The following is a 288358-nucleotide window of genomic DNA, read 5'->3' as shown; positions in this document are numbered from 1 at the left end:
TTCCGAGGTGGGACTTCCACCCGCTTGAGGGAGGAAGTCCCGCCTCATTGAGCTGCCGGCCAATCAACGGGCCGGCAGCTCTTAGTCCCAGCAGCACCACTGGGAGTGGTGGCCACTGCTGGGACTGCAGCCCAGCCGACCACAGAAAAAGACATGGAGCCGGGATTTAAGGTGAGTTTTGGTTGCCTCACCAGGGGTAATCAGTCAGGCTATGGTGAGGCAAGGGTGGTCGTTTGGGGGGAAGGGGGTTGTGTTGGGTCCTGGGGGTGATTGAGGAAGAGGGGATGACCGTGTGTCCGATTATCAGGGCCCAGCCCTGGGGCTTTGAGAAGCCGCCTGCTTTTCCCAGGCAGCTTTTCCCGGCTCCAGGATGCCCGCTTGCCACGCGTAAAATCCACGTGAAGGCGGGTGAAGGCCCTTAAGTGGCGGTTAAGTGGCAGCTTAAGGGCCTTGATTGGCCTGGGGCGGGCAACCCATTTTTCGCCCCTCCTCCCACCCTACGTAAAGTGGGGGCGGAGGAAGGAGCAGGTTGGGAAAGCCTCCGAGAGCCTCCTGCTCCATTTTATGCCCCCCCACCCACCCACCACCATCCAGCTCGTTGGCGTAGCGTAAGATTCCGGCCACAGTCTTTAATGGATAGGTGTTTAAAGCACTTTGGTTTCAGCACGCGTCACACAGTTTTTTCAACAAGGAGTATAGCAACAGGTCTATTTGGATTTTTAAATTGGCAGTCTATCAGTAGAAACTTTACTGAGAATTCCAGAAAACACAAAAGGCAATAGAGAGTCACTTCTGAGGCAAAGACCTCTTAGCAATCGGAAGTAAAATTAATTTGCTACCTCCAACAATGCAAATGTTCTTTTCTAGGCTTTTTTCCCTCCTTAGGCAATACACAGCCTGTAAATCAATGTTGAATTTTCGTTAAGAGAGAGATCCTTCCTTCAGTGAGCACGCTTTGCTGGTCTCCAGATCAAACTGGTTCTAGCCAGTCTTTACACACAGTTAACAAATACAATCCAGTAGGTGGCTTCTCTCTCCTGCTGTTGCCTAGGAAACAGGCTTGCTGCTTGCACACACTGTTCCCAGAGAGAGAGAGAGAGCAACTCTCAGTCTTAAAGGTAAACTGCCCGCCCCCCAACTTTAGTTTTTAAACAGGGGGGGGGGGGGGGGGGGAAACTATAGTTCCATGACAATTGACATATATCTGGTATATGTACCTGGTGTTTGAAAGTTTTGAGGAACTGTGTCAGAATGAGCCAGAGATGAAGATAGAACACTGAGACTTGATTTTACCAGTGCAGATGCAATGGGAAGTAAAAGCACCTGGAGACCAGAAATTTCCAGTTTAACATTCACTAACCTGTGTCTTTCCACCCATTAAAATAACTGAGAGGAATGTACAAGGAATAAACGAGGAAGGTTTGGAGAAGAATTGACAATAACACCAGACATAAAATAAAGGCAAGAAAAATTATGGTGCTGGGAGAATATTTTGGAAGCACCACGACCACAGGACAAGGGGCCAATTCACATTTAATTAAAATATTTTTTAAAAAATGAACCATTGACTTTTATGAAGTTAGCAGTTATCACTCATTACTCTTGAACTATATAAGTATTAAGTTGTAACAATTATGAAACAGTTATGAAGCTTTAACGATTGCATTGATATTCCACGATCTTTTAGTGACAGTTGGAAGGACTCATTACTGAACTGCCCCATTCAACTATCAGTGTGTCTGTGATTGTTTCAAGTAATTGGCAAATACTGGCTTGAAAACATCTGTCAGAGTAGTTAAGAATTAAATGTTGTTATTGATTTGGATGATTCTCAGTTATTTCTAACAAAGGCAATGTAAACTGTAATGTTCAAAAACATTAACAAAACACTCTGAAAATGTGAACACCAGTTGTGAATTCATAATAGCAAAAGGACAAAATGAAATCTTCTGCTTTTATAGCATCTTATTTGGAAACATTTCAAAGCACTTCACAGATAGAGAGTTATTTTGAAGAGCATTGTCTGTTGTTTTGCAAATGAAGCAGCCATTCTACACATAGCAAGATCCTGAAAACAGCAACGAGATCGATCACCTGTTAATTGGTTTTTGGCGGAACCAATTGAGAGGGGCCTGGTGTCCCTAACATCAAGCGAACTCGTTGTTCTTTTTTGCATAATAATATGGGATCTTTAACATCCACCTGAACCACTGCAGCAGGTGGACAGACCTCAGTTTAGCACCTCGTCTGAGGCACCTCTATTTAATTCGGATTGATAGCCATTGAGTTAAAAATCCACCTGTTGTAGGATTTTAACATTTACTCGATTGCTGATCTGCAAGGTCACTGATTTTCTATAAGTTGCTCCTGTTACCCAAACCCTCCCACGTTCTGCCTGTTCACCAGAATAATACCAAGGCTAAAAGGGTTAAATTGCAAGGATATGTTGCATAGACTAGACTTGTACTCCCTTGAGTATAGAAAATTAATGGGTGATGAAGGTGTTTATGATGATTAAAGGATTTGATAGGGTAGATAGCAACAAACTATTTCCTCTGGTGGAGGAGTCCAGGATGGGGACCAAGGCTAGGCCAAAGGAAGTGATGCTAGGAAGCATTCCTTCAAACAAAAGGTAATGGAAGTCTAGAACTCTCCACCTGAAAAAGCTGCCAATGGAAAAAAGGTCAATAGAGAATTTCAAAACTAAGATTGATAGATTTTTGTTATCCAAGGGCACTAAGGGATATGGAACCACGGTAAGTAGACAGAATTAAGATACAGATCTGCCATGATCTAATTAAGTGATGGAATAGGCTCAAGGGGCCCATGTTGCTGTGACTGAACCTTTGCTTGCTGCTCCCACCTGAGTTTTACCCACTGACCCAGGTTGAGCCTGTCCACTGTCATTTCTTCTTTATCATCACTGGCCAGTTGGATCTATTGGCTTTGGTATAATTTGCTTGCCTACCTCCCCTCCAGATGATGCCTCCTTGGTGCCTTGTTTACTTCCTTCTGACGCATCTGCTGCCTGTCATCATTGTCCCAGGTTGAGCCTGTTTCCTGCCACCCATTCTTTTCCCCCAGTCCTTAGTTAAGCTTACCTGCCTGCCAAGTGAGCAGCATGACAATGAATGCTGCAAACATTTGTACATTGTATAATAGAAAGCATCATGATAAGCTCTTCGGAACCAGGTATTGACCTGCATGACTCTGTAATATTGGTTCTATGTCATACATTGAGATTTTAAAAATGCTTTTTAGTTCAAAAAGGGTATAGATTTATGACTAAAGGGTAACACAAGTACAGTTAATAACTCTTTGGACTCTGGGAAAGGCAATAGTTCTGTTGAATTGAGTTTTCCCCTCATGCTGCAATTGTTGGCAATTAAAATCAAAGGAAGAAATTGGTCCCATTCGACAATGTATTTGTGACTCCCTGGATACATTTGTGGGCAACAACTAGCTATCATTGTAAATGTGTCCAGTGTTAATTGGACCCATAGAAATTGAGGGTGGCACAGATTTTGAGTCACTGGAAGTGCCAATGAAATGATAAATATTGTGCAGAGAACTTCTTTGAAGGTGATAGCACAGTTCTGTCAATGTCTCCTTGCTAAGCCTTAGCATCATTCAAAATATCTCAACTGTCATTATTAGATAGATGTGCCTGGTATGGAACACCTGTTGTATAGAGAAGTGGCAGACTTGATGGTATAGCCTGTGTCACATTTAACATCAAGAACAGCCTTTCCTGCTCTTGCTGGTCCTCTGCCAACCCCAGTGCAGAGCATTGAATGCAATCTCTGTATTGTACAAAAACCTAGAATGTGGAAAGAACCATAGACTTTGACAGAAATACAAACAAGAAATGCTGGAAATACTCAACAGGTCTGGCAGCATCTGTGGAAAGAGAAGCAGAGTTAATGTTTCAGATCAGTGACCCTTTTAACTCTGCTTCTCCCTCCACAGATGCTGCCAGACCTGCTGAGTATTTCCAGCATTTCTTGTTCTTATTTCAGATTTCCAGCATCCGCAGTATTTTGCTTTTAATAGACTTTGACAGCACTGAAGAAGACCACTTGGCCTATCACGTCTATGATGGCTCTTTTAAATATAGCAATCCAAAACCAAACCAATTGCCCTGCTTTCTCCCCATAAACCTGTATCTTCCTCTGCTTCAAATATTTATGCACTTTCCCTTAAAGGATGTCATTGTCATTGCCTGAACTATTCCCTGTGGCAAAGCAATCCATTCTTCAATTATTTATTTATTCTAACCTCTCTCCTCATTCTCTTAATGATAATATTCAATTAATGACCCCTTGACACCAACAAGAGGAAATAGTGTTTTGTTATTCAGCCTATTAAAACCCCCTATTAAATCTCTTCTTAGTTTTCCCTGTTCTGAAATAAATAGTCTCAGTTTCCTGTCTTTCCACATAACTACAGTTACTAATCACTGGTATTTTCCTGGTGGATTGATGCTGTATGCTTTCTATGGCTTTACTGTGCTTTCTACAATGGGGTACTGTGGCCTAACTATTGTCCTGTACAGAATTATCACATCCTTTGTTCTTGAATCATGCTCCTATTGGCCTTTTTATGGTTTAATGTACCTGTATTAACACTTCCATGAAACCTTCAGCTTTCACACTGCAACTGCTCCAGCAATGTCTGTTCTATCTGAGAGAGATTAATGCTCCACATCAGGGGATATCTTATGGATGCAATATGTGTTACTGCTTAACCTTTAAGTGCCCAGGCTGCCGGGTTAAGTGTCTTCTATACAAATTGAGCAAATTAACACTCAAAATTAAAATACTTCTATCCGCAAATTTTGTCAAAAAACACACCAAAAGCAAGTGCAATATCATTCTTCCTGACATTGGTGGCCACTTTTGTATATGAGAAGGGCTCTCTTCCCAACCGAAATTTAAATATATAAGTATTAATTTATCGAGATTTAGTGCAGTAAAAGTGCTTTTTAATGTCAATTCTATCTCATTTAACTGGAAGACTAATTATGTACATAACTATTTCCACCATATAACACTTCAAGAGGCCCATAATTCCCTCTGTAACAGCTGGCTGGACGGAAGGAGAACAAAAGTGGCTGGTCTCCATAGGCAGCAAAATTTTAACAGAAGCAGTTTCAAAGAATTATTTTTTATGGGTGCACCCCAGACATATTTCCCACCAAAGATTCATTGCAAAGCAGAAACTATTCTGAAATGATCCTATTAATGGCCTGTAACATCGTCAGTTCCAACATTATTTCTGCTATAACACTGCTTTAGTCTCAACTTTTTAGTTTCATATTGACATAAACTGTGGGAAGTTCTATTGTTGCAAAGTCACCCAAGTCCAACTCAGTGGACTGATGCGAGACCACATTTGGGAAATAGGCTGATGCCATTTTGGTTTCAAACACCAGCTATAGGATGTACAGAATCTGTTGCCTTTGAACATATTTTTGTTATATTTTATTTTATATTATTGTACATTAATGATAGGATGTAAGGAGTATATCTCTGAACCTCCAATGAAGGTCAGATGCTTTCAGTAAGCAGCTTTTTTCCTACAGTTATACAGCAAAGAAACAGGCCCTTCGGCCCATCGTGTCTTTGCCGGCCATTAAGCACTTATCTATTCTAAATAGAGTCATGTTCTTCAGATCTCAGCTAAACAGCTGACACTCCACAAAATGCAGAAAATTCCCATCATAGAGTTCAAAGAAAATTTGATATGAAAATTATTGCATAACCTAAGAAAGTTGCTACATCCCTTTTCTTCAAAAAATTTCCACAAAAATATAGATCCAGAATTGTATTTGGGAAATAAATGGTATCCTGAAAAATGTTCTGGCTGCCTGCTAATAAGTGCCTAATTAGCTCCTTCTGTCACTTAAACACAGATACATCATACTTTTATTACTCAGTAAAAACCTTTCTAATGGACCATATAATGACAAATTTCAATTTGATTCCAGCAGGGACTCTGGTAGATATCTGCCTGGAGGACTCTGTGCAATTAGTTGCCTTTTATATAAATGGATTGTGAATAAAGCAGAGCAACTTCTAGTGTTGATTTATGATCCACAGACATTAAATGCATGGGATAGATTGTGATGGACTCAAGATAGCAGACAGAAACCAGAATGTCATGGAGATAGAGAAAAGACAAAGACAGAATGATGAATGTGTTGGAGAAAGAAGGAAAGTGAATGCTGAATGTTTTGTAAAATGAATGAGCATTGAATGTTTTATAAAATGGGCTGGGGTGGGGGGGGAGGGGGGAGAATACTGAATGTTTTGTGGAAAGTGTTGAATATTTTACAAAGGCAGTGAATATTGAATGCCATATGGAATAAAAATATTGCATGTCCTATTGAAGGAAAATATTTACTGCCTTATAGAGGGAATATTGCATATTTACGAAAGGAATATATTCAATGTTTCAAAGAATGCACAGTGAATGTTTCGCAGAGACTGAATGTTGCCTGGGATACACAGTTTAAGACATTATTAATCTATTCTTACTGAACTATATATTTTTTTTAAATATCTCAGCACAACACTAAACCCAGGCTAATGGCTTCATGTGCCAAGTATACTTCTGATTGCCCACCTTTTAGTTAAAGTTCACGATTTTTGTCTCCTACTTGTTCCTATCAGAACATTTCTCACATATAAGAAATGTTGATTTAAGACTAAGGGAAATGACAATATAAACTGTAAATTTAGGCTGCAGAAGGGGGGTGGGGAGAGTTTTGTTACACGAATGGGTCGCAGGTCCTGCCCCTGCATTCTTTATCTGACGAAAAAGGATTTTAATATTCACTCTGAAGCGCGAGAAAGCTGAGTCTTTCTGCCAACAGTCTCTGCACTTTGGAACACTCATCCAAGCAATTTTTTTCTTTCAAACAAAGTGGAATCCTGGATCAACAGTACTTTGCTAAATATGCTTGTTTGACAAGGATTTGGAAACACTCCCAAAACCTTTCTATGCAAGACATTTTTCTGAAGTCTTTTTGTAATCTTGTAGGTGAATTTGGAACAAAAAGTTAAACGCACGTTGACAGCCTTTGTTTTCCATTGGACTGGGTTGTCCTCTTAATCCCTTCCTCTCCATTTGGGAATTTCGGTAAAGTTCCCAATTCTCTTATTACTGGAATAATGTTTAAATCCGATTTACTGTGTACTTTTTATCTTGGAAAAAATGACTCGATTAATCGAATCGTTAAGGAATTCGTTCAAATATTAATCGTTATTTTCAAATGTAAGAAAAAATTATCTCCAGACCTGTTGATCTTTTTATCTTGTCACTTTCACACGAGAGAGACACAGATAGAAGAATAAACATTTCTCAGCGGAGCTGACGGTTAAACCGCTACAATCAAATCAGAACTCTTAGAAACTGGCTATATATTAATCCAACTCCATATGTAAAAATCGCAGATGATTGAAGTTATGTCGTCATTTGCAAATATCACACGCTACTCCAGCTTTATCCTCAGTGACAGACGGATTATTCACAGCTCCTGTCACAATGACCCATTAAATTTAAGTAATTGTGAAATAGTCTTACCCCTACTGTTGAACACCCTCAGCGTGTCTGTGCTGAATTCCTGTTGGAAGTTCTGCGGCTCAGTTCCCCAACTCGCTTTCTGTCTGTTTTATATCAACCTGGGCGATTAATATTGCATTAACCGTCTTCAACATTTTCAAAACCAGCAATATAATGTGCGGGCATCAGGACATTTATTATTAACAGCAATTTGATTAGCAACAAATATCTGTGGCAGGATTCCGGTATTAGGGAGAGAGAGAGAGAGAGAAAGGCGGACAGATTCACAAACGAACAGGAGACTTAAAGAGAGAAGAGCAGTGAGGGGGAGAAAAAAATAGCTCGTGTAGATTGAGCTCGAGATCATTTTTATCCTACCTTCAGCTTTGATGCCTGACTCATTGAAATTCTCCAGTTAAATATTCACAGGATACTTGGGCTGTTACATTAATTTTTTATCATCACAATGCTTTGGGGATTCAGAAATAGAATCGTTTTAGGTGCTTTTAAAGCAGATCTCGCCCTCAATATTACAAGACAATAGTTCATTAAAACATGTTATTTTACATTCCTACGTTTTTTCCGCAATCTAAATGGTCAAGGGAAATGAAACAATGAAATAAAGCTGCAAACAAGGCGTTAGACCCTAAGTGAAATAAAACAAAAGGACAAACTTAAAATACCATTTTTAAAAGAAGTAATTCCATTATAATCTTATTATAGTTTTATTAGCATTAATTCTGTAATTGTTATAATCTTAACAAAGAACGGGCCATATTCGCAACCAACCCCTACACTCCAGTTGCGTGAGGACGCAGAGTTCAAACAGTCTGCACATTGGCAATGTTCAGGCTCCGGCCCAGCTTTAAGTGTCTCGGTCTCGTCCATATTTTGGTGTTTACGTGGGCGTCACAAAGCAACTCGGGCCCTTGCTCAGTATAAACATTGAGAGAATCCGAGGTCTAATAGTTCCACTGAGTCCTTTCGGGAGACAAATTTTCTCGACTGGATGAGCGTGCTCGGGGGAAAGGCAGAAACTCTCCCGAAGGAGCTCCTATTGATCGAATTACACCGAGTTTAACACTCAGAAACAGGCCACTCGCCCAGCTGATCCATGCCAATGTTTATGCTCCACACCAGCCTCTTCCTACACCACTTCATCTAATCCGATCTGTATATCCCTCTAACCCTGTAATTTTTGATCACACAAATACTTCCATCCTCACTCATCTGTTTCATTGAGCGAAATAATTTGACGTTAGTCAATGTATAAAATTCCTTTGGAAAAAGATAGGGCAATCAACCAGAAATCTACATGGAGTACAGGTTCCTCCTTGGTAGTACCAGGTTAAATCCTCGCCCGGCGAGTCGCCACAGTGTACCAAGCTCTTAGCAAGCATGTCCATCGAATAGAAAGTTTACATGTGATTTCAAATGTCAACTTTGTAATAAACTGGTTCATATTTACACTAACAGTTCAGAACGATTCGAATAACTCATGGCTTGCAAGATAAGTGATGGGCAGATTGTGAATTTACAATGGGGTATGGTCCTAGGACATGAAGTTCAAACCAACCCATACTCTAATCTTAGTAGTCATGGGCTTCGAAAACAGTGACCAAAGGAAATGCTGGTTTCAGAGAGTAAGGCATTTGTATATCAGGAGGAGTAGAGTGGTTTGTACTGGACAACAAACACTTAACTAAAAGCCCAGGCATCTGAAACCCATGTCCTAAAAAAAAACTCTCCAATACAAGACGGGAACAGACACAAGAGATCTCAAGATGACAAGAACTGTACATGCTGCAGTTTATATAGTTAATACAGAAACTCGACCGACACAACACTCAACAAGAACATTACTGGAAAGCTTGGGTGCCTAAATATAATTATACCTGGAACATGTCAGAGACACGACAGTAGTGGGAGAATTGCAGGTGTTATCACGTTAGTTTGTAATTGGTAAGACTGTATGTTTACCTGCAAGATATTTTAAACTCTCAGAGTTGACCGGCAGCAAGGTCCGAGCTCCTTCCACTTAAAGTGAACTCCAGTTCTCTTTCGGTCAATACACCTGTGCCGCTTTTCGTATCATCTGAGCATTAAACGTGTTCTCAAACATAGATTTAATCCAAATAAAGGCGGAAAACAGACTCACAAAATATTGTTTAGGGATGCGGAACATTTCGACAATGCTGTCCGACCAGGACCCGCAATTTACTGAAATTATAAAACCAGCAATGGGCTTGGATTTCCTTTATTCGTTGGCCGCTTGCATCTGCGTCCAATGGAAGCATTCCAAATTTTTAACAATTAATTGTAGAGCTATATCTTTCTGCAATGCTACCTACATAAGGTAAATCTGATTGTTTGTTAATGGGGACATGAAATATTCTGGAAAATAATATAAAACAATAAACATAACTTGGTGGATGTTGAATAAATCTCGGCTAACGTCAATGTGTTGGGAATTCAAGGGAAATTTCAATGTACTCATCACATAACAAGTCACTGAGTTAGGGCCAGAAGCAGAATAGAATCATAGAAAGTTTAAGGCACAGAAAGAGACCACTTGGCCCATCGTGTTTGTGCCGGCCAAAAACGATCCATTTATTCTAATCCCACTTTCCAGCATTTGGTCCATAGCCCTGCAGATTACAGCACTTGAGCTGCACATCCAGACTCCTTTTGAATGAGTTGAGGGTCTCTGCCTCAATTACCCTTTCAGGCAGTGAGTTCCAGATCCCCACCGCCCTCTGGGTGAAAACGTTTTTCCTCATCTCCCCCCTAATTTTTCTACCAATCACTTTAAATGTCTGCCTCCTGATCATGGACCTCTCTGCTTAGGTGAATCGACCCTTCACCTCCACTCTATCCAGGCCCTTCAAAATTTTGTACATTTCAATCAGATCTCTCCTCAGCCTTCTCTGTTCCAAGGAGAACAACCCCAGCCTATCTAATCTTTCCTCATAGCTGCATTTTTCCAGTGCTGGCAACATCCTCGTAAATCTCCTCTGTATCCCCTCCAGTGCAATTATATCCTTCCTGTAATGAGGTGACCAGAACTGCACACAGTACTCAAGTTGTGGCCTGACCAATGAGTTATACAGTTCTAGCATAACCTCCCTGCTCTTGTATTCTATACCTCAGCTAATAAAGGAAAGGATTCCATATGCCTTCTTAACCACCTTATTAACCTACGTTGCTTCCTTCAGGGATCTGTGGACATTCACTCCAAGGTCCCTCATTTCCTCAACACTTCTTTAAATTTTCCCACTAATTGTGTATTCCTTTGCCTTGTTTGACCTCCCCAAATGCATCACCTCACACTTCTCAATGTTGAATTCCATTTGCCACTTTCCTGCCCACCTGACCAGACCATCAATATCTTCCTGCAGCCTACAACTATCCTCCTCGCTATCTACCACAAGGCCAATTGTGTCATCCACAAATTTCTTGATCATGCCCCCTACATTTATGTCCAAATCATTAATATACACCACAAAAAGCAGGGGACCCAGTGCTGAGCCCTGTGGAATGCCACTGGAAACAGCCCTCCAGTCGCTAAAACACCCGTCAACAATTACCCTTTGTTTCCTGCCACTGAGCCAATTTTGTATCCACCTTGCTGCATTTCCCTGGATCCCATGGGCTTTTTTTTTTAACCAGACTGTCATGTAGGACCTTGTCAAAAGCCTTGCTAAAATTCATGTTGACCACATCAACTGCACTACCCTCATTTATCTTCCTTGTTACTTCTTCAAAAAATTCCATCAAGTTGGTCAAACAAGATCTTCCCTTAACACATCCATACTGACTATCCTTGATTAACCTATGCCTTTTTAAGTGACAGTTTATCCTGTCTCTCAGAATAGATGCCAAAAATTTGCTCACTACTGAGGTTAGACTGACTGGCCTGTAATTATTCGGTCTCTCCTTCGCTCCCTTTTTAAACAGAGGTAAAACATTAGCGATTCTTCAATCCTTTGGCACCACACCTGTATCTAGTGAGGACTGGAAAATGATGGTCAGACCCTCTGCTATTTCCTCTCATGTTTCTTTTAACAGCCTAGGATACATTTCATCTGGCCCTGGTGATTTATCAACTTTCAAGGATGCTAATCTGATTAATACTTCCTCTCTCCCGATGTTTATCACATCCAATACTTTACACTCTTACTCCTGAACTACAATATCTGCATCGTCCCCCTCTTTTGTGAAGACAGAGACAAAGTATTCATTAAGAACTATACCAATATCTTCCGCTCCTACACATAGGTTACCTTTTTGGTCTTTTATGGGCCCTACTCTGTCCTTAGTTATCCTCTTACTCTTAAATCACTTTGATTTTGCTTGCCTAATTTCCATCGAATGCAACTGCAACATTCCCAACAGTAATGGTTGCATCCAAACATGTCAAGAGTTTTCCAGTTTCTTTCGGATGAGTGGTGGCAACATATAGCATGATCCCTGGTTTTGGCTTTATCTTCATTGGGTCAGGTAGCAGTTGGGATTCTCCTAACGCACAGTGTATGTGATAGGTACGAAAACATCTGGACCGCTTTAAGTGAGTTGCTGGAGTCTATGGGTCTTTTGAACTTAATCTGTGGATAGAAAACAAGGCGGGCAATTTTTTAGCGTGGCCTTTAAACCCACTTTATAATGCCTGATAACACTAATACTCAATATAGGCTGTGTTAAAGGAAAATCATTCACGGGAAATCTGAAGGTGGGTGATATGCAAATGACTTGGGCGGAAATTTGAACCATAACCTCGCCTCGGAAAATGACGCAATTTTAATCTCAATTTGCGCCCAGTTTCCCGATGACGCCCAAAGCGCAAACTCTCGTTTATTTACATGCAACATTTGTTTTCAATAATGTACAAATTGAAGAGAGATCAGCCGTGAATGCATTGAAATCCACGCCCAAAATAAAACGCATTGCAAAGAAAATCTTTTATAATTGCAATAATAAAGACTTTATTTTAAGAAATATTCTTCAGAACAGACTGCACACGCTCAAACAGGAAAAAATAAAGATATAAAGTGTTCAAAGTTGAGAGTGTTATTGCTAACATCATTATGATTTGCAATAAATTATTTATGTGCAATATACAGATCATTTGAATAACATACAAGCCTCGGGTTTTCTTGTAAAAGGCCATGTTCTGAAAGACCAACTATTTATAGTCCAAAAGCATTGAGTGTTACAATATTGTCCTCAAGTGTAACGCACGGGCTCTTGTCAATCACACACCCAGTCGAAGCATGAAGAGATGGGCTTGTAGGTGGGAATTATTAAAGAAAATCATAAGACAATTCAACATCCAGAGACGGTCCTTATTAGAAAAAATAAATACAGAAATAGTTACTATTACCGTTCCAAAGGAATCTTTTGTCCATCACATTCTGAAGACTAGTATTTAATCACCAAAAATCGTTTGAATTATCAATGATTGAATTTCCAGCTACCAAAACACTCCTTTTACTCCTTGTAGGGACTAAAACAGATAATTTTCGGAATGAGGTCTCAACCAAAATGATCATAAAGGCGAATCTGGCGGTATTGAATGAAAGAGACACTCTACATACTATGCCGATAATAATAGAGCCCTTAGCTTCTAATTTGTAATAGTCTCCAACTTTATTGTAGAAAATCTAGAGTTCTCTGACGGTGGTTTTGCTGAACGAATCATTAATTAGTTGAATATTCCGTGCTGCTGAAGGAGACGCGTTGCTCAGTATGAGATACAATAGATTCGGAATCACATCGGCCGTTTAAACAGATATTTTTATACACAATAAAGTTGAAGAGACCGTTACAAAAGGAATGGATGCATCTCCGATATTGGCAGCACAATATTCAAACTGTCTCTTTCTATCTTCTCTGGCCCCTTGTGCTTTTCTCAGTAGCATTTTTTCAGCGATTCAAAAGAAATACCCACATACTCTTCAACTAGATCTTCCCGAATCATTTATATAAGTTCCCTCCTGCCGCGATCTGGGGCCCAGACACCGCGTTAGTTTGACTGAGACACGGTAGCGTGGAGGATGGGGTCCAGGCTGTGAGTGTGCCGGACCAACATGAAAACTATATGCAGAAACAGTGAAAACCCGAGTTACAAGATCAGTGCAGCATCCTCGGCAAAGATCTTGCCCAATGTTCGCTTGCAGACATCGCATTACATGAAGTGAAATGAAACCGATCAGAGCCAGTCTCAGAGAGATGGGCGTGCAGACGTTTTTCAATGTAATATTTATGCACACATGTCATCAGCTCGTTAAACAATACTGCAAGGCTGTTAAATTAGTAGTGGAAGCAGAAATAAATGTAAAAATCACTGAGAACAAATGTAGGGAACCATCTCTGGATTCGGAGTGACGGATACTCCAGCAAATTCTGGTTATATTTGTAATTATTAACAAAGGAAACAAATAACATTAAATATTAATCTAGCTGTGTAATTAACTCAGCATGAAAGAGCTAAAGGGTACGAATAAAACTGAAGGCTGGAAGCCCTGTCTTAGTCCAATAGCCTGGGCCCTCGTAAGACCCATTAATAAACAGGATGCTGTCACAACTGTGGAATGATCCTTATATTAATGCTTTAGGAAGCAAGAAAGAGAAATGTTACATGGATTGGAAGAACTGAAGAATACATGTGCTTCATATTGAACGAGGTGGGGTAAGAGAAAGAAAGAGACCAGTCAAAGAGATGTGTCTGTCCTAAGGTGCAACAGTAAATTTTCAAATGGAAGATTACACACAAGAACCTTCCTTTGGTTGGTCCATCGCGATGCTCATTAGATGGTAAACGCCGGGAAACTCTGAGTCTGTTGTGACAAGAGTGGAAAAAGTTAGTTTGATCTAAAGTCCATGGCTTAAGTCCTTAGCGAAGACACTGAAAATCCCTGTTTTTTTTTGCTGTATCCAAATCACTCAGTTCCTCGTCAGTGATTTGCAGAATATTTCATTCTCTTTTGTTTCTGTCTCTGATTGCAAAACCAGACTCTCACGACGTTTTTCTTCAGGTCGAGCTTCTCTGCGATTGCTGCGATTTTTTCTGACGAGGGCCGGGGTTGGATGGCGAAGTAAGCTTCCAGAGAGCGTTTCTCCGGAGCTGCAATGGAGGTCCGCTTGCGCTTTCTCTCGCTGGAGTTGAACATCTCTGGCTTGTTCGCCTTCTCCCTGTAAGCGTTTTCCGCCTCCCCCAGCCAGGTCTGCAGCACTGGCTTCAGTGCTATCATGTTATTGTGGGAGAGAGTCAACGATTCAAACCTGCAGATGGTACTCTGGCTGAGGGAGCCCACCCCGGGAATCTTCAGATTAGCCAGGGCAGCTCCAACATCAGCCTGGGTCACTCCCAACTTGATTCGCCTCTGCTTAAACCTCTCGGCAAAAGCTTCCAGCTCTCTGGGATCTGCTTCTACGTCGTTTATGCACGGCATACCGTTGTGGGTGGCGAAGGAGTGAGGGTGACCCATGGACATAGCTTGGTGAAGGTGGCCCATGCTATTGAGGTGATGAGGGTGGACTTGAGCGGAAAGCATGGACGTTGGGTCTGGTCCTCCCATTGCTGTCAGGCTTGGAGAGATGTCCAGAAGGTCCGCGTCCAAAAGTTGGTGACCTGGATGAACATGGTGGGAGGAGATGGTCGACGGAGGAGAGATGGGCAGGGTGGAAGAGGAAGAGCTGCAGGGGACGCTGCTCATGGTATGGTAGCTGATGTCCGGTTTGAAGTGATGGTGGTTCTTATTGTGAGCGACCACATCCACTGCCGCCAGAGCTTCAGCGCGGGCTAACAAATTCTCATCAAAGCCGCCGAATATATTGCCCTGCAGCTGCAAGCAAGAATGCACACACATTGCAGTCAGTGGGGAATTCTGTCAACTCAGTATTAAAAAACAGTTACACAAAAAAAAAATCTTTCCTCAAAGCCCAGGTCATAAAAATTAATATGAAGTCAAGAGACTTGCATGAACAGCCAAGTGAAGAGGTACAAGAGCTACGCGATTGTTCTGGTGACATGAAAAAAACATTAAGCAACGCCTGTCAAAACTGTGCCTTAAAGCAGTAATTATGCATATACATACCGGTGGGGTTGGGAGGCAAACTCTTCTCACGGCCTCTGAGCTGGAGTGCAGGCTCGGGTACTTGGGTTCCTGGAGAATTGGATGCATGCTCAAGTGCTGCTTGCCGTTCATGGCCATCATGATTGCACACCTTGCAGGTAGACAGTCCTGACATAGATGTTGCTGCCTGGTGCCTGCTCCTGTCAGCTATTTCAATGACACAGCCTCTTCCCCCACCTGCTCCTTACTCATCTTACTAGCACCAGCCGCCAGCAGCGCGCAGGCGTGCTGCATCCATAGAAAAGCAGGAAATTAGCCCGAGGAGTCAAAACCTTTTCACATTCACCTACACAAAGAAGTCTATCTATCCCTTATTCAGAAGACTCAACTATGACACGCATACATGGTCATTCCTAATTATTTCTTTTATTAACTCATGCAATACAAACAAGATTTTAAATAACCCCCATCATAGATTAGCGTCTAAACAAAAGCAGATAGCTCCAGCAATTCGAAGGCACAAACCTTTAAAATAAAGTAGGATAAAAATTATTATTATTTTAAGCTATTTTACTGGTATTCTATTAAATATGATACACTTAAATGAAAAATAAATTGGGTACTCCGTAAAAGTGAAACTACAGCGACTTCTTGGAAGTACACATCTCTCATGAAAGATTAATCCTGCTGTCTATTAAACACCAATTTATGATCTAAATAATATTCAGATATTTATTACAAAAGCAAAATACTGCGGATGCTGAAAATCTGAAATAAAAACAGAAAGTGCTGGAAATACTCAGCAGGTCTGGCAGCATCTGTGGAGAGAGAAACAGAGTTAACATTTCAGGTCAGTGACAGAACAGAATATTTATTACTGACCTACAAACGCAAATACATTTTATTTGCAGTGGGTTCGAATAGATCAAAAGTTTCTTACAACCACATTGGCATGTAACAAGTCTGGCTATACCATTGATGGACAAATTGGGAATTGGTGTCAATGATCAAATAACAGGGACACTCTCATCTCATGCACTTAGTGTCGATTTCATCCCATTTACATTTGGATTTAGCACAAACTGGCCAAGATAGAGGCAATTGATTCATTCTCCATAATGCAAAGGAAAAAAATGACCAGAATTAATGTCAAATCACAGATTTATTGGGTAGTTGACTGATGGGGGGAATGGATGGATAATGAGAAAGACTTTGAGAATACTCAGAAGATGAGAATAAATATGCCACAAAATAGAGAATTCTATACCGAACAATTTTCTTGAGCAATATTAAATGTATAATGCAATTCTTTAAGTAAATATAACACTTGTAAAGAGTTTATTTTAACTCTTAACCAGTACATTAAGTATTGATTTAGGTTTCCCTATCATCCATAATTAAGGAGGAGAAACTCACTATTGCCAATTTAAATAGCAGACAAGAGATAACTGGATGAATCCCCCTCTTGTCCAAACAAAATGTTTTATGTTGTTAAACCGGTGTTCGGATAATTTAAACGAAGTTCGTGTAAGTAATAATCTGTTGGAGCATTGAACGTTCTATTTGCACTAAAAGTTAAATACTGGTTCTTTGTTAGATTCCTGTCATACGCTGTTTTAACACTCGGCAAAGTTATTACAATAATAATCATTAGTCCGTTTTAACAGCTTGGAGGCAATGTTAGAATATTTAACACGGATGAGAATAAACAATGAAAGAATTGATTTATAAAAATTGTCTAACTGAGAGACTTTGGAATTTCCATGGTTCGGGAACAATCCGCACAGTTAAAGGAAAATATATATTGAAGGAAAATGTACTTTAAAGGAGTGTTAGACCGGAATTACATTGTATTTTAGTGCATCCTTCATATCTAAATAAGCGTTTTTACATTGGAAAAAGATTATTAAATATGGAACAGTGTTCTTCACCTGTTAAAATCCGTTCGAAATTTATTGGCACCTGGATTTCATTTACTAAAAGTTTTCAGAAATGCAAAATGAGCGGCATCCTTTTAATTCCATTGACTTTTGATTATGATCAAAGTAAACACAGTAGACCTGCACAAATCCACTGTGTCGGATGAACAGATTCTCTTCATTGACCGCGACTGGTGTCAAAGACCGACTCCCACAGTTACATACATGTTTTTTTTTATTCGTTCGGGGGAATGTATGTTAGGCCAGCATTTATTGCCCATCCCGAATTGCCCTTGAGAAGGTGGTGGGTGAGCTGCCTTCTTGAACCGCTGAAGTCCATGTGAGGTAGGTACACCTACAGTGCTGTTAGGGAGTTCCAGCTACAGTGAAGGAACAGCGATATATAGTTCCAAGTCAGGGTGGTGTGTGGAACTAGCAGGTGGTGGTGTTCCCATGCATTTGTTGCCCTTGTCCTTCCAGGTGGCAGAGATCGCGGGTTTGGAAGGTGTTGCTGATCTGTGCCTCAACCAATATTTTAATTAGGGTTTGAATTATGAATGAAGAATTTATCTATAAATAATTTAGGCGTTGGAATATTATTTAATAGCAACATATGCACGGTGAACATAAAATTATTTCATAATAGTTTCTAGTATATATTACTAATTATAAGCCATTTCAAAAAACAAGCTATTACAGAAGATGAACTGGAGATTGATTGTAAGGGAGAGTGAATGTTATATTGCTAGAATTTAAATTGGTCAAAAGGTTCATCCTAACGTTTGTTAAAAAATATTTTAAGAATGTATTTTTCCCCTGCGGAATGACTCCCAATCCAGGCAGAGTAAACCTTTGTTTCATTCGCTGACAAACTAAATACATATTTTGCAAGATACAGCAAAATCATTCTCTCAACAAGTGTTAACAAAACTCATACAAAGTAGTTGACTGGGGTTTTGTCATCATCCACTTTAATCCGGTAATCAGCCTAAATCAACTTTTGAATCTAACGGTGGAGTGCAGTACGTCTCAATTAATCTAATACACAGATTTTCTGATAGGTTGGATGTTTTTGACCACATTTCATTTAATATTACAGTGCATTTTGCGTCCAGCATTTCTCAAACTCTTTCATGAATTATTATAAACTTATGACTAATGACAACAAATCGGCAAGTAGACAATCAACGTTGTTTCATTTTGCATCTACATACGTGAAACTAAACACTGGGGTAAAGTTAACTCCAGTTCATAGAACCAGAGGAGTTTCAGTTGAGGAGAAAGCGATTTGACCCATTATAGACCAATCTATTCGAATCCTATTACCATGCACCTTTTAATACTTTACACCCGTGGACTGCACTTTATTAGCTTCTTATGGTAATGGAATCCATATGCAACAACCATTGAATGAAAAATAATTTGCATTTATATAGCGTCTTTCTCTTAGTAAAACTTCCCCAAGGTGCTTCACAGAAGCCCATCAGACAACAATTGACAAGAAGCCAAAAGAGACATTAGAAGGGGTGACTAAAAATTCAGTTGAAGATGTAGATTTTCGGAAGTGTCTTAAGGGAGACAAAAAGAATGGTGAGACTGAGGTTTAGGGAGGGCTGTTATCAGTATCAGTGATCATGAAACTACCAGATTGTGGTAAAAGCCTACCTGGTTCATTAATGTCTTATAAGGAAGGAAATTTACCGTTCTTACCTGGCCTATATGTGGCGCCAGACCCACAGTGATGTGGTTGACTCTTAGCTGCCCTCTGTAACGGCCTAGCAAGACATTCAGTTGTATTCACCTTCTCCAGGGCAATTAGGAATGGCAATAAATGTTGGCCTTACCAGCAAAAAAAAATTCCAAAGCTTCGGGCCTAGACAGCTGATGGCAGGGTCGCCAATGGAAAATTCTTCTAACTTTCCTCTTTTGTGCTTCTACTAAATGTCTGCCCCTTTGTTAGAGGTATGCCAGATTGATGGATTATTGGTAAGGAATAATGACGTTGGCGTGGAGGTCAGCGTCTGCCATTTCTCATGCTGACTGTTGAAATTTACTGCCTGCGGAGGTAGATGAGAAATAGTGTTTTATGAACGCATTGTCCAAATAAAACGGCGATTTAGGATGATTAACGTGTTAAGAAAGGGATTTAAAAATGAGCCGGACTATCGATAGCATCAGTACGCACGGCATTATTTGCATCTAATCTCAGATATAGAAAGTAGACAACACTCCAAATATTTTAATAACATTTACATATTACTTGGAATACCAGAGGATTCCAGTTGCAGCTGGATTAATTTATCCTTTACTCCTCAAAACGGCCTAACAATTAGTACGCATGAGCCCTGAATTTCCAATGAGAGCATTGAGCGACCCTTTAATTAAAGGAACGACCCCCAGATTAGCCGGTAGACCTGCTTTAAAGGTAATTCAGCCCTGGTCCGACTTTTTAAAATCGGCGAAAAACAGTTACAATTGCAAAACGAAATCGTGGGTCTCAAATTAAAGCTACGGTCGCAATGAGAAAGTCACTCCCCCCCCTCTCCCCCCCCCCAAGCCTAACTTTTCTCCCCTCGGTTTGCGGATGCGGGGCGAGATGGCCTCTGTGAGGGAATGAGTTCAACACCACGAAGATCTGCACTTAAAACTCACTTCAGCACCATGGACAAGTCATCTCGTCTACCCGTAATAGTTTCTGTCATCCTCTTTGGCGTCTGGAGGCTTAAGAGACGTTTTCTGACATCCCCAAGCGGCGACAGGACAGGGAAGCAAAGTGCCGGCGGTAGGAAAAAAAACTGCAGCAAGCCATCCGTCTCCATCAACCCAACAAATCGTACAAACAGAACCAGAGCATTAGCGAGGCTATGGGAAAAAGCGGTTCCTTCGTATTCAGTGGGAGGAAGAAATCAGCGTCTTGTCGCATATATACATGCACCGATTTAGTATAAAAATTTAACGAAATCATTTATATTTCAGGGGCCCTAAATAGCTGCATGAAACTTTCATCCAAAGTGCCGCAGTATTTATAGCAAGGTTTTGTCTGACGGAAGGTAATTAATAGTTGTATAAATCGCATTGCCTGCTTTTTCATTATTAAACATTTTCAGATGGGCCTCCTGTAAGTAAAGGTTAATAAAGGGAGAGAGCTCGGCGAGTCCCTGTTGGGAAGAATGAAAAAAAAAATTTAAGAGAATTTACATTAAAGCCCTCATCGCTCTATATTCCAGTGAAATAGGAAATAAAACAACAAGCACTGGCTGGTAAAGACTTGACCCAGAAAATGTTACTATTCATCAATATAAGATTTTAAAGAAAAATCAAAAGAGTTATTTACAGGCACAGAACATTAAAGAGGAACCAGATACAAATATTGATGGCAACATTTTGACAGTAATGGGCAAAACGTGTTAATATCCGCAGAAATATGCAGCGGAATAGTGAATTGGCTCACTGAAGGTAAACAGCCTTTGAGATAATTTTTATTCAACTTGAAAGATTTAATCTTAAGAAACGGAATGGAAACATATTTTCAAATGTGTGTATTTACATGCATCATTGATAATGTTAAATGTGTGTGTGTGTGTGTGAGGAAAGTTACATTGGGTTCGAGTTCCCTAATGACTGCAAACAAGGGCAAACTTTTTCTTTTAGAACGAGAGGACAGAGTTTTGAAGGAGCCCGCACCCAAAGCGTGGAGGAAATATCAGGCAAACTGAACCCAGCAGAAAGTCTGGGGCGATCATTCGGATCAGCACTTACACTACCTGCTCAAAGCGAACTGTGTTTCGCTTTAATTAAGGTTATGAAACATTAATGAAGTTGGCTCCTGGTTCTGACGTTACACCTTGAGAGAAGGATGGGAGACTCGGGGACAAACAATAACAGGGACCGAGAACCCCATCTGCTTCTCGGTGTAACTGGATCAGAACAAGAGGTGTCACGTCACTATCCTTGCACGTTCATTCACATCCAGATGCATAATTTATCGCACCTCTGCTCGGAGATGAAATTCAGACATAGCAGAACAAGTGAAGGACTTGTTCTTTCAGTACCGAACTTCAAGCCTCGTCTATTTTGTGTGGAGTGGTGCTGGGGGAGGGGTGGATCGGGAGAAGGCTTCCTCATATGATTGGGCCCCATGGGCGAGATTTTAACCCACCTCCAACCCCCCCCCCCCCCCACCATCCACTCGCACAGAGTTAAAATCGGGCCATTGAGTCTAACAGGCCGACTTTTAACACCCAATCTTGAAGCAAATACATCTGAAATCTGGAGTAAAACCTGATGGCTCGGCTGTACCGCTGCTGAAATTAGACGAATGGAAAATATAAATGCTGCGTGAAGCGTAAACACATTCAATTCTGGACACTCTCCCTACGCTTGACTCGGGTTAGAATTCAGCTACTGCATTTTAGCAACTTTAAAACTCAAGTGAAATTGCTTAATGAAATGAAACAGGCACCTTGTGGCCTTTCCTCTTTCTTACTTCGAATGTATATTTCGACCTTCAAAAAAGGCGCCTTGATACATCTCTTTGAACAAAGAGAGGTCGGTGAAGATGAGATTAAAGTCAGCGGGGTTAGCTCTGGGGTATCCGAGAAACAGAGAGAAGGCAGAATACACCATCGCTTTACTGTCATTTACTGCACGATATTCGCCCAGCTTCGTTAAAAACACTTTGAAATTGGGTCCTTGCTGTGTGCAAATTGGCTGCTGCATTTCGTACATCACAAAGATGACAATACTTCAAAAGGACTGCATGGGCTGTAAATTGCTTTGGGACGTCTTGAGGTTGCGAAAGGTCCTATATAAATGCAGGTTTTTCCTTCTACCTACAATATTCTCTGTGTATTTCGAATCACCCCGAATCCCTACAGTTGACAAAAGCCTGTCTACTTCCTCCTTTAAACCCATTTCTTTTTCTCTTTGGTTAAAGGTTTCTGCTCCACTAACCATTCTGGGAATCTTTTCCATATACTTTTCGCAGTTTCAGTCAAAAAAAATTCATCCGCATTTCCTGTTTTCTTTTGCTTACTTAGTTTGCAAATAGGACCGCTTGTTCTTAAATTCTATACACAACAGAAAAGCTTATTTTGCACCCAAATTGTTCAAACCATCAATAATATTAATCATTTCCACCATATCTCTTCTCGGTCTTCCCTTTTTGAGACAGAGATGCCCCTGGTAGTTAGTCTTTCCTCAAATGTCATTCCCTCATGTTATTGAAACAATCATGTGGCCTTTTACTGTATCCTTCTGATAGCTGAATATCCTTTTTGAAATAGACAAACCAAAACTCCATAAGGTTTCGTCTCACCAAGACCAAATATAGTTTTAAAATTATCTCTATGGATAAAAATGTTATGCCTCTTGCTATGCACCCCAAAATAAGCGAACATATGCTTTTCATAGAATCATAGAATACAGCACAGAAGTAGGCCATTCAGTCCATCATGTCTATGCCAGTACTCTGACACTCCCCCGGCTTTTTACCAGTAGACCTGCAAATTTTTTTCTCTTCAGATAATTACCCAATTCCCTTTTAAAAGCCATGATTGAATCTGCTTCCACTCGACTCTCAGGAAATGCATTCCAGATCCTAATCACTCACTATGTAAAAAATGTTTTCCTCATGTTGCTGTTGGTTTGTTTACCATCCACATTAAATCTGTATTCTCTGCTTCTCGACCACTCCGCCAGTGGGAACAGATTTTCTCGATCTACTCTGCCCAGAACCCTCATGATTTTGAATACCTTTATCAAAACTCCTCTCAATCTTCTCTTCTCTAAGGAGAAAGTCCCAGTCTCTCCAATCTATCCATGTAACTGAAATCCCTCATCCTTGGAACCATTCTCATAAATCTTTTCTGTACCCTCTCTAACACCTTCACATCCTTCCTAAAGTGTGGTGCCCAGAGTTGGACACAATACTCCAGTTGTGGAAGAACTAATGTTTTATGTAGTTTCACCAAAACTTCCTTGCTAATCTGCTTTATGCCTCTATTTATAAAGCCCTGGATCCCAAATGCCTTATTAACTGCTTCCTCAATCTGCTCTGCCACCTTCAATGATTTGTGCACAAATACCCCCAGATCCCTCTGCTCCTGCAACCCTTTAGAATTCTCTGCATTAAATTTCATCTGCCGCATGTCCGCCCTTTCCATCATCCTGTCTATGTCCTTTAGAAGTCTATCACTATCCTCCTCTCAGTTCACAATACGTCCAAATTTTGTAACATCTGCAAATTTTGAAATTACGCCCTGCACACCCACACACAGATATCAAGAAAAGCAGTGGTCCTAATACTGGCCCCGGGGGACCCCACTATATACCTTCCTCCAGTCCTAAAAACAACTGTTCACCACTACACTCTGCTTCCTGTCACTCAGCCAACTTCGTACCCATGCTGTCACTGTCTCTTTTATTGTGTGGGCTTTATCTTTGCTGACAACCCTGTTATGTGGCACTTTATGAAACACCTTTTGGAAATCCACATATACCACATCAATCGCATTACCATCATCAACCCTCTCTATTACCTCATCAAAAAATGCAATCAAGTTAGTTAAACACAATTTTCCCTTAACAAATCCATGCTAGTTTTCCTTAATTAATCTGCATTTGTTGAAATGACTGTTAATTTTATCACAGATTATCATTTCTAAAAGCTTTCCCACCACCAAGGTTAAACTGACTGGCCTGTAGTTTTATTATTATAGTAATGGAAGACTGCACCAATAAGTATTTTTGCGAATTACTGTGTAATAAGTTTGAATATCCAGTTTAAATAAAGGGAAATGTAGTTTTTTTTTTACAGGAGATGTGCAATATATTCATGGTACTGATATTTTTTGGTGTTTCACATTTCTAACATTGGAGGTTGTCACAGCAAGTCAAAGTTTACAATGTTAATTAACATGGCAGGATGTTGTGAGTAGAAAAAAAACAATTAAAGTAATTAAAGGACAAAGTAGATGTAATTAACAATACTATGTCCATTTTAAGGCACTAAATACACAAGCAATTGAGGATCATTTTAATTAACATATAATATCTCCCCCTATAGGTTCTTAGTTAAAGTGCACGAACAGCCTGAGACCATTGTTTGTAGAGAAGGAAGCATACCTGGGAAGACTGAAGTTACACCCATGGGCTGCAGATCACACTCTGTCAGCAGAAAGCTATGCATTCACAGAACTCTACTTCCAAGTGGCTATTTAAAAAAAAAAGAGATCAGGCTGCATTGAATGGACCAATTATTACATGTATAAAGTGTCCAATAAATTCAATGAAATGTCCGAGCATTTAAAAAAAAAACTTTACACAGGACCTGGTGTGAAGCCAAGAAGGTGCAAGACAGCCTCCTAAGAAAGCATCATATATTCTTTGTGCTTTAATGTACTCAGGAAAAGAAGCTCAATAATTTCCATCTTCACTGTCTGCAGCGCATTATGGGTATATCCTGGCAGGACAAAATCACAAATACGGCAGTCCTCTCAAAGGCAGAGCTCCCAAGTGTGTTGGCACTAATCAAGCAGAGGCAGCTTCGGTAGATAAGACATGTCCACAGGATGAAAGACAGTCACATACCCAAGGACCTTCTGCATGGTGAGATAGCCGGGGCCAGACGACCAGTGGGGCACTCAAAGCTCCGCTTCAAGGAGTTCTGAAGAAGGGTCACTGACCCGAAACATTAACTCTGCTTTTTTCACAGATGCTGCCAGACCTGCTGAGTGGTTCCAGCATTTCTTGCTTTTATTTCAAATTTCCAGCATCCGCCATATTTTGCTTTTATATCCGTTTCAAGGTTGCTTGCAAGCTTGAAATGAATGTCGACTCTTGCACCTGGGAGTCACTAGCTGGCGGACTGGCGTGCACTACACAACAACCAGTGGCGACAGCAGCTCGGTAACAGGCACCAACGTCAAAAACAACTCATAATGTCACTTGGCTCCTTCACATGCAGCACTTGTAGAAGAACCTGCCTCTCAAGGATTGGCCTTCACGGTCATCAGCAAAGCTGTGCCAAGAGAAGACACCCCACCTAAATGGATTGTTTGCTGCATGTAAGTCATCTTTCGTAGATAGAAGGATGCTAACCCGTGTCAGATTGGGATCTGAAGCCTGAATTATACTGCAACATTCATATCGAAGATACACCAAAACCACTTTGCATTAATGCAAAAATGATAGCACTATGGCGGCACAAGAAGAAAGTTTAGACACAAACTTGCTGTAAATAGTCTGCTACATTTGAAACTGCTGCGATTTATGGAAAAATTGCCATTCATTAACAGTGACTGTGGTGCAGGTAGAGAAGTTTTAAGATTTAAATCTAGGTATGATTTTTATAAACCAGTTGCAATAATTAAAGTAGATTCCATGGTGTATTTAAAGAACAATAAATGAGGCACTGATAGAACTCACATTCTATTGAATTATTTTGAGGAATGGTACGAGGAAAGATTTCTCCATTACATTCATTAAGGAGCCAGATGATCACAACATAATTCATTTTATCAGAATACTTCAGGAAATGAAACTACAGGACACTGGACCACATCGCAGCATAGCCCCCACAACTTTAACAATGAAATTGTAATCAGTTTTTCAGCATTCAGTCTGGAAAAATTCAGGCACAGAACTCAGGCATAATTGATCTAAAAAAGCACTTTTCAATTATCAAGTAGCTCAGTCCTTTTGAGGAAAAGCAATAAATCATCACTTACAAATTTTGACATTAATTAGGTGCAGGTTTATATCTGTTGAAATCCGTTGTTTGTTTTCATTTACAAAAATTGTTCCATGAACATAAAGTTCATGCTGCCGAGGACATGGTTTGCACTTTAGCAGTGTTTTGTATTTCATTCTGCTTTTATTCTCAATGGCACAAAGTCATTATCAAATAGTTCATCTGCTATTGCTAAGCTGGTCAATTATATGAATGTATTTAATTCTGCATTCAATATTGGCAAATTAAGACAGAAGAAAATGGTAGGTTATGTAGTAGCACCAGGACAGCAACTATAAGCAACTAACCTGTATTTCCTGCTCAAATAGCCATATGGACTTTACACAAATATCAGAAAGACATTCAGGGAAAATGATAAAGCCAAACAAAAATGAATGAAACATAATAAAAATGAAAGAAGAAAAAGATGAATTAAAGAGAGAGAATTAGAAGAATGTATTTGTTAATTACAGAAACAAAGAGATTAGGAAGGTAAATGGAGCCTGCTCTGATGGGCCTTACTTTCAACTGAGTTGTCAAGAATTAAAAGGCCAACTTAGTGCTTTTGAAAATGAGTAAATGCAATGTGCATCTGCTACTAAGTTATACAGATTGGAGGTTTCAGGTTCAGTTTTAGATTTGTGCTGAGCTAGATCCTCAGCTAGACAATGACAGTGGCATTGCAATTGGTCATAGCAATCCTAGGTTGGGGAGAAGAAAAATCAGCCAAGGGGTTGGCTCATGACTCCTGCTCCATGGCGCTTATTAGGAAGTGCACGTGTGTGAATGTTAGGTGAGGACAGGACTGGCTTTGCTGATGATGTCCACTGAGAATCAAATATCTGCCTGGTACTCTGTGATCAGACAAGAAGAATAGCCAGAAGATTGCACCTTCAGGAAAAGAAACAAGAAATATTAAAGGAGATTTATTTTTACACAGAGGGTTATTGGGTCATAGACCAGAAGCAGCAGCGGAAGCAGAATCTATATCTTTTGAAAAGAAAGTGGATAAACAATTTAAAAAGCAATATTTGACAAGGTATGGGAAAGAATAGGGGCTTTGGAATCAAAGTGGATAGTTCTTCACTATCACTAGAGAAAAAGTAATGGGAATACTAATAGGACTAAAGGCAGACAAGTCCCCTGGACCTGATGACCTGCATCCGAGGGTCTTAAGGGAAGTGGCTCTCTCTAGAGAAGTGAGTGCATTGGGTGTAATCTTCCAAAATTCCCTAGATTCTGGAAGGGTCCCAGCAGATTAGAAAACCCCAAATTTCTTTCTTTTCTTCTTTTGGGCCTCCTTATCTCAAGAGACAATGGATACGCGCCTGGAGGCGGTCAGTGGTTTGTGAAGCAGCGCCTGGAGTGGCTATAAAGGCCAATTCTGGAGTGACAGGCTCTTTCCACAGGTGCTGCAGAGAAATTTGTTTGTCGGGGCTGTTGCACAGTTGGCTCTCCCCTTGCGCCTCTGACTTTTTTCCTGCCAACTACTAAGTCTCTTCGACTCACCACAATTTAGCCCTGTCTTTATGGCTGCCCGCCAGCTCTGGCGAATGCTGGCAACTGACTCCCACGACTTGTGATCAATGTCACACGATTTCATGTCGCGTTTGCAGACGTCTTTATAGCGGAGACATGGACGGCCGGTGGGTCTGATACCAGTGGCGAGCTTGCTGTACAATGTGTCTTTGGGGATCCTGCCATCTTCCATGCGGCTCACATGGCCAAGCCATCTCAAGCGCCGCTGACTCAGTAGTGTGTATAAGCTGGGGGTGTTGGCCGCTTCAAGGACTTCTGTGTTGGAGATATAGTCCTGCCACCTGATGCCAAGTATTCTCCGAAGGCAGCGAAGATGGAATGAATTGAGACGTCGCTCTTGGCTGGCATACGTTGTCCAGGCCTCGCTGCCGTAGAGCAAGGTACTGAGGACACAGGCCTGATACACTCGGACTTTTGTGTTCCGTGTCAGTGCGCCATTTTCCCACACTCTCTTGGCCAGTCTGGACATAGCAGTGGAAGCCTTACCCATGCGCTTGTTGATTTCTGCATCTAGAGACAGGTTACTGGTGATAGTTGAGCCTAGGTAGGTGAACTCTTGAACCACTTCCAGAGCGTGGTCGCCAATATTGATGGATGGAGCATTTCTGACATCCTGCCCCATGATGTTCGTTTTCTTGAGGCTGATGGTTAGGCCAAATTCATTGCATACAGCCGCAAACCTGTCGATGAGACTCTGCAGGCACTCTTCAGTGTGAGATGTTAAAGCAGCATCGTCAGCAAAGAGGAGTTCTCTGATGAGGACTTTCCGTACTTTGGACTTCGCTCTTAGACGGGCAAGGTTGAACAACCTGCCCCCTGATCTTGTGTGGAGGAAAATTCCTTCTTCAGAGGATTTGAACGCATGTGAAAGCAGCAGGGAGAAGAAAATCCCAAAAAGTGTGGGTGCGAGAACACAGCCCTGTTTCACACCTTTCAGGATAGGAAAGGGCTCTGATGAGGAGCCACCATGTTGAATTGTGCCTTTCATATTGTCATGGAATGAGGTGATGATACTTAGTAGCTTTGGCGGACATCCGATCTTTTCTAGTAGTCTGAAGAGACCACGTCTGCTGACAAGGTCAAAGGCTTTGGTGAGATCAATGAAAGCAATGTAGAGGGGCATCTGTTGTTCACGGCATTTCTCCTGCATCTGACGAAGGGAGAACAGCATGTCAATGGTCGATCTCTCTGCACGAAAGCCACACTGTGCCTCAGGGTAGACGCGCTCGGCCAGCTTCTGGAGCCTGTTCAGAGCGACTCGAGCAAAGACTTTCCCCACTATGCTGAGCAGGGAGATTCCACGGTAGTTGTTGCAGTCACCGCGGTCACCTTTGTTTTTATAGAGGGTGATGATGTTGGCATCGCGCATGTCCTGGGGTACTGCTCCCTCGTCCCAGCACAGGCATAGCAGTTCATGTAGTGCTGAGAGTATAGCAGGCTTGGCACTCTTGATTATTTCAGGGATAATGCTGTCCTTCCCAGGGGCTTTTCCGCTGGCTAGGGAATCAATGGCATCACTGAGTTCCGATTTGGTTGGCTGTATGTCCAGCTCATCCATGACTGGTAGAGGCTGGGCTGCATTGAGGGCAGTCTCAGTGACAGCATTCTCCCTGGAGTACAGTTCTAGGTAGTGCTCAACCCAGCGGTCCATCTGTTTGCGTTGGTCAGTGATTATGTCCCCCAATTTAGATTTGAGGGGGGCGATCTTCTTGATGGTTGGCCCAAGAGCTCTCTTCATGCCATCATACATTCCTCTGATGTTTCCGGTGTCTGAGGCCAGCTGAATATGACTGCATAGGTGTTGCCAGTAGTCGTTTGCGCAACGCCTAGCTGTTCTTTGTGCAGTACTTCTGGCTGCTTTAAGTGCTGCGGATGTTAAATCGCTGGGGGCTTTCTTGTAGTTCAACAGTGCAATGCGCTTAGCGGCTATGACAGGTTCCAGCTCTTCATTATGAGATTGAAACCAGTCTGCATTTCTCTTCGCACTTTTGCCGTAGGTGGTCAAAGCTGACTCATAGATGGCGTCTCTGATGTGGGCCCACTTGATCTCAGCATCCCCTGTGGGAGTGTTTTGAAGGGCTGTTACAAGTGAATTTAGAAATTTTTGTAACAGCTGTGGGTGAGAAATTCTGCTCGTGTTGATGCGTGGGTGGCCCTTCTGCTTGGAATGATACAACTTCTTTGGTCTGAGTCTAACCTTGCTGCACACCAGGGAGTGGTCGGTGTCGCAGTCCGCACTGTGGAAGCTGCGTGTGATTTGAACACTGTTTAAGGCGGCTCGCCTTGTGACAATGAGGTCTAGCTGGTGCCAACGACGCGATCTTGGGTGCCTCCATGAAACCTGGTGACAGGGTTTAGTGTGAAAGAACGAGTTGGTGATGCAGAGGTTATGATAGGTACACAACTCAAGCAGTCTCTGCCCGTTCTCATTCATCCTTCCAACGCCATAACGCCCAAGGTAGGAGGGTCATGTAACACATCTATTCAAGAAAGAAGGAAGGCAGAAAGCTGGAAACTATAGGCCGGTTAGGCTAACATCTGTCATTGGGAAAATGCTAGAATCCATTAATAAAGAGGTAGCAGCAGGACATCTAGAAAACCATAATAAAATCAGGCAGCGTCAACATGATTTTGTGAAAGGGAAATCGTGTTTGACAAATTTATTTGAGTTCTTTGAGGATGTAACAAGTAGGGTGGATAAAGGGGAATCAGCAGTGTATTTTGGATTTCCAAAAGGCATTCAATAAGGTACGACATAAAAGGTTACTACACAAGATAAAAGCTCAGTGTTGGAGGCGATATATTAGCATGGATAGAGGACTGGCTAACTAACAGGAAACAGAGAGTTGGGATAAATGGGTCATTTTCAGGATGGCAATTTATAACTAGTGGAGTGCCACAGTGATCAGTGTTGGGGCCTCAACTATTTACGAGCTATTTATGAATGACTTGGATGAAGGGACCAACTGTATTGTAGCCAAATCTGCTGACGATATAAAGATAGGTAGAAAAGCAAGTTGTGAGGAGGATACAAAGAGTCTGCAAGGGATATAGATTGGTTGAATGAGTGGGCAACAATTTGGCAGAAGGAGTATAATGTGGGAAAATGTGAGGTTGTCCACTTTGGCAGGAAGAATAGAAAATCAGATTATTTAATTGGAGACTGTAGAATGCTGCAGTACAGAGGGATCTGGGTGTCCTTCTGTATGAATCCCAAAAAGTCAGCATGCAGGTACTTAGCAAGTAATTAGGAAGGCAAATGGAATGTTGACCTTTATTGCAAGGGGGATGGAGTATAAAAGTAGGGACTTCTTGCTTCAACTGCACAGGGCATTGGTAAGACAGCACCTAGAGTACTATGTACAGCTTTGGTCACCTTATTTAAGGATGGACATACTTGCATTGGAAGCAGTTCAGAGAAGGTTCACTGGGCTGATTCCTGGTATGAGGGGTTTGTCCTATAAGGAAAGATTGAGGCTGGGCCTACACTCATTGTATTTAGAAGATTGAGAGGTGACCTAATTGAAATATATAAGATTCTGAGGGTTCTTGACAGGGTAGATGCGGAGAGGATGTTTCCTTCATGAGGGAAATCTGGAACTAGGGGGTATAGTTTCAAATTAAGGGGTCTCCCATTTAAGATGGAGATGAGGATGAATTTCTTCTCTCAGAGGGTCGTCAGTGTTTGGAATTCTCTTCCCAGCGAGCAGTGGAGGTTGGATCATTGAATATATTCAAGGCTGAGTTAGACAGATTTTTAATCTACAAGGGAATCAAGGGTTATGGGGGTCAGGTAGGAAAGTGGAGTCAAGGCCACAATCAGATCAGCCATGATTGTATTGAATGGCGGAGCACACTTGAGGGGCCGAATGGCCTACTCCAGCTCCTATTTCCAATGTTCTTTCAGAGAGCCAGCAAAGGCATGATGGGCCAAATGACCTCCTTCTGTGCAGTATAATTCTATGATAAAAATAAAACATATATCCATATCTACCAGTTTTAAGAATCCTTGAACAGTTTTTTTGAAGTTACTTTAATTACTGAAGTCTGAATCTCAATGGACCCATTTTTCTTTTAACCAAAGAAGATCACATTTCTAAAAAGAACAGGGAAATTAATTACAAATATTCCAACATATAAACATAGAAATTACTCTTGGCGATATGAGCTGCCCCTTTTAAAATTTAATTTAACAGCTGCATCAACATAGAGGAATAGGATACAAAAATGGGTTATTTGCTAATATTGCCAACAGTAATCTATCGGCTAAGTTACCTGTTTGACGATTTACTCATAATTTGGCTCTTACTACACACAATACTGAGAGAGACTGCAAAAATTCAGGCCAAATAAAACCCCTGTTCCATTACACAATGTGATCTGGAAAGATCTAGCTTTACTTAGACTAAATAATTGATAAGAAGCTAAACAAAGCTACAGTTACTGAGACAGATCTTCTTCATTAAGGAAATTAAACTAAGCCACGGGTGATTCATAGGAGAGATGTAGTTACTTACTGCTTAATAAATTGGTAAGATTTGCACTCAACTCTGAGTAATACAAAATCAGCTTACTTATTTAAAAAACAATTTCCTCCTGACCTCCCCTCCTATTATAGTTCCCCCTCCATTGGTTACAATGTGCCTCATTCAGGTGGATGGATAACTGACTCATTCCCAAGTCGTCTCGTAATGGGGAATGTGTCAGATACGAAGTGTAAAGGTGATTGGGATGAAGCTGATGGCCCAGCCTTCCTGCTACATATTCTGTGACTAAGCACCTTTAGCAGTATTGTGTGGATGGAGTAAATTTTAATTTCCACAGCTGAAGATTAGCAAAATGCCCATTTAAAAAAAAAACTACACCTGCATAGATGGTATCTGGGAATTGGTTGATTCATTGGCCCCAATTTGAACCCATTCAAAATCCATCCACTTGCACAGAATTAAAATTGGGCAATGTGTTAGCACAAGGATGCCCAAGAATTTAGTATCTATGGATCTCATTTGGCTCATATATTGGAGCCTCAAGGGCAATGGGCAAAGGTAATTTTGTGATTATATGCTGGTGGACACAACTACTGCCAGCACATTATCAGAGTATCACGAGTGAGAGACCTGGAATTTTCCTTCCAGAAATGGAGTCTTTGATAAATGCTGATGGTGATTGATGCTCCAGTGATGCAGCCAGTACATACTCAGGAACTTTGGGACACATTGAAATTCCCTGCTCACATTAATATACATATACCTTAATTTATTGACACTAACGTGTCTTAAGTGTTTTGATTCACAATTTATTCACCGTAATGATTGAGTTGACCGAGCTTTCTGGAATGAATTGACTAGGTCCAAAGGCCACATGAAGCCTAACTGGCCACATTTTGGACATCCATTCTCCTTTCATTACTCTGACCAATGTTCAAATCCAATCTAGGCTGAGGGATGAAAGCTTCTGCTGAGTGATAACCAAGGGACATCATGCATGAAATTCTCAAGTCACTTAACAGCAAGAGTTCATGTTTAAAACTATCCATATTTGTTTTAAATTTGTTCATGGGTGTCACTGGCTAGGCCAGCATTTATTGCCCATCTCTACTTGTCCTGAGATGCTGATGAACTGCCTCCTTGAACCACTGCAGTCCACATGGTGCAGGTACACCCAATATGGTGTTAGGGAAGGAGTTCCAGAATTTTGACCCAGCGACAATGAAGGAAGGATGAGATATTTCCAAGTCAGGGTGGACTCAGAGGGAAACTTGCAGATATTGGTGGTCCATGCAATTGCTGCCTTTGTTTTTCCAAGCAGTAGAGGTGCAGGTTTGAAAGGTCCTGCTGAAGAAGTCTTGGTAGATTGCTGAAGAGCACCTTGTACGAGGTATACTACTGGTAAGCCAAAGGCCTGGACTAATGATCCTGAGACACGAGTTCAACTCACACCACAGCAGCTGGGGATTTTAAATTCAATTAATAAACTAAATCTGGAGTAAAAAAAGAGTATCTGTAATGGTGGCTACAGGATTGTTGTAAAAATCCATCTGGTTCATTAGCGTCTTTTAACGAAGGAAATCTACCAAATCTACTAAAAGCAAAACACTGCAGATGCTGGAAATACTCAGTGGGTCTGGCAGCATCTGTGGAGACAGAAGCAAAGTTAACCTTTCAGGTCTGTGACCTTTCATCAGAATCTACGATTCTTAGCTGGTCTGACCTATACATGACTCCAGACCCACAGCAATGTGATTGACTTTTAACCTGCCCTCTGAAATGGCCTAGCAAGCCACTCATTTGTATCAAACCTCTCGGAAAAGTCTAATAATCCAGGACTAATGAACATTATCTGATTTGGAGAGGACACAAGGATGGCTGGTGTGTGAAACATGAATTCACTGACTTGCATAGGTGCTCTTCTGATGCCTAAGGTTATTACATTGATTAGGCCCAGCAGAGGATTCCTGTACCCATAACAAGATACGATCACTGAATGCCAAAGTAGAAAAGGGATCCTTTCTGCAGTGTAATTCCCAATTAAAACTAAAGTTCTTAAAGAATAAATGATCAATTTGCCCAGTTTGCCATCCTAAGGGCCTAGTGGAAGCTATGCCAGATAAGAATTGATGTAAGACTCATACTGGGCCTGACAAAGATTGTTGGAGGGGATTGATTACTTTTGAAAGAATGGCATTTTACTCCCTTTAGAACAATATTTGACTTTTTTTCTTTAACCCTTCCCAGGCCTGGACATCACTGGCTCTAACCCTAATCACTGGTACAATGGAGCAGGTGCCTCTGATGCACCCCTAAAACTGTGGGCCGTCCAATCTAAGTATGGAAATTACCCCATCACCAATTTGCAATGGGATATGGGTCAAATGCAATTGGCAGCTAGGAATCCTATTATCCCAGTGGCAGAACAGGGAGTCTGGAATTGTAGATTTGAGTATTTAAAATGGGAAAGCGCTCATTGCTCAATATTAACATCTATTCATCAATACTAATATCCTGTACCTTGAGCACACAAATTTATCAAAAAGAACAAATTAGAGGGCAATGAACACAAGACAATGAACTTTTTAATATTAAATAATGACGATTAACATAACAGCAGCATAATATATTAGGAAGATGTAGGGATCCACAAATTTGATGCTTTTTTTGTCACAAACCTTTCATTCCCTCTGAAGCGATTTCAATTGGTGATTAAACTGTTTAGTGTTTGTAAATTCATGAAATCCCCACTCTGCAAAGTCAGAGTTCCAATAGCACCAGTTGACTCATGATTGTGTTACTGGTAGAAAGAGCACACCAATCTCCTATGCTAGACTGTCATTACAGGAATTCGAACGCTCAGTGTCACAGAAAGGAGAGCAATGACTGAAAGACTGATTGGTCAGCTACACTATATGGCTTGCATCATTGCAAATTAATTTAGTTTCAACACTGAATGAAATTATGTACTGCATTTTTCTATCGATAGATTTTTCTATACACATTTTCTGTATATAGATTTTTGATTCAGAAGGAAGTCAAGGGTTATGGGGGGCAGACCGGAAAGTGGAGTTGAGACCACAACCAGTTCAGCCATGATCTTATCAAATGGTAGAGTAGCTCGAAGGGCCGAATGGCCTACTCCTGTTCCTAAGTGCTATGTTCCTAACTTGGATGTGCACTCCTTCAAATCCAATGTGGTGCAGCCTTCGGAGCGTGCTTCAGGAGCTCCCTCCCAACTTCAATTCTCTCTTTTTTAGTGTTACCAGGGGGACGTAATGCTTGGTTGGCCCTCTAATAACATTAGAATTTATCTGCTGGTGAGAAGAGCCCTGTGCATACAAGCCTACCTCCCCTGGCTAGGGGATAACACAGGACCCAGCGGTGTAACTCGGTCCATCAGTTCAACATCAGTCTCCATGGGTACAGCCTGAATAACATCACCCTTATAAAATGGAGCCACATTTGCGTAATTAACTGAAATAAGTTGCATTTGAAGGTGCAAAACCACACAATTATATTCTTATAGATAGCTGGCATTACTCTACGTCAGCTTAAAATGTTTCTAGATACAAATAAACGTCAAGTGCTTCAGAATTCCGCCCTGGCCATTTGCCTATGAGCTAGTCCAGTATAAAAAAAATTATATCCCTTCTAGACTGACAGTTCACACACAGAAACACATTGTCAATCTGCAACAAAATATAAATTATTTCCAAAAGCAATGGTAAATCCTGGACTAGTCATGCCAGTATTAGCCATTTTAGGGAAATGGGATCCCCAAGATGAAAATACTGCTCGCTTGCCATCATGATAAGTCTTTGAAAAGTGAAAGGACTACATTCAGTCCATGTGATTAGGTTAAATTAGATAGATTAAGGATGATCAGGACTCAATATTTGGCTACGTAAGCTAATTACGTATCAGGAGGTACTTCTTTTCTGAGCCGGCAAAGTAAGGGACAAGTTTCTGGTTCATGCAATGATTATGAATTTGCTGCAAATAAAAGGGAGTTGGATAACTTCACAAGCGTGGCCAACATAACCATGTATAAAAGTATACGAGTATTAGGGGGCATGTCACACCAGTCACAGTCGTCTCCTGGAAGATGTTTGATCGCATTCAGTAGTCCAAGAGGAATTTACCAGAGGATTTTTTCTAAACGGTCTACTCCTGTTCTTAACTGACCTAGGTTTTTTTTTTCACCTCTCCCAGTTGATTTTTCAGCTGGTTGATGTCTAGGGAAGAGAGGGAATAGGGATTATGGTGTGCATAAGCTGCAATATGGAAGTATGGGTCAGGCTTAATGGACCAGCTGGTCTGTTCCTGTCGTTCAGTTTTGTATGTTCGTATGACCATAAGCATAGAGATGCTAAAAAGGTCTTTAAGAAAAAAAGCATAGCTTAGAAATTCCATGCTCCCAGATCAAATAGCCAACATATAATGGAACTATGTTGTGCACTGTATCCCCTCCTCCCAAATATCTAGCATATATGTCACTAACAGCCTTTGCTTTCACTTAAAGAAGTGCTCTTTATATTGCATTAATATACTTAACAGGAATTATTTAGTCTTGAAGACTTAGTTACATTTAAGGCTTTTTCTCCACACTTGCTCTCATGTTCATGGTTAGATGACAGGTTCCATAGCTGGTCGGATTCCCTTGTGATTCAAAATCTTCTTTTATTCATTGCTACCAATGGGGCAGCATTACCCAGGTTTAACAATTAACCACAAACTGTTCTACATCACTTTCTAGAGAATACATAGGTTGCCCAACACATTTTCTCAGGTGCTGAAAAAGCAACAGAGAGAGTCTCCACCCCGGCACCAACCCACCTCCCCTCCCGCAAAGTGCTGATACATTCATCCCACATCAATAGCAACCCCGCTGCAAGAAAGTGGGTTAAACTCTTAAGTTGCTAAGAACATAAGAAAAAGGAGCAGGAGTAGGCCATTCAGCCCTACGAGCCTGCTCGCCATTCAATGAGATCATGGCTGATCTACTTCAACACCATTTTCTTGCACTATCCCTGTAACCCTTGATAAGAAGCATAAATAATAATTCAAATCAATGTCCACATTCTGGTGGGGGAGCTTGCGCCCTTGCTGTCAGCCTGTCATTTTTTTTCCCTGGTCCCTGGATCCTGCTCCATCATCTTCTGTTTTAGTCTCTAATCTGGTTTATCCCTTAATCCACCACCATTCCCCACTCCAACTCCCACCTCAGCTATTCACATCTATGTTTTTATTTAAGCTTCTTATTGTTTCATGTTGACATCACATTCAAGCATTTAACCGTCTGATTTTCTTTTAAGCACAGGTCATTCTACCGATACTTCCCATCTCACATAACAGTAGATTTTGTTTTATTCTCTGTTTCCTTTTGTTCCATTCTGATTTAAATGCTATACTTTTGTTCAGTTCTGATTGAAGGGTTACACATAAATTGTGCTCTCAACAGATGCTGAGTGTTTCTGGCATTTTATGAATTGTTTAAGGTCCGTGTTTTTGAAAAAAGTGCCAGGCTTTTCTATACCTTTGTAGCAAGTAATCTCCGTACATGTATATATATGGTTTTAAAGTAAGGGATCCATCCCTCTGAAAATAACAGCTGAAACAACAAAATTGATTCAAAAATATATATTGAAATACATCAGAATCAATTGAGGATGTTATGATTCGATGAAATTAATTCTATATTAGATACCAATACTTTATTTAAAATTTTAAATAGTGAATTGAAAAGAGAATCTACGGCATTTAAATTAAATACATATATTGGTTCAAAAAAAGAGATATATTGATGCTGGGAATACATACCAAAATTTATTGAAATGTGGTTTAAATATATGGAGAACAGTTCAGATCATTTGAACACAGATTAAAAATAAATCAAACATCAGTCCTTATGCTTCCACTGTGATTTAAAATGCATCAGCTCTGTCAAAATGTATATTATAATTTTATCATAGTAGTCCAGAGGATATTGTTTCGTAACATGTAATCTGTCGATTAACATAAAGAAAGATCTGCTCGGTACCTATGGTAATATACAGGTTTAAAAGAGATATTGGTTTTAGTCCTTAGGGAACCAGGTTCGAAGGCATCCCAGAGACAAGAAGTGAAGTGGATGCATTACTGATGATTTCTGAAGGACATAAATAAAATGAGGTTCTGACAGTTTGATGCTATTTCCAACAGAAAAATGTCCACAGGGGAAAAAGTCCAATGCTCTGTCAAAAAATAAATCTAGGAAAAACACAATTAACATCAATTAATTGATAATACAGACTCAAAAATACAAGGAATGGTGAAAGCACATCAGCAATTCAACTACTTTGTAAATATTTTTTAAACACTCTTTAGAATATATATTTGCTGCTATACACCAAGTCTTCCAGATCCACATGTTGAAACATGAATATAAATATTTTGATACTATTTTTAAATTGATATTGTCTTGTGTGTAAACCATAAACTGAAAGCATATAATAATCAACAATTAGAAGTAAACAAATAGCGTATTCAATTAAAACATGAAACAAATGAATATGCTAAATAGCCACTTAAATTTTATCAGCTTTAATGTTAAAATATTAGTAGGTATATTATCCCACAAATAACTCAGAGGTATTCTGCAGTACATGAAGAACAGTGTATTGAGAGAATATGAGCATTCTTGAGCTGCCAGGACCATAGAGATGCTTTGACCAAGGTAGCAAACTGCTCTGAGATGTATAATGAGAGAAAAACTAGGCACGCTTGGGGCTTTACTTGATTTACCTTTAGGGAAGGGGATGGAGCAACTTTCCAGAGATCTCCATCAGCACATGAATTCAGAAGCATTTGTAAAAGAGTAGACTGTGGAATTCATGTGCTTGACACCATAAAAGTCTATACTGCCCAATGCTTTCTTATGTACTTCACACTACACAACTTCTCGAGCTGACTTAGCAGCGTAGGACTTTGTATACACGTGACAAACTTCCAATATTTGTTTGGTAGCCAGAAAATGCACACAAGAGAAATATTTTTATGTTCATTATTTGCAATAAAATTGTAAACACATTTATAAGGAAGTCTGTCATGGATAACAAACTGTGGAAATCAGCTTCCCAGCTGTTGCACCAGACTGATGTCGGAAAGTCACAATCACCTATTTTCACACTCATATCAGTTACAGAGAATCATTTCTAGTGACCTGGAAAGTCCCTATCTCTTCTTGGTCAGTGACTGGTGCATAGCAAGAGGTATAAGGCAGGGACGGGTGAGGGATACAGGGGATGGGGTGGAAAGGAAATGGGCATGGACTCGATGGGCCAAATCGACTTCTTCTGTGCCGTAATGATTCTATGCCTGAAGTTAACAGATGTAGGAACCTAATGGAAAAAAAAAAGGTCTTCTTCCTATAGGCACAATCCCTTTGAAAGATCAGCATGTGGAATATCAGTCACACTTCACAGAAACAGTTCACATGCTGAATATAACCAGTAAAAATATCAACTACAAGAGTCTAAATAAAAGTAATATTTTAATTATATACTGCCAGAAACTTACTGTTTGATGCTGTGTTAGCTGTGGTTCAGTGGTAGCACTCTCACCCGTCAGTAGGCTGTGGCTTCAAGTCCAACTCCAGAGACTCGAACACAATCTAGGCTAACAATCTAGTGCAGTATTGAGAGACTGCTGCACTGTTGGAGGTACCATCTTTCAGATGAGAGACTGAACGAGTCCCATTTTCCCTCTCGGGTGGGCCGAAAAGATCTCATTGTATTATTTTGAAGAGAGAAGGAGTTTTCCCCAGTGCCCTGACCAGTTCCACTGGAAAACATATTATCTGGTTATTTTCACATTGCTGTTCACAAATTGGGTTCCATGATTCCTACATTATGACACTTCAAAAGCACTTCAATGACTTTAAAAACACTTTTCAAAAGCAAAATACTACAGATGCTAGAACTCAAATAAAAACAGAAAATGCTGGAAATAGGTCATCAGACAGCATCTATGGAGAGTAAAACAGAGTTAAGGTTTCATGTCTGTACCCTTTCATCAGAACTTTCAACCTGGCTCATAATAAAAAAAACTGCGATGACATAAAAAAAAACTTCCTACATCCCTCCCCTTCCCTACCTCTAGCACAGTGCAGAAAAACTTGAGCTGCCTCAAACTCGTGAAGTGTAGTTCTGGGACATTCCATGTGGAGGCGCTCAATTGCAAAGGAAACACTCAGGAAGAGTATAAAATTCCCTTTATGCACACAAGATACATGGAATGATGCGAATGAGTAACATTAGTTCAAGTAGAATTTTGTGTGAGCTGCAGGTGTCTAAGTTCCCACATGAAGACAGTGTCATTTACAGCACAGATGGATGCCATTCGGGAAGGGCCTACATGTGACTCCAGACCCACAGCAATGTGGTTGACTCTTACATGCCATCTGAAGTGGCCTAGCAAGCCACTCAGTTGTATCTAACCGCTACGAAGTCAAGAAAACAGAATGAAAGCGGACGGACCACCCGGCATCGACCTAGGCACTGGAAATGACAACGGCAAACCCAGCCCTCTTGACTCTGCAAAGTCCTCCTTACTAACATCTGGGGGCTTGTGCCAAAGTTGGGAGAGCTGTCCCACAGACTAGTCAAGTAACAGCCTAACATAGTTATACTCTCACAATCATACCTTACAATGACCCAGACACTGCCATCACCACCCCCAGGTACGTCCTGTCCCACTGGCAGGACAGACCCACGAGGTGGCGGCACAGCAGTATACAGTCGGGAGGGAGTTGCCCTGGGAGTCCACAACATCGACTCTGGACCCCATGAAGTGTCATGGCATCAGGTCAAACATGGGCAAGGAAACCTCCTGCTGATTACCACAACCGCCCTCCCTCAGCTGATGAATCAGCACTCCTCCATGTTGATCATCACTTGGAGAAAGCACTGAGGGTGGCAGTACTCCAGTTGGGGCCTAACCAGAGCTTTCTAAAGGTTCAGCATAACTTCCCTGCTTTTATACTCTATGCCTCTATTTATGAATACCACTCTCTCAATTATGTCCTACCACCTTTAAAGATCAATGCACATGCACCCCCAGGTCCCTCTGTTCCTGCACACTCTTTAGAACTGTGCCATTAAGTATATATTTCCTCCCCCATTCCTTCTGCCAGATTCCATCTACTCACACTTGTCAGTGTTAAATTCCATCTGCCACTTGTCTGCCCATTCTGTTAGCCTATCTATGTCCTGTACAAGCATTTCAAATCATCCTCATTGTTTGACTCACCTCCAAGTTTGGTGTCGTCAGCAAATTTTGAGATTCTAATCCGTATTCCAAGATCCAAGTCATTTATATGGAGCAAAAGATGCAGTGGTGCCAGCACTGACCCTTGGGGAACACCATCCTCCAGTCTGAAAAGCAACCACAATTCACCATTTTCTGTCCTTAAGCCAATTTTTTTATCCAATTGGACACTGACCCTCCTATTCCACGGGCCTCAATTTTGTTAACTAGCCTTTTATGTGGTATCTTATCAAATGCTTTCTTAAAATCCATATAAACAGCATCCACCGCATTCCCTTCATCAATATTCTCTATTACTTCATCAATAAATTCAATTAGTCAAGCAGGTTCTGCCTTTTACAAATCCATGCTGGCTCTTCTTAATTAACTCGAACCTATCGAAGTGTGCTTTGATACTTTCCCTGATTATTGTTTCTAAAACCTTACCCACCACTGTTTTTATTTTTATATTTTATTTTAGAGATGCAGCACTGAAACAGGCCCTTCGGCCCACCGTGTCTGTGCCGACCATCAACCATCCATTTATACTAATCCTATATTAATCCCATATTCCTACCACATCCCCACCTTCCCTCAATTCCCCTACCACCTACCTATACTAGGGGCAATTTATAATGGCCAATTTACCTATCAATCTGCAAGTCTTTGGCTGTTGGAGGAAACCGGAGCACCAGGCGAAAACCCACGAGGTCACAGGGAGAACTTGCAAACTCCGCACAGACAGTAACCAGATTCGAACCCGGGTCGCTGGAGCTGTGAGGCTGCAGTGCTAACCACTGCGCCACTGTGCCGCCCACAGTTGTTAAACTAATTGGCCTGTAGTAGCTAGGACTGTCCTTACATCCTTTCTTGAATAAGAGAGGCCCATTTGCCACTCTCCAATCCTCTGGCACCTCCCCCATATCCAGGGATGATTGGAAGATTTTGGCAAGCCCTTTAGATATCTCCAGCCCCACTTCCTTTAGCAACCTGGGATGCAAGACATCTGGACGAAGGGACTTATCAACCCTAAGCATAGCCAACCTTCTTAGTACCTCCCCTCTCTCAATTTTTATCCTATCCATTGCCTCTACTCTCTCTGCTTCTACCGATATTTTGCCAACCTCCATTTCCTTAGTGAACACTGATACAAAGTACTCATTAGGTATATTAGACTTGCCCTGTGCCTCTAAGCATATATTACCCTGTTGTGCCTAACACACACTCTACTCTTAAAGAATCCACGGAATCCAATTGGTGAAAGGTATATCAATATTTTATTCACACACTAAATCGAGTACAAGCTCTCACTAACTTGCACAGTATACCACCCGCCAAGACACGAGGTGATCAGTCTCGGACTTGCAGCTGCTCTTCTGTTCTGAGCCCCTGGCTCAGGGTATCTTCTCGAGTGTTCTTCCCCGGGGTTCTCGTACCTTCCTCAGTTTCAGTCAGGGGTTAAATCTTGTTTCTAAGACCCTCACCTCTTACTTACTCACAGGGATCTGGTATACTGACAAAGATAATTCCTTATTTGGCTCAGTGAGAACCTGTTCAAAGCTTCAGTTTCCCAATGTCTATTATGAGTTTAATCATATCTGGTGTCCATGACGACTCATAGTTTCTGGGATCCTCCTCAATATCTTTTCTATAATCATATCTACAACTCCTTGGCCATCTGCGTGCTGTGGCCTCTTTTACCCATCCTCCCTTCAAACACACTGTTCATTGTTGTGTTACTGGCCCCTTTGTTTTAATTAAGTTCTTATGTGTTTTTGCTGGGTCTACAACCCTCTCTGTCCCTAATAGGCCCCACTCCTCCTCTTACTACTCACTTACTAGTTTCATGCCGGTACAAGATCTTTGGGTTCCTTTTTATGCTGACTGCCATTCTATTTTCATAGTCTCTCTTTGCCAGTCTTATTTTCCTCTTCATCTCCCCTCTCAACTTATTGTTTATGGCCTGGTTCTCACTTAATGAGTTCACCTGACAAGTATCATACGCTTTCTTTGTGTTTCATCATCATCTCTATTTCACTCAACAACCAAGGAGCCCTGTTCTTGGTTCCCCTACCTTTCACCCTTGTTGGAATGTTCCCAATATGTACATGAAGCATCTCTTTCTTAAAGATAACCCATTGCTCCAATACAGCTCTTCCTGCCAGTCTTTGGTTCAATTCTACTCTGGCTAAATCCCTTATGGACACCAAGCTGCCTTCTGGTACTCCTAGATCTATACCAAGTACAAATTAATGGCTTCAGAAAAGGAAGAAAGTAGAATCAAAATAATTCCAGGCAAAATTTGCAACTTCGATTTAATTCATAAAACCCTGCAGAGTCATAGTCATAGAGTTATACAGCACAGAAACAGGCCTTTCGGTCCATCGTGTCTGTGCCGGCCATATTTGCACCTAACTATAGTAGTCCCATTTTCCAGCACTTGGCCCGTAGCCTTGTATGCGATGGCGTTTCAAGTGCTCATCTAAATACTTCTTAAAAGTTGTGAGGGTTTCTGTCTCTACCATACCTTCAGGTAGCGTATTCCAGATTCCAAACACACTTTTGGTGAAAATTTTTTTCCTCAAATCACCTCTAAATCTCCTGTCCCTTGCCTTAAATCTATGCCCCCTGGTTATTGACCCCTCCGCTAAGGGAAAAAGTTTCTTCCTATCTAACCTATCAGTGCCCCTCATAATTTTGTATACCTCAATCATGTCCACCCTCATCCTTCCCTGTTCTAAGGAAAACAACCCTACCCTTTTCAGTCTGTCTTCATAGCTGAAATGCTCCAGCCCAGGCAACATCCTGGTGAATCTCCTCTGCACCCTCTCCAGTGCAATCACATCCTTCCTATAATGTGATGCCTAGAACTGTACGCAGTACTCCAGCTGTGGCCTAATTAGCGGTTTATACAGCGCCATCATAACTGCCCTGCTCTTATATTCTATTCCTCGGCTAACAAAGGCAAGTATCCCATATGCCTTCCTGACCACCTTATCTACCTGTGCTGCTGCCTTCAGTGATCTATGGACAAGTACACCAAGGCCCCTCTGACCTTCTGTACTTCCTAGGGTCCTACCATCCATTGTGTATTCCCTTGCCTTGTTAGTCCTCCCAAAATGCATCACCTCACTTCTCAGGATTAAATTCCATTTGCCACAGCCCTGCCCATCTTACCAGCCCACCTATATCGTCCTGTAATCTAAGGCTTTTCTCCTCACTATTTATGACACCACCAATTTTCGTATCATCTGCGAACTTACTTATCATATCTCCGATATTCGCGTCTAAATCATTAATGTACACTACAAACAGCAAGCGTCCCAGCACCGATGCCTGTGGTACACAAATGGTCACAGGCTTCCACTCGCAAAAACAACCCTCGACCATTACCCTCTGTTTCCTGCCACCAAGCCAATTTTGGATCCAATTTGCCAAATTGCCCTGGATCCGATGGGCTCTTACCTTCTTAACCAATCTCCCATGCAGGACCTTATCAAAAGCCTTACTGAAGTCCATGTAGACTACATCAACTGCTTTCCCCTCATCTACACATCTAGTCTCCTCCTCGAAAAATTCAATCAAGTTAGTTAGACACGATCTCCCACCGACAAAGCCATGCTGACTATCCCTGATTATTCCCTGCCTCTCCAAGTAGAGATTAATCCTGTCCCTCAGAATTTTTTTCCAACAGTTTATGGGTGGCACAGTGGTTAGCTCCGCAGCCTCACAGCTCCAGCGACCCGGGTTCAATTCTGGGTACTGCCTGCGCGGAGTTTGCAAGTTCTCCCTGCGACCGCGTGGGCTTTCGCCGGGTGCTCCGGATTGCTCCCACAGCCAAAGACTTGCAGGTTAATAGGTAAATTGGCCATTATAAATTACCCCTAGTATAGGTAGGTGGTAGGAGAATTGAGGGAAGGTAGGGATGTGAGAGGGTAATGGGATTAATGTAGGATTAGTATAAATGGGTGGTTGATGGTCGGCACAGACTCGGTGGGCCGAAGGGCCTGTTTCTGTGCTGTATCTCTAAATAAATAAAATAAATAAATAAAAGTTTCCCGACCACTGATGTTAGATTCCCCAGCCTGTAATTACCTGGTCTATCCTTGCTACCCTTCTTGACTAATGGTACCATATTCGCTGTCCTCCAGTCCTCTGGTACCTCTCCCGTGGCCAGAGACGATCTGAAAATTTGTGTTAGAGCCCCTGCTATCACCTCCCTTGCCTCACACAACAGCCTGGGATACATCTCATCTGGGCCTGGGGATTTATCCACTTTTAAGCCCACTAAAACATCTAATACTTCCTCCCTTTCAATGTTAATATATTCAAGTAAATCGCAATCCCCCTCCCTGATCTCTACACCTACATTGTAGTTCTCCACAGTGAAAACAGATGAAAAGTAATCATTTAAAACCTCACTTTTGTCCTCTGGCTCCACACACAGATTGCCACTTTGGTCCCTAATGGGCCCTACTCTTTCCCTGGTTATCCTCTTGCCCTTAATATACATATAAAACACCTTAAGATTTTCCTTTATATTGACCGCCAATGTTTTTTCATGTCCCCACTTTGCTCTCCTAATTACTTTTTTTAAGTACCCCTGCCCCCACACTTTCTCTACTCCTCTAATGCCTCCGCGGTTTTCAGTGCTCCGAATCTGCCATAAGCCTCTTTTTTTTCCTGGTCCAATACTCTACATCCCTTGACATCTAGGGTTCCCTGGACCTGATGGTCCTACCCTTCACCTTAACGGGTATATGCTGGCTCTGAACCCTCACTATTTCCTCTTTGAATGACTCCCACTGGCCTGATGTAGACTTTCCTACAAGTAGCTGCTCCCAGTCTACTTTGACCAGATCCTGTTTTATCAAATTGAAATCGGCCTCCCCCCAATTCAGTACCTTTATTTCTGGCCTGTCTTTGTCCTTTTCCATAACTACCTTAAATCTTATAGAGTTATGGTCACTGTCCCTGAAATGCTCCCCCAGTAGGGGGTGAGGCACAGCCAAATATAGAAGAGAAACTAAGTCAGTCTGGAAGGCACAGCACATATAGACCTGTTAAGGCACAAGTGAAAAATGCAAGGCTGGATTGCATATACTTTAATGCAAGGAGTCTTACTAACAAGGCAGATGAATTGAGGGCATTGATTAGCACATGGGATTATGATATTATTGCTATCACAGAGACATGGCTGAGGGAGGGGCAGGACTGGCAGCTCAATATTCCAGGGTATAGAAACTTCAGGCGTGATAGGGGAGGGGATAAAAGAGGAGGTGGCATTGCACTGTTGATCAAGGAGTCAACTACTGCAGTAAGGAGGATGATATCTTAGAAGGTTCCTCAAATGAGGCCATATGGGTAGAACTTAAGAACAAAAGGGGGGCAATCACTTGGCTGGGCGTGTACTACAGGCCTCCAAACAGTCAAGGAGAGACAGAGAAACAGATATGTAGGCAAATCTCAGAAAGGTGTAAAAATAAGAGGGTAATAATAGTAGGGGATTTCAACTTACCGAATATCAACTGGGATAGTCTTAGTGCAAAAGGCTCAAAGGGGGAGGAATTCTTAAAATGCATACAAGGAGAGCTTTTTGAGCCAGTATGCAGAAAGTCCTACAAGAGAAGGGGCAGTACTGGACCTAATCTTAGGGAATGAAGCTGGACAAGTGGTAGAAGTATCAGTGAAAGAATGCACTCAATCTGATAAAAACAATTGTTTGTAGTTTTTAGGGTATAAACATTCCTTTCTTCTACAAGATGTGACACAGCAATGTATGGTGTAATTGGCTTAATTAACTGCAGGAAAGCTGCATATTAGTTTGCATCACATGCAAATTGCACAGTGGCCTTTTTGGGATGCAATGACATTTTCTGAAGCAAATAACATTATCTTGGCTTGAAAAGATGTCTCATATGAACATACGAATTAGGAGCAGAAGTAGGCCATTCGGCCCCTCTAACCTGCTCCGCCATTCAATAAGATCATGGCTCATCTGTTTGTGTCTCGAGTTCCACACTCCCATCAACCCCCAATAACCTTTGATTCCCTTGCCCAACAAGAATCTATCTACCTCCGCCTTAAACATATTCAATTACCCCGCCTCCTTCTGAGGCAGGGAGTTCCAAAGTTGCACAACCCTTAGAGAAAATTTTTTTCCTCATCTCCATCCTAAAAGGGTGATCCCTAATCTTAAAACAGTATCCCCTAGTTCTGGACTCAAACACAAGAGGAAACATTCTTTCCACGTTCACCTTGTCAAGACTCTTTAGGATCTTATATACTTCAATCAAGTCTCCCCTCACTCTTCTAAACTCCAGTGAAAATAAGCCCGGGCTCTCCAACCGTTCCTCATAAGACAACCCACACATTTCACATATCAATCTGGTAAACCTCCTCTGAACCGCCTCCAACGCATTTACATCCTTCCTTAAATGATACCAAAGCTGCACACAGTATTCGAGATGTGGTCTCACCAATGCCCTCTATAACTGAAGCATAACATCCGTACTATCATTTTCAATTCCTCTCGTAATAAAGAATAACAATCCATTAGCTTTCTTTACTACTTGCGAACTTGTCAATATCTATTGGCAAGAAGCATTCCATTTTACATTTAAAGAGTAATAGCCCCTTAAATTAATTGAAATGAAAACTGAATCTGCACATGGTTTGTTTAAAATTTTCAAACTTATAGTTTTTTTCCCTTCAATTTCCAGAATTTATTTGATAGCAATCATTACCTCCTTTACCATTAATGTTTTTGTGGGGTGAAATTTGTGTTATTGATAATTGTATCAAAAATGCCATGAGAACAAAACAAGAAATCCTACTTTGTGCTCATGTAAATATTTTTCACTAAAATTGACAGAAGAAACTTCATCCAATTTAAGCTCAACTCAATGGAACTGTAGTACCCTCTGGTGGCCATTGGTTAGAACAACAAGTTGACAGAGCTGTGATTCTTCAAAGCTGCAGTTATGACAACGTTTTCAAAAAGTTATCACTGCTATGCAAATTACAATTTTTTTATTTTTCCATGGGTGTGGGCGTCGCTGTCAAGGCCAACATTTGCCGCCCATCCCTAATTGCCCTTGACAAGTGAATGGCTTGCTCGGCTATTTCAGAGGGCAGTTAAGAGTCAACTACATTGCTGTGGGTCTGGAGTCATATGCAGGCCAGACCAGATAAAGACAGCAGATTTCTTTCCTGAACAGACATTCGTGAACCAGATGGGTTTTTACAGCAATCGATGATAGTTTCATGGCACCATTACAGAGACCAGCTTTCAATTCCAGATTTTTAAAAATTTATGTAATTTATTAATTGAACTTAAATTCCACCTGCTGCCATGGTGGGATTTAAACCCATGTCCCCAGGGCATTAGCCTGGGTCTCTGGATTACTACAATAAAAATAATACCACAGGAGACAGCAGACAGGGCTTTGGTTTAACATCTCATCAACAGCATTGCTGACAGCACAGCACTCTCAGTGTACTGCACTGGACCATCAGCCTAGACTTTTGTGCCCAAGTAGGACTTGAACCCACAACCTTCTGACTCAGAGACAAGAGTACTAACAACTGAGCCACAGCTGCCAGGTGCTTACTTTTTTTGGACTAATCTTACATCAATGTTGAAGTGAAAATTCAATATTTAACATGCAACTGCTGAGACCAATAGCTGTAATATCTCAATTAACTGGTAGATCACTGGCACTGCAAAAAAATACAATACTCTTAGAGGTTTCTGAGTACAGGAATTGAGAAATACAATGGAGTGATGAAGTAAATTACCAATGTCCAAATATACACATTTTCCAGCTGTGGCCACTGATATATAATCAGACTGTGAACCCTGGCTGTTTCCCCGTCCACTTCAGGAGTCCTATTGTCTACTGTTGGAACCCTACTGTTGTACCAAACAAGATCAGCTAGATGAACAATAATTCAAAATCAAACCTAGGACTTTCTGGTCATATGACTCAGTCACGTGCTTACCTATTATGAAATTGGGTGTTTTAAAGAAAAATCTTGCTCTCATCCCAGCTGCGGCAACACAATTTTATCACCCTGCTCTTCTCCTAGGTAATTAGCGTAGACAATGCATGGGCTGGACTCCTCTGACCTGAGGTTACATTGCGTTTATTTCTGGCCAGGCCTCAGTTGACTATCTGAAACACATGCTAATCTGTGTTGAATCAATGCTTCTCACATCTTGTTCTGAAAAACTCTAGATCCAGTCGCCTGCAGAAGGTGTACTTTTCTTCAGTTAGTTTTGAATATATTCAAAATGCATTGGTTAGATACTTAGATTTACACAACATCTGATTCCAGTCAGGCAGGCTAAGAAGGAAAAACTTGCATTTTTTTTTAAAAGCGTCTTTCACAACCTCAGGATGTTCAGAAGAGTTTTACAGACAAGCAAGTACTTTTGAAGAGTAGTCGCTGTTGTAATATAGAAAACGTGGCAATGAATTTGCAAGCTACCATAAACAGCAATGAGATGAGGGATATATATTAGCCAGAAGACCAGGGAGAACTCCCTTACTCTTCTTCAAAACAGTGCCAGGGGATTTTCTTTACATCCACTTGAGAGGGCAGATGTTAAATTTTATGTAGGACTGTGTAATATAGATCCTGTTTTATTGATGTATGAACTCTTAAATGTTTAAATTAAATGAATGTTTAAATTAAAATTGAAGTGCAGCAATGTTATCCGTGGTTGCATAAAACCTTGATTGGGGTAGACTCAGGCACAGATGGAGAACATAAGAAGTGCCTGTCTTACACTTCCAACTGTTTGCCCTGCTGCCAGTCTGCACTGACTTACCCTCTCTACACACCAACTTGGAATGTCCCCTCTTTATTTTGCTTCCATTGCACAAAACTGAATAACCTTCATATTATAACTAGATAACCCAACAATAATGAGTGAATGCAAAGTTTTTTTGATGGCATCATAAACTGTCAGAGTGAAGCTCAATCATTAGTGGTTTCTGCTACCTGAACCCCAACATTAGATTTCGTCTTTGAAATCACTCTAGTCTGCCTGTCAATTACAAATATCAACAATTGGGGGCTATTTTAATTCACGTCATAAACGTCAGTCTTAAAAACTTTCAATCAGGGTACTACGTTTGAAAGCCTAACTGTGGTTATATCAGCAGTTAGCAGAATCACAGAAATATTACAGCGCAGGAGACCGCCATTCGGCCGATCATGTCCGCACCGGCTCCCGAAAGAGTAACTCCCTCAGTTCCATCCCCCTGCCTTCGCCCCATAACGCTGCACATTCTTCCTTTTCATATAACTGTCTAATTCCCTTTTGAATGCTTCAATTGGACATTACCATAACCACTCCCTTTGGTCCTACACCAACAACTCTTTTGTCATTTAATCTCTTCTGTCTTCCATCCTATCACAAATCTTAGTGTTTGTTCTTTATCCACCCTCTCCCCTTTCACTTGCTGAAAACTTGCTACGTTTCTAACTTTTCCCAGTTCTGATGAAAGGTCACCGACCAGAAACTTTAACTCTGTTTGTCTCTCCACAGATGCTGCCTGATCTGAGCATTTCCAGCATTCTCTGTTCTTAAACCAGCGTTTGGACTGACCAGCAGCAGGATAGACATCAGCCCTCCTTCATCCTCTCACAAACTCATGCCCCAACGTTCCAAGAAAATGCTTTTAAAAGACTGGTCACTTGGAGCAGGAGGTTGGATCAATTTTTTTTTCAATAACTTCACTGCAGCTTCATGTTGGTAGGTAAAAAATTAACATTTCAGTAATAGAAGGTTCACAGTATATGAAAGAATAATAGTTGCACTTATATCACATCAAAAAGTCTCAAAGGTCTTCATGATGAAGTGCAGTGACTATCATTCCATTAAATCCAATTGTTGCCATTTTGTGCCAGCATCCCATAAACATCATGGATTGACAATAAAATAAAAGCAAAATACTGCAGATGCTGGAAATCTGAAATAAAAACAAGAAATGCTGGAACCACTCAGCAGGTCTGGCAGCATCTGTGAAAAGAGAAGCAGAGTTAACGTTTCGGGTCAGTGACCCTTCTTCGGAACTGTCAAATAATAGAAAAGTCATAGGTTATAAGCAAGTGAGGTGGGGGTGGGGAAAGAGATAACAAAAGAGGTGTAGATTGGACCAGGCTACATAGTTGACCAAAAGGTCATGGAGCAAAGGCAAACAATATGTTAATGGTGTGTTGAAAGACAAAGCATTAGTACAGATTAGGTGTTAATGCATTGAATATTGAACAGCAGCAAGTGCAAACCTGAAAAAAAACAGTGGGTAAGCAAACTGAACAAACTAAGATGAAATGAAATAAATGCAAAAAAAAGATTGTAAAAAATGTAAAAAAGAATGTAAAAAAAAGAAAAAACAACTAAAAATGAAAGTAAAATGGGGGGCTGTCATGCTCTGAAATTATTGAACTCAATGTTCAGTCCAGCAGGCTGTAGTGTGCCTAATCGGTAGATGAGATGCTGTTCCTCGAGCTTGTGCTGACGTTCACTGGAACACTGCAGCAATCCCAGGACAGAAATGTGAGCATGAGAGCAGGGGGGAGTGTTGAAATGGCAAGCAACCGGAAGCTCAGGGTCCTGCTTGCGGACTGAGCGGAGCTGTTCCGCAAAGCGGTCACCCAGTCTGCGCTTGGTCTCCCCAATGTAGAGGAGACCACATTGTGAGCAGCGAATACAGTATACTACATTGAAAGAAGTACAAGTAAATCGCTGCTTCACCTGAAAGGAGTGTTTGGGGCCTGGGATTGTGAGGAGAGAGGAGGTAAATGGGCAGGTATTACACCTCCTGTGATTGCATTGACAATAGTAAGTTTTGTTCTTGTAGATTGCAACACCTGCTCTACCACATATATATATTATATTGATCCTGAGGTGGCTTTCAACTCAGCTTCTGGAATCCCAAGATGACCATACTGCAGGCTGGACCTACATTGTAGGTACATTGGCAACCTGGCACCAAAATCATCAGGTATCTGAGGGAACTGACAAAGTCGCAAAAGTTGTCATCAAGAGGACAGCATCACGATGACAGATTATAACCATTCCACTTGTGCTGTACCTACTGACCAACGAGAATGCAGACACCTAGTACCAATTCTCTTGAACGTCAATATAAATTATTCCCTTCAAACAACCCCCTAAAAGCCCAGCGATCAAAGCATCACTTTGAATGCACTGATTGCAAAATTCCCATCACCCCAGTTTTAAGTCCATTCCTGTCATATCTCAGACGTGCAGGCTGTCATATTCAAATTAGCTGACCCAGCAATTTAAGGCAGGAGTCAGCACTACAACTTCATGCTGGTTGGAAGTCACACCCTATCACACTTTCGGCAGAGTCCCATCACTTTTGGGATTTTGGTCCCTCCTTAAAACAAGACAGACACATTTAACATACCATTAACGTATGGTTATGTTTATGAAGAAAGGGTCAAATAATTTGGGCTTTTCCCCGAGGTTAAGGAGCTCATCGAATAGGCCTTCAAAAATAAGTAGAAAAAGCAGCATCAAGAAAGCGAAGATGGAGATTATCACACAAAGAAACATTAACTCTGCTTCTCTCTCCACAGATGCTGCCAGACCTGCTGAGTTTTTCCAGCACGTTCTGTTTTTATTTCAGATTTCCAGCATCTTCAGTATTTTGCTTTTATTTTAATGTAGGAAGAAGTTGGAAGGTTTTCTTTTTCACCCCGTGTGTTTAGACCATGGAATGTTTTACCACAATCAGCAATTGAGACAGTCGATGACAGAATTGTAAAGGGAACGGGATAAATATTTGAAAGGAAAGGAAATAAAAAAGATGGTGGAAAAAGGGAAGGAAATAAAATTAAAAAGTACACAAGTTCAGTTAAAAGCTAGCATTGGCACGAGGGTTACAATGGTCTTTCTTTCCACAGTAAATTTTCAACTTCTACAGTAAAGAAGATTCAGTACTTACATATTCTTAGATGACTCAGTACCCGTTATACTTCATGATAACTCAGCAAATTTCAATTGGGGCGGCACAGTGGCGCAGTGGTTAGCACCGCAGCCTCACAGCTCCAGGGACCCGGGTACTGCCTGTGCGGAGTTTGCAAGATCTCCCCGTGACCGCGTGGGTTTTCGCCGGGTGCTCCGGTTTCCTCCCACAGCCAAAGACTTGCAGGTGATAGGTAAATTGGCTGTTGTAAATTGCCCCCAGTGTAGGTAGGTGTTAGGGAATATGAGATTACTGTAGGGTTAGTATAAATGGGTGGTTGTTGGTTGGCACAGACTCGGTGGGCTGAAGGGCCTGTTTCAGTGCTGTATCTCTTAATATTAAAAAAATAAGCCTGATATCAGTTATTAAAAACAGAAAATGCTGGAAATATTCAGCAGGTCTGGAAGGATCTGTGGATAATACTTCAGGTCGATGACTTTTTGTCAGAATCCATGGTCAGTTGTCTGGACTATAAGCTTAGTACAATTCAATCAATCAATGATCAGAGGTGGGGTAGCTGTGGCATGATGTTTAAACCTGCAAAACAGGATAAAATTCAGTCAAGGGATAAATTCAGAAAACAGTAACTAAACTCAACAAATATTTAAAACTGTATGTGCAGTTCACAAAAAGACACTAAGTGAAAAATGGAAAGAGAATCAACTCCAGATCAGCACTAGTTACCAACAACTTATATTTATATTGCACCTTTAACATAATAAAATGTCCCAAGGTGCTTTACAGGAGCATTATAAAACCAAGTATGACACAGAGCCACAGAAGGAAATATTAGGTCAGATGGCCAAAAACTCGGTCAAAGGGGTAGGTTTTAAGGAGCGCCTTAAAAGAGGAAAGCAAGGCGGAGAGATGGAGAGGCGTACGGAGGGTATTCCAGAGCTTGAGGCCGAGGCAATTGAAAGCACGGCCACCAATGGTGGTGCAATTAAAAATTAGGGATGCATAGGAGACCAGAATTAGAGGAGTGCAGATATCTTGGAGGGTTGTAGGGCTGGAGGAGATTAGAGAGATAGGGAAGGGGGAAGCTATATAGGGATTTGAAAACAAGGATGAGAATTTTGAAACAAGACGTTGCTTGACCGGTAACCAATCTAAGTCAGCGAGCACAGGGGCAATAGGGGAATGGAACTTGGTGCGAGTTAAGACATGGGCAGCAGAGTTTTGGATGACTTCAAATTTTCGGAGAGAAGAATGTGGGAGACCAGCCAGGAGTGCGTTGGAATAGTCAAGTCTAGAGGTAAGGAAGGCATGAATGACGGTTTCAGTAAATGAGCTGAGACGGGGCGAATTCGGCTGATATTAGAGGTGGAAATAGGCGGTCTGAAATATTAAGCTGTCTAGATTATCAGAAGTGAGTCTAATCACAGTTCCAAACTTCTCAAGGCCAAACGTCCTGACCATCTCTAGTTGCCCAAAAAAGGTAGGAGTGGGCCAACTTTTTGAACCATTGCAGTCCTTGTGGTAATGATGATCTGATCTACAATGGTATTAGGCGGGGAATTCCAAGATTTTGACTCAGCAATAGTGAAGGTGATGGTGCTCCTAAGATAAGTTGTTCTTGGTAGTACACAAGGATACAAGAAATAGGAGCAGAAGTAGACCATATGGCCCATCGAGCCTGCTCCGCCATTCAATACGATCATGACTGATCTTGGGCTTCAATTCCACTTTCCTGCCTGCTCCCCATATCCCTCGATTCCCTGCGAGACCAAAAAGCTATCTATCCCAGCCTTGAATGTATTCAATGATGGAGCATCCACAACCTGGGGTAGAGAATTCCAAAGATTCACAACCTTTTGCGTGATTTCTCTTCATCTCAGTCCTGAATGATTGACCCTTATGCTGAGACTGTGTCCCCGTTCTAGATTCCCTGACCAGTGGGAACAATCTCTCAGCTTCTACCCTATCAAGCCCTTTCAGAATCTTGTATGTCTCAATTTGATCGCCGAAGAGGTTATGGGGCAGGGAAGCGCTGTTGAAATAAGCCTGGTAAAATTCTGAATGACTCTCACAATGCACCTCCCGCTGAAAAATAAACAGTCCAAATACTTTTAAATGGGTATTCAGTTTCTCACTTTCCTAATCAAAGATTTCACTACTGCTACTATGATCTTGACAGCCCTACAGTTAGTATTGTGATCCCAGATCTACTCACAAACAGATACCCACTGACATGAGAGTATCTGTTCTGATGGAGAACAGTGCGACGGTGCATCCTCGGAGTCTCCCTCCTCCTCAGAGGTGGATGGCTGTCTCCTGGTCTCTGAAGCTGTCTGCTCTTGCCTTTGCCCTGTCTGAAAGAGAAGATTAGAGGGTAATGCGCATTCCATCATTCCCTTCAGATTGTTCCTAATATGAGGCTCCATGCAACCTATGGTGGACGCAATAGCACTATGCCCCGTGTTCGTCAGAGGCTCTCTTGTGCCCATCCCATGCGGCCACTTAGTCTCCTACATCTCCACTTCTGTCTCGCCGTCAGCAATGGAACGGCCCCCCATGTCGTCCTCCAAGTTCTAGTCCTCTGCCTCTGTGGGGGTCAGGATTGTGAGGAATGGGATGCCACAGACTGTCTTTGCCCTTTCATTTGCATTGTGGGCTGTCCTCGCCTGCAAGAACATAGATCAGCATTGTTAGCTGCCCAACAAAGACACACAAAACACCTATGCTGGTGGCCACCTTACTATTCATGATGGTGCCACTGGAATTCCCCCTGTATGTGGCCACTCTGAAGTGGCAGTAGAGGAGTCAACTCTGATGGACCAGGGCCATTCACCAAGATGCTGCCATGCCTGCAACAGGCAATGCTGCTGCCTGGCCCCTTTGCCAGTGACTAGGTTGGCATTCCTTTTCTAGCAAGCTCACCCTCACACAAGCCACATGTAAGCCCTGAAGGAAAGCAATGTGCAGTCACATTAGCTGCTTGCATGAGGTCATTTACCCGATTGTGGCACTGCAGCCAGGTTCTGGGAATACTGTACATACTGATCTTCATCCAGCCTTGCTTGGTCTGCTGGGCAAGTCTACTCCTCCCATCCTGGAGGAAGAGGACTTCCCGCCTTGTCTGAGCAGCCTGGAGGAGAACATGCGGGCAGGCATTGCTAAATTGTGGGACCACCCAGGATCTTGCCTCTCATTCTTTGGCAGGCCCTCTTTATGGCTGGATTGATTCAAATGTGTGCTGGCAGCCCTTTAAATATGGCACCAATACTTCCAGCGGCGTGACTTCACGCTGTCACCGCTACCTTGCAGGATGCCTCCTCCACCTCCCAGCAGTTAATCAGTACAGTACGGCTTCCCAGCCCACCCCCAAAACCGCCCAAGCAGCAGTGGCTCCAGCTTGTGGTCCCGGCAGCAGGACCTCAGGTGCAAGTGAAAAATTCAGCCCAATGACTTGTAAATTTACGCCAACAGGGCACAGAGGTACAGGGAAATTACCCCAACTATTTTCAGAATGATTTTTAGGCTTTTAAAGAGTTTCCTAATAAACTAATACACCTTGGACTTCAACAATATTTTCAAACTCTCTCCACCTTCAAACTTCCCCCCCAATGAATGCAATTAAAAAGACTGCCAAATAGCCCGACTCCTCGACAGTGTCAAGGATACCTCCAAAAATCACTTAGCTAGAAAACAAAACTGCACGTGCACAATGTTCTTTCCTCTTACCAAACTAGATGAACATGCCAATTAATGCTCCATTAACTTGTCAGCTTGAATGTCAACATTATGTCCCCAGACTCCACAAAAGGGGGTTTTAGTGTCACAAGGTATCAAGCTCCAGTGAGATCATTGGGATATAGATATAGGGTTTTGAATAATACTTCAAGAAACGTGTACCACGAGTTTTAAAACCTTATACTTGACCTTGGAAAATACGAAGTGAAAATCCTGGCTGGAGAATATCTTCACAGCATGCTCAGCACATTTATTCCATTTACAAGGAACACTGTCTATATGGCTACAACTGAACGAAACAAAGAATGACTAACAATATATGAGCACTTACTGAGAACAGCAGAAAACTTAATGACACCAGCACAGCAGAACCATAGTCAGTATATCAAAGATGCACATACTATTAGGCCAGAAAGACCATTATAAGCAGGTCTGCCAACAGAAGGGATGGCTATGTGTACAGTCGAAGCCAAGGTAAACTGGGATAAAAGCACAAAGTGCTTGAAAGGCACAGCAGGTGCATCTGCATCTTTAGAGAAAAAAAAGTGAGTAACCGTTCTGATAAAGGATCCATGTCGGAAAGGTTATTCCGTCTTTTTTCTCCACAGATTCTAAAAGACTTGCAGTGTATTTTCAGCATTTTGTTTGGTTTCTTTGTCTATTTCAGGTTTTAGCTTTGATTTTTTTAAAATTTTCCTCTCAGGATAAATTACCAACACATAACCAAGGACTTTACCTGGAATTTCTTCACATTATATCAGTGTGCATAAATGCGATTGCTTTTTCAAACTTATATACAATGCTTCTACAGCAGTGCAATAGCTCATACTTGGGATCCTCGTATCCCACTGCCACTTCAGAATTAAACCAGACTTCACTGTACGTATCATATTGCAACTGGTGAATTTTATACTTACTGCTTAAGTGACAAAAACAAAGATACTGTCCAGCTGAAACAAAACAAACTAAACACATCACCAACACATTGGTGCAACTGGTTATAGCTCTTTTGTGAATTTGGTTACTTTTTTTTGGAATGGTTCTTTTTTTTTTTTAAGATGACTAATTTTTTTTTTTAAATCATTCTTTTTTTTAAGTTTTTCAATTTTTTAATTAATTCTTTTAAAATGCTTCCATTTTAATCATTCTTTTGAAAGTTTTCCATCTTTTTTCCCCTCTACATCCAAGTATAATTTTTTTTTAAACTGTCATATTGCAAACCATTCCATTGAGACTTTATTTCAAATGTGAACATGCCTCTATTAGAAATTCAGATACAATCAGTAAAACAGAAATAAAGACATAAATCCAAACGTATAAACTGTTACAAATTCAGCAACAATATCACCCAATGAAGTAACATTTTACTGAAAAGTGCAAGAAACTTGCACTGAATTACATTTTAGCATAAACAACCTAAAAATACATTGATGTTCTACATGTCCACAATTCTGAATAAACTCTATTGTACAAGTATTTACTTACAAAAGAAAAAGGTCAAAGGATATCGGGCTGTTCCTCCCCCACAAAAAAAATCTACAATAGCAAATTTTAAACAGCTTCAAACAACTGCAACAACTTTCCTTTCACAAAATGCATTTTCCTTTATTAAATCCACCAAGATATTTCCCTTGAAGGTCACATGGCAGTAACCTCCTCAAACTATAGTTCCACTCTACCCCTCCTCCCTCTCCATGATGACAAATGCTATATATACTAATTAAAGAGACACAAGTGAAGTGTAACCTTCCCTTTATCAAAAACAGTTTTCCAACTGCATTCTAATTGAATGGTGCGAGACATTGAACAGAACAAAGCAAAAAAAACATGAATAAGAACAAAAGGAGCAGAGAGGCCATAAGAAAATAAAAGAAGAATAGGATAAACAAAGGTTTGAGGAATCCTTCACAATGGCTGACAAAAAAAATTAAAATGACAAACTCAACTGACAAAGCTATTCACATGTTAACGTATCAAAGGGCTAAAGACGAGATCAATCCCAGCTAGGTTAAAAGTCGAAGCTTTGACTCCAGGTTTCTAGCTAAGCATTTTTATAAAATTTATATGGAAATGACTTGATGTTTGCTTGAATTGCATAAAACATGGCATAATGAATAGTGTAGATGGAATGACATCCAGTAAGGTAGATCCTGGCAGTAATTAAAAAGCATTGGCCAGAGGGGGTCAGATGACACTGTAAACCAAAAAAAAAAAAACTTACAGTCAAGCATTCCCTCCCAGTTTTTAAAATAATTTTCTGACACCAAAAATAAATCCCAATCTTGAAATTACTCTCTGGTACCATTCACTCTGATGAAAAGAGGGAGGGAAAGAAGGGTTATTTCATGTCTGGCTAGTTATGATATCAGTTCTGCCATATAATTTATATCAATTACACTTTCAAACACAGAAAAGCAACCTCGAGTGTCTTGAGGACAGTTGTGCAAGATGCTGCAATGTTCATGAATGGATGTTACTGAGGATTCCACTAACAGACCATCACTGCCATTAGCTAATGCCAGAGTAAAGCAGTTTGTTTTGCTGTGATTTATGAAGTCACATAGTTAGTATACATCAGATGTGGATTGTGGTAGAACAGAGAGTGATAGTAAGTGGGTTATATTTTTTTATATCACAAGATGGCAGTGTTTCCAGTTCTTCACATCTAACCATTTCATCTTCTAAAACAGTCATCAAAAACTAATGCTCAAATATTCCAGGTGTCACTTTTTTTTTTAAATATAAAAAAAGAACTGTAGAACAAAGATGTTAAAAATTCAGGATTTTCAAGATGCCAGAAGATTATTCACCCTTACAGTACAGAACTGGAATCCCCCACAATCTAGACTTATGACGACTTTCCACTGGGTCAAGATATAAATGGGCTCAAAGATTTTTTAAAAACCTCAAAAGGGGCAACTGCAAAATGGTCACCATTTATACTCCCAACTGTTTTTCATACCAATATTTCACCAGGGTTTTTTTTACATATGCAATAAGCTCTGTGATGTTTCATTTAAAGCTGCATTTCCACACAAACTGAAAATGGAAAATTAGTTTGCAGTTAAATAGGTACCTATTAAATGTCTTTCTTTTAAGAAAATTAAAATCCGCAAGTGTTTTACATTGGCACTGTAGTATTTCTGTTTAGCAGATATTTTTTGTCGTCTGCAGTCTTTTGCCTTCACTAGGCATATTATCAGGTCTAAAGATGTTCTGTATTAAGTTCGTAACTAGTATTATTCCTATAGCTCATCAAACTGTAGCAAAATTAGGAAGAGCCAACATTTTGCAAGTTGCTTGACTGGAAGTAAAAATACACAGGAAATTGTGCAACAGAATTCAATATTTTACTCTGAACTCTCAATACCTGAATCAGATTTTACGGCAAACAGGTTATATAGGCAAGAAAATAAAGGAATGATTACAGCATATGTTGACTGGAAGCTACTTGATGTATCTGCACTTGGATGACCATTATTAGTACTGTCAATGTGGATGAACTATTCCACGTGATACAAAATGACTCAACAGCATACAAAGCCATTTTACTTGTAAAATTGTTCACAGCAATTGAAGTTGAAGCACTCAACCAGATATGTTAAGCATGAAGGAAATAACTACTCTCTTTCCCTCTTGATATGTAAAGTCTGTTCAACCTGTCCTTGGCTGATGTCTAAACACCTACAGTTTCCAGTTTGAGTCACAGGATAGTAATCAGGAATGGCAGCAGAAGAGACTCCTTCATATAAAAATCTCTTCTGTACATTTGACATATTTCAAGGAGCAATCTTTTCTCTCAATGACCAAAAGACTTGCCTATTTAGCATCTGAACTGTCAATTATAAGCAATGCTTACTTTTTTAAAACTATTAATTTTAAGAAAAATGATTGAAATATAATGAGCAATCTTGCTCTTATATCAGAACTACAATCTTGAGTTGAGGGAAGTGGAGCTGAGGTTGAATGTATTAATCCACATCACTCCCCTATTGAGCAAATCATCAGAGAGGTATCAAACGTGATGCATTTATTACCATTTTTAATTTAGCTGCCCAAGGGTTACTGCAGAGTAAACCAAACTGAATAAAAATAGATCAATAACGAGCAGCCAACAGAAACTACAGAAAACGCAAGCTACGAGGGTGCGTAGAAATGTCCATTTAAAAAAAAACTGGTTTCAATAAACAGCAAATCAATAAAACTATTTAGTTTAGTATTAAATTTTGATTAGTGGAACATTGCAGCTTTAAATGCATTTAACTTTTGTAAACATTTACCATTCACATTCCTTACGTTCAAGGATTACTGTATTCTATCCAAGTAAATTTAGTATTGGCTTACAGCTGTCATCTTGGTTCTACAGTATCTTTTTTGCTTACCAGAAGGTCACTATCTTCCCTACCAACACTGTTGGGGAAAAACATTAAAGCTGTTTAGGTTTATACTACAATGAAATCCCCCGCCCGCGCCCCCCCCCCCCCACCACACCATTAACAAACCAATCAATCAACGTACTGCCCTTCCGATCGGATTTTTTTTTATATAACTCAATACTCGCTATAAATTCACTCTCTTGGTGAGATGCATTCTGGTGTTTCAATCTTTTTTTAAAAGGGAAAAAAAACCTCTATCAAAAATTTACTTACAGGCTTAAATGTTCTTTTGATCAAACAAAAAAGGCAAAGTATATACACGATTTTAATATACATTCATACAAGGACCTCTGCTATAAGCAGAATGTACATCTGGTTATTCCCCATCTCCACTTTTTTTTCCTGAAGCATTGTGATTTTCCTCCTTTGGGGTATGTATCCTAAAAGCGTTGAAAGGAAAATACTAAGCTTTTTATAATTTTCACAAAAATGTTGCAACCCACTTTTTTTCTTTAAATACAATAAAAATGTTTCTGTAAAATTAGTAAATATATTTAAACACAAAAAAATGCACAAAAGTTCATGACGACAGAGTGAAAGTTCTAAATCCCATCATCGTCTCCAGGAACGAGATTCATCATCTTCCTCTTCATCATCGTCATCTTCACGAAAGAAAGGATCCACAGGTTCTGATGCCTTGGGGAGGGGAAGAAAAAAAAATGCTTAACGGCACAAAGTTTCCACACAGCAAAACCGTAAAACCTTGGGAACCATCTAACAAGCAACTTAAATATGATATAAAATGTCTGGTGGGATAATAAACACTTCTAAAGAAAGTCATAAACTACACATAGCCCATAATCTAGCACTCTTTCCAGATACAAGCTAAGCAAACAGAAGCAACATATGCACAGTTGGTACAAATATGTTCAAGTACTTTTCAAGTACTAGACGTTTAGCATGATGAAGGAATGGGATAGAGTGAATAGTTACTGGTTGAGGTGTATAGAATGGGAGAACATAGATACAGGATTAAGGGCTGAATTTTACGAGTGCGCCGCAGTTCGCGGTGGCGCACTCTGATGGCAGCATGCATCCCGCACGGATGCGCAGTCCCTGAGCCCCCGGGACATTACGCGCGAGAGCTCATTTAAATAGAGGAAGCGGAGTGGCCGCCCCTGATGATGTACAGGGGGCGGCCGCTGCGTCCCCGGTAATGCCGCTCGGCACCACCGCACAGGTGCCATTTTTAAAGGGCTTTAAGCCCTTACAATTAATTTTAATTTTTAAAGGTGTTTAATTATAAATTTTTATTAAAAAGCTTTTGTGATGGAGGCCCTTCCCCAAATACCCCATGGTGACAAATTGCCTGGGATAACCAAAACATGTAGTTTTCCCTACCCAAACTTTACCCAACCTTCAAACTTTTGCCCTTCAACCCCTTCCCACCATCCCCACATCCAATCAAGATTGTTTTCCCGGCTCCCCACCCCTCCTGCCCTGAAAATGTTATTCCTCCCCACCACCCTCACCCCACCCCCCCAACCAGGTTCCCGCCTCAGAATTCCATACGGAGTTCCAAAGGCGCGCAAAGCACGAAAGGCAGCCGTAATATCGGTGTGGGACAGCCGCCATTCTGCAGGTAAATTTATTTACATATTATTGTTAATTTACATATGCTGATGGAAGGCCCCCCCACCAGGCAGCAGGGGGCTGCACCAAGGTCCCCTTGCTGCCGGTCATATGCAGTGGGCCCTTCTCGAAGTCACAGGTCGAGGCGGGCCTCCCCCTGCAGAATTTTACCGGCCCCCGCACCATGGCCCGCAGTGTCGAGAAGCCCGTAAAATTCAGCCCTAAATGTGAGACTTAGAACGGAGAGCAGGAGTAACATATATATGGATGGTTTTGAGGCTGTGGAATGCACGACCAGAGTTAGTGATTGAAGTAAAGACCCTGTCAACTGTTACAATTAAGTTAGATAGGTTGGTGAAAAGATATGGGAACATGGCAGGAACATGTGATCAGGACTACTGCCAGTGTGAAGGATAAATATCAGCAGAGATTGGTTTGGCTGATTGTTTGCTTCCATACTTTAATTTCTATGTAATTCTACATATTAGACAACTTAAGTCTGAAGAGAGTAAGTTGATCAAATCTGCTGGAAAAAGAACTTTAATGTTACTGATGGCACAGATTCTTCTTCTTCTTTGGCCTCCTTGTCTCGAGAGTCAATGGGTAAGCACCTGGAGGTGGTCAGTGGTTTGTGAAGCAGCGCCTGGAGTGGCTATAAAGGCCAATTCTAGAGTGACAGACTCTTCCACAGGCGCTGCAGAAAAAATTGGTTGCCGGGGCTGTTACACAGTTGACTCTCGCCTTGCGTTTGTCTTTTTTCCTGCCAACTGCCAAGTCTCATCGACTCGCCACTTTAGCCCCGCCTTTACGGCTGTCCGCCAGCTCTGGCGATCACTGGCAACTGACTCCCACGACTTGTGATCAATGTAACAGAACTTCATGTTGTGCTTGCAGACGTCATTAAAGCGGAGACATGGACGGCCGGTGGGTCTGATAACAGTGACGAGCTCGCTGTAAAATGTGTCTTTGGGGATCCTGCCATCTGCCATGCGGCTCACATGGCCAAGCCATCTCAAGTGCCGCTGACTCAGTAGGGTGTATTATGCTGGGGATGTTGGCCGCCTCGAGGACGTGTGTGTTGGAAATACGGTCCTGCCACCTGATGCCAAGGATTCTCCAGAGACAGCGAAGATGGAATGAATTGAGACGTCGCTCTTGGCTGACATACTTTGTCCAGGTCTCGCTGCTGTGGAGCAATGTACTGAGGACACAGGCTTGATACACTCGGGCTTCTGTGTTCCGTGTCAGTGTGCCATTTTCCCACACCCTCTAAGCCAGTATGGACAGAGCAGCGGATGCCTTTCCCATGCGTTTGTTGATTTCTGTATCGAGAGACAGGTTACTGGTGATAGTTGAGCCTAGGTAGGTGAACTCTTGAACCACTTCCAGAGTGTGGTCGCCGATCTTGATGGATGGAGCATTTCTGACGTCCTGTCCCATGATGTTTGTTTTCTTGAGGCAATGGTTAGGCCAAATTTGTTGCAGGCAGCCGCAATCCTGTCGATGAGTCTCTGCAGACACTCTTCAGTGTGGGATGCTAATGCAGCATCGTCAGCAAAGAGGAGTTCCCTGATGAGGACCTTCCGTACTTTGGTCTTCGCTCTAAGACGGGCAAGGTTGAACAACCTGCCATCTGATCTTGTGTGGAGGAAAATTCCTTCTTCTGAAGACTTGAACGCATGTGAGGGCAGCAGGGAGAAGATGATCCCAAACAGGCACAGATTAATGCCAAGCTAACAGAAACCTAGCTGGAAATACTGCCACGTATAGTACTATCAATTTTTGAAAGCAAGCCAAAAATTGATGTCAGGACGTAAATTATGTTATGTTGCAGAGGCAAACAAAAGAAAACAAAATGGAGTTTAAAAGTCAATAGGTCAACTGGCCTGCATATCCATAACATTTAATTGGAAAATTTATGTAGTAAGAATTTATCTGGTTTCTTACTTCAAAGGCCAACTGCAGGGACGTCCAAACATTTTGCATATTTGGGTGCAAATACATCATGGAGCCTTGGAGGCCATTTGTAAAGTTTAACTATGTTCCCATTAATTTACATATATCTCAAGATGCTGACACTACTAGATCTAGGTATTCTGATTTATCTCCCATAAGTCCTTTTTGACCTCAAGTCCCACAAAAAGCAAAATGAACAAACTAGGAAACATAAATACAAAGAGGTCAGAGTTGTCTGGGCTTCGATAGCTTAAATATCACAGTTTGAAGACCGTGCGGCCCAAGGCCTAATAGGTAAAAGCACTGTCTGTGACATTACTAATCCATACAGATCAAAAGGTCCCAGAGTGAGACAGCTGATCTCAGTCAGGGCAGCAGCTGGGGAACTACAAATGTATCCCTACACCTGGCTAGTCCAAGATGAGGACAATCAGCCAGAGTTCCTGCTGGCTATTGTGTGGCGTATACTGGAGGGTGTATGTATAGAGGTCAGCCAAGGACAGAACGAGGATTGGCTGTCATACATGCCAGTCAGAACAACCTGCAGAAATTCATTGTTCAGGTTTTCATATTTTAAGAATAGACACATGGGACATACCCAGCAAAGAACAGTGCCTTCAACAGAAGATGGGGCAAAATTGGCAGAACAAAAGCTTTGTCTGGAAATAAGTACCTTGTTATTGATAAGGGAACGAACGAATGGAAGGAAGATACATGGGAACTGAGAGGAAGTATGGTTCATATATTGTTAGGAAGGAGAAAGTCACATTGTATGCGCATCGCAGAAACATAATTATGGCCTGATAGTATTAGTATCAAGCATTATTATCCAGTGCCAGAGTTCATACAAAAAGAGTGGAACATTATAATTCGGGTAAGTGTATGGTGCAAGGTTAGGACTTGGAACAATAATTTTTATTTACAACCCTTTAAGGCTATGTATGTATTTTTGGAGGAAGAAAATGGAATTCTATTTGAACTAAACAATTCTACGTTATACATTTGCCCCCCATCACCACGCTTACATGTTTCAGGTCAGTATTTTGGATTCACTATGCATACATTGGCCACTGATTCATGGGGACACTGAAAGCTATGGTCACATGAATCATGTAGGTTGCCAGGAATGAGTATTGGAGAATCCCTGCTGTGGATACCTTTTTAGGTTTAAATGCTAACCCTCCCTCATTCGCTGCGTTTGTTCTTTCAAGCCAGCTTGCTCCAACAGTTCACAGGAAAATTCCTCTGTTGAGCTTGGATGTCTGAAGAAGCAGGAACAACAATGCGTGCTCCACCAACTAGCTAATAATGTGTTGCTGCAAGGAGCCCAAGTGGGAAGAGTAACACTGCTACTCTTCATAATTATTCAGTTCCTTTAAAGAGGCCCATAGATACTTAAATAAAAGCAAAATACTGCGGATGCTGGAAATCTGAAACAAAAACAAGAAATGCTGGATTCACTCAGCAGGTCTGGCAGCATCTGTGGAAAGAGAAGCAGAGTTAACGTTTCGGGTCAGTGACCCTTCTTCGGAAGGGTTCCGAAGAAGGGTCACTGACCCGAAACGTTAACTCTGCTTCTCTTTCCACAGATGCTGCCAGACCTGCTGAGTGAATCCAGCATTTCTTGTTTTTGTCCCATAGATACTTAGGTATCTACTCACATGCCAAGCTCTTAAAATAATTTTATAACTCCAGTGTTGAATTCCTACTACCACATTCAGCTACTGCTCCCAATTCAGTCTGACCAACACCAGCGCTAAATCAAAATGTGTGAATGTGTATACATGCATGAGAGCCATGCCTTTCCCTTTCAAATAATTAAAAAAAAACAATCCAACCATCCTAAATCCAAGTTCCCTTGGTGCAGTCATAATCGCTAAGAAATAAAACAAACTGAATCAAATTATTTGCCCAGCAAACATCAAGGCAACAGTTAAGCCAGGTGGTGAGCTACATCATTTATATTAGACAGACAGATATTAAGTTCACTGCAGATGACTTCTGAGAAACTGAAATATAAAAGAATAAGATTTTAATGAAACAAGTCATAACTACGATAAAGGCCATTTGTAAGCCTTCTCCTTTATTTAACCACAGGATAACTAATCGATAATTGGCATGTATTTTTCTTCACTGCCAAATTCTGAGATACAATTTGTAAAGTGCAAGAGACTTGATTACTGAAATAATACACAATGTCTGTCTGCATCTAACGAGCTCTGCTGTCCAAAATGCAACTTCCCAGCTAAATGAGAACAGCTCTAGAAAATGTAAGTATAATTTTATAATTGTTGCAATCTCAATTATGTAATGACCAAGATGAATCCCAGTGAGAAGATATGAGGGCAGATGGCCAAAAGTCTGGTGAAAGAGGTAGGTTTTGAGGAACATCTTACGGTAGGAGAAAGAGTAGTGGAAAGGTTTAAGGAGGGAATACCAGAGCTTAGGGGCTTGGCAGCTGAAGCCAAGGCCACCAATGGTGGACTGATTAAATTTAGGGATGCTCAAGAGGCTTGAATAGGAGGAATGCAGATACAGGAGGATTGTACGGTTGGATGAGATTATAGAGATAGGGAAGGGCGAGGACATGGAGGGATCTGGAAACAATGATAAGAATTTTAAAATTGTGGCGTTGCTTAACAAGGAGCCAATGCCGGTCAGTGAGCACAGGAATGATGGGTAAACAGGACTTGGTGCGAGTTAGGACATGGGTAGCAGAGCTTTGGATGACCTCAAGCTTATGGAGGGTAGAATGTGGGAGGTTGAGCAGGAGTGCATTGGAATAGTCAAGTCTGGAGGTAACAAAGGCATGGATGAGGACTTCAGCAGCAGATGAGCTGAGGCGGGGCAGAGTTCAGAGATGCTATAAGTGGAAATAGGCCATCTTAGGTGATGGCATGGATATATAGCCAGAAGCTTATCCCAGGGTCAAACATAATACCAAAGTTGTGAATGAACTTGTTCAGCCTCAGAGTGTTGCCAGGGAAAGGGATGGAGTGGGTGGCGAGGGAATGGAGCCTGTGATGGAGGTTACACTGGCTTCAGTCTTACGAATATCTAGTTGGGAGGAAATTTCTGCTCATCTGGTACTGGATATCGGACAAGTAGTCTGACAATTTAAAGACAATGGAGAGGTCAAAAGAGGTGGTGGTGAGGTAGAGCTGTGTTTTTGGATGATGTTGCCAAGGGGGCAGCATGTTGATGAGAAATAGGAGGGGGCAAAGGACAAATCCTTGGAGAACACCAGAGATAATGGTGCAGGAGCAAGAAGAGACACTATTGCAGGTGATTCACAGACTACGGATAGATACGAATGGAACCAGGTGAGAACAGTGCTACCCAGCTGGATGACAGTGGTGGTGTTGGAGCAGGATGGTACGGTCAAGTGTGTCAAAAGCTACAGACAGGTCAAGGAGGACAGGAGGGATAGTTTACGTTTGGCAAAGTCACATAGGATGTCATTCATGATTCTGATTAGTGACATTCTGGAACTGAAACCCAATTCTCACCTCTTGAGCAGAAACTTGATTGGAGAGATTCAAACATCGAGTTTCGGGAGAAATGGACACAGATTTGGGAGACAACACCATGTTCAAGGACTTGAGAGGAAAGGGAGGTTGGAGATGGGCGATGGCTTATAAGGACTGAAGGATCAAGATGTTTTTTTCAAGCAGAGGAGTGATGACAGATTTGAAGGAGAGAGGACAACACCTGAGGAGAAAGAACTGTTCACAATATCAACTGACATGGGAGCCGGGAAGTTGGGTGGTCAGCCATTTACTGATCTTAAAGATATGGGCTCTGACTTACCAATTCTTTAAGTAAGAGTAGACGTGAAAGTGAATTGCTACCATGGAATGGAATTTTAGTTATGTGTTTAACCACAAAAGGTACAATCAGTGGGGATCTTCAAATTCTTGAATTTTCCCTGGTAGTTAAAGGAGGGACAAAGGATTGATTTTAGTTCAAAATGATCGTACTGTCGTCTGTACTTCCAAGAGCTTGACCCCAGAAGACAGATTCCCTTTCTCCCAGAAGCAACTTGCATGGTTGTTGTCGTCAGGAAAGTCCTACAGATGGGATCTAATAGCATACTGCGATAACAGACACTTGTCACTGACTAAGTTTTTGCGGGCATCAATTAGCTCCAACAGAATCGTAAACTTAAAACAAAAAAAAAATTAACCTTGCTTGCTGCACTATTGATTCCAAAACATGGCGAAGATGACGTACACATCTAGAATAAAACAGTCATGCATTTTTTCTTTCATGCTTTAGTTGAGTCAGTCTTTACTGTCTGTAATTGTAGTCTATTCCAAACATGAACTCAAACATGAAGTTCACAAGATCATAAGAAATAGGAGCAGGAATAGGACATTTGGACCCTCGAGCCTGGTCTGCCATTCAATAAGTTCAAGGCTGATCTGACTGCGACCTTAACTCTACTATCCTGCCTGCCCCCATAATCCTTGACTTGTCTAAAGCAGCCTTGAATATATTCAATGACCCAGCCTCCCAGTTATTCCTCAAGCTATAACTGTCTAGTGGCTTGTCCCCCAGTTTTTTTTTGCCTGATTCTACTGAAAATACTTTTATATCTGAACGATTTTCTTCAATAATTGAAAGAAGTTGGATTGCATCACCTTACTCTTGTTCTCATCTTATTTTCACAATGAAAATAGACTGAGCTTTCTTACCTATCTTTTGTAGCTTAGTGACATCTGGACTCTTTCCATTGTTTGCAAACACTACAACAAAACCTGGTACAACACAAGGTCTTACCGATGCACTGAAGAGCATTGGCAGTGTTTTATTTTTCTTAAGATTTATTGGGTCTACTTAAACAGCTTAATATTTTATTTAGCTTGCCAATTGCATCATATAATACAATGTTCGCAATGTGCGATGAAACAATGCTCACATCTGCCACCTTATTTAAACTACGTTCTTCAATTATATAGTCACATTTTCTCTTTTCAGCCGTAACTTTAGAAAATATCAGCCATTTATTTGTCAGGCCACGAAATGTCTGTCCGAATTTTTCCCCTCTCCAGAGAGCAGTTTCTCATAAAATTGAGTATTATCCACAAAATTAACTACTTGCAGTATGCTAATCAAGATTATTAATAAATCTAGAAATTAAGAACGAATCAGATAACTGTTTCAAATAGCCAGCATAGGGATGATTGGTTGAAGTAGTAGTAGGCATCCATCCGTCTTGGAAGATGATGGCATGAAGAGAGCTCTTGGGCCAACCATCAAGAAGATCACCCCCCTCAAATCTAAATCGGGGGACATAATCACTGACCAACGCAAACAGATGGACCGCTGGGTTGAGCACTACCTAGAACTGTACTCCAGGGAGAATGCTGTCACTGAGACTGCCCTCAATGCAGCCCAGCCTCTACCAGTCATGGATGAGCTGGACATACAGCCAACCAAATCGGAACTCAGTGATGCCATTGATTCCCTAGCCAGCGGAAAAGCCCCTGGGAAGGACAGCATTACCCCTGAAATAATCAAGAGTGCCAAGCCTGCTATACTCTCAGCACTACATGAACTGCTATGCCTGTGCTGGGACGAGGGAGCAGTACCCCAGGACATGCGCGATGCCAACATCATCACCCTCTATAAAAACAAAGGTGACCGCGGTGACTGCAACAACTACCGTAGAATCTCCCTGCTCAGCATAGTGGGGAAAGTCTTTGCTCGAGTCGCTCTGAACAGGCTCCAGAAGCTGGCCGAGCGCGTCTACCCTGAGGCACAGTGTGGCTTTCGTGCAGAGAGATCGACTATTGACATGCTGTTCTCCCTTCGTCAGATACAGGAGAAATGCCGTGAACAACAGATGCCCCTCTACATTGCTTTCATTGATCTCACCAAAGCCTTTGACCTCGTCAGCAGACGTGGTCTCTTCAGACTACTAGAAAAGATCGGATGTCCACCAAAGCTACTAAGTATCATCACCTCATTCCATGACAATATGAAAGGCACAATTCAACATGGTGGCTCCTCATCAGAGCCCTTTCCTATCCTGAGTGGTGTGAAACAGGGCTGTGTTCTCGCACCCACACTTTTTGGGATTTTCTTCTCCCTGCTGCTTTCACATGCGTTCAAATCCTCTGAAGAAGGAATTTTCCTCCACACAAGATCAGGGGGCAGGTTGTTCAACCTTGCCCGTCTAAGAGCGAAGTCCAAAGTACGGAAAGTCCTCATCAGAGAACTCCTCTTTGCTGACGATGCTGCTTTAACATCTCACACTGAAGAATGCCTGCAGAGTCTCATCGACAGGTTTGCGTCTGCCTGCAATGAATTTGGCCTAACCATCAGCCTCAAGAAAACGAACATCATGGGGCAGGATGTCAGAAATGCTCCATCCATCAATATTGGCGACCACGCTCTGGAAGTGGTTCAAGAGTTCACCTACCTAGGCTCAACTATCACCAGTAACCTGTCTCTAGATGCAGAAATCAACAAGCGCATGGGTAAGGCTTCCACTGCTATGTCCAGACTGGCCAAGAGAGTGTGGGAAAATGGCGCACTGACACGGAACACAAAAGTCCGAGTGTATCAGGCCTGTGTCCTCAGTACCTTGCTCTACGGCAGCGAGGCCTGGACAACGTATGCCAGCCAAGAGCGACGTCTCAATTCATTCCATCTTCGCTGCCTTCGGAGAATACTTGGCATCAGGTGGCAGGACTATATCTCCAACACAGAAGTCCTTGAAGCGGCCAACATCCCCAGCTTATACACACTACTGAGTCAGCGGCGCTTGAGATGGCTTGGCCATGTGAGCCGCATGGAAGATGGCAGGATCCCCAAAGACACATTGTACAGCGAGCTCGCCACTGGTATCAGACCCACCGGCCGTCCATGTCTCCGTTATAAAGACGTCTGCAAACGCGACATGAAATCGTGTGACATTGATCACAAGTCGTGGGAGTCAGTTGCCAGCATTCGCCAGAGCTGGCGGGCAGCCATAAAGACAGGGCTAAATTGTGGCGAGTCGAAGAGACTTAGTAGTTGGCAGGAAAAAAGACAGAGGCGCAAGGGGAGAGCCAACTGTGCAACAGCCCCAACAAACAAATTTCTCTGCAGCACCTGTGGAAGAGCCTGTCACTCCAGAATTGGCCTTTATAGCCACTCCAGGCGCTGCTTCACAAACCACTGACCACCTCCAGGCGCGTATCCATTGTCTCTCGAGATAAGGAGGCCCAAAAGAAAGAAAAGAAAGAAGTAGTAGGCATTCATCCGTCTTGGAAGATGATGGACTGTGATCGGGATGTACATCACATCTGAGTTGAACATTGCCTGTTGTGGCTGTAGAGGCCAACTCGTGATTGGCAATCCCATCTGCAGCTGGTACAGATGAATATCATTGGCCCGAGGTCGACTGATGTTTTTTCCGCTGGACTCTCTTCTCCGCCATCTGTCATCTCTTTTGTCCTCTGATTTTTCCACGCCCTTCCCGACAGCCATTCTCCAGGAACTCCAGTCAGCTGCAAGGATTTCCCATGCAACAACACTGATCCCAGTCAACTTGAGGTCCTGCTTGCAGACATCCTTGTATCGGAGACGTGGGGGACCTATTGGTCTTGTGCTAACAGCAAGTCTTTGGGGATGCGGCCATCATCGATTTGGCTCACATGACCCAGCCAATGGAGTTGCTGCTGACTCAGGAGGGGCAAACATGCTGGGGATTACTGCACGCTGGTATACTTCTTTTTTTGGCACTCTGTCCTGCCAGGAGATACCCAATATTTGTCTGAGACAGCAGAGATGGAAGCTGTTCAGCTATTTTTCTTGGCTTGCATAAGTTGCCTATGCTTCACTACTATAAAGGGAGGATGCTGAGAACACATGTCTGCTACATGCAGAGCTTTGTATTTTCAGTTAGTTTGTTGTTGGTCCATACTCATCTCCTCAACTTTAACATGACAGCTGCAACCCTGGCAATCCTGGTGCTGATTTCAGCATCAAGGGACTGATTGTTGATCCAAGGTACATGAAGCTGTCGATGGCCTCCAAAGTGAGGTTATCGATGTTAATGAAATGTGTAGTCTCTATGCCCTGGCCATAACTTTAGTCGATTGTCAGTCCAAACTCCTTGCCAGCCCGGGAGAACTAATCTACAAGCTGCTGTAAGTGACTTTCATTATGGGATGTCAGTGCAGCGTCATCAGTAAACAGCAGCTCACAGACTAGGACTTTACACATTTTGGTCTTGGCATGCAGTCTTGCTAAGTTGAACAGCTTGCCGTCAGCTCTGGTATGCAGGTAGACACCCCATTTGAGCTCCTGAAAACATACAATAGCAGCATGGAGAAGAATATACCAAAGGGAGTTGATGCCAGAACACAGCCTGTTTTGCCCTGCTGATCTTGAAAGCATCTGATGTTGCTCCAAAGCAACTGATGGAACTGTTCTCGTGGAAAGAGATGGTGTCCAAAAGTCCAGGAGGACAGCCTATTTTCCTTAGCAGTTTGAAGAGTCCGTCTTTGCTGACAAGATCGAAGGCCTCAGTGAAGTCTACAAAGGCGACGTAGAGTGGTCTGCGCTGTTCACGGCACTGCTCCTGTAACTACCGAAGTAAGAAAATCATGTCGACTGTCATCTGCCAGCTCTGAAGCCGCACTGAGATTCAGGATAGATGTGTGATGCCAGGGTCTACAATCTGGTCAGAGCAACATGACCTTCCGCACAATACTTAGCAAGGAGATGCCTTGGTAATTGTTGCAGTCACTGAGGGCCCCCTCATTTTTGTACAAGGTGACTATGTTTTGTTATGACCAGGTGAGAAAGAGGTCTAGGGTTCCCTTTCACCTTGTCTTACTGTACAGGGTTTAATTTTAAACATGCCGTGGTTTTCGCTCCCCCTTGGTGAATCCTTGTACTCCGCTTTCCAATTATAAGGCAAAGAAACCAGCACAAACAGGTTTTCTTAGATTTAAAGAAGAAAAGTTGAAATTTATTAAACTTGAACTTAAACTCTAATTCAGTCGACGCCTATGGATACACGACGCACCTACCCTAGCATGCATATGCAATACACACATGCAAATAGAGGCAGAAAAGAGAAGAAAAATAAAGTGGAAAAGTTTGAGGCAATATATGAAGAGTTTTTGTTAAACCTTGCTCGCAGGAGACTTTTCTCTCTTGGGGTTCATGTGTTTTCAGTGGATTCAGAGGCTTGTGAGAAAGAGATGGGAGCAGACAGGAGAGATCTTCTCAGTCCAGGAGCAAACAGTCTTTCTGCGTTCAAACTCTTGGTTCCTAGTTCAAAAGACCCTGGAACAGTCAGTCATGTGACCAGCTGGTTTAACCAGTCCTGAATTGTATCACCTTAGCAGTCTCTGGAATGCTCCTCTTACACACAATACCTGGTGATCAAGGTCCATTGTGGGTTGAGTGCTTCCAAGCACTGTTAATATGCAAATGTCTTTTTCAGCCACGGCTGATCTGTTTTAACAAGTCATTTCCTCGCTCCAGCAATTTAAAAATCGATGTTCATGACAAAATTAATGTGCCTCATTCTTGGCAGGTGGGGGCCTAGCATGACAGTTTGCATCATGCATGTCTTGAGGCACAGATCTTTGTTCCTAACAGAGACACAAGAGCTCATGGAGATGCTGCAGCTATGCCAGTTTTCCACTTTTGATGATTTCAGGTGGGATGCCATCATTTCTCGGGGTTTTACCACTGGCGAGATGGTTGATGGCCTTGTTGAAGCTCTACTATGGTGGGCTCGCTATCCAGCTCCTCCATAGCACGGAAGTCTGGAATGGTGATGAGAGCTACTTCAGTGAGAATGTTCTAAGTTGTAGAGTTTGAGGTAATGCTCGGCCCACCTTTTCATCTGCTTGCTAGGTTCAGTGATGATCACTCCTATCTTTGTCTTCAAGGGAGCTGATTTAATTACTGCTGGACCCATTGCTTTCTTAATTCCTTCATACATCCGTCTGGCATCCCCAGATTCAGCAACAGACCGTACGCTGTTGCAGAGTTTCAACCAGTTTTGATTGGCAGTGCCGAGCAGTCTGCTGAGACTTGTTTCTGGCAGCTCAGTGTATCTAGGTTTTGTTTGCTGGGGACTTGCTTGTAGGTCAAGAGGTCTTTCCTCTTAGTTGCAGTAACTGGCCTCAAATTCCTCTGATCTCTTTTCCCATATGCAATGAGTACAGAGTTATAGATGGTGACGCGCAGAAGATCCCATTTTGACACCTCACCCAGGCCTTGGCTGCTGTTGTCCAAAAGAACTTGATCGAGGACGTTGAGGAACTCTCGGTTCCTTTTTGGTGTCAGCGGTATGGCAAGTGTTGATCAGAGAACTGTTATGTTTTCAACGGTTTGCTGGATATATCTGATTTATCTCAGAGGAATGCAGATATCACACTTGTATTAAATCACCAACTGGTTTATTCACAGTACTTTAAAACATCTCAGCACTTACAAGATTTCAGTACAACGTCTTTCTCATAACAGTCTCGGTTTCTCTGGAATATTCCGGCTGTCTCTTTCTGTATCAGTTTCAACATGCCAGACTTAAGTAATCAAACACAGTGAACTCTGATCAGCGCACAGAATAATGCAATCAAACCCAGATCAATCAAACGCGATAAGGACAACCTTTCCTCTTGCAGTGATGTAGCTTTCTTAGCTGACACCTGACCTTGCTACACACCAGGGATTGGTCAGTTTCGATCAGCGTCAGCACTCTGATAGCAAGTGATGAGGACACTGTTGAGGGTGGTATCTCTGGTGATAAGGTCCAGATGGTGCCTGTGGCGTGATCTAGAAGTAGCTGTTCGTCACAGAGTCCATGGCTATAGCATAGCTCTAGCAACTTCTGTCCATTTTCGTTCATCTTGCCAATCCCTGGTGCCCTATGCACAGTGGCCAAGCTGTGTAGTCGGTACCCACTCTCGCGTTGAAGTCCCCTAGAAGGTATAGTTCCTTGGTGCTGGGAACTCAACTGATGGCAGCGTCAAGTGTTTCATAGAACTGATCCTTAACATCTGGGGTGGAGGAGAGTGTCGCGGCATAGATGCATGTGAAGTTAGCTGGGCCCGCACTGGTTAACAAATGAAGAGCAAGAAGAATCCCTGAGCCTTCTGTGAGGCGGTTCAATCATCACAAGTAGTGTGTTTTGTTTAAACTGCGAAACCCACTCCATACTCATGTGTTGCCTCTTGGGCTTTCTCCTCCCAGGAGAACATGTAGTGTTTCTCTTTGAGTGAGTCTAGTGTCTTGCAGCGCAGTAATGGCCACATTGAGCCGTGTAAGTTCTCTGTTGATCACAGCTGTCTTGTGTGCATCATCGACTTGGACAAAGTCATCGGTAAGGCCAGGATGCATGGTCCTTATGTTCCAGCTTGCAATGCGAAGGCCTGGTGCCTTCATTGTTGAGTTTGTCTTGCCTAGTGCATGGATTATCAACCCGCCTGACAAGAGATGACTCTCTAGGCTCCAAGCACCCATTGAAGCAAGGAGGTGATGGCGGGACAGCACCTAACTGACTGGAGGCTGCCCAGCTTGGAGTGGGTGGTAGCTATCCAATGAGACGCAATGATCTCTCCCACCGTTGGAAGTAACACGTGGCGCTCCTGCTCTATGCCAAGCTTACAACTGGTAGCTGTTTCTACCCGTGCTGTTGCAACATAAACCATGAAGCTGGAGTGTCCTCTCCAGGGCCCAGGCCTGGGCTAATAGTATGGAGACCCTGAGTTGCCCAAGCATCAGAACCCCCCTCTCGGCATTGCACGTATTGTCCAAAGGAAAGGAAAAAGCACTACTGTTTGGTACCAGCTCTGCTGCAGGAGTTGCCAGAAAACTGCCCGATAAGTAACAGGTAACTGCCTATGGGACTCCACTCCGGATTTTCTGTCGGGGTTTACTCCCCTAGCCTTCATCTCTCCCAAGACACTCACAAGGCAGTGAGGCTGTTTACGCACAGCTGGGGATCTTTTTTTTGGCATCAGGGCAGAACCACACAGCAGTGGACCTGCATGCCAAGCATCTGGGGGTTGCTGGGAGTCCTGGTTCCCAATAACCCAGGGATAAAATCCCCCAACAGCCCAGGGACTGAACCCCTAATTAGCCTGGGTCAGAAACACCGACAACCCGGGAACAAAACCCCCATGGCCCAGGGATAAAACCCCCAATAACCCAGGGATAAAACCCCCAATAACCCAGAGATAAAATAACTAATTAGCCTGGGATGAAACTCCCAATGACCAAGGGATAAAAACCCCCCAATAGCCCAGAAACAGCCCCCAATAACCCAGGGACAAAATCCCCGACTAGCCAGGATCAAAACACCAGCAATCCCCACCACCTGAAACAACCACAGCCTCCTAGCTCCCCAAACTCCAAGCCCACCCCACATCCTGCCTGGCGCAGGCCGCACACCCAGAAGCCCAGGACGCACACACCCCGCCCTCTTTCTGAGGTCCAGGCCTCCTTCTGTGCAGTGAGATTACATAAGAATGTTCGGCTCTGCAGGCCTGCTCCACCATTCAAGAGCCAGCTGATTTTCCACCTCAACTCCATCTTCCCTCATTGTCCCCATAACTTTTGATTCATTTAGTATCCAAAAATCTACTCATCATTGTCTTGAATACACTCAACAACTGAGCATCCATAGTTTTCTGGGGTAGAGAATTCTAAAGATTTACAGCCCTCCTCTAAGTGAAGAAATTTCTCCTCATCTCAGTCCCAAAGGGCTAATCCCTTACTCTGTGATCCCGTGTTCTAGACTCACCAGAGGGGAAACATCCTCTCAGCATCTACCCCGTCAAGAATGCTATATGTTTCAATGAGATCACCTTACATTCTTCCGAACTCTAAGGAAAACAGATCTGTCCTCGCAGTCCATGAGTGCACTTAATGGCAGAGCAGACTGGAAGGGCTGAATGGCCTACTCCTGCTCCTATTAATTCTTACGGAAACCTTCTCATCCCAGGAATCAGTCTAGTGAACCTTCGTGGCACTTAGTCAGCCTCTTTGTGTCCTTTCTTACTTTCCCACCTAACTTTGTATCATCAGCACACTTGGATACATTACTCTCAGTGCCTTCATCTAAGCGACTGATAATAGATTCTAAATAGCTGAGACGCAAGCATTGGTCCTTATGGTACTTTATGAGTTACAGGCGGTCAAGCTGAAAATTACCCATTTATTCCTACGCTCTGTTTTCTGTCCATTAACCAATCCTCTACCATGCTAATTAATTGCACTCAATCCCATGAGCCCTAATTTTGTGTAATAACCTTTTGTGTGGCACCTCATCAAATGTCTTTTGGAAATCCAAATACACTACTTCTCCCTTAATCCTCCCTGCGTGTTACAACCTCAGAAAATTGACAGATTTGTTCAATACAATTTCCCTTTCATAAACCAATGTTGATTCTGCCCAATCATATTGCGATTTTTCAAGTGCCACATCCCTAATAAAAGATTCTAGCATTTTCCCTCCTACTGGTGTCAGGCTAACTGCCCTGTAGTTCTCGGTTTTCTCTCTCCCTCCTTTATTGGATAATGGGGATACATTTGCTACCTTCCAATCCTTGGGACCGTGCTATGGAATTCTGGAAGATCAAAACCAATGTATCCACTATACCTGTAGCCACTTCTCAACATCGTAGGATATGGGCCATCAGGTTTAGTGGATGTGACTGCTTTTAGTCCCATTAATTTCTCCAGTTTTATTTCTTTACTGATAGTAATTTCTTTATGTTCCTCATTCTCTTTAGACCCTTGGTTCCTCACTATTTCCAGAATACTTTTTTAAAAATGTCTTCTACCACGAAAACCGATACCAAATATTCATTTCATGTCTCTGCTGTTTCTCTTGTCTCTGCCTCTAAGAGCCAACATTCAGTTTTGCTAATCTCTTCCTTTTCATATACATATAAAAGCTTTTACAATCTGTTTTTATGTCTCTTGCTAGTTTACTCTCATATTCTGTTTACTCTCATTTTATCAATTTTTGGTCATCTTTTGCTGAATTCTAAAATCCTTTCAATCCACAGGCCTACTGCTGTTTTTAGCAACATTATACGCCTTTTCCTTTAGTCTAATACTATCTTTAACTTCTCATTAGTCACAGTTGGACCACTTTTCACATGGGATTTTTATTCCTAAAGGTAATGTATATTCATTTTGAATTATAAATTATTTTAAATGTTTGCCATAGTTTGTCTACTGTAATATCCTTTAATCTAGTTTCCCAATAGCCAAATTGTCCCTCATACCTAGGTAGTTTGCTAGGCTCAGATTTAAGACCAGAGCTTTGGATTTAACTAAACCACTCTCCAGATTCTATGAATAGAAAAGATCCTAGGTAGACTATGCCCTTTTCTCCCATACATGTATAAAGCTGTCAATTCGCACTATGAATGCAAAACAGAAGCATCTAAAGCTGAGCTCGATTTATGACTGTGTTGTTCTTGGAGCAATTTGTGAAAGGATCATAGCCAACTGAGCTTCATAATGAAACAAGAACTAAAACACTTCTTTGCAGGCATTATACTGGCAACTCACATTATTTTTTTTTTTTAAATCTAATTTTGCTTACCATTGCCTTAAAAAAAAAATTCAAACCTGATGCCAGAGCCCCCCTCATTCTTCAGTCTGGTAGTCAACAAACTTTGGATAATTGTTAAATATTGGATACTGCACCTTGCTTAATAGTATAAAGTCATCCAACATGCACTTGGGATGGATATTGTACGCCTGGGTCAAAAAGGAACTTTTGCCCAGCATCATCTTCAAACAAAGGAACAGAAGCAGAAAGATGCTCAGAAGGCCCAGATTTTAAAGGAGTAAAAATGTTTCCACTTATAGGACGGAGAAGCCTTCTAAAACTGTTGCTGGTCTCCATGCAAGAAACGGTGTTTGCACCTGTAAGGTTCACCAGATCCTTGCATGAACTGGATGCTCAAGAACCCAACAGAGTCACAGCTGGTGGCCCTGAGCAAACCACCGAGGTGAAAGCAGGCCAGGATCGGAGCAGGCTGTGAGTCTGAACCGAATAGGAGGGGAGAAAAATTGCAAAGTGACGTCACAGGAGAAGCAGTCACATGAGGTGAACATATTGTTAAGCTTTCAATTTAATCTAAATTAATCAGCTATAATGTAAGACTCGATCAATTAATTAGTATAAAAACGAAACAAATTTATCATATAATCAAAATCAGTGCTCAGTTAATCTGGGGAATAAAGTTTAAATTAGTGGGCGGCACAGTGGCGCAGTGGTTAGCACCGCAGCCTCACAGCTCCAGCGACCCGGGTTCAATTCTGGGTACTGCCTGTGTGGAGTTTGCAAGTTCTGCGTGGGTTTCCGCCGGGTGCTCCGGTTTCCTCCCACATGCCAAAGACTTGCAGGTTGATAGGTAAATTGGCCATTAGCAATTGCCCCTAGTATAGGTAGGTGGTAGGGAAATATAGGGACAGGTGGGGATGTGGTAGGAATATGGAATTAGTGTAGGATTAGTATAAATGGGTGGTTGATGGTCAGCACAGACTCGGTGGGCCGAAGGGCCTGTTTCAGTGCTGTATCTCTAAACTAAACTAAATAACAGGATATTAACATTAAAGAAGTCGTCTGAATTTTTCAGTAAATTAAAATTGAAGGTTTTTAGAAAATAAGAATTAAGTAAAAACGTTTCAGTTAACCTCCCTATAAAATAAAGTGACGTCAGTGTAGGAGAAGCAACTGATTGTTGATTACTGGTGAGTCTTTACTTAGTTAAATAGTAAGTTTAAAAGTCTAATAAATAGAGGCATGGCAGGGCATCTCAAACCTGTGAACTTCATATCCTATTCTATGTGGGAACTCCAAGATACTTCTTGTAACATGGAAAACCACATGTGCAGGAAGTGTCACCAGTTGCAGCAGTTTGGGTTTCGGAGCTTGAGCAACAGATGGCATCACTGCAGTGCACCCACAAGGCTGAGATTTTTAGGGATAGCATGTTTATAGATGTAGTTACCCAGCAGCTTAAAGGTATGCAGGTACAGTAGGACTATCCTGAGTGCATCTCACTCTCCGACCAGTATTCAGTTCTGAATACTGGTGAGCGATGCCACCTCTGGGGAGTGCAGCCAGATCCTAGTCCACAGCAGGTTCAGCTGTATAGCAGAGCAGGAGGAAGGTGGGAAAGTGTTGGGGATTCAATAATTAATGGTATAGACAGGTGTTTCCATAGTCGCAGATGTGAATCCAGGATGCTATGTTACCTCTCTTGTGACGGTCAAGAACGTCACTGAGCAGCTGCCGAGCATTCTGAATGGGGAGGGTGAACACCCAGCTGTGCTGATAATGGAGACCTAGCTCAATAAAGGGCAGGAATGCATACAAGGTATTCAGAAAAGATAGAGAAGGGTAGCAGCATCGATTAAGGACAACATAACAATGCTGGAGAGAGGATGTCCTAGAGGGGTCAAGTACAGAATCTATTTGGTTAGTGCTAAGAGGTACCACTACATTACTTGGTGTATTGTATAGGCCACCAACTAATGGAAAAGATGTAGAGGAACAAATTTGCAAGGAAATTGCAGAGAGATTCAGGAATCATAGAGTAGTTATAATGGGGGACTCTAATTATCCTAACATAGCCTGGAATAGTAATAGTGTAAAGGCAGAGAGGAGGAAGAATTTCTAAAGTGCATTCAGGAGAATTTTCTACATCGGTATGTGTGTAGTGCAATAAGGAAGGAGGCATTGCTGGATTTGGATCTGGGGAATGAGGTGGGTCAAGTGGATCAAGTGCCAGTAGGAGAACGCTTAAGGGACAGTGATCACTGTATCATAAGGTTTAGGTTGGCTACATAAAAAGACAAGGAGACGGCCAATTTCAATGGGGCGAGATGGGACCTGACCCAGGTAAATTGGAATCAAAGATTGGCAGGCAAACTTTAATGGAACAATGGGCTGCCTTTAAAGAAGAGATGGCTCGGGTACAGTCAAGGTACATTCCCACGAGGGGAAATGTAGGACAAACAAATCAGATCCCCCTAGACAACAAAAGAGATAGAGAGTAAGATGAAGCAGAAAAAGTGTGTGCATGACAGATGGCAGGTCAATAATACAAGTGAGAACCAGGTTGAATATAGAAAATAAAAACAAATAAGAGAAGCAAAGGGAAAGCGACTAATAAAGCATACAGGATCCTGGGCTTTATAAATAGGGGCATAGAGTACAAAAGCAATGCAGTTATGATGAACCTATATAGAACACTGGCTCAACCTCAACTGGAGTAGTGTATCCAATTCTGGACACACTTTAGGAAGGATGTAAAGGCATTAAGAGGCTGTAGAAAAATGTCACGAGAATGGTTCCAGGGATGAGGAACTCTAGTTATATGGACAGTTTGGAGAAGCTGGGCGTTGTTCTCCTTAGCGAAGAGAAGATTAATAGGAGATTTGATAGAGGTGTTCAAAATCATGAGGGGTCTGGACAGAGTAGATATGGAGAAACTCCTCCTGTTCGTGGACGAGTTGAAAACCAGAGGACATCGATTTAAGGTGATTGGTAAAAGAAGAAACGGCGACATGAGAAAGGTTTTTTCTTGTAGTGAGTGGGATCTGGAATGCGCTGCTTGACAGTGTGATGGAGGCAGATTCAATCAAGGCCTTCAAAAGAGAATTTGACGAGAAAATTGAAGTGCTACGGGGAAAAGGTGGGGGAGTGGGATCAGGTGAGTCGCTCTTGCAGAGAGCTGGCATGGACACAATGGGCCGAATGGCCTCCTACTGTGCTATAACCATTCTACAATTCTATGAATTTTTCAAATTGCTCTAAATGGCATCAACTCATGCAGGCCAAAGACAAAGCCCCAATTGTTGCAATCATTGAGACAACAGTTGCTTCACTTCTAGGCATAAACATCTTCAGTTTCCTATTCCCAATATGGAAAGTTTATATTCCGAAGGATTCCACCAACATAAAAACCTCTGTTATATACTTTTACACCCACAGACAACATGGAGATGAAAAGCACATTAATATAACACAAAATGCTTTCAATATTTGGTTTAAATTTTCACACAAATATATCCTAACCTGTGTACTTCAAGATAAGTACAAATTGCCATATATTTTTCTGCATCAACGCCATTGCTATTAATTTGGCCTGCTGCTATCCTCCCATGTCCCTGAATTAGAAAAATTCACATTTCCATATAACTTGATTAAACCAACACATTCTATCTTAATAAGTTCATTAATCAATGTAATAAACAAATGCGTTCTCTATAAAGACTGCGAACCTCTTTGCAAATTAGATCTAATAATTAGTAACCCCAATATCAAGATTCTTGAGGTAAAAGCATCTAAACGAATCATGTTTCTTTAATTGCAAATTTGGTGGTAGGCTATTAGATTATGCAATCAAAAACAGTTGCTGGCATATATAAAAAAAGATCTGCATTCATATAGCACTTTTCATGACCACTAGGCATTTCAAAGCACTTTAGAACCAATGAAGTACTTTTGAAGTGCAGATATTGTTCTGATGTATCATATGCGGCAGTGAATTTGCACATAGCAAGCTCCCACAAACAACAATGTGATAATGATCAGATAATCTGCTTTTGTGATGTTGATTTAGGGATAAATATTAGCCAGAATACCGGGGATAACTAGCTTACTCTTCTTCTGAGATAGTGCAATGGGATCTTTTACGTCCACCCAAGGGGGCAGACAGGGCCTTGGTTTAACATCTCATCTGAAAGACAGCATCTCCAGCAGTGCAGGATTCCCTCTGTACGGCACTGGATGTTAGCCTTGATTTTAGTGCTCAAACCCTAGAGTGGGACTTGAACTTGGAACCTTGTGACTCAGAGGCGAGAATGCTGCCAGCTGAGCCACAGCTGACACTATGGCGGGGGGTATTTTATGCTCTCCCCTGTGGCAGGTATGGAGGTGGGGTGAGCATAAAATTGGGTGGGATGGTGGCGGGGGAACCCTACAACCTTCTCGCCTCCACCAAAATAAGTCCAGGGCAGGAAGGCCTGTGAATGGCCTATCCGCCCCACTGCCAATTGAGGCCCTTAATTGGGCAATTAATTTACAATTAAGGACTTCATCCTGCTGCCGCAATTAGCCGTTTGGCGGGTTTCCCTGCTGCCGCATGGGAAGCACGGCATGAAAATCCATAAGGGCTGCCTCCCGGTTCCAGGAGTCTGGGTCCCGTTGAGAGCCACCTCTTCCCTGCCCTTGCTAACAACCCCTTACAGTCCCTCCCCCCGCGAAACCCCTCCTGCCCTGACCTACCCGTGACCTGGATCCAGCAACTCTCCTGGGCCTCGGTTAGGTGCTCCACCAGCAACAGCCACCGCCTCTGCAATGGCAATGCTCAGTGAAAGAGTTGCCAGCCCCTGATTGGTCAGTAACTCTCAGAGGGCGGAATATCTGTCATCGGGGTCCTTGATCCTGTGGAAGGCCTGCCGCTGTCCGCTTCAGTGCCTAATTGGCACTAGATACGGCAGGCCTTCCAGAGAACAGCCAATGTGGGGTTCTCAGCGTCGCTCCTTCCGGACGTCGAGACCTCGTCATCAGCATAAAATCCCGGCCTATATGTGCTATAAAGAACAATGAGCTGCTCTACTCCAATTCTACAAATATATGCCCAAACAAGATAAATCTTACTGAACTGTTTAAATCCTATGCACAACATAAACTTACATCACAATACTGAAAAAAATCACCAGTACATTCCGACAAGGGTTACACTAGCTGGAGTGCCTTTTTTGTCTTCTAGGGGATAGTCACAATGTAACCAGATGTCTTCATTTAAATTGCTCTACTACAGATAATGTACTTCAACTCAAGCAGAATGTTGAAAGGAATGCCAGTTACAAGATGACAAAAGTAGCATGCCAAGGAAAAAGAACTGAAGCATATTAGAACACTTATTGGGAATACATCACCAACAAATGGGAGACACGCAAAAGGACAAGTAATACCTCCAGAGAAATGATGCCGAAAGAAAAAGGGGGAAACTGAGGCATTAAAGGACAGTTTATCAATATGCAAGAGTACCACTTGATTTTTTAAATTAATCTGAAAGTAATCTCCATCGTCCAGATCAACCCTTTACATATGCTGTCACTTTACCTGAATAGGGTCATTTGGAAAAGTATAAATTGATTCAAATAATTAAGTTCTGTTGAATTCAAACTTCAACACTAAAGCACAAATACCCCTAGATAGACAGCTGTCAATTCAAACATCTTGGGAGCCGCTTTTAAATTTAGCATCTTTACCATACTTATATAAAAGTAAAATACTGCAGATGCTGGAAATCTGAAATAAAAACAAGAAATGCTGGTAATACTCAGTTGGTCTGGCAGCATCTGTGGAGAGAGAAGCAGAATTAACGTTTCAGGTCAGTGGCCCTTCATCAGAACTGGCAAAGGTTAGAAATGTAATAGGTTTTAAGCAAATAAAGCTGGGATGGGGCAAGAGATAACAAAAGGCATGGTGTTGATAGGGCAGGGTCAGAGAGAATAACTGACCAGTAGGTCATGGAGCAAAGGCAAAGGGTATGTTAATGGCGTGTTGAAAGACAAAGCATTAGGGCAGAGAGGGTGTTAATGCACAGAAAAATGAACAGCCCTGGCCCAAAGTAAACATGAAAAAAAAAAGAGTGGACAGGCACATGGTAAGAAAAATGAATGATGAAACATACTAAAAGAAAAAAAATGAAAATAAAAAGTGAAGGGGGTGGGGGGGGGGCCCGTCATGCTCTGAAATTATTGAACTTAACGATGAGTCTGGCAGGCTGTAGCATGCTTCATCAGTAAATGAGATGCTGTTCTTCGAGCTTGCATTGATGTTCACTAAACACTGCAGCAAGCCCAGGTCAGATATGTGGGCATGAGAGCAGGGGGGGGGGGGGGGGGGGGTGTTGAAATGGCAGGCAACTGGAAGCTTGGGGTCATGCTTTCGGGCTGAATGGAGGTGTTCCGCAAAGTGGTCACCCAATATAGAGGGGACCACATTGTGAGCAGCGAATACAATATACTAAATTGAAAGAAGCACAAGTAAATCACTGCTTCACCTGAAAGGAGTGTTTGGGGCCTTGGATAGTGAGGAGAGGTCAAAGTGCAGGTATTACACCTCCTGCGATTGCATGGGAAGGTGCAGTGGGAAGGGGACGAGGTGTTGGGGGTAATGGAGGAGAGGACCAGTGTGTCATGGAGGGAACGATCCCTTCGGAATGCTGACAGGGGAGGGGAGGGGAGGAGAAGATGCGTTTGGTTGTGGCATCATGCTGGAGGTGGCGGAAATGGTGGAGGATGATCCTTCGGATGTGGAGACTGCTGGGGTGGAAAGCGTGGACAACAGGAACCCTGTCGCAGCTGTGGGAGGGAGTGGAAGGGGTGAGGGTAGAGGTGCGGGAAATGGGCCGAACACGGTTGAGGGCCCCGTTAACTATAGTGTGGGGGGGATTCCTCGGTTGAGGAAACAGGAAGACGTATCAGAAGCGCTGTCGTGGAAGGTTGCATCATCAGAACAGATGTGTCGGAGACAGAGAAACTGGGAGAATGGAATGGAGTCCTTACAAGAGGCAGGGTGTAAAGAAGTGTAGCCGAGGTAGCTGTGAGAGTCGGTGGGCTTATAATGAATATCAGCAGACAGCCTATCCCCAGCGATGGAGACAGAGAAGTCAAGGAAGGGAAGTGTCGGAGATGGACCACGTAAAGGTGAGAGAAGGGTGGAAATTGGAAGCAAAGTTGATAAAGTTTTCCAGTTCAGGGCAGGAGCTGGAAACGGCACTGAAAAAGTCATCAATGTAATGGAAAAAGAGTTGGGGGAGGGGGCCTGAATAGGACTGGAACAAGGAATGTACGACATACCCCACAAAAAGACAGGCATAACTAGGACCCATGCGGGTACCTATAGCAACCCCTTGTACTTGAAGGAAGTAAGTGGAGTTGAAGGAGAAGTTGTTCAATATGAGAACAAGTTCAGCCAAGTGGAGGAGGGTGGTGGTAGATGGGGACTGGCTGGGCCTGGGAAGAAGCGAAGAGCCCTCAAGCCATCCAGGTAGGGGATGGAGGTGCAGAGAGATTGGACGTCCATATTGAAGAGGTGGTGGTTGGGGCCAGGAAACTGGAAATTGTCAAAATGACATAGCGCGTCAGAAAAGTCACGGATGTAGGTGGGAAGAGACTGGACCAGGGGAGAAAAGAGTCAAGATAGGAAGAAATAAGTTCAGTGGGGTAGGAACAGGCAATGGGTCTACCAGGACAGTCCTAGAAACATAGAAAATAGGAGCAAGAGTAGGCCATTTGGCCCTTCAAGCCTGCTCCGCCATTCATTATGATCATGGTTGATCATCCAACTCAGTAACCTGTTCCTGCTTTCACCCCATATCCTTTGAAACCTTTAAACCCAAGAGCTATATCTAACTCCTTCTTAAAAACATACAATGTTTTGGCCTCAACTGCCTTCTGTGGTTGCGAATTCCACAGGTTCACCACTCTCTGGGTGAAGAAATTTCTCCTCATCTCAGTCCTGAAAGGTTCACCCCACATCCGAAGACTATGATCCCTGGTTCTGGACTCCCCCACCATCGGGAACATCCTTCCTGCATCTATCCTGTCAAGTCCTGTTAGAATTTTATAGGTTAAGATGCGATCCCCCTCACTCTTCTGAACTCCAGCGAATATAATCCTAACCGACTCAATCTCTCCTCATACGTCAGTCCCACCATCCCAGGAATCAGTCTGGTAAACCTGTGCTGCACTCCCTCTATAGCAAGAACATCCTTCCTCAGATAAGGAGACCAAAACTGCACACAATATTCCAAGTGTAGCCTCACCAAGGCCCTGTATAATTGCAGCAAGACATCCCTGCTCCTGTACTCGAATCCTCTCGCTATGAAGGCCAACATAGAAGGACCTGCATGCTTACCTTCAGCGACTTGTGTACGAGAACACCCAGGTCTCGTTGCATATTCCCCTCTCTCAGTTTATAGCCATTCAGATAATAATCTGCCTTCCTGTTTTTGCTACCAAAGTGGAGAACCTCACAGTTATTCACATTATACTGCATCTGCCATGCATTTGCCCACTCACTCAACTTGTCCAAATCACCCTGAAGCCTCTTTGCATCCTCCTCACAACTCACCCTCTCACCCAGTTTTGTGTCATCTGCAAATTTGGAGATTTTACATTTAGTTCCCTCATCTAAATTATTAATATATATTGTGAATAACTGGGGTCCTAGCACCGATCCCTGCGGTACCCCACTAGTCACTGCATGCCATTCGAAAGACCCATTTACCCCTACTCTTTCTTTCCTGTCTGCCAACCAATTTTCTATCCATCGCAATGCACTACCCCCAATCCCATGCGCTTTAATTTTACATGCCAATCTCTGATGTGGGACTTTGTCGAAAGCCTTCTGAAAGTCCAAATAAACCACAGCCACTGGCTCCTCCTCATCAATTCTACTAGTTACATCCTCGAGGAATTCTACTAGATTCGTCAAGCATGATTTCCCTTTCGTAGATCCATGCTGACTCTGTCTGATTCTACCACTGTTCTCCAAGTGCTCTGCTATAAAATCTTTGATAATGGACTCTAGAATTTTCCCCACTACCGACGTCAGGCTGACTGGTCTATAATTCCCTGTTTTCTCTCTACCTCACTTTTTAAAATAGTGGGGTTACGTTAGTTACCCTCCAATCTGTAGGAACTGTTCCAGAGTCTATAGAATCTTGGAAGATGACCACCAATGCATCCACTATTTCTAGGGCCACTTCCTTAAGTACTCTGGGTTGCAGACCATCAGGCCCTAGAAATCTATCGGCCTTCAATCCCTCCAATTTCCCCAACACCATTTCTCTACTAATACTGATTTCCTTCAATTCCTCTCACTAAGCCCCGTGTTCCCCAACATTTCTGGCATGATATTTGTATCCTCCTTTGTGAACACAGAACCAAAGTATGCATTTAGTTGGTCAGCCATTTCTTTGGTCCCCAAAATAAAGTCCCCTGTTTCTGACTGTAAGGGACCTACATTTGTCTTTACTAATCTTATCCTCTTCACATACCTATAGAAACATTTACAGTCAGTTTTTATGTTCCCCGCAAGCTTGCTCTCGTATTCAATTTTCCCCTTCTTAATCAATCCCTTGGTCCTCCTTTGCTGAATTCTAAACTGCTCCCAATCCTGAGGTCTGTTGTTTTTTCTGGCAAATTTATATGCCTCTTCCTTGGATCTAATGCTATCTCTAATTTCTAATGGTTTGACTATCTTTCCCGTTTTACTTTTGCCCCAGACAGGAACAAACAATTGTTGCAGTTCATCCATGCACTCAATGAATATTTTCCATTACCTTTCCACCGTCATCCCTTTAAATTAACATTTCCCAATCCATCATAGCCAAATCGTGCCTCATACCTTTGCAGTTTCCTTTATTAAAATTCAGGACCCTGGTCTCAGAATCAACTACGTCACTCTTCATCTTGATGAAGAATTCTATCATATTTTGGTTGCCATAATGTGAGACCCAAGGGGTCTCACAGACACAACTAGATTGTCAATTATTCCTCTCATTACTCAATACCCAGTCTAGGATGGCCTGTTCTCTAGTTGGTTCCTCAACGTACTGGTCCAGAAAACCATCCCGTATACACTCCAAGAATTCCTCCTCTATGGTATTGTGACGAATTTGATTTGCCCAATCTATATGCAGATTAACATCACCCATGTTCCTTTATCGCATGCATCTCTAATTTCCTGTTTAATGCCATTCCCAACATCACCACTACAGTTTGGGGGTCTATATACAACCCCACTAACAGTTTTTGCCCCTTAGTGTTTCTCAGCTCTACCCATACAGATTCCACATCATCAGAGCTAATATCTTTCCTCACTATTGCGCTAATTTCCTCTTTAACCAACAATGCAACTCCATCACCTTTTGCTTTTTGTCTGTCCTTCCTAAATACTGAATACCCCTGGATGTTCATTTCCCATCCCTGGTCACCTTGCAGCCATGTCTCCGTAATCCCGACTATATCATACCCATTTACATCTATTTGCGCCATTAATTCATCCACTTTATTGCGAATGCTCTGCGCATTAAGGCACAAAGCCTTAAGGCTTGCCTTTTTAACATTACTTGGCCCATTCCCACTATTTTTCACTGTGACCCTATTTGATTCTGACCCTTGATTTCTCTGCCCATCACTTTTCTTACTCCCCTTACTGTCTTTTGTTCTAGTCTTTGATCCCCCTGCCTCTGATTCCTTGCAAAGGTTCTCATCCCCCTGCCACTTTAGTTTAAACCCTCCCCAACCACTCTAGCAAATACTCCCCCTAGGACATCAGTCCCAGTCCTGCCCAGGTGTAACCCGTCCAGTTTGTACTGGTCCCACCTCCCCTAGAACCAGTCCCAATGTCCCAGGAATCTAAAAGCTTCCCTCTCACACCATCTCTTCAGCCACGTATTCATCCAATATATCCTGCAATTTCTACTCTGACTAGCTTGTGGCACTGGTAGTAATCTGGAGATCACTACCTTTGAGATCCTACTTTTCAACTTACTTCCTAACTCCCTGCTTTTAGGACCTCATCCTTTTTATTACCTACGTCGTTTGTACCAATGTGTACCAAGACCATTGGCTGTTCACCCTCCCCCTTCAGAATGTCCTGTAACCGCTCCGAGACATCCTTGACCCTAGCACCAGGGAGGCAACATAGCATTCTGGAGTCTCTTTTGCGGCCATAGAAATGCCTATCTATTCCCCTTATAATTGAATCCCCAATAACTATTGTATTCCCACACTTTTTACTCCTCCCCTGTGCAGCAGAGCCAACCGTAGTGCAACGAATTGGGCTGTTGCTGTTTTCCCCTGAGAGGCCATTCCCCCCCAACAGTATCCAAAGCAGTATATGTTTTGCAGGGAAATAGCCACAGGAGATTCCTGCACTGCCTGCCTAGTCCTCTTGCTCTGCCTGGTGGTCACCCATTCCCTTCCTGCTGTGGGGGTCTGAGCCTGCAGTGTGACCACCTCTCTATACATGCTATCCACAATACTCTCCGCCTTGTGGATGCTCCACAGTGCCCCCAGCTGCCGCTCCAGCTCCGAAACCCGGGCTTCCAGGAGCTGCAGCTGGAGACACTTCCTGCACACATGCTGGTCCCGGGCACTGGAATTCTTCCCGGCTTTCCACATAGAGCACGAGGTGCACACCACGGCTTTGAGCTCTCCTGCCATAACTTAACCATTTAAATTAAACCTTTTGGAAGATCCTATTTGTGGATTTTAGGAAGTAGGTAGAAACGGGCTGTCCGGGGTTGCGGGACTATGAGGTTGGAAGCTATAGAGGGAAAATCTCCAGAGGAGATGAGGTCAGAGACAGTCCTGTTGACAGTAGCTTGACATTTGGCGGTGGGATCATAGTCCAGTGGGAGGTAGGAAGAAGTGTCTGAGAGTGTGACCCTATCCTATCAACACCTTACCTTTTGTTATCTCTTGCCCCATCCCCACTTTATTTGCTTAAAACCCATTACATTTCTAACCTTTGCCAGTTCTGATGAAGAGACACACTTATAATTTGGTCCACAATAGCAGGTCTGTCTTAGACACCAAAATTTTCATGCTGCAAATGCCACCACAAGACTCCCCCTGACCACAAATATAACCACCTGCTTTAAAAAAAAAATTAAAAGCAGCGACTTAATTATTTGGATGATTTTACACAGTGCCTACTTTATTAATTTATTTTGGAGCGCATGGACTGAACATTGTAGGGATATGCAAGCAATATTGGCCCTGGAAATGGCAGAATCAAGCCTGAGTGTTAGGCACCAGCTATGAAATAACGTGGTCTCACCCATCATGTGGTCTCAAGATGTGAACCCTGTGGACTGCATTATAGCAGCGTTCCAATGTGTCTGAACAAAATGATTTGCTGCTCATCACTGCAGCCAGTTTCATATTGCATATCCATTTCCTCTGATTTGTCTATAAGTGAATAAAGCTGAAACTTTCAGAGAACACAAACTTGCCAGTAGTTTTTCCAATACCCATTTTTGATTGCAGGCTAATAAATTGATCTAGTTGCTCAATAAATCTTTACATTGCAAGTTCTCTGCTTTATTGTTTTCACCATTGATTTTCATTATTGTTCCGAAATATAACAGGACAGTAATTGAGGATATTACACCATTCAGTATTGCTCTTTGCAAATACTCATGCTCAAGAAAAAGTCCACTTTTTTTTAATTCATTCTTGGGATGTGGGCATCGCTGGCCAGGCCAGCATTTATTGCCCATCCCTAATTGCCCTCGAGAAGGTGGCAGTGAGCTGCCAACTGAGTGGCTTCCTTGGCCATTTCAGAGGGCATGCAAGAGTCAACCACATTGCTGTGGGTCTGGAGTCACATGTAGGCCAGACAAGGTAAGGACAGCAGATTTCCTTCCCTAAAGGACATTAGTGAACCAAATGGGTTTTTACAACAATCAACAATGGTTTCATGGCCATCATTAGACTACCTTTTTTTAATTCCAGATTTCATTAATTGAATTCAAATTCCACCTTCTGCTGTGGTGGGATTTGAACCCATGTCCCCAGAGCAATACTCTGGGTCTCTGGGTTACTAGTCCAGTGACAATACCACTACGCCACCGCCTCCCCATATCGCCTTCGATAGGCAACTGTTACATATATACTGCAAAACTTCTGTTGGCCATTTGCTCATTGTGATCAAGCATAAGTTTGGTGCCAGATTTCCTTTGAGGTTATTGTACACCCAGGAGTCGCTTCCATTACTGCTGGATTCAGTCTTACCAAGTGTGCCCTGGCTCCTTGCCTGGATTAGAAATTACAGCAGGGACTGAATACCTCTTGGGGTCTTCACTTGTGCAGTAGCCACCACTTTTGAGGGTTCCAAGTGCAGCCCTGAGTAAACAGTGGAGGAATCTACCCACCCAACCATTAAATTAGCTCAGTTCACTCAGCAAGCTGACTCAGGATCATACGTTCCTGGTTTCAGTCATGAATCAGCTGGAAAACAATCCAACAATCTAGGTCCCTCTACTCTGCTATATTCTCACTTTCCAACTATAATTTCCAAAAATATGTCCAGTTTCTATTGCCCAATTTTGATATGCATTAGAGATTTCAAATGTTCTGCCCATATGCTTAAGACATTGAGTCATAAGCAGGATCCATAGGTGACAAAGCAGTTAGTGATCTATCATTAAATGGCAGTAGTAGCCACTAATGATGGTTTGCTAACAATTCAAATTCCCTAACGAATCCACCAAGGTTGTGTCCTTCTTTATAGTTTGACACAAAATCTGTTTTAGTGAAGTATTGTATACTGAGTTGTGGGCGTTCATTCATTAGACAAGTCGACAGCAAATTTTTTTTCCAGAGGTTCTAGTGTAAGGTAGTGCCTTCCCCCCCCCCCCCCCCCCCCATTTTACATTTCCGTACTGCCTCCCATGTGCTGGTGCAACAGTAATTTTCCTCAGGTTAGGAATCTGCGCTGACACTGTAATGCTTCCTCCCCATTTACAACAGCTTGCGTTTATAAAGCACCATTAACACAGTAAAATGTCCCAAGATGCTTCACAGGAGCATTATCAAGTAAAAATTGACACGAAGCAACTTAAGGAGATTTTAGGGCAGATGACCAGCAACTTGGTCAAAGAGGTATGCTTTAAAGAGGAGAAAGAGGCATAGAGGTTTAAGGAGAGAATTCCAGAGCTTAGGACCTTGGCAGCTGAAGGCATGGATGCTAGAAGTGGAGCAATGAAAATCAGGGATGTGCAAGAGGCCTGAATTGGAGGAGCACAGAGATTTCCAGCCATACTCATACCCTCAGCAGGCCTACAAGGTTAACAGCCCCTGGCATGTTAGAATAATCCAGGCAAGGGATGATGGCAAATTTTGCAGATTTCTTTTTCTGCCTGGATACAGTTTTCTTTTTCCAGTTCACGCTTGTGCTGCTCCTTTGCAGCCTCTACACCAAGGACATCTAACTGGTATACAAACCGTTCATCCTTTTCCTCTATAAACAAATGTGATATTTGAGGCTCACAATCTACATCATTCAATGCCCTGGTACTCTTCTTTTAATAATTGTGATTGCTTCTGGTTGCTTAATTTTAATTTCAACCTGTTTGGTCTGCAAGTGATATAACCTCTGCTTTCTGAGCTACCCATTGTTATGATATAGATTCACCCTAGCGGCTTATTTCAAGCCCAACTCAAACATTTGCTTCCTTAAGGAAACCGTTGCTCCATACAAGCCCAAAATGCCAGCTTCTGCATGAAATAATTAGGCATGCACCAAGCAGGCCCCAAACAATGAACTCAATTACTGGAGGTCACTTTAGAAGATAGGCCATTCCAAAGATTTCTACATAACAAACTGAACTATCAAACAGATTTATTATCAGATAAAGTGTTATCCATGGAAGCAGCAAGCTATTGAATCCATTCTAATTCAGAGACAGTTCACGAAGGATCAAATCAGATGAGATCCTTTGAAAAAGTCCTTGCAGAACTTAGAAGAGAAACAAAGCTCAGTCTGAGAGATGGAGATAATTGACTTGAACAATGATGAACTATACAACCTACATAGGTAAAGCGAAGATGACGACTGCCAGCCATTTTTGGCTGTTTCACAAGTATCAGTGAACCTCATTCAAGACACCATCAACTCAACTGACCGAGGTTGGATCAGAACAAAAACAGTCTTGTTAAATGGATTATTGTTCTGGTGGTATGAGCACCCTTGATGAGTTTTGCCAACAAAATATTCACATTCAGGATATTGTTGTCCCTTCGAAGAGTAACTGAAGATCTTCTGTCCCTCTAGCTAATATCTAGACTTTCAAATCAAGACATAATTTCCATTTTGCATCTGTTTCAAAGCAAATTATTTTTTAAAAAATTTTTTGTCACGGGTTTTTGGAAAGGGAGAGAGGACAATTAAAACGCATAAGGTACACCCATAGTTGAACTAGAGAAAAGCAATTTTCTTCTGTCACACAGCACCAACTAATTAGACTAGAGCACTTATGGATGTATTGGATGGTAAAGCTAACAAGATGGAAATGTTGTCAGTGACTTGATACTACTGACTGATAATTGTTCCACACAGCCAAAAATCTAGAAAAGAAGTCACTACTATTTAGTTAATTGTCCACCTTTAAACTGTAGTGTTAACCCTGAAGATGAACTTTCCTCACATGTGCACCTACCAGACACCTCATATCAGAACAAAATAACTACAAATTTTTCAATTTTTAGTTTTGGCAAATTAGTGCCAACAGAAACTAGTTTTTTGTTTGATTTTTTATTAAATGGCATTAGGTTTAGCACACATGACATCATACTAATACTTCCAAACAGTGGCAACAAAATGTTTTATTTCAAGATTGTTTGGTACATAAAGTTCATCTGCTACATACATACATGCATGCATCACAGTATCAGCTTTATCTTATTTTCTGAAGGGAAGTGTTTTGTGTGGGAGGGACAGGAAATATGATGCTTGGATTTATTGCGTTTCACATTTTCCCTACGTCACTTCCTTCTGTAGTTAAGTTATATAATGCATTTGAGTACGTGCCGTAACACATAGTCGTGCAACAAGTGCTGGGCTTTTCAATTATTTGCTTTGTTCATCATGTGCCTGATGTATTACAGCTATAGTTTCCTCATCATTGACCTCCTTCCTGTTGGTGTCCCTGGAGCTGGAATTACATACAATATCTGTTTAAACAAAACTCTGCAGATCGGACTGGAAAAATCCATATCTACAGCCCTATAACAAACTATCCTGACAGTGGGGTTCTATTATTTGTTTCTGAAATACCCTAGCTTCTCAGTTGGAATTTTCATTCTATCTGACTGACTACTCAATTAAAATATTTATATATTTACTAGCTAATTCAAGAGAAACTCAATCCTTTAAGTATATATGAATTTATTTTGATGTATTTGTGAATTGAAAATTTAAGCCATTTAGTTTTTTTAAAAAAAAAGTAGTACTTGTTCAAGGTCCAGCTCCAGTTTCATAAAATGAATCAAACAAAAGCAAGAAAAGGAAGATTATTTATTTTAATAAGTGTAGCAAGTTTCCTACAGTGTTACATCTAAATTCCTGGACCCTGAAGTTATGCCATGGGATTCTAGTGCAAGAATGATTATTGGGTTGATCTGGTCTTCTCTCGAAACTAAGTTAGCAGAGAAGTTAACCCGTTTCAAATAAACACCTCCACTGAAGGAACGGAGACACTAATGTCAAATGAATATATTAAGCCTTTGCACACTAGGATTCCATCACCTCTTTTCAGTGCTGTAGTATTTGTAACTTCATAGCTGACAGGAAATCCTTTTAAGCATGTTGCTAAGTCAAGCATTTATTTTTTTTCCCTAAATCATTTCAAAATTAGGAACAAAAATTGCCACTTTTATTAGAACTGAAATTTACCTGAAAATGAGTGACATCTGAGCTGCATGCTGATTGGCTAAAGTCAACCATTGCAATCCTACATAGACAAATTACTTTTTTCAAATGAAAGTACTTAAATTTAAAACAAAAGATTATATTTCATTTTACAGACAACTGTCATACCTTACTCCAATTCAACTAAGCTTGAAAGTCAAAATGATTGCCTTTCATTCAGTCAAATGACAGTACTACATTAATGTCAGAAAGCAATGCCATATGTCCTACCTAATAATTTACAGAAATTCAAAATTTCTTTTAAACTTTTTCCTCTGCCTCCAATCAATCTTTCAGTGTCCCTAAAGTTTGAATTTTATCTTGATTATAACCAGAATTCCAAAAAAAAATCATACTTTTGAATTGCACCCAACCAGAATCTCAAACACCTCTGAAAAGTGTGGATCCAAACTTGACCACCAAATGTTATCACTGTGATCAATGGCTTGATTCAGACTTATATTGTCTTGTGAAGCTTTTGCTGTGATTGGTTAGGAAGTGAAATGGAGTTGAGCAAATAAAAATAGCTACTTACTTGGGAACCATGTGTGTTCATAGTTTAAATTAGGGGTTGAAGGCAAAACTTTACGACAAAATAATTTCAACACTTGGTACAATAAAAACTGGTGTCCAACAGCAAATGGGAAGCACCTACATGAATGCTGGGCAAACACAACTAGTAGAGGATTTTTGGTGAAAATTTGCATAGAAGTTTCTGAAAGAAAAGCTTCCTATCTATTAGATGGCACACATTCAACTTTCAGGAGGCAAAGGCATTGGAACTTGAGACACATGCACAAAGGCTGCCATTGAAAAGGAGGGGAAGGCTTAAGTGAAGGTGGCACAGAATCACAGAATAATACAGTGCAGAAAAGGCCCTTCGGCCCATCGAGTCTGCACCGATGCATTAAAGACACATGACCTGTCTACCTAATCCCATTTGCCAGCACTTGGTCCATAGCCTTGAATGTTATGACGTGCCAAGTGCTCATCCAGGTACTTTTTAAAGAATGTGAGGCAAACAGTGTAATTCATTATAGGTTGCTGTATATCATAACATTGGTAAAATTGTACTGTAGAGTTATTTTTCTTGGTTCTGATGAAAGATCTCTAACCAAAATATTAACTTATCACTTATATTTTCAATTGCAAAGGTGTCCTATCAGAATTTTATGTTTTTATTTCAGATTTTCAGTTTATCCTCTCCATCTGTATTGTTATTCCATACAAATGTAAGTGTTAGGAATTTGAAGGCACCAATTTAGTACCTTTAATACTACTAACAGACTATAAATAAATATTGAACAATGACTCATGGATGGCTGGAACAGATTAGCAGTGTGCAAGTTATTAGAAAGGTCAGAGTTAGTTAAGCTGCAGGCACCTGTGCTTTCAGTCAATTTTATTAAGAATGATCTCGAGTTATCTGACAACTACATCAATATTCCTAAACCAAAAGTGTTTCCATCTTTGTCTGGTGGTACTACTGAATTTCAAAACCTCTCCAGTGGTGGGTTGGAACCACTTTGGAATCAGGTTAAAAGAATGAATACCATTAAAATATCCTAGTAGTATTGCAGTAGATGAATTTACTCAACTTGCTGTTTCCTGACTAGTTGCATTCCTACAAAATGTGCTGAGGTATGAAGTGACGAAACACATTACTCACAAACCTGTAATAATTAATTTAATGTAGGAAAAGGCAAACATATAACGGACTGCACCGGAAACATAGCCTGCCTGTTTCAAGAGAGAATACTTGACCCCAAAAAAGTTCCTCAAATTAAATATAAATTAGCCACAATGCTTAATAACACTAATCAGTCAACATTTATAGAATTTCTTCTTTTCAAATAGCAGTTGGATCTGCATCCTAATACAGTTGAAGCCTTGCAGGCAAGAATGGATACTCAGATTAAAATTCTTATCTTTAGCTGCTCTGCGTGGTCTCAGCCAGGACAGCTACAAAGGTGCTTCAACTAGCCACAATGCCTGAAGATGAAGGTTGGGCACAGTAAATCAGGGCAGGTTCAGGCTCCCGAACACAATTAAATGACACCTACTGGAAAGTGCACGGTTATCAGGTTAGGTCAGGGTTGAGGTAGGCTGTAATGCCCCTCATGTTTAGCTGATCTATTGATGCTCACATACAAGGAATGGCCACTTAGGCGATGCAGGGAATGTCTTGGTACCCATAGATCCATTATCCAGCAGAAATTAGCACCTTCAAGAGAGATGGGGTGAAACACATTCAAATCATTTATGTGCTTGCCTACAGTTTACCACAGTGATGTTAGCCCCATCAATCTGATTTCTGGGCACGCTGCAGTTTGTTATAGTGTACATGCAACGGCAACAAGCACGTTCTGAAAGCTTGTGTCGGTAATCAGTACACACTCGTTCCTAATCAAGCGACACAGAGGAACTTGCATCAATAACCAATATACACAGTTCACAGTTTTTTCTCTCTTGCCCCCAAACCAAACAATTTAATAAACTTTTATAGAATATTTATATAATGCAAAAACATTATATAATACTACTTCAACAACTAGTAGTACCGCTTTAGGAGATGTATATTTTCGACACCTTCCTCTTTAGGCAGGAAGAGTCCTGATTTTACTGTGAATTATTTGTCTGAAAAGAATCTCAGCAGCACTAACACTACTTTATTATTCCAAGCAGTGGGAAATTCTATGGCCAGTGCAGTACCTCTTCTTTTGTATCCTCCTCCTCTGGTTCTGTTGAGACTGAAGGTGCTTTTGGCTTGTACCAGGAGATCTGAAGGTTTCGGCCTTTGAACTTTGCCCCCTGATTGGCAGCCTGTACACAATTTAGAAATATGAATCAAAAGTTAGAAAACCCAACAGAAGAGTCAGTTGTCGATGCAAATTTAAAAATCCATTTGAAGCAAATTTTTCAACCTAACGCTTGCTTCCAAATCTAAAACACTACAAAATAAAAAACGTTCACAGTATGAAACTTCTTTACCAGTGACGAGGACAGAGACACCTTACCTTGTACTGAAGTACCAAAATACTAACTAGTACTTGCGCACAAATATATTAATCTCAAACAAATATTTACCAATATGTAACTTTGAATTACTCTTCATATCTTTGCTTTACTCATAGTTGGCAAGAAGCTAGGAACCGTTATCAGCAGAGCGATTTAGGGGTCCAAGTACAGAAATCACAATGCTAGTGAAGGGGTACAAAATTTCATTTTAAAATTTAATTTAAAAAGAATGTTGGGCTTAACCTCAAGGGGGGATGAAATACAACAGAGTGGAAGTTACATTACAGTTATATGAAGCCACGGACCCATTTAAAGTACTGTGTTCAGTTCTGGGAACCACACCTCAGAAAAGGATCCATTGGCAGGAAGTGCAGAGCAGATTTACCAGAATGATACCTGGGCTAAAATTATGTTAAATTATACAAATAGGTTGTACAAACCAGGCTTATATTCCTTGACTAAACAAAATTAAGGGGTGATCTAACTGAAGTGTTTAAAATGATTGAAGAAGTTAATAGGATCAATAGAGATAAACTAGTTCTCCTGTTGGGAGAGTCCATAACAAAGGGCCAGAACCTTAATGTTAGAGCTAGGCCATTCAAGAGTGATGTATGGAAAGACTTCTTCATACAAAGGGTATTGGAAAATCTGGAACTCTATTCCTCGAAAAAGCTGCTGAAGCTAGGTCAACTGAAAATTTCAAAACCGAGATTGATATATTCTCGTTAGGAAGAGAAATAACAAAATGCAGCCAGACAAAGCAAAACCAGAATGTAGTAGAAATTCTCAGTTGATCAGGCAGCATCTGTGCAAAGAATAAGTTACTATTTTAGGCTTGCATCTTCATAGAATTACCTATAAAGTGCTTATTTGGAAAACAGGAAATGTTTAATGATGAAAGTGATATCAACATGAGACAATAAAAGGCATAGTGACAGAAATCAAAGAAAAGACATATACAACTCACAGAGAATGTGTGAACAGTTAAAAGGTCTGAAACTTTTGTGGGGGAGGAGGTCAGGAACTCTGGGGGTCGGGGAGATCATCAGGAACTGGGGCAATGGGTGCAGAAGTAGGAAAAATGTGAAGTTAACTAAACTGAAAATAATCTAAATGGTTCAACTTTAAAAGGGGTGCAGGAACAGAAGACTTGCAGGTGTAAACAAGTGTCTCAATGAGGCAGGACAAGTATCTTCGTTAATAGAAGTTGTCTTTATTAACAGAAGCATTGAATACAAAAGCAAGGAAGTTATGCTAAGCCTTTGTAAACACTGGTTAGGCTTCAGTTAGGGTCCATTCTGGGCACCACACCCTAGGAAGCATGTCAAAACCTGACAGAGGGTGCAGAAGAAATTTACTTATGTGTGATGAAGTCCGCGATCTGAGAGACCAGTGGAAGAGTGTGTGCAGACTGTTGACTGAACTGATGACCTGTTGAATTCTGTTAGGTGCACAGACTCTGGTTTCAAAGCTTGTTTTTTTTTTTTTGAGAGTCCCCAACTTGAAAGCAAAACTAAAAACTTCAGGGTTTTGGAGAGACAGAACTGGTTGGAACGAGATAAGACACAGAGTCATTTGACCAGAGGCATATGACTAGAGCTATCCAAGCTCAGATTACAAGATTGGAGAGCTCAAGCAGGCTGCAGGTAGAGTGTTTTGCAGCCAAGCTGCTGAGATTGGAAGCTGATTCTGGGAACTGGCCATTGGCAAATATGAGCTGAGGCAACTGCTTTCGGTGACTTAAAGAAATATTGGTGGATCTATGCCATCAAGACTGTCATCAGCAGAGCCGAGGAGGTTTCAGAGGCAACAAAATTGAAACATTGAAGGGAAGACTGCAATGCTCGCTGTCAGCGGGAAGGCATCAAATCAGCGACTGCAGCTTGGAGGACAGGAGCTGGAAATCTACCTGAAGACATTCAGAGTTCTGAAGAAGCTTGAGGCTGTTCGGTGCCATCCTTGCTGAGTGAACTGTGCAGTAAATCTGTGAGATATATCTCTATCGTATCTGATAATTAATGTGTAATCTGTAAACTATATATATTGACTGTGATTTGTCCTGTTATTTCATGTTTAATTTATGTTGATTTTAGTTTGATCGAGTAAAAAATTATAAAAGTGACATCTTCTCAATTTATTTTTTTTATTGGAGCCATTTGGTAAATTCTGTTCTTTTTGTATGTTGATCTCCATGGGGCTCATAACACAGGGATGAAAGACTTAAGTTATGTGGACAGACAAGAAGAACTGAGATTGTTCTCCTTTAAAGATAAGAACCTATTCTGCACTGGAATCATAGAATGGTTACAGCACAGAAGGAGGCCATTTCATATCCAAGAGCAACTCAGCTAGCCCCACTCTCCCACCTTTTCCCCACAGCCCTGCAAATTTTTTTCTTCAGATAATTATCCAACTCCGCTGCACATGTCCTAACTTGTAGCAAGCCCCATTTACACATCACCCCTGTGCTCACTGACCTACACTGGCTCCCGGTCTAGCAATGCCTCAATTTTAAAGTTCCTTCACATTGAAATCCCTCCATCACTAATCCCTTCCTATGTGAACTCAGGAGTGTGAGCGCTGCGCGTTCTCTGAACTTGGGAGTGTGAACGCTGTGAGTGTTCCTAACCAAGCAGTGCGAGCCCTGTCTATTCTCTGAAGCACAGTATTAGCATTGTAAGCTTTGGAACCTACCTGACAATGACTGGATGAAATTACACATTGCAGAGAACACTGAATGACTCTACAACAAGCAGAATAAAATTACACATATTCCAGAGAAACAGTTGGGTGCGTCTTGTCCTCGAAGAGGACCAATCAGAAATTTGGTCCAATGCCCTTGTGTTGCAAATAAACACAGCCGAAAAAGTAAGTTAACACCAGGACGCAGGCGCAGTGTTTAGACAGAGGTAAGAGGGATTGTTAAATTCCCTTCCCCATACCCCGGTACTTCCCCACCCATGGAGCAGCAAACTACTCCTTCTTCCTATTGCCAAAGCGCTGACAGATGGCAGGTAGAAAATACTGTTGACAACCAAGCTGAATATAAAAAGTCCAGAGGGAAAGTGAAAAAGTAAATCAGAGAAGCAATGAGAGAGCATGAAGAAAGACTGGCAGCTAACATTAAAGGGAATCCCAAAGTTTTCTATAGACATATAAATAGTAAAACGGTGGTAGAAGGAGTGGGGCCGATTAGGGACCATCAAGGGAATTTACAAATAGAGGCAGAGGGCATAACTGAGGTATTAAATGAATACTTTACATTTGTCTTTACCAAGGAAGAAGATGCAACCCAGGCAATGGTGAAAGAGGAGGTAATTCAGACACTAGAACGGTTTAAAATTGATAAAGAGGACATATTAGAAATCTGTATTTAAAGTAGATAAAACGCCAGGACCAGATAAAATTCATCCAAGGATACGGAGGGAAGTGAGGGGAGAAATCGCGGAGGTACTGGCCATAATTTTTCAGTCTTCATTAGACTCGTAGGTGGTGCCAGAGGACTGGAGAATTGCAAATGTTACACCCTTGTTCAATAAGGAGGTAACGATAAGCCCAGCAACTGCAGACCAGTCAGTTTAACTTCAGTGGTGGGGAAACTTCTAGAAAAAACAATTCGGGACAAAATTAATAGTCACATGGACAAATGCAGGTTAATTAAGGAAAGCCAGCATGGATGTGTGAAGGGAAAATCATGTTTAGCTAACTTGGAGTTTTTTTTGAGGAGCTAACATGGAGGGTTGATGAGGACAATGCTGTTGATGTGGTGTACATGGACTTTCAAATGGCATTTGATACAATACCATACAACAAACCTGTAAGCAAGGTTGCAGTTCATGGAATAAAAGGGACAGTAGCAACATGGATACAAAATTGGCTGAGTGAAAGGAAACAAAGAGTTAATGGTTGTTTTTCAGGCTGGAGGAAGGTTTGTAGTGGAGTTCTCCAGGGGTCATGTTGGGACCCTTGCTTTCCCTGATATATATTAATGACCTAGACCTTGGTGTACAGGGCACAATTTCAAAGTCTGCAGATGCTTCAAAACTTGGAAGCATTGTGAACTCCAAAAGGACATAGGCAAGTTGCTGGAATGAGCAGACAGGTGGCAGATGAAGTTCAACGCAAAGAAATGTGAAGTGATTCATTTTGTTGGAAGAACATGGAGAGACAATAGAAAATAAAGGTTACGATTCTAAACGGGGTGCAGGAGCAGAGGGACCTGGGTGTATATGTGCACAAGTCATTGAAGGGGACAGGACAGGGTGAGAGAGCAGTTAATAAAGCATACAGTATCCTGGGTAGAGTGCAACAACAAGAAAGTTATGTTGAACTCGACTCGTGTACCGCGTCCAGTTCTGGGTGGCGCACGTCAGGAAAGACGTGAGGGCATTGGAGAGCATGCAGAAAAGATTCACAAGAATGATTCCAGGGATTAGGAACTTCCGTTCTGAAGATAAACTTGAGAAGTTAGCCTACTCTTCTCCAAGGGAAACAGTCCGAAGAGGTGATTTGATAGAGGTATTCAAAATCATGAGGGGTCTGGACAGAGTAGATAGTGTTATGACCAGGTGAGAAAGGTCCCTTTTAGCCTTCACCTGGTCATATTGTAATAGGGGTTATTTTTTAAACACAATGTGTTTTGAGCTCCCCCTTGGTGAATCCTTGTTCACCGCTTTCCAATTATAAGGCAAAGAAATGAGCACAAACAGGCTTTCTGAGGTTTAAAGAAAACCTACAGATATACGCTGCACCCCAAACTAGCATGCATATGCAATACGCACATGCAAATAGAGACAGAAAAGAGAAGAAAAAAAAGAGAAGTTTGAGGCAATATTAGAAGAGTTTCTTGTTACTGTCCTTTTGTAGGTAGTCTTGCTTTTCGCTGGGGCTCAGTATTCTTCTTAAACCTTGTCACTGTAGGAGACTTTTCTCTCTTGGGGTTCGTGTGCGTTCAATAGGTCTTCAGTTCCATGAGAAATAGATGGGTGCAGACAGGAGAGAGGTCTTTTCAGTCCAGGAGCAAACAGCTTTCTGAGTTTTAAAACTCTGTGTCAAGTTCAAATTCAAAAAACTCCAACTGCCAGAAAAAGAACAAAGGAACAGTACAGCACAGGAACAGGCCATTCGGCCCTCCAAGCCTGCGCCGATCTTGATGCCTGTCTAAACTAAAACTTTCTGCACTTCCGGGGACCGTATCCCTCTCTTCCCATCCTATTCATGTATTTGTCAAGGTGCCTCTTAAATGTCGCTATCGTACCTGCTTCCACCACCTCCCCCTGCAGCAAGTTCCAGGCACTCACCACCCTCTGTGTAAAGAACTTGCCTCGCACGTCCCCTCTAAACTTTGCCCCTCTCACCTTAAACCTCTGTCCCCGAGTAACTGACTCTTCCACCCTGGGAAAAAGCTTCTATCCACTCTGTCCATGCCACTCATAACTTTGTAAACCTCTATCATGTCGCCCCTCCACCTCCGTCATTCCAGTGAAAACAATCTGACTTTATCCAGCCTCTCCTCATAGCCAATGCCCTCGAGACCAGGCAACATCCTGGTAAACCTCTTCTGTACCCTCTCCAAAGCCTCCACGTCCTTCCGGCAGTGTGGCGACCAGAATTGCACGCAATATTCCAAGTGTGGCCTAACTAAGGTTCTGTACAGCTGCAACATGACTTGCCAATTTTTATACTCTATGCCCTAACCGATGAAGGCAAGCATGCCGTATGCCTCCTTGACTACCTTATCCACGTGTTGCCACTTTCAGTGACCTGTGGACCTGTACGCCCAGATCTCTCTGCCTGTCAATACTCCTAAGGGTTCTGCCACCTGTATTAGACCTTCCAAAATGCATTACCTCACATTTGTCCGGATTAAACTCCATCTGCCATTTCTCCGCCAAAGTCTCCAACCGATCTATATCCTGCTGTATCCGCTGACAATCCTCATCACTATCCGCAACTCCACCAACCTTTGTGTAGTCCGCAAACCTACTAATCAGACCAGCTACATTTTCCTCCAAATCATTTATATATACTACAAACAGCAAAGGTCCCAGCACTGATCCCTGCGGAACACCACTAGTCACAGCCCTCCATTCAGAAAAGCACCCTTCCACTGCTACCCTCTGTCTTCTATGACCGAGCCAGTCCTGTGACTAAACTGGACTGTCCAGGTCTTGTGTGTATTGGGAAAGCAGGGACTGGTTCCTTTGTTCCAACACTGGCTGCTAGTATGCAAAAAGGTCTTTCTGGTGAGGGGCCTGGCAATTCCTTGTGATAAAATTGTTGCTGGGAAGAAAATACTAAGTTTTCATGTGCATGTTGCAAAATAATGTGCGCCTCATTCTTGGCAGGTGGGAGCCTGCATGACAATAGGGAGAAACTGTTCCCACTCATGAAAGGATCGAGAACGAGAGGGCACAGATTTAAAGTATTTGGTAAGAGACGCAAAAGAAACATGAGGAAAAACTTTTTCACGCAGCGAGTGGTTAAGGTCTGGAATGCACTGCCTGAGCGTGTGGTGGAGGCAGGTTCAACTGAAGCATTCAAAAGAGAATGAGACTGTTCTATGAGAAGGAAGAATGTGCAAGGTTACAGGGAGAAGGCAGGGGAGTGGAACTGAGTGAATTGCTCTTTCGGAGAACCGGTGCTGACACGATGGGCCAAATGGCCTCCTTCTGCACTGTAACAATTCAGTGACTGGTTCTAGAATGTGCCGCTCTAAGAAACTCTCCCAAAAACACTCCATGAACTCATGTTCCAGGCTACTTTTGTCAATTCAATTTGTCTGTAATCTGTAGATTACAATCACCCATGATTATCACCGTAACTTTCTCACAAGCCCCCATTATGTCTTCCTGTATGCCCCATCCTACAGTGTGGTTACCGCTAGGGGGCCTATAAACTACTCCCACAAGTAACTTTCGACCGTTACTATTTCTTATTACTACCCAAACTGATTTGACATCTTCATTTCTAGAACTAAGGTCACCTCTCTCTATTGTACTGTCACCCTTAATTAACAGAGCTACCCCTCCACCTTTTGTAGATTCCTGTCCTTCCGAAATGTTGTATCCATGAATATTCAGGTCCCAGTCTTTGTCATCTAGCAGCCATGTCTCTGTAATGGCCATCAGATCATACATATTTATTTCTATTTGAGATATCAATTCATTTGTTTTGTTACAAATACTACGCGCATTCAAATAAAGAGCCTTTAATTCTGTCTTTTTACTATTTACACAACCTCTAACTTGAGCTGCTTGCACACTCTTCTGTCCCTTCCCGCCATGCTCTATTATTTCCCTTATTACTACCTTGCTCTCTTGCCTTGTTCCTTCTCTTTACTGTATCAAATCTTCTCTCACTTGATTCCGCGCTCCCACAATTTAGTTTGAAGCCCTCTCTACCGCCCTAGTTATACAAATCGGCAGAACACTGGTTCCAGCACGTTTCAGGTGAAGACCGTCCCAATGGTACAGCTCCTACTTTCCCCAGGACTGCTGCCAGTGCCCCATGAATCGAACCCCATTTATCCCATACCAATCTTTGAGCCATGCATTTAACTCTCTAACCTTATTTACCCTCTTCCAATTTGCTCGTGGCTCAAGTAATAACCCAGAGATCATTACCTTTGCGGTTTTGCTTTTTAATTTAGCCCCTAGCTGCTCATACTCTCTTTGCAGAAGCTCTTTCCGAGTCCTATCTATGCCATTGGTACCCACATGGACCACAACTGGATCCTCCCCGTCCCATTGCAAGTTCCTCTCCAGCCTTGAGCAAATGTCCTGAACCTTGGCACCAGGCAGGCAACAGAGCCTTCTGGACTCTCACTCGTGGATACAGAAAACTGTGTCTATCCCCCTGACTATACTGTCTCCTACTAACACTACATTCCTATTTACTTTTCAACACTCTGGGATGGAGAACATCAGGTCCAGGGAATTTATCAACTTTCAGCCATATTAATTTCTCCAGCACTACTTTTTAACTAATACTAATTTCTTTCAGTTCCTCATTCTTGCTAGTTCTTTGGTTCTCTAGTATTCCTGGGAGGTTTTTATCTTCCTCCATGAATACAGAAACAAAGTATTTGGTTAGTTTCTCTGCCAGTTCCTTATTCCCCATTATAAACTCCCCTGTCTGCCTGTAATGGGCCCACATTTGTCTTTGCTAATCTTTTGCTTTTTACATACCTATAGAAGCTTTTACAGTCCGTTTTTATGTTTCTCGCTAGTTTACTTTCAAATTTGATTTTCTCGTTCTTCATCAGTTTCTTGGTCCTCCTCTGCTGAATTCTAAAATGCTCCCAATCCTCAGGCTTACTACTTTTTGGCAACTTTATAAGCCTCTTCCTTTGATCTAATACAATCTTTAACTTCTTGTTAGCCATGGTTGGATCACCTTTCCCATTGGGTTTTTGTGCCTCAAAAAGAATGCAGATTTGTTGTAAACTATGTATTAATTCTTCAATTCCTAGCCATTGCCTATCTACTGTCACACCTTTTAATGTAATTTCCCAATCTACCACAGCCAACTTGCCTCTCATACCTTCGTAGTTTCCTTTGTTTTGATTTAAGACCCTAGTTTCAGATTGAATTACATCATTTTCAAATTTAAGAGTAAACTATCATATTATGGTCACTCTTCCCTATAGGCTCCTTTACAATGAGATTATCAATCAGCCCTTTTTCATTGCACAATACCAGATCTAAAATAGCTTGTCCTCGAGCTTGTGTTGAGATTCAATGAAACTGTGGAATAGGCCAAAAGACAGATGCAACAATGGAACAGAAATTAAGGTGGCAAATGACAGGAAATTAAGGGTTGGACTGACGGACAGAACGATCTTGTCACCCAATCTGAAAGCTTTACTGAACACTTTGGTTCTGACTGCAAATGTAACTCTGAGCTTCCTGTCACAGTTCCCCCTTCCAGTCCTACTCGGATTTCTCTGTCTTTGGCTTTCTCCACTATTCCAGTGAAGCTCAACACAAGCTCAAGGAACATCACCTTATCCACTGCATCTTTTTACTAGGCACTGGCCTGAATACAGTCCCCACTACTTATAGTGGACATTTGTGCAAACACAAATTACCCACTGTATGCTGTGGCCAGTGTAATAAATCAATCTTTTTTGAAAAGCAGATGTCCGTTTCTCCACTTCACCCCTGCTCCCAGTCTCTATAAAATAATGCAATTACATACGATGGAGCTGTTATCATAGAAATGCATAAAGCATTTATATTAAATTACTCTGCATGTTTTTTTTTAATAATGGATAATAAGGAGATGGCAGATGATATTTTGCATCAGTCTTCACTATTGAGGATACAAGTAATATCCCAGTATTAGCTGTAAGTCAGGAAATGGAAGGGAGGGAGGAACTCAAGAAAATTACAATCACCAGGGAAGTGGTACTGAACAAATTGCTGTGGGCTGACAAGTCCCAAGATCCTTATGGACTTCATCCAAGGGTGTTTAAAGAAGTGGCTAATGAGATAGTTGATGCGCTCATTTTAATTTTCCAAAATTCCCTAGATTCGGGGAGAGGTTCCGTTAGATTGGAAAATAGCGAATGTAACTCCTTTATTCAAAAAGGGAGGGAGACAGAAAGCAGGAAACTACCGGCCAATTAGCTTAACAACTGTCTTGGGGAAAATGTTAGATGCTATTATTAAAGACGTTCTAGCAGGGCATTTAAAAAAATTCAAGGTAATCAGACAGAGTCAACATGATGTCATGCAGGCCCCCACCTGCCAAGAATGAGGCAAATTAACTTTGCCACATGAAAATTGATTTTTAAACTGTAACTGGAGTAAAGGAAGAACTTGCTTTAAAAAAAACCCACCAGACCCTTGCCTGCAAAGACATTTGTGTAGTAACAGACAGTACTTGGAAAGGACAAAGGGGCCACTCCTTGCTCCAATTTAATCCACAATGGACTTTTGATTACCAGACATTGAAGGTGGAGATGCTAGCATTCCAGGTTGACTGCTAAGATGCTCCCAATACACAGAAGAGACCTGGTCAAACCAGTCAATCACATGACTACCTACTGGCCAACTAGGGGAGTTTTAATAAAAGCAAAATACTGTGGATGCTGGAAATCTGAAATAAAAACAAGAAATGCTGGAACCACTCAGCAGGTCTGGCAGCATCTGTGGAAAGAGAAGCAGAGTTTACGTTTCGGGTCAGTGACCCTTCTTCAGAACCAGCAAATATTAGAAATGTCAAAGGTTATAAGCAAGTGAGCCGGGGGTGGGGCAAGAGATAACAAAGGAGAAGGTGCAGATTGGACAAGGCCACATAGCTGACCAAGAGGTCATGGAGCAAAGGCAAACAATATGTCAATGGTGTGTTGAAAGACAAAGCATTAGTACAGATAGGGTGTTAATGAACTGAGGATTGAACAGCAGCAAGTACAAACATGAAAAAAAAATAGTGGGTAAGCAAACTGAACAACCTACAATGAAATGAAATTAACAAAAGAAAAAAAATTGTAAAAAATGTAAAAAAGAAAAAATAACTAAATAAAAGTAAAATGGGGGGCCCGTCATGCTCTGAAATTATTGAACTCAATGTTCAGTCCGGCAGGCTGTAGTGCGCCTAATCGGTAAATGAGATGCTGCTCCTCGAGCTTGCGTTGATGTTCAGTGGAACACTGCAGCAAGCCCAGGATAGAGATGTGAGCATGAGAGCATGAGAACAGGGGGGAGTGTTGAAATGGCAAGCAAACGGAAGCTCAGGGTCCTGCTTGCGGACTGAACGGAGGTGTTCCGCAAAGCAGTCATCCAGTCTGCGTTTGGTCTCCCCAATGCAGAGGAGACCACATTGTGAGCAGCGAATACAGTATACTACATTGAAAGAAGTGCAAGTAAATCGCTGCTTCACCTGAAACGAGTGTTTGGGGCCTGGGATAGTGAGGAGAGTGGAGGTAAATGGGCAGGTATTACGCCTCCTGCGATTGCAGGGGTAGGTGCATGGGACGGGGACGAGGTGGTGGGGGTAATGGAGGAGTGGACCAGGGTGTCGCGGAGGGAACGATCCCTTCGGAATGCTGGCAGGGGAAGGGAGGGGAAGATGCGTTTGGTAGTGGCATCACGCTGGAGGTGGCGGAAATGGCGGAGGATGATCCTTTGGATAGGGAGGCTGATGGGGTGGAAAGTGAGGACAAGGGGAACACTGTCACGGTTCCGGGAGGGAGAGGAAGGGGTGAGGGTAGAGGTGCGGGGAATGGGGCGGACACAGTTGAGGGCCCTGTCAACAACAGTGGGGGGGAATCCTTGGTTGAGGAAAAAGGTGGTCATATCAGAAGTACTGTCATGGAAGGTGGCATCATCAGAACAGATGCGTCGGAGACGGAGAAACTGGGAGAATGGAATGGAGTCCTTACAGGAGGTAGGGTGTGAAGAAGTGTAGTCCAGGTAGCTGTGGGAGTCGGTGGGCTTATAATGGATATTAGTAGACAACCTATCCCCAGAGATGGAGATAGAGAAATCGAGGAAGGGAAGGGAAGTGTCAGAGATGGACCATGTAAAGGTGAGAGAAGGGTGGAAATTGGAAGCAAAGTTGATAAAGTTTTCCAGTTCGGGGCGGGAGCAGGAAACGGCACCGATACAGTCATCAATGTACCGGAAAAAGAGTTGGGGGAGGGGGCCTGAGTAGGACTGGAACAAAGAATGCTCGACATATCCCACAAAGACAGGCATAACTAGGGCCCATGCGGGTACCCATAGCAACACCATATACTTGAAGGAAGTGAGCGGAGTTGAAGGAGAAGTTGTTCAATGTGAGAACAAGAAGCGGAGAGCCCTTAAACCATCCTGGTGGGGGATGGAGGTGTAGAGCGATTGGACGTCCATAGTGAAGAGGCGGCAGTTGGGACCAGGAAACTGGAAATTGTCAAAATGAAGTAGGGCGTCAGAAGAGGGGAGTTTTAAATTGGAGGAAAACTCTTTGAAGACAGAAAGCTCTTTGCTCCTGGACTGAGAACTTCTATCTCCTATCTGCTCCCATCTCTTTCTCACAGAACTGAAGAACCACTGAAGACATATGAACCCAAGAGAGAAAACTCTCCTACAATGAACAAGGTTTAAGAAGAATACTGGGCCCCAACGAAAAGCAAGACTACCTCCAATCAAGGACTTGACAGTGAGTTTGAAGAACAAACCCCCTTCAGAGATTGCCTCAAACTTTTTCACCTTATTTTTCTTCTGCTCTTTTCTGTCTCTATTTGCATGTGCGTATCGCGTATGTAAGATAGCGTGGGGCGTGGCGTATATCCACAGGCGTTAACCGAAATATAGTTTAACTTTTAATAAATTTCATCTATCATCTTTAAACCTAAGAAAGCCTGTTTGTGCTCACTTCTTTGCCTTATAATTGGAAAGCAGTGAAGAAGGATTCACCAAGGAGGAGTTAAAACACAGTGTGTTTAAAACAAAACCCTGTTACAGTAAGAGCAGGTGACAGCTGAGAAAGACCCCTAGACACCTGTCTCACCTGGTCGTAACAATGTTTTTGTGAAAGGGAAATCATGTTCAACCAATTTATTGGAGTTCTTTGAGGGAGTTACATGTGCCATGGATAAAGGGGAACCGGTGGATGTATTGTACTTAGATTTCCACAAGGCATTTGATAAGGTGTCACATCAAAGGTTATTGCAGAAAATAAAAGCTCTTGCTGTAGGGGGTAACATATTGGCATGGATGGAAGATTGGCTAGCTAACAGCAGACAGTAGGCATAAATGGATCATTTTCTAGTTAGCAAGATGTAACGAGTGGTGTGCCACAGGGATCTGTGCTGGGGCCTCAAATTTTTGCAATTTATATAAATGACATAGATGAAGGGATCGAAGGTATGGTTGCTAAATTTTCTGATGACACCAAGATAGGTCGGAAATTAACTTGTGAAGAGGACATAAGGAGGCTACAAAGGGACATAGATAGGTTAAGTGAGTGGGCAAAGACCTGACAAATGGAGTATAATGTGGGAACGTGTGAAATTGTCCACTTTGGCAGGAAGAATAAAAAAGCATATTATCTCAAAAGTGAGAGATTGCAGAGCTCTGAGATGCAGAGGGATCTGGGTGTTCTAGTGCATGAATCACAAAAGGTTAGTATGCGGGTACAGCACGTAATTAAGAAAGCTAATAGAATGTTATCGTTTATTGCGAGGGGAACTGAATACAAAAGTAGGGAGGTTATGCTTCAGCTATACAGGGCATTGGTGAGACCACATCTGGAGTACTGCGTACAGTACTGGTCTCCTTATTTAAGGAAGAATGTAATTGCATTGCAGGCAGTACAGAGGAGGTTTATTAGACTAATACCTGGAATGGACGGGCTGTCTTACGAGGAATGATTGGACAGGCTAGGCTTGTATCTGCTGGAGTTTAGAAGAGCAAGAGGCCACTTGATTGAAACATATAAGATCCTGAGGGGTCTTGACAGGGTGGATGTGGAAAGGATGTTTCCCCTTGTGGCAGAATAGAACTAGGGGTTGCTGTTTAAAAATAAGGGTTCTCCTATTTAAGACAGAGATGAGGAGAAATTTTTTTTCTGAGGGTTGAGAGTCTTTGGAATTCTCTTCCTCAGAAGGCAGTGGAAGCAGAGTCTTTGAATATTTTTTAAGACAGAGGTAGATAGATTCTTGATAAACAAGGGGATGGAAGGTTATCAGGGGTAGGTGAAAATGTGGAGTAATCAGTGGCCTACTTCTGCTCCTAATTCATATGTTCGTAGGGTTTAACCTGGTTGTATAATATTCCCCAAAATAATCAGATGCACCAAATCTCAGGAGTGGCAGGCACTTTGAGCTTCATAAAATCTGTGTTATTAAATTAGACTTGTGGAAAACATCCCTCGCCTCCTTCACAAGGTGCAAGTTTTTTTTTTGCCTTATCTGGCTACAGCAAGCAGAATAGGCCCAAAGCCTAGGGGCTAAAGGTGGCCTGGTCAATTTCACCACTATAGCAGCAAGTGCAGCTCGAGTTTCAGCAGGCTGCAAATACAGTCTTTCACCTTTGTGAACATTTGTGAGCAACAATCACCAAAAATATAGAAGCCGTGAGGTGACTGAAGGCAGCAGTCTGGACTTAAGGACAAATAATCATATTTTAAAATGGTGTGAACAGCTGCTTGAACTGCCCAATAGAGCTTCAGAATTATTTAGTGCCGACTTTAAAACTGACACTTACAGCAATGGCAAATGGTTATCACCATTTGCCAGATATAGGTGACTATCCAAGATAATTGAGGACTTTCACAATGTCGAACTATAGGTCCCATTTTCTTTCTAGGAGGAAATGTTAGTGCTACAGTTTCCAACACTAGGAAAGCGGACTGGGTTGGTGCTCGGGATAGAGGCTCAACACCCTTCCCATCTCATCAGCAATGCCGATGGGGTGAACATACAAACATACGAATTAGAAGCAGAAGTAGACCACTCGGCCCCTCAAGCCTGCTCTGCCATTCAATAATATCATGGCTGATCTGTTTGTGTTTAGAATTCCACACTCCCATCCACTCCCGATTACGTTCGATTCCCTTGTCTAATAAGAATCTATCTACCTCCACCTTAAAAATATTCACTGTCCCCACCTCCACCACCTTCTGAGTCAGAGTTCCAAAGTCGCACAATCCTGAGAGAAAAAATTTCTCCTCGTTTCTGTCCTAAAAGGATGATACCTAATTTTAAAACAGTGCCCCTTGTTCTGGACTCACCCAGAAGAGGAAACATCCTTTCCACATCCACCTTGTCAAGACCATTCAGGACCTTATAAGCTTCAATCAAGTATCCCCTCACGCTTCTAAATTCCAGTGAAAACAAGCCCAGTCTGTCCAACCTTTCCTCATAAGACAATCCGCTCATTCCAGCTATCAATCTAGTAAACGTCCACTATACCGCCTCCAATGCATTTATATCCTTCCTTAAATAAGGAGACCAAAACTGTACACAGTATTTTCGAGATGTGCTCACCAATGCCCTGTATAACTTAGGCCTAACATCCTTACTTTTATTTTCAATTCCTCTTGTAATGAAGGACAGCATTCCATTAGCCTTCTTTATTACCTGCTGTGCCTGCATACTAACTTTTTGTGAACCATGCACTCGAACACCTAGATCCCGCTGCACCTCAAAATTCTGTAGTAATTCTCCGTTTAAGTAATAGTCTGCTTTTTTATTCTTCCTGCCAAAGTGAACAACTTCACATTTTCCCACATTATACTCCATCTGACAGATTTTTGCCCACTCACTCAACCTAACTATGTCAGTCTGCAAGCTCCCTCTGTCCTCTTCATAACCTACTTTCCTACCTATCTTTGTGTCATCTGCAAATTTAGCTACCATGCCATCGCTCCTCTCATCGAAGTCACTGATAGAAATTGTAAGAAGCTGAGGCCCCAGCATAGACCCTGCACGACTCCATTCGTCACATCCTACCAGTCAGAAAAGGACCCATTTATGCATCCTCTGTTTTCTGCCAGCCATCTTAAATCTTCTATCCATGCTAATGTTACCCCCTACACCATAAGCTCCTACTTTGCACAATAACCTTTTATTTGACAGCTTGTCAGATACCTTCTGGAAATCGAAGTGCAAGGCGCCAACAGGCTCACCTTTATCCACAGCACATGTTACTCCTTCAAAGAACTCCAACAAATTGGTTAAACAGGATTTCCCTTTCACAAAACCATGCTGACTATTCCCGATTAACTTGAGTTTTTCTAAGTGCCCAGCTATAACCTCCTTAACGATTGATTCCAACACCTTCCGCAAGACAGGAGACAAGCTAACTGGCCTATAGTTGCCTGTTTACTGCCTCCCCCACTTTCTTGAATAAAGGGGTTATATTTGCTACTTTCCAGACTGATGGAACCTTTCCAGAATCTGGAGAATTTTGAAAAATTAACGCCAACGCATCTACTACCTCATTAGCCACCTCTTTTAAGACCCTAGGATGAAGTCAATCAGGACCAAGGAACTTGTCAGCCCACAGTTCCCTCTGTCTGGTCAGCACCACTTCCCTGGTGATTGTAATTTCATCAAGTTCCTCTTTTCTTTCCACCTCCTGATTTCTAGCTATTGCTAAAATGTTTTTTGTATCCTCTGTAGTGAAGACAGCAGCAAAATATTGGTTCATTTTATCTGCCATTCCCTTATTATCTATTAACTCCCCATTCTCGCTCTCTCGAGGACCAACATTCACTTTACTTACTCTTTAAATATTTGTAGAAACTCTTGCTATCAGTTTTACATTTCTAGCTAGCTTCCTCTCATACCCAAATTCCTTTCTCCTGATTAACCTTTTAGTCATTCTCTGCCGTTATTCATATGCTGACCAATCATCTGAACTGCCACTCATCTTTGTGCAATTATATGCTTTTTCCTTAAGTTTGATGCTTTCCTTAACTTTTTTAGTTAACCACGGATGGTGGGTCTGCCCCTTAGAATTTTACTTTACAGTAGCAAGATTCTTATTCTGAGTATTCTGAAATATCCCCTTAAATGTCTGCCACTGCTTCTCTATTGATTTATCTCCTAGCCTAGTAACCCATGTCCTTATGTAAGTTTAAAATACTTGTCTTAGACCCAACCTTCTCTCTTTCAAATTGGATGTAAAATTCAATCATATTGTGGGCGCTGCTACCTAGAAGTGCCTTTACTTTGAGGCCATTAATTAATCCTGTCACATTATACAATACAAAGTCTAATATAGCCTGCTCTCTGGGTGGTTCCAGAACGTGCTGCTCTAAGAAACTATCTCAAAAGCATTCTATGAACTCCTCATCCAGGTTATTATTGCCAATCTGATTATTCTAGTTTGTACGTAGATTAAAATCACCCATGATTCTTGCCCTCCCATTTATCACAAGCATCCAATATATCTTCTTATATACTTCGTCCTATATTGTGATTACTGTTCAGGGACCTGTAGACCACTCCCACTAGTGACTTCATTTCCCCTACTCCTCATCTCCACCCAAACCGATTCTACATCCTGATCTCCTGAACCAAAGTCATCTCTAACTATTGCACCAATGCCATCCTTGATTAACAGTGCTACCCTTCCACCTTTCCTAGCTTCCTATTCTTCTTGGATGTCATATGCTCCTCAATATTCAGGACCCAATCCATGTCTTCTGCAGCCAAGTCTCTGTAATGGCTATCAGATCATATGTATTTACTTCTATGTGCGCTATCAATTTGTCTACTTTGTTATGAATGCTATGTACATTCAGATAAAGAGCCTTTAGTTTAGTCTTTTTCTTATCTTTGTAACATCTAGTCTCAACTGTTGGTATGTTCTTAGGTTTTTTCTCTCTGTCCCTTCCTGCCATTCTCCATATTACTCGTCTGCTCTCCTTGACTCGACCCCTTGATTTGCTACATCTACCCAAGGTTGATCCCTCACTGTCCCCCCCCACCCCACCGTTTCGTTTAAAGCACTCTCTACTTCTCCAGTTACAAAGTTTGCTCAAACACTGGTCCCAGCACGGTTCAGATGCAGACCATCCCAATGGTACAACACCCACTTTCCCCAGTACTGGTGCCAATGTCCCATGAACCGAAACCCACTTCTCGCACACCAGTCTTTGAGCCACGTATTCATTTCACTACTCTTCTGTGCCCTCTGCCAACTGGCACGTGGCTCAGGTAATAATCCAGAGATTATTACCCTTGTGGATCTGCTCTTCAATTTGGTACCTGTCTAAATAGAACCTCTTCCCTAGTCCTACCTATGTCATGGTATCTACATGGACAACGACAACTGGATCCTCCCCTTCCCATTTCAAGTTCCTGTCCAACCCTCAGCAGATGTCCTGAACCCTGGCACCGGGTAGGCAACACAGCCGTCTGGACTCTCGCCCTCAGCTGCATAGGAGTGTCAATCCCCCTCACTATACTATCCTCTATTACTACATTCCTTTTTGCTCCCCCCCCAATTGAATGCTTCCTATATCACAATGCCATGGCCAGTCTGCTCATCCACCTTGCATACCCTCACTTTCGTCCACAGAGATTGAGAGCACATCAAACCAGCTTGATAATTGCCAAGTCTGAGGCTCCTCCACTACTGTCTGCTCAGTCTCTTTACCTGCCTCACTCAGGGTGACATCCTGCTGTCCCTCACTGCTGACCAAAACAGATGATCCTGTTCTCAGAGGCATGACCGTCCTCCGGAACAAAGTGTCCACATATTTCTCCCCCTCCCTTATGTTGTGCAATGTTTGCAGTTCGGTTTCCAGATCAATAATCCTGATTCGGAATTCATCTAGCTGCTTACACTTTCTACTGACGTTTGTGTCTTGGATCGCCTTGGCATCCAGGAGCTCCCACATACCACAGCTGCAACATAACACCTGCCCTACCATTGTTACTTATGCTATTAGTTAATTTACTTTAATTATTTTCTTTATTAGAATGATTCCTATGTATAGTAGAACTTACTGTGCTTATTAAATGCAAGTACCACCTACAAATAAAGTTATGTTTTTCTTAATTGCACAGATATGTTTTAGCTATATATTTTAATTATTTTATTTGTCTTTTATTTATTCTATATTTTATTTTGAAGTGTTCGTTCATTTTATAGATCTATTTGAACTCTGGTGTCCCAAGCTAGCTATTCACATACTGTCATCTATACGAAGTACTTATCGACCAATCAACTTACTAGTTTCCTGTGATGTCACAGTTCTTTTTTCCACTCAGTTTCTCTAGCAGCCGAAATGGCCCTGGTCCCCCAGTTCCCGACTGCCTCCGCTCCGCTCCAGGTAGGTAAGGCCGCAATCCGATCCCCGGGCTGTATTTATAGCGCTCCCAGCTCCTAACTGCCTCCGCTCCGCTCCAGGTAGGTCCAGGATGGTCTGCATCGCAGATGTCTACCTACTTTTTTGTCACGAGAACCAGCTCTGCTTTGCCAGGTTGTTCAGCATTCTCTTTCACCTGCCTATCCCTCATCTCTTTAAGCATTCTTTCTCTTGGATATGTCTTCTAATTCCCTGATTTCCTTCATTATTGTCTCACATTTAAATCACTTTAGCCATTTAATTATTTTCTGTTTTCCATTTAAGCACTTTCAGATCATTCTATTTCCTTTTCTGTTTTTCCCCTTCCCCTTTTTCCCTTCCTATTTAAATGCTCTTCATCTGCAATATCTTCCAGTTCTAATAAGGTCCATAGCCAAAATATTAAGTTGCTTTTTCTCTCTATAAATGCTGCCTGATCAGCTCAGTGTTACTAGATTTGCCTATTTCTGTTTCCTATTTCCAGCACCTACAATATTTTGCTTTTTTAAGCTTGATGAAATTGCAGGAAGGACAAATATCTCGCAAATCTAGCCCCCTAAATTAAGCAGTGGGGAAGACAGAAGCCATCGTCTTTGGTCCCTGCTACAAACTCTGTTTCCTAGCCACCGACTCCATCCCTTTCCCTGGCAACTGTCCAAGGTTGAACCAGACCAAGCACAAATTTGGTGTCAGATTTGACCCCAAGATGAAATTCTGACTCCATGTCTGCTTTATTATCAAGACTCCTTACTTCCACCTCCAGAACATTGCCCTACTTGGTCCACGCCTCAGGTTGTCAGCTGCTGAAATCCTTGTTACCAGTAGAACTGGCTATTTTAATGTTCTCCTGACCGGCCTCCCAATGTCCACCCTACATAAACTTGAGCTCATCCAAAACTTTGCTGCCTGTATACTAACTTGCACCAAATCCTATTCACTCATGTGCTCACTGACCTAAATTGGCTCTAGGTCCGGCAGTGCCTCAATTTAAAAGCTCTCATTCTGGTTTTCAAATCCCTCCATGGCCTCACCCCTTACTATTTATGTATCCTCCAGCCCGACAAGTATGTAAAATGTCAGCGCTCCACAACTGGTAGTCATACTTTCAGCTGTCTAAGCCTCAAGCTCTGGAATTCCCTCCCTGAACCTCTCCACCTCTCTCTCCTCTTTCTCTTGGCGTTTTGGCGCGGACGAAGATATTGGGAAGTTTGTACTCGTCGGTTACAGGGCGGCCGGGGGCTAGTCGGGCCTATTTGTGACTGGCAGATTCTCCCACAGTGGGAACAAGTGAAGGTGTTGTCACTGCTAGGGGCAATTGGAACTATCCTTCTCCTCCTTTTCTCTTTCATGCTGGTCCTTGGCTCAGTCTCAAAGGTGTTTGCAGCCCTCTTGATGTAGCATCTCCAGGCATCACGATCTATGGCCTCCACTTCGCACTGGTAATGGTCGATGTGGCACACAGAGAGGGACTCCTTCAGGGAGTCCTTGAAATGTTTGCATGGGGCCCCTCTGTTCCTCTTACCAGTGGTCAGCTCCCCATACAACACGACCTTGGGCAGGCAACTGTCGTCCATTTGGGCTATGTGACCTGCCCAACACAGTTGGCTTTGCAGGAGGATAGCCTCGACGCTGGTGATGTTGGCTGTTTACAGGACTTAAATGTTTGTGATGCGGTCCTGCCAGCGGATCTTGAGGATACTACGGAGGCAGCGCTGATGGAAACGCTCTAGAAGGTGTATATGATGGCAGTGTGGTACCCATGACTCAGTGCCATACAGAAGGGTGGTGAGGATATGGCTTTGTACACTTTGAATTTGGTTTGTGCTCTGAGGCTGTGGTTGCTCCACACTCATTTGTCGTCTGCCAAATGTACTGTTTGCTTTTGAGAGCCTACTGTCCACTTCCTTGTCTACTGTGGTATCAAAGCTCCCCAAATAAGTAAACTGTTTGACAGCATTCAGCTCGGTTCCCTCGATGACAATGCTTGGTGCTTTATATTCTTCTTGGGGTGCAAGCTGATGCAGGACTTCAGTTTTCTTTAAACTGATTTTTAGTCCCCCTTTAAGGCACTCCTTGAAACCTACCTCTTCGATCAAGCTTTTGGTCATCTGTCACTATGGCCTGAATTTTACGTTGGGTGGGAGGCCCTGGCCAAAAAGTTGGGGGCGAACCCACCTCCGCCAGGCCTGGGGAGCCACGTCAGGATTTTACACGCCCCAGTACCTTAATTAGACTTGGGTGGGACTTCTGCCCCTGAGGCAGGAAGCCCTGCCTCCTAGACCTGTTGGCCAATTTACGGGCTGGCAGCTCAGTCCCTGACCCAGCCAACAGCAGAATTGTGGACTTCTGCCACGGAACAGAGCTACGTTTTAGGGCCTCATTGGGTACAAGCAGCCAGGCCCTGTCGAGGCAAGGAGGATCAGTTGGGGCTTTGGTGGGGGACCTCTGTGGAGCACAGGGTGCCCGATCAGAAGGCCGACCACCCCACCCCACCCCGCAAAGTTTACCTGGCAGCCTTCTGTCGGGCCTAAGGTGCCCGCTGGCAAAGTACCAGCGGTGGTGGGAGGAGACCCTTAAGTGGCAGTTCATTGGCCACTTAAGGGCCTTGAATTATCTGGGGCAGACGGGCTGTTTCTCGCCACTGCTGCAAAAATTGCAGCGTGGTGGGAAGGCGTCGGGAATGGCAACACCTGCCCCCGCTCCCCCTGCTCAATTTTACGAGCCCACCGCCATCAGCCTGCTCCTGTGAGGGGGTGTAAAATTCCGGCCAATATCTCCTTACATGACTTGATGTCATTTTTTGTTTGACAATGCTCCCCTGAAGTATTTTGGGACACCTACTACATTAAAGGTGTGTAACAAGCTGGTGATGGTGTCAACTTGTAAATCAGAAATTTCTGATAACCCAGGACATCCAAAACAGAATACAACAGAAAATTTCAGCTCTCTCCTGTTCCCAGTAATGCTTAAAAAACTATCCATTGCTGATCAGAGAGAAAAACATATTTCAAATTATTGTTGTTTTATTATAATCAGTATGTGAATTAGATCCAAATATTGCCTTGCCCGGTTAGTGCAGCAGACCTTTTTTAAGTATCCAAACTAGAAACATGCGACTCTGCAGTTACTGAAACTATAAACATACAGCTAAATATTTTAAACCAGAAATTTTACATTTCTTACAATGTTTAACATTTATTAATATTCAACAAACTTTGGTGTAGATATAAGATAGGTCTAAAGCCAATGTCATGTCAAAGAAATATTGCAAGAAGTATTTCACAGCAGGATTTCAGGCAGGAAAGATTAAAAATAATTTAATGCTGCCTTATGCAAGTCAAGCTGAAACCGGATCAAGCAGGTTTGATACTGGATCAATGTATACACAGTGCTTATATAGTAAACTTTAAAAAAAAAATTGTTAATAAGTTATGGGTGACACTGGCAGCACAACATTTTTTGCCCAACTCATGTCGCTCGAAGGCATTAGATTCGACCATTATGTTTTATAGTGAAACAAATCATTAGTAATGACATTCATTATCAATCATTTAGTCAACATCTACTTACATTTTCTGCTTCAATTCTTGACTTGAACGCGACTCTTACACTTAAGGGAGTTTCCTCTTGAAAATCCTCCACTTCTCCAAACTTCTAGAGAAATCAAAGACATTTTAAAAAGTCAGTTTAAAAAAAATCACACTTCATCTAAAACCCTATGAACACCAGTTTAGTGCCTCCAAATAATGAAGCACAAACTAGGTAACAGGTCACAGAACCAGTTTTAGAAATTTCAACATCGACTACAGTTAAACCTTTCTGTAACTGTAAGAGAGGGTTATCGAATCTTTATTAACCTTCATTCTTTTAAACCCTCTGTAGGCTCGTTCATGGCAATAGACATTTTGCTGCTATTACAGAATTACTGACATTGTCATGCTAGGCCCCCAACTGCCAAGAATGAGGCACATCAATTTTGTCATGAACACTGATTTTTAATTGTTGTTGAAGAGAGGAAATGACTTGTTAAACAGATCAGCCGTGGCTGGAAAAAAACATTTACATACTAACAAACATCGAAGGTGAGGAAGCGCATTCCAGGGCCTGCGAAGGAGGATTAAATCCACAAAGGCCAGGACTGGTTAGACTAGCTGGTCACATGACTAACTGGCTGTTTCAGGGGGCTTTTTTTTTGGAACTGGCCACAGTGAGTTTGCTCCTGGACTGAGAAGATCTCTCCTGCCTGCTCCCATCTCTTTCTCACAAGCCTCTGAATCCACTGAAGACACACGAACCCCAAGAGAGAAAAGTCTCTTATAGTGAACAAGGTTTAAGAATAATACTGGGCCCCAATAAAAAGCAAGATCTACCTATAGTCAAGGACTCTACACAGTCAGCTCGAAGATCTGCAACAAAAACGCTCTTCAGAGATTGCCTCAAACTTTTCCACTTTATTTCTTCTACTCTGTTTAGTCTCTATCTGCATGTGAGTATCGCGTATGCATGCTAGCGTGGGTACATCGCGTATACATAGGCGTCAACTGAATTAGAGTTTAAATTCAAGTTTAATAAATTTCAACCTGTTTGTGCTGGTTTCTTTGCCTTGTAATTGGAAAGTGATTAACAAGGATTCACCAAGGGGGAGTTAAAAACAGTGTGTTTAAAATTAAACCCTGTTACGGTAAGACCAGGTGCTGAGAGGGACCCCTAGACACCTTTCTCACCTGGTTGTAACACCATCAAAGGCAGCAGTGGGGGGAGGTGGGGGGGGGGGGGGGAAAGAAAGGAGGTGCGGGGTGAGCTGAACAGAGAAGTATAACCTATTAAATTGTTCTTTAAAATTGTCCTGCGGTACAGGGTGAAAGTTAAATGGTACTTAGTCCATCATAACAGAAATAAATTAAAAATTTCATTCTCTCTAATCGGGGGATGTGAAAAGAAATGGGGAGTGTGCCGAAATTGTGTTCCTTAACTTAAGCATCCAAATGGATAAATGTTTTTCATTCATTCAAAGGTGCATGTCTCAGATAAGACATCATGACATAGCTCTTCCCAAATCTTTTGAAGATGGTAGATAATTACTCTGAAGCTCCTTCCATCAAACAAGACTTTCTGACCTAACTCTTGTTAATTTCTTTGAAGAACAGGCTTTATTGACCATTGTATTTCTGTACTATAATTAATGGATTCCTCTACCTACATTTATTACTCTAGCTACCAAAGTTATCGTTTAATCACCCATGGCTGATGTCATTACTGTAACACCGTCCCTGCAGAAGCACTTTTTGTATATAGCACACAGATTCTAAAAACAGAGGACAAGCTATGCTTCTCACAACACTTCAAAGCCATGTTGTTTATATGGAAAGCCTGTTACTCTAAGATACAAAGAGAACACAAGACCACAAGAAATAGGAACAGAAGTAGACTATGTGGCCCGTCGAGCCTGCTCTGCCATTCAATACGATCATGGCTGATCTTGGGCTTCACTTCCACTTTCCTGCCCACTCCCCATATCCATTGATTCCCTGTGAGAAATCTATCTATCCCAGCCTTAAATGTATTCAATGATGGAGCATCCACAACCCTCTGGAGTAGAGAATTCCAAAGATTGATAATCCTTTGAATGTAGTAATTTCTCCTCACCTCAGTCCTGAATGATTGATCCCTTATCCTGAGACTGTGTCCCCATGTTTCAGATTCCCTGTGAGAACAATCTCTCAGCTTCTACCCTATCAAGCCCTTTCAGAATCTTTTATGTCCCAATTAGATTGCCTCTCATTTTTCTAAACTCCAGTGAGTATAGGCCCAATTTACTTAGCCTGTCGTCCTGGGACAACCCCCTTATCCCAGGGACCAACTGTTGTTTGTGATATACATAAATGATTTGGAGGAAAGTATAGGTGGTCTGATTAGCAAGTTTGCAGACGACACTAAGATTGGTGGAGTAGCAGATAGTGAAGGGGACTGTCAGAGAATACAGCAGAATATATATAGATTGGAGAGTTGGGCAGAGAAATGGCTGATGGAGTTCAATCAGGGCAAATGCGAGGTGATGCATTTTGGAAGATCCAATTCAAGAGTGAACTATACAATAAATGGAAAAGTCCTGGGGAAAATTAATATACAGAGAGATTTGGGTGTTCAGGTCCATTGTTCCCTGAAGGTGGCAACGCAGGTCAATAGAGTGGTCAAGAAGGCATACGGCATGCTTTCCTTCATCGGACGGGGTATTGAGTACAAGAGTTGGCAGGTCATGTTACAGTTGTATAGGACTTTGGTTCGGCCACATTTGGAATGCTGCGTGCAGTTCTGGTCGCCACATTACCAAAAGGATGTAGATGCTTTGGAGAGGGTGCAGAGGAGGTTCACCAGGATGTTGCCTGGTATGGAGGGCGCTAGCTATGAAGAGAGGTTGAGTAGATTAGGATTATTTTCATTAGAAAGACGGAGGTTGAGGGGGGAACCTGATTGAGGTGTACAAAATCATGAGAGGTACAGACAGGGTGGATAGCAAGAAGCTTTTTCCCAGAGTGGGGATTCAATTACTAGGGGTCACAAGTTCAAAGTGAGAGGGGAAAAGTTTAGGGGGGATATGCGTGGAAAGTTCTTTACGCAGAGGGTGGTCGGTGCCTGGAACGCGTTGCCAGCGGAGGTGGTAGACGCGGGCACGATAGCGTCTTTTAAGATGTATCTAGACAGATACATGAATGGGCAGGAAGCAAGGAGATACAGACCCTTAGAAAATAGGCGACAGGTTTAGATAGAGGATCTGGATCGGCGCAGGCTTGGAGGGCCAAAGGGCCTGTTCCTGTGCTGTAATTTTCTTTGTTCTTTGTTCTTTTATTACTCTGTACAAACAAGACTCTGCTTGCATAATAAACAAGGACAACGACATACCCATAGCCATGCAACTAATGCAGTTCCGTTAGAGAGCATGTGCAGATTCTGCGGAGCTGAAACTAAATTGTAATTTGAGATATTCTCAGTAAATGTTATGCAGCAGCTGTTCTTTAATGTAACTCGCTAAAAGAGGGAGTATCACTATCATTTCAATCAAATGGTTTAAAAACAATGGTAACAATTTTGTTCAGCCTTTTTATTTTGCATTTTAACTATTTTTCTACATCGAGTAGGCAAATGGTATGTTGGCCTTCATAGCGAGAGGATCAGAGTACAGGAGCAGGGATGTCTTGCTGCAATTATACAGGGCCTTGGTGAGACCACACCAGGAATAGTGTGTGCAGTTTTGGTTTCCTTATCTGAGGAAGGATGTTCTTGCTATAGAGGGAGTGCAGCAAAGGTTTACCAGACTGATTCGTGGGACAGCGGATCTGACGTATGAGGTGAGATTGAGTCAGTTTGGCTTATATTCGCTGGAGTTCAGAAGAGTGAGAGGGGATCTCATAGAAACCTATAAAATTCTAACAGGACTTGACAGGGTAGATGCAGGAAGGATGTTCCCGATGGTGGAAGAGTCCAGAACCAGGGGTCATAGTCTAAGGATACGGTGTAAACCTTTCAGGACTGAGATGAAGAGAAATTTCTTCACTCAGAGAGTGGAGAGCCTGTAGAATTCACGACCACAGAAAGCAGTTGAGGCGAAAATATTGTACGTTTTCACGAAGAAGTTAGATATAGCTCTTGGGTCTAAAGGGATCAAAGGATATGGGGCGAAAGCAGGAACAGGTTACTGAGTTGGGTGATCAGCCATGATCATATCGAATGGCGGAGCAGGCTCAAAGGGCCAAATGGCCGACTCCTGCTCCTATTTTCTATGTACAGTCATAGAGAGTTATACAGCACAGAAACAGGCCCTTCGGCCCATTGTGTCTGTGTTGGCCATCAAGCACCTAACTATTCTAATCCCATTTTCCAGCATTAGGCCCAGAGCTTTGTATGCTATGATGTTTCAAGTGCTCATCCAAGTAATTCATAAATGTTGTGAGGGTTCCAGATTCGAACCATTCTCTGGGTGAAAAATGTTTTCCTCAAATCCCCTCGAAACCTCCTGCCCCTTGCCTTAAATCTATGTGTCATGGTCCTGTAGTTTTTTTTCCAGAATATGCGGTTTGCCTTTAAGACTTGCAAGGCATCAGTATTGCTTCAAGAGCCTGCAAGCCTTAGGAGTTATAGGAAGGTGCATTTTCATTGCCTTAGAAACAGTCATTTGGAGACTGCGATTCAAAGGATGCATTCTCGATACCATGGAAACAGCCAGTGGGAGTGAGCCTGATGCGATACATTTATTATTATTCAGTTTGAACTGACAGTTAGTAAGACAGTTTGAACACACAGACAGAAGACACAGACAGCTGTGGTGTCAGCACTGAAAGAGAGCTCTCAACCATTTAAACTGAAGGAAATAGGATTTTTGTCTGTTTAATTAGTATCTCTAGAAATTCTAAAACGTCAAGCCAAGACAGAGATCTCTGGTAATTTAAATTGAAGAAAGGGAAGTTAGATTGTGACAATCTTTTAGCCCTCTAAAAACTCTCAAGTCAGATTGATTCTGTTGAATGTGTTTGCAAGTCATTAATTGTCGAAATTCGCTGGACTTCGAACAACATTGGACTGTAAATTTGCAAGGACTCTAATTTTTCTATTTTTAAATGTCCATAGTGTTTAAGAATTTAGTTCTTTTAATTAAAGAGTTAATTTGTTGATTTAAAGACACCTGGTTTGGTTAGTCTCATTCGGGGGTTAATAGATGGTACAATTTGGTGGGTCTTTCTTTCATTTGGAAAGTTTTTAAATGATATGTTAGCTGATCTGTGGAACGACAGGATTGAATTAACAGTGTGTTGGTCCCAGCACAATCAGAATCGTATATTTTGATTGGGGGGGGCTTTGACAGGAGCAGTCGGTCGTAACACTATGCCCCCTGGTTATTGACCCCTCCGCTAAGGGAAAAAGTTTCTTCCTACTTATCCTATCAATGCCCCTCATCATTTTGCAATACCTCAATCAGGTCCACCCTCAGCCTTCTCTGCTCTAAGGAAAACAACCCTAGCCTATCCAGTCTCTCTTCATAGCTGAAATGCTCCACCCCAGGCAACAAACTGGCGAATCTCCACTGTACCCTCGCCAATGCGATCACATCCTTCCTATAGTGTGGTTTCCAGAACTCTACACAGTACTCCAGCTGTGGCCTAACTAGCGTTTTATACAGCTCCATCATAACCTCCCTGCTCTTATATTCTATGCCTCGGCTAATGAAGGCAAGTATCCCATATGCCTTCCTAATCACCTTATCTAACTGTGCTGCTGCCTTCAGTGATCTATGGATAAGTACACCAAGGTCCCTCTGACCCTCTGTACTTCCTAGGGTCCTACCATCCATTGTATATTGCCTTGCCTTGTTGGTCCTCCCAAAATGCATCACCTCACACTTCTCAGGATTAAATTCCATTTGTCACTGCTCCGCCCATCTTACCAGCCCATCTATATTGTCCTGGAATCTAAGGTTTTCCTCCTCACTATTTACGACACCACCAATTTTCGTGTCATCTGCGAACTGACTGATCATACCTCCTATATTCAACATCTAAATTATTAATGTACACTACAAACAAGGGTCCCAGCACCACTCCCTGTGGTACGCCACTGGTCACAGGCTTCCACTCGCAAAAACAACCCTCGACCATCACCCTCTGCCTCCTGCCACAAAGCCAATTTTGGATCCAATTTGCTCTAATTGCCCTGGATCCCATGGGCTCTTACCTTCTTGACCAATCTCCCATGCGAGACCTTATCAAAAGCCTTACTAAAGTCCATGTAGACTACATCAACTGCTTTACCCTCATCTACACATCTAGTCACTGCCTCAAAAAATTCAATCAAGTTAGTTAGACACCATCTCCCCCTGACAAAGCCTTGTTTTGTTTCAGTTTAGAGTCCATTATTCAGGAAGTAATAGCAGGACATTTAGAAAAGCTCAACGCAATCAAAGAGTCAATATAGTTTTGTGAAAGGGAAATCATGTTTGACAAATTTGCTAGAGCTCTTTAAGGATATAACAAGCAGAGTTGATAAAGGGGAACCTGTAGATGTAGTGTATTTGGATTTCCAGAAGACATTCCATAAGGTGCCACATAAAAGATTATTGCATAAGATAGGAGCTCACTGTATTGCGGGTCATGTATTAGCATGGATTGAGGATTGGTTAACTCACAAAAGACAAAGTCGGGATTAATGGTTCTTTTTCAGGTTGGGAAGACGTAACTAGTGGAGTGCCACAAGGATCAATTATTTACTATCTATATTCATGAGGAGGAGGAGGGGGCAGAGTGTAATATATCCAAATTTGCTGATGATACAAAAATAGGTGGGAGGGCATGTTGTGATGAGGACATAAGAAATCTGCAAGGGGATACAGAAAGGTTGAGTGAGTGGGCAAAAACTTGGCAGATGGCGTTTAATGCAGTTAAGTGAGAGGTCATGCACTTTGGTACGAAGGATGGAGACAGACTCCAAAAAAGTGTAGCACAGAGGGATCTGGGTGTTCCTGTGCATGAAACACAAAAAGTTAGCATGCTAGTGCAGCAAGTAATTAAGAAGGCAAATGGAATTTTGGCCTTTATTGCTAGAGGGTTGGAGTTTAAAAATAGGGAAGTCTTGTTACAACTGTACAGGGTGTTGGTGAGGCCACACCTGGAGTACTGTGTACAGTTTTGGTCCCCGTATTTAAGATAGATATACTGGCATTGGAGGCAGTTCAAAAGAGATTCACTAGGCTGACTCCTGGGATGAAGGGGTTGACTTATCAAGAATGGCTAAACAGGTTAGGCCTTTATTCATTAGAGTTTAGAAGAATGAGGGGTGATCTTATTGAAACCGACAAGATTCTGAGGAGGCTTGACAGTACAGCACAGCTACCCGACCCGAGCCCGACATGTGTCGGGTTTGGGTCAGGTTGGGTCGCACTTCTGGGTCCGGCATTCGGGCTCGGTTTGGGTCGGGTCCACTCTATCACCACCTCCGGTAAATGGCTCCAATGTTGATGTATTTTTTGGACTAGAAAGGTTGTTTAGTTACAGTTTTTTTAAATCTTGGGCAGGCAGATAAGCAACAAAGTGAAAAATGGAAGGTAGGTTAACTGATGGTCGGGTCGGGTATGGGAAAATATTAAAGGACTCGGGCCGGGGTGGATGTGGTTCTTTCTGGCTCGGGTCGGGTAACATTTGCAGACTCGAGCCAGCCTTTACTTGACCGGGAGATGTTGAGAAGATGTTTCCACTAGTGGGGGCATCTCAAACTAGGGGATACAACTACAGGATAAGGGGACACTCATTTAAAACGGAGATGCGAAGGAATTTCTTCTCTCATAGAGGGTAGTGAATGTCTGGAATTCTCTACCCCAGAGGGTTGTGGATGCTTGATCAGTGAAAGTATTTAAAGAGGTGGTGGATAGATTTTTGAAATATCGGGGCGTTGGAGGCTATGAGGAGTTTGCACAAAAGAGGAGTTGAGGTCTGCGGCAAATCAGCCATGATCTTATTGAATGGCGAGGCAGGCTTGAGGGGCTGAATGGCCTACTCCTGCTCCTATTTCTTACGTTCTTATGTAGGTGATGATGGCAATCCCATATGGAGACTGTGCTTGGAGGAGTTACTGAGCCCAACTTGATAGAATGGAATTAAATACAGCTGAAACTAAAGGACAGTTGGATTAATGACTATTCACACTGGCATTTATCAGATCACTTACACTGTTTAGCTCACTAATTCCTCTATGACAGTGACTCTCTATGGGAAATCAGCATTCACTGATGTAGCAAAATTATGGCAAAGAAATAGTTCAGGGAAAATGAAAGATATTAAATTTAATGAAAATTCTCTGTGGCATGATTTCCAAATAGGATCCTGATGGCTCAACTCCCTCTTGAAAACTGTCCTATGAAATAAGTAGTCGCTCTGGCATAATACCATTTTCCTCCTGGGTGGCAAACACACCATATAATCATATCATTAGTGCGCTGAATATTGCAAAGGCTATGGGCCTCGACAACATATGGGGAGCTGGTGGGAAAGTGGGGTTGATGCCGAGGATCAGCCATGATCACATTGAATGGCAGAGCAGGCTCGAAGGGCCATACTGCCTACTCCTGCTCCTATTTATTATGTTAACATCCCAGCTATAGTGCTGAAGAACTAGCTGCACCCCTCACCGAGGTGTTTCAGTACAGCTACAACACTGACGTCTACCAATGCGGGAAATTATCAAGGTACATCATGTCTACAAACTGCAGAACAAATCCAACTTGGTCAAAATGATGATCAGAGTCATTAACGTTGCTGTCAAGTGACATTTACTCGCCAATGACTTGATTATCAATGCTTCTCCTCAACGGAGGATTTCACTCCACTGTGGCTGATAAGGACCTCGACCATGTCCATTCCATTTTCCACATTTCTGCTCTCACCCTTTCGCCTCCCTCCCAGAACCACATTAGGGGTCCCCTTGTCCTCACCTTCCCACAATCAGCCTCCACATTCAATAAATCGTCCTCAGCCATTTCAGCCACCTCCAGAGTGATGTCGCAACCAAGTACATCTTCCCCTCCCCTCCTATTTCAAGGGACTGTTCCCTCCACAACACCTCAGTCATCCCCACCCCCTCCCAGAACATCTTTCCATACAAGCATAGGAGAGCATAGGGGGGTTTTGACGACTGGGCAACTCTCAACCTCCATAAATTTGCCCAGGCATGCGCCATGGAGAGGTCACTCCATAGTTGCCTCACAGCGACTGACACAACACGGAAGGCAGCAGTTACGGGTTATAAGTCCAGATAAATTGGCGTAGAAACTGGGCGCCACGGGTTGCCTTTGTCGGTGGGAGAGGTCATTGCACCTCACTGGACAGCTACCGCCCGCCTCAAACCGGGCAGCCCCCGGTCAATAAGGTTCTGTCCCGCCACAGTCTGCCTGCTTCAATGGGTGCTTGGAGCTCAGGGTCATTGCCCGAAAGGTGGACTGATACACCGCACCAAACAACATGAAAAAAGGAAAGAAGGTACCAGCCCTTCGCTTTGCAAGCTGGAACGTCAGAACTATGTGTCCTGGCCTGTCGGAAGACCTTACACAAATCAACGATTCTCGGAAGACCGCCATCATTAACAACGAGCTCAGTAGATTCAATGTGGACATTGCAGCACTTCAGGAGACTCGCCTCCCCGCGAGTGGCTCTCTAGCAGAGCAAGACTACACCTTCTTCTGGCAGGGCAGGGATCCTGAAGAACCAAGACAGCATGGAGTGGGCTTCGCCATCAGAAACTCCTTGCTCAGCATGATAGAGCCACCCTCAAATGGCTCGGAACGCATACTGTCCATCCGACTGCTCACCACCTCTGGTCCAGTACACCTACTCAGCATCTATGCTCCAACACTCTGCTCCGCACCTGAAGCTAAAGACCAGTTCTATGAACAACTCCATAACATTAGCAGCATCCCCAACACCGAACACCTATTCCTGCTGGGGGACTTTAATGCCAGGGTTGGGGCCGACCATGACTCATGGCCCTCCTGCCTTGGGCGCTATGGCGTTGGAAGGATGAATGAGAACGGGCAGAGACTGCTTGAGTTGTGTACCTATCATAACCTCTGCATCACCAACTCGTTCTTTCACACTAAACCCTGTCACCAGGTTTCATGGAGGCACCCAAGATCACGTCGTTGGCACCAGCTAGACCTCATTGTCACAAGGCGAGCCGCCTTAAACAGTGTTCAAATCACACGCAGCTTCCACAGTGCGGACTGCGACACCGACCACTCCCTGGTGTGCAGCAAGGTTAGACTCAGACCAAAGAAGTTGCATCATTCCAAGCAGAAGGGCCACCCGCGCATCAACACGAGCAGAATTTCTCACCCACAGCTGTTACAAAAATTTCTAAATTCACTTGTAACAGCCCTTCAAAACACTCCCACAGGGGATGCTGAGACCAAGTGGGCCCCCATCAGAGACGCCATCTATGAGTCAGCTTTGACCACCTACGGCAAAAGTGCGAAGAGAAATGCAGACTGGTTTCAATCTCATAATGAAGAGCTGGAACCTGTCATAGCCGCTAAGCGCATTGCACTTTTGAACTACAAGAAAGCCCCCAGCGATTTAACATCCGCAGCACTTAAAGCAGCCAGAAGTACTGCACAAAGAACAGCTAGGCGTTGCGCAAACGACTACTGGCAACACCTATGCAGTCATATTCAGCTGGCCTCAGACACCGGAAACATCAGAGGAATGTATGATGGCATGAAGAGAGCTCTTGGGCCAACCATCAAGAAGATCGCCCCCCTCAAATCTAAATCGGGGGACATAATCACTGACCAACGCAAACAGATGGACCGCTGGGTTGAGCACTACCTAGAACTGTACTCCAGGGAGAATGCTGTCACTGAGACTGCCCTCAATGCAGCCCAGCCTCTACCAGTCATGGATGAGCTGGACATACAGCCAACCAAATCGGAACTCAGTGATGCCATTGATTCCCTAGCCAGCGGAAAAGCCCCTGGGAAGGACAGCATTACCCCTGAAATAATCAAGAGTGCCAAGCCTGCTATACTCTCAGCACTACATGAACTGCTATGCCTGTGCTGGGACGAGGGAGCAGTACCCCAGGACATGCGCGATGCCAACATCATCACCCTCTATAAAAACAAAGGTGACCGCGGTGACTGCAACAACTACCGTGGAATCTCCCTGCTCAGCATAGTGGGGAAAGTCTTTGCTCGAGTCGCTCTGAACAGGCTCCAGAAGCTGGCCGAGCGCGTCTACCCTGAGGCACAGTGTGGCTTTCGTGCAGAGAGATCGACTATTGACATGCTGTTCTCCCTTCGTCAGATACAGGAGAAATGCCGTGAACAACAGATGCCCCTCTACATTGCTTTCATTGATCTCACCAAAGCCTTTGACCTCGTCAGCAGACGTGGTCTCTTCAGACTACTAGAAAAGATCGGATGTCCACCAAAGCTACTAAGTATCATCACCTCATTCCATGACAATATGAAAGGCACAATTCAACATGGTGGCTCCTCATCAGAGCCCTTTCCTATCCTGAGTGGTGTGAAACAGGGCTGTGTTCTCGCACCCACACTTTTTGGGATTTTCTTCTCCCTGCTGCTTTCACATGCGTTCAAATCCTCTGAAGAAGGAATTTTCCTCCACACAAGATCAGGGGGCAGGTTGTTCAACCTTGCCCGTCTAAGAGCGAAGTCCAAAGTACGGAAAGTCCTCATCAGAGAACTCCTCTTTGCTGACGATGCTGCTTTAACATCTCACACTGAAGAATGCCTGCAGAGTCTCATCGACAGGTTTGCGTCTGCCTGCAATGAATTTGGCCTAACCATCAGCCTCAAGAAAACGAACATCATGGGGCAGGATGTCAGAAATGCTCCATCCATCAATATTGGCGACCACGCTCTGGAAGTGGTTCAAGAGTTCACCTACCTAGGCTCAACTATCACCAGTAACCTGTCTCTAGATGCAGAAATCAACAAGCGCATGGGTAAGGCTTCCACTGCTATGTCCAGACTGGCCAAGAGAGTGTGGGAAAATGGCGCACTGACACGGAACACAAAAGTCCGAGTGTATCAGGCCTGTGTCCTCAGTACCTTGCTCTACGGCAGCGAGGCCTGGACAACGTATGCCAGCCAAGAGCGACGTCTCAATTCATTCCATCTTTGCTGCCTTCGGAGAATACTTGGCATCAGGTGGCAGGACTATATCTCCAACACAGAAGTCCTTGAAGCGGCCAACACCCCCAGCTTATACACACTACTGAGTCAGCGGCGCTTGAGATGGCTTGGCCATGTGAGCCGCATGGAAGATGGCAGGATCCCCAAAGACACATTGTACAGCGAGCTCGCCACTGGTATCAGACCCACCGGCCGTCCATGTCTCCGTTATAAAGACGTCTGCAAACGCGACATGAAATCGTGTGACATTGATCACAAGTCGTGGGAGTCAGTTGCCAGCATTCGCCAGAGCTGGCGGGCAGCCATAAAGACAGGGCTAAATTGTGGCGAGTCGAAGAGACTTAGTAGTTGGCAGGAAAAAAGACAGAGGCGCAAGGGGAGAGCCAACTGTGCAACAGCCCCAACAAACAAATTTCTCTGCAGCACCTGTGGAAGAGCCTGTCACTCCAGAATTGGCCTTTATAGCCACTCCAGGCGCTGCTTCACAAACCACTGACCACCTCCAGGCGCGTATCCATTGTCTCGAGATAAGGAGGCCCAAAAGAAAGAAATAGGAGATGCAACACCTGCCCCTTTACCTCCTCCCTTCCCACCATTCAGTGCCCCAACACTCCATTCAGATCAAACAGCGATTTATTTGCACTTCTTTCAATTTAGTATACTGTATTCACTGCTCAAAGTACAGTCCCCTCTCATTTGGGAGAACAAACACACATTGGGTGACCACTTTGCAGAGGCATGATCCCGAGCTTCCGATCACCTGCCATTTTAATACTCCACCTCACTCCCATTCTGGTGTCCGTCCTCAGCCTCCTACACTGTACCAATGAAGCGCTACGTGTGCTGGGGGTGCAGCACCTCAGCTTTTAATTATGCCTTCACAGCCTTCTGGACACTTGAGTTCAACAATTTCAGATCATAATCTCTGATGCCATTTTTCCAGACAATTGCTGTTGGTAATGGTTCCATCACTCCCATTTACACCTCCTCTAGATCCATTTTTTTTTAGTTGATCCATTACCATATCCTTGGCCTTGCACCATCATCCCTTTTGTCACTTAATCTCTCCTGCCTTTCACCCTGTCACAGACTTTCCTTTTTCTTCTTTCTCCTTTCCCTGCCTCTGTACTTGCTTTAAAAACTGTTACATTTCTGGCTTTTCCAGTTCTGGCAATAGGTCATTGACTTGAAACATTAACTCTGTTTTTCTCTCCACAGATGCTGCCTGACCTGCTGAGTATTTCTAGCATTTTTTGGTTTTAATTTCAGATTTCTAGTATCCACAATATTTTGCTTTTGTATCAATGTTCAGTTCGGGTTCTGCCAGGACATCTTGGATCTAGAATACATTACAGCTTTGGTTCAAACACAAGCACGAGCTGAATTCTAGAGATGAGGTGAGAGTGACTGCTTTTGACTTCAAGGTAGCATTTGACAAGTGTGGCACCAAGGAGCCCAAATAATACTGGTCAAAGGGGATTGAGGGAAACTCTCCAATGGCTGCAGTCATACCTGGCATAAAGCAAGATGGTTGTTGGAGGCCAATCATCTTAGCCCCAGGACATCACTGCAGGACATCCTCAAGGCAATGTCCTTGGACCAACTACCTTCAGCTGCATCATTAATAATTTTGCCTCAGTTCGATAATGAGAGTCCACAGCCACATTCAGCAAAACGTGAACAACATCTCCACAGAGTCTAATCACCTCCACATGACACTCAATGGAACTAAAATGGCCATTCACCAGAAATTCGACTAGAACAGCCACATAAATCCTACAGCTACTCAAATACGTCAAAGGCTGAGTATTCTGCAGCAACTGGCTCATCTCCTGACTCCCTCAAACTCCTTCCACTATCTACAAGGCAAAAGTTAGGAGTGTGATGGAATATTCCCCACTAGTCACCATCTAAGTCAAAGCAGTTGTTTGACTGGCACTTCACCCAGTCACTCCACATCAGCACAGTGTAACTACAAGGTACACTACAGCAACTTGCCCAGGCGTTTTCAGCAGCATCTCCCAAACCTACAACCTCCATCACCCAGAAGGACAAGGGCAGCAGGTGCACGGGAACCTCCAATCACCTCGAAATCGCACACCACTTCGACTTGGACATATACTGGCAATCCTTCATTGTTACTGGGTCAAAATCTTGGAACTCCTACCTAACTGAATTGTGAGTCTTCACCACAGGGACTGCAACAGTTCAAGCAGGCAACCCCATCACCACCTTAAGGGCAACTTGGGATGGGCAATAAATGTCAGCCATGCCAACAATGTCCACATCCCAAGAACTAAAAGAATTAAAACAGATTTTCCTGGGGTTCAAGCACAACAGGAGTAAAAAGGCAGCCTCAATTTACAAACATATCCTAAGTAAAAATAGAGTGAAATTCCACCTGCTCATTTTTTGTACTCACACATTGACTTACCCTAAATTCTATGGCACTAATCGAAATAAAGTCACTACCGGCATTAGTCCCTCAAAGAACCAATTAACTGTTTATTTATCTGAGAGTAGTTCATTGAACATGGCTGAGCATAAAATAACCATCATGTTTCCATACACAACAGTTACTGCTATTCCAAGTACTCTACATGGAGTCCTTCTGTTCTTTAAGAGAAACATGACAAGGCACTACATAAATGCAAAACTTTCATTTCCTAAATCCTAACCAAAATCTATATTGGAAGATAAATGCATGAGCCATTGGTAAATTCATATGTGACATGACCCCGAGTCACACAGACCAGGAAGAACCCAGGTTCACCATTTTTGGTCTATATTGAATTAACTGATTCGAGCTGGGCTAGCTTTGTAAATGCTAGAATTAATCTCATTTCCCTTGAATTTGGGACAAGAAGGCAAGAGGAATAAGAATTAAGCTTGTTTCCCCAAGAAGCATGCCTGCTCCGATAAAACATTGATAGTCTCCAAAATATATACTGGGGCATGGCTACAAGTTGGATCTTACAGTCTGCATATGAAGGGACTAACTGAAGGACAAAATATGCTTCATTACCAACAAAAAACAGAAAATGCTGGTAATACTCAGCAGGTTAGGCAGGACCAGTGGAGAGAAAAGCAGAATTAATGTTTTAGACTGTTGACCTTTCAGTTCTGATGAAAGGGCATCGATCTGGAATATTTACTCTGCTTTTCTCTCTACAGATGTTGCCTGACCCGCGTACTTACATCTTTTTCTGCTTTTGTTTCAGATTTACAGCATCTGCAGAATTTTGCTTTTGTATGCTTCATTACCATATGCATTTGCAAGACGCACAATGAGTAGACCCCAAGATCTCAAAAAGTCCAGACTGTGACATTTTCGGAGGATTCTTGTCCTCTGACAGAAGGTGCCTTGAATTTTTTAATACCAAAATGAATTAGATAATAATGGGGATAATAAAAATCCACCTGCCCCATGAGGCATGCAATTGACTCCATTTTGGTTTGCCAGACCAAAAACATGGTGATAAACTGTGTACCTTTTTGCATTGGCCCATGTAGCTGGAAACACTAGAAAGCCAGTTGCTTATCGAACTGTCACAAAACAGCATCAATCTTTTATCCATTAATCATCAGGATAGTTATTTTCAACAAAGGTGACAAATGTACTTCCAATTTAACAGAAGAACAGGATCAGATCTGATCAAGTACAAAAGGAAAAGGGCCTCTCCAATTTGGACATATCATATACTTGATGCTTACGGCTATTTATGACCAGCAGACTGCCCAGTCTCAGTGTAAACACATCCGATATCCTTAGGAGGATAAAGTGCACCATTTATTGCATTTGCTCCTACCTAGTCAGATCAATAAGATGGATATTTTACACCACAAAGCAATGTACCAGTGGCAATTGCATTATCGCGATAACCAAGTACCAGCTTCCAATTTAAATCAGGATGTTGAACAGGAATTAGGTCCTCAAAAGGACCAACTTCAGGGTCCCCAGTGTGTCACATGCTGACTGCATAGACTAAGGATGAAACCTATTCCCTTGCATAACCGAGCAGCTCAGCTGCTCATTGGACCAACCATCTGCAGAGTACTTAAAAGCTTTGATTGGTGTAATGAATCCCAAAATCCTTTCATATTTGTTTTTTAAATTTATTCACAGGATGTGGGCATCACTGACAAGGTCAGCATTTAATGCCCATTATGATTTGGCCAGCAGGAGGTGTTGATCAGCCACGTTCTTGACAACTGAGTGGGCTGCCAGGCCATTTCAGAGGGCAGATAAGAATCATCCACATTGGTCTATCTCTGGAGTCACATATAGGCAGACCGGGTTAGGATGGGCAGATTTCTTTCCCTATAGGGCAGTAATCAACCAGATAGGTTTTACGACAATCCAGCATTTATTTATTTAGAGATACAGCGCTGAAACAGGCCCTTCGGCCCACCGAGTCTGTGCCGACCAACAACCACCCATTTATACTAACCCTACAGTAATCCTGTATTCCCTATCATGAACCTACACTAGGGGCAATTTACAATGGCCAATTTATCTCCCACCTGCAAGTCTTTGGCTGTGGGAGGAACCCGGCGAAAACCCACGCAGACACAGGGAGAACTTGCAAACTCTGCACAGGCAGTACCAGGAATCAAACCCGGGTCCCTGGAGCTGTGAGGCTGCGGTGCTAACCACTGCGCCACTGTGCCGCCCATATGTTCATGTTCACCATTACTCATACAAGCTTTTATTCCAGATTTTTTTTAATTAACTAAAGTTTAAATTCGCCAGCTGCCACAGTAGGATTTGAACTCGTCTCTCAATCATTATTACGGACATCTTGATTTACAAGTCCAGTAGCATAACTACTATGCTACCATGCCTTCTCACTATTTCTCCAAAAATAAACAATAAAATCACAGCACTGAGAATGAGAAAGTGTGCTCTTACAAATACTGATAGAAGAAAATAAACAGCTCAGTAAACATACATCAGGGTTTATAATGGCATGGAAGATGACGTCAGTCATACTTTTCTAACCATTACAAACAGTAAAGTTTTTTTTGAATTTGTTCATGGGATGTAGGCGTCGCTGGCCAGGCCAGCAAACTTAAAGGTGTCGGAACATCGTGACAAATGTTCTTAATTCCACGGAGCCAAAAAGTTAAGTTTATTTTTAAAAATGCATAAGATGACCAATGTATAAAGATGTGCCACCGCCACCCCCCACAACTTGCCAGCAAAAAAAATCTAGAAGGATGGTGTGGAGAATCTATGATCCACTGTGGAGGAGTTTAATATTTTTATCTCTTTGGTCTACACTGATTTTTGTTAATTTATAACATTTCTTAAGTTAAATTCTGCATTTCTCACTTGGCATTCAAGGAAGCAAATGTGGAATCTAGATTAGTCGCTATAGTAATTTGAAATGTTTATTAGTTAGCAACGGAGTGATCATTACGTACAATCAGAAGTACTGCCAGCCATGGTGACGGATTGGCTCTGAGAGGTTCACCCGAGCTACTGGCATTGCAATTGCTTGTTTATGCATGCTTCAGCAGATCTGAGATAATAAAATGGCGCCATGGCAGGGGGAGGGTTAGTTATAATAGCCATTCTTTTGGGCCTCCTTATCTCGAGAGACAATGGATACGCGCCTGGAGGTGGTCAGTGGTTTGTGAAGCAGCGCCTGGAGTGGCTATAAAGGCCAATTCTGGAATGACAGGCTCTTCCACAGGTGCTGCAGAGAAATTTGTTTGTTGGGGCTGTTGCACAGTTGGCTCTCCCCTTGCGCCTCTGTCTTTTTTCCTGCCAACTACTAAGTCTCTTCGACTCGCCACAATTTAGCCCTGTCTTTATGGCTGCCCGCCAGCTCTGGCGAATGCTGGCAACTGACTCCCACGACTTGTGATCAATGTCACACGATTTCATGTCGCGTTTGCAGACGTCTTTATAACGGAGACATGGACGGCCGGTGGGTCTGATACCAGTGGCGAGCTCGCTGTACAATGTGTCTTTGGGGATCCTGCCATCTTCCATGCGGCTCACATGGCCAAGCCATCTCAAGCGCCGCTGACTCAGTAGTGTGTATAAGCTGGGGGTGTTGGCCGCTTCAAGGACTTCTGTGTTGGAGATATAGTCCTGCCACCTGATGCCAAGTATTCTCCGAAGGCAGCGAAGATGGAATGAATTGAGACGTCGCTCTTGGCTGGCATACGTTGTCCAGGCCTCGCTGCCGTAGAGCAAGGTACTGAGGACCATTATAATAGCCATTATAAGCATCCAAAGCAATCAAAAATGTCCATTCTGGCTCAACTGAACAATGAAAGATGTGGTTTCTGGTATGTCCTATAGGTAGGTCTAATTTGGAGTCCCTGGTGATGCACAGATTAGCAGCCAAACCCCACTACTACTCTTCAGAGAGTAGGAAACTTGTATTTTGTGTGCACTGACCACGTGGACATAAGAAATAGAAGCGGGAGTAGACCTTATGGCCCCTCGAGCTTGCTCAACTATTCATACTATCATGGCTGATGTTCCACTGCAGCACAGTCAGGGAGGAGGACAGCAGAAGTTGCAGAAGTGAGCAGTGTTAAGGCTGGGAGTATGCAAGTTCATTGTCCAGAATAAGCTACATACATGATGATATCCCACCCCCACTACTGTCAACACCCAGCGAGCAGAATTTATTATATATTTCTTCATGTGCTTGCTAAAATATAGTTAAACAGCAAGACCTAGAAACATGGGTTTGTGGACCATAAGATGTTGCTAATGCATGGAGATGAACAAAACCAAAACACCATCAATTTGCTCATTAGAATACTTAAATTTGAATAATCTTAGGTCTGGACTTACTGAGAAATGTGGCACTAATTCATCCTTTTCCTCCTCTGTGAAGCCAAATACAGTTAGCGTTTTGGGCCTGTGATCAATCACCATATGCATCTGTGCGCCTCTCCCCCTCACACTCCTACCTCGACCTCGACCTCGTGTCTGCATAGTTTTACCACGTCCTCCAGGAAGAATGCCCAATCGTGCAGCCTAAAAACAGATAACAGATTCGATTATGTCAATTTCTAATATAAAAGCATTGCGATTATGTGCCTGTGTCCGTCACATCTCAAGTCACACCTTCGAACATCCAAATTTACACTTGATTGCTCATATTGTGCATTCTTAGAACAGTAACAAATGATGGAGCCGATATAGAACATACAATCAGGCCTTGATGAATGCAGGTAAACCTTCAATGAGAAACAATCAAGGACAAAAGAAATCAAATAAATCAAGCATGAGAAACAGCAAAATCTACCAATAAAGAAACGGAATTAATCAAACTGCTCCAAATATTTTTGAAAATCCTTTGGCTATCATATTGCTTCCTTTACGAAGATGAGTATTTACGACTGGAAATTTTCCAATACAACAGTATTTTCTGTTGATAAGGTTTTCCATTGGAGGCTTGTACCCACGTAAGCAGCCAAAACCTTGATTTCAGTATGTTTCTAGATTAATCCCCATTCAGTATGGAGACCCAGACGTGAAATCACAGCATGCATTCTGTGCATTCAACTTCCAGAAATTATGATGGCACAGGCCAAAATTTGCTGTGAGCCTGCCACCTGCAAAAAAAGCACTTTTACAAGAGTGAAAGTAAACTGCATTTGATTTTCTATAAAACACAAAAGACAACAGAACTCTGAAGACTTCTAGATAGGATTCAGAAGGAAGAAGAAAAAAAACTTGGAAATGGAAGGCAGAAAATTAGTAAGCGTGTTTAGAAGGCAGAGGAAAAAATGCTAGAAAATAGACAAGAGGTGAGTTTGGCTGTGCTAAATGGTATGTTCTTCAATGCAAAAGTCAAGGGAATAAGGCAGGTGAGCTGAAAGCACTGGAGTATGATATTATAGCTATCCCTAAGACACGGCTGAAAGGAGGACAGGAATGGCAGTTCAACATTCTTGGTTACAAGATTTTCATAAAAGATACAGGCGATGATAAAAAAAAAGAGGGTTGCAATTTTGATCAAACAAATAATTCTAGCTGTGAGGAGGGATATGGAAAAAGGATCAAATGAGGTCATATAGGTCGGAAAGAACAAAAAAAAGCGGGGAAATCACACTAGTGGAAATGTACAATAGACCCCAAACAATCAAAGGGAGCTAAAAGAGCTAATAGCTATACAAATGGCTGAGAAGTGCAAAAACAATAGGGCAGTAATAGTGGGGGATTTCATGACCCAAAAATTAACTGGGACAGAATTAGTGAAAAAGGCACAGAGTGAGCAAAATTTTTATAGCCATACATAGTGTTTCGACAAAGGTGGGAGGAATGCACTGTCTGTTGTAGCTCCACTTCACCACAGGCCACAACATATACTTACATGTTGACCCTGTTACTGATGCGGTGAATCATATGCTGTACACAGTTGTCGTGTACAATCACACACACACACACAAAACTTCTCTCTGCAGATGTCTGTTACAAGAAAAAAAGACAAAAAATACTTTGGCCAAATACTTGCTAATTCTTGAAAAAAAAGATATGTAAGGATGTCAGTCATCCCTTTTGGTCTGGCATCCGGGTACATGGTGACGGGTCACTGGGATCTTTTCAGAAGAAGGTCGCTCAGGTTTTCCAGGAGAAATGTGGCATCGGGGGTTTCAGCCAGCACATACTTGAATTGGAGGGTTTTTCAGGAGGAATGAGGAACTGACACACTGAACTTCTCAGGGTCACTTAGATTTATTTTCCCTTGGCAGGCAAAACACCAACTGTCTTCAAAACAGTCCACACCCTAATTGAACAGAAAACAATCCAAATCCCAAACAGCAAGTCAACCTCCTGAGCTCCATAAAACTCGACATGTGGTTTCTCTGTAAACATCTCCCCTTAGTCCAAGGTTCCTGTTCTTTATTTATCTTAAGGCAGGTGATCTCCAGTAGAGGTTTTTTTTAAGCATTCCTTGATCCTTCCAGTGTTTTCAGTCAAGTGCCCTTCCAATGACCCCAGTGAAAAAAACAAAGTCCAGCCTTTCTTCAGGTTTCCAAATGAATCCATTTCCACAATTTAAATGAGTCCTTAAAAAGGTATTTTTTTTCTTAAAAAATAGAAGCCTCTCATAACAATAGCAAGCCCAACAAGAGAGGGGGCAGTTCTGGACTTAGCTTTAGTTTTTAGTTTAATTTAGTTTAGAGATACAGCACTGAAACAGGCCCTTCGGCCCACCGAGTCTGTGCCGACCATCAACCACCCATTCATACTAATCCTACACTAATTCCATATCCCTGCCACATCCCCACCTGTCCCTATACTTCCCTACCACCTACCTATACTAGGGGCAATTGCTAATGGCCAATTTACCTATCAACCTGCAAGTCTTTGGCATGTGGGAGGAAACCGGAGCACCCGGAGGAAACCCACGCAGACACAGGGAGAACTTGCAAACTCCACACAGGCAGTACCCAGGATTGAACCCGGGTCGCTGGAGCTGTGAGGCTGCGGTGCTGAGCTGAGCAGTTGGAGAGCATGTTGGTGGAAGTGACTGTAATATTATTTGTTCCTTTCATATGTGAACTATTGTAAGACTCACAGGACTATAAGTAATATCCAAAGAAAACGTGGAATTTTATTTCAGCTTCAACAGAACATATATTTACGAACAAATAGTTACTGCACGAGCCACATCTAAGCACATCTCACTCGGTCAGGGAACATCCACAATTTTGTGGTCATGTGTGGCACGACATTACTTCCTCCAGTGACCTTCACTTACAGGTCTTAAGATGGTCCGCTCTTAAAGTCGTTCCACAACATCCCCCTTTTTTCCAAAGATAAAATGTACAATAATAACTGATGTTGCAGTTTGGACTAGCTATATATAATCAAAACAAAACGTTAGTTACAAGTAAGTTTAACACTCTCCGAAATACAGAGGAGGTCTCCTTCTTCGTCCCGATCTCGTTATTGTAAACCTCTTCCCAGAGCTGAGTTTGTTTTGACGACTCCTCTGAGACTCCGGTGACTCAGAACCTTGGTTAGCGTGTTCTTCCTCTGCACTCGTAGCTTCTGTACATTCATCTTCAGATTTTGTCTTTGAAAGTGTCCACGATGCCACAGGGTTATCACATGTAGTGTTGCCATGTAGCTGTCGGAGTTGACTTGAGTTCCGTCTGAGAATCGCACCATTGGTTGTCTGGACCTTGCAAGATCTGGGCTGGTCGCAAATCCTACCAACCTAAGCAGGATTCCAAGTTCCCGACACATGATTGAGGACTCTGACCTTCTGTCCTACTCGCAATTGAGCTAATTCAGGTCCTGCCCACATGTCATACGATGCCTTCATCTTCCCTTGTTTGGAAAGCTTAGAAAAATGACGACTGGCAATATCACCAATCCCTCTGGCCTCCGGGTACTTGATGCAACAAAGTGAAGCCCAAGGAGACACTCCTGGTCGTATCGCCTCTTCGTCAAGACTCCCAGCCTGTACATCGTCCTTCATCTGGACTGACTCGATGCACCGAATTGGGTATTTTCTACCATTTTTAGTGCATTATGGACTTCATGTATTGTGACAATTTGTAAATCTTGGCATACTGGAAGTCTTGTAACAGCTAGTCCAGTTGGGGCTACAATATAAAACATTTGTGGCAACCATTCAGAGCTCCCATAGCTGTACTGACAGGTTATCGCTCCAATGCACTTGATTGGAGAATTATTGTCGACAGTCAGCCAAGTTGTGGTGGGTCATACCATAGATTCCCACTGAAGTGCATGTCCTTCAGTATAAGGATGGGCAAAATATTTGCACTTGCTCTATTATCAATTTTTACTCAGCTTCTGCTTGCCATTCTTCTGTGGACATATAATCCCAACCATGGTAAATACCTCAGACTGCATAAGAGCATTGACATGCTGATCCAAATTAACTAAGTGAAATGCTTACGCACTGTTCACGAGTACATTCTGCATCCGTAGCCTCCTGACAATCTGAATCTCTGCTGACCTGATGTACCTGCTTGTACTTTTGTTGTGCATTGGCATACCTTTTGTTGCGTTTGCCATCCTGACTTGCAGACGTTCTTTCTGCATGTGATCTGCCACCATTCCTGTGTGTGGTATCCAAGCTCGGCCTTCTGAACTGCCTTGCTCAATGTCCTTGCATGCCACAAGCTTTGCACTGATCCTGGTACGCTGGATAACTGCAAATTGGGTGAGTCAAGCCACATTTGCCACACGGCTTAGTAGACTACTGAGCTATGGTTACCATACCCACTTCCGTAGCTGCCCCCGACGCTTGCAACTGTTGGCGCCCAATCATGATGGTTTCAAATTTCCTTCCATCATTGAGTAATGCCCTTTCTTATATTCTAGCGGGTCTTTACTGAAAGGCCTTTAGTGGGGTACCTGTTCCTACAATTCAATCTCTGCGAAGTTGCATTCTTGAGGTTTGTCTTGGCACCTTGCAACAAACTGGTCAATGGACTCATCTTGCCTTTGCTGGTAGGTCATAAACTCAAGCCTATGTGCTCGGAAATTTACCTTCACCCTGAGTTGATGCTTCAGGAGTGTCCATAGCTTGCTAGGACCCTTCTGCTCCTCAGCTGACAATCCTAATGTATTGATCTGTTGCAGGCTCTCATTGCCCAGTGTGAACCTAATTTTGCTAGCTTGTTTCTCTGGTTCACTTCTTGATCCAGGAAACACCGTTGCCTTAATTGTCGCAACAGTTTAAACTCAGATGCTATGTCTGAGACCTTCCAATCTACAACCGGATATCTGAAAGCCAGGGTCTTAATAATCCTGTTTTTTAAAATAAATATAGGACTTTTTACAGGTTCTTTTTCACAGGCACTATTTTTTCTTGTTTAGACAATTTATTTTTGCAGGCCTGCCCCTTTAAGAATGAGACATTTTTTGAAAGAGCAGCTCTTTGTTCGAAGACCTTGTCCCTTTGTTTTAAACTGAGCTTTTTTGTTAAAAAAACGGATTTTGTTTTTAAAGAGGGCTTCAGTTTGTAGTACCGGCAGCTGCCAAAACCAGGATTTCTCACTGCGCTGTGGACCTCTAAGGGCACTGTTAAGTTCTTCCCTCTCTTTTCAGCTTAAGCCCTGTACACAAAGCAAAAAAAGGGAAAAATAAAATAGTAATGGCTTCAGTTACTGCTTTTCAAATTTTTCAACCCACTGCTGAACCAGTTGAAAGCTCTGATCCTCTGGCAAATAGCCTACAGTACTCAGTTTCAACACCTCCCAGGGTCCTGTCTGTGCTCCTAGCTATCTGCACTGTTGCAAGATCTCTTGCCAGATCTCACAGGGGAGGCAGTGGCGTACTGGGGAGGCAGTGGCGTACTGGGGAGGCAGTGGCGTAGTGGTACTATCACTGGACTAGTAACCCAGAGACCCAGGGTATTGATCTGGGGACATCGGTTTGAATCCCACCATAGAAGGTGGAATTTGAATTTAATTAATAAATCTGGAATTAAAAGCTAGTCTAATGATGGCCATGAAACCATTGTTGATTGCTGTAAAAACCCATCTGGTTCACTTATGTCCTTTAGGGAAGGAAATCTGCTGCTCTTACCTGGTCTGGCCGACATGTAACTCCAGACCCACAGCAATGTGCTTAACTCTTAACTGCCCTCTGAAATGGCCTAGCAAGCCACTCAGTTGTACCTAACCGCTACGAAGTCAATAAAAAGGAAATAAGCCAGATGGATCACCCGGCATTGACCTCGGCACCGGAAACGACAACGGCAAACCCAGCCCTGTCGACCCTGCAAAGTTCTCCTTACTAACATCTGGGGGCTTGTGCCAAAGTTGGGAGAGCTGTCCCACAGACTAGTCAAGCAACAGCCTGAGATTGTCTGTAAGGTATGATTCCGTGAATATGACTATGTCCCAGACACCGTAATCACTATCCCTGGGGATGTCCTGTCCGACTGGCAGGACAGACCCAGCAGAAGTGGCGAGACAGTGGTCTACAGTAGGGAGGGAGTTGCCCTGGGAGTCAACATGGATTCCGGACCCCTGAAGTGTCATGGCATCAGGTCAAACATGGGCAAGGTAACCTCCTACTGATTGCCATCTACTGCTCTCCCTCAGCTGATGAGTCAGTACTCCTCCATGTTGAACACCATTTGGAGGAAGCACTGAGGGTGGCAAGGGCACAAAATGTACTCTGGGTGGGGGACTTCAATGTCCATCACCAAGAGTGGCTCGGTAGCACCAGTACTGACCGAGCTGGCCGAGACTGGGTCTGCGACAGGTGGTGGGGGAACCAACACAATGGAAAAACATACTTGACCTCGTCCTCACCAATCTGCCTGCCGCAGATGCTTCTATGACTGTATTGGTAGAAGTGACCACCGCACAGTCCTTGTGGAGACAAAGTCCCGCCTTCACATTGAGGATACCATCCATCGTGCTGTGTGGCACTATCACCGTGCTGAATGGGATAGATTTCGAACAGATCTCGCAATGCAAAACTGGGCATCCATGAGGCGCTGTGGGCCATCAGCAGCAGCAGAATTGTACTCAACCACAATCTATAACCTCATGACCCGGCATATCCCCCACTCAACCATTACCATCAAGCCAGGAGACCAACCCTGGTTCAATGAAGAGTGCAGGAGGGCATACCAGGAGCAGCACCAGGCATACCTCAAAATGAGGTGTCAACCTGGTGAAGTTACAACACAGGACTATCTGCATGCCAAACTGCGTAAACAGCATGCGACAGACAGAGCTAAGCGATCCCATAACCAACGGATCAGATCTAAGCCCTGCAGTCCTGCAACATCCAGCCGTGAATGGTGGTGGACAATTAAACAACTAACTGGAGGAGGTGGCTCCACAAATATCCCCATCCTCAATGATGGGGGAGCCCAGCACATCAGAGCGAAAGATAAGGCTGAAGCATTTGCAACAATCCTCAGCTAGAAGTGCCGAGTTGATGTTCCATCTCGGCCTCCTCCTGAAGTCCCCAGCATCACAGATGCCAGACTTCAGCCAATTCGATTCACTCTGCGTGATATCAAGAAACGACTCAAGGCACTGGATACTGCAAAAGCTTTGGGCCCGGACAAAATTCCGGCAATAGCACTGTAGACCTGTGCTCCAGAACTTGCCGTGCCCGTAGGCAAGCTGTTCCAGTGCAGCTACAACACTGGCATCTACCCTGCAATGTGGAAAATTGCCCAGGTATGTCCTGAACACAAAAAGCAGGACAAGTCCAACCCAGCCAATTACCGCCCCATCAGCCAACTCTCAATCATCAGTAAAGTGATGGAAGTTATCATCAACAGTGCCATCAAGTGGCACTTGCTTAGCAATAACCTGCTCAGTGACGCTCAGTTTGGGTTCCGCCAGGGCCACTCAGCTCCTGACCTGAACCGGCCTTGGTTCAAACATGGACAAAAGAGCTGAACTCAAGAGGTGAGGTGAGAGTGACTGCCCTTGACATCAAGACAGCAGTTGACCGAGTATGGCATCAAGGAGCCCTAGCAAAACTGAGGTCAATGGGAATCAGGGGGAAAACTCTCCGCTGGCTGGAGTCATACCTAGCGCAAAGGAAGATTGTTGTTGTTGTTGGAGGTCAATCATCTGAGCTCCAGGACATCACTGCAGGAGTTCCTCAGGGTAGTATCCTAGGCCCAACCATCTTCAGCTGCTTCATCAATGACCTTCCTTCAATCATAAGGTCAGAAGTGGGGATGTTCGCTGATGATTGCACAATGTTCAGCACCATTCGTGACTCCTCAGATACTGAAGCAGTCCATGCAGAAATGCAGCAAGACCCGGACAATATTCTGGCTTGGGTTGATGTGTGGCGCGAATGTTACTTGCCACCTAAGTGCCAGGCAATGACCATCTCCAAGAAGAGAGAATCTAAGCATCTCCCCTTGACATTCAACAGCATTACCATCGCTGAATCCCCCACTATCAACATCCTAGGGGCTACCATTGACCAGAAACTGAACTGAAGCAGCCATATAAATACTGTGGCTAGAAGAGCAAGTCAGAGGCTAGGAATCCTGCGGCGAGTAACAATCCTGCGGCGAGTAACTCACCTCCTGACTCCCCAAAGCTTGTCCACCATCTACAAGGCACAAGTCAGGAGTGTGATGGAATACTCCCCACTTGCCTGGATGAGCGCAGCTCCAACAGCACTCAACAAGCTTGACACCATCCAGGACAAAGCAACCCGCTTGATTGGCAGACTATCCACAAACATTCACTCCCTACACCACTGATGCACAGTGGCAGCAGTGTGTACCATCTACAAGATGCACTGCAGCAACGCAACAAAGCTCCTTAGACAGCACCTTCCAAACCCGCGACCTCTATCAACTAGAAGGACAAGAGCAGCAGATGCATGGGAACATCACCACCTGCAAGTTCCCATCCAAGTCACACACCATCCTGACTTGGAACTATATCGCCGTTCCTTCACTGTCGCTGGGTCAAAATCCTGAAACTCCCTTCTTAACAGCACTGTGGGTGTACCAACCTCACATGGACTGCAGCAGTTCAAGAAGGCAGCTCACTTTCACCTTCTCAAGGGCAATTAGGGATGGGCAATTAATGCTGGCATAGCCAGTGACGCCCACATCCCATGAATACCCTTAGAAAATAGGCGACATGTTTAGATAGAGGATCTGGATCGGCGCAGGCTTGGAGGGCCGAAGGGCCTGTTCCTGTGCTGTAATTTTCTTTGTTCTTTGTTGTTCTTGGAATAAATTTTTAAAAAGCTGCTCTCCAGGTTCTTCAGCCATTCCAGGTAAGCAACCTGCTGATCTTTGTTCTCAGTGTGTTCTTCAGAAAAAATGGCTGATCTGATTGCATCTCGAATTACAAACTTCCAGGTACCCCCGATAACCTTTGATTCCCTTGCCCAACAAGAATCGATCTACCTCCGTCTTAAAAATATTTAATGACCCTGCCTCCACCACCTTCTGAGGCAGAGAGTTCCAAAGTCGCATAACCCTCAGAGAAACAATTTGGTGGTCTTCAGAAAAAATAAATCCCAAACGTTGCTACCATATGATATTACTTGCTCCTTTGATATGTGAACTGTTGTAAGACTCACAGGACTACAAGTAATATCCAAAGAAAATGTGGATTTTTATTATAACTAGAACATGACACACCACACACACACGACACACACACACACGACACACACACACACACGACACACACACACACGACACACACACACACGGTACGAGCCACATCTAAACACAACTCACTCTGTTGGGCTATGCCCACAACTCCCTGGTCACATATGACATAACATTACTTCCTCTAGTGGCCTTCCCTTACAGCTCTTAAGGTGGTCCGCTTTTGGTCATTCTGCAACAGTCACCATAATTCAGTTATATGGTAGTTGTGGAAAAGGACAAAGATAGACCAGGACTAAAAGTTCTGAATTGGGGAAAAGCTGATTTTACCAAGCTGAGATGTGATTTAGCTAAAGTTGACTAGAAGCAGCTACTTAAAGGTAAAGCAGTGCCAGATCAGTGGAAGGCATTCAAGGAAGATATAGTGAGGGTTCAGAGCAAATATGTTCCCTTAAAGGAAAAGGGTGGGACAAGCAAATCCACAGCCTCCTGGATATCAAGGGGCTTAAAGCAGAGGATAAAGAAACGATGGGAAACTTGTGACAAATACCGCAGGGTCAATACTGCAGAAAACCTAGGGGAGTAAAAGCATAGGGGTGAAATTAAAAAGTAAATTAGTAAAGCAAAGAGGGCATGAATAATATTGGCAAGTAAGATCAAGAAAAAAACAATTTTTAAAAATATACATAAAGAGCAAGAGGATAACTAAAGGAAGAGTAGGGCTTATTAGGGATCATAAGGATAACCAGTGTGTGGAGGCAGAGGATGTTGATATTGTTCTTAATGAATACTTTGCATCTGTTTTCACAAAAGAGAGGGATGATAGATACATTGCCATCGGGGGGGGGGGGGGATGTGAGAGGCGTGTTATTCCAATAAATTAACATCGTAAGAGCAGAAGTATTTGTTCGTCTGATGATGTCATCTTCTTCCCAGAAGGTTGACTGTCATGGATCTCCACTTGTGTCTGTCCTGTGCTGTCCTTGCACATTCTGCAAAGGTCAATTGCATCCAGTCCATTATTCTGTCATCCATTTTCTTCCCTGCTTCCCTCTCCTACATTTTCCATTGATCTTTCCTCCAATAATTGTCTGTCTACTTTCTGCTCTAATGATGTGACCGAAGTATTGTATCTTTCTCTCTTTGATGTTATGCACTAATTTCCTCTTATCTCCATCCATTCCCAGCACTTCCTCATCCGTCTTTGTGCCTGTGTAAGACATGCGGAACATCCTCAGATATGTCCACATCGCAAATGCATTCAGCTTATCAACAGTCTCTTTATTTGGTGTCCATGTCGCCGAGGCACATAACTTAGATGACAAATTGTAGCACCTTGTCATTCTTTTCCTAAGATTCAAGGTCACTTTCTTTGTTGTTAACAAGTCCTTCATTCTGACAAAGCTGGTCTTGGCTATCTCAATTCTCCTTTGGATCTCATTGTCAGATCTAATCATCTGTGATAAGCTGCCCAAGGTATGTCAACCTTTTCACTTGTTCCAAGACTTGTCCATTTACTTCAATTTTCACCTCTGGAGTTAGGTCCCTATTTATCACCATTGTCTTAGTTTTCTTCACATACATTCTTAATCCATATTCCACACTCCTTGCATTCACTTTGTTCACAATTTTCTGGAGAGCCTCTTCTGACTTTGCCATCGGTGCAGTGTCATCTGTGTATCTCAAGTTATTAATTTTCAACCCACCAATATTGCAATCTGGTAAATGTTATATGTCTCTGAAGATAGTTTCAGTAAACAGGCTGAAGTGTTTCAAGGACATAACACAACCCTGACGCACTATTCTTTTGATTGGGAAACTGACAAGCTGCTATCAAGTCTCATCATCGCTGATTGCTTCTAATATAGATACTGAATTATCCTTTTATCATTTCTGTCAATTTCTAGTTTGCTTAAGCACTCCATTATTTTCTGATGGTAGACTCTTTCAAATGCCTTCTCAGTCTATAAAGCATATATACACAGGTTTTTGTACTTCTGGACATCTTTCGATCACTACTCTCAAGTTAAAGATGCCCTCTCTTGTTCCTTTCTTTGGTCTGAATCTTGACTGATTATCATTTATCTCTGCTTCGACAGATTGGTCATTTCTTTCCAAAATGATTATTAAAAGCAAGTATTAAGCAGTTCAAAATCCTTGAAAGTGGCAAAATGCCCAGACCTGGACAAAATATATCCTAGCCTATAAAGGGAAGCAAGAGAAGAAATAGTGGAGACTCTGATCATCAGTTTCCAATCTTCTCTGGCAATAGGTGTGGTGCCACAGGACAGCTGATGTTGTACCATTGTTTAAAAAGGGAGAAAGGCACAAACCAAGTAACTACAGGCCAGTCAGCCTCACCTCGGCAGTGGGAAAATGCTTGAAAAAATTCTGAGGGACAGAATATATCTTCATTTACAAAGTCACCAGTTAATCAAAGACAGTCAGCACAGACTTGTTAAAGGAAGGACATGCCTGACGAACATGATTGAATATTTGAGGAGGTAGCAAGGAGGGTTGATGAGGGTAGTGCATTTGATGTAGTCTGTATGGATTTTAGCAAGACTTTTTGATAAGGTCCCCATGGCAGACTGGTCACAAAAGTAAAACCCCATGGGATCAAAGGCAAAGTGGCAAGTTGCATCCAAAATTGGTTCAGATGCAGGAAACAAAAGGCAATGGTTGATGCGTGTTTTTGTGACTGTAAGGCTGTATCCAGTGGGGTGCCAAGGGGCTCAGTATGAGGTCCCTTACTTTTTGTGGTATCTATCAATGATTTGAACTTGAATGTAGAGGGGTATGATTAATAAGTTTGCAGACGATACAAAAATTAACTGTGTGCTTGGTAATAAAGAAGAAAACTTTAGATTGCAGGAAGATATCAATGAGCTGAGGGTGGAACAGCGGCAAATGGAGATCAATCCGGAGAAGCGTGAAGCAACGCATTTCGGGAAGGCTGACAAGACAAAGAAATTCACAATAAATGGCAGGATACTGAGAAGTGTAGGGGAACAGAGGGACCTTGAAGTGTATGCCCACAGATCTCCAAGGGTCCCTGGACAGGTGGATAAGGTGGTCAAGAAGGCATCCAGGATATTTGCCTTTATTAGTCAAGGCTCAGAATAGAAGAGCATGGAGGTTATGCTGGAACTGTATAAAACACGAGTTAGGCCACAGCTGGAGTACTGCATGCTGCTCTGGTCACTGCACGACAGGAAAGATGTGATTGCACTAGTGAGGGCACAGGGGAGATTTACCAGAATGTTGCCTAGACTGGAGAATTTTAGTTATGAAGAAAGATTGGATAGGCTCGGGTTGGTTTCTTTGGAACAGAGGAGGCCGAGGGGAGACCTAATTGAAGTGTATAAAAGTATGAGGGGTACAGATAGAATGGATAGGAAAGCCCTATTTCCCTTGGTTAAGGAGTCCATAACCAGGGGCCATAGATTTAGGGTAAGAGGTGGAAAGTTTCGCGAAGATTCGAGGGGAAATATTTTCACGCAGAGGGTGGTGGAATCTAGAACTCACTGCCAAAAAGGGTGGTGGCAGCAGAAACCCTCATAACATTTAAAAATTACTTGGAAATGTACTTGAAGTGCCTTAACCTACAAGGCTGTGGAACAAGAGCTAGAAAGTGAGATTCGGCTGGATGACTCTTTGCTGGCCGGTGTGGACACAATGAGCTGACTGGCCTCCTTCCGTGCTGCAAGTTTCTATGATTTCCTGAAGACTAGTTTAGTTTGCGAACATCAAATTGTTGGTTACAGTATATTTTGTGTGTAACCAACAGAATGCTAAGCTTCAAAGTGGAAATTTTACATCTTGTATTGTAAACAGTTACAGAAGTTGCTTTTATTTATACCAAGAAATCAAAAATAATGGTGGTCCATGTATACAAATCATAACTATTTCTGGAACGACTGTAACATTATTCAAGTTTGGAGACAATACTGAATAAAATCCTGAAAGTATAATGTTTTATCAAAAAGTCCTGCCCATATGCACATCACTTAACAGTGAAGAAAAATGCAAGATTAAACGTAACAATACCCTAAATAGGTGGATGATAAAACTCGCTCATATTATATGCAAAAATTAAGTAGTTGTGCAATTTATCAACCTGCAATGCCTAACAACAACTTACTAATACTTGTACCATACTGCTTCTATGAAATCTCTTCTAAACTTTGCTTTCACTGGAAGGTGCATCAGTACACCATTTCCACATCTCAGCTCCCCCTTGCAATAGCGTTACCTCTCAGAGTCATAGGGTTATACAGCACAGAAACAGGCCCTTTGGCCCATTGTGTCTGTGCCGGCCATCAAGCACCTAACTATTCTAGTCCCATTTTCCAACACTTGGCCCGTAGCCTTCAAGTGCTCACCTTGATACTTCTTAAATGTTGAGGGTTCCTGCCTCTCCCACCCCTTCAGGCAGAGTATTCCAGATTCCAAACACCCTCTGGGTGAAAACATTTTTCCTCAAATCCCCTCTGAACCTCCTGCCCCTTACCTTAAATCTATGCCCCCTGGTTATTGACCCCTCTGCTAAGGGAAAAAGTTTCTTCCTATCTCACCTATCAATGCCCAGCATAATTTTGTATACCTCAATCAGGTCCCCCCTCAGCCTTCTCTGCTGTAAGGAAAACAACCCTAGCACATCCAGTCTCTCTTCATAGCTGAAATGCTCCAGCCCAGGCAACATCCTGGTGAATCTCCTCTGCACCCATTCCAGTGCAATCACATTCTTCCTATAGCGTGGTGTCCAGAACTGTACACAGTACAGGCTGTGGCCTAACTAGCATTTTATACAGCTCCATCATAGCCTCCCTGCTCTTAACTTTTATGCTTCTGCTAATGAAGACCAGTATCCCATATGCCTTCCGAACCACCTTATCTACCTGTGTTGCTGCCTTCAGTGATCTATGGACAAGTACACCAAGGTCCCTCTGACCTTCTGTACTTCCTAGGGTCCTACCATCCATTGTATATTCCCCTGTCTTGTTGGTCCTCCCAAAATGCATCACCTCACACTTCTCAGGATTAAATTCCATTTGCCACTGCTCCGCCCATCTTACCAGCCCATCTATATCGTCCTGCAATCGAAGACTTTCCTCCTCACTATTTACGACACCAATTTTTGTGTCATTTACTTATCATACCTCCTATTTATTTATTTAGAGATACAGCACTGAAACAGGCCCTTCCGCCCACCGAGTCTGTGCCGACCATCAACCACCCATTTTATACTAATCCTACATTAATCCCATATTCCCTACCACATCCCCACCATTCTCCTACCACCTACCTACACTAGGGGCAATTTATACTGGCCAATTTACCTATCAACCTGCAGGTCTTTAGCTGTGGGAGGAAACCGGAGCACCCGGCGGAAACCCACGCGGTCACAGGGAGAACTTGCAAACTCTGCACAGGCAGTACCCAGAATCGAACCTGGGTCGCTGCAGCTGTGAGGCTGTGGTGCTAGCCACTGCGCCTCTGTGCTATATTCACGTCTAAATCATTAATGCACACTACAAACAGCAAGGGTCCCAGCACCAATCCCTGTGGTACACCACTGGTCACAGGCTTCCACTTGCAAAAACAACCCTCGACCATGACCCTCTGTTTCCTGCCACTAAGCCAATTTTGGATCCAATGTGCCAAATTTGGATCCAAATTGCCCTGGAGCCCATGGATGTTGGTCCCGTTCCAGTTCAGGTGCAACCCGTCCAACTTGCACAGGTCCCACCTTTGCCAGAAACAGACCCAGTGATCCAGGACCTAAAACCCTCCCTCCTGCACCAGCCACGCATTCTCTACCCGCCTATTCCTATACTCGCTAGCACGTGGCACAGGGAGTAATCCAGAGATTACAAACTTTGAGGTCCTGCTTTTTAATCTGCTACCTAGTTCCCTAAATTCTTGTTGCTGGACCTCATCCCTCTTCCTACCTATGTCGTTGGTACCAATGTGTATCACGACCTCTGACTGCTCACTCTCCCCCTTCAGAATGTCCTCCAGCCACTCCATGACATCCTTGACCCTAGCACCAGGGAGGCAACATACCATCCTGGAGTCTCCTTTGCAGCCACAGAAATGCCTATCTGCACCCCTTACAATAGAATCCCCTATCACTCTAGTCCTTCCACCACTTTTCCTCCCCTGCTGTGCAGCAGAGCCCTCCATGGTGCCACGAACTTGGCTGTTGCTGCTTTCCCCTGGGAGGTCACCCGCCCCCCCCCCAACAGTATCCAAAGCGGTATATCTGTTTGAGAGGGGGATGGCCACAGGGGACTACTGCACCTTCGCCTGGTGGTCACCCATCCCTTTTCTGCCTGTGTGGTCATCACCTGCGGTGTGACCACCTCGCTAGACCTGCTATCCACGATGTTCTCAGCATTATGGATGCTCCACAGTGAATCTACCCACAACTCTAGCTCCGTAATGCAGGTAGCCTGATTCTGTTACCAACGCTACCAAAGATCAGTCAATATTTGTGCTTACTTAATACATTTCCTGTGATACAATTGTTATTTTTGTCATACTATACTACAGTGACAGCTATAATGTGTCATCATTTCTCATTGATTTCATTGGTGTTTATTCGTGGTACCAGTAGTGGTGCTATCGCGTCAATCTTCTGCTGTACTTGCGTTTAATTGGTAAAAGAATCATAACACAATCTCCTAACTACAACTCCCTGACTTGCATTCCATCCTCATGAATATACCTAGGTACCTGGCCCAGCTGCCCAAACCATGACCACACTGTTGCTGCCCAATTCAAATTTGAGGCCTGGGCAATTGGCTTTCTTGTACACCATTATCAATATCCAAGCCTCTGGCAACACATGCCCAGCTGCATACCAGAGTTGGAGAGAGAGGGAGGGAGGAGCACTGCGGGAGCAGCAGGAACAGAGCTGGGAAACATCGAAAAGTGATAGAGTGACGTCACATTCAACAGTGAGAGCAGGGAAACACAGAGCTGCTGGCGTCAGTATTCAGGTAAGCTTTTAATTTAATTGAAATCAAATATAGAGTAAGACTTAATCAATTTATTAGTATATAAACTGTAGGGAGAATCAGCAAACTGACCAGAGCTCTGTGGTACAGGGAGCCATTCAAGTGGGGGGAGAAAAGAGAAATGTAGTTGTAATCGGGGATAGTATAGTTAGGGGCATAGACACTGTTCTCTCTGGCCAGGATACAGAGTCCCGAAGGCTGTGTTGCGTACCTGGTGCCAGGGATCAGGATATCTCATCTGGACTGCAGAGGAACTTGGAGTGGGAGGGGAAAGATCCAGTTGTTGTCATTCACGTAGGTACCAACGATATAGATAGAATGAGGATAGAGGTTCTGCTGAGGGAATATGAGCAGCTAGGGGATAAATTAAAAAGCAGAAGCAAAATGGTAATAATCTCCGGATCACTACCTGAGTCATGAGCTAACTGGCACAGGGTCAGTAAGATTGAAGAGGTAAATGCGTGGCTCAAATATTGGTGTGGGAGAAATGGGTTTGAATTCATGGGACATTGGCACCAGTACTGGGGAAGGAGGGAGCTGCTCCGATGGGACGGGGTTCCATCTGATTAGTGCTGGGACCAGAGTCCTGGTGAATTGCATAACTAGGGCTGTAGATAGGGCTTTAAACTAAACAGTGGAGGAGAGTGTTCAGTTGCATGGGAAATTAGGAAGTCAAAGTTAAAGGAGAAGGTAGGAGTGCAGGTTAATGATGAGGCTGATTGTTACCAGAAAATAAAAGGAGGGGACAGAACGTGTGAACGTCATATTGCACCAAGGAATCGTACAACAGTAGGGAAACTTAATAACAGAGCAAACTTAAAGGCTTTGTATCTGAATGCACGAAGCATTTGGAATAAAATAAATGAGTTAACAACGCAAATAGAGACGAATGGGTATGATTTAGTGGCGATTACGGAGACCTGCTTGCAGAGAAACCAGGTTTGGAAATTGAATATCCAGTATTTTGGAAAGATAGGCAGGAAGGAAAAGGAGGTGGTGTAGTCAGGAAATACTGAGGTTTTTAAGAAAGGTATGGCAATAATCATGGGTGATTTTAATATGCATATAGACTGGATTAGTCAAATGGCAAGGGTAACCTCGAGGGAGAGTTCATTGAATGTATTAGAGATTTTGTTTGGAGCAATATGTTGTGGAACCAACCAGGGAGCAGGCTATTCTAGATTTGGTATTGTGTAATGAGGTGGGATTAATGAATGATCTCATAGTTAAGGATTCTCCAGGGAAGAGTGATCATAGCATGCCAAATTTCAAATTCAGTTTGAGGGCGAGAAACTAGAGTCCCACACTAGCATTCCGGAGTTAAACAAAGGTAATTATATAGGCATGACGACAGATTTGGCCCTAGTGGACTGGGCAGGAAGACTAAAAGGTAGGACAGTTGATGAGCAGTGTCGGATGTTTAAGGAGATATTCAATTCTTCCCAACTAAAATCTATTCCAGAGAGGAAGAAAGATTCTAAGAGGGAGAAAAAACATCCATGGCTAAGCAAGAAAGTTAAGGACAACATAAAGACAAAAACTAAGGCATACCATATTGCAAAGGCCAGTGGCAGGCTGGAAGACTGGGAAATTTTTAAAGATCAACAAAGAGTTACTAAAAAAGTAATAAAAAGAGCAAAGGGAAATTAAGAAAGAAAACTTGCGCAAAATATAAATATGGATAGCAAAAGCTTCTATAAGTATATAAAAGGGAAGAGAGTAGCTAAAGTGAATTTTGATCCCTTGGAGAATAAGACCGGGGAGTTAATAGAGGGGAACACAGAAATGGCAGAGACACTAAATCAGTATTTTGCCTCAGTTTTCACAGTGGAGGACATTAGTACCATTCCAATAGTAACAGGTAATGCAGAGGTTATAGAAAGGGAGGAATTTAGAACAAGCATCACTAGGGAAAAAGTACTGAGCAAACTATTGGGATTGAAGGCAGTTAAGTCCCCAGGGCCTGATAGCCTACATCCTAGGGTCTTAAAGGATGTGGCAGCGGAGATAGTGGATCCATTGGTTATAATATTCCAAAATTCCCTGGATGCGGGAAAGGTTCCAGTGGATTGGAAAAAAGCAAATATAACACCCTTATTCAAAAAGGGAGGGAGGCAGAAAGTAGGAAACTATAGACCAGTTAGTTTAACATCGGTCGTTGGGAAATTGTTAGAATCCATTATTAAGGAAGTAATAACAGGACATTTAGAAAGTCAAAACACAATCCATCAGAGTCAGCATGGTTTTATGAAGGTGTAACAAGCAAAGTGGATAATGGGAATCCTGTAGATGTAGTATATCTGGACTTCCAGAAGGAATTTGATATGGTGCCGCCCAAAAGGTTAATACACAAGGTAAGATCACATGGGGTTAGGGGCAATTTATTAGCTTGGATAGAGGATTGGCTAACCAACAGAAAACAGAGAGTCGGGATAAATGGGTCTTTTTTTGGTTGGCAAGATGTAACGAGTGGGGTGCCACAGGGTTCGGTCCTCGGGCCCCAACTATTTACAATCTATATTAATGACTTGGATGCAGGGATAGAAGGTGCTATAGTCAAATTTGCAGATGACACTAAAATAGGTGGGATAGTAAGTTACAACAAAGAAATAAGAAATTTACACATGGATAGGTTAGGTGAATGGGCCAAAATTTGGCAGATGGAGTTTAATGTGGATAAGTGTGAGGTTATCCATTTTGGTCAGAAGAATAGAAAGGCAAATTATCTAAATGGAGAGAAACTTCAGAGTGCTTCGGTGCAAAGGGATCTGGGTGTCCTCGTGCATGAATCGCAGAAAACTAGTATGCAGGTACAGCAGGTAATAAGGAAAGTAAATGGAATTTTGGCAATTATTGCTAAAGGAATAGAGTATAAAAGTCAGGGAGTGTTGCTGCAACTGTACAAGCCATTAGTGAGACTGCACTTGGAGTATTGTGTACAGTTTTGGTCCCCTTACTTCAGGAGGGATGTAGTTGTATTGAAGGCAGTTCACAGGAGGTTCACTAGATTGATTCCAGAGATGAGGGGTTTGTCTTATGAAGAGAGATTGAGCAGTTTAGGCCTTTACTCTCTAGAGTTTAGAAGAATGAGGGGAGATCTAATTGAGGTATATATGATGATTAAGGGGATTGACAAAGTAGACGTAGAGAGGATGTTTTCTCTTGTGGGGCAATCTAGAAACAGAGGTCACAGTTTTAGGATAAGGGGTAGCAGATTTAAAACAGAGATGAGGAGAAATTACTTCTCTCAAAGGGTCGCGAGTCTGTGGAATTCACTACCCCAGAAAGCAGTAGATGCCGGGACAGTGAGTAAATTTAAGGAGGAGATATAGACAGATTTTTAATTAGTAGTGGGTTGAAAGGTTATAGTGAATGGACAGGAAAGTGGAGTTGAGGCTGAGATGAGATCAGCAGGCTCGAGGGGCTGAATTGCCTACTCCTGCTTCTAGTTCTTATGTTACATTCCTTCTCCTATTTCGCCACTGCCTCTGCGACCCATGACTTTTGTCCTTGGACTGTTCATTACTTCCAACATTCTCCTTCAGGACTTAAGGCTCCAAACTTAGGTCACTTGTGCCTAAGGCACAAAATGCATCACCTCACACTTCTCGGGATTAAATTCCATTTGACACTGCTCCGCCCATCCTACCAGCCCATCGATATTGTCCTGCAATCTAAGGCTTTCCGCCTCACTATTTATGACACCACCGATTCTCGTGTCATCGGCGAACTTACTGATCATACCTCCTGTATGATGTATCTGAGACTGATGAGGGAATGGAAGGGTACAGATAGCAGAGGCTCTGGCCACAATCTTTCAATTCTCCTCAGATATGGGAGTGGGAAGACTGGAAAATGGTGAGTGTCTATACCCCTGTTCAAAAAAATGGAGAAGGGGATAAACTCGATAATTACAAGTCAGTCAACCCAATGTCAGTGGTGCAGAAACTTTTAGAAACAATGCAACAAAATAAATGGTCACTTGGAAAAATATGGGTTGAAAGACAGCCAACAAGCTCTGTTAATGGCATATCATGTTTAATTAGTTAGACGGAGGTCATTGAAGAGGGTTGATGAAGCTTGGGCAATTTATGTTGTGTACATGACTATCAAAATGTGTTTGATAAAGTACTGCATGACCGTTAGCAAAATTGAAGTCTATGGCATTAAAGGTAGAGTGGCAGCTTGGACGCAAAATTGGCTAAGAGATAGAAAGCAGAGAGTTTTTGCAGACTGGAGGGAAGATTATAACGGCATTCCCCAAGGGTCGGTACTGGGGACCACTGCTCTTTTTGGTATTTATTAATGACCTGGACTTGGGTATACAGGGCTTTATTTGAAAGTTTGCAGATGGCAAAAAATGGCACAGAAATGTAATGAACTGTAAGGAGTATGGTAACAGATTTCAGGAGAACAGACAGACTGGAGTAACAGGTACACAGGCGGCAGATGCAATTTAACGCAGAGAAGTGTGAAGTAATGCATTTTGGTTGAAAGACTAAGGAGAGGCAATATAAACTAAAATTTAAACGGGGTTCAGGAACAGAGATACTTTGGAGAGCAGAATAAGTGGAGGAGGATTTTTTTTTAAAATATGCAATATCTTCTGGTTTATAAAGAGTGAAAGAGTACAAAAGCAAGAAAGTTATTCTGAACCTTTATGAATTATTGGTTAGGTCTCAGCTGGAAGGATATCAAGGTCAAGGAGAGGGCACAGAGGAGATTTCCAAGATCAGTATCAAGGATGTGTGACTTCAGTGATGTGGAGAGACTAGGGAAGCTAGGGTTATTCTCCTTGAACCAGACAATGTTAAGGGGAGGTGCTCAAAATCATGAAAGGTTTTTGATAAGAGTTAATAATTAGAAACTGTTTCCAGAAGAAGGGGCAATCAGTACAGAACACAGATTTAACATAAAAGCAAAATACTGCGGATGCTGGAAATCTGAAATAAAAACAAGAAATGCTGGAACCACTCAGCAGGTCTGGCAGCATCTGTGAAAAGAGAAGCAGAGTTAACGTTTTGGGTCAGTGACCCTTCTTCGGATTATTACAGATTTAACATAAATGGCAGAAGAACTGCAGGTGAGAAGAGAATTTTTTTTTTAATGCAGTGAGTTTTGATGATCTGGAATGCACTGTCTGAAGAAGTGGTGGAAGCAGATTCAATAATAAACTTTCAAAAGGGAATACTTGAAGAGGAAAAAATTGCATTACTTTTTCGAAGAGCTGGCACGAGCTCAATGACTGTATATTATGCAATAATATGGGAGGCCTGACAGATCATTGGAGTAGTCATGTCTGGAGGTAACAGAAGCATCTAAACATCACAACCATGCTCCAGACACAGACCACCCTAAAGCACGGTCACAGAAATTCCACCAGTACTTAAAATACCGAAATGTGCCTTTCACACTTGGTAAAAGTAAAGGCAGTCAACCGTGGATAACAAAGGAAGTTAAGGATTGTATAAGCTTAAAAGAAAAGGCCTATAAAGTTGCCAGAAATAGTAGTAAACCTGAGGATTGGGAGGCTTTTAGAATACAGCAAAGGAGGACAAAGAAACTGATGAAGAAAGGGAGAATAGAATATGAATGTAAACTAGCAAAAAATATAAAAATGGGCTGTAAAAGCTTCTACAGGTATGTAAAAAGGAAACATTTGGCTGAGACAAATGTGGATCCATTACAGGCAGTCAGGAGAATTTATAATGGGGAATAGAGAAATGGCAGAAAAGCTAAATGATTACTTTGTGTCTGTCTTCACTGAGAAAGATACAAGAAATCTCCCAGAATTAGAGATCCAAGGGATTAAGGGGAATGAGGAATTGAAGGAAATTAGTACTAGTAAGAAGGTGTAGTGGAGAAATGAATGGGGCTGAAGGTTGCTAGGTCCCCAAGACCTGATATTCTACATCCCAAAGTGTTGAAAGAGGTAGTTATGGAGATAGTGGATGCATTGGTGATCATCTTCCAAAATTCTATAGATTCTGGAGCAGTTCCTGCAGATTGGCAGGTCGCAAATGTCACCCCACCATTTAAGAAGGGAGGGAGAGAGAAAACAGGGAATTACAGACCTGTTAGCCTTACATCAGTCGTTGGGAAAATGCTGGAATCTATTCTAAAGGATGTGATCTGATTGGGCATAGTCAACATGGATTTATGAATGGGAAATCATGTTTGACAAACTTGAAGTTTTTTGAGGATGTTACTAACAGAATTGATAAACGGGAGTCGGTGGACGTGGAAAACTTGGATTTTCAGAAGGCCCCCCACAGGAGCAGGAGGTTGGTTAGCAAAATTAAAGCACATGGGATAGGAGGAAATATACCAGCATGGATTAAGGATTGGTTAACAGGCAAAAAACAGAGAGTAGGAATAAAGGGTCATTCTCGCGTTGGCAGGCTGTGACTAGTGGGGTACCGCAGGAATCAGTGCTTGTGCCCCAGCTGTTCACAATATATATCAATGATTTGGATGTGGGGACCAAATGTAGTTTTTCCAAATTCGCAGAAGATACAAAACTAGATGGGAATGTGTGTTGTGAGGAAGATGCAAAGCGGCTTCAATGGGGATTTGGAAAGACTTACTGAGTGGTCAAGAACGTGGCAGATGGAATATAATGTGGAGAAATGTGAGGTTATCCACTTTGGTAGGATGAACAGATGTGCAGAGTATTTCTTAAATGGTAAGAGATTAGAAAGTACAGATGTACAAAGGGACCTGGGTGTCCTCATCAATAAGTCACTGAAAGCTAACATGCAGGTGCAGCAAGCGATTAGGAAGGCGAATGGTATGTTAGCCTTTATTGCAAGAGGACTTGAGTACAGGAGTAGTGAAGTCTTGCTCAATTGTATAGAACCTTGGTTACACTGCACTTGGAGCAGTGTGCGCAGTTTTGGTCCCCTTACTTTAGGGAGGATATTATTACCATAGAGGGAGTGCAACAAAGGTTCACCAGACTTGTCCCCGGGATGACAGCACTGTCTGATGAAGAAAGATTGGGAAACTGGGCCTGTATTCTCTAGAGTTTCAAAGAATGAGAGGTGACCTCATTGAAACCTACAAAATACTTAAAGGGATAGACATGGTAGATGGAAGGTAAGATGTTTCCCCTGGTTGGGGAGTCTAGAACCAGGGACATAATTTCAACATTAGGGGGAAGCCACTTGGGACAGAGATGAGGAGAAATTTCTTTACTCAGCGGGTTGGGAATCTTTAGAATTCTCTACCCCAGAGGGCTGTGGAAGCTCAGTCATTGAGTATGTTTAAAGCAGAGATTGACAGATTTCTAAATACAAATGACATAAGGGGATATGAGGATAGTGTGAGAAAAAGTCATTGAAGTGGATGATCAGCCATGATCATATTGAATGACAGGGCAGGATCGATGAGCTGAATGGCCTACTCCTGTTCCTATGATCAGAATTGTGAATTTCTGTCACACTTAAAACTGACAGCAGGAAGCAATTTGTATTTAACGGACACCTCATGATTTGTCTATTCACTGCCTTGAAGGGATGCCAGATTAGAAACATCAACACCCTAGCAGCAATAAAACACAGTATCACATCCTCTAACTTACCATGACTAACACCTCTGGTACTGAGAACTGTTGGATTCTCCTTGGTTGTTTGAGAGCCTCCATCAAATTTAGGACATTTCAAGATTTCTTTTGAAAAGCAATGTCCCACTATATTTAAGTTACTGTTTCTTCCATGGTTGGGAGATACTATATAAATTTACATAGCAGTCTCAATTACAGTAAGCTTCTACCCATTTAACCTGTAGAGTTTTAGGAGGAAAAGTAATTTCATATTAATTAGATTACATGCATTTTGGTGATTTCTGTGGCGAGACATTATGGAATGCAATATTTTGTTTTTCCAGCAAAAGTCAGATCTATGTAGCACAGGTTACATAAAGGGTAAAGATCCCTCTATTCTCTCCATCAATATGCCTTTACCCTAACTTCAAAGCACAATAGCAGCAATGGTGTGATATTTTTCCCTCATTTTCCATACAACTTTTCTTATTGTAACACCGAAAATCTAATGTCAACTTGTGCTGTCTCATGTGCAGTTCTGTACTATAGACCCATGACTTTTCAAAGCTGTGTCTAAACCCATTTCGTACAGGAACCTTATAGCCAGAAAACTGAGATTAGTTTAATTTCGGCAGATTCAAGCCAAGTCTCAGAAATTTAAAATAAGTACATTCACCTACTCTGGCAATGAGACACCCTTTTTAGATGTCTGATTGTGGTTACTGACATACCGTAGAAAAAGATAAAAGAAAACAACCCAAACCTCCACTTGGAGCTGGTTCAACTTTTTTCTCAAGTCTGTGGTGTCCTCCCCAGAGTTCAGCTTCTTGTGGAAATCCAGTTCTGCATCCAGTAACTCCTTCTGTGCCTAAACAGTCAAAAAGAAAAATAATCAATCCTTATATCAACATATCTTTTAGCCAGCATGTAATCTTTATACAACAGCAACAAAGATTAATTTATCACATTGTTGTCACGCACACCAGATGTGCGATGACACAAAAATCATGGACTAACATTTAAGAGTTATGAAAAACGGACTTTGTCTTTTTTTTAAAAAATTAACGTTTAACTTAAAATGTGAACAATGGTCCAAGATGGCTGCCAAAGGAAAAAGAGGATTGGTCTTTTGCAATATTCAAACTGACTAAGACAAAGGACAAATCTTCAAAGCCAAAAGGTGTGAATAAAACCCATTTTACACCAATCCTGAAAACATTCCAGAATTGAATAAAAGCAAAATACTGCGGATGCTGGAAATCTGAAACAAAAACAAGAAATGCTGGATTCACTCAGCAGGTCTGGCAGCATCTGTGGAAAGAGAAGCAGAGTTAACGTTTCAGGTCAGTGACCCTTCTTCGGAACTGACAAATATTAGAAAAGTCACAGATTATAAACAAGTGAGGTGGGGGTTGGGCAAGAGATAACAAAGGAGAAGGTGCAGATTGGACCAGGCCACATAGCTGACCAAAAGGTCACGGAGCAAAGGCAAACAATATGTTAATGGTGTGTTGAAAGACAAAGCATTAGTACAGATTAGGTGTGAATATACTGAATATTGAACAGCAGCAAGTGCAAACCTGAAGAAAAACAACCTGGAAAACCTGTTTTTCTTCAGATTTGCACTTGCTGCTGTTCAATATTCAGTATATTCACACCTAATCTGTACTAACGCTTTGTCTTTCAACACACCATTAACATATTGTTTGCCCTTGCTCCGTGACCTTTTGGTCAGCTATGTGGCCTGGTCCAATCTGCACCTTCTCCTTTGTTATCTCTTGCCCAACCCCCACCTCACTTGTTTATAATCTGTGACTTTTCTAATATTTGTCAGTTCCGAAGAAGGGTCACTGACCCGAAACGTTAACCCAGAATTGAATGTTGTCGTCTTAAAACAAAAGAGGTGTGAAGGAGCCACATCCTGGGACACTGCAATCACCATGGGGAAGAGAGGAGAATGTTTCCTACCAGGAGGTGAGAGGTAACAGTTTTACCTTTTAAAAAACAAAGTGACGCCCGACAACGCAGCCCAGCGCCGACATCATTGGGGTGCTCCCAGCTTCGCACATGCGCAGAACGGACTCTTGCTGGCAGTCGGGTGCTGCGCATGCGCAGCCTACGTCAGCACCCGGTTTGCCAGGACTACTCTGCGCATCCACATGAAAACATCATTGCGTACTGCAACGTCCACTCGCCGCCCGCCTCGCCACCTCCATCACCTCAGCCACTCGCTCCCTGCTTCAAACCCCCCCACCCCACCCAACCTGTCGCTTCCCGCCTCGCCACTTCTCCCCTCTTGGCCACTTGCTCCCTGATTCACCATCCCGCACCCACCTACCCCCCCACCTACCTCTGGGCCACTCACTCACGGCCTCATCGCTTCCTCCTTTCTGCTCTGCCTCTGCTCCCTCCCGGGATCGCTGCCTCTCTTCCCCGCATGGGGCAAGCAGGGGACAGGAGGGTGACGACAAGGAAGAAGCAGCAGGGAGCAGAAGTGGGAGCGAGCGGGGAGCAGAAGCAGAGCAGAGGGGAGGAAGTGGTGAGTCCAGGAGCGAGCGGCTGAGGGGAGGAAGCGGAGAGGTGGGGAGCAAGTGGCCGACAGGTGGGAGTGGTGAAATGGGGAGAGTGTGGCCGGAGGGGGGGGCGGAGTGGAAAAAGAGATGTGGCGAGGCAGGGATCGAACGGCGAGCCAATGGGCGCGGGAGGCACAGGCGAAGAGAAGCGCGATGGCAAAAGGGAGCAGGGTACTCGAGGGTGGGATGGAGGTGACAATCGCAGCCACTATGGGGATTTAAGTTTCATTTGTTTTTGTGATAAATTGAGCAGCACCATCTTTATTACTGGCAACTGCCAGAAACATCCTAGACAGTGACGTTTCAGTGCATGAGGCTGCATTTGAGCATGTGCAAGGACTGACCCACTCAGTGGTTGCATTGTCAGCAAATGCAGCCTTTAAAAAATGACAGCGAGAGAGAGGAACAGAGAGAGACTGACCCAGAAGGTGAAGGCACTTGTAACTTGTAACGCGAGTTCCACCTAAGCTAGGAAGCACAGTGCCCTGCTGAAAAAAATCTTTCATCTACAGTATACAGCTGTGAGAGCTAGAAGTAATGAATCACCTTCAATAAAGCCTTCAATCAAGAGAGAAATCTACAATCATCTCAGGCTTGCATCCATCTAGAACTTGACCCTCAAGAGAATTCAACAGGTTTATCCTAACTTTTCCCCCCCCACAAAAACACCTTCCTCCTTCCCTTTTCTATCTGTTTTTTGTCTGTGTGTGTGTGTATGCATGTGCAAACGAATGTATGAGTGGATCTGGTTGCGACAATTTTGGGATGATACATTGTTCAATAAACAATTGACTATGTTTTAAAAACCTACAAGAAAACCTGTCGCTGTCTGTTTATTTGAAAAATAAGGCACCAAAGGGCTAACCTCTAATACTTGCTGCAGTCAGCTGGGGGGTTGAACAGTGGGAACCACCCACATCACAGGGCCGTAACAGCTGTTTGCGGAACCAGGCAAATTAGCTTCCACATTTCCCCATACTATAACACAGAAAGCACTTTTAAAAAAATGCCTAATTGGCAGAAGTGATTTGGGATGTACTGCAGTCAAGAAAGGCACTAGACAAATGCCTGTCAGAAGGTTGGGGTTCAAACCCCACTACAGAGACTTGAGCACATAACTGTAGGCTGACATTCCTGTGCAGCACCGAGGGAGTACTGTTCTGTCGGAGGTGCCGTCTTTCAAATGAAATATTAAAACTGAGGCTCCGTCTGTCTGCTCACATGGACATAAAAGATCTTATGGCGCTATTTGAAGAGGAGCAAATGTGTTCTCCCGGTGTCCTGATTAACATTTATCCGTCAATCATCAGTTCAAAAAAAACCCAGGTTCTGGTCATTATCTCAGTGCTGTTTGTATAACCTTGCTGTGCACAAACTGAATGCCACATTTCCTACATTATAACAGTGATTACATTTCAAAAAGTAATGTCATTGTCTATAAAGTACTTCGAGACATCCAGAAATTGTAAAAGGTGCTAAATAAACACAAGTTCTTTCTTTACAGTAGTGCTATGCTTTGTGCTAACTCGAGCACCTGGTCAACACTGAACCTTTGGAGCCATCTTTCTTTTCTATGCTTCTGATGCCACATAGAGCAGGGATCAAACTTGCTGTGATCCATGATTGTGACTGTTACTAAAATATTAATGGATGACACTGGTTATTCATCATGGGCATCAGTAAGAGTGTGTAAAATATTTATGTACATTTATCACTAACTGTGCATCATTTGAAAGCATCTTGAGCACTATAAGCAGGGGGCATTCTGTTCCCTGGTGCCTCTCTCTAATTAATCCTGAGGCTTACCTGCTTTTGCTCAAATTCTATTCAACAGCACATATGACAGTCTCAAAAGATATTTCAACTCAAAGGCAAATATCTCTAAGTATAACACAGGAACAATTTCCATTTACCCACTCTGCTCCCAGTTTCATTCCCAAGCTTCTCAAATCAGAAAATTAAAATACTATCAGCACCAATTCCCCAGGGCATGAAGCAAGCTCACTGAAATGTGCTTGACTTAAGGAAAGATCTCAGAAGCAAAAGAACAAAGTTAGAAGATTTTTCCCCAAATTGCTGCAGAACAGACTTAACCTTTCTATCTGTGCTGAATTTTAACCTGACCGGGGGTGAACAGGACAGTCTTCAAAAATAAAAAGCATTTAATTCTTAAAAAGCAGAAAATTAAACAATAAAAATCAGTTAAGTCTGTTCGAAAGCAAATTGATTCATTCATCTCAACATACTCAATTCCCATGGTAACTACATGCAGTTCAGATAAAACAACTTTAAAGAACAGAAAAAGGCCATTCAGCCCAAACACTTTTAAAAACAGATCAGCTTAGTCACTTGCTCACCATATCCCTCAATCTTATTCATAATCCAGAATGGACCCAATTATTTATTCAATCCGTTTATACTGTCTGCTTTAACAACCTTCCCAGAAAACTATTTCCATTACTAATACCCCCCAAATAAAAGAAATTTAATCAGACTTCCTATTAACTTCCTTTTTTTTTTGTAAGGCAATGATTAACCACACACTAAAAATTTGGAAACTAACATCAGATTTTGATTTTAGTTGTGATGGAACCGATGATGTTGATGCCGATGTTGCTTTCAGTTCATCTCGCAATTGTGATATTCTTTCTGTCAAGTCTTTAATGGTGTTCATTATTTTAGCCCTCTCCTCTGCTTTCATAGTTTTATTCTTTTCCAGCTTGCAAATTAATACCTGAATTGTGAAAAAAAAAAATTTTGTTACAAACGTTTCTTACCCTCAACCAGATAACATATCAGCAGCTGCGCTAAATGAACACCATTATATATTAACCACGTAAAAAAAACTAGTGTATCGGTTTGACATGACAACAAGGGAGGGACAAACACAAGAAGAGCAAGTCTCATACAATGGGCAAAAGGACAGGAAAAGTTGGATGGGCTAAATGCAGATCTAAGAACAGATGCAAAGACCAAACAGATGAAGACACACAATCTGCAGAAAAACATTGAACATGTTGTTGCCTCCCAAATCCATGCCCATCTTTCCCTCACCTTCATGTTTGGGGCTATCCCAGATCAGGTGTACTTCTCAGATGATCACTCTCACTCAAGGTTGAGAAAGACAGGTCCTAAAGACACTTGGAAGGGTCTGAAGGACTGATCTAACTCTCCCTTAAGGAAAGGAACCAGCTGAGAATATTACTATCCTCCACATATCTGGCTGAAACTTGTTAAAAAGGCGAATAATTACACAGATATTATAAGGATCCAAGAATTTCTCCTCAGTAATGTACCATCCCACCAGCGTACGGAGACAGGTTCACGAGTTAACGATACAGAAAGACTATTTGAGACAATATGATACCTAAATTATATATAATTAAGAACCGAACACGCAATTCACAGTAGGCGAGACAGTCAATTGCAACATTAATAGTTCTAGGAAAAGTATAAACTTGTTTCCAGTCGAGAATTCAATTTTTAAACCTAAATATTGTTACAGTAAAATATTTAAGATATTAATCAATTGTTAAACTAACATTTACCTTAAATCCTTGAGTAGAAGGTCACAGAATTTTGCGAGATACCTCTGTCCCAGTTAAGGGAGAATTATCCTTGCCTCACCCCAATAGCACTACCTTTACTGCGAGACACGTTGGAGTGAGTCCAATGAATCTAAAAATCTACTGTGTGGTTCCAATATTTATAGTTTCCAAGGTAAATAACTTTTTTTTTTACATATGGGGGCATTACTTCTTATGCAAGTAGGCTTGTCTCCCTTTTTCCCCCAATAAGGCAGTATAACAGATAACTTCTAGTTAAAATCCACCTTTTTTGATTTTGAGCAAGGGCTAGGCTAGCAGCAAGCTGCGAGTCTCTTGTGGTGCTCAATTTCCCATTAGTCATCTAACTGTGTTTCAAGATTATAGTTCAGTTTTTTGGGTTTGGTCAGTTTAGTCAAAAATTCGGTTGACTGTGATTTAGTGGTGGCTGCCTAGAACCATTTCATCAACTATTACACTGTGGTAGCTTACATGATTGATCGTAAAAATGTTAACATCAATAGTTTACCGTGCGATGAAAGTTAGTGACCTTCTGGATTGCGAGTCTGGGGAATTAGTAATGGAAAATAACGAGATGCCAGAAAAATTGAACAGGTATTTTGCATCAAACTTCACCATAGAGACGACAAGTAACATCCCAGAAGTAGTTGTAAATCAGGAAATGGAAGGAAGGGAGGAACTCAAGAAAATTACAATCACTAGGGAAGTGGTACTGAACAAATTGTTGGAGCTGCGGGCTGACAAGTCCCTGGTCCTGATGGACGTCACCCTAGGGTATTAAAAGTGGCTAGTGAGATAGCTGATGTGTTAGTTGTAATTTTCCAAAACTCCCTAGATTCGGGGAAGGTTCCATTAGATTGGAAAATAGTCAATGTAACTCCTTTATTCAAAATGGGAGGGAGACAGAAAGCAGGAGACCTCAGGCCAGTTAGCTTAACATCTGTCATAGGGACAATGTTAGAAACTATCAAAGACGTTATAACAGACCACTTAAAAAAATTCAAGGTAATCAGGCAGAGTCAACATGGTTTTGAGAAAGGGAAATCATGTTTAACCAATTTATTGGAGTTCTTTGAAGAAGTAACGCATGCTGTGGACAAAGGCAAAGCGGTACTTAAATTTCAAGAAGGCATTTGGTAAGGTGCCACATCAAAGATTATTGCGGAAAATAAAAGCGCATGGGTGTAGGGGGTAACCTATTGGCATGGATAGAAGATGGCTAGCTAACAGGAAACAAAGAGTAGGCATAAATGGGTCATTTTCTGGTTGGCAAGATGTAACAAGTGGTGAGCCACAGGGTTCAGTGCTGGGGCCTCAACTTTTTGGATGAAGGGACCAAAGGTATAGTTGCCAAATTTGCTGTTGACACAAAGATAGGTAGGAAAGTAACTTGTGAAGAGGACATAAGGAGGCTACAAAGGGATATAGATAGGTTAAGTGAGCAGATAAAGATCTGGCAAACGGAGCATAATGTGGAAAAGTGTGAAATTGTCCATTTTGGCAGGGAGAATAAAAAATAAACATCTTATCTAAATAGTGAGAGATTGCAGAGCTGAGAGATGCAGAGGGATCTTGGTGTCTTAGTGCACGATTTGCAACGGGTTAGTATGCAAGTACAAGAATTAGGAAAGCTAATAGAATGTTATCATTTATTGCGAGGGGAATTGAATCCAGAAGTAAGGCGGTTATGCTTCAGCTAAACAGAGCATTGGTGAGACCACATGTGGAGTACTGTGTACAGTATTGGTCTTATTTAAGGAAGGATGCAAATGCATTGGAAGCAGTTCAGAGGAGGTTTATTGGACTAATACCCTGGAATGGGCAGGTTGTCTTATGTATCCACTGGAGTTTAGAAGAGTCAGAGGCAACTTAATTGAAACATAGAGGATCCTGTGGGATCTTCACACGGTGGATGTGGTAAGGACGTTTCCTCTTGTGGGAGAATCTAGAACAAGGGGTCATCCATTTAAAACAGAGATGAGGAGAAATGTTTTTTCTCTCAGAGGGTCGTGAGTCTTTGGAACTCTCTTCAAGAGGCAGTGGAAGCAGAGTCTGTATATTTTTATGGCAGAGGTAGATAGATTCTTGACAAGCAAGGGGGTGAAAGGTTATCAGGGGTAACTGGGAATGTGGAGTTCAGGTTATAATTAGATCAGCCATGATCTTGTTGAATGGCAGAGCAGGCTCCAGGGGCTAAGTGGCCTAATCCTGCTCCCAATTCATATGTTCGTATATGTGCTTTCAGAAACTGACTATGTTCCAAGATGAGGCAAGCCCTTCGACAGGGGCATATCAGAGGCATGTCCATAAACTTTAACATTTTAGAAAGATGAACTCTGTTTTTAATTTTTTAAATCCGAATTCATAGGAAAATAATTTTTAACCTTATAACCCCTCATTATGGCTGGCTTCATTCACATCGGATTGCCAGCATGGACTTTGACTAACACATTACTCTAAGAGGATGACAATTTAGACAATTTCAACATTTTGGAAGAGGAGCAATCTTGATTTAAAAAAAAAACTTAACCATGATCAAAAGGCAACTGTTGATGAGGTGTTCCGCGCTGTCTACGAAGGAGAAAGCAAAGCATCGTTTTTGGATCACCCCTCAGGAACAGGGAAAAACTTTGTTTACAAACTCTCATGCATATTATACGATGCAAAGGAGATGCCGTTTTGCCATGCATTTCAACTGGCATAACCTCCCTCTACTCTTCGCAGGGGAGGTTGAACAGCACATTCGCTTTTTAAAATTCCAATTACTAATTCACGAGTCTTCAACATGCAAATTGAAAGCAAATTCTGAAGAAGCAGAACTTGTTAGAAAGTCAAATTTATTATGCGATGAAGCTGCAATAATGCTAACATATTGCTTCCTGGCGGAGATGGTTGATTTAACGATTTAATGATTAACGATATTATATTCGGAGGGAAAATTGTTCTGCTGGGAGGTGATTTTCAACAGCTCCGACCAGTCCTTCCTTGAGCACTGAAAGGATAAATTGTAGGAAATTGTATCAATGATGATGATGGCAGATTCTTCGCAGGCAAATATCATGCGAAGGCTCGTCTCTGTGGTGATTGGCATGAGTGTTGGCGACTGAAGAGGCCAATTCTTCATCTGCAGGCTCTTGAGCAGTTGGGGCACAAGAACTCCTGATTTGGAGGGGCTCTGGTATGAGCAGACTCTTTCCGTTGTCTGAGCCTTTCTTCACATCTGTTTGTTTCAAACTTGTAGGCTGCTTTCCTGGGATGTGCGTGCCAGCTGTCTCTGGCGGCTGCCTCCTGCTTCTACACCCATTGGTCAATGTCAGCCAGAGAGCTGTTTTTTCAGCTGGTCTTTGAACAGTTTGCGACATGCACCTCGATCTCACTTACTGGAACTGCTTTTGGAATCCTCTGTGCATGACACATGTCCTGCCCAGCCTAATTGGCAATGTGAGAGAATGCATTCAACGATAGGCATATTGACTCTGTTGAGGACTTCATTGTTTGTGATTTAGTCCTGCCATCTGATATTCATGATGGTTCAAATACAGACAGTCTCATTTGTTTTCCTGTACAGAACCCATGATTCTGACCCATACAAGGTGGTGACAATGACAACTGCACGGTATACTTAAATTTTAGTAGAGATACGTAGTGAATGGTTTCGACAGATGCACTTTGAGAGGTGGCCAAAGGAGCTGTTGGCCTTGGACAGTTGATTGTCTATGCCCCTGTTGACAATGATATCATGTGAAATAATGCTACCGACATAGGTAAACTATTCTACAGCACTGAGGTTGCTACCGTCAAAACCGATCTGCGGTCGATTGTAATTTCCTCAGAGTCACGGCTGGGACAGCACTTTTCTTTCGGCTAATAGTAAGGTCAAAGGCATTTGCTGCCTCAGAGAAACAGTTTACGATGCTTCCTGTGTGTGTGCCAGAAAGGAGCAATCGTCAGCAAACAGAAGCTCCATCAAAAGCTCTTCTGTGGTTTTGGTACGTGTCAGTTGTAGTCGCAAGCTGAAGAGACTGCTGTCTGTTCGGAAGCAGATGTATTTGCCCTGTCAAGCCTGCCTTTACCTCTTGAAGTGTCATACTAAAGAAAATAGAGAAAAGGGTCGGTGCCAGAACACACCCTTGCTTACCACCACTGGAGGTAGGGAAGCTGTCAGAGGGCTCCATTCTGCTTGACCTGACCTTTCCGGCCTTGTTGCAGTTGACAAAGAATGATGAGGAATCTTGGAAGGCACCCCAATCTGGATAGTATCTTCCAAAGTCTGTCTCAGCTGACTGTATCGAATACCTTGGTGAGATCTACAAAAGTTGTTCTCTACACTTCTCCTGGATCTGCCTCAGCACAAATATCATGTCTGTTGTAGCCCGATTGGATCTGAAACTGCACTGACTTTCATGGAGGCTTTCTTCAGCTATTGTCAGAACAAGTCAATTTAGAAGCATGCAGGCCAAGATTTTGCCTACAATGGAGACTAAGGTGATGATTCTGCAGTTTGAGCAGTCAGACTTCTCTGCCTTCTTTATGCAGAGGGAGACTATCACTGCATCTCTGAGGCACTGTTCCTTTCTCCCAACATGCTGTAAATAAATGTGTACACCCATCAAGGATCACATCTCCTCCCTGTCCATAGACCTCAGCTGGAATCCCATCTGTTACGGTTAAGTGAGAAGGGGTAGAAGGGCTTCCCTCTTTTCCCTCTCCTTGTTTGACACAGCAGATTTAATTCTTTCTTAAAGTGGATGTACTGGCCAATTCAGTAGATGTCTGATTACTTAGTTTCTCTGATCAATACAAGAACCAATCGGACAGGTTTTCTTAAGTTTAAGAAAGAGGTTAACTTTATTATACCTATACTGAACTAATAAAAATAACAATGCGCCAACTTTCACTCACACAAATAGGTTACAGAGTGGGGAAAGGTAGATCGGTTGAGTTAGAGTCCATAGATAAAAAGGTACACAGTCTATGGGGTTTGGTGATTCGGCTGGCTTCTAGCTGAATTTTGTGATCCTGAGGCTCTTAGTCTGGCGCGGTAGATGACTGGTTCAGTGGGTCTCTTGGAGACAGCAATGTGGATGATTTCCTCCAACGGGGCTTCTGATTGCAGCGGGAGCATGCAAAGGTGGCCAATAACCAAGCAAGATGTGAACGCTTTCAAACTGGGCGAGAGAGAGGGAGAGACAGCCCACTTAGGGTCTGCACGTGTCAGAGTCCAGTTGTTTCTCCTTTGATGCAGAGAAACAGCTTAAAACCAGAGATGGGTAGGGGCTTGTCACATGACACTCTGATTCAAACATAGCAGTTAGCAGTATTTCGCTGCTTTCTGAAAGAACAAGTAGCTCCTTTAAACTTCCTGGGTCTTGGTTTTTGCTGATCAGAGATTTTGTTTCCCTCCTCACAAGCATTGCAGTGTAGGATACGGTGCTGTAAATTCTGTGACCACCCTAAGCTTTTCTTTAATAAATGTCGTTAAAAAAAAATTCAGATCTCCCATCAGTGGATTAAAGAACATTTTCAACAAAGCACCTTGATCTGACACCATCTATTCCGGGGACTTTGTGCGATTTTAGTGTGCTGTTGTGGTATTGATCGCTTCTTGGGCTGGTGGTTCATCCAGCTCAGACCTCACTTCCCTCTGGGAGATCTTTACGATGGGCACCTCCTGCACCATCTACTGATCACCAAATAGATGCTCAAAGTGTCTATCTACCAGACATAAAAGCAGTTTTCCAGATTAAGCTTGAAGACAGACTCTGCAGTGACCCCACTCCGGGCAGTAATATTAAGCGAGCAGGGCAGTGGAAACAGTTGAAATTCATCCTACAGGAAACAGCTGCAGAAGTGGTTGGCTTCTCAAGCAGAAGAAACCAAGATTGGTTTGATGAAAGTGACTTGGAAATGTAAGAGCTTCTTCAAAAGAAACCCTCCTGCCACAACAGATTACTTGCATGCCTTGATGACCATGCTGCAAAAGCTGCATACAGAGAAGCCTGCAGCACTCTACAAACCACCCTCAGACTTCCAAAACAACTAATGGACAGTGCTCACTGAGAGGACACAAATGTACGCAGATATGAGATCTTTCTATGAAGCCTTGAGATCAGTATATGGACCTTCCCACGTGGTGCAGGCACCACTAAAATCCTAGGATGGCAAAACCTTGCGCACAGATAAAGAAAGGATCCATCTTGAACCAATGGTCCCAACACTTTGGGAAGTTGTATTCGCAAAAGCAATGTATGGCCACAATTGATGAAATTCAAACTGGAAGAAAATACGAGAGCAACAGCCAATGAAAAGGTACTTGCAAACTGGCTTCTTAAATTAGGGGATGGAATATTGGGAGATTCAATTGAAATACTGGAAAATTATTTTTCTGAGGAGTCAAATCGTCCAGACTTTCTATTTGGTGAATCACAAATTTGTTACAGCACAGAAGGGGGCCATTCAGCCCATTATGTCTACACCGGCTCTCCGAGTGAGCAATTCATTTCGTGCCATTTTGCACCCCCTTCTCCCCACAACCCTGTATAATTTTCCTTTTCAGGTAACTATCTAATTCCCTTTGAATGCCTCGATTGGACCTGACTTCACTGCACTCTCTGGCAGTCCATTCCAGATCATAACTACTCGTTGCGTGAAAAAGTTTTTCATGTCGCCATTGCTTCTTTTGCCAATTACCTTGAATCTGTGCCCTCTCAATCTTGATCCTTTTACGAGTGGGAACAGTTTCTCCCTATCTACTCTGTCCAAACCCCTCATGATTTTGAATACCTCTATCAAATCTCCTCTCAGCCTTCTCTTCTCCAAGGAAATCAGTCCCAACTTCTCCAATCTAACTTTGCAAATGAAGTTCCTCATCCCTGGAACCATTTGACATATTAGATACAAATTATTCGAAAGTTATTCGTTGTGCTAAAAATGAAGTCACACTAGATTTTAATGAAAAGGTTTTAGAAAAGCTGTCAGGAGAACTAAAAGAATACATCAGCATTGACTCTATAGACAAAGATGATGACAGTCTCCACCCTCCACAGTTTCTACAATCAAACTCTAATGGGCATGTAACCGCACAAATTTAGACTCAAAGAAGGAGACATAAAGTTGCTACAACACTTGAATTCTAAACAAGGACTTTGTAATGGAAGATAGGTATTTCGGAAGCTGTTTTCTTCAATGATAGATGCTGAAATTAAGGAATCAAGGAAACAGAGTATTTATTCCTCAAACAGTATTGAGCCCCTCAGATGTAAATCTATAAAAAAAGAGATACGGCCAGATTTTTGACAAAGTTTATATTCCTAGGGCTGTTTTTACACATGAACAGCTTTATGTAGCTTTTTCTAGAATGAAACATTTTGACTCTGTTAGTCTTTGGTGAAAGAATAACCAGAAATCCTGTATTTGAAGAAGTACTGTTGTAATTGTGACGGAAAACCCACATGCAAATGGAAAAATATTAATTTCATCGTATGAAACTTTACCCAAGACCTTTTACCGGACATTACAAATTGCTTTTGAAAAAGCAGAACAGAACAGCTAAAGATGGCCACGCACAATTTGCATATGAGAAGCCAAAGGCCAGCTGGGAAACAGAGGTGATTGCCCCGTCTAGCTAGAACAATGGGGGTGTTCCTTGATTGAATTAACTAAAATGGTTTTGTCAACATTGGTCGTTAAAAGCCATCGATACCCATTGACTTGGAAAGAGCCAACCCCCCCACCCCCAAACCAAGTATGCTTGCACAACTTGAGAAGAAATTTGAAATTCAAAAAACCTTCCAGAAACTGGTTTTCAAACAGAGGTGGTCACATGACATACCTGCTTGTGTAACTGAGTTTGTGAATTGTGTCTCTGAGAAAAAAGACTGTAACTGAATTCCAAGGAAGGAACATCTCTCTCTCTCCTGTCTCCCTCTCCAGCCAAGTCCCAGGGGAGCCTCGGTGGCAGCTACTAAGCCTCAAGACTGCAGATCCTTACAGGCAACAAGGAGGATGGATAAAACCACTCTCCTGCCTTTCAGAACCAGAGAAACAAACCCGAATTGTGTACGTGGCTCAGTGAAGACTTCAAAACGTTAACTTCAACTAAGGACACTGAAACTCAGTATTTGAATTCCATTTATTACTGACTTTACTTCAACCTCCCAACTCTTTTCCCCTCTATTTATTTGTGTGTGCGCGCGTGTCCCTCGTACGAATGTGAGCATAGATGAGTCACATATTTTAGTAATTTTAACCGGTTGAGAATGATAAGGTTAATAAACTTACATCTTTCTTGTTTAAACTCAAGAAAACCTGTCTGATTAATTTGTAATTATATTTGAGGACAGTGAGTAAGTGCTCACTGAGGTGGTAAGCTAAATCACTATGTTAAAAGAATAAAACCTGTTGCAGTCAAACCAGAGAAGGGGCGAAAAGGGAGCTAGAGACCCCTTCCTCACCTGGTCGTAACACAATAAATAACAACGTAAATATTTTGTGGGTCTCTGCTAGTTCTCAATTATTTTATGCTGCCTTTCATTTTAAAATTACGTTAGTTGCTTTCCTTTAAGCACTTTTCCCAAAGCTCTTCAGTCAGTTAGAAATCCATTTAATATCATGAGTGCGCCTGGAAAGCTTGACATGCCAGCATGCTTCACTGTGCAGTAAAAAACATGAGGTTTCAGTGCAATTTCATCAATGTTAGAGTGCCTTTTTAAACAATGTTCTCACCTTCTGACATTCAATTTGTTTTTCTAACATTTCTTGTTTCTTTTTCCTCATATCTTGCTGCAATTTTAAAGCTTCCTGAAATCGAAAAACAAAAAAAAAAATGACCACATTTCAAATAAAACTGTTTACATTCTGCAACTACAGTAATCAATTTCAACTGTGAAAATTGCACTAAAATATAAAATTTCAATTATTTATGAAGAAGTTATTTAGCTCAAAATTAAGATAAATTCCCACACACTGTCCAGGTAACTCACAATCAAGTCATAAGTAACTTTGTTATATTGTGTCTGTGGTCTAACTTTAATACATTTTTTTCTCTTAAACATGAAAGTAAGAAACTGTTGTCACATTTCCCAGATCACATGTTAAGAGACTCCATTAAACTGCTAACAGCATGCTATCAGTCTGACTGGATAATTCATTCCAATATTGCATTCTCTCTTCCTCTCTTTGGCCCTGTCCAAAAGGTTTATCGTGCTAATTCCAAAACTTTGCTTTTCTAAAGACCCAAGAATAGAACTTTTCTACAGTAAGGGCAGGCAGAGGAATTGATATGGTACATTTATTTTTTGACTTTATACATCTCTATGTTTTGCTACCAACTTCCCTGTTCTCAAACACTTCAGCAAAATTATGCTCCACCATGTCTTTGTTACCCATTCCATGAAGGTAATCCTCTTTCTTTTTCCCTATTTCCATTCAATCAGGGTCTAGTGGCATCTTCCTTATTTGATGTCATACAATTGGCATGATTTTGTTGTACTTGAGGAGCATGATCGAAATGCAAGCTATTCTTATTCATGTGCCTGGGGTACTTAGAAGCTGGTGGGTGCACAAGAGGTTAGTTTGCATTTGTCCAAATTTAAGCTTCATCCAAGTTTTGAGATAAGCAGTTGTCGAGGGCGTCAGTGGACAGGTGGAGCCTGGTACCAGCAGCAAGAATGCCCTGACCACATGCTGTGGATGATTTTGCCAATGGGTAGGTTATGAATAATGAAGGGTAGAGGTCAAAAGAGAAGTCCATATGAACGGAGTAGAAAAGCTTTTTGAACTAATATAATACTTACATATTGAAAGGGGATGAAATCAAATTAGCTTTCTTGTTAATCATGGTAGTAGAATTTGCAGGTTTTAAATATATTATCTCCAAGAGGAAGTTCATGTTGATAGGGAGTATTAATGTCTCCTTGCAACTTTTTAATAATCAGGGTTAGAATTAACTACATTTTCTATTTTAACTTATTTCAATTAATTCTACACAAAGTAAGAGCAACAAAACAACTGTCACTTTATTATTCTTTTTTGTAAAATGGACAGATGCCATTTGACACACCATCTGTGCTATAAACAAACATTTTTCTTGATAAGCAGCCAGTCTGTTCCACATAATTTATTCATGATACAGGACCTTTAACATTCTGCACATTGGTTACCCTTCAAAGCAGTTTCGTGAGACTTTTTTTTATTTGTTCATGGAACGTGGGTGTTGCTGCAAGGCCAGCATTTATTGCCGCTCCCTCGATGCCCTTGAAAAACGGTGACAAGCCGCCTTTTTGAACTGCTGCCGTCAGTGTAGCGAAGGTAGAGAGTTCCAAAATTTTGACCCAATCACAATGAAGGAATGCAATATATTTCCAAGTCAGGATGGTGAATGACGAGAAGAACCTGCAGGTGGTGGTGTTCCCATGCTCCTCTTGTCCTCCTAGGCAGGAGACGTTATGGGTTTGGAAGGTGCTGTTGAAGGAGCCTTGGCAAGTTGCTGCAGTGCACCTTGTACATGGTACACACTGCAGCTACAGTGTGCCAGTGGTGGAGGGAGTGAATGTTTAAGGTGGTGGATGGCATGCCGATCAAGTGGCTGCTTTGCCATGGATGGTGTCAAGCTTCTCGAGTGTTGTTGGAACCGTACTTATCCAGGCAAGTGTAGAGTATTCAATCACAATCCTGACCTGTGCCTTGTAGATGATGGAATGTTTTTGGGAGATCAGTTGATGAATTAATCGCCGCAAAATACCCAGCCTCTGTCCTGCTCTTGCAGCCAGTGTTTATGTGGCTGGTGCAGTTAAATTTCTGGTAAATGGTGACCACCCCACCACCGCCCCCAACCAGGATGTTGATGGTGGCGAATCCAGCGATGGTAATGCCACTGAATATCAAAGGAAGATGGTTAGTATCTCCCTTGTTGGAGGTGGTCATTGCTTTGCACTTACCAATGTTATTTACCACTTATCAATGTTACTTGCCACTTATCAGTCCAAGCCTGTATTATTGCCCAGGTCTTGCTGCATGCAGGCATGGACTACTTCATTATCTGAGGATTTGTAAGTGCAAATGTCCCCACTTCTGACTTCAAGATGGAAGCAAGGTCATAGATGAAGCAGCTGAAGATAGTTCTGCTTCGGACACTGCCCTGAAGAACTCCTGCAGCAATGTCCTGGGGCTGAGATGGCAACCATATCACCATCCTTTGCGCCAGGTAGTGGAGAGCTTTCCCCCTGATTTGCAGTGACTTCAATTTTGCTAGGGCTCTTTGAGACCACACTCAGTCAAATGCAGCTCTGATATCAAGTGCAGTCACTCCCACCTAACCTCTGGAATTCAGCTCTGTTGTCCATGTTTGGTCCAAAACTGTAATGATGTTCAGAAACGAGTGATCCTGGTGAAATCCAAATTGAGCATCAGCAAGCAGGTTACTGGTGAGTAAGTGGCACTATCAACAGCATCTTCCATCACTTTGCTGACAATTGAAAGTCGGCTGACGGAGCAGTAATTGGGCGGATTGGATTTGTCTTGCTTTTTGTGGGCAGAACATACCTGGGCAGTTTTCCACTTTATTGGGCACCCGCCAGTGTTGTAGCTATATTAGAACAGCTTTGCTAGAAGCGCAGCCAGTTCTGGAGCACAAGTTTTCAAATGCTAGTCAGGACGTCGTCAGGGCCCAGAGCCTTTGCTGTACCCAGTGCACTCAGCCATTTCTTGATATCATTTGGAGTGAAACAAATTGGCTAAAGTCTGGCTTCTGCGATGTTGGTGGCCTCAGGAGGAGGAAGAGATGAGTTATCCACTTGGCACTTCTGGCTGAAGATGATTGCAACGGTTTTAGCCTTCTCTTTTTTATTCATATGGTGGGTTCTGCTATCAAGGAGGCTGGGGACGTTTATGGAGCCTCCTCCTTCTCCCATTATTTGTTTAATTGTCCACCACCATTCATGACTGGAAGCGGCAGAACTGCAGAGCTTTGATGTGATCCATTGGTTATGGGACCGCTTAGCTCTGTCTATGGCATGCTGCTTCCACTGTCTATCCTGCATGGAGCCCTGTGCTGTAGCTTCATCGGATTGGCAACTCATTTTTAAGTACACCAAGTGCTGCTCCTGGAATGCTCTCCGACACTCCTCATTGAAACAGGACTGGATCCCCTGGCTCGATGGTAAAGGTAGAGTGAGGAATATGCTGGGCCAAGAGGTAACAGATTGTGGCGGTATAGAATTCTGCTGTTGCTGACAGCCCACAGCCAAGTTTTAAGCTGCTAGATCTGTTCTGGAGCTATCCCATCTAGCACGATGGTAGTTCCACATAACACAATGGAGGGTGTCCTCAGTGTGAAGATTGGACTTGACGAAGGCTGTGCGGGTCATTCCTACCTACTGTCACAGACAGCTGCATCTGCAACATGTATGGGTGAGAACATAGTTAAGCAAGTTCATTCCTTGTGTTGCTTCAGTCATTACAGCACAGGAGGCCATTTGGCCCATCAAGTGCATGCTAGCAGTCTGTAGAGCAATTCAAATCAGTCCCAGTCCCCCGCTCTATTTCCATAGCCCTGCAAATTTATTTCTCTCAAGTGCCCATCCCATTTCCTTTTGAAATCATTCATCATCTGTGCTTCCACCACCCCTGTAGGCAGAGTGTTCCAGATCATTACCACTTGCTGCGTGAAAAGTTCTTCTTCACATTCCCCCTACATCTTTTGCCCAAAACCTTCAATCTGTGTCCCCTACTCCTTGTATTGTTAATGAGCAGATTTTCCTTGTCGACGTTTTGTAAACCTGTCAGAATCTTGTACATCTCCATCAAATCTCCCCTCAATCTCTTTTGCTCCAAGGAGAACAATCCCAGCTTCTCCAACCTCACCTTGTAGCTAAAATCCCTCAACCTTCGAACCATTCTGGTAAACCTCCTCTGCATCCTCTCAATGACCCTCACATTCTTCCTAAAGTGTGGTAACCAGAACTGGACTCAATACTCCACAGCTTTATAAAGGTTCATCATAACTTCCCTGCTTTTGTATTCAATACCTCTATACATGAAGCTGGAGATACCATATGCTTTGTTAACTATTCTCTCAATATGTCTTGCCATCCTCAAAGATCATGTATATGAACCCCTGGGAACCAATACCCCTGTACACTCATTAGAACTGTGCCATTTAGTTTATATTGCCTCTCCCTATCCCTTCTGCAAAAATGCATCACCTCATACTTCTCTACATTGAATTCCATCTGCCACTTGCCTGCCCATTCTGTTAGCCTATTTATGTCCTGTTGCAGTCAACTGGTATCGTCCTCACTGTTTACCACACCTCCAAACAAAAAAGCAGTGGTCTGAGCACGGGCCCTTGGGGAACACCACAGCCTCCAGTCTGAAAAACAACCATTTACCATGACTCGCTGTTTTCTGTTCTTAAGCCAGTTTTTTATCCAAGCTGACACTGACCCTCCTATTCTATGAATTCCAATTTTGCGAACCAGACTTTTATGTGGTACTTTGTCAAATGCTTTCTTTGAAAATCCATACAGCCAACATCCATTGCTCTCCCTTTAATCAAACTTCTCTGTTACTTAATTAAAAAATTAATTAGATTAGTCAAGGCTTTTACAAATCTGTGCTGGCTCTCGTTAATTAACTCAAACCTCTCACCACCAGCCGCAGGTCCAGTCTGGCAGTTACATCCTTCAGGATTCGGAAGTCGTGGTGCTGCTGAGTACTCTTGGAGATGGGACAATAAAGACCCCAACCAAAACACATTGTCATTGCAACCCTCAGAACTTCTTCCAAGTGGTGTTCAACATGGAGGAGTACTGACTCATCAGCTGAGGGAGGGCGGTAGGTGGTCATCAGCAGGAGGTTTCCTTGCTTATGTTTGACCTGAAACCATGAGACTTTGTGGAATCCGGAGTCTATGTTGAAAATTCCCAGGGTCACTCCGCACCTACTGTATACAATTGTCCCACTGGCAGGACAGACCCAGGGGTGGTGATGGAGGAATCTGCAATGTTGGCTGAAAGATATGATTCTCTGAGTATGACTATATCAGGTTGTTGCTTGTCTAATCTGTGGGACAGCTCTCCCAATTTTGGCACAAGTCCCTAGATTTAAAGAGGAAGACGCTGCAGAGGTATCCAATGCAAGGTGGTCCATCTGGTTTTATTCACATCAGACTTTCTTATAGCATTTGTATACCATCACAGAGAGCATTTAGCATTGCTGAAGGTCTAGAATCACGTACAGGCCAGATCGTGTAAGGATGGCCGATTTCCTTCCCTAAATAACATTAGTGAACCAGATGGGATTTTGACTAGTTAATCCAGTAGTTTCATGGTCACCATGACCGAGACCAGCTTTTTATTCCATATTTAAACTCCTAGCTGCTGTGGCGGGATTTCAACTCACGTCTCCGGATCATTACTCCAGAATGTGACCTTTGGATTGCTAGCCCATTAACATAACCACTATGTTACTGTACCCTATTGGTGACCTTAACCTTTCCAACATTAGTTTTAATGTCTGCTCATAATTAGAATTTAAAGCATCTGCCTTTATTCAGAGTACTTGGGAAATCATTTTGAAGTGAGAGAGAAACTTAATTCAGAACTAAAAGGTATGCATGAGATGGCCAAAAGACTGCAAAGGAAACTATGGTAATAATATCTAGAGTACCTGCTTTTTCTTGAGAGCTTCTTTTGCTTCAAGTGCTTTACTGGATGGAACAGAAGATTTATGGTTTGTCTTTGTGACTGCACAACTATATCCTGCTTTTACCAGGCTTGTGGATGTAGGAAGCCCCTAGGGGAAGAAAGGTAGCACAATATCATTGCATTACAACCATATAAGTTTTACAGAATGTTAAGTATCATGTGCAATTTCTGCTGTAGAACCAAGTCCCAGGAAGACACCGGTGTCGGATCATAATATTCAAGTAATGCTGCATAACCTGCAGCTATATCATTTTGTCAGTCATGTATTTCAGACAGAGAACCATCCGTCCATCCAGGCTGCTCTTCAAATGAGTCATTGCAAGATACATCTATGCGTTGCTATTTAATAACCATATTCCTTGCAGATATCATAGTCTTGTCATTTCCTTCCAACTATCTAATTCAACCAACTACATTAGACAAAGTAAATTTTTCCTGAATTGCGTATTTACTTTGGTTTTTCTTACTGTAATTCTGTCTCCAGTTCTGAAATTATGTACACAGTGGAAAACATTTTTTTTTCCATCTCACCAAATAAAATTTGATCATCTCTTCTCCTTTATCTCTCTTCACAAGGGAGGAAAGTCCCAAAGTACAAAATTATTCTTCACAGTCAAGCACTCTGAAGTGTTGGCATGAATATTATATTTCTATGTTAAATCTTCTCTAATGACATGATATTCCTTTTGAAGTGGGGGGCGGGAAACATGGGACCTCGAAGGGCACTTACAATTTTACAGTTACACCCTTTGCCATGCAATCTAATATCTTGTCTGTTGTCTACTGAAACCCCAGATTTATGGCATTAGTGACCTCCGATCTCTATCCTTCTTCAGTGTATTCATACGAAGTACATATTTTCTGTTAGCTTTGGTCAAATCTCATCACTTTACATTTACTTGCATTAATGTGGATCTATCACTTTTCTGCCCACAATCTCAACATCTCCCAAGCCCTTTTGAAAGCGTGTCCACTGGTTCTCATCATCATCTTCCACTACTTTAGCGTCATCTGCAAACTTGGGTACCTTTAAACAGACTCGAATAACCAATATTTAGAAAAGTGACAGTCAGCCCAAATCCATTCTTACATAAATCAAAAACCATACAATGGAACTAGACAATTAATGGTCAATTGCCTGTATGCTGACTGTTGGAAACAATACTTCTGCTTCAGTTTAAGACTTAGTGAACCGAAAAGTTGAAAAACAAAAACATAGCAATTTTAACAGAAAAATATCAGTTTAGAAATTACTTCACAGATGTTACTTTTACCCTTGCCAACAACAAACGCAAGAAACTTAGGGTCTTCTTTATCACAAGACCATCCTTTCAGCGACCTCTGCTGCTTCCCAAACTTGGTAACTTGGCTGGAGTCAAACCTAGCACAAAGGAAGATGATTGTGGTTGTAAGAGGTCAATCATCTCAGTCCCAGGACATTACTGCAGGAGTTCCTCAAAGCAGAGTCCTACGCCCAACCATCTTCAGCTGTTTCATCAATGACCTTCCTTCCATCATAAGGTCAGAAGTGGGATGATGATTTCACAATGTTCAGCACCATTCGCGACTCCTCACATACTGAAGCAGCCCATGTACATATGCAGCAAGACCTGGACAACATCCATTCTTGGGGTGATAAGTGGCAAGTAACATTTGTGCCACACAAGTGACAGGCAACAACCATCTCAAACAAGAGAGAATCTAAGCACGTCCCCTTGAAGTTCAATGGCATTACCATCGCTGAATCCCCCACTATCAACATCCTGGGGGAGTGGGGGGTGGAGGGGGTGGAGGGGGTGGGGGCCACCATTGACCAGAAACTGAACTGGACCAGCCACATAAATGCTGTGGCTACAAGACCAGGTCAGAGGCTGGGAATTCTGCAGTAACTAACTCACCTCCTGACTTCTCAATGCCTGTCCACCAGCTACAAGGCACAAGTCAGGAGTGTGATGGAATACTCTCCACTTGCCTGGATGAGTGCAGCTCCAAAAACACTCAAGAAACTCTACACCATCCAGGACAAAGCAGCCCACTTGATTGGCACCCCATCCACCACCTTCAACATTCACTCCCTCCACCATCGACGCGCAGTGGCAGCAGTGTGCATCATCTACAAGAGACACTGCAGCAACTCACCAAGGTTCCTTCGACAACACCTGCCAAACCCGCGACCGCTACAACTGAGAAGGACAAGGGCAGCAGATGCATGGGAACACCACCACCTGCAACTCCCGCCCAAGCCATACATCATCCTGACTTGGAACTATATTGCCGTTCCTTCACTGTCGCTAGGTTAAAATTCTGGAACTCCCTTCCTAACAGCACTGTTAGTGTATCTAGCCCAAAGGACTGCAGCGGTTCAAGATGGCAGCTCACCACCATCTTCTCAAGGACAATTAGGGACGGGCAATAAATGCTGGCTGAGCCAGCAACACCCACATCCCCCGAACGAATAATAAAAAAACTTCCCTTTGCCAACCAAGCCAAACCTCCGTCTCGACTTCCTCCTGCCCTAGACCTGAACCAGTGTCTTTTATTTTCCCTTTTACCTCCCATCATGCCCTCTCTGAGCTCTTCTTGTCCACGAGGCCCACGTGCTGCTCCCTCGACTACACGGACACTAAACTGTTGACTACCTAACTTCCCCTTCTGATCCGTATACTAGCTGATGTGAATACCTCCCTCTCAATTTCAACACCATCACTGTCATAAACTCCTCAAAATAGCACCCTTGCAAACTACTGCCACAACCTCAACCTCTCTTTCCTCTCCCAAGTTCTTGAAAGTGTTGTTGCCTCCCAAATCCATACCATCTTTCCTGCAACTCAACGTTTGAAACTCTTCAATCAGTTTTCTGACTGCCATAACACTGCAACGACCCTAAACAAAGTCATAAATAACACCCTGGTGACTGTGATGTGCTGCATTATCCCTCGTCTTCTGTGACTGCTCGTCAGTCTTTTCCACTTTAGTGGCATTGCCTTTGCTTGCTTCCACTCTTACTCAGAGCATCTCCAGCAATGGCTTCTCTTCCAGCCCTCCACCATTACTTCTTTAGTCATCAAGAATCAATCCTTGGCTCTATCCTCTTCTTCATTTCCATGCTACACCCTGGCAACACTTGCAGACACTGGGTCAGCTTTCATATATATGCTGATGAGATCCAGCTCTACTGCCTGTTCACCTTTGTACTGCTCGGGTTGTCAGACTGCTTGCCTAATATGCAGTCCTGGTTCAGCCGCAATTTACAGCATAACATTGGGAACACCAAAGCTTGTCGCTGGCTACCACCAGAAGTTCCATACACTCACCTCTGATTCCAACCTCTTCCCTGGTCTTTGTATCAAGCTGAACTTGTTCGGAATTTCAGCATCATATTCAACCTTTCGCCAAGTTTCCAACTGCTACCACAGGCCATCTGCTGCCCACATCCTGCGCAGCACTGTTCCCTCAACTCTCCTCTTTACTTCCTGGCTTACACTGGCTTCCAGTACACAACCTCAAAATTTAAACTTTTTGCCCCTTGTGCTTAAATCCCTTCATAACCTTGCTACTCTCTGTCTTTTCTGCATTAAAGGCATTATATAGATCCAAGTTGCTGTTAGGAACAGGAACACAGAAGTGGAATATTCATTACCTGCGAAGCTTCTCCACCAGCTCCAAACTGGCTGGAACTGGTTTGCATCCCATCAGGCTGACTTCCACCCACTGGCCCAAGTCGTTGCTTTATTGATGTATTTGTTAGTACAAAAGACCCTGGGTTTTGGTTTCTGTTTAATATCTGGAACACAGATCATTGGTTTGCAATCACAGAGTTAATATTCATCACATGACTTCTTCATCCACACTAATTTTTAAAAAGTTTTATAACCATGTTTGTAAAGACTGAACGTGATCCTTGGCTCTATAGGTATCAGAAAAAGGTCAGATGAGATGAAAACCACCTCTTATGGCAGAGTGCCATTATGGCACAGGAGGCGGCTATTCGGTCCGAGTCCATGCCAGTTTGGAGACCAAAGATTAAAAAACAATTTTATCCCAAACAATTGATAAAACTGTACATAAAACTTACTGAATATCTTAGTCTTGGCAATTTTTATGAACTGGTGCACTCTAATACTTGCCTACATGGATTTCTGTCATTGTGGTGGCCTGTTTTGCTCTCCATAACATGGCCCTAGAGAGGTGTGGACCTTGAGGACAGTGGAGCCCTGGAAGGAGACAGCTCATTGGGGAGGAGCAGGAGATAAGAGTGGAGAAGAGCGGAGCAGAGGGAGATGACACTGAACAGAGAGGGGTCTCTGTTGCACTATGTGGTGGCCTCCTCTGGTCACCTTCTGGGAAGAGGACCTTCCACCTCCCCCTCACGGCCTCTGACATTAGATCCAGGTCGGCATCGCAGAAACGCTAGTGCCAGCCCTCCAGCTTCCCTGGGACATATCACTTCCCTCTGCTGCTGTGTAAGGCAAATCTCTCCCTCAGGACAACCAGCAGCCTCAGTGAAGGCTGCAGTAGGAGCCTACACGAGCCCCACACTTGATCTGATCCACTGCCATTTTTAGTCCCACTGGCTCTAAGTGGACAGGAAACCGTCTCTTTACCAATTAAAGGGCTCACCCATTTGAAAATTGCAATCTTAATCAGTTTCCCACAGGAGACGATTTTCTGACCCAGCTCCAGTTTCCTACATCCATAATGAAAACCCAGCCCTGTGTAACTGTTTAAATAGGTATATAGGTTGCAATGCGCTAAAATATTCTATCATATAACATAGATGGTTTGATTCTTTTCTTTCTAAAAAAGTGAGCCAGTATATCGTGCAACAGATCAGACTACGAGGGCAAGCACCAGTATTCTGCCAACACCACTCGATAAACAAGCTACAAGGAAGTATGTGCTTGAATATTCCTTCTCCATGTGGGAAAGCACATAGACGATAACTGGCAGCCCACTTTTTTCAATAGTTCATTCAAGGCTGGAAATTCATTGTGGGGCAATTGTGGATGGAAAGCTATATCCTGCTGCTCTACGTTGCAGCAAACAGAACAAACATGCTAAAGGTCTGCCATAAAGGTCCCTCATTTTAACGAAAATACAGAATAGATTACAATCATGGTCACAGGAAACTGAGTAGCTCTGACATTTGTACTGAACCTTCTATATGGGGGTCAAAGATACAACAAAAAATGACTGTCTATTTAGTAGGTACACTTTTAACTGGAGTGGTATCTGGTTTAAAATAGCTTAAAGAAAATTTCTGAGCCCTCAAAAACAAATGTGCATTTGGAGTCCACTCACTTGTACTTTATTTTTCCAATGGGGCATATGCTAATATTTGCTCCCCTTAAGGTGACATTAGGTTAGATAAACTGAGTTATCACTTTTGGTTTATTGCTAGTGATAAGGTTATTAAAATTACTGGTAAGGTTTACAGGTATTGGAAATGCTTATCAATAGCAGTAAGGTTTATTAGTATTGGTAGGTTTATTAATAGTAGTGAGGTTTATTATCAGCAGTGGTACGGTTTATTAGCACTTAGCAGAGTAAGGTTGATGACAGGGCAAGGTTTATTGACTAATACATTGAGGAAAAGCAGGGCTGCTGCAACCTCTAGAGTGCACATCCTGTGCTATGCGAGAACCCCAGGCCACTTCCCATATCCAGGATAACCATTTGTACAGAAAGTATCATCATTTGCAGCAGCTTGAGCTCTGGGCTTTGAAATTTGAGCAAGAACTATGGTCACTGCGGCGCATCCATGAGGTTGAGAACTTTGTGGATAGCAGTTTAATAGATGTGGTCACCCTGCAGCTTAAAAATATGCAAGGAGAGGGGGAATAGGTGACCACTAGACAGTCAGGAAGAAACTGGCAGATAGTGCAGGAGTCTCCTAACTGCACCCCACTCTCGAGTGCTATTGGGGAGGGTTTAAACTAAGTTGGGAGAGGTGTTGGAAGCAGGAGGAAATATCAGCAAGGAATACAAAGGTGCACAGAATACTGGGAGAGATAAACAGAACTACAGCACGGAACAGTAAATTATTAGGTGGGGTCAGAATAAGAGAGAAAGTAACAAACTACAAATCAAGGTTCATGTGCATGTATGTAAATGCACAGAATGTGGTTATTAAGATTGGTGAGGTACAGGTGCCGTTTGCCATGTGGAAATATGATGTTGTGGCTATAAGAGAGGTCTGGGTGAAAGAAGGGCAGGACTGGGTATTAAATATTCCTGGATACAAGGTGTTCAGGAAAGACAGGAAAGGTAGAAAAGGGGGAGGAGTGGCAGTACTGATTGAGAGCAATGCAGTACTGCAGAAAGAGGATGCCCCAGAAGGGTCAAGGACAGAATCTATTTGGCTAGAGCTAAGGAACAAAAAAGTTGCAATTACATTGCTTGGTGTAGTCTGTAGGCCACCAACTAGTGGGAAAGATGTAGAGGAACAAACTTGCAAGGAAATTACAGAGAGGTGCAAGAATTATAGAGTAGCTATAATGGGGGACTTTAATAAACTGAATATAGACTGGGCTGGTAGTAGTGTAAAGAGCAGAGAAGGGCAAGGGTTCCTAAAGTTCAGGAAAATTTTCTATAGCAGTATGTTTCCAGTCCAATGAGAAAGGAGGCACTGCTAGACCTGGTTCTTGGGAATGAGGTAGGCCAAGTGTCAGGAGGGGAACATTTAGGGGGTAGTGATCATTGTATCATGAGGTTTAGGTGGGTTATGGAAAACAACAAAGAACAATCCACAGTAAGAATAATAAACTGGGGGAAAGTGAGCTTCAGTGGGGTAAGAATGGATCTGGGCCAGATAAATTGGAATCAAAGGTTGGCAGGAAAAAATGGTACCTCAATAGTGGGTTACCTTCAAAAAAAGAGTGTGTTTCGGCACAGCCAAGGTATATTCCCATGAAAGAGAAAGGTAGGGCACACAAATCCAAAACTCCCTGGATGATGAAAGAGATAGAGATTAAGATAAAGAAGAAATGTGCTTATGACAGATGTCAATAACTGAACAGAGAACCAGGCTGAAAACAGAAGGTTCAGAGGAGAAGTGAAAAAGCAAATAAGAGAAACAGAGAGACTATGAGAAGAGACTGGCAGCTAACATAAAAGGGAAGCCCAAAGTCTTATACAGGCATATAAATAGTAAAACGGTGGTAAAAGGATGAGCAGGGCTGATTAGAGACCAAAAAGGGGATTTACACATTGACAGGAGGCATACCTGTGGTATTCAATGAATACTTTGCATCTGACTTACCAAGGAGGAAGATGCTACTCAGATCACAATGAAAGAAGTAATTAATAGACTAGAAGGATTTAAGATCGATAAGCAGGAGACACTGGATAACCTGTCTGTACTTAAAGCTAATAAGACATCAGGACCAGAAGAGATGCATCCAAGGATACTGAGGGAAGTGGGGGTAGAAATTGCAGAAACACTGGCCACAATTTTCCAGTCTTCCTTAGACTCAGGGGTGGTGCCAGAGGAATGGACAGTTGCAAACGATGCGCCCTTGTTCAAAAAAGGGAGTAAAGATATGCCCAGCAACTATAGGCCAGTCAGTTTAACTTCAGTGGTGGGTTGAAGAAACAATAATTCGGGACAAAATTAATAGTCACATGGACAAATGCAGGTTAAATAAGGAAAGCCAGCACAGATTTTTGAGGGAAAATCGCATTAAACTAATTTGCTGGAGTTTTTTTGAAGAGGCAACAGAGACGGTTGATGAGGATAATGCTGTTGATTTGATGTACACAGACTTCCAAAAGGCATTTGATACAGTGCCGCACAACAGACTTGGGAGCAAAGTTATAGCTCATGGAATAAACGGGACAGGAGCGAATTGGATACAAAATTGGCTGAGTAGTAGGAAAGAGAGCAGTGGTTAATGGATGTTTTTCAGACTGAAGGAAGGTTTGTAGTGGAGTTCCCCAGGGGCCAGTGTTGGGACCCTTGCTCTTCCGGATATACATTAATGACGTAAACCTTGGTGTACAGGGCACAATTTCAAAGTTTGCAGATGATACGAAACTTGGAAGCATTGGGAACTGTGAGGAGGATAAGGTAGAACTTCAAAAGCACACAGATAAGTTGGTGGAATGGGCAGTCACGTGGCAGATGAAGGTCAATGCGGAGAAGTGTGAAGTGATTCATTTTAATAGGAAGAACACGAAGAGACAATATAAAATGAAGGATACTACTCTAAAAGGGGGTGCAGGAGCAGAGGGACCTGGGTGTATATGTGCATAAGTCATTGAAGGTGGCAGGACAGGTTGAAAAAGCAGTTAATACAGCATGCAGTATTCTAAGCTTTAATAATAGGGTAACAGAGCACAAGAGCAAAGAGGTTATGTTGAACTTGTATACGGCTTCAACTGGAGTATAGCGTCCAGTTTTGGGCGCCACACTTTAGGACAGATGTGAAGGCATTGGAGTGCAGAAAAGATTCACAAGAATGGCTCCAGGGATGAGGAACTTCGTTTACGAAGACAGATTGGAGAAGTTGGCACTGTTTTCTTTGAAAAGGCTGGGAGGAAATTTGATGGAGGTATTCAAAATCATGAGGGGTCTGGACAGAGTAGGTCGGAAGAAACTGTTTCCCTCATGAAAGGATCAAGAACGAGAGGGCACAGATTTAAGTTAATTGGCAAAAGAAGCAATGGCGGCATGAGGAAAAACGTTTTCACGCAGCGAGTGGTTAGGATCGAGAATGCACTGCTATATAGTGTGGTGGAGACAGGTTCAATCAAAGCATTCAAAAGGGAATTAGATGGTTATCTGAAAAGGAAGAGTGTGCAGAGTTATGGGAAGAGGGTGGGGGAAAGGCACTAACTGAATTACTCATCTGGAGAGCTAGTGTCGACACAATGGGCCGAATGGCCTCCTTCTGTGCTGTAACCAATCTGCGATTCGGTGAATTTGAAATTGAAAAGTTTTTGTGCCAAATACACAATCTGTAACAGTCTGTTATTTAAGAGTTAGAAGTGCAGCAAAATAATAAACGGTACCTTAAGAACAGTAAAATAAAAGCAAAATACTGCTGATGCTGGAAATCAAATAAGAACAAAAAGTGCTGGAAATACTCAGCAGGTCAGACAGCATCAGTGAAGAGAGAAACGGAGTTAACGATTCAGTCCATGTCGTCAACCTGAAATGTTAACTGTTTCTTTCTCCACAGATGGTGCCGGACCTGCTTAGTATTTACAGCATTCCATTTTTATTTATTATACCTTATGAACAGTGCTGTGCTGTGATACGGCTAACTGTTGTGTCTGTAGTTGCTGATGCTGTTGTTGCTGCTGTTGATGTTGAACTCCATTGTTCTCTCTGTGCCAGTACACCCTAATAAATCTGTTGTTCAATACTGCCGCAGTGCTGGAAATGGCCCGTTTTGCCTCCTCGTTCTGAGAGTACTGAATGAGAGCTGCTTCTGGATCACCACCAAAGGCAACCTGTGGGATTAAGTGGGGGGGAAAAAAAAGTATACTGAATATAATGCTGGTATATTCATTTTTGAGAAAATATCTTCAGTTTTATTTGTGCCTGCCGCTGGAAATGGTGTTTAGATGATCTGAGCAAGACTCCTCATGACATTATTAAAATTACAGATGACATGTAAAGGTAGGTAAATGTTTTTAAAGAATCTGTGCAGTCATTTCCTAGATAAAAGTAACAATCGCACCACACAAGTGACAGGCAATGACCATCTCCAACAAGAGAGAATCTAACCATCTCCCCTTGACATTCAATGGCATTACCATCGCTGAATTCCCCCACTATCAACATCCTAAGGGCTACCATTGACCAGAAACTGAACTGGACCAACCACAAACGCTGTGGCTACAAGAGCAGGTCAAAGGCTGGGAATTCTGCGGCGAGTAACTCCCTTCCTGACTCCCCAAAGCCTGTCCACCATCTACAAGGCACGTCAGGAGTGTGATGGAATACTCTCCATTTGTCTGGATGAGTGCAGCTCCAGCAACACTCAAGAAGCTTGATACTATACAGCACAAAGCAGCCAGCTTGACTGGCACCCCAACCACCACCACAAACATTCACTCCATTCACCACTGATGCAAAGTGGCAACAGCATGTACCATCTACAAGATGCACTGCAGCAACTCACCAAGGATCCTTTGACAGCACCTTCCAAACATGCGATCTCTACCACCTAGAAGGACTAGGGCAGCAGATGCATGGCAGCACTACCACCTGCAGGTTCCCCTCCAAGCCACACACCATCCTGACTTGGAACTATATCGTCATTCCTTCGTTGTCACTGGATCCAAAATCCTGGAACTCCCTTCCGAACAGCACTGTTGGCATACCTACACCCCAAGGACTGCAGCAGTTCAAGGAGGCAGCTCACCGCCACCTTCGCAAGGGCAATTAGGGATGGGCAATAAATGCTGGCCTAGCCAGCGACGCCCATATCCCATGAGCAAATCAAAAAAAGGGGTAAAATTATCTGACCTGTGTATTTCATTACAGTGCAATGGCTATTGATTCAAATATCAAGCCAACAAAATTGTCTGCTGGAGAACAAAATATAAAGACGCAACACAATATTCCAACAACCTCAAACCAAAAGTATAGACCAAAAAATATTGTTAAAATCCAGAGATAACTGAACTACTCTGCCTTGTGCTACTGCCAATACTGAATGAGCCAGTGAACATTTGCACTACTATCTTGCAACAATTAATCTCATCTGAAAATGTAAATGATATGAACTGAAATATATATATATTTTTTTTATTTATTCATTCATGGGATGTGGGCGTCGCTGGCTAGGCCAGCATTTATTGCCCATCCCTAATTGCCCTTGCGAAGGTGGCGGTGAGCTGCCTTCTTGAACTGCTGCAGTCCATGTCAGGTAGGTACACCCACACTGCTGTTAGGAAGGGGTGGTAGTGCTTTATTCAACACAGGTAGTCATAATGCTAGTTACAGTACCTTGAATTAATTATCAATACAGCGTGACTAAAATCTCTTTAATGACCCAGAAATTGTTGGAAAAATAATGACGAGCTCACAGCACCTGCCATTATTAGCATCTAAAAAACTCACCAATTTGTGGGAAGAGGAGATACTGCACGAGTTCCAATTTACCACAAATTGCATCACTCCGCCAAAAGAGAAAGAAAATTACCATCTCACAGCATGTCTCATCGTTTGTCATGAAATTGCTGGAGTTGTGCCGCAATCCGAATTAATCTCACCGCAGCCATTTGGGGCTGGTAATTCATGTCATAAGAAGCTTGCTAATGACATGGTGTATGGTCCTGACATGCTACTCAACTGTGGAGGCAGTTTTCCAGAATAGTTTAAAATTATCAAGGGAACAGACCATACTAGATTTAGTAATGAGTAACGAAGCAAAATTAGTCAACAGTAAGGGTACATCTTGAATGGTGACCATTACATGATTGAAGTTGATATTAGGCTCGATAAGGAGATAAAAGTTTCATAAACCAAAGTTTTATATTCAAGTAAAACTTCAGAGGAATGAGAAATCAATTGACCCATTTTCTATCTTACCCCGCACCAGGTCCTGCTCGGACATCAGCCCTGTTCTTCCTGGCCAACACTGGCCGCCGGGCTCCAAAACCTCAAATTCAGAATCCTCATTTTGTACTGAAATCCCTTCATGCCTCACTTCTCATCTCTGTAACTTTCTCCAGCCCTGCAAACTTTCCTCATGAAACTTTCTATTCCTGTGACTCTGGCTTTTGCGCATCACTCCCTTCCTTCACCCAATATTGGCAGTCATGCCTTCGCTGTCTGGGCCTGTGGTTGGCATTTCATCTCTAAACCATTCTGTTTCTCAACATCCCTTTCCTTCTTTAATAACTTCCTCAAAACCTCCTCCTTTTTCCAAGATTTTGGTCCCCCTCCTAATATTGCGCTCTTTGTCTCAGTGCCATCTTTGTCTGACTATGCTTCTATGAGGTGCCTAGAGGCACTTTTCTACATTAAATGCACTATATAAATTCAAGTTGTGTCATATGCACAAAATCTGATTCTCCAGTGTTTTGCCCACTAATTATTTTCAAATTAGAAACATAGGTTTGAAGTATAATACAACTATAAATTTGAGTCTTTCCCTTCTCACTGGATCAATCAATTTACATGACTGTAGCTGTGATATACCTGAATTCAAAATGATAGATGCTATATTTAAACCCTTAAAATCACAATTACTAAAAAATATGTACCTCCTTGCATGGTCTCTCATTAAACCACTTCTAAAAGTCTTCATCACGAATTACTTGTCTAAATTATTTTTAATGTTTGGAGGATCCAGTTTTTTTCCCCAAACAGGATGGAAAATGTTCTGGTCTTTATGATCCCTCCTCATTCCTCCAGTTACTTTGTGAAACAGTATCCAAGTTAAGTATTTAAGTGCACACTTTAGAGGTGTAGCAGTACATTGTCTTTTTATTTCTCGAGCCAGGATCTGAATTCAGCCCAATGCTTCTCTCTCATCTTGATACAAGTCAAACAAATTTCGGTGCACTGATCACTAATTTGCCACCATTATTCAGAGAGGCCACAAGGATGGCCTGCATGGAAAGTACATTGATGGGATAGAATGTAGGAGATGTAGCTTTATTTTGCATGTGAAACAGATTATGTCTGACTTGATGTGCAGCTGAAGGTTAAAAATAAACAAATGTTCCATTGACCAGCACTAAAACCTCTCTACTTGAGGCACAGATTTTCATCTGAAAGCAGGTGAACTGCTAAAGATCATACAGGAAATATGCCCCAGTTTAATCACATGACTCAAGAGAAAAACAGTTTTAAAAAGGAATGAATATTCTTCTACATCAGTTTCCTTACCTGAATGTTGACAATAGTACCAAATTTGCTGAAATGTTCATTTAGCTGGGTAATGGTGTTCATTTCCCTTGGGATTTTGCGGACCTCTAGCTTTGTGTTATCATAGGTATGTTGAGTCTTCTTCTGAAACCCTTGTTTATTTTGATGATTAAAGTTTTGCCTGCTGATTTAAAAAAATGTGCAGTATTTACATAATGGCTTCCAGGATCCAAGCGCTTCAGTTTGGGTAAGGATTTGCCTTCAACATTGGGCTTACAGTAAAATATGGTCGTGTCAAAGCTAAATTCTACTTCAAATTTCAGTTTTGGAGAAGAGAATAAAATGTGAAATCATTACATTCAAATAATTGCTAGTGAAATACCCAGCTTCCACTAATCTGATGCTGCAAAATATTAACCCCAATTTAGGGATTTAAAAACCTCTAACATGAACAAACTACGACACATATATAAAATTTCCCCCAAAAATTCCAAAAGTGCTACAGTTCATTGGCATGCCAGTACTGTAGATCAAAAGAGTTTGGTTTGAATCCAAAGATGATTAACAACGCAGCAAGCTTCCTATTTCAGCAGGTCAAGAGAAGGTGCAAGTAAAGATCAGATGTTTAATCAAAAGCTACACTGCCCTTTTGACTTGGAAATGGGACACAAATTGAGGTGAAAGGTGTTACAGGAATTGTTCACATTTAAAAACAATAAAAACATTCCATTAATAAATGAATAGATATGAAATGGGTGGCACACTGAGTATAAATCCAGACTACACTGGGGGGGATGCAATACTACTCTTTGCTGGTTGCAAAGGCTCTATGAAAAATCAAGCCTGAGCACTCAGTGCAGCTGTCCATGCAAAATCTAACTTAGACAATATTTCACAAACCCAGTGCGGGAAAGAAATACTCCTATATTCCATTCCCCACAATGGCATCCCTTGCCCCAGAAAATACAAACATTCACAAATTAACTTTTGGATGGAACAGCGCAACCTTACTTTTCCATCCAAGGTTTTTTCGTAGGTGGCCCATCCACAGTCACCACTGTCCTTTTCCGAGATTCTGGCTCGATAACCACACGTGAAACATTGTTGCTGGTTGTTGTAACAATACAGATCTCTGCTTGATTAACTTTCGCAGGCACTGAAAGTGTCAAAAGGATAAGAAACTTAATATCCCTTTTAGCCATCTTAATACGCACAACTGAATTGTACACAGTGTACAGAATACCTTCTGAAAACATTATTTGGTTTCAGCTTAGATGCATTTTAAGTCGAAGAAACCCATACGAACAGTGCCATGAAATTCTGGACTCCCAGCTTATATCCTTGGTGCGCATCTCCGGAGAGGTAGAAATAGAAAATGATGTCATGACATCTCAGTACAAAGACATTTTGCTGCGCTGATACAAAAGCACTTCAGATGCACTTGCTGTCATATTATCTGCCTCCATGCTGCGGGGTTCTTATGTAGTGATACTGCTGCAGCAGATTACAGTCTAACTGACATTCGACTGTCTCTCAACACCAACCCAAAACACACAAAATGGGCTGCAATTAACCAGACCAATTGATGATATACATTGAAATCTGTGAGGAAATTGTTTAACCTAAACAAACTGCAATCCATTTCACTTTGTTCAAGTCCATAAAAATACTGCAAAGTTAAACAGAATGTGTGGGGGGCCGGAGGACGTAGGTAAGGTTTTAACTAATTACTTTTCATCTGTGTTCACTATGGAGAAGGATGATGTAGGTGTAGAGATCAGGGAGGGGGACTGTGACATACTCGAACAAATCAGCATCGAAAGGGAGGAGGTATTAGATGTTTTAGCGGGCTTAAAAGTGGATGAATCCCCAGGCCCAGATGAGATATATTGCAGACTGTTATGTGAGGCAAAAAAGGAGATAGCAAGGGCTCTGACACAAATTTTCAAATCCTCTCTGGCCACAGGAGAGGTACCAGAGGACTGGAGGACAGCGAATGTGGTACCATTATTCAAGAAGGGCAGCAGGGAAAAACCAGGTAATTACAGGCCTGAGTCCAACATCAATGGTACAGAAACTATTGGAAAAAACTCTGAGGGACAGGATTAATCTCCACTTGGAGAGGCAGGGATTAATCAGGGATAGTCAGCATGGCTTTGTCAGGGGAGATGATGCTTAACAAATTTGACTGAATTTTTCGAGGAGATGACTAGATGTGTAGATGAGGGTAAAGAAGTTGATGTAGTCGAAATGGACTTCAGTAAGGCTTTTGATAAGGTCCCGCATGGGAGATTGGTTAAGGTGGTAAGAGCCCATGGGATCCAGGGCAATTTGGATCCAAAACTGGCTTAGTGGCAGGAGGCAGAGGCGATTGGAAGCCTGTGACCAGTGGTGTACCACAGGGATCAGTGCTGGGACCCTTGCTGTTTGTAGTGTACATTAATGATTTAGACATGAATATAGGAAGTATGATAAGTTCTCAGATGACATGAAAATTGGTGGTGTTGTAAATAGTGAGGAGGAGGAAAGCCTGAGATTACAGGACGATATAGATGGGCTGCTAAGATGGGCAGAACAGTGGCAAATGGAAATTAATCCTGAGAAGTGTGAGGTGATGCATTTTGAGAGGACTAACAAGGCAAGGGAATATACAATGGATGGTAGGACCCTAGGAAGTACAGAGGGTCAGAGACACCTTGGTGTACTAGTCCATAGATCACTGAAGGCAGCAGCACAGGTAGATAAGGTGGTTAGGAAGGCATATGGGATACTTGCCCTTATTTGCTGAGGCATAGAATATAAGAGCAGGGAGGTTATGATAGAGCTGCATAAAACGCTAGTTAGGCCACAGCTGGAGTACTGTGTACAGTTCTGGTCGCCACACTATAGGAAGGATGTGACTGCACTGGAGAGGGTGCAGAGGAGATTCACCAGGATGTTGCCTGGGCTGGAGCATTTCGTCTATAAAGAGAGACTGGATAGGCTAGGGTTGTTTTCCTTAGAGCAGAGAAGGCTGAGGGGAGACCTGATAGACGTATACAAAGTTATGAGGGGCATAGATAAGTTAGATAGGAAGAAACTTTTTCCCTTACCAGAGGTGTCAATAACCAGGGGGTATAGATTTAAGGTAAAGAGCAGGAGATTTAGAGGGGATCTGAGGAAAAAAAATTTCACCCAGAGGGTGTTTGGAATCTGGAACGCACTACCTGAAGGGGTGGTAGAGGCAGGAGCCCTCACAACATTTAAGTGGTATTTAGATGAGCACTTGAAACGCCATAGCATACAAGGCTACTGGCCAAATGCTGGAAAATGGGATTACAATAGATAGGCTTGATGGCCGGCGCCAGCATGGTGGGCTGAAGGACCTGTTTCTGTGCTGTATAACTCTATGACTCTAAGAAGTTAAGTGTTTTGGTCTCTGTATTCTTTCTGACAAAAGCTTACGAAATTTACCAACCCAAGTCAGGTAAGTTTCAACAGCAAGCAGCTTTCAGACTTGAATTCAAAATTTTCAAGTTGAGTGTGGACCAATAATAAATCTTTGAGCTACAAACTAACTCAAATTGTGACCACAAATATAAATGTAGTCAGAGTTAACGTTTCAGATCAATGACCTTTCATCAGATTCTGAAATGTTAACTCTCTTTCTCTCTCCACAGGTGCGCCAGACATAATGAGCATTTCCAGCATTTTCTGTTTATAATTCAGATATTCCAGCAACCGCAGTAGTTTTTGTACGATAAATATGAAATGGTTTACTTATCCGCTTGTAAATGCATGTTTTCGAATTTAATAATTAATGTTTGCTCATGTTTCAATCTCATTCATTAGTATTGACACAGTAACCAGATGGAATCGTAAATTCAATGTCAAATTCTAAGTGAGTTGGGGAACTCAGTAGCTCAAGCTTTATATATTTCATTATATATTCGATTTAGTAGATTGTTGTGTGCCTTGGCAGTGTAGAATCTCCAAGTGCAAACTCGCCAAACAGAGGTTATCCCTTCATATTATTGTCACACCAATGTGCTTTATTGAACAATAATTTTCTTTAATCCACTGGCTGGAGATCTGAATTTATATTTTTTTTTTTAAGAAGAAATTTTTTTTAAAAAGAGATAAAAGATGACTTTTCTAGCAGTTTAAGTTGGCCACCTAATTTGCAATACCATATCCTACATTGCAAGGTCTGTGAGGTGGAGACAAAATGCCTGCTCATCACAGCAAGAATCAAGTCCCAGGAAGTTTAAGGGAACTGCCTGTTCTTTTTAGCAAGAAGAAAAACACTGTTAACGACCATGCTTGAATCACTGGGTGACTGTCATATGACAAACACCCCCCTCTCACCCTCACAATGTGGATTTAAGCTGGTGTTTCTCTGCAGCAGCAAGCAGCAACAGGACTCTGACACATGCAGATCTAAGTGGGGGTCCCTTCTCTCTCTCTATTCTAGCTTGCAAGGTTCGAATCCTGCCTGTTGACTGACCATCTTTGCATTTGCTGGCTACAATCAGAAACCCTGATGGAAGAAATCATCTGCATCACTGTTTCCAAGAGACCCACCGAATCAGTCATCTACCTCTTCAAACTACGCGCCTCAAGACCACCAAATTCAGCTAGAGGCCAGCCGAATCACCCTCAAGAAAACGCAAGAAAACCTGCCCGATTGGTTTTTGATATGATCACATCAAAAACCAATCAAACACCTACTGAATAAGCTGTTACATCCACTTTAAAAAAGAATTAAACCTGCTGTGGGGGGGGGGGGGGGGGGGGGGTCAAACAAGGAGAGGGAAAAGAGGGAAGCCCTTCAACCCCTCCTTACCTGACCGTAACATTTTTTCCCCTTTATGAACTTGAGTTAGAGATTCAGTCATGGATCAGGTGTATTTTTCCCCTGTTCAAATGAATGCCATTAACTGCATAGTTCAACTCACTTATGCTCTCATTTATTTCACCCATTAGGAACATGAATTAAAATTTTTTGAAGAATTTCCACTTAATAATTATGTTCAAAATTGTTTTTCAAGACAATCATTTAGATCTATCCTAGCATTGCCACTGTGATCAGACACACACAAACAACCAAATGTCTTTCGACCATTACATTTTCAAACTGAACAATATAAAATGCAAGCAATCTGTTAAGTAAACCTTAGACACCTTCATAATGCACAACTGGTTTACAACTTCAGTCCTTGAGAACGCTTGCATTGTGACAAATTCTGAAACAACACTAGTTTGTAAATAAGAAATTCTACTAATTACTGAAGACCACATGCTAATTGCCTGCTACAAACCACCACAGCATCTTTTACCTCGTGAAGGACCATCCATGGTGCTGGAAGTTAAACCAATCAGATTAGGACGTTCAGTCTGAACTCGTGGGATGTAGTGTCGATACTGAGGCCTGGCACCACCAGTAATACTGGGAGCTTCGGGGTTATACCCGTCAGGTTCATAGTTATCTGAAATAGAAAAGCCTCATCATAATTTTTTTATTGAACCCCAGTGGCACAGCAATAAAATTAGGAATCTGGTCATACTACTCTGGGTTCTCAGAAATACATTTTTAAAGGTCAAGCTAAAAAAAACTGGAACCAAACTATATTCCACACCATGGTTGCTGACGAGACTGAAAATTGTAATGATTGATCTAATGCAACAGTGAAAACATTTTGCAGCTGTCAAACGAGAAAAATTAACATCTCAAATACCTCAAGTTAACATATACAATACAATGCCTGATATTTTATATACATACAGTGGAACATTTTATGTAATTCAGGAAAACAATTCTGAAGACTGCACCCCAATAGCAAATGTAACCCCACTATTTAAGAAGGGAGAAAAAAAACAGGGAACTACAGACCTGTTAGCCTGACATTAGTAGGGAAAATGCTAGAATCTATTGTAAAGCATGTGGTAACTGGACAGTTCGAAAATAATGCTTGGATTGGGCAGAGTTAACATGGATTTATGAAAGGGAAATCATGCTCGACAAACCTGTTGGAATTTTTTGAGGATGTAACTAACAGAATAGATAAGGGGAACCAGTGGATATGGTGTATTTGGATTTTCAGAAGGCTTTTAATAAGGTCCCACACAAGAGGTCAATAAATAAAATTAGAGCATATGGGATTGGCAGTTAATATACTGGCAAGGATTGAGAATTGGTTAACAGACAGAAAACAGAGTAGGAATAAAAGGGTCATTCTCAGATTGGCAAGCTGTGACTTGTAGGGTACTACAAGGATCAGTGCTTGGGCCCCAGCTATTCACAATGTATATCAATGATTTGGCTGTGTGAACCAAATGTAATATCTCCAAGTTTGCTGATGACACAAAACCAAGTAGGAATGCGAGTTGTGAGGAGGATGCAAAGAGGCTTCAGGGGAATTTGGACAGGCTAAGTAAGTGGGCAAGAACATTGCAGATAGGATATAATGTGGAAAAATGTGAAGCTATCCACTCTGGTCAGAAAAACAGAAATGCAGAGTATTTCTTAAATGGTGAGAGATTGGGAAGCGTTGATGTCCAAAGATACCGAGGTGTCCTTGTTCTTGCGTCACTGAAAGCCAACATACAGGTACAGCAAGTAACTGGGAAGGTAAATTGGCTTTTATTGCAAAAGGATTTGAGTACAGAAGTAAAGAAGTCTTGTTGCAATTGTATAGAGCCTTGGTGAGACCACACCTGGAGTACGATGTACAGATTTGGTCTCCTTAACAGAGGAACAATATACTTTATTGAGGAGGCTGGGCCTGTATTCTCTAGCGTTTACAAGAATGAGAGGTGATCACATTGAAACATACAAAATTCTTACAGGGCTCGACAGGGTAGATGCAGGATGGATGTTTCCCCTGGCTTGGTGAGGGGGGGGGGGCGGGAAAGAGAGTGCAGGGCGTCTAGAACTAGGGGGGGTCACAGTCTCAAAATTAGGGGTAGGCCATTTAGGACCGAGTTGAGGAATTTCTTCACTCAGAGGGTGGTGAATCTTTGGAATTCGCCCAGAGGGCGATGGAGGCTTAGTCACTGAGTATGTTCAAGGCAGAGATTGATAGATTTCGAGTTATTAAATATTAGATATGGGGATTGTGCGGGAAAATGGCAGTGAGGTGAGAGTGACTGCCCTTCCTTGACATCAAGGCAGCATTTGACCGAGTATGGCATCAAGGAGCCCTAGCAAAACTGAGGTCAATGGGAATCAGGGGGAAAACCCTCCGCTGGCTGGAGTCATACCTAGCGCAAAGGAAGACGGTTGTGGTTCTTGGAGATCAATCATCTGAGCTCCAGGACATCACTGCAGGAGTTCCTCAGGGTAGTGCCCTAGGCCCAACCAGCTGCTTCATCAATGACCTTCCTTCAATCATAATGTCAGAAGTGGGGATGTTCGCTGATGATTGCACAATGTTCAGCACCATTCGTGACTCCTCAGATACTGAAGCAGTCCCTGTAGAAATGCAGCAAGACCTGAACAATATCCAGGCTTGGGCTGATAAGTGGCAAGTAACATTCACGCCACACAAAGCCTGCCCACCATCTACAAGGCACAAGTCAGGAGTGTGACGGAATACTCTCCACTTGGCTGGATGGGTGCAGCTCCAACAACACTCAAGAAGCTCGACACCATCCAGGACAAAGCAGCCCGCTTGATTGGCACCCCATCCACAAACATTCACTCCCTCCACCACTGACGCACAGTGGCAGCAGCGTGTACCATCTACAAGATGCACTGCAGCAATGCACCAAGGCTCCTTAGACAGCACCTTCCAAACCCACGACCTCTACCAACTAGAAGGACTAGGGCAGCAAATATATGGAAACACCACCACCTGCAAGTTCCCCTCCAAGTCACACACCATCCTGACTTGGAACTATATCGCTGTTCCTTCACTGCCGCTGGGTCAAAATCCTGGAACTCCCTTCCTAACAGCACTGTGGGTATACCTACCCCAAATGGACTGCAGCGGTTCAAGAAGGCAGCTCACCACCACCATCTCAAGGGCAATTTGGGATGGGCAATAAATGCTGGCCTGACCAGTGATGCCTACATTCCATGAATGAAAAAAAAAACCTACTCCTGCTCCTATTTCCTATATTTCTAATAGTTCAGCTTGTTAAGGCAGCGAGTAACAAAGCTATACAGACCAAGGAGGTCTGAGATTTAACCCCTGATCTAATTCAATGCAGACCATCACAACCAGGTTGATGGTACAGATGCTACAATGGGGCTCAGTGCCCAAGGCAGGGAGAAGAAAAAATGAGCTAGAGTTCTTGCTCCTGATTGTTTTAACATAGAACATAGAACATCTTGGGTCTCTGCTGGAAAGTGTTCATACATGTTCGTCTGTTGATGACATATCAAGGTTGGCTATGACGTGTCCACAAGTGGCCTGCTGATGCTCATCAACAAGGATCACATTTGCAAACTGCTGCTGACATGACATGGCAGCATGCAAGCAGTACCTGTGAAATTGTACCAGAGAAAGGATGCCTTCAGACAAGGAGGGGAGAAAATTGGCAAAATTACTTTTGGGAAAATGAAGGTGTAATCTGAAAGTCTAAGGAGATATGACTGAAATTGGAATTGTATCTGATCTTGGTAAAGCGCCATTTGGAGTTCAGTCTTCAGTTTCCATATTATAGGAAAGAATTAGTCTCACTCTGTATTTGTTGCAGTAATTCTATGAGGCTGGGGGTAATCAGCCAAAATTACCAGCTTGTAGTGATTACATTTGAGTCTTTAAATTTTCAGGTTATTAAGCACAAATAGTAAAATAGACAAAACATCTATACCATGCTACCTGCTGCTGGGATGTGGCAGGCATATCAAGGAAGAGATGCAGAATGCCCCAAGAACTCCATACTATGTGCGATTTTTTAAAAAGCTGGTACAATGGCGTGATTTCAAGACTACAATCTCACATTAAGATGCACATTATATAAATGCTTAGCTACAGTCCTGCGATTTATGAAGTCACCAGAACTAGCTGTGTGTTTACTATCTTACAATCATCCCATGGTATCCATTATCATTTCTCACTAAGTGAGATCATAATAGACTGACTAAAATAAGGAAAAAAAAAATCACAGAATTGTTATCGAGCAGAAGGAGGCCATTCGGCCCGTCTTCACCGGCTCTCCGAAAGAGCAATTCACTTCCTGCCATTCATCCGCCTTCTCCGCGCAACCCTGCATGTTATTCCTTTTCAGATAACAGTCTAATTCCCTTCTGAATGCTTCAATTGAACCGGACTCCACCACACTCTTGGGCAGTGCATTCCAGATCTTAAACCACTCCCTGCATGAAAAGGTTTTTCCTCACGTCACTTTTGCTTCTCTTACCAATTATTTTAAATCTGTGTCCTCTCGTTCTTCATCCTTTCATGAGTGGGAACAGTTTCTCCCTATCTACTCTGTTCAGAACCCTCATGATTTTGAATACCTCTATCAAATCACTTCTCAGCCTTCTCATCTCCAAAACAAACTGACTGATGCAGAATTGGAGTAGGTTTTCCTCATATTAATTTCTATCACATTGCCACAAAAATTGTCTTCTAGCATTATCTCTGCAACCATAAAGGCAATGGCTACCTATGAACTTATCTACATTTTGAAACCAAGTAGGGAAGAAGTAAAAGACAAGATTCTCCTATTGTTAGCAAACTATCATGCAGGCCCCCACCTTGCCAAGAATAAGGCACACATTATTTCGCCACATGAACATTAAAACTTATAAATGTTGCTGGGAAGAAAAGAGGGTCTATCACAGGGAATTGCCAGGCCCCTCAACAGAACGACCTTTTCTAAAAACTAGCAGACAGTGTTGGAACAAAGGAACCAGTCCCTGCTTCTCCAATACACGGAAGACCTGGTCAGACCAGTTTAGTCACATGACTAACTGGCTGTTTGAATTTGAACTTGCCACAGAGTGCTTGAAACTCAGAAAACTCTTCTCCTGGACTGAGAACACCTCTCTCCTGTCTGCTCCCATCTCTTTCTCACGGAACTGAAAACATATGAACCCCAAGAGAGAAAAGACTCCGACAGTGAACAAGATTTAAGAATAATACTGGCCCCAACAAAAATCAAGACTACCTACAATCAAGGACTACAGTGAGTTCAAAGCACAGTAAAAACTCTTCTTCAGAGATTGCCTCGAACCTCTCCATTTTATTTTTCTCCTGCTCTTTTCTGTCCCTATTTGTATGTTCATAACGTGTATGCATGCTAGCGTGGGGCACGGTGTGTAGGCGTTAACTGAATTAGAGTTTAAGTTTAAGGTTTAATAAATTTCATTTTTCTTCTTTAAGCCTAAGAAAGCCTGTTAAAGCTCATTTCTTTGCCTTATAATTGGAAAGTGGTGAACAAGGATTCACCAAGGGGGAGCACAAAACACAGTGTTAAAAAATTAAACCCGGTTACAATAAGACCAGGTGAAGACTAAAAGGGACCCCTAGACACCTTGCTCACCTGGTCATAACAAAATGCTCCAATTCTAGTGAGAACCTGTACCAAGTAATGAGAGAATTTATAAATCCAGGTTAAGGGAGAAAGATGAGCAAAAGAAAAAAATATAATGATGAAAGAATAGTGTTACAACCAAGGCAGGAGAAATGCACTCTTAATTCAGTCCCACTTCTCCACGGGTCACAACATATCAATAAATTTTTCCTACCTACCCAACAGACTCTATTTGTCCCCCAGAATAAAGCACACCAACCAGGTTTCTTTAAACATTACCTATTTATTAGAAATAAAAAGTCTTAACCACTAATGAGATATATATCGATATATATGAAAAGCTCCTTATTTCCCGAGCCCTCATGCGCACACACAAATACATACAAAAAAAACTGGCGAACCGGGGAATAAAAAGGATTCTGGTTTACTGCTGTTTCATATGAATAAAAGGAATAATAAAATAATTCAGTTTGTCACGTTCTGGTAGGAAATTCTTCATTTGGGTGGTGTCCCAGAGTCAAAAAGTTGGATGCCACTCAAAGTCGCTCCAGGCGAGGTTGATTTACACAGTCTGTGATGGGTAGATATTCAAGGCAGGCATATAGTATATAGCAGGCATCACATATGTCTTCCAGCAGGAGTGCAGCAACAGGGCTGCTTCGGACCCTCAGCCGCAATATAGCATTAGAAGCTTTCTTCAGGTTCCAGGATTTCCCAAAACACAGATGGCAACAGGAATCACACAGGACGCAGGAATTCTTCAGAGACAGGAGGTAATAGGTATCTGCCACCTTTCAAATACAGGATTTCTTTTCAAGAGATGCAGGTTTCCTTTATAGAGAGGTGGCACAGTGGCGCAGTGGTTAGCACCGCAGCCTCACAGCTCCAGCGACCCGGGTTCAAATCTGGGTACTGCCTGTGTGGAGTTTGCAAGTTCTCCCTGTGTCTGCGTGGGTTTCCTCCCACAGCCAAAAGACTTGCAGGTTGATAGGTGAATTGGCCATTATAAATTGCCACTAGTATAGGTAGGTGGTAGGGGAATATAGGGACAGGTGAGGATGTGGTAGGAATATGGGATTAGTATAAATGGGTGGTTAATGGTCGGCACAGACTCGGTGGGCCGAAGGGCCTGTTTCAGTGCTGTATCTCTAAAAAAACAAAATCTAAAGAAAGGTCTTTTTTCTGGGTCTGCCACTTGGAACTCTAGGCAGGTCAGAAACAAAATTTCAAAAGCCTGTTATTTGTCCAACTCACTGGTTTTTAAAAAGGGTCCAAAGTGAAAGTAAACCTTCCTGAGCTTTTCACATGACTAGATACAGTGTCTCCCCTGTCAAAACCCCTAGCTGGCTTCCTTGAAACTGCTTGCTTTCCTATTCTTGTAAAAAAAAAAGTCAACATGCAAAAATTTCAGCTATTTGCAGGTGACAATGTCCACTGAAAAGCATTTGTTCAGCTTCCTTTTAAAACATACAAAATTCTAAGATTTTAGTACAAAAACAAAACCTCTTGTAACAATATCACAAGTGAAAAGTTGCATGAGAAAGGAAAACCAGATACCTCAGTACCTGTATCAATATAGCTTTGAACAGGGAGGACAAGTGTTTGAACTGTAGCCTTGATTCTCAGCTACCTCTGTGACTTTGAAAAGGAAGAGAAGGAAACACTAGAGAAGCCCAAGAGACACATCTACTGAAAGAGAGAGAGCAATATGGATAACTGACAGAATATTTCACTACACACACTTCCTGAAAAGATTTAGGTGTTGAAGAAATGGTGATAAACAACTGATGCTTCATTTACATTAATTACAGGACACAGCCTGTCAAGGTTGCACATCAAATGTTACTAAGTGAATTGAGCAACAAAACTGCTCAAGCAACACATTATTGAGTTTGTAAACTCACAGGGTTAGAAGATGAAACTAGGTAGGTGGTAGGGGAATATAGGGACAGGTGGGGATGTGGTAGGAATATGGGATTAGTGTAGGATTAGTATAAAATGGGTGGTTGATGGTCAGCACAGACTTGGTGGGCCGAAGGGCCTGTTTCAGTGCTGTATCTCTAAACTAAACTAAACTAATCTACCCAAGAAGCTGCCAGTGGATCGCTAGTGTTAATTTTCAAGGTTGAAAGCAAGTCTCCCAACTGCACAGCTCCACTCCCATCCATTCTAGTGCAGTCAGTAAGTTTTTCTACAACGAGAACACAAAAGCTGGCTCATCCCATACGATATGCAAGGTATACAAGTGATATTCACACTTGCCTGACCTCACTGAAGACACACCAGCTGGACAAGTCATCAGATACCACAGGGTTGCCACCTCTAGTTTGATGCATTCCTGGAGATTTAATCTAGTGACATTTGATCATGCTAGCACAAGATAAAACTCGCCTGCACTACTTAGCCATCCTGCACCTCTTAAAGGACAGGTGCATTGTGGCTGGAGCAGCTGCTGGAGGTGCTCTAAAAGTGATTTTGGCATGGCAAACACCCAATAATGGTACAACATGGCAGAGAACCTGAAGGTTTTCCGGCAATGCAATGGAGGCCTTGGTGGAGGAAGTAGAGATGAGGGAGGTCCTCCAGACAAACTCTGCGAAGGGAGTGGGATCAGATAGCCATGGCAGTAAATGAGACAAGCCCTGAGGACCTGGATGCTGTGCCACTAAAAGTTCAATGGCCTCACACCAGTGGCCAAGGTCAATGAATGCCTCTTCAAATGCCATATCCCATCAACTGTACCATGAGCCTCACACTCTGATCAATGCACCACATCCCCTTCATTCACTTACCAATAATCTCTATCTATCAAAACCCATACTCTATATTAATAGTTTCACCTTGCCCTCACACAGTTAGTACCGCTACTGCAAGACTCACACCCATATCTCTCACTGCCAATTATTCAAACTCGACAGCCACATCACCTAAACACACTGCACACTTTCACATTTCCCTGTCTCTTGCAGAACAAAGTGACACATAACCAGAGGCAGCAGACCTAACCACCAGAGAAAAGGCACGGTTGTGTGTCCTTATCCATGGAGGAGACGATTATTGCCATTACTGGAGCAGCTGGTGCTGAAGCCTTGGCCAGCAGCGGGGCGGAAACCACAGAAGATGACAGTATCCTCATAGCTAATCTCCCTTCTCACATTCCAATTCCCACTCATCCCATAATCTCTTCTCCCTTACAAGCTGCAGATGGCGCAGACATGCATCTTTTGCTTTCCCTTTCCCTTTACTGCCTCCTCCCTCACAACAACCCTATCATTATGCCTTTTTCCTTGCAGATACCCATGAACTGTTACCTGGCCCAGCAGTGGTGGAACAGTGAGAAGACAGTGATTGAAGAAATAACACCATCACTCGATTACACACTTGCGGTCACCATCTCAAATAATAGCACTGTACATATTTTAGAGGATAGCATCAAGGTGGCATCTGCATGTGCTGACACACCAGGAACAAGCAGCCCACATCTAGGGAAAAATGCAAGGGTTAGTGCAGGTGCCAGTCGGCCGGAGGACAATGTCTCACATGAGCTCGGCTGCAAAGGACTCAGATGAGCACTTTGAAAATGGGACCGGCTACAGAAGGCAGTTGATGGGCCTGCAAAAAGAAATTCTTCGTATACTGGCAGGCTTACCATAAAGCCTGCGTGCAATGTCAAGAAGCATAGAGGACTCCAGCACCAAAATCGTGCAGGGCTTTGTGCAGAAATTGGAATTCATCCTTTCCAACGTGGAAGTGGCGGCCAACTCCATTAACAAACTTGCAGATCCAAACATGATGCAGCGTGTGATGGCCAAAGTCTCAGCTTCCATTACAGCACAAGCAGAAGTCAGACAACATCTGGGAGTTGCAATGGAAGACCAGACTTAAGTCATGCAAGGTCAGCTTGCTGCCATACAAGCTCAGCCTGCTGCTATGCTAGCTCAGACTGCTGCCATCATGGCTGCGGATACCAGTGTTCAAAGGGGCTTGCAGGGTGTCACAGCAGTCCAACAATCTGTCCTCCAACAGATTACTAGGATTGAACAGAACATAAGAAATAGGAACAGGAATAGGCCATTCGGCACTTCGAGCTGCTCTGCCTTTCAAAGAGATCATGGTTGATCCTCTATCTCAACTCTACCCTCCTATACAATTCCCATATCCCCTTATTCCCTCTGTCTTGAATATACTCAACAAATGAGCATCCACAGCTCTCTGGGGTACAGAATTCCAACGATTCAGAGTCCTTTGAGTGAAGAAATTTCTCATGTCAGCCTTATTCTGAAACTGTGGCCCCTAGTTGTTAACTCCCCAGCCAGAGATAACATCCTCCAAGCATTCAGCCTTGCAAAACCCTCAAGTATTATTTATTTATTTAGAGATACAGCACTGAAACAGGCCCTTTCAGCCCACCGAGTCTGTGCCGACCAACAACCACCCATTTATACTAACCCTACAGTAATCCCATATTCCCTACCACCTACCTACCTGTTTCATTTAGATCACCTCTCAGTATTGTTACGAGTGCTTCCATTTCTTTTGTTAAATTTTGAAGATTTGTGTTTTAAAACTGAAAAGGAGTTCATAGATTTTTTTTTAAACAAGGGTCACAGAGGTCTGGGTTGTAAACCGTTATTGGAAGGCACCTGTCTTCAAATAATTACCCACCAGAGGTTGTTTTTGACTTGGGGGAAAGATGTTTATAAAGAAGTGACAGGTCAAGATTTATAGGGGTCAGGAGGCTTGATTCTTGTGACATTGTTTTTGCTTTCACTTCGGACAGTGAGTTGGGATATGGACAATGGTTTGAAAAAAGTTGGAGAAAACTTGCCAAGGGAGCAACACGCAGCTCAGTCTGTTCCAGCTCTTTTCCATCTCTTGAGAAACTGAGAAGCAAGTGTAAGAAACTGCCTGTTACTGCATTTTCCCTGGAAAGTTGCCCAAATTGATCTTCAACATCGCTTGACAAGAACTGTTCTAGGAAGATCCTAGTGGCAGTATCTATACATATTTGGGATGCCAAACGAGAAAAGGACTTCTGATACCTTTTCTCATCTCTTTTTTCTTCAGCTCTAAAGAGTAAATTTCTATTTTTTCGGTGTGTGTGTGTGTGTGTGTGTGAGAGGAGCTAAGGTAAAAAGAGAACTTTTATATTTCGATCTGTTTGTTGATGCTTTGCTTCATTACTGGTTAAGACTTGGTTTATAATAAACTGATAATTATGTTGTTTATTATAGAAACCTGGTTGGTGTGTTTTATTCTGGGGTAAAAACAGAGTGTATGATTGACCATATCGGTAAGTGGGAAAAATTTAAACATATGTTGTGACCTGTGGAGAAGTGGAACTGGAATAAACAATGCACTCCTCCCACCTCAGTCATAACAGTATTCTAAATTCTAAGGAAAGTAGGCCTCGTCTATTCGATCATTAGACAGTACCCTCATCCCAGGAATTATTTATTGCAGTCCCTCAAAAGCAAGTTTATCCTTTCTTCAGTAAGGAGACCAGAACTGTACATACCAGCTGCGGACGTAGCAAGGATCCATATAATTGCAGCAAGGGTTCTTTACTCTTGTACTCCAAGCCCTTTGTAATAAAGGCTAACATACCATTTGGTTTCCTAATTCCTTGCTGTAACTGCATGTTAACTTTCTGTGATGTGTACAAATCCAGGTCCCTTTGAATACCAACACTTCCCAATCGCCCACTGCTTAAAAAATGTTCTGCTTTTCTATTTTTACATATAAAGTGCACAACCTCACACTTCTCTACACTGTATTCCATATGCCATCTTCTTGCCCTTTCACCTAACCTGTCTCTATCCCTTTGCATCTTCTTTGTGACTTCCTTCCAGCTTACTTTCCCACCTAGCTTTGTATTGTCAGCAATACATTGGATACATTATATTCGGTCCACTCATAAATAATTGGTATAGATTGTAAATAACTGAGACCCAAGCACTGATCCTTGCAGTACCCTGCCAGTTACAGCCTGCCAACTTGAAAATGACTATTTACTGCTAGGTTTCTGTCCATTAACCAATCCTCAATCCACATCACCCCCAATCCCATGAGCCCTAATTTTGTGTCATAGCCTTTTCTGTGGCATCTTATCAAATGCTTTTTGAAACTCCAAACACACTACATCTACTGGTTACCCCTGATCTACCCTGCCAGCTACATCCTTAAAAAAGCAAGGAAATATATCAAACATTATTTCCCTTTCTTAAATCTATGTTAATTCTGACCAAACATACCACAATTTTCCAAACCCCCAATTATCACATCCCAAATAAATTTGAGCATTTTCCGTACTTCTGATGTCAGGGTAACTGACTGACAGATCCCCGTTTTCTCTCTTCCTCTTTTCTTGAACTGGGTTACATTTGCTCCCTTCCAATCCAAAAGGGACCATTCTAGAAGTTAGGGAATTCTGGAAAAGCAAAACCAATGCATCCACTATCTCTGTAGCTACCTTATCTAAAATCCTAAGACGTCCGCCATCAGGCCCAGGGGATCTGTCCCATTAATTTCTTCAGTACTATTTCTTTACTAATACTAATATCATTAGGCTCCTCATCCTTTTTGGACCCATTATTTCTGAAATGTTTTTGTGCCTTCTACCATATGAAAATAAGAAAAAGGGAGTAGGCCATATGGCCCGCTGAGCCTGCTCCGCCACTCAATATGATCATGGCCAATCTTGGACTTCAACTCCACTTTCTTGCCCAATCCCCATTTTCCTTGGTTCCCTGAGAGACCAAAAATCTGTCTATCACAGCATGAAATATATTCAATGATGACGCATCCACAACCCTCTGGGATAGAGAATTGCAAAGATTTACAATCTTTTGAGTGAAGAAATTTCTCCTCATCTCAGTCCTAAATGATTGGGCCCTTATCCTGAAACTGTGCCCCTATACCATGAAAATAGAAACTAAGGGACGGATTTTAGTTTGCAGGTTGGGACCCCAACGACCGGAGCATTTCCGGGTCCCAACCCCGCGCTGGCCTGGGATCAAGTTCAGCGCCCAGTAAGTGGCACAATGTAAGCAAGTCTTCAAGAGGCCAATTCTCTGCTCTATGAAGATCTGTGTTAGGAAATGGCTCATGTTATAGCACCTCTCTCCGTCCATCTCTGGGTTTCAAATGGGCATCAGGAGGCACTTCTTGAGGGAATCGCCCTTATCCCCCAGCAGCCACCCACTGTGCTCATCTGGCCTCCTGGTGTCCAGGAGGTTGCATTTGCTGTGGCTCATCCTGGCTGCTCTGTCCAATGTCACAGAAGCCTGTTCCCATCTGACCTCCCTAAACTGGGCCTTGGAACATGCACCAGGCCTTCCCGTGCCAACCCCACCTGCCACAGTGATGCCAGCGGGCTCACTTCCCTCTCCGGTTTCCTGCCACTCTCCATTATAATATTAAATTCTCCCAGCTGCAGCAATAGCCACACAGAGACACATCTGAAGCAGTTAAGCTTTATTTGCTGCCTCTGATTTAATTTAATCAGACCTTCCCATAGCCCTCATGCCCCTTCACATAGCTCACATCTTCACAACTATGTCATATTCTCCCCCCCACCCCCCATGGCATCTTCAACATTCCCAGCCTTTAAAAATTGCTCACTGATACTGACAAGCCTGTTAATGAGCTCAACAAGCAATTAATTGGAGGCTTATGCCTGACCCGTTCCCTCCCGGTCAGCAACACTTGGAAAATAGCAATATACTCTGGAGGCGGTGGGAGTCAGTGCTGACCTCCGAGAACGTGATATTCAAATCACACTCACAGTCGTTCCCGCTCAGTGGGGTTTGAAAATCTGCCCCCAAGTATTTAAAAAAAAAAAAAAATCTGCCATTTCTTTATTCCCCATTATAATTTCTCCTGGCTTTGTTGACCCATGTTTCATTTCGCTAATCTCTTCCGTTTTAGTTGCCTATAGAAGCTTTTACAATTTGTTTTTATGTCTCAGGCTAGTTTACTTTCATTCTATTTTCTCTTCCATCAATTTCTTGGTCATCCTTTGGGAAGGCGGTGGCATAGTGATATTGTCTCTGGACTAGTAACCCAGAGACCCAGGGTATTGCTCTGGGGACATGGGTTCAAATCCCACCACAGCAGAAGGTGGAATTTGAATTCAATTAATAAATCTTGAATTAAAAACCTAGTCTAATGATAGCCATGAAACCATTGCCGATTGTTGTAAAAACCCATCTGGTTCACTAATGTCTTTCAGGGAAGGAAACCTGCTGTCCTTACCTGGTCTGGCCTATATGTGACTCCAGACCCACAGCAATGTAGCTGACTCTTACATGCCCTCTGAAATGGCCTAGCAAGCCACTCAGTTGTATCTAACCGCTACGAAGTCAATAAAAAGGAATGAAACCGTACGGACCACCCGGTATCGACCTAGGCACCAGAAACGACAATGGCAAATCCAGCCCCGTCAACCCTGCAAAGTCCTCCTTACTAACATCTGGGGGCTTGTGCGAAAGTTGGGAGAGCTGTCCCACAGACTAGTCAAGCAACAGCCTGACATAGTCATACTCACAGAATCATACCTGACAATGTCCCAAACACTGCCATCACCATCCCCAGGTATGTCCTGTCCCCCAGGCAGGACAGACCCAGCAGAGGTGGTGGCATAGTGGTATATAGTAGGGAGGGAGTTGCCCTGGGAGTCCTCAATATAGACTCCGGACCCCATGAAGTCTCATGGCATCAGGTCAAACATGGACAAGGAAACCTCCTACTGATTACCACCTACCGCCCTCCCTCAGCGATGAGTTAGTCCTCCTCCATGTTGAACAGTACTTGGAGGAAGCACGGAGGGTGGCAAGGGCACAGAATGTACTCTGGGTGGGGGACTTCAATGTCCATCACCAAGAGTGGCTCGGTAGCACCACCACTGACCAAGCTAGCAGAGTCCTAAAGGACATATCTGCTATACTGGGTATGTAGCAGGTGGTGAGGGAACCAAGAGGGGAAAACATACTTGACCTCGTCCTCACCAATCTGCCTGCCGCAGATGCGTCTGTCCATGACAGTATTGGTAGGAGTGACCATGGCAGTCCTTGTGGAGACAAAGTCCCGCCTTCACATTGAGGATACCCTCCTTCATGAATGAATTTTTAAAAAATCCTTTGTTGAATTCTAAAATCATCCCAATCCTTAGGCTTACTCGGCTTTTTGGCAACATTGCAAGAACACTTCCTTTAATCTAATTCTATTAACTTCACTCATTAGCCACAGTTGAACCACTTCCAAAAAATTAATATTCGTTAATCGGATGGGAGATATCTTCAATTTACTCACTTTTTCTCAAAGAGAAAAAGGCCAAAATTGAAGTCCTTGCAGTGACCTAGGTTATGTGCACATCTTGCTTCACATGCAAGAAAAGCTGGTGCTTTGGGCTTCCTGAAGGGACAAATAGAAGGGAGCATACAAATCAAGAAAGATTGTACTACCCAAATACTGCTGTCTAGGCAACCAGTCCTAATGTACCCCAGCCAATGTGTCATTCGATTGTCCTGAACATAGTAACTTCCATATGAGTAATTAGAAGTTATCTGCTTTACATATGGGCTTATTTTGTTAAAATTGTATGAATGAGTGAATATATAGGAGTTTCAGTGCTTTAGATACCATGCATAAGAGACAAAATTGATGGGCAGGACAAGGCCAGCAGGTTTATCAAGGCTGCTCCACACCATGATGGCCAGACCAAATTCATGACATGGATTCAAGGTGGATAAATGGAGTTGAGATACGGATCAGTAACGATCTAACTGAGTGCAGAGTGGACTCAAGTGGCTGTATGCCTGCTCCCGTTCTGATGTTCCCTGACAGACCATGAAACTACTAGGATGGTAGAAGGTGATGAACAAGATGTATTTTGGTCTCTTCTCATCTTGAAATTACCATAGAGCATCTTAGAACCATTTCTAAACCTGTTGCTTGCATCATGAGCCTCCAGGTGACAGAACAAGTGAATGTAACTCTAATTTGCAGTCAGAAGCTTGCGCACTCAAAGAAAAAATTAAGTGATCTGTATTCCTATATTTAAAATTTATACGGTGACTTGAATGAAGCTGTCCTGATTAATACAACATGCTCCCAACCTGGAAACTAAGCAGAAAATAAATGAACTTTTAAAATTTAAATTTCAACAGTAGACAGAATCCTGAATCAAAAAATAACATTTGCAAAATCTTATACAGTGGCTGATATCAATTCAATAGGAGCCTTCAAAAGGAAATTGGATAAATACCTGAAGGAGAAAAAAAAATACACAGATATGGGGAAAAAGCTGGAGAGTGGAACTAACTGGACTGCTCTCAAAGATCTGGCATGGACTCACAAAGCCAAATGGCCTCCTTCTATGCTGTACCTTTCTATGATAGACAAATATATATGGAAAACAGGCACGAAGAGAATGCATAAAGGTAATTAGTTGGTATTTGTATAAAATATAATATGGTTTGAATTATAAATATCGTTTGGAATGTATATTTCGTGGTGGCTTTTATTTCTGCATTGTGGCCAAGTGGACGCTGTGATAGTCAGTAACTGAGGGAAGGCAAGGTGTGAGACTATTGGTGAATAGCGAAGTGTGGTTGTTTTAACTGGTATCATAGTCGGATGAGTCGTTCATAGACAGCCTGACCAGAAAGGGACTATTGCTTTCTCCTGCTCCTCAGCTGATCACCAAATAGCTGGTGGCAAGGGCTGTAGCCTCCTGATGGCAAGGTTGTGCAACACACAGCAGAATATCACGAATCTCGACACCCACTCTGTCGAGTACTGTAAGGCTCCTCCAGAGTGGTCCAGGCAGCATAAGAATAGTTTGAACACCCCAGTAGTGTGCTCTATATGTTGTGTGGCAGCAAGGCTTTCGTTATATGTATACTGCCCACCTTCGCATGGGTTCCATGTGCTCAAAGGTTAGCCCTGGTCACTCAGTACCACCCTTCGGTTTCTTGTTATGGCTCAAAGGCAGATGACACAGCGGACTGCTGCAGAATGAAGGCATCGTGACTGCTGTCAGGCACTGACCTGCATGATTTGCTGCATATGGTCAAACACTAGCTGGACATTGAGGGAGTGGAGCTCTTTTGTTGGCAGTACATCTTGAAGTTGACATGTGGTGCCTGCAAAGCATTGTATATGCAATCAATGGCACCATGCACCATGAGGAAGTCTCCGTATTCTCGCTCCACTTGCTCCTCTCTTACACAACAGTAGATGGCAAACTGGGAGACGTTGCAAATTTCAATGAGGATGTCCTTAGTGAAGCATAGACGTCTGACATTGTTCCTTGCTGAGCTTCAGGTAGGAGAACTGCTCCTTGAATACCCTGGCTAGATATGGCCTCCTGCTGAGAACCCTTCTCTCCCCCACTCCTCCTCCCCAATCTTCCAGTAGCTTGTCCTGTTCTGTGTCACCTCTGCTCAATGTTCTTGTCATGCTGTAGTCCAAGAGGAAAGCGTACTACTGCGCCCATGTAAAGTGGACTGTGCAGAAACCTTGTAGTCAGGACAAAGTCCTTCAGCACTTGCCACAACACTCCTTGTAGACTTTAACAACCCGAACCACCAAACCTTGTACAATTGTAGCAACAACCAGAAGAAATCAACCAGGAACTAAGCTTTAAGTAGTTGATGCCTTTGAATAATGCTGCTGTGAGGTCCTTCCTGGTGCTGAATGCGTGTTTAACCAAGAGTGATTAAGATTGTGCGAGCTGGAGTGTTGAGCTTCAAAATGGCAGCACTGGCACCAAATCAACATCACACGCTGACTGACATCATGATTTGTTTGCTGCATACTTCCAGCAGGGACTCACTGTGTGCCATTAATGCCCTCACCAAAATGGCATCTGGCGCAACACACACCAGAAGTGTGCACGTGTCGTGGACAAGATTTTGGACCAAAAAAAAAAAAAAAAATCGATGCTCCAGATCCATTTCGCAGCTTTTGACTTTGTTCGAGTTAGATGAAGAACATAATTTGTACATCAAAGAAAAAATACATAATAGCAGAAATATTTAAAGATAAGTAATGTTTAAATAAAACTACTTCCAGGATGTTTCAACAGTATTAACAGCAATGCAAAATAACTAAATAATTCTGATTCAACAAAAACATAGATATAAGTAATTTATAAAGTTTTTGTACAATCTTATGGCTTTTTACAAGACAGAGCAAATTATAAAAGTAAGTAAAACAAAAACAAAATCTAATTAAAGTGACTGGCTTCCACACTCCAATACTGAACTTCAGGGAGGTGAGGCTCAGTCCTCAGGAAGAAGCGCCAGAGCTGCCTGATCGCTGCAATAAAACATTACATATGTTTTATTTAACAGTGCACATCATAGGACGATATTAACTCTCCATTGCTACAATTTGTTTTTCCCCCTCGCCCAGTTTGTGTCTCTCCCCCTCTATCTCTCTTAGTTTGCATCTCTCCCCAACCCCAGTTGCTCTCTCAGAACTCGAGTTTGCAGTTAATTTTCATTGGCCCCAATGCTGTCATTCTTAGGAGTGGATTCCTGAATAGCAGGGAGACCAGAAGAGCTCCAAAAACATGGCTTGGTTACAAGTCACGGCAGCCGGGGTACTACACTTGCACAAATCATGCATTCAAGGACCGTTTCTCAAATGACAACAACAGCACTGATCGTGAGATCAATTTCCCAATCTGGTAGACTCCTGCCCAAACGGGAGGGTTGAGAACTCCATAAAGTTGTGTTTCTCAAATGATAGAGGTCACAATTCTCCCTAATCTACTTGCAGAAAGGGGCAGAGCTCCCACATTTCTCTCCCACTTACCGTCCCGCTTTCCACCTCCTTGGCTGGTTCGTCTATTCTGAATTCCCCATTCAACTACCACCAGTCTGAATTCACTCCCCATTCAATTGGCACCAGCTACCAGCAGTCCACAATCATTACCTTTTCATTTCTACTTTCCCACCATGCAATAACGTGAAAAGTGGAGATAACAGGTGAAAATTGTTGCACGGAAAACAGAGGAGAGATAACAAATAAGAGAAAGGAGAACAAGAAGGAAGTAGGGAATTGAAAGGTGATAAGGAAAATAAAGAGGGAGATGAAGAGAAGTGAAGGAGAAGACAAAGAGGTATGAAAATAAAATGTGAAGAAGGGAAAACAAAGTGAATATAACAGGAGGTAGCCAAGCATCAGGGTCAGTCAAGGTGACAATTCAAACACAGATCCTCAGGACATCACAGAGCACTTCACATACAAAGAATTATTTACGAAGTATAGTCAAAGCTAACGGCAGCCAACCTTGGCAGAGCAAGGTCCCACAAAGAGCAATGAGACAAATAAACAGTTGATCTGTTTCTTTGATATTGAGGAATAAATATTAAACAGGACACTGGGAAAACTCTCCTGCTCATCTTCAAACAGTGTCACACAAAGAGGCAGATAGGATGTGAGTTTAAGGTCTTTTTTAAAAGATAGCATCTTCCTTAATGCAGAACTGCTTCAAATTCTAGTAGCAGTAGTTTTCAAAAGTATTTGAAGCCAGATTCCATTTATTATAGATTCTCATGCCCTAACTATGGACTCTGGTACAGGTAAGATTTATATGCCTTGATTACATTATCACCATCCTTTTTTTTTTAAATCTCTCTGTTTATTTGATTATCAGTTTGTTTCAGTGGTAGCATTTTTGCTACCAAGTCAGAAGATTGTTAGAACAACATCCACTTCAGGACTCCAGAGACTTGAGAATATAAACCGACACTAACAGTTCAGTGCACTACTGAGGGAGCAGTACACCTTTAGAGATGCCGTCCTTCAGATGAGATGTGAAACAGAGACCTCATAGATTTAAAAAGTTCCACAGCACTATTCGAAAGAAGAGCAGGGGACTTCTTCAATGTCATGCCCAACATTCATCCTTCAACCAACATCAGTAAAATAGAATGTCCAATCATTTCTCATTCTGATGTGTATTGCCATATCTCCATACATTTTAAAATTCTCATCCTTCCTTTCAAATCCCTCCATGGCCTCACCTCTACAACCCTGAGATCACAGCACTCCTCCAATTCTGGCCTTTTGTGCATCCCCAATTTTCACTGTTCAACTACTGGAAGCCAAAATTTCAACTGCCTAGGCCTTAAGCTCTGGAATTCACTCCCTAAACTGTTCCACCTCTCTACCTCTTCTTCTCCAAGACGCATGAAATCTACCTCCTTAACCAAGCTTTTGGTCACCTGTCCTAACATCTTGTTATGTGGCCCAGTGTCAATTTTTGTTTGATAACGCTACTGTGAAGCACCTTGGGATGTTTACTACAGTAAATGTGCTATATAAATGAAAGCTGTTGTTGTTGCATTACAATAGTGCCTTCACTTCAAAAGAGTTTTATTAGTTGTAAAATGCTTTAGGTCATGAGAGAAGTTATGTAAATGCAAGTCCTTCTTCTTATAGCACTGAAAAAGGACTGTGTCACATTTTTTCCACCATTGGATGACTGAGTATTCATTTCTGTAAGCAGTCCGAACTACATTGAAAGAATAAAGGCTACAGTGGGAAGCCTTACATTTCTGGCACCAATATCGTAGCTCTGTTTGAAGCAGACAAAAGCACTTTCAGCTACAATGAATCAGAATGAATTCTAGAGCTCTTGATGATATCATTCTTTCTTTAGTAATATCCTGAAAATTGTCCGATTAAGTGTTGACACCCTGCATCTGACTGTACAGTAGGAATCTGTCAATTTCATCCCAATAACGCCATGATGAAAATTCAGTGAAGCTATAAATTCAACAAAGGGGATGACTGATGTGCATGCACACACCACAGTGAGTAAACTGAATGGACTGAAAGACTGACATGGCAAGATATTTATCAATACACCAGTATTACTGGTTAAAAATATCTGTGTGTACTAGAGACAAACATAAAATAATTTTCATCCTGGCTTATAAATAGGAGGATGACTACTTACATTCTGAAGTCACATACGGTGGATACTGAGGTAAAGGTGGGGGCCTTAACCCGGGAGGTGGCAATGCAGGTACTGTACTGGCCCCAGAGACTTCGATGCCATCTATACCACTTTTTGGGATCGGATGTGGTCCTATGAAAGGTAACAGAACATTTACAGTCTTTTTTGTGGGAATTCATTCCTTAGTACTGCTAAGTAGAATGCAATGCAAAAAGATACACCCATTTATTCAGCAATCATCCATTATGTTGCACTTTCGATTACCACCTGGCTCTCAAAATGACCACATGACCCTCACTCACAACTATTAACACATTATCATAAGGATGCTACAATTGTTACTTTGAGTGTAGTTACAAAATTAAACAAGGCCAAGAATGGAATATGTCAACTAAAGGAAGAATGTATACTAAATACCAATAAGATAAGACAGAAAATGCATCTCAACAGACATTTTCATTAAAGTAAAATAACCCACCTCAGGAATGGTATCATTGGGCACAGTTTTTTTTTTTAAATGATAAATAGAAGCATCCATAACTTATGGCACCTGTGTTGCAAGAAATTGTTCTCCGAAAGTTGCTAATCCCAAAAATATCTTAGGATAAACCCAATGGAAACAAGGAAAGATAATTCCATTTAAGGGTTTTTCCCAAAAAAAAGTCTCACAATCATTGTGAGAGCTTTTTATTCTATACAACAGCCTTGGCAGTAAACTACTCTCTTTCCGTTTGGGTAGAAGCAGCCCATGAGGAATGCTAGGATATAATTAATACCAAATTAACTCTGATGGTCATTGGTTTGAAACTCCAAGATTCAGAGAATGACCATTTATTTCTGTAAATTAATCATTGTCATTACAGAACAAATTACTTCCACCTGGTTATATAGCTTTGAGAAGCAGAATCTTTTCTGGGTGACTAGAATAATTCACCAGAGATTTTGAGCAGAGATTGAGAAAGAGTGCAAGGCCTTACAAAAGCCCAATGCTTTCTTCATGGCCACAAATACAAAGCCTGTGTAACTTGTGCTATTGTAATCGGCCAGTCTTGTAATGGACTACAATGCATTACTATGCTAAATCAGTTCTCCTCAGACTTGGGATGTTTCTGTTATTTTATCTTGCATCTACTGTTACTTTTTCTTTTTTAAAGGTGGTGACTCATACAAGGGTACAGTATCACTGGCAGCGATGGCTCTCCTGCACCTTGCTCAAGTTGACCATCTTCATATAATTTGAGCCTGTTCAACTTGGGGTTGGGGCAGGCAAGGAGGAGGAGACATGACATCCAACCCTCACTAACATCACTGGATAACACCAGCCAGCATGGATTTACATAATACAATGCTTTTCACAACCTCAGCATGTCCCAAAGTGCTTCACATACAATTAATTACTTTTGAAGTATAATCACTGCTTTAATATAGGAAATGCAGCAGTCAATTTGCACACAGCAAGCTTCCCACAAAGAGTAATGAAATAAATCACCAGATAATCTGATTTAGACATTGGCTGAGGGATAAATGTTGGCTACGATATATGAGAGAACATTCCTGTTCTTATTTGAAATAATGTTATACCATCTTTTACATCCATTGTGAAATGAAATTGTGAGACTAGCTAAGAGGAAAAAGGAAGCATACATAAGGTCTAGGCGGCTGATGAAAGACGAAGCTTTGAAAGAAAATCGGGAATGTAGGACCAATCTGAAACGAGGAATTAAGAGGGCTAAAAGGGGTCATGAAATATCTTTAGCAAACAGGGTTAAGGAAAATCCCAAAGCCTTTTATTCATATATAAGGAGAAAGAGGGTATCTAGAGAAAGGATTGGCCCACTAAAGGACAAAGGAGGAATGTTATGCTTGGACTCAGAGAAAATGGGTGAGATTCTAAACGAGTACTTTGCATCGGTATTCACCGAGGAGAGGGACATGACGGATGTTGAGGTTAGGAACAGATGTTTGATTACTCTAGGTCAAGTCGGCATAAGGAGGGAGTAAGTGTTGGGTATTCTAAAGGGCATTAAGGTGGACAAGTCCCCAGGTCCGGATGGGATCTATCCCAGGTTACTGAAGGAAGCGAGAGAGGAAATAGCTGGGGCCTGAACAGATATCTTTGCAGCATCCTTAAACACGGGTGAGGTCCCGGAGGACTGGAGAATTGCTAATGTTGTCCCCTTGTTTAAGAAGGGTAGCAGGGATAATCCAGGTAATTATAGACCGGTGAGCCAGACGTCAGTGGTAGGGAAGCTGCTGGAGAAGATACTGAGGGATAGGATCTATTCCCATTTGGAAGAAAATGGGCTCATCAGTGATAGGCAACATGGTTTTGTGCAGGGAAGGTCATGTCTTACCAACTTAATAGAATTCTTTGAGGAAGTGACAAAGTTGATTGATGACGGAAGGGCTGTCGATGTCATATACATGGACTTCAGTAAGGCGTTTGATAAGGTTCCCCATGGCAGGCTGATGGAGAAAGTGAAGGCGCTTGGGGTCCAAGGTGTACTAGCTAGATGGATAAAGAACTGGCTGGGCAACAGGAGACAGAGAGTAGCAGTAGAAGGGAGTTTCTCAAAATGGAGACGTGTGACCAGTGGTGTTCCACAGGGATCCGTGCTGGGACCACTGTTGTTTGTGATATACATTAATGATTTGGAGGAAAGTATAGGTGGACTGATTAGCAAATTTGCAGACGACACTAAGATTGGTGGAGTAGCAGATAGTGAAGGGGACTGTCAGAGAATACAGCAGAATATAGATAGATTGGAGAGTTGGGCAGAGAAATGGCAGATGGAGTTCAATCAGGGCAAATGCGAGGTGATGCATTTTGGAAGATCCAATTCAAGAGTGAACTATACAGTAAATGGAAAAGTCCTGGGGAAAATTGATGTCCAGAGAGATTTGGGTGTTCAGGTCCACTGTTCCCTGAAGGTGGCAACGCAGGTAAATAGAGTGGTCAAGAAGGCATACGGCATGCTTTCCTTCATCGGACGGGGCATTGAGTACAAGAGTTGGCTGGTCATGTTACAGTTGTATAGGACTTTGGTTCGGCCACATTTGGAATACTGCGTACAGTTCTGGTCGCCACATTATCAAAAGGATGTGGATGCTTTGGAGAGGGTGCAGAGGAGGTTCACCAGGATGTTGCCTGGTATGGAGGGCGCTAGCTATGAAGAGAGGTTGAGTAGATTAGGATTATTTTCATTAGAAAGACGGAGGTTGAGGGGGGACCTGATTGAGGTGTACAAAATCATGAGAGGTATAGACAGGGTGGATAGCAAGAAGCTTTTTCCCAGAGTGGGGGTTTCAATTACTAGAGGACACGAGTTCAAAGTGAAAGGGGAAAAGTTTAGGGGGGATATGCGTGGAAAGTTCTTTACGCAGAGGGTGGTGGGCACCTGGAACGCATTGCCAGCGGAGGTGGTAGATGCGGGCACGACGGAGTCTTTTAAGATGTATCTGGACAGATACATGAATGGGCAGGAAGAAAAGAGATACAGAAGCTTAGAAAATAGGCAACATGTTTAGAGAGAGGATCTGGATCGGCGCAGGCTTGGAGGGCCGAAGGGCCTGTTCCTGTGCTGTAATTATCTTTGTTCTTTGTTCACCCGAGAGGCAGACAGAGCCTTGATTTAACATTTTCCACTTTGGCAGGAAGAATAAAAAAGCATATTATCTAAATGGTGAGAGATTGCAGAGCTCTGAGATGCAGAGGGATCTAGTGCATGAATCACAAAAGGTGAGTATGCAGGTACAGCATGCAAATGGAAAGCTAATAGAATGTTATCGTTTATTGCGAGGGGAATTAAATACAGAAGTAGGGAGATTATGCTTCAGTTATACAGGGCATTGGTGAGACCACATCTGGAGTACTATGTACATTATTGGTTTCCTTATTTAAGGAAGGATGTAAATGCGTAGGAAGCAGTTCACTAGACTTATACCCAGAATGGGCAGGTTGTCTTATGAGGAAAGGTTGGACAGGCTAGGCTTGTATCTGCTGGAGTTAAGAGTCAGAGGCAACTTGATGGAAACATAGGATTCTGTGGGGTCTTGACAGGGTGGATGTGGAAACAATGTTTCCTCTTGTGGGAGAATCTAGAACTAGGGGTCACTGTTTAAAAATAAAGGGTCACCCATTTAAGACAGAGATGAGGAGAATTTTCTTTGGAGCTCTTCCTCAAAAGGCGGTGGAAGCAGAGTCTTTGTATATTTTTAAGGCAGAGGTAGGCAGATTCTTGATAAGCAAAGGGGTGAAATGTTATTGCGGGTAGGCGGGAATGTAAAGTTGAGGTTACAATCAGATCAGCCATGATCTTGTTGAATAGCGGAGCAGTCTTGAGGATCCGAATAGCCTACTCATGCTCCTAATTCCTATGTTCGTACGTATCTCCTCTGAAAGGCCACACCTTAGACTATTCAGCATTTCTTTGGTACTGCACTGAAGTGTCAATGTAAATGTGTGCTCAAGTCTCTGGTCTGGGACTTGAACCCATAACCTGCTGACTCAGAAGCGTGAGTGCTACCACTGAGGCACAGCTGGAAACTTGCACAATATTTACCTCCCTAGTCCAAACACAGAGGCGAACATCAGCACTCCTGATATCATATAGGAAAGATCAGCTAACGCAGCACAGTACAGGGACTTGGAACTCCCTTGATTTTATGGTTCAAAATGCACAAAACACTACATTTATCTATTGATGCATCACAGAAGCTTTTGTGCTGCTGTCACTGGAAGCTCCTCAAATAAATTCTTTCAAGGACTCTTTCCGAGCATTTTTAGATTTGCTTCATTTAACTTATGAAAGTAAGAAATCAATCTTCACAATCTTTGAAGTTATATATTCACGGAAGGCAGCAGGGAAAGCAACAGAATCATTTTTGATAATCCTCTGCTTGCTGGAAAAGCGTCAGGATGCATCAGGATACTATAAATGTAAAAAGCATGAAACTGCTTGAGGAATAAAAATAACAAAATGCTCTGTAGAAATATACAACACCAACATTTCTCAGTTGAGATAAAGCCATCGCCTGAAGGTACAAGTTAGAGCTGACTGATTCTGAAGCATACGCTCCCTCTCCACACTGAGGCTGAAAGAGCAAGGCTTGCTGCCAACAAATTTTTAAAAATGCACTAGGAATTAGTCTGGAGTTTTGTCATCGTCATCCTGTAATCAAGAATTAAGATAGTAAAAATGTCTGATGCCAAACTTTTATAGTTTTCAATGGGAAGAAACGTTTTGCATATGTATCAAGCACGGTAACTTAGAATCATCAATCTTATGAAAGAATTTAAACAGTCCTTAGCTTCAAAGTGGCATGCAGTGACTTTGGGATACTCTGTACTGAATGTGGATCCTGACGTTAACACTGATTCAACAGGCTTTTATTTCACTGCCATATCACTTTCCCAATAATTAGCATTTCACCTGTTGAAAAGCACACAATTTCTGCCAGCTGAAAGTGATCGGTTTTGTCATGTGCTAAAAATGTCATTCCTCTCCAGCACTCCCACAACAATATCATTTCAAACATGAGTCGTCATCCAGATGTCCAAGAATATTTACAAAGAAAGCACATTGAAGGAAAGTCAACTTTTAGTTCCAACTTCAAGCACTTGCCACTTCATGAGGGAGGAATCATGAATATTTGACAGCCTTCTTTTATCTGGACAACTCATGCTCTACCTCTTATGAATCAAACATTAAGTGATAATAATGGGGAGAAGGATAAATCTGGCAGGCAAATCAGTTTACCATTGCTGATGAGGAAACTTATAGAAACAATAGTCCAGGAGAAAATTACCACTTGGACAAGTGTGGACTAATAAAGGAGAGTCAGCACAGATTTGTTATGTCACCTCCTGACTCCCCAAAAAGCCTGTCCGCCATCTACAAGGCAGGAGTGTGATGGAATACTCTCCATTTGTCTGGATGGGTGCAGCTCCAACAACACTCAAGAAGCTTGACACCATCCAGGACAAGGCAACCCGCTTGATTGGCTTCCCATCCACAAACATTTACTCCCTCCAACACCGACGCACAGTGGCAGCAGGGTGTACCATCTACAAGATGCATTGCAACAATGCACCAAGGCTTAGACGGCACCTTCCAAACCCCCGAACTCTACCAGCTAGAAGGACTAGGGCAGCGAATGCATGGGAACACCACCACCTGCAAGTTCTCCTCCAAGCCACACACCATACTGACTTGGAAATATATCGTCGTTCCTTCACTGTCACTGGGTCACAATCCTGGAACTCCCTTCCTAACAGCACTGTGGGTGTACCTGCTCCACATGGACTGCAGTGGTTCAAGAAGGCAGCTCATCCCCACCTTCTCAAGAGCAATTAGGGATGGGTAATAAATGCTGGCCTAGCCAGTGACGCCCACATCCCATGAACGAATAAAAAAAAAATTATGCTTGACTAACTTGATTGAGTTTTTTTTCTTGAGGTAGCAGAAAGGGTCGATGAGGACAATACAATTCATGTCATGAATATGGACTTTCAAAGGCATTTGATAAAGTATCACATAATAGGCTTCTTATCAAAATTGAAGCCCATGGGATAAAAGTAGCAGCATGGATACAAAATTGGCTTCGCGTCAGGAAACAGAATTGTGGTGAATGGCGATTCTTTTGTACTGGGGCGGGGTGGGGGTGGAAAGAGATACAGTAGTCTTCCCCAGGGTTCAGTGCTAGAACCTCTCATGTTTTTGATATGCATTAATGATTTGGACTTGACATAAGGGTAGAGTTTTGAAATCTGTAGATAGCACAAAATTTGGAAGGGTAGTAAACAGTGAGGAAGAAACTAAGAGATTTCAAGAAGACATAGGCTGGCGGAATGGGCGGACAGTGGTCGATGAAATTCAATGGCAAAAAATGAAGGGTAATACATTTTGGAAGGACAAATGAGGAAAGACAACACAATCTAAATGGCACAATTTTAAAGGGGGGCATGAACCGACAGACCAGGGAGTGTTTGTAGACAAATCTTCTAAATTCACTGGACATATTAACAAAACAGTTAATAAAGCTTGTGGGATTCTGAACTTTATAAATAGAGGTATAGCGTACAAAAGCCAGGAAGTTGTGCTAAACCTACATAAAACACTAGTTCAGCCCCATCTAGAGTACTGTGCCCAATTCCAGGCACTGCACTTTAGGAAGAATGTGGAAATTTTGCAGATGGTACAGAAGAAATTTACCAGAATGGTTCCAGGGGGGATGAGGGATTACAGTTATGTGGATAAAGTTAGGATTGTTCTTAAAGCAGTGAAGACTAAGAGGAGATTTGATAAAGGTGTTTATTTACTCGCTCTAAACCCTTGGATTTTTAAAGAGAAACTGCTTCCAGTGGCCGAAGGGTTAATGACCAGAGGTTACAGATTTAAGGTGATTGGCAAAAGAACTAGAGGCAACAGGAGGAAAAACTTTTTTCATGTAATGAGTGTTTAGGATTTGGAATGCATTGCCTGAGAGGGCAGTGGAAACAGATCCAATAGTAGCTTTCAAAATGGAAAAGGATAAATACCTGAAGGAGGAAACAAAATTCAGGGATATGGAGAAAGAGAAAATGTGAAAGAATAACTGGAATGCTCTGCTAAAGAGCCTTTGGTTCTTTTGACAAGCACCTTAAATTTGTGTCCTCTGGCATTGATTCTTCAGCAATTGGAAACCTTTTCTATTTACTTTACCTAAACCCTATATGGTTTTAATGCCTCTATCAAATCTACTCAGACTAGATGGGCTAAATGGCCTCTTTCTGTGCTCTACTATTCTGTGGTGATTCTATAAAACCAGGAGATGACAACTGTAAGATACAAAGCTGCAAGCAAAAATGTTTCTCTTGTGACATCAACAGTAAGCATGTTGTAATCATTAGTTAACATTAGATGCAAATCTCAAATTACTGCAGCAATTAGCAGAAGTTCTCAAATTTTTCAAGCTTAATTTACAAAAGGTTTCTACTGGAAGCTTGTGAGCTACAGAAATAAACATAGCAACTCACTAAACACTTATGAGAAGTTCTCTCTTTGGCCGAGATAGTCCCGTGCATTCAATTAACTGTCATTTGTTTTCTGGTTTATATTTTAAGTTTTACGCAATAATATTGCTAATCAACACGGAATGTTAAGTCAACCATCAAACCTTCACCTTACAAAAGCATTCTCAGTTTTTGTACCTACTGTACTTTTCAAAATAATAATCCCAGTTCTCACATCATTAAGTCTATTTTAGTACTCTGGTAATAATGACTTAAGATTGCATTACACAAGGGTCCTTAAATTACACAGGCACATTAAAAAAACATGACAGAAATATCTTCCATAAAGCCCGCTTATTCAAAAGGTTTAAATCTGTAGCAGAGCACCAACATGTGGAATGCAATGCAGATTCAGAACATGATAATACTCAATTCCCAACGTCAGCCTGGTTTTCTGATTCATTCCTTTGAGAACAATTTCTTCTGTAATGACTGGATGTGGTACACCTTTTCAACTTCCAAATGCAAATGTGTCCCCAATACAATGTGCTGTTACTGTAGGTTATGAAGTAGAATGGCAGATGTGTTTCTTACTTGACATTTCATATGCTGCTCAGTGATTATTCCATGAATTAAATGCAATGCAATTTCACAGAAGTGAAACTGAATAGTTTTCACAAGTACAAAAGACTTATCAAATGAACATAATTTTTTTTATTCCAGAAAAACCAAAATATATAAAGAACTATCCCAAATTCACTGAATACAAGTAAATGTTTAACTTAACGGTGTTTTATTAAGAGAAAAGGAACGTTGTCCTTACCAGATACAGGATGGATGCCAGGAGGCGGCGGCTGCCCAGGTGGTGGTATTGGGGGTAACCTCAGGTTTGGAGGGAGACCTGGTAAGGGCGGAGGTAAGTGATGTCCTGGTGGGGGCAACTGATGGCCTGGCGGGGGTAAGCCTGGAGGTGGCGGCGGAAAAGGAATCATTCCAGGAAGAGTGACATCTTCCACTATTAGTGGGTCATTGCCATGATCAAAGAGGCAGAGGTCACCACGCATGCAGAAACCTTTCTCTAAATATAAGACATCAAATTCAGTACAAATTTTTCTACAAGTTTTCTGGTTCTCACTCACATCATTCAGATTTTAATTTAAGGCACAAGAGTGATTCTATGGGGGCGTGGGGAAAGAAAGAGGAAACAACTTATCCTGCAACCATCCAAATGTGACAGTATGCATTCACTACACAGTGTGCATAAACACAGGTGCCTTGATTGCTGATAGCTGAAAAACTGTTTTCAATTAGGTATAAAAATATTTTGTTAGGTGTCTCTCGTTCTACAGACCATTGGCTACCTCTAATTATTGGTCCTGCAGCTTTGATATTCAGCCCGGTAATCATGTATTATTTTGAATATGGCACAAGCATGTTTTCAGTTCTAAAAGGATTAAAGCAAATCTGATAAACAAATCATAGCTCCAGGATAGCACATTAAGTTCTGCCTGTAGAGCACTAAAATTCAGCCTATTACACGTTTGATTTTGATCCTTCCTATTACCTTTCATTTACAGCCAAATTTCAACTGGATGCATTACACAGCTTCATTTGCCTGGCCCTTACATTATGGATATTAAACAGGAGTTTGCTACATAGCACAGAGTTTCAGTGCAGGCCTTCGCGGCAACATTCACCACCAAAATAAAAATGGAATAGTAGGAATTAAATTCTGACTCAAATGTATTTTGTAAAAGAAATGAAAGTTGCGCATGTTTCTTACCATCATAGTCTCTGCAGCGGCGCTTTGGGGCTGCATTTCTACCAAAGGAGTTTGTGCCTGTGTGGTTGTTATAGAAATTAGACCAGCTCTCAGTAGTGTTGTCAGGGTGGTGGGCAGGAGCTACCACAGTTACTGCACTAGGAGCAGCATGTCCTCCAGAGAAGTACTGTTCAGCTGAACTACTCGATGACGTGCAACTAGGAACATACATGTTCTCCGAGCCCTCGTTTCTTTCCAATTCAAACTTGGTTCTGTCTTTATGTTGCTCTGTTCATTAAAAAAAAAGTGTTACTTAAACTAAAGTTTTACAAAATTAGATGAATTTTTCAAATTAAGAAGCAATACCAAAAATGGTTATGCAAGGTTGTCAAATTATACCCGACAATGACTGCGCAATTTAAATTTAGTATTTATAAAATAAGTATTCACAAGCATCAACCTGCTCCCCTAAAAGTACGTTCACAGCCCTACAAAAGGCTGAAAGCAGTCCATATATTTATGCTCATGTTAATTTTGCTCTTCAATCAAGCACCATGTGGAATGTAGCATTTGCCGAATAGGTCAGCTTCTTATCTTGCAATATACTGCCAATACCCTGATACAACCATCTTCCAATAGGAAGCAGTTCAGAGTTTTGCATGGCAAGGATACCATCTTTATTAAAATCTGCACTTTTCAGTGAACTGTTTCTTGTATTTAGCTACATCGCTGATAAAAAACAATAAGCCAGCAGTTACCTTAGCATATTTTTTAAATGCTCATTTAAATTTTATTCAGTGTCTCAAGCAAAGCTTCATCCAAGCCACTGGAGTCCATGGTATGCTATGCTTTAATGCTAGGCCCTTACTTGATGACCATTAAATCTGAATTTGCAATATGCAGGCCATCGACACAACATTCATTATCAAACTTCAAAATGGAATAGTAGGAAGTAAATTGACTTCAAAATATTTGACAAAAACATAAAAGCTGTGCACTTTACTTAGCCATAGTTTCATAAGTGAGATTTATAGTACAAAAGCAAAATACTGCAGTTGCGAGAAATTTCAAACGAGAACATCCGCAGTATTTTGCGTTTGTATCAGCATTTTCTGATTTCATTTAAAGTTTATAGTAGTAACAGTCCAGAGGAAACCATGTCTGATAAATGTTTTGTTTTTCAAACCTGCTTTTTTACATTTTTTCTCTGCATCTGGGCTCAGAAGCTAAGAGCTCCCCACTGGCATTCACAGATGCAGAAAATTGTACTTTAATATAAAAAGAGCTGTATATGCTGATCTTTGTCAGTTGCTGGGTTCTTCCATCCTTTCACAAAGGCAAACACTTTCAAATGGGGCTTACCACCTGGTGCCCTGGTTGAGAAATGTTGAAGCTATTGCAAGTACAGCTGACAGATTCAAGCAACAGACAGCTAGGGACACGACCTGGAATCCAGAGGGACTATGATGTTCCCTTGCAATGCATTGCTCGGCATCTCTAAACATTAAGCTGAAAAGGATCCCCTCATAAAACATTGTGAATTAGCTTTCTTTAGTAGCATTGTAAGTCACAGCCCACCAGTCTATTAATTTATTAATGTGACAATGGAAATTTTTCAGATGCATCTGTTAAGATCAAGCCATGACTGGTCCTTTCCAATACTTAGCCCAATTTGCAAGAATTCCTTGCTTCCCAGCATCAGCTACAGAGATAAAAGCAAGTCAAATCAAGTGACCAGAAATAGAAAAGTCTGGAACTATTTCTAACCTCAAATGCCCGACGGAATCAATTATCAGCATGAATTCTAATATGAAAAACAACGACAGGTGTGATAGAGAATAAATACTCAATTCTTTCATTGTCCCATTGCGTTTAGCGAACAGCTCTGCGCTTCACACTCTTGAGTAAGTGAAATGCATTTTAAAGTACTTGTTTCTTTTTGGAAAGCAATATTTTTTGATTAAATTTTATCTTCTTTAACCTGTTCTTCAACCGCCATGCAAGTTGAATACTGTGCATAAAAAAAACCTGTATAAGGATCCAGATGAAAGGATTAATCAACATACTCCAGGGGCCTAAATCCTTTAAACACAGGCATCCTATTAAGATCTCAGAAAAACATTCAAAAATTGCCAAAATACTTACGGTATGGTCTCCATCTAGACCTGGGAAAATATCAAGCAGTCTGAATTTCCTTTCTCAAGGCCTATACAATCAGTCTAGTCGTTGTTGTAATGTAGGAAACATAGCAGCCAATTTGAAAACATGCATGGTCCCACAAATAGCAAAGTAATAATGACCAGATAATCCCTTTTTGAGATGTTGTTTGAGGGATAAATATTGGCCAGGCCATTGACTGGACAAAACTCACTTGCTTTTCTTGAAATTGAAACTTGGGACCTTTTATATCCACCCGAATGTGCAGACAGGGTCTCAATTTAATGCCTCATTCAAACGATGGAACCTATGAAGATGCAGCATTGTCTCAATACTGCACTGGTCTAACAGTCTAGATAAGGTGCACAAGTCCGTGGAGTGGGTCTTAAACTCTCAGCCTGCTGACTCAGAGGCCATCACGGAGCTAAAACTGAAGGTGTAAAAGTAGTAGGCACCAAGAGTCAGAGTTCCAGTCATAAAAATCAATCTTCAAATCTGGCTCTAAAAACAAGAAATGCTGGAAATACTCAGCAGGTCTGGCAGCATCTGTGGAGAGAGAAGCAGAGTTAACATTTCAGGTCAGTGACCCTTCTTCAAACTGACAAATACTAGAAGTGTGAAAAAGTTTAAGAAAGTAAAGCGGGGGGGAGGTGAGGCAAGAGATACCAAAAGAGAAAGTGTTGATGGGACAAGGTCACAGAGAATAACTGACCAGAAGGTCATGGAACAAAGGCAAATGGTATGTTAATGGTGTGCTGAAAGACAAAGCTTTAGTAGAGAGAGGGTGTGAATAGACTGTAAAGCACATAGCACTCCAAGCACAAACATTAAAATAATTTTAAAAAACAGAAACAGTGGCTAGGCACAGTAGAAACAAACTAAGCACACTAAAAAACCTAAAATAAAATAACCAAATAAAAAAGAAAAAAGGAGAAAAAGATAAAAATAACTTAACATTAAAAGGGAGGGGGCCCCCCTCATGTTCTGAAATTATTGAATTCAATGTTCAGTCCAGTAGGCTGTAGCGTGCCTAATCGGTAAATGAGATGCTGTTCCTCGAGCTTGCGTTGATGTTCGCTGGAACACTGCAGCAATCCCAGGACAGAGATGCGAGCATGAGAGCAGGAGGGGTGTTGAAATGGCCCCTTGCTGGCCACTTACATTTCTAATATTTGTCAGTTCTAAAGAAGGGTCACTGACTTGAAATGTTAACTCTGCTTCTCTCTCCACAGATGCTGTCAGACCTGAATATTTACAGCATTTCTTGATTTTATTTCAGATTTCCAGCATCTGCAGTATTTTGCTTTTATTCAAATCTGGCTACCTATATTATACATACTACAGGGTGGCATTTAGCATAGATGTGCAGTGCTTCACACAGGGTAACTTGGAGAGGCAGGGATTAATCAAGGATAGTCAGCATGGCTTTGTCAGGGGGAAGTCACATCTAACAAATTTGATTGAATTGTTCGAGGAGGTGACTAGGTGCGTAGATGAGGGTAAAGCAGTTGATGTAGTCTACATGGACTTCAGTAAGGCTTTTGATAAGGTCCCACATGGGAGATTGGTCAAGAAGGTAAGAGCCCATGGGATCCAAGGCAATTTGGCAAACTGGATCCACAATTGGCTTAGTGGCAGGAGACAGAGGGTGATGGTTGAGGCTTGTTTTTGCGATTGGATGCCTGTGACCAGTGGTGTACCACAGGGATCAGTGCTGGGACCTTTGCTGTTTGTCGTGTACATTAATGATTTAGACGCGAATATAGGAGGTATAATCAGTAAGTTCACAGATGACACAAAAATCAGTGGTGTCATAAATAGTGAGGAGGAAAGCCTTAGATTACAGGACGATATAGATGGGCTGGTAAGATGGGCAGAGCAGTGGCAAATGGAATTTAATCCTGAGAAGTGTGAGGTGATGCATTTTGGGAGGACGAACAAGGCAAGGGAATATACAATGGTTGGCAGGACCCTAGGAAGTACAGAGGGTCAGAGGACCTTGGTGTACTTGTCCATAGATCACTGAAGGCAGCAGCACAGACAGATAAGGCGCTTAGGAAGGCATATGGGATACTTGTCTTTATTAGCCAAGACACAGAATATAAGAGCACAGAGGCTATGATGGAGCTGTATAAAATGCTAGTTAGGTCACAACTGGAGTACTGTGTACAGTTCTGGTCGCCACACTATAGGAAGGATGTGAATGCACTGGAGAGGGTGCAGAGTAGATTCACCAGGATGTTGCCTGGGCTGGAGCATTTCAGCTATGAAGAGAGACTGAAAAGGCTAGGGTTTAGAGCAGAGAAGGCTGAGGGGGGACATGCTTGAGGTATACAAAGTTATGAGGGGCATTGATAGGTTAGATAGGAAGAAACTTTTTCCCTTGGCAGAGAGACTAAATCCATTTAGTCTGCCTAGCTGCAGTCCCAGCAGTGGTAAGTAATGATATGTTTATCTTCAAGATACTTGTTCAACTTTACCGAGAAGGGATCCAAGCTACTTGCCAGTACAAAGTTCTTTGGTAAACCATTCTAAAACCCAACCACCATTGTAGTAAAACAATAATTTCTTACGGTCTGCCTGAATTTGACTCTCTTCAGCTTATACTTGTGCTCCTAAATCAAATACTCCTAACTGATTCTCAACATCCCTCAATCTCATTAGATTGAATAACTCCAGTTTATAATCTCCCAGTTTTCTCTTCCAACAACAGTCCCAGTTCTTAGAGTCAATTCTCATGTTTTACTCTCTGGTCCCCTATTTATTGTGAGAGCTCTTCTTTACACCCTTTCCAGGTCTAGGCTGCTCAACAATGCTAGGATAACATCCTTCAGTCTACACTATTCCTTAATTTGCACAAGACATTCCATATGCTTCTTTGGCAGCAGCCAGACATTGGCTTGATTTCTTGATGGAAGCCTTTCTTGATATGCCTTATTGAGAATTTTCCTGATTAATGCTATAATTTCTCTGCTTATTTTGCATCTCGAAGTGCATGACTTCACAATTATCTACATTAAACTTCCCCCTCAAATTGCCTGCTCATGGTTTAAATAGTCCTAAAGCTTGTCCCCACCTTCTACCGTATTAACCAAACTATTATTTTAGTGTTCTCATCCTTGTTTCAAAATCCCTGCATGCAGACAGTAAATAGGCTACTCACCAGTGCACCATCCTTTTCCCACTCACACAAAAATTACAAGTGCTGAAGAAGGAGGAAGAGTTGTCGAGATCTGAAGTCAAAAAATTAAAGCCCGGATGTTTCACCTATTAGCTTACCTCTGCTAGTGCTGTTGCTGCGCCCAAGATCTCGAGTCCGGTCTCGACTGCGACTGCGACTTCGACTTGTGCTCTTTGTTGGACTGTGACTATAACTTCTGCCCCTACGGCGGTCATACCGTTCTCGGTAAAGGTCTCTGGGATGAGGATATCTCTCAAAATCTCTGCGTCGTCGTTCTTCACGCTTTTTGTCATCACGAGTTCTGACAAATTGAAAAAAACGCATCATACTTGTGCTTGTAACAAAGTTATGGTCCTTCAGATCAAAATTTGATTTAAAAACTTAATCAAACTCCAGCTCAATTATAAGTTAGGCAGAGCACAAAGCACTATGGGAACAGCCTGAGGTGATTTAAACAGAGTAGGAATAACAGAATCAGCAGAGTACTTAAAACAAATACAGAGGGCATTTGAGAAAGTGGTGCAACAGACATAACAACACAAGGATGGGTGGCGGTGGTACCTTTACAGTTAAACATTTAATTTAACCTACCTATAACTTAAACTCGATCAAGTAATTGGTTAAAAAAACCAAAGTTGATTAAATACATACACGTTAATTAACTAAATAAATAAAACAAAGTTGCGGATGGCAGTTCAGGTGCTGTGCAGCATCTGCATGCAGGAGTTTGTGGGTAGCATTGCAATCCCGCGCAACTGCATCTGCAGCAAATGTCTGCATCTCGAGGAACTTCAGCTCAGAGTTGTAAAGCTGGAATCCGAGTTGAAGACACTGCGAGGCATCAGGGAGGGGAGAGTTACCTGGACACTCTGATCAAGGTGGCAGACACACCCTTAGGTTCGAAAGTGGGACAGGTCTGGTTCATGGTAAGGGACAGGAAGTGTGCCTGTGAGTCAGGCAGGAAAGGGGATCCCAGGTACAGGTGGTGGAGGAGCTCAGCCTCTGCCCATACCTATGTACAAGGTTCTTGCTGCCAGCATGGTGACAGTCAGCAAAGACTGGCGAGGGCAAAGAATGCAGGATGGATGACCAAACTGACCAAAGCACAGGAGGCTATTCAAGTGAGGGGAGTGAAAAGGAATGTGGTAGTAGTACTGGGCCGTATTTTCAGAGAGACAGATACTGTTCCCTGCAGCAATGGCTGGGTGTTCCAAAGGTTGTGTTGCCTACTCAGTGCCATGGCTAAGGACATCTTGTGGCTGGAGAAGAACGTGAAGTGGGAGGAGACGGTTCCTGTTGTTGTGGTCCACGCAGGAAACAGCTACATAGATAGAACTAGGAATGAGATTCTGCTGAGAGTGGTTGAGGAGATTGCGTCCTAAATTAAAGGTAAAATCTCACAGGGAAAAATCCCTGGATGGTTATTTGAGGCTCATGCAAATTAGCATGGGGACAAATAGATTAGAAGGCTATATGCATTGCTGAAAGATCAGTGTGGGAGGCAGGGGGTTTCAGTTCATGGGGCACTGACACCAGTACTGGGGAAAGGGGGAGCTGTTCCATTGGGACGGTCTCCACTTAAAACTTGGCTAGGACCAGTGCCCTGGTGAATCAAATAATTAGGGCAGTGGATTGAGATTTAAAATATTGAAGGGGGACAATAGAAAGAGCCAGGAAAGGATAAATTCAAAATGTGCAGATCTGCAAATACCTTTCTGAACAAAAAGGACATATTCGGAAATAATTTGCTTAAAAACAAAAGACCGGTTTTGTCGTTCACTGACAAAACACTTGCTTCAGTTAAAACCATTTGGGTCACTGTGCATTCAACCCATTACAAGATACATGAGCATCCACTATATTGCTACGCTATATTAATCTTGAAATGCGCTTGCAAAATTTTACTGTTGCTATCAGAGAAGAATTAATTTGAACACAAAATCTCTCAATCAAAATTGCCTGCTTTCCCCATAATTATAATCCACCAAGGAAAACTGGAATGTACAGTGATCAAAATGTGCAAATGTGACAGTGCTATTTCATTTGTTGGGCATTAGTTATGGAGAAACAGAGGCATTCTTGCATTTCTCATTTTAAGAGGGATATCATCTCCAACGTCTTAATCCATTTTATATTGTAATATTACAAAAATCAGAAGAGCAATGAAACTGAGGTGATATGATTACCATTACTTATCATGCTAAATAAGTACATTGTGGTGCAATACATTAAAACTAATATTCATAATTCATGAAAAACAAAGCAACAGAATACACAAGTAATACTTCTGCTGGCTGTAGCTAGTTGCTCTACTTGGCATTATCAAAAATAAGTAGAAGGGGGCATTTTTCCTGAGCCTACTGCATCCTCAAAACAAAATCAAAACCTTTTTGAAAAAAAAACTAGTTTGCATACTTGCTTTATGTCCAAAATCAGAAAAAGTAGCTGACTGGTGATTAAATCAATCATATTTGACACAACTGTACTTGTACTGAAAGCAAGCTCAAGTCTGAGATTTTCAGGTAATAATTTGGGTTAAAGCACATACCTTGTATCAATAGATCCCAAAACAGGTTTAAAAGGACTGTGACTTTTCTTTAACATTAAAGTTTTTCTGCCATCTTGGTCTTCATCATACAAGGGAACCTGAAATAGCAATAACCAGCAAAAAAAGGGAATAAATGTTTTTCGGTTACAAATTCAGAAAAATATTTGAAGCAAAAAACTCAATGTTACTAGTGCATCTCCCTTGACAACTCACAGATAAAATGAAAAAATAAGTGGAATGATTACACCACAGCAGTTCACCCTTGTGAATACATCTTCCAAACTTCTCTCGTTATTGGTCTCTCAGACAGCTCAAACATGACACTACAACACAGCAGTAATTTTATGAAATCTGACTGACTCTGTAGAGATTTGAGTCTCTAACTTGTTACAATTTTACTACTTCGCTATCTGAAATCTGTTCGTTGTTTGGATATCCACTGCACCCATCTTCACTGTTTTGACTTCTGTCACATTTCCCACCAAATTGGTCAACGTCATCATCATTGTCAAACACCAATCAGAAAGCCAGAAATAATGCTACAGCAATGAAACAAGTTCGGGAGATTATGTGCTGAAGAAACACTCTATAGTCACTGGTGCAACACATCTACACTCATATTCCCAAAAGAAGCAAAATACTGCGGATACTGGAAATCTGAAATAAAAACAGAAAATGCTGGAAATACTCAGCAGGTCTGGCAACACCTGTGGAGAGAGAGAGAAAGAGAGTTAACTTTTCAGGTCTGTTCTGAAGAAAGGCACAGACCAGAAACATTAACTCTGTTTCTTTCCCCGAAAGAAGGTTTGATTATCTGCTTGATTCTGACCAGAATTAACTTCTATGCCACCTCTCTCTTAAAACCGAACTTTATGCTTATAAGAAAAGGTTTTCCTAGTTACGTCTTTTACCCTGATTATCAAATAACACTACAGGGTGGATTTTGTTGCGCTCCCAATGTCGGGCTCCGTGGGTTGGAGGTGGGGGGCCGGAAGATTGGTGCGGCAGCAGCCTGCACGGAGTCCAACGCCTGGAATGCTGGGCCCGATCTTCCCGGCAGTGGGAAAGCTCTGTGGCGGCACATCCGCCGCTCTGCAGCAGGACCCAGATTTGAACATTCAAATCAGCTACTCAAATACATTTAAATGGAAGACCGAGCGATCTAACCGGCAGCTCCAGATCTTACAAGTGACATGCGGCACTCCCGCGCCTTCACTTTCCCATCCAGGAATGCTAGTGCCACCGAGGTGAGGAAGGTGAGAACTCTGCATTGTCAGTGTAAGTAGGGGTGGGGATGGGGGTGAGGGGAGGGTTGAACTCTGCACTTAGTGCATTTGGGATGGAAAAGGGGTAATCAGGGCTTTTCTGTTAGTGGGGAGGGCGGGTGGGTCAAACTTTATTTTTTGTTGCAGTTGGGTGGAGCGCGGGTCAACTTTCATCTGTCAACAGAAACAAGCGACAGCGTTGATGAGGCCACCCACGCCATGTGATTGGGGGCGCAGCCGCCCTGCATATTATAAAGAGCCGCCGCATGCTAGATCGTGGTGACGACAAGACAATTAAATCCAGCCTATTGTCACTATTGTGCCTCCGTCACTCCTTATTCATTCACAATCACAAAGTGCAAGCCTTGGAGTGAAATATGCATGTCTGGGATCAATTAGTAGCACTTAAAACACATTTGTGAGAATCTTACTCCTACTAAAAGTGAACTGACTGTACATTCAATTTTTTCTTGGTATTCAATTAGCTTCTGTCCGGTGTAAAGATGATTTTTTTTTTTAAAGAAAACAAACTTGTTTTTGAGACGTAGGCAACATTGGCAAGGCAGTATTAATTGCATACCCCGGGCTGAACTTAGTGGTGCCAGCGAGGCTCCAAAGGCAAGAGGAATCCAGCCTCAACCATTCTGATCCCCCCACCCCGGCTCCAACGATGCCAGGCCAATTAACAGCCCAGTGCCAGGATCCCCATCCCTTTAATGACAGGAAACCCCTCGCAAGAGCTGCCAGTCAATCAAAAGGACCAACAGCTCTGTATGGTAGTGATGGCCACTGCTGGTACTGCACCAGGCCTTGGACCTAGGCCCAGTGCTGGAGACCCAGACCTGAGACAAGTGAAGCAGGGTAGCTGGGCCAGTCAGGCAGGCCCCAGAAACGAGGGTGTGCATTCAATACAGGGTGGGGGCCAGGGAGTGGGCTGTTTGCTGGCAGGGGCCCTTCATGGGCCACCCACACCGAAACCCACAGGGAAGGTGCCTCATTTTATTGGGCGACCTCCCCATGTGGCAGAGGCTCCCCCGTCCCTGCCACTGGCATTAATAGGCTTTTAAGGGCCTCAGGTGGCCTCTGGGCAGGAAGATCATCATCGGCCTATTCCCACCCCCGACTAAACTGCGGTGTGACAGGCCCTCTGCTTCCCCCACCTACAAGTCCATCTCTGGCAGGCCCATAAAATTCATCCCAAGTTACCCCAAGACTATTTAGTATTAACCAGGTAATATGGGAGTCCCACTCAGCAGGATCAGCAGGTTCCTCCCCCAAAAGGACATCAGTGAAGAGGAGGGTTTTTTTAAACAATCCAGCAGCTTTTATGTAGCAACACACAAATTTCAAGATTAATTACATTCTTGATCTCTGAATTACTAGTTCAGTACCATATTCATTAGACTAGGCATACTCTATTACAACAACTAACTCAAAGAAGCAGACATATTGTTACTCACTTCTTTCTTGTCCTCCCTCTCTTGCCACATAGGCTGCATGTCCTGTTTCAATGTCTCCTGGACAAGCTGTTCTGGTCGCGGCACGTAGTTCTTTGTGCTTAAAGCATCAAAAAGTTTGTCCACAAATCCAACAGTTTCTGTCAAAATAATTCAAAACTAATGATGAGAAGTGCTGTCCAGAGAAATCAAAATGTTAAAAAAAAAAGAATTTCTCAAAAATAACTTGCTTATAATTATCAAGAGTACCTCACAGAGGCACATACACAACACTTTCATACAGGACTTGGTTATTTATATGTACAAAGACTCTTACAAATCACTATTCACCACAACTCTCAAAATACAGCCATGTGTGCAAACTGTTTCAGCTAACTCCACTGTGTCACAGGAAACTGAAGCAATAAAAGGAGAAAATGAAGCAAAGGGACACTGTTATCCATTTATAAAAGAGAACTTCCCTGTACGCAGTCTATCTTCTGAAGGTTATCATGAACGAATGCTTCAGTTATAGTCCTTTATGGAAAAAAAAGAGCCAGAACTTGCACTCAACAATTCAGAAAAACATTTTCAAACAATTCTTTTTCTAAATAACCATTTACCTCAACAAGAAACATTTTTGGGAGGACAAAAGGAAAAGAGAGTAAAAAACTAGAGGAAAGCTCACCCCCTACTTTCCTCAGAAGTAACCGGGAGTACAAGTCAGAGTAACTATCCAGCTCATTGTGATGAGGGAGAATATTAGACAATGCTAATGGTTCACTTCACATTAGTTATGAGTCACAGCTTAAGCGCTGGGGAGCAAAATCTCTTGATACACAGTAAACTAAGCATCCTTTGGCCAATTCTCCCAAATAGTCCCTTGTTATATGTAGACAAGGGAAAACAGCAGCCAGATAAAAGAATCAGATGGTCTCAACACTAGTCGAAAATATGCTCAATTACTTACACTAACTTTCACTTGAGATGTGTACAATGAGAAAGCAACAGTATTACACTGCAAATGCCTTGGACTACTGATCGAATATTTTTGAAATTGGTTTCCATTAATATGGAAAATGCTAAAAACAAACAGACTGACTGCATTTTTTATGTAGTCTTTTGTTGCCAAATTAATTAATACATTTACAGATCAAACTTGCTTCCCAACACTGGCTCAGATTTTCCTCAAAACTTCAATCGATGTCACCAGGACCCTTGAATGGGGCAAAAGAAAGAGGAAATTATGGAGTGAGTGACCTTTGCCATTACTTATGATGCGCTACATGTTCCTTTTCGTTTATTCGTTTGGGGGACTTGGGTGTCGCTGGCTAGGCCTGCATTTACTGCCCATTCCTAATTGCCCTTGAGAAGGTGATCAGCTGCCTTCTCGCACCACTGCAGTCCTCAAGGTGGAGGTACACCAGCAGTGCTGTTAGGAAGGGAGTTCCAGGATTGTGACCCAGCAACAATAAAGGAACAGCTATACAGTTCCAAGTCAGGATGCTGTGTGGCTTGGAGGGGAACTTGCAGGTGATGGTGTTCCCATGCATCTGCTGCCCTTTTTCTTCTAGGTGGTACAAGTCGCGGGTTTGGAAGATGCTGTCTAAGGAACCTTGGTGAGTTGCTGTAGCGCATCTTGTAGATGGTACACACTGTTGCCACTGTGCAGCGGTGGTGGAGAGAGTGAACGTCGAAGGTGGTGGATGGGGTGCCAATCAAGCTTTGTCCTGGATGGTGTCCAGCTTCTTGAGTACTGTTGGAGCTGCACCCATGCAGGCAAATGGAGAGTATTCCACCACACTCCTGACTTACAGTCATAGAGTTATAAGGCACAGAAACAGGCCCTTCGGCACATTGTGTCTGTGCCGGCCATATTTGCACCTATCCATTCTAATCCCATTTTCCAGCACTTGGCCCGTAGCCTTGTATGCGATGGCGTTTCAAGTGCTCATCTAAATACCACTTAAATGTTGTGAGGGTTACTGCCTCTACCACCCCTTCAGGAAGTGTGTTCCAGATTCCAACCACCCTCTGGGTGAAAACATTTTTCCTTAAATCTCCTCTAAACCTCCTGCTCCTTGACTTAAATCTATGCCCCCTGGTTATTTCCACTCAGGGAAAAAGTTTCTTCCAATCTATCCTATCAATGCCCCTCATAATTTTGTATACCTCAATCAGGTGCCACCTCAGCCTTCTCTGCTCTAAAGAAAACAACCTAGCCTATCCATTCTCTCTTCATAGCCGAGATGCTCCGGCCCAGGCAACAAACTGGTGAATCTCCTCTGCACCCTCTCCAATGCAATCGCATCCTTCCTATAGTGTGGTGTCCAGAACTGTATACTGTACTCCATCTGTGGCCTAACTAGCGTTTTATACAGCTCCATCATAGCCTCCCTGCTCTTATATTCTATGCCTTCGCTAATAAATGCAAGTATCCCATATGCCTTCCTAAGCACCTTATCTACCTGTGCTGCTGCCTTCAGTAATCTATGGACAAGTACACCAAGGTCCCTCTGTACTTCCTAGGGTCCTACCATCCATTGTATATTCCCCTTGCCTTGTTAGTCCTCCCAAAATGCATCACCTCACACTTCTCAGGATTAAATTCCACTGGCCACTGTTCTGCCCATCTTACCAGCCCATCTATATCGTCCTGTAATCTAAGGCTTTCTTCCTCACTATTTACAACACCACCAATTTTCATGTCATCTGCGAACTTACTGATCATACCTCCTATATTCACGTCTAAATCATTAATGTACACTACAAATAGCAAGGGTCCCAGCATCAATCCCTCTGGTACACCAATGGTCACAGGCTTCCACTTGCAAAAACAAGCCTCGACCATCAACCTCTGCCTCCTGCCACTAAGCCAATTGTGGATCCAATTTGCCAAACTGCCCTTGATCCCATGGGCGCTTGCCTTCTTGACCAATCTCCCATGCGGGACCTTATCAAAAGCCTTACTGAAGTCCATGCAGACTACATCAACTGCCTTACCCTCATCTACACATCTAGCACCTCCTTGAAAAATTCAATCAAGTTAGTTAGACACGATCTCTCCCTGACAAAGCCATGCTGACTATCCCTGACTAATCCCTGCCTCTCCAAGTGGAGATTAATCCTGTCCCTCAGAATTTTTCCCAATAGTTTCCCAACCAGTGATGTTTGACTCACTGGCCTGTATTTACCTGATTTATCCTTGCTATCCTTCTTGAATAATGGCACCACATTTGCTGTCCTTCAGTCCTCTGGTTCCTCTCCTGTGGCCGAAAAGGATTTGAAAATTTGTGTCAGAGCCCCTGCTATCTCCTCCCTTGCCTCACATAACAGCCGTAGATACATCTCATCTGGGCCTGGGGATTTATCCACTTTTAAGCTTGCTTAAAACATCCAATACTTCTTCCCTTTCATTGCTAATTTGTTCAAGTATATCACAATCCCCCTCCCTGATCTCTACACCTACATCTTCATAGTGAACACAGATGAAAAGTAATTATTTAAAACCTATCCTCTTGCTTTTAATATAAAACGCCTTGGAATTTTCCTGCATCTTGCCTGCCAGTGATTTTTCATGTCCCCTCTTCGCTCTCCTAATTACTTTTTTTTAAGTACCCTCCTACACTCCTCCAGTGCATCTGCTATTTTCAACGCTCTGAATCTGCCATAAACATCCTTTTTTTTTTCCTTATCCAATCCTCTATATCCCTTGACATCCACGGTTCCCTGGACTTATTGGTCCTACTCTTCACCTTTATGGAAGCATGTTGGCTCTGAACTCTCACATTTCCTTTTTGAATGACTCGCACTGGTCTGATGTACACTTTCTTACAAATAGATCCTCCCAGTCCACTTTGGCCAGATCCTGTTTTATCAAATTGAAATCGGCCTTCCCCCAATTCAGTACCTTTATTTCCAGTCCATCTCTGTCCTTTTCCATAACTACTTTAAATCTTAAAGTTATGGTCACTATCCCCGAAATGTTCCCCCACTGACACTTTACCACTTGCCCAGCTTCATTCCCTAGGATTAGGTCCAGTACTGCTCCTTCTCTTGTAGGACTTTCTACGTACTGGCTCAAAAAGCTCCAAGAATTCCACCCCCTTTAAGCCTTTCACGCTAAGACTACCCCAGTTGATATTGGGGCAAGTTGAAATCCCCTACTTTTATTACCCTATTATTGTTACACTTCTCTGAGATTTGCCTACATATCTGCTCCTCTATCTGTCCCTGACTGTTTGGAGGCCTGTAGTACACTCCCAGCCAAGTGACTGCCCCCTTTTTGTTTTAAAGTTCTACCCATCTGGCCTCATTTGAGGAACCTTCTAAGATATCATCCCTCCTTACTGCAGTAATTGACTCCTTGATCAACAGTGCAATGCCACCTCCTCTTTTACCCCCTCCCCTGTCATGCCTGAAGATTCCAGACCGTGGAATATTGAGCTGCCAGTCCTTCCTTTCCTCAACCATGTCTCTGTGACAGCAATAATATCATATTCCCATGTGTTAATTAACGTCCTCAATTCATCTGTCTTACTCGTAAGACTCCTTGCGTTAAAATAGATGCAATCCAACCTTGCATTATTCCCTTGTGCCTTAACGGGTCTATATTTACTTTGCCTTCCAGACTGACTCAGTTTCTCTTCTGTATTTCACTGTGCATCACCCCCTACTGTACCTCCACTCTGTATCCCATTCCCCTGCCAAATTAGCTTAAACCACCACCCCACCAGCACCAGCAAACCTCCCAGCAAGGATGTTGGTCCTATTCCGGTTCAGGTGCAATCCGTCCAACTTGCACAGGTCCCACATTCGCCAGAAACAGATCCAGGAAACTAAAGCCCTCCCTCCTGCACCACCTCCTCAGCCATGCATTCATCGGCTCGATCCTCCTATTCCTAAACTCACTAGCATGTGGCACTGGGAGTAATCCAGAGATTACAACCTTTGAGGTCCTGCTTTTCAATCTGTTACCTCGCTCCCTAAATTCTTGTTGCAGGACCTCATCCCTCTTTCTACCTTTGTCGTTGGTACCAATGTGTACCACGACCTTTGACTATTCACCCTCCCCCTTCAGAATGTCCTGCAGCCACTCAGTGACATTCTTGACACTAGCGTCAGGGAGACAACATACCATCCTGGAGTCATGTCTGCGGCCACAGAAATGCCTATCTATACCCCTTATGACAGAATCCCCCATCACCATAGCTCTTCCACTCCTTTTCCTCCCCTCCTGTGCAGCTGAGCCACCAGTGGTGCCACAGACCTAGCTCTTGCTGCATTCCCCTGAGGAGCTATCTCCCCCAACAGTATCCAAAGCAGAAAATCTGTTAGATAGGGAGATGGACCCAGTGGACTCCTGCACTACCTGCCGAGATATTCAACTCTGCCTAGCAGTCACCCATTCCTTTCTGCCTGAGCAGTCTTTACCTCCGGTGTAACTACCTCCCTGAACGTGCTATCCACGATGATCTCAGCCTTGCAGATGCTCCACAGTGTCTTCAGCCGCCGTTCCAGATCTGAAACACGCATTTCGAGTAGCTGCAGCTGGAGACAATTCCTGCACGCATGTTCGCCCTGGACACTGGAAGTGTCCCTGACTTCCCACATTGCACAGGAGCAGCACTCCACGCTGCCCTGCCATGACTTACCCTTAATTTACTCCCTTAAATTACCCAAAAATTAGATTATTTACACTAGGGACCTTGATTCCCTAAAAAAACTACCTACTATATTAAAAAAAAACTGTAGACCTTTCTCTTTACTTTGGTTACTTACCCAGCTATTTAGAGTTATTCCCCAACAGCAGTTACTCACCAACCAATCACCTTGGAGCTTTCCTGTGATGTCACTGTTGACTTTTTTTCCTTCTTTCTTCAAAACTCCAGCGCGCCTGGACTCCACTCCCGGAAGTTAAGTGTCTAGGCTGCTATCCTAGGGCTCTATTTATCGGCTCCTCACTCGGCATTTTCCCCGCAGGTCTGCTCCTCTCCCGGAAGCCAAGTGTCTAGGCCGCAATCCTTGAGCCTTGTTGATGGTGGACAGGCATTGGGAAGTCAGGAAGGGAGTTACTCACCACAAAATTCCCAGTCTCCGACCTGCTCTTGTAGCCACAGCATTCATGTGGCTGGTCCGGTTCAGTTTCTGGGCGATGGTGACCCCAGGATGTTGATAGTGGGGGATTCAGCGATTGTAATGCCATTGATGTCAAGGGGAGATGGTTATTTCTCTCTTGTTGGAGATGGTCATAGCCTGGCACTTGTGTAGCGCCAATGTTACTTGCCACTTATCAGCCCAAGCCTGGATGTTGTCCAGGTCTTGCTGCATCTGGACATGGGCTGCTTCAGTATCTGAGGAGTCACGAATGGTGCTGAACATTGTGCAATCATCAGCTAACATCCCCACTTCTGAGCTTATGATGGAAGGAAGGTCATTTATGAATTAACTGAAGATGGTTGGGCCTAGGTCACTACCCCGAGGAACTCCTGCATTAATGTCCTGGGACTGAGATGATTGACCTGCAACAACCACAACCATCTTCTTTTATGCTAGGTATGACGCCAAACAACAGAGATTTTTCCTCTGATTCTCAATGACTCCACTTTTGCTAGGGCTCCTTCATGCCATATTCGTTCAAATGCTGCCTTGATATCAAGGGCAGTCACTCTCATCTCACCTCTGGAGTTCAGCTCTTTTGTCCATGTTTGGACCAAGGCTGTAATGAGGTCAGGAGCTGAGTGGCCCTGGCGGAACCCAAATTGATAATCAGTGAGCGGCTTATTGCTGAGCAAGTGCCACTTGATAGCATGCCAATGACACCTTCAATCACTTTGCTGTTGATCAGGAGTAGGGCTGTAATTAGCCGGATTGGATTTGTCCTGCTTTCTGTGCACAAGACATACCTGGGCAACTTTCTGGGTAGATGCCAGTGTTGCAGCTGTACTGGAACAGCTTGGCTAGGGGCACGGCTAATTCTGGAGCACGGCTGGTTCTGGAGCACAAGTCTTAAGGACTATTGCTACAATGTTGTCAGGGTCCACAGCCTCTGCAGGATCTAGTGCCTTCGGCCATTTCTTGATATCACATGGAGTGAATCGGATTGGCTGAAAACTGGCATCTGTGATGCTGGGGACCTCAGGAGGAGGTTGAGAAGGATAATCCACTTCAGCCTTGTCTTTTGCACTGATGTGCTGGGCTCCATCATCAATGAGGATGGGGATATTTCTGGAGCCTCCTTATCCTATCAGTTGGTTTAATTGTCCACTACCATTCACGACTGGATGTGGCAGGACTGTAGAGCTTAGATTTGATCTGTTGTGGGATCGCTTAGCCCTGTCTATTTCATGCTGCTTCCGCTGTTTGGCATGCATGTAGTCCTGTGTTCTAGCTTTAACAGGCTGACACCTCATTTTTCAGTATGCCTGGTGCTGCTCCTGGCATACTCCCCTGCACTCTTCATTGAACCAGGGTTGGTCCTGCGAGTTGCTCTGCTGTTAACCCGCATTAATAGTTGGAAACTCATTTTCACAGCTCCATTCCAAACTGAAAAGACTTGGACTTTTCAGAATTCTCATTTTTCATACCACTGCCATTTTGACTGAAAAATGTTGCTGGTGCATTGGTAGCGGCATGTTTTACAGCCAATAGATAGTTTTTTTTTTAATTGCTCAAGTAAATAAATGTGGGCCATCAAACGCAGGAAAACAAACAAACAGTCTCAGCACACGCATGGAATTGCCATACTCAAATTTATGGTGCACTTTAATGGAAGGGGGTTGACCAATTCCTTCAAGAAGAGGTCAGCATGGTGGGAGTTGCAGTTTGGTAGAGATCCATACTACAGTTTTGCATTAAGACTTCTTAAAAAATGTAAATTACCACCCAGTTGATGCAGTCATAGATTCAATGGGGGGAAAAAAACAGCCACACCGCTTCTGATTTGCTGGTGTCCTCACTGTGGCAAAAGCCAATTACAAATTCTAGAAAATACAGAGGAACTTAATCGATGGCAAGATTGGTGTGCTAAACAGATAAGTTTACAGTCTAAGTTCCGGTCTTGTCTTTTTAGAAAAGTCTGAGCCACTGAATTTATCAGATTAATGAATAAGGAACCTGTGCAAGAAAAGCAAAACTACCAGTACTTGCCAAAGATTGGATGGGGGTGGGGAGGTGAAGTATACACATACTCATACTTCCTCACAGATATTTTATGAACTGCACACCAGATGACATTTAATGCACAGAAAAGCGAAGTGATGCATTTTAGGAGGTAAAATGAGGAGTGGCAATAAAAACAAAAAGGTCCATTTGTAAAGGAGGTGCAAGAACAGAATGATCTGGGGGTTCACATACACAAATCTTTATTAACTTGTTCTGCCACCTTTAAAGTTGTTAATAAAGCAGAATGGGTCCTTTGCTTCATAACTAGAGACACGGCGTACAAAAGCAAGGAAATTATGCTAAACCTTTATAAATCACAGGTTAGTCCTCAGCTACAATATTGTGTCAAATTAAGAAGGATGTTAAGGCCTTGGACAGTGAGCAGAGTAGATTTACCAGAATGATAGCAGGGATGAGAGATTTCAGTTATGAGTAGAGACTAGAGAAGATGGGATTGTTCACCTTTCAACAGTGTGTGTTCTGAGGAGATTTAACAGAAGAGTTCAAAATTATGAGAGATATTGATACAGTAAATAAAAAACTGTTGCCACTGGTGGATGGCTTGGTAACCACAGATCACAGGTTTCAAGGTAACTGGCAAAAGAACCAGGAGAGATGAAAAGAATAGTTTTAAAGCAGCGAGTTAAGATTTGGAATGCACTACCTTAAAGGGTTGTGGAAACAGATTCAATAGGAACTTGCAAAGGAGAACTATATATATTTGGAAAGGAAAAATGTGCAGGGCGATCGGGAAAGAGCAAAGGATCAGGACTAATTTGACAGCTCTTTTAAAGAGCCGACACAGTCAAGGTGTGCCAAATGGCTTCCTTCTGTGCTTGGAGATCAATCACTCAGTGCCCACCAGGATGATTTGAACAGATTGTCATCTCTCACTTTTAATGAGTTGTCCACGCTCACTTCATATGCCAAGAATATTAAAATTGCAAGCCAGCCTGATACACATACATATTATTATTATTATTGCTGGAGGAGTTGAAAAAGGACACAATGTCTAATATGCTGTTTACATAATCAGTCCAGGTTGGCTCCTTGTTCCAATTACAGCTGCTATACAGTAAAATAAATTCTGAAACTCAGTTGTGTTGTTATTATTTACAATCACTCTGACATATATGATGAAACAATACCAATTGCAGATCCTTCCATCTTTATAGAAAATAAGAGACCTGCATTAGGCATTTACAGCAGCCTTATGAGAACTCTCACACTTCAGAGCTCAGAATATCATTGTTAAGAAACACTGGCACCGTTTTATCTGACAGCAGGCTTTAATTTTACACTCAGTCTTGATGCCTCAACTAAGAAGTTAAATCTAGACTGCTGGATTGAGTGAAAGATATTCAAAGTAACACTACTGGTTTTCAGTGGGCCAGCATCAAAAGATTGTCGTATTTGCTAAGCGCTGTGTGAAAGCACATGAACATGCTCTTTTGAGGAACGATTTATTAAATTCAGCAGCTGAAGCAGTGAATCCAATGAATCTTTAAATCACACACTTCTGAAACACTCCTAATTCTGGTCCTAGGGATAGCTTTATTTATTCTAGGACTAATCTGGAGCACAGAATTCAACAAGTTTACATAGGCAAAACAGACTTAACTTTATTAAACTGTCAACGTTTGAACAAGGAAAGAACTTGCATTGACATCTCACATTTCACAACTTCAGAATCTCCCAAAGTGCTTTCTAACGAATTCAGTACTTTTGAAGTGTAGTCACTGTTGTCATGTAGGAAACGTGGCCAGCCAATCTGGACACAGCAAGGTCCCACAAATAGCAATGGGATAATGGCCAGGATACTGCGATCAGCGGTGGAGTGACAGCACTCACTACTGACCTCAAAAGAAAGCTTCCCACAAAGATCTAGCAATGTGAGGTGCAACTTTTTCAAGGGTTTTTAACAGAAAGCCAAACAGCATAAAATGGCAAGTTCACATCACTTCAGCGATTTCTACTTAACGGTGGTCTGTGGGAACTTTAGCAGTGGACCCTGTGGAGGAGCACAGAATCACCGTCAGCAACTTCTGGCCTTCCGCATTTATCTGCACGTGTGAACTCCAGAAATTGCAGTCAGTTTCAACGGAGTAATGAAAGCAAAACTGTCGGCGTTTGCCGTCATTACTACCACAAACTTCAGACCAGGCAATCTGTTTTAGCGAGTTTTTTTGAATTTGTGCAATTTCTTCAAATAGTGCTGTGGGATCTTTTACAACCACCTGTCAAAGCAGACAGGGCCTCAAATTAACAACTCATCAGAAAGGCAGCACCTCTGATAATGCAACACTCCACTGCACTGCAGTGTCAGCCTAGATTTTGTGCTCAAGTGTTTGGAATGGGACTTGAATTCACAGCCTTCTCAGTCTGAGGCAGGAGTGCTACTACCACTGTGCCACGACTCACCCCTAAAGTGCAATTCATAAACAACAAATGCAAATCCTCAACTCACATACAAGAAAATAGGAGCAACCAAATCATCTTTCAGCAAAATAAGCCATTGAACAGCTGTGCTTCCACCAGACAGGGAGATATATATTTTCCGTACTTGTTAAACTCCATGTTCCTCTGTTCTGCCACATGGTAAACAAGGGAAAGTTCAAGTGCCATCTATGCATGCACTGTCAAGTAACTAAAAAAGTACTCATCCTTTTTTAAAAAAAAAGTCAGCATGCTTTAGATATTCTATTAAATAAAATAAACTGTCATGCTGTTTAAAATGGAAGTTGTATTTAAATACACTCTTTCTTTTAAACTTAGCAAAACATATCTGACACAATACACACTCAAGTCTCACAGATCCAGTGATCCAAGGTGAAAAGGGGAAAACAAGGTAGACCAGTTCACAGGAGCCAATTAGGTTTGGCTCTGTACCTGACATCGTCAGGGCAACAGTGGCAGACTGCAAAATAAAAAGGTTATTTTTAGACAACAAATTTGATTTTGCCAAGAGCTGCATTATGTAAACTTAGGTTGTAGTCAGCATCTATTCACCTCTCCAACACTTCATTCAAATTGGGTTATAGAAATAAACAAGCCATTGTTACATTTCGTCAAACTGGTAGAAATTAAAAGCTGACCGCCGACAATAACTATCTTTGATTTTAGGTCAACTTGCATGCAAGCAATACCTGCGAGTCAAATGAGATAGCTTCAGAGATGCTGCTGCTATTTTTTTCCAATAATAAAACAAGTCTTCAAACTGTAGCTGCGAGTCTAACAGCTACTGAGTTCTTAAAAATGCTGCACTTTACTCAGCTACTGTGCAAAATGCTGAGCATGCACTTAAATATTTTAGTAACACACACATTTCAACTACAAAAAAAAAGTTGGCCTAGACTTAATCTTTAAAAGCATCAATATTGATGGAAAAACAGCAGCCAACGTGCATGTGAAGGAAAGATGAAACTTATATTGCAGTGGATAAAACTGCTTTTTCACCCAGTTAGTAATCAGAGTCTGATAAATTATGAACTGAGTATATTTGTTGGCATTGAACATTCTAGTCAGGTTCGGCTGAGGCTTTCTGGAAAAAATAAACAGCTTCTTTATTCATTCAGTTGATAATTGTACTGCCCATTGTGGAACTAAATTATGTTCAAACTCCAATGTGAGTTAAATTAGTTGATTTCAGCCGGATCAGAAGTAGGGATGCTCCAATTGGTCTCAGTAGGACTTAAGAAGGAGGGGTGAAAAATCATTCGGGATTTGCACTGCTCATCAGCCTGATGGAAAATGTGTTTTCAGTATCAGGTGAGGATAAATCAAACTCAAGTATGATGATCAAGCACCCCCTCCCACCGCCACCCTCACTTGCATCAAGTAACTGAAGGCGCTGGTATGTGAAACTATATTCCCAGCATTAATCAGCAACTACAAAATATTGCAAGAGAAAACTTCAGGAATCTATAATATCAAAATATAATTCTTACCTTTTTGCAGAAATACGTCCAGTTGATCAACGCACAAAGCCTTCAGCTCTTTTTCTGGTTTGTCTTTTTTAACTAAAGCCACCACATATTTTGCTAAAGCTGATGGGTCAGCATCGCAGCTGAAAAATAAGACATGTAAAAAAAATTGAAACAGTGACGCATTTAATTTTCTGGGGTTTTTCCTGTGAAAGTGGCCAAATCCACTTTAGTCTCCATTTACCAGCAACACAGCGTACTGCAAAATTCTAATAAATTTGTCCTTTGTTCTGGATTATCTTTTCGATCTCAACCCTAGATGCTGCTCTCTGGCTAAGATGACAAACATGTCCTATGCCTCAGTTAACTCTCTTTTCTAAATGCTGACACGAAAATGCACAAAAGTCGAGATCACCTGGCTCTCAGTTTTTTTAAAACTGAAGAACAACTTTGAATTATCAAGAGTAGGCAAATTTAAATTTCAGCCTTTATTTACCAATAACAGAATGTAAACTCACTGATCAAATCTTAATGAGTTTAACAGCTCAATATTCCTTCATTTCTTCGGACTGGTCCAACTCGTAAGCTACTGCAACAACAATGCTTTAAAATTAACATCCAGAAAATAACTGGTTTTCTCACTTTCCATTCTAGCTCAAATCTCTATCGTTTTTGCTAACGACCCCAATTTCTGGGCAAGATCCCAGTTTTACAAGGTGTCTATTTCACATCCCCAAAAAAATCCTTGGACATTTATCATCTAATAGAGAAGGTTCACTATTTGGCACACCACCCTACTGTACCACAGATGCTATCCTATCTGGGGGACAGGACACAAAAAGGTAAACTCTCAAGCACCTCCACTTGATCTATGTTAAAAAAGGCCATCCAGGTTACCTTCCAGCCATCTTTGGAATCTTGAGGGAGCATAAAAAACGACACAAAAGTAATTTAAGTTTAATAAAGCAATGTTCTACTTCAGGTGATTTTTGTTAAGAAACTCTTAAAAGCTTTTTCTGACTATAAAACAATTTCCTAATTGCTTGTTTATTTTTTTTTTTAAACTCATTCGTGGGATGTATGCATTATTGGTAAGGCCAACATTTATTGCCCACCCCAATTACCCTTGATAAGGCAGGGGTGAGCCACCTTCTTAAACCGCTGCTGTGCATGTAGTGCAGGGAAACCAACAGTACTCTCTGGTAGTGAGTTCCATGATTTAGACCCAGTCAAGATGGTGTGTGACTTAGAGAAGAACTTCCAGGTGGTGGTGTTTCAATGCCCTGTTGCCCTTGTTCTTCTAGGTCACAGAGGTCGTGGGTTTGGAAGGCGTTGCCAAAAGATCCTTGTACAGGAGCTGATCCTATTTAAAAAAAACATTCCTAACATTACCCTATCCAAGTTATATAATTTAGCCTCAACAAAAAATTCTACATGATTATCGCATAAGGGGAGGCAGTGGCGTAGAGGTAATATCAGTGGACTAGTAACCCAGAGGCCCAGACTAATGCTCTAGGGTTATGGGTTCAAATCGCACCATGGCAGATGGTGAAATGTGAATTCAATTAATAAATATGGGATTTTAAAATCTTGTCTAATGGTGACTACGAAACCATTGTCGATTGTTGTAAAAACCCATCTGGTTCACTAATGTCCTTTAGGGAAGGAAATCTGCTGTCCTTATCTGGTCTGGCCTACGTGCGATTCCAGACCCACAGCAATGTAGTTGACTCTTAAATGTTCTCAGAAATGGCCTAGCAAGCCACTCAGTTGTATCAAACCGCTACAAAGTCTTGGAAAAGGAATAAAACCGGACAGACCATCTGGCATCAACCTAGGCACTGGAAACAACAACGGCAAACCCAGCCCCATCAACCCTGCAAAGTCCTCCTTAGTAACATCTAGGGACTTGTGCCAAAATTAAGAGGTCTCCCACAGACGAGTCAAGCAACAGCTTGACTTGGGCATACTCACCGAATCATACCTAAGTTACAGGATAAAGGTAGCTGGGTGACCGTCAGGGGAGGGAAAGGGAACAGGCGCACAGTGCAGGGATCCCCTGTGGCCGTTCCCCTCAATAATAAGTGTACCGTTCTGGATACTGTTGTGGGGGGGGGGGGGGGGGGGGGGGACCTACCAGCGGAAAGCCACAGCGGCCAGGTCACTGGCACTGAGCCTGGCTCTGTGGCTCAGAAGGGAAGGGGAGAGAATAGGAGAGCGATAGTGATAGGAGATTCAATGGTTAGAGGAACAGACAGGAGATTCTGTGGTCGCGAATGAGACTCCCGGATGGTATGTTGCCTCCCGGGTGCAAGGGTCAGGGATGTCTCGGATCGAGTCTACGGGATTCTTAAGGGGGAGGGGGAGCAGCCAGAAGTCGTGGTACACATCAGTACCAATGACATAGCCAGGAAAAGGCATGAGGACCTGAAAAGCGAATATAGGGAGTTAGGTTGGAAGCTAAAAGGCAGGACGAGCAGAGTAGTAATCTCAGGATTGATACCGGTGCCACGTGCTAGTGAGGATAGAAACAGAGAGCGAGTGCAGCTGAATACGTGGCTGCAGGGCTGGTGTAGGAGGGAGGGCTTCAGATATGTGGATCATTGGGATACCTTCTGGGGAAGGTGGGACCTGTACAAGAAGGATGGGTTGCATCTGAACTGGAGGGGCACTAATATCCTGGGCGGGAGGTTTGCTAGAGCTCTTCGGGAGGGTTTAAACTAGTTTGGCAGGGGGATGGGAACCGGAGCTACGGATCAGTGGATGGGGTAGCTGTTGAACAGGCAGATACAGAGTGCAGAGAGTCTGCGAGGAAGGTTAGACAGTTGACAGGGCAAAGTTGCAGCCAGTATGATGGGTTGAAGTGTCTATTTTAATGCAAGAAGTTTCAGGAATAAGGGTGATGAACTTAGAGCATGGATCAGTACTTGGAGCTACGATGTTGTGGCCATTACGGAGACTTGGATATCACAGGGGCAGGAATGGATGTTGGATGTTCCGGGGTTTAGATGTTTCAAAAGGAATAGGGAGGGAGGTAGAAGAGGTGAGGGAGTGGCATTGCTAATCAGGGATAGTATCACAGCTGCAGAAAGGGAGGTCGTCGAGGAGGGTTTGTCTACTGAGTCAGTATGGGTGGAAGTCAGAAACAGGAAAGGAGCAGTCACTTTATTGGGAGTTTTCTATAGACCCCCCCAATAGCAACAGAGACATGGAGGAACAGATTGGGAGGCAGATTTTGGAAAGGTGCAGAAGTAACAGGGTTGTTGTCATGGGTGACTTCAACTTCCCTAATATTGATTGGAACCTCCTTAGTGCAAATAGTTTGGATGGAGCAGATTTTGTCAGGTGTGTCCAGGAAGGTTTCCTGACTCAATATGTAGATAGGCCGACTAGAGGGGAGGCTATGTTGGATTTGGTGCTTGGCAACGAACCAGGCCAGGTGGCAGATCTCTCAGTGGGAGAGCATTTCGGTGATAGTGATCACAACTCCCTGACCTTTACTATAGTCATGGAGAGGGACAGGAACAGACGGGATGGGAAAATATTTAATTGGGGGAGGGGGAATTACAATGCTATTAGGCAGGAACTGGGGAGCTTAAATTGGGAACAGATGTTCTCAGGAAAATGCATGACAGAAATGTGGAGGTTGTTTAGGGAGCACTTGTTGCGACTGCTGGTAGGTTTGTCCCGATGAGGCAAGGAAGGGATGGTAGGGTGAAGGAACCTTGGATGACAAGAGATGTGGAACAGCTAGTCAAGAGGAAGAAGGAAGCTTACTTAAGGTTGAGGAAGCAAGGATCAGACAGGGCTCTAGAGGGTTACAAGGTAGCCAGGAAGGAACTGAAGAATGGACTTAGGAGAGCTAGAAGGGAACATGAAAAAGTCTTGGTGGGTAGGATTAAGGAAAATCCCAAGGCGTTCTACACTTACGTGAGGAACAAGAGGATGGCCAGAGTGAGGGTAGGGCTGATCAGGGATAGTGGAGGGAACTTGTGCCTGGAGTCGGAGGTGGTAGGGGAGGTCCTTAATGAATACTTTGCTTCAGTATTCACTAGTGAGGGGGACCTGGACGTTTGTGAGGACAGCGTGAAACAGGCTAATATGCTCGAACAGGTTGAGGTTAAGAAAGAGGATGTGCTGGAAATTTTGAAAGACATGAGGATAGATAAGTTCCCGGGGCCAGACAGGATATACCCAAGGTTTTACAGGAAGCGAGGGAAGAGATTGCCGGGCCTTTGGCGTTGATCTTTGCGTCCTCACTGTCCAATGGAGTAGTACCAGATGATTGGAGGGTGGCAAATGTTACTCCCTTGTTCAAGAAAGGGAATAGGGATAACCCTGGGAATTACAGACCAGTCAGTCTTACGTCGGTGGTGGGCAATTATTGGAGAGGATTCTGAGAGACAGGATTTATGATTATTTGGAAAAGCATGGTTTGATTAGAGATAGTCAGCATGGCTTTGTGAGGGGCAGGTCATACCTCACAAGCCTTATTGAATTCTTTGAAGATGTGACAAAACACATTGATGAAGGAAGAGCAGTGGATGTGGTGTATATGGATTTTAGCAAGGCGTTTGATAAGGTTCCCCATGGTAGGCTCATTCAGAAAGTAAGGAGGTATGGGATTCAGGGAATGTTGGCTGTCTGGATACAGAATTGGCTGGTCCATAGAAGACAGAGGTTGGTAGTAGATGGAAAGTATTCAGCCTGGAGCTCGGTGACCAGTGGTGTTCCACAAGGATCTGTTCTGGGACCTCTGCTCTTTGTGATTTTTATAAATGACTTGGATGAGGAAGTGGAAGGCTGGGTTAGTAAGTTTGCCGATGACACAAAGGTTGCTGGAGTTGTGGATAGTGTGGAAGGCTGTTGCAGGTTGCAACGGGACATTGACAGGATGCAGAGCTGGGCTGAGAAGTGGCAGATGGAGTTCAACCTGGAAAAGTGTGAAGTGATTCATTTTGGAAGGTCGAATTTGAATGCGGAATACAGGCTTAAAGACAGGATTCTTGGTAGTGTGGAGGAACAGAGGGATCTTGGGGTCCACGTCCATAGATCCCTCAAAGTTGCCACCCAAGTTGATAGGGTTGTTAAGAAGGCGTATGGTGTGTTGGCTTTCATTAACAGGGGGATTGAGTTTAAGAGCCGCGAGGTTATGCTGCAGCTCTATAAAGCCCTGGTTAGACCACTTGGAATACTGTGTTCAGTTCTGGTCGTCTCATTATAGGAAGGATGTGGAAGCTTTAGAGAGGGTGCAGAGGAGATCTACCAGGATGCTGCTTGGACTGGAGGGCATGTCTTATGAAGAAACGTTGAAGGAGCTAGGGCTTTTCTCATTGGAGCGAAGAAGGATGCGAGGTGACTTGATAGAGGTGTACAAGATGATGAGAGGCATCGATAGAGTGAATAGCCAGAGACTTTTTCCCAGGGCGGAAAGGGCTATCATCAGGGGGCATAATTTTAAAGTGATTGGAGGAAGGTTTAGGGGAGATGTCAGAGGTAGGTTCTTTACACAGAGAGTGGTGGGTGCGTGGAATGCACTGCCAGCGGTGGTGTAGAAGCAGATACATTAGGGACATTTAAGCGACTCTTGGATAGGTACATGGATGATAGTAGAATGAAGGGTATGTAGGTAGTTTGATCTTAGAGTAGGTTAAAGGGTCAGCACAACATCGTGGGCCGAAGGGCCTGTACTGTGCTGTTCTATGTTCTCTTCCTTACAGACTATGTCCCAGACACCACCATCACCATCCCTGGGTTATGACCTGTCCCATCGGCAGGACAGACCCACCACAGAGGTGGCGACACAGTGGTATACAGTTGGGAGGGAGATGCCGAGAGTCCTCAACACAGACTCCAGACCCCATGAAGTCCCATGGCATCAGGTCAAACATGGGCAAGGAAATCTCCTGCCGATGACCAGCTACCTCCCCCCACATCCTTTCGGCTGATGAATCAGTGCTTCTTCATGTTGAACACCAATTGGTCACTGAGGGTAGCAAGGTAGTAACCCTCAAGGAATAGAACATACCACAAAGTTTATTAATTGATTTTCGTCAAAGTCAAAGCCAGGGTTCTGACCTCCATTTTTCATAGCAATTAACCTTTAAATAAACTTACCTAGATTTACAAATTATACGTTGTAGCCTTAAATGGTCAAACCACTAAATTTAGCAGCAGAGCCAAACATTATTTTTACATAATGCCCCATATGTTACAGCAAGAAAAATGATGAGACTATCCTTTAGAAGTAAATTGGACAACAACTCCCAGCAGCTCCATATGCGTCGTGAAACACAGAAATCAGGAAGCTGCTGTCCAAGTTGCCTCGCTTCTCCATTAATCCTCACTACGCTTGTACCTTGCTTCACATACATGGAGTGAAGTTGCTGTACTTACCCCCCAGGTACCCATGAAATATGCCAGAACAAACTAAGGCTTGTCCATTCAAGCACAAGTGAACTTTTAACAGGGTGGTAAGTCTTAATTACTACCAAACCTCCTCACTGGCACCAAAAATTAACCTTTACAAGTGTGGAGTCTTATTCCTTCAGATTTCAATTACTGTTGAAGATTTTTTAAAATTAAAATAACAACTTTTTCTGTCCATCTCATCCATCTCTCTAATCCCATTTTTATTTCATTTTCTTTCCATATATTTATACTTACTAGTTTAGACTCTGCAGCCTGGGTATTAACATGGGCAGAGTTTCAGAGGAGAAACTAGGAAGCCCAGGTTTTCCCACATGCAAGAGTTTTAACTACACAGTGTGTGTCTTTTAGCCTGATTGACAGGTTTGGCTTCCAGTCGGGCAGGGAGGACTCTGGAGCAGGCAGGTCTGATCCACAATCCCAGGTGAGGTGGTGGGGCTGGGGGTGTGGGTTGGGTTTTGTTGGGAGACCAGGAGAAAGCACTCCTGCTCCTCCTGGCACACAAGCAAGCCGATAAAAGACCTTTACCTTCTCCCTGAAGCCCTCTTCGCCTCCTCCAGCTGCTGGGAAACACGGCCACCCACTGTAAATGTGCACAGCATGTTAAACCAGAAGCTGCCAGCCTAATTAAAATATTGAAATTGCCAACATGGCTTCTGGGATCATGTTGGCTGCCTGCCCACTGTCCCACTTCAGTTCAACATGGAAGTGGGCAGGTTAGGGTTGGGGTTCACATGTTTAAAATTTGTCCTGACCTCAACCCATCCATTTTTCACTGTTAAAATTCAGCACTGCTCGTCTCAATAAGGATGCTTAAATCTGACTGCTTGAGGAGTCACACCATTGCTCACTCTGTACACACAAGTCCCAGATCCGCTGTAGCAGATGCTGTTTTGTTTTGGCAAATTGCAGTGTAAAAGCATTAAGTGCAAATGCAATGAATGACAAGTGCCATTCGTTCGCTGCAGACCACAAAATGTGGGCCACTATAATGTTCCTATTCTTATACGAAGCATTCCTGATTTACCATAAGCAACACCATGAGAGATTTGTGAATATAAAGATGTAGTCTGAAACTGACAAGCGCACCCCAATCCAAGTTCAAGTTCACAGACCAAATTAAGCTCTGAATCTCAGTCTTCATAGAAAGAATGAACAAATAAACCCAAGAGTGAAAAAATGCATTCAGATATTTAACAAGTAGACTTCGGTGGCCTTAAAGAAATACCTTAGCAGAATATACATTATGCAATACATCATATGACAACCCTTTTATAACAAAACAGTGCTTTTATCCAACTTAATTAGCAAATCTCTTACAGCGCTGCTCATATTAAGTTTGACATTGAGCATTTCTTCATCACGTGTGAAGTGGCACACAAAAAATGCCATTGTCTCAAATTTCCCAGGAACGAACCGCAAGACCCTCACTTCACGGTCTGACCATATTTCTTCCAAATTCTGTGCGCCCTTTGCAACTGCAGAACCCAACAACAGCCTATCTTCCAACTCATCATAAAACCACAAATCTGTTTCAATTTGAAGAAATGCATAATTAAATCCACACACACATATAAATCAGACAGAAGAGAAACCTTGATCATAATAGGGAAGAAGATGGCACTAAGCATTTGAAAGACACATTTAAAGCACCTAAGGACATCTTTCTATGTTAAAGGTGCTAGATAAATACAAGCTGCTGTTCTGGTTGAATTACATTTTAAATATTGCTTTTGGAACACTATATTAAAATTTCAATAAAACACCCATAAATCGATCCACACTGATCAGTCACAGCAGCAAAGAATCTTCAATAAAATACTATGAGAAAGGGATCTTTAAAAATGCACACAAACTTATTTGAAAAAGAAATGCAAGTCAATTTTATCCATTTACAAACAACAGCAAATAAATAAAATTAACTAAGCTTCTAACACTGTTGCCTGAACCACAAATGAAAGAAATGTTAAAATGTGGAAAAGGATGTTTGAATCACATCTTGAATAATGTATGCAGTTTTGATCTCCTTATTTAAGGAAGGATGTAAATGCATTGGAGACAGTTCAGAGGAGGTTTACTAGATTGATACCTGGAATGAGCGGGCCGTCTTATGAGGAAAGATTGGACAGACTGGACTTGTTTTCACTGGAGTTTGGAAGAGTAAGGGGAGACTTGATTGTAGTATATACGATCCTAAATGGAATTGACAAAGTGGATGCGGTGAGAATATTTCCTCATGTGGGTGAGCCCAGAACTAGGGAGCACGGTTTTAAAATTAGGGGTCGCCCACTTAGGACAGAGATGAGGAGAAATTTTTTCTTTCAGAGCGCTGTGCAACTTTGGAACTCTGCCTCAGAAGGTGGTGGAGGCAGAGTCATTGAATATTTTTAAGGCGGAGGTAGATAGATTCTTGTCAGGCCAGGGGAATCCAAAATTATCAGGGGTAGATGGGAGTGTGGAATTTGAAACACAAAAAGATCAGCCATGATCTTATTGAATGGCGGAGCAGGCTCAAGGGGCCAAATGGCCTACTTCAGCTCCTAATTCATATGTATACATAGTGCTACTGCGTTCACCTGGAGGGATTCCTTGAAATCTCATAGCAATTGCAAAAGACTTCCTCAGTTCTGCGATATTAACAGCCAAAATGGTGATGGTGGTCCCACTGGCAGGACAGACCCACGAGAGGTGGCGGCACAGCAGTATACAGTCGGGAGGGAGTTTCCCTGGGAGTCCTCAACATCAACTTGGGCAAAGAAACCTCCTGCTGATTACCACCTACCGCTCCCCTCAACTGATGAATCAATGCTTCTTAATGTTGAACGCTAATTGGAAGAAGTACGGAGGGTGGAAAGGGCACAAAATGGACACTGGGTGGGGGACTTCAATGTCCAGCACCAAGAGTGGCTCGTCAGCACCAAGAGTGGCTCGTCAGCACCTCTACTGACTGAGCTGGCCAAGTCCTAAAGGGCATAGCTGCTAGATTGGGCCTGCAGCAGGTGGTGAGGGAACCAAGAGGGAAGAACATACTTGACCTCACCCTCGCCAATCTACCTGTTGCAGATTCATCTGTCGATGACAGTATTAGTAGGAGTGACTACCACACAGTCCTTATGGAAACAAAGTCCCGTTTTCACATTGAGGGTACCCACGATCGTGTTGGGTGGCACTACCACCATGTTAAATGGGATATATTTCAAACAGATCTCTCAACTCAAAACTGGGAATCCACGAGGTGCTGATGGCCATCAGCAGCAGCAGAATTGTATTCAACCACAAACTGTAACCTCATGGCCAGGCATATCCCCCACTCTACCATTACCATCGAGCCAGGTGACCAACCCTGGTTCAATGAAGAGCGTAGGAGGGCATGCCAGGAACAGCACCAAGCATACTGAAAAATGAGGTGTCAGCCTGATGAAGCTACAACAAATGACTACTTGCATGCCAAACAGCGGAAGCAGCATGCAATAGACAGGACTAAGCGATCCCACAACCAATGGATCAGATCAAAGCTCTGCAGTCCTACCACATTCAGTCGTGAATGCTGGTGGACAATTAAACAACTAACAGGAGGAGCAGGCTCCACAAATATCCTCATTCTCAACGATGACGGAGCCCAGCACATCAGTGCAAAAGAAAAGGCTGAAGCATTTGCATCCATCTTCAGCCAGAAGTGCCGAGTGGATGATCCATCTCAACCTCCTCCTGAGGTCCCCAGCATCACAGATGCCAGTCTTCAACCAATCCAATTCACTCCATGTGATATCAAGAAACGGCTGAAGGCACTGGATACCGCAAAGGCTATGGGCACTGACAACATTCTGGCAATAAAACTGAAGACCTGTGCTCCAGAACTAGCCGTGCCCCTAGTCAAGCTGTTCCAGCACAGCCACTACACTGGCATCTACCCGGCAACATGGAAAATTGCCCAGGTATATCCTGTGCATAAAAAGCAGGACAAATCCAACCCGGCCAACTACTGCCTATCAGTTCTGGTCGCCTCATTTTAGGAAGGATGTGGAAGCTTTAGAGAGGGTGCAGAGGAGATTTACTAGGATGCTGCTTGGACTGGAGGGCATGTCTTATGAAGAAAGTTTGAGGGAGCTAGGGCTTTTCTCATTGGAGCGAAGAAGGATGAGAGGTGACTTGATACAGGGGTACAAGATGATGAGAGGCATAGATAGAGTGGATAGCCAGAGACTTCTTCCCAGGGCGGAAAGAGCTATCACCAGGGGGCATAATTTTAAGGTGATTGGAGGAAGGTTTAGGGGAGATGTCAGAGGTAGGTTCTTTACACAGAGAGTGGTGGGTGCGTGGAATGCGCTGCCAGCGGTGGCAGTAGAAGCAGATACATTAGGGACATTTAAGCGACTCTTGGATAGGTACATGGAATACAGTAGAATGAAGGGTAGGTAAGTAGTTTGATCTTAGAGTAGGTTAAAGGGTCGGCACAACATTGTGGGCCGAAGGGCCTGTACTGTGCTGTACTGTTCTATGTTCTATCAGTCTACTCCTGATCATCAAAGTGATGGAAGGTGTCATTGACAATGCCATCAAGCGACACTTGCTTAGCAATAACCTGCTCACTGACGCTCAGTTTGGGTTCCGCCAGGGCCACTCAGCTCCTGACCTCATCACAGCCTTGGTCCAAACATGGACAAAAGAGCTGAACTCCAGAAGTGAGGTGAGAGTGACTGCACTTGATATCAAGGCAGCATTTGAACAAATATGGCATCAAGGAGAGGCAGCAAAACTGGAGTCAATGGGAATCAGGGGGAAAACTCTCCGCTGGCTGGAGTCAGACCTAACGCAAAGGAAGATGGTTGTGGTTGTGGGAGGTCAACCATCTCAGTCCCAGGACATTACTGCAGGAATTCCTCAGGGCAATGTCGTAGGCCCAACTATCTTCAGCTGCTTCATCAATGACCTTCCCTCCATCATAAGGTCAGAAGTGGGGATGTTCAGCATCATGCGTCACTCCTCAGATACTGAAGAAGCCCATGTCCATATGAAGCAAGAGCTTGTTAAAAATCCAGACTTGGGCTGATAAGTGGCAAGTAACATTCGTGCCACACAAGTGTCGGGCAATGACCATCTCCCTTTGACATTCAATGGCATTACCATCGCTGAATCCTCCACTATCAACAGCCTGGGGTCACCATTGACCAGAAACTGAACTGTACCAACCACATAGATGCTGCGCTACAAAAGCAGGTCAGAGGCTGGGAATTCTGCAGCAAGTAATTCCTGACTCCCCAGTGCCTGTCCGCTATCTACAAGACACAAGTCAGGAGTGTGATGGAATACTCTCCACTTAGTTGCATGGGTGCAGCTCCAACATTCAAGAAGCTCGACACCATCCAGGACAAAGCAGCCCGCTTGATTGGCACCCCATCCACCACCTTCAACATTCACTCCCTCCAGCACCGACGCACAGTGGCAGCAGTGTGCATCATATGGAAGATGCACTGCAGCTATTCACCAAGTCTCCTTAGACAACACCTTCCAAACCCGCAACCTCTACCACCTGGAAGGACAAGGGCAGCAGATGCATGGAAACACCACCACCACTTGCAAGTTCCCCTCCAACTACACACCATCCTGTCTTGGAATTATATCGCGTTCCTTCACTGTCACTGGGTCAAACTCCTGGAACTCCCTTCATAACAGGACTGTTGGTGTACCTACACCCCAAGGACTGCAGTGGTTCAGAAGGCAGCTCACCACCACCTGTCAAGGGCAATTAGGGATGGACAATAAATGCAGGCCTAACCAGCAATGTCCACATCCCAATTTAAAAATTGCTCGTCTTACCCAAATGTACAGGAATGGAATTGCATTTAAGCTCATCATTTTAGAAAGGCTATTTCATTCAACAGAACCCTCAAGAATGTGAAGAGGGTTGAGAGAACATACTAAATGATAACTTTTTTGAATTTTTCATTAATGAATACCCCAGCACCAAGTCAGACATTATAGGAGGTTCCACAGTCCAAGACAGATTGAAACAAATGAATCTCCAGGGACGGATAGTATACATCTCAGGGTATAAAGTGGGACTAGAGATAAATTCTACAAAATGCTGATGGTGTGTGGGGGAGTTGAAGAACCGAGGAAACAATCCACATGCCACACAACTTCTGAAAAGTGAAAAAAAAATAAACCTTTTCGTATTACATTAGCAACTGTTAAAAATAAGGAATTATCTGCAATTGACAAAACAATTATATCTAATATAGCCTAGCACATGACACTAACATTTCTGAAGACAGAGATCCGGTTCAACCAATCTTCTTGATGTTTGGAGGAAGTGGCATCGCAAGGGGACAAGAAAAAACCCGATGAATAATACCCTGACTTCCAGAAAACTTTTGATAAAGTTCTGCATGAATGGCTGCTACACATGCTTAAGGCAATGGATCCCATCCAATGGACATAGATGTTCTCCTTGCATAATTTCCTGAATTTTCCCTTTTCCATATTCCGTGACAAAGGGGATACATTATCAAGAGCTTTCATTTGCAGCTCGAACACCACTAAAAATTCAGGGAGGTTCAAACAAACAATTATTTTTCTCTTTATTTTGTTTAATTAAGTAAAATTCAATTGAAAACCAGTGACGTCTGAGGAAATGAAAGAAAAGGTGCCACTCCATGCCAAATAACTTTTTTCTTTACTTGTTCATAAGATGTGGACGTCGCTGGCTAGGCCAGCATTTATTACCTATCCCTAATTGCCCTTTGAGAAACTAAGTGGCATGCTAGGCCATTTCAGACAGCACTTAAGAGTTAACCACACTGCTGTGGGTCCGGAGTGACACGTAGGCCAGACCAGGTAAGGATGGCAGATTTCCTTCCCTAAAGGGCATTAGTGAACCAGATGGGTTTTTACAACAATCAACAATGGTTTCATGGTCACGATTAGACCAGATTTTTCAATTCCATATTTATTAATTGAATTCAAATTTTACCATCTGCCGTGGTGGGATTTGAACCCAGAGCATTAGCCTGGGCTTCTGGTTTACTAGTCCAATGACATTACCACTGCCTTCCCTCAAAAGTACAGAAAGTATCTCGTGGAAAAGTCAATATTTCATGGCTGACGTGTGAAATAAAGCTCAGAGAATAGGCAACCCTACTCCACGATCCTCCATATGCTGAAATTGTGGAGATCACCCTTCACTAGGCCCAGGAGCAGACCTAATAGGATGAACCCAAATCTGCCTACTTGTGCATCGGGTAACCAAAAATATAGGGAGAATTTCAAATCTTTAAAAGTATCCTTTTCAAATAATGTGGACCACAGGCTTCTCCCCACTACAAAATAGACTCGGAGATAGATTTCATCAGCAACATGAATAAAACAGGCCATACAGAATCATCCACCCTTGATATCCAGGAGATGAGGCCCGATTACAGTGCAGCTTCCAGTGGGAAATAAGTAACGCACAGATATGCTCCTTGCATAATTTCCTGAATTGCCAGTTTTCTCTTTTTTGATATGCCGATGATAAAGAGCTTTTTCTTTCTGCCAACATCTGCAAAAGGATCATAAAATAAGGAAATGCACCAAGTTAAAGAACCCAATTTCTTCAACCAAATTAACCTTGGCATAACTTGTTTAAAAGAAATGACTTGATAATTCTTTTATTTTCAAGCAAGAGTTCAACAAACACTCCTCATCCATACAGAGAACATAGTAATTTCACAAAAATAAATCTCATCTATTTTTTATTCATTCAGGGTATTCAAGAGAGGAATGGAAGGGAACCATAGGCTCAGCAAGAATCCAGAAGCCGTGCCAATACATGCAAGGAGATACAAAAACAGCCACAACTCAGGCAGCATCAACTATTTGGAAGGTAGTATTTATTTCATAGGATTCTGCATTTTCTGTATCAAAGTCTTAATTCTTATATAATTCTTAGTCAGTTTTGCAGTTCAAGGACAGGGGGGCGTGGGGGGGCAGTCAACTGACCATTGTGGATATCATTCTGAAGTAACAATATATTTTTGTTCAGAAACAAGTTGACTCGAGTACTCTTCAAATCACACACTGCACTTGCATGTACACATTTAGTGTTCAACAAAAAAAGCTGCAAGAATCTTCATTTCCAAAAACTATAAGAATGGTCACTTGAAAAAGTAAGAAGCACTTTTCTGCTGTAGAGGGGCAGAAAATATGGCAGTTCCTCATTATTATTATTATGATTAGTACCCCCGTCTGTCACACAGGAGACTGGGGTTCAAATCCTCAACAGGGATAGCCTACTGTGTAAAATGGAAAAGGATGCAGTTTTACTGGGGGGAAATGGGACTGACTGGATTGCTGTAGGGAGAGCTGGCATTAACTTGATGGGCTGAATGTCCTCCTTCTGTGCCATAAATGACTCTATGACACTGTTTGCAGAAAAGAAATATGAAAAGATGAGGATTTTTAAAAAAATTATAAAAACAGACATGCAAGCCTTTATAATGGAGTCATAAGAAAAGCTCTATAGAGACTGAAAAGAAAAATAAAGACTAACCCCAAGAGAAGAGAGAAAAAGCTGAAGGCTCCAGAGGTTGAATAAAAAAAACTCCATATTCTCAAAAAAACACAGCTTACACAGTTATTTAAAAAGATAGTGAAAACCGAGAGTCATAGACAAAAAAACATGGACTAGCAACATGAGTATTAAGACGTGAGAGAGTACATCATGACGCATTCAAAGAATTTTGTTTAGCTGTTATCTTGGCTCAGTTGGTCGCACTCTCACCTCAGAGCCCAAAGGTTGTGCGTAGTGAGAAGCCCCATTCCAATCCTGGAGCACATAATCTAGACCATGGGTGTCAAACAGAAGCCCAAGACAGTTTTATCTGGTCTTAAGGTTGTCATGTGCTCTGAAATGGGAGACAGACCTCCCAATGCTGTTTTCAACAGCTTGAGAACTGACACCTTTTAAACTTCGCACTGCAGCCCTGCCACCCACTCTTTGACATCCCTTTAGGACCACTGTTTAGGCCACTGTAGAACTGGAAAACCAAGTCTATGTTTGCATGCCGCACGCGCCAAATGTTTTTCACACATTTTGCTGAACAGTCCTGAAATAGGTTCAGGATCTTTCTTTGCATATTTAAACTGTTCCAACGCTAATTTCAGGCAGTTGCCAGGTCTGCCTAAAACATGAGGACCAATATGACTGACCATGTCAGAGGAATACAAAGACAAAGATAAGAATTTTAAATTCCAGGCTGGAGAGGACTGGGAGCCAATGTAGGTAGACAAGGACAGGGGCCATGGCCAAGCATGGCAGTGTTCTGCATGAATTTAAGTTTACAGAGGGTGCAGAATGGGTACTAGCCAGAAAAGCACGGAATAGGTGAATGTGGAGGTGGCAAAAACATGGGACGACAGTTTCAGCAGCAGATGAGCTGAGGGGGTGGCATTGTATGGAAGTAAGCACATTGTAGAGATTGAGATCATATTATGTTAGTTCATCTATGAATTAAATAGTTACAGTTGCATGTGAAATAGAGGCCTTTTTTTGTTCAGCATCAAGTGACCAGGCACCTTTTATTAAGAAAACTCTCAAACTGAAAGGGTAAGCAACCTGCATCCATAAATATGGAACCTAAGAAATAGAACCTTTACCAAACATATAGAAGAAATGGGAAACTTGTCATACAGAAAAAGTGAAGGTTGTGAGAACTCCTATCCATATCAGTTTGGAGGGTTGTGTCGAAAGCATAGTACGGAGGCAACAGCCACCAATACAGCAAATGTGTTAACTAGCCAGAAGGAGAGGGTACTGCTAAACATTGTAAAAATGTTTTGCCAGCAGCAGTTACAATGTAATTTCTACTACACTGCCCCACTTTAATTCTCACTATCAGGCAACTGCAATTACGTCCTTGGTCACAGGGATAATATATGAGCCTTAGGGAACACAGCCAGAAACAGTGTCATCCCTCTACAGGTACAAGTGTACATTTTTTATTTCAATCTCTCTACATAGATTTGCATACAAATAAAATCAGCAAGCAGTTCAATATGCCAAAATTGATTGAAACAAATAAGTCTGGAGGCTGAACAAATTGTTTCATTAACTAAAAGGGTTTCTTTTCTGTCCTTTTTCAGCTCGTCTTCAGGTTTCCTCGATGTCATGTACCATTCTCCTCTAACGACAAAAGCAGACAAGCGCCTAGTTTAAAGACCCATAGAAGTACAATCTGGGGTGACTTGCCTTGCGCATTTCATGCCCCATGTTCCTGGCTTCCATTCCAATGACTGAGTTTAGGGATACATCAGGTGAGCAATGAACCGAGGGATACCTCTACTGCTTTACTTGTTAAACAGGAGTTGAATCTCATTACGTCACTTTCAAAAAAAATTAATTGAGGGAGCAAGAATAAGACTTCCTTCCTGCCCCATAAAATCAAGGTTTAAAATAACTTCGGCATCAGTGCCACAGCAATTTGTTGTGCTCTGAAATAAAGTATTTAGATTTCGATCACCGACACCTCAAGCATTCTAGAATAGATGCCTGAAAGGAGTTAATGACAATGTTTTTTCTTCATCGCCTTTTACTGCCATTACACCAAATGTGAAGCCATTTTGATTTTGGGACGTAACTGTCCCATACCTCTATTCAGTTCTATAGGATCAACTGCAGTGAATCCAAAGAAAAATAACTGGAAAAGACAGCATTTTCTAGAGTTGATAACCAGAAGACACACATTTAAGATAATTGGCAGAAGAATCGGAGGCAACATGAGGAAACTTTAAAAAAAAATATAGTCAGTTGTTGTGATCGGGAATGCACTAACTGTAAGGGTAGTGGAAGCAGATTCAATACTAACCTTCAGAAAAGAATTGGATAAATACATGAAGGGAAAAGAATTACAGGGCTCGATGCAAAGAGCAGGGTAATAGAATTAACTGGATAGGTCTACCAAAAAGCAAAAACAGGCACAACGGGCTGAATGGCCTCTTTCTGTGCTGTATGATTCTGTGATTTCATGAAATTATTCTGTATGTCTGAAGCTAGTTGCAGCTTCATCTAAACCCATTTCTACTTGGTACTTGCAAGGTTGGCATTTATTGCCCATCCCTCATAGCCCTTGCTACAAGCGGTTCGATACAACTGAGTGGTTAGTGGGCCACTTCATAGAGATTTCCTTCCCTAAAAGTACATCAGCAAGCCAGTTGGGTTTTTACAACAATCCAGCATGGTCACTTTTACAGATGCCTTTTTTAAATTTCCAGATTTGTCTTTCAAAAACCAATTTTAAATTGTCAAACTGCCATAGAGGGATTTAAACTGACATTCTCTGGATTATTAGTCCAAGCCTCTGGATTACTAGTTTTTAACGTGATCACTAAACTGCCGCAAACCCAATAATTGCTTACAAATTTTGCAGTACAATAAAAACATCGAAGATAAAATGAAATGTCCACAGTTCATCAAAATACATTCAGGATGGTGATTGATTATTTGCACACATAGAACTGTTCAGGACATTGTGCTGAACTGAATTGTCTGGTCCAGGTTATACCAAAAATTGGTTTGTCATGTTATCTGAAACATTTGAAAACTGGAAATCAACTATTCCATGTGTCAAATGATAAGGCGAAAAAGTCAGTGGTTGCAAGTAGATCCATGTGCTAACTAAACAATCAAATAATTAGCTATGAAAACAATCCCTTTCCACCAACCTGCATGAAATATAAATGCTCCTAATTACAATTTACCATTTAAAAATCAACATGAATTCCCCTTCCCTCATTCAGCAGTGCTGTCCCACAGGCATCAGCAAGTGCATGGACCCTCACCAAATTCTCCATCCTTTCTGCACTGCCAAAACAGAATGTCAAGCCACTATTCACCAAGATAGGCAGCCACTGCCCATCCCTACCCTCACCTAATTTACCCAAAGATGCACTTTGCAGTGGAGATGGCTGAATATCAATCAGGATTTTCCCGAGCTACACATAAACTATGATCAACAATGCCATCATCATTTCCTTATGTCAGCAAAGAGCAAGAATCAAACTTCATCTCGTCTGTATAGCTCAGCACAACGGGTGCACATTTATACACTGTGCCATCAAGAAAACCTTCTATATTATAATTAAATGGGGACAGTGACACGTCATAGATTGTTGATATCAAAAGTTGCAATTTCTGGTTCAATTTTTTTTTAAATACTTAAATCTATAGAGAATATTTAATGTTAAAAGAATGGCAAAAGGAAGATAGCATGAAGATGAAATGAACAGTTTCTCTGGTTAATTTTAAAATAACTTGCAATTTGGTGTAATTTTCCCAGTATTTAATTTTTTTTTCTGGTGCTAACCCACAAATTATCTGATTTATTAATGGGTGGTTGATGGTCGGCACAGACTCAGTGGGCCGAAGGGCCTGCTTCAGTGCTGTATCTCTCTATAACTTGCCATGGTGGGATTTGAACTCTTCATCTCTGGGTTGTGTATCCAGTACGTTAATAAAATGCTGAGAAGATCTCCTCAAGGCTTAGTGAAAAATGCACTGCACATCTTTGGTTCATGATGTACCAGACAATCTCAGATGGGGCAGTAATTTACCCTAACAACTGATCTCAGTGTTCTTGAGCTGGGGATGGGGTGGGGGAGCCAGGCAGAGGGGAGATGCAGAAACACCCAGCATGATCCCCATTCCAGATAGCTATTGGTAATCTAGATTGCCAGTGTCAGCTACAGTTCAGTTGGTAGCACTCTCTACTCTGAATAAGAAGGTTGTGGGTTAAAGCCCCACTCCAGAGACGAACACAAAACTCTAGGCTGACTCTTCTGCAGTTTTGAGGGAGTGCTGCATTCGCAGAGGTGCAGTCTTTTGGATGGGACACTAAATCAAGACTCCATCTGGCTCTCAAGTGGATGTAAAAGATCCCATGGAGTTTTCCCCAGTTTTCTGGCCAATATTAATCCCTCAATCAACATCACCAAAATAGAATATCAGGTCATTATCACATTGCTGTTTGCACTTTCTGTGCACGAATTGGTTGCCACCTTTCATAAATTATAACAGTGACTACACTTCAAAAGTACTTCACTGGTTGTAAAGAACATTGGGATGTCCTGAGGTTATGAAAGGCACTACATAAATGCAAGTCTTTTTTAATAATGGCCTCTACATAAGTCAGACAAAAGGTTATTAACCTGAAAAATTCTGTTTTGCTCTCCACAGCTGCTGCCCAGACTATTTCCAGCATTTTGTGTTTTATAACTCCTAGTGATGCAATTAGCCTGACAACAAACATTCTTTAATAAATAGGTCTTGATTTAGTAAAATTTGGGATGAGTGGTTTTATTATACTGATTATGAGTAGAAGCACAGAACACATCAGTACTGAAATCATGGATCATAAATTCCATGTTGACACAGGACTTTATGTACTAGATTCTACAATAATATTACTTTTTAAAAACTCAGGATGTGGTCCAACACCAGAAGGAAACGAATGAAGTTAAAATCTTTCTTTGCACAAGAGTATGGAGATTATTTTTCCAGAACCATGCAGTATGAGATATAATGCTAAATATTTTCTTTAGTGGCCTCAGCAGCAACTACTACTCATTCCAGTAAATAGCATTCTTTCAACAAAATGTTCTGGAAAGCTAGCTGCAGAAAATTATGAAGGAAGCGTCACAGTTGTCATGAATGGAAAATGAGCAGTCTTGCTTACAAAGTAAAAATTCAGCAAGATTCTAATTTGGCTTATGTTTTTCCTTGTCCCACCTTCAAATCTCACAGTTCTATATTTTTGAATCTCATTGATCTTTTGTTTTGCTTCTCCTCGCACCTCCACAATTAGAATTCAACCTCATCCACGCACTAGCCTAAACTGAGGTTCAAGTCATCATCAGACAATGGCAAAGAAACCTCAAAGAATAAAATTACTCTTTGTTGCACCAGAACCACAGATGGCATACTGGAATTCTAAGTGTGACACAGCCAATATATTGCAGATATTTACAAGTTTCTCGTGAAACACAAAAGCCTTTTATTTAACATATACTTCTGGATCTCCAGTGGCATGATTCACAGTAAGTTTGATGAAATGCTGTTTTATTTTAATGAGTATTACAATCAGTTTACAGAAATAAATATGATTCCTTTGCTGTGGTGGATATGTGCTTAAGATGTCCCCTTTCCTTTAGCATCGCACAGTCTAATTGCTATAAGTAAACAGAGCCAGCGTTCAATTCGAATTTAACAGCAGGTTGGTGAGGGAAGTTTGCAGATGAGAAGCTACTTCTGAGGTTGTTCTCTGGAACAGAGAGTACTGAAGGGAGATTTAATTGAGGTGCATAAATTTATGATGGGCCTAGGTAAATTGAATAGGAAAGACCCATTTCCCTTCTTAGACTAGTCAATAACCAGAGGGCATACATTAAACTTAATTGGTTAGAAGGATTAGAGGGGCGTTGAGGAGTAATTTTTTCACCCGGAGGGTCTTAGGTGTCTAGAACTCACTGGGTGAAGGGTAGTAGAGGCAGAAAACCCTCTTTGCATTTAAAGACAGTTGAATACGCACTTTAAGTGCTGTAACCTACAGGCTCCAGACCAAGATCTGAAAAGTAGAATTCGGCAGGTGAACTCTGTTTTGGCCAGCAGGGACATTGCAGTCCAAATGGCCTCCTTCTGCATCATATATCTTTCTATTTCTATCTTGGAAATAGGAATTTACAAGTAAACAAAGTTATGAAATGACTGCTTTTCAGGTTATAATTGACATCTTGAAGTGAGACAGATGCTCTGAAAGCAATCCACAATGCAACGCCATAACTCATTCAAACACTTTGGAATTTTAAAATTTTACATTCAACACACTATGAAAACAAAAAGAGTAAGAACTTTCATTTGTATAGCATTTTTGCAACTTCAGGACGTCCCAAAGCACTTTACAGCTAATTAAGTACTTTTGAAATGTAGTCATTGTTGCAGTACAGGGAATCATAGCAACCAATTTAGGCACATCAAGTTCCCACAAAGAGCAATAAGATATCTGACCAGATAATCTGTTTTAGTGACTGGTTACATGAACGTATGTTGTTGCAGGGGCTCACACTCCACCACTGCCTGACCAAAATATTCATAATGATCATTGAAGGTTGGCAGCATTGACAATGATTAATACTGCAACATATTACTGGTCAACTTATTGTAAGATTATCAATTCTAATACACATTACTCTACTTTTTATATAAAAGTTGAAAAGCGAGTACCCAAAAATGCAACTTTTAGTTTTCTCTCCCATCAAACTTGTGATAACTACAGCGAGAATATTCTAAAAGTATGCTAGAATTTCAATACATCTCAGCAGCAATCAGGAACTTCAAATCAAATCTTTCTGTTCAGTAAAATTGCTCACTTCACTTGTTAGAAGCAGACCCCAAAATCGAGGGCCGATGGAGAGTTTTCTATTACCATTTTAAAAGTACGAGATAACCCTAAATGCAAGTTGTGAGTTTCGATTCGTAAAAGTAACGAATCCGTGTTTCTCAAGAGTTAACACATTTCAAAAACGGTCTAACAAGACAAGCCGATAAATTACATTATTTTGCCTTATTTTAATCGGGGTGACAGTGCACAGTCTAAACATGTGGCCTTGCAAGTCTGGCTCATGTGGCAACCTGAGGGCCTGAAAAGTGAAAAGTCGCCGCCCCAAACCCAAGAAGCGCCCAGGCTATTCGAAGGAGCAGAATAATACTCACATAGGGTCCAGCGCCCTTGACAACCAAGATCTGAAAGCGTCCAGATTCTCTATGATCATCTTCCTAAGGTCTCTGGCCCAGTCGCTGTTGCACCATCAGAATGTCAGGGCTTCAGTGAAAATCCACAGGCAACATGACAACAAACCAGGCCGCGCCGCACCGCGCTACCAAACAACCACTGGGCGGCAGGTCGATTGACGGGGCAGACTACCAATCGTCAACCGGCTCTCCGGAACATAAACCAATCAGAAGGCGAAGGGGGCGTGACACGCAATACCAGCAAGTTAGGTTGTACTCAACGGCCTGGAAGAGACGAGCAATCGATCATTACAAATTTTCGGTTTTCGTTCTCCACCCCCATAAAAAAAATTGAAACCCGGCTTTCTGGAATGGAAAAGTTTTTTGATAAAAAAATAAACACTACAAAAACGGCAGATATTTACTAAGACCGAAGCGGGAAAAAAGAAAGATGATGCCGCACTGCTCAATCAAAGCTGAAAACGTCGTGCAGGCACGTACTGTTTGATAGGCAGCATTATCGACCAATCAAAATGCGGCCAACTTAGCAGATCTGCTTTTTCATTGGACAAGTGGCCAGCGTAAGGCGGGACTGTCTGTGGTGACGGGACACCTCGAGACCAACAGAACAAACGCAAGTTTTGTAATTACAGAAATAAATTATCATGGAGTCTGTGTGTGTGTGTGTAATTTATTGATATGGCGATGCACCTGGTAAATATAATCAAATATTACTAAATTGCAACACGTCACCACGTGATCAGACCCTAACTTTGATGGACACCAGACAAGCCCCACCCCCATTGACCTCGCGAGATAGGATATTATCGCGAGATTGTTCCGATTCCCCGCCCCCGCCGTGTGCAGAATCCTAGCAACCAAAATCCCAGCACTGCAGCAACCCAGTGGAAGAGCTATGCTGTGTACTGCAGCAGCATAATAATCAGTCACCAAACGAGAGAATCGAATTATGTCCTCTTGACGTTCCATGACATTACCATCACTGAATTCCCTACTATCGATATCCTGGGGGGTCACCATTAACCAGAAACTGAACTGGACCAGCCACATAAATGCTGTGGCTGCAAGATCAGGTCAGAGGCTGGGAATTCTGTGGGGAGTAACTCACCTCCCGACACCCCAATGCTTGTCCACTATCTACAAGGCAAAAGTCAGGAGTTTAGTGGAATACCCTCCACTTGCCTCGATGGGTGTGACTCCAACAACACTCAAGAGGCTTGACACCATCCAGGACAAAGCAGTCCTCTTGACTGGCCATCCACCATCAACATTCACTTCCTTCCTCCACCAACACACTGTGGCAGCAGCGTGTACCATCTACAAGATGCACTGCAGCAACTCACCAAGGCTCCTTCGACAGCACCTTCCAAACCCGCAACCTCTACACCTAGAAGGACAAGGGCACCAGGTGCATGGGAACACCATCAGCTGCAAGTTCCCCTCCAAGCCACACACCAATCTGACTTGGAACTATATCACCGTGACATCACTGTTGCTGGGTCAAAATCCTGGAACTCCCTTCCTAACAGCACTGTTGGTGTACCTACACTCCAAGGACTGCAACGGTTCAAGAAGGCAGCTCACCAACATCTTCCCAAGGGCAATTGGGGATGGGCAATAAATGCTGGCCTAACTAGCGACACCCACATCCTCCGAATAAATAAAGAAAAAAAAATAAGTATAGCATAAAAAAGAATCTGTCAGCCCATTCTTCTACAAAAGCCTACATTTTAACGAAAAATCATTCTTGGGAAAACTCCCGAGTCGCTGGTATCATTTGAGTAAATCTCTTCTGCACCCTTATCAACTACTTGAGATCCTTCCTAAAGTGTAGTGTACAGAATTGAATCTAATATTCCAGCTGAGGCCTAACCAGTGTTTTATAAAGGTTTCGCATAACTTCCTTGCTTTCGTAATGTCTGGGCAAAATATTAAATCATTCAAAACCCATCCACTTAGAATTAAAATTGGGCCTGATGTTTCTGTTAATAAAGCCAAGGGTGCCATATGCTTTTAATGGCTTCTCAAGTTATTCTGCCATCATCACAGATTTCTGGACATACACCCGCCAGGTCTCTGTTGTTCCAGGACTCCATTTAAAATTGTACCACTAGTAATACAATTTTGTATTGTTTCAGAGCCACTTTTAAGCAACTTTTATATCTTTTTATTTCACATTGGGATTGTTTCACGGTTGCCAATGGGCCACTCAAAAAAAATCAGATATTCACAGCACAAGACCTAACCAAGGTCGCTGTGCCTTCATTATCAGAGAACACATACTTGGTGTGTTAGCTTTTTAAGAACTTTAGTGTCAGGGATCTTGTCTTTTGATCTTCATTATTCATCTCAGGCATCTTTAGAGAAACTGATTCAATGTCTTAAAGTGGTGTGCATATGTTGTCCAAGTTTCACAGGCGTAAAGCATCATCATTGCTGGCATAGTGATATTTCTTCAACATATTGCTGAAAAAAATCCAACCCTACCCTTTGAGATAATCAATGTGCGTTCAGAATGGAGAGAAGCAGCTAGACAGCTTGAAGAAAAATCTTGATCTCGACTGAGTTTTTGGTGGCCTGACAAAGGCATTCAACACTGTCAGTAGAGAAGGTCTCTAGAAATTCCTCTCCAAGGTGTCCAGACAAATTCATTAAATGGCTAAATAATTTCATGGTGGCTAGAGTGATGGGAGATGTGGACAATTCCATCTTCTTCCCTGTTGCCAATGGTGTTAAATAAGTACGTGGCCTTGCACTATTATGCTTCAGTATTTTGTTTACTGCTGTGCATCTCGTGGTTTTCAATAATCTCAAAATCAGAGTCAAGATCAAACCAGATGGGCCTAAGAAGACTACAAGCTAAAACAAAGGTGCTGGAAGAACTTGTTCACGAACTCCTATTTGTTGATGACTGTGCTCTCATGTCACACTCCCAGGATGATATGCAAACAATCGTGATAAACAAGCATCAAGTGCTTTAGAATCATAGAATGGTTACAGCACAGAAGGAAGCCATTTGGCCCATCATGTACGTGCCAGCTCTGTGCAAGAGGAACTCAGCTAGTCCCACTCCCCAGATATGAACTACCGATCCTTTCCTTGTGTTTCAATTCAGAGAAGGGTGTCCCTTAGATGCAGTGTTCACTTGATTCCAGAACTTGCTCAAATGCACCAAGCATGTGAAACCTGCCTTCCTGCAGCCATGTGTTGTCCTTCCTAATCGTCATGTCCTTAACCTGTCCACATGTCAGCAATCTAGGGGGTTTCCACCCTTGAGGCCTGGTCTTTCTAGTGCCCAACTGCTTAAACTCCCTCTGAAAGATCTCAAATCTACTTCTGTTTATGTCATTGGTTCCAAAGTATACCACAACTTTTGGATGCTCCCTGTCACGTTGCAGATATTTTTTCCAGCCAGTCAACTTGGGTGTAATAAACAACTTTAAAATCATTGAATCACTAAATAGAAGTAAACTGAAATAAATGTAAACACAAAATATAACAAAACATATAAAGCCATAATTGAAGTTCCAATCAATCTGCTGCGGTTAAACTTCACTCTCTTCACACCTCTCAGATCGGTTAGCTTAGAACTCACAGGACTTAAAAATTGGGCCAGGGTTTATAGCTATGTGATTGGACCAAACCAGTAACAGAAATAAAAGCAAAATACTGCGGATGCTGGAAATCTGAAATAAAAACAAGAAATGCTGGAAATACTCAGCAGGTCTGGCAGCATCTGTGGAGAGAGAAGCAGAGTTAACGTTTCAGGTCAGTGATCCTTCTTCAGTAACAGAAATACCAGGTTACTAGTAAACATTGTACATAAATCTTATCTGTCAACCGTATATGTCTTGGGTGTGAGTCGTGTATCAATGGTAACTCACTTGCCTCTGAGTCAGAAAGTTCTGTGTTTAAGTCCCACACCAAATATCTGCACAAAATCTAGGCTGACCCTCCAGTGCAGTACTGAGGAGATGCTGCACTCTTGGAGGTACTGTGCTTCGGCTGAGACGTTAAACAGGTGGACATAAAAGATTCCATGGTAATATTCAGAAGAATAAGAAGAGAGTTCTCCCATGTCCTGGCCAATATTCAATCCCTCAACCAACAGCTAAAAATAGATTATCTGGTCATTATGTCATTGCTACTTGTGGGGTCCTGCTGTATACAAATTGGTTGTTTGACACAACTGGATGGCTTGCTTAGTCACTTCAGAGGGCAGTTAAGAGTCAATCATGTTATTGTGGGTCTGAAGTCACATGTAGGCCAGACCCAGTACTGAATGTACCACATTCTAAGGTTCAGGACTATGTGCTGAGGACGCACTGAAGCTTGGGGCAGCTGCCGCAAATGCTTAATGGGGAAAGGCCACTATGTAAGGGCTTCCCGCCACAGTATACCAAGGGGCTGGCACCCATGTAAAACCTCTCGGGCTGGTATGCACCAGAAAATGTTTTTTCTACATAATGCAAATGTACATTGTATATAAAATAGAATGGCAAGAGTTGTGAGGCACCTCACATTCAGTATTGAAAGAAACTGACCTTTTTTGCATGTTCTGAAATGTCCACTATGAATTGTTTTGTAATGTACTTTTTTTTTTACAAATTTTCTGAATAAAATATATTTTTGGAAAAAAAGGTAGGCCAGACTCGGTAAGTAAAACATGTTTCCTTCCCTAAAGGGAATTAGTGAACATGGGTTTTAACAACAATTCAACAGCTTTATGACCACTTTTACTGATATCAACTTTTTATCTCTAGGTTTTTAAAACTGAATTCAAATTCTTGAACTGCCGTAGTGGAATTTGAATTTGTATTCTCTGAATTGTTAATCCAGGCTTCTGAATTACAGGTCTAGTAAGCATGACACTGCTGTACATCAACAAGCTGTCTAAGACAAGACCCAGGCCATTCAGGAGAGAAGTTAGTAATCACTTCTTCACGCAAAGGATGGTAGAATTGTGGAACTTTCTTCCACAAAAAACAGTAGGTACTCGCTCAATTCATAATTTTAAGTCTGAAATCAATAGATTTTTGCTAGACAAGAATATAGAAAGATATGGAGCCAAGGTTGGTGGATGGAGTTAAGGTACAGATTGGCCATGATTTCATTGAATTGCAGAACCTGCTCAAAGGACTGAATGGCCTACTTCTGTTCCTATGCAAATAGGAAGGAAAAATGGGTCACACACACACTCCGTGAACAGGGTGAAGTTAAATGAGAGTCAAAGAGGATATCACAGCTGTGCTGAAGGAGGGCACTATGGAGGACTCGAGCAGTGAGGCAATATGGACAGAACTCAGAAATAGGAAGGGTGCGGTAACAATGTTGGGGCTGTACTACAGGCCTCCCAACAGCGAGCGTGAGATAGAGGTACAAGTATGTAAACAGATTATGGAAAGATGTAGGAGCAACAGGGTGGTGGTGATAGGAGATTTTAATTTTCCCAACATTGACTGGGATTCGCTTAATGTTAGAGGTCCAGATGGAGCAGAATTTGTAAGGAGCATCCAGGAGGGTTTTCTAGAGCAGTATGTAAATAGTCCAACTCGGGAAGGGGCCATACTGGACCTGGTGTTGGGGAATGAGCCCGGCCAGGTTGTTGAAGTTTCAGTAGGGGACTACTTTGGGAATAGTGATCACAATTCCGTAAGCTTTAAAATACTCATGGACAAAGACGAGAGTGGTCCTAAAGGAAGAGTGCTAAATTGGGGGAAGGCCAACTATACCAAAATTCGGCAGGAGCTGGGAAATGTAGATTGGGAGCAGCTGTTTGAAGGTAAATCCACATGTGGTATGTGGGAGGCTTTTAAAGAGAGGTTGATTAGCGTGCAAGAGAGACATGTTCCTGTGAAAATGAGGGATAGAAATGGCAAGATGAGGGAACCATGGATGACAGGTGAAATTGTGAGACTAGCTAAGAGGAAAAAGGAAGCATACATAAGGTCTAGGCGGCTGATGAAAGACGAAGCTTTGAAAGAATATCGGGAATGTAGGACCAATCTGAAACGAGGAATTAAGAGGGCTAAAAGGGGTCATGAAATATCTTTAGCAAACAGGGTTAAGGAAAATCCCAAAGCCTTTTATTCATATATAAGGAGAAAGAGGGTATCTCGAGAAAGGATTGGCCCACTAAAGGACAAAGGAGGAATGTTATGCTTGGACTCAGAGAAAATGGGTGAGATTCTAAACGAGTACTTTGCATCGGTATTCACCGCGGAGAGGGACATGACGGATGTTGAGGTTAGGATCAGATGTTTGATTACTCTAGGTCAAGTCGGCATAAGGAGGGAGGAAGTGTTGGGTATTCTAAAGGGCATTAAGGTGGACAAGTCCCCAGGTCCGGATGGGATCTATCCCAGGTTACTGAGGGAAGCGAGAGAGGAAATAGCTGGGGCCTTAACAGATATCTTTGCAGCATCCTTAAACACGGGTGAGGTCCCGGAGGACTGGAGAATTGCTAATGTTGTCCCCTTGTTTAAGAAGGGTAGCAGGGATAATCCAGGTAATTATAGACCGGTGAGCCTGACGTCAGTGGTAGGGAAGCTGCTGGAGAAGATACTGAGGGATAGGATCTATTCCCATTTGGAAGAAAATGGGCTCATCAGTGATAGGCAACATGGTTTTGTGCAGGGAAGGTCATGTCTTACCAACTTAATAGAATTCTTTGAGGAAGTGACAAAGTTGATTGATGACGGAAGGGCTGTCGATGTCATATACATGGACTTCAGTAAGGCGTTTGATAAGGTTCCCCATGGCAGGCTGATGGAGAAAGTGAAGGCGCTTGGGGTCCAAGGTGTACTAGCTAGATGGATAAAGAACTGGCTGGGCAACAGGAGACAGAGAGTAGCAGCAGAAGGGAGTTTCTCAAAATGGAGACGTGTGACCAGTGGTGTTCCACAGGGATCCGTGCTGGGGCCACTGTTGTTTGTGATATACATTAATGATTTGGAGGAAAGTATAGGTGGACTGATTAGCAAATTTGCAGACGACACTAAGATTGGTGGAGTAGCAGATAGTGAAGGGGACTGTCAGAGAATACAGCAGAATATAGATAGATTGGAGAGTTGGGCAGAGAAATGGCAGATGGAGTTCAATCAGGGCAAATGCGAGGTGATGCATTTTGGAAGATCCAATTCAAGAGTGAACTATACAGTAAATGGAAAAGTCCTGGGGAAAATTGATGTCCAGAGAGATTTGGGTGTTCAGGTCCACTGTTCCCTGAAGGTGGCAACGCAGGTAAATAGAGTGGTCAAGAAGGCATACGGCATGCTTTCCTTCATCGGACGGGGCATTGAGTACAAGAGTTGGCAGGTCATGTTACAGTTGTATAGGACTTTGGTTCGGCCACATTTGGAATACTGCGTACAGTTCTGGTCACCACATTATCAAAAGGATGTGGATGCTTTGGAGAGGGTGCAGAGGAGGTTCACCAGGATGTTGCCTGGTATGGAGGGCGCTAGCTATGAAGAGAGGTTGAGTAGATTAGGATTATTTTCATTAGAAAGACGGAGGTTGAGGGGGGACCTGATTGAGGTGTACAAAATCATGAGAGGTATAGACAGGGTGGATAGCAAGAAGCTTTTTCCCAGAGTGGGGGTTTCAATTACTAGAGGACACGAGTTCAAAGTGAAAGGGGAAAAGTTTAGGGGGGATATGCGTGGAAAGTTCTTTACGCAGAGGGTGGTGGGCACCTGGAACGCATTGCCAGCGGAGGTGGTAGATGCAGGCACGATGGAGTCTTTTAAGATGTATCTAGACAGATACATGAATGGGCAGGAAGAAAAGAGATACAGAAACTTAGAAAATAGGCGACATGTTTAGAGAGAGGCTCTGGATCGGCGCAGGCTTGGAGGGCCGAAGGGCCTGTTCCTGTGCTGTAATTATCTTTGTTCTTTGTTCTTTGTTCTTTGAGACTTAGTAGTTTTGTTACGACCATGTGCAAAATGTGTCTAGGGGTCTTTTGCTATCTTTACCTGGTCTTATTGTAACAGTGTTTTAATTTTAAACACACTGTGTTTTGAGCTCCCCTTTTTGTGAATCTTTGTTCACAGCTTTCCAATTATAAGGCAGAGAAACCAATTTACACAGGTTTTTGGGGGTTTAAAGAAGAAAGATGAATTTTATTAAAACTTAAACTTAAATTCTAATATGGTTAATGCCTATGGATATACAACACACCCACACTAGCATGCACACGCGATACACACATGCAAATAGGGACAGAAAAGAGGAGAGGAAAATATAGTAGAGAGGGATTTGAGGCAATATCAGAAGTTTCTTGTTTACTGTGCTTCGAGCTCACTTGATTGTAGGTAGTCTTGCTGCTCATCGGGGCCCAGTGTTCTTCTTAAATCTTGTTCACGTAGGATACTTTTCTCTCGTTGAAGTTCACATGTTTTCACAAGATTCAGTTCCGTGGGAAAGAGATGGAGGCAGGCAGGACTGGAGAGGAGATTCTGTTCCAACCGGGAGCACATGGCTTTCTGAGTTCAAATTCTGTTTTTCCAATTTAAAATTCCCCTGGTTGGCCGTTTGACCAGGCCTCTTCTGTGTATTGGGGCAGGGACTGGTTCCTCATTGTTTCAACGCTGTCTGTTACTATGCAAATGTCTTTCCAGTCAGGGGCTTGCAATTTTAAGATTTACTGTTCATGTGGCGAAATCATGTGTGCCTCGGTCTTGGCAGGTGGGGGGGCTTGCCTGACAAGTTTTAATAAGCTAACATGCCTAATCAATGGAGAGCAGAAATGAACAAAGACAATAGAATGTTGAATTATAAAACCAAAAGCAGTAGAATGCAACTCAGAAGAAGTCACTGTGAACTGTACAATGATCTGGTCAGATCACTGCTCAAGTACAGTGTTCAGTTTTGGTTCCTGAGAAATAAAGGAGACATTCAAGCACTGGAGGCAGTGCAGAGAGGAGCCAAGAGGCCAAGACCTGGTATCAAGGGTCTGAGTTATGTAGAAAACCAGGAAGGGCTTGGGGTTTTGATTGTTGAAAGAAGGCACCTGAGCGGTAATTAATGGTATGGTAAAAGTTAATCGGAATACTTTGAAGAGTGGGTATAGGACAAGGGGGAACAAGTTCAAACTAGGAAATAGTAAGTTTGGGACTGATATCAGAAAGTTCTTCCCACCGAATTATCAGTATTTGGAATAGACTTTTGAGTGATGAAGGTGAATACCTGGAATAATTTAAGAAGTAATTAGATGCAGCAATGGGAAGAGTGTAGAGTCATCCTCAATGGATCAGTTAAGATGAGCTGAGGGCCCTTCCTCATATTGTGATAAAAATATGCAACATTTCTTCAGTTTAATGGAGGAGAAAAAACACAAATACACATTAAAGTCTGCATGAGGAAATACAATAATTGAAGGGACAAAATTGCATTTCTGGGGATGGACAGGGTTGTTCCAGCAGCATGCCTCCTAGGAAAATCTTCAATTTTTACATTGTAACTGAAGTGACAAGAGCATGAGTAAGAACATGGGTGGTGTAGAGACAGGCAATTTTATGGAGATGGTAATTGGTGGTTTTGGTCATTTGGGGCGTGCAGATTCCTTGCAAAACATGAGTCACATGCAAGAGGGAAGGATGCAATCAGTTTTTTTTTCAAATTTAGTGTCTGCTGTGGCTCAATTGCTGGCACACATACCTCTAAGTCAGAAGGTTGAGA

General features: G+C 42.5%; 2 protein-coding genes across 4 annotated transcripts; both read right to left on the bottom strand.

The window, feature by feature from the left end:
- Nucleotides 1-14519: 14519 nt before the first annotated feature.
- On the bottom strand, nt 14520-15782 carry pou4f3 (POU class 4 homeobox 3). Its single transcript, XM_068043044.1, has 2 exons — nt 15663-15782; nt 14520-15410 (listed from the first exon to the last, which is right to left on the bottom strand). The coding sequence occupies exons 1-2, from the start codon at nt 15780-15782 to the stop codon at nt 14520-14522; spliced, it is 1011 nt and encodes a 336-aa protein (XP_067899145.1).
- Nucleotides 15783-61454: 45672 nt separating this feature from the next.
- Nucleotides 61455-279142, bottom strand: rbm27 (RNA binding motif protein 27). Of its 3 annotated transcripts, none has more exons than XM_068043929.1 (21): nt 278636-279142; nt 256489-256607; nt 244403-244539; nt 241678-241775; nt 239228-239430; nt 233813-234079; nt 232853-233107; nt 224037-224168; nt 203911-204060; nt 199604-199748; nt 198614-198776; nt 194998-195219; nt 189404-189547; nt 185726-185851; nt 179783-179857; nt 170056-170226; nt 165683-165787; nt 141084-141269; nt 122143-122226; nt 99475-99585; nt 61455-62378 (listed from the first exon to the last, which is right to left on the bottom strand). In XM_068043929.1, exons 1-21 carry the CDS (start codon nt 278692-278694, stop codon nt 62295-62297), a joined length of 3036 nt encoding a protein of 1011 aa, XP_067900030.1. In that variant the 5' UTR covers nt 278695-279142; the 3' UTR covers nt 61455-62294. The 3 variants fall into 3 exon arrangements, with proteins under 3 accessions (XP_067900030.1, XP_067900032.1, XP_067900033.1); XM_068043931.1 differs by having other exon boundaries at nt 122143-122223; XM_068043932.1 differs by lacking the exon at nt 61455-62378 and adding an exon at nt 95659-96007.
- Nucleotides 279143-288358: the final 9216 nt, after the last annotated feature.

Source organism: Heterodontus francisci, chromosome 12 (assembly GCF_036365525.1).
Source record: "Heterodontus francisci isolate sHetFra1 chromosome 12, sHetFra1.hap1, whole genome shotgun sequence".
NCBI lineage: Eukaryota > Metazoa > Chordata > Chondrichthyes > Heterodontiformes > Heterodontidae > Heterodontus > Heterodontus francisci.
The sequence above is the reverse complement of the archived record's forward strand: the minus strand, read 5'-3'. Positions and strand labels throughout refer to the sequence as shown.

Bases quoted from the DNA above. Each gene is read 5' to 3' on its own strand.
- pou4f3 (XM_068043044.1), bottom strand. From the start codon at position 15,782: ATGATGGCCATGAACGGCAAGCAGCACTTGAGCATGCATCCAATTCTC. The intron at 15,411-15,662 runs GTATGTATATGC...TCTTGCTTGCAG, and splicing joins TTTGCCTCCCAACCCCACCG to CTGCAGGGCAATATATTCGG.
- rbm27 (XM_068043929.1), bottom strand. From the start codon at position 278,694: ATGATCATAGAGAATCTGGACGCTTTCAGATCTTGGTTGTCAAGGGCG. The intron at 244,540-256,488 runs GTAAGAATTATA...TTATTTTGACAG, and splicing joins GGACGTATTTCTGCAAAAAG to AAACTGTTGGATTTGTGGAC. The intron at 195,220-198,613 runs GTAAGGAAACTG...TTAATCCCACAG, and splicing joins GTACTATTGTCAACATTCAG to GTTGCCTTTGGTGGTGATCC.